This window comes from Gallinula chloropus (genome assembly GCF_964237585.1).
Source record: "Gallinula chloropus genome assembly, chromosome: 9".
NCBI classification, from domain to species: Eukaryota; Metazoa; Chordata; class Aves; order Gruiformes; family Rallidae; genus Gallinula; species Gallinula chloropus.
Genome location: NC_140094.1, coordinates 518298 through 757326, shown reverse-complemented (window position 1 = coordinate 757326; position 239029 = coordinate 518298). Strand labels below are relative to the sequence as shown.

General features: G+C 42.4%; 2 protein-coding genes across 2 annotated transcripts; one reads left to right on the top strand and one right to left on the bottom strand.

Moving 5' to 3' along the window:
• Positions 1-13331: 13331 nt before the first annotated feature.
• Positions 13332-178343, bottom strand: TLN2 (talin 2). Its single transcript, XM_084268340.1, has 57 exons — positions 178245-178343; positions 119530-119700; positions 117650-117747; positions 116876-117005; positions 114048-114200; positions 113039-113181; positions 111556-111683; positions 109436-109499; positions 107396-107500; positions 104398-104553; positions 103407-103508; positions 100787-100863; positions 99033-99213; positions 97760-97873; positions 97011-97119; positions 96179-96387; positions 95278-95376; positions 92717-92884; positions 90893-91187; positions 88451-88617; positions 87374-87502; positions 85929-86042; positions 82897-83010; positions 81411-81545; positions 80305-80433; positions 79594-79696; positions 77048-77256; positions 76178-76297; positions 74958-75155; positions 72695-72834; positions 69547-69640; positions 67000-67089; positions 65749-65871; positions 64377-64520; positions 64024-64185; positions 63290-63430; positions 61639-61820; positions 60787-60919; positions 59450-59551; positions 56686-56856; positions 54191-54337; positions 53492-53593; positions 52095-52214; positions 49751-49897; positions 46871-47037; positions 45326-45509; positions 42487-42612; positions 40866-40982; positions 37990-38175; positions 33885-33992; positions 31763-31868; positions 28293-28417; positions 22122-22247; positions 18783-18845; positions 18504-18686; positions 14302-14427; positions 13332-13652 (listed from the first exon to the last, which is right to left on the bottom strand). The coding sequence occupies exons 2-57, from the start codon at positions 119663-119665 to the stop codon at positions 13524-13526; spliced, it is 7629 nt and encodes a 2542-aa protein (XP_084124466.1). The 5' UTR covers positions 119666-119700; positions 178245-178343; the 3' UTR covers positions 13332-13523.
• Positions 178344-208047: 29704 nt separating this feature from the next.
• On the top strand, positions 208048-209855 carry LOC311194810 (C2 calcium-dependent domain-containing protein 4C-like). Its single transcript, XM_084268026.1, has 2 exons — positions 208048-208164; positions 208448-209855. The coding sequence occupies exon 2, from the start codon at positions 208503-208505 to the stop codon at positions 209802-209804; it is 1302 nt and encodes a 433-aa protein (XP_084124152.1). The 5' UTR covers positions 208048-208164; positions 208448-208502; the 3' UTR covers positions 209805-209855.
• The last annotated feature ends 29174 nt before the right edge of the window (positions 209856-239029 follow it).

Here is a 239029-nt window from a genome sequence, read left to right as displayed (position 1 = left end):
AGAGAGATCTTTGCCAGAGTCCACACTGGGCTTGCTCTTGTTTTGATTTCTGCTTTGGTTGAGGACTCTGTGGAACAGGGAATGCAGCTTCCAACAGCAGTGCAGGCTTTGCTGGAAAGCGGCCTCTGCGGGAAACAGCGGACTGCAGAAGCATCAAAGCAATTCTGCAGCAGCAGAGAGACTCTGCTGCAACCACACTGCAGGCTTTGCCACTCATACACCCTTCCTTTCTAAGCAGTCCTCATCTCCAAGACTGTATTTGATTTTGGGCAGTGAATAACCTGAATGAAGGAATAAGAGAAAAAAGCTCTGAAGAGATGGCCAGGCTGTAAGTATAAGGGTTTCAATGTAAACTTGATTGTGAGGCAGTGACAGGCAGGTTATAAACACCCAGCATTGTGTGAGATTTCTTGATTTAATCAGCTACAGTTGAGTTGACATGTAAAAACAACTCCCAGCACAGTCTACAAGGATCTCCAGTAAACCATTGGAAATTATACAAAAACTTGTAGATTGGATGTAAATATTCTCTGTTGGTAGTACTTGCAATAGCAGAGAAATTAACGGGATGCACCAATACATCTGTGCATGGGTTGGTGGTGTGGTTTCACCCAAGCTGGCAACTAAGCACCACACAGCTGCTTTCTCCTTCCCCAGCAGGGTGGGGGAGAGAAGAGCAAACATGAGAAAACTCATGGTTTGAGATAAAGACAGTTTAACAAGCAAAGCAAAACCAGGAATTCCTTCACCACTTCCCTTCAGCAGGCATCTCCAGGAATGAAGGGCTTAGTCACGTGTAACAGTTACTTGGGAATACAGACACCATTAACTCCGAATGTCCCTCCCTTCTTTTGTCCTCCCCCCCTCAGCTTTATATGCTGAGTGTGACATCATATGGTATGGAATGTCCACTGGGGTCAGCTATCCCAGCTGTGCCCCCTCCCAGCATCTTGTGCACCCCCAGCCCACATGCTGGTAGGGCGGGGTGAGCGGCAGAAAAGGGTCTGTGTGAGCACTGCTCAGCAGTAACAAAACCATCCCTGTGTCACTAACACTGTATCTTCAGCACAAATCCAAAACACAGCCCCCTACCAGCTACTGTGTAGAAAATTACCTCTAAGCCAGCCAAAAACAGCACAGTTGGCTTGACTGCAGACACAAGCAGGGACCTAGGGATCTGAAATCTGTACTAAAGAGAGGGTTTTTAAGATACAGCAGCCAGCAGAAGTGGCTTAGACACTAACTCCAGCCATGTAGAGCCACAGTTGTATCTGACCTTACAGTATGTCATGTAAGTTGCATACTTAAGAAGCATGTCATGGTGAAATACAGCCTTACTGGAGAAAGCACAGCATTGTGCTGGAACACAGCTCCCAGGAAGCTCAGGTCAGCTTCCACAGGCTGTAGTAATTTGGGCAATTGTTTAGATGGTTCAGGCTGATCAACCCGTACCCCTAGCACTGCGTTCCCATCAGAAATTTCAGGAACACTTCCTAAGGGACAGAGACAGAAGTGTCCTGAGGCCAAAGCCTTCCTGTGACTGTATAAGCCACATTTCTCATTCTTGATGTCAAAAGTGGGTTAATTACTACTCCCTTCTAGCCACAATTACATACTAGTCCAGAATTCCCTTCCTGCCTAAACTAATTCAGGACCAGTGGGTATCAATTCCTTTTACATCAACAGTGGTGTGAATTTAAATAGCTCCCTATGTCTGAAATCTACACTTGCCTTCTTGCTCTTTTTATGCAGAGGAGCCATACCAGAAATCCTGGCAGACTGGGGAAGTTCCACTGGACTGGAGGCTGGCAGGTGTGACACCCATATATAAGAACAGCCAGAAGGAGGATCCAGGGAACTCCAGTCCTGTCAGCCTGACCTCAGTCCCAGGAAGATCATGGAGAGGGTCATCTTGGGAGCTGTCATGCAGCACATGTGATGGCCAGGGGATCAGGCGCAGTCAGCATGGGTTTACAAAAGGTAGATCCTGTCAAACTAGCCTGATCACCTCCTATGACAAGGTGACCCGCTGAATGGACAAGGGGAAGGCTGTGGATGTGTCTCCCTGGACTTCAGGAAAGCCTTTGACACGGTTTCTCACAGCATTCTGACTGAGAAACTGGCTGCCACTGGCCTGTGGACCTTCAGCTGGGTTAAAAACTGGCTGGATGGCCTGGCCCAAAGGGGGGTGGTGAATGGAGCCAAATCCAGCTGGAGGCCGGTCACGAGTGGCATCCCCCAGGGCTCAGTCCTGGGTCCAGTCTTGTTCAACATCCTTATCAATGACCTGGATGAAGGGATTGGATGCTCCCTCAGTCAGTTTGCAGATGACACTAAGCTAGGAGGGAGTGTTGATCTGCCTGAGGGTAGGGAGGCTCTTCAGAGGGATCTGGACAGGCTGGACCGATGGGCTGAGACCAAGGGGATGAGGTTTAACATGGCCAAGTGCAGAGTGCTGCACATGGGACAGAACAACCCCCTGCAGCACTACAGGCTGGGGGAGACTGGCTGGAGAGCTGTCAGGAAGAGAAGCACCTGGGGGTGTTGGGTGGCTGCAGGCTGAGTGTGAGCCAGCAGTGTGCCCAGGCAGCCAAGAAGGCCAATGGCATCCTGGCTTGTGTCAAAAACAGTGTGGCCAGTAGGTCTGGAGAGGTAATTGTGCCCCTGTATTTGGCATTGGTGAGGCCACACCTCAAGTACTGTGTCCAGTTCTGGGCTCCCCACCATAAGAAGGACATTGAGGTCCTTGAGCAAGGGCAGAGAAGGGCAACCAGGCTGGGGAAGGGGCTGGAGGGCAAATCCTATGAGGAATGGCTGAGGGAGCTGGGGGTGTTCAGCCTGGAGAAGAGGAGGCTGAGGGGAGACCTTATCACCACCTACAACTACCTGAAGGGAGGTTGTAGAGAGGTGGGCGATGGTCTCTTCAGCCAGGTGACAGGAGATAGGACAAGGGGAAATGACATGAAGCTGTGCCAGGGCAGGGTTACATTGGATATTAGAAAAAATTTTTTACTGAAGGAGTTGTCAGGGCTGGAACAGGCTGCCCAGGGAGGGGCTGAGTCACCATCCCTGGATGTGTTCAGAAAAAGGGTAGATGAGGTACTCAGGGATCTGGTTTAGCTTAGGATGGGAATGGTTGGACTCGATGATCTTCAAAGGTCTCTTCCAACCTTGTGATTCTGTGATTCCTGCTCTCAGGCTCTTAAGCTGAAACAAAACACTTCTCTCTCTGGCTCCCAGGATTTCGATTTCAGAATTTCTGACGTTTGAAACGCTGTGCTTTGACAGCTCAAGACTTCCCATCACAGAAGAGTTTCTGTAGTGGAAAAATGTCATCAGGGCATTCAGAAATGGCACCTAGAATTAGTTCTGCAGGAACTAACTTCTTTACAGAGGTCCCTGGGGCTCTATGGAAGCAGTTAGGCTGAAGAGCTGCCAAGTGGGCTTTGAGCAAACAGATGCCTTTTTCTCTGAAATTCCAAATGAAACAACAGGAACTCACTGCTAATGGAAGGGGCTGGACATGAGACTGGGCAAATACTGCTAATGCAGTAGAATTTTCCAGGGGTCATATAACACATGTAGAAACAAAGCTGTAACAGGATGCAAGATTTCTCCTTAGGGCTGTGACATTAAGAATAGTCTGTTCTCAGTCCAGAGAGAAAAAAAAGAAAAAAATCAGAGGAATTTGATCCTAAGTAGTGAACCAAAAAATGCCAGGCATTTTATGGATGTCTGTGTTTATTACAGGGGCCAGCCAGGGATGAGTTATTTGTCTTTGAGCTATACAGCTGTTAAAGTTTTAAGAAATGAAGTCATGGCTTTCAATATGCCCTGGTTATAGGATGCATTTTTCTTTCAACTCTGAAGGTGGCCTGGACTCTCAGAGATGCATGAATGTCTCAAAAGCCACCACTTACTTGTCTGCAAGATCAAGTGGGACCAAAGAAACACCTGAGTTTACCTAATTTTAAACGTGATGCTGTAATTCATCATCAATAGTGTCGCTCCAGGTCTGATTTACTGTTTCAGCACTGCCATTTTTACTGGCAGGAAGCAACTACAGCTAGTGTAATCCCTGCTGAAGCAAATATCTGAAACAAGCCTCAAATGGTTGGCTTTCTGTTTCAATTTATGCATTTTTAGAGTTTAGAAGGTAACCCAGCTCTTATTTGTTACAGGAAAATCCAAGTGTAGCCCCCACCCCCCCAATCCTAACCCCTTTTCCCATTTGCTTACAGGCTTGATTTTTTTTTTTACTCCCACTCAGGATTTACACTCTGCTGTAGTTGGCCAGCCCCACTTCCAGTACACATTCACCCACATCCAAAGCCGTGCTGGCATCTCAATTCTGCTGCAACAATGTGACCCACCAGACTTAGAGAGACCTGTCTGCAAATTCAAAAGCAACTTCCAAACCTGTGCTGGCCTTACAGTCCCAGAATAGAATAGGCAACATACTGTGCTGTACCAGTTCTCCCTCCACTCAAAGCCAGTTAGTACATTTGGAACCATCCAGCAAGTTAGACAGGGAGGAAGAAGGGCACGAAGCCACAAAATAAAAGGGAATACCTGTTATCTTCATTGGTGGGCATTATGAATCTACTCATTATGAATCCACATGGGGACCAGTGTCAACTCTGCTGCTGACAAATACTTTTGAGAAATGACAAGAGGTTGAAGGGGTTCTTTTTTGGTTTGTTTTTTTTTTTAGGTTCCCTTAAAACAGGGAAGATGATCTGAATAGGCTCTAACCTTTTCTGAGATGAGTGCACTGGCAGCCTGTTTTGTTTTACACAGTATTTAGACAAGGAGATCAGACAGCTGGGGCACCTCTCCTACGAAGGCAGGCTGAGAGAGTTGGGCTTGTTCAGCCTGGAGAAGAGAAGGTTCCAGGGAGACCTTGTTGCAGCCTTCCAGTACCTGAGGGGGGCCTACAGGAAAGATGGAAAGTTATAGTGATAGGACAAGGGATGATGGTGTGAAGCTGAAGGAGGATAGATTTAAATTGGATATTGGGAAGAAATTCTTCCCTGTGAGGGTGGTGAGGCCTTGGCAACAGATTTCCCACCCTGCAGTGTTCAAGGCCAGGTAGGATGGGGCTTTGGGCAACGTGGTCTAGTGGAGGGTGTCCCTGATCACAGCAGGGGGGTTGGAACTACATGATCATTCAAGTCCCTTCTAACACAAACCATTCAATGATTCTGTGAAAGTTATGCTGGCACACAAATGTTTAGCTAAAATCACTACTGATTTCAGAAAACAAAAGCTCAGTCTATGCTTGAAGAATCTATTCAATTAGTTCCCTAACACTCCCCTGTTTGAAGTCATAGCACAGCTCTTCCTACGACGTCTGCAGTGCTTGAACCCACTGATTTTCAAGTCTGTTTTAAGAGAAGGTGATTATTCATATTTGCTGACCATACACATGAGGGTACAAATTCAGTCCCTGTATTGTAGCTTCATGCCTTTCAGGACTGATTGCCCTGCATTAGTAAGAGCTGGAGGAGATATTGCTCCTGATTTTGATAACAAATCCTCAAGGTACGACCCATTTTCTCCACAGGTCAACATGACTGTGACTAAACCTGCACACACTGAAGCATGCTGACCTTCAAGGAAAAAAGCCAACCATGAGCAGAAGAAAGAAGGCAAAACTAGATGCTGGCAAAACCAATGACAAAAAAGAGAAAAGAAAGAAACATTCAGCTGAAGCCTCCAATGACTTCATGAGACAAAAGTAGGCCTCAAGAATGTGCTCATTTTTTTTTTCTAACATGCCTCCAGCTTAGGTCATAATTCAGAAATTCCAACAGTGTCTCTATTGATTCAACATAGTAAATCTCAAATAATAAATAGCAATATTAAAATTGTTAGTAATGCAATGTGCTTTACCCCCCAGTAAAAGATAAAAGAATTGTCTCAAGCATAAGTATTTAATATGCACTTGAGCTACTAAAGGTTTCACACTGATGTTTCCATGCATGCTGGGTCAGGTTTTTGTTAAAATTTATTTTAAATTAGCTATCAATTTACACAGAAAAAGTAGAACTAAAGATAGTCCCCAGACTGAATCTCAAGAAATGGTACTAGCACTTTAGAAATATGCTGTTATTTCAACTCATTTATAAAAAAAATGCAAACAAAAGATTACTATTTAGAAGAGACAAAATACTCATGCTTATGTAGCTGAAGGCAAAGACTAAGTAATTGCAGACAGACCAGAATCATTACTGTGGTGTTTGTAATGTCTGACTCTCACCTAGCTGCAGATGACTAAAGGCATCTCTGAGGTTCAAACAGGTTCTGTGGCTAAAAGTGTCACACTAAAGCCTTCGATGCCTCAGGATTTTCATCATGTTTTGCAGAAAGCTTTGGTAAAGCAGGATGCTGATTTTAATAAGCTACAAGAGCATTGTCCAAAGTATTAAAGCTGCCACTTCTCTTGTAGGAAAAGACATGAGAAAAATGCTGTGTTAAGTCCTTATTTATAGGAAGAGAACTGAGGCTGGTGCCTTAACAGAAGTCGTTACAACATAAGGCAAAGCTAAGGCACTGAGCAGAAATTCTTGCAGATTAAATTCAACTCTGGAAGACAGGGTATTTGTCTAAAGCATTGGCAGTGAAGGATGGTTGTTTTTGGCACTAAAAGCAATTGCTTTTTAAGTCCTTCTGCTATAAAGTTACTGAAAAAGAATGCATTCAATTTCTTGGGAACTGACAGAGTGCAGAAACATTCATACAAAAAAACATATAGACCAGTCAGTAACTAAATGGGAATTTAGATATTAACCTTTTCCTGGATATGACTACCAGGTTATCTAGCTCTTGGATCACAGCAACTTGACTGGCTGTTACATTCAGTGCAATCTGCTCTGTGGATTTGAACAAACTATCCCTCTTGCTGCAACGTAATTTTGCCATCTGTAAAATGAGTGACTCATTTGTTGTGCTTAATGATCCACAAATAAGAAATGGTCTCTAAGAGCAGAGTATTCTTATTAATACTCGAAACCCACTGTAGTGATCTTGGGACGGGTGTGATGGAGAAGGTAGGTCTCACTAGTAGCAGGCAGAAAAGCACGTGTCTCTCTGAGCGAAATCCTGTCATTTGGGGAATCTCTTAGGCATGGACTTAATCCCTTTTGGATCAAGTTGAGGTAGGCATATTGCTGACAAAGGTTTTGGTTTGGGTTATTTTTTTGGATACTGTAAATATATGCTACAGTATTTGGAGAACTGGGCATAAATACCTTTCCTGTTTCAGAAGCACAACTGACAAAACTTTTCTGGCAGCACATCCCTAGTAAAATGCATTTACTGTCAAACTGGAAAATGTACAAGGCACATACTTACAATACACCCACTGCCCCAGAATCTGACCACTATTTAGTTTAATTTAATCAGGTCAAGAGTTCAGTGACTTATGTTCAAGTAAATATTTTAATCAGTAACTTAGAATATACAATGCATTTTGAATGCAAAAACTATAATGCTGGAAAAAACCTCTACATTAACCTTTTTACTTGGTCAATTGCACCATACAAAATACAAACAGCCACAAAGACGACTGATTTTGAACTGTACTCAGAGAAGATGGAGCATAGTACAGGCAATTTTTCTAACCAAAAGTATTATCCTAACAGCCTAGAAACTACTAAATATTGATCTGTGTGGGATTGAAAATTCCAACCAGTTATTATTAAGCAAGAACTTTAGGAGCAAGAACTGTGTTAACAAAATACCCAGCAACATTTTCTCACTGTCCTAATGCAGTATCTTTTTCACAGACTTCAAAATGCTTCTGATACTGCTAAATTAACATTTGATTTGGTACCATAACTGAACTTTCATCTTTGAAAGTTCTGAACTTCTAAGTCAAACATTTTGTGTATATTTTTAATAAAGACATTTTCATTTTGTAGCAATACCAGTTACGGCTAAACATGCCAAAAGAAACCCTTTTCATCGGGGATAAACCCTCACAGTGGACATTTTAGGATACAGCACACACAATACCAAGAAGATGTGAATGCAGTCATGCCAGAAATAGCCCTTGCTAGTAGAAACATCAAACTAGTTAGAATACAGCTGATCAGCAGCAAGGCTTCGGGGGTGGTTTCGTATAGGGAACTGGGAGCAGCTTTACTGAACGTGCACACACAGCATTGTATTTGACATGGAAAACTGCTGAATGAAACCACAGAATCGTAGGGGCTGGAAGGGACCTCAAGAGCTCATCGACAGGTCACACAGATTGGTGTCCAGACGGGTCTTGAATATCTCCAGAGAAGGAAACTCCACCCCCCCTGGGCAGCCTGTCCCAGGGCTCTGTCACCCTCACAGTGAGACAGTTCTTCTAGATGTTGGTGTATTAACTTCCTAAGTTCCAACTTGAAGCCATTGCCCCTTGTCCTGTCTCCACAGACAACTGGAAAGAGGCTGGCCATTTCCCCCTGTGTCCCACTGGATATTGTAACATATGCAAAGGCAAAACTAGCCTTCCCCCCCAAAACAAAAAAACCACCAAGCATCCAACACCCTTGAGTAACTGGTGTTTGACTTTTGTATACATCAGTGTGTGGTTAACATTAATTTTAAGGATATTGAATGGTCACTGACTTAAATCACAAAGTAAACATTCCATTTTGTCTATGCAACAGAGTTTTAAATACAACATTCTCCTCTGTTGTCTGGAAATTCCACCTTTTCCCAGCCTTATAGATAGATAGAACTTCTGTCTTATTTTGCTTATGGAGCAAAATGGTCTTTTGCACGACCACCAGCGCAACACTATTCACAAATACCTACATGCAGGCAAAAATGGAATTCCTTCAAGGGTTTATTATTGGTGAAGACATAAAATAGACTATTTATTTTTCTGGCCAGATTAATACTATGTATGATGGTATGGCAGCATGCCTACAAGCTCCTTTGTGCCTTTCTTGAGGTTAAAACTTTAACAGGAAAGCAAGACATCAAAGTGAGAGTTCAACCCCCTAGAAAAGCCAGCATACAATTACAAAGCTATCTTGAACAGAAGGTGCTTCCACTGCCACAAAATGCACCAAATTTGAGAGAAAACAGAAGTCTCTACTAGTTATTTTTTAAAAGTTTAAAACATGACAAAATGGAACTTATTTGTATGTCAATAACTGACAGGAAATAACCTTTAGGCAAACTGACTGATGTTGTCAGATATAGATATGTCTGTAAAGTGCATATATGTGTGTATGTCACAGATATGTAGCATTTCCAGAGTCTGGGACACAGGGTTGCTTCAGGCTGCCTGGTGAATTGGGCCATGTCTAGTTTAGTCTGATTCTTTTGTCCTGAAGTTTCTCTAAAACCCTGCAGCACAGAACTCTCCTGCAGTGCCTGCCCTGTGCAGTAGGTAGGTGGATTACACAGTCTGGCACAGTATTCACCAGGCCTGTGGGAGAGCTCTTTGTAGCTCACATGCAGCAGGCTGATAACAGCAATACACACACTTCAGCACTGTTGAGTTTGTATCAAATCCAAGGGCATAATCAGGTACCAGGCAGTTGATGGAGAGGATTCTCTGCCAGAATGACTGAAACTACCAGTTACTGAAGAACTGAATGCTGCTTGTGTTGTACCTCAGCACCAGGTCCTCCTGCCCAGTGCTAACGCAGCGTGAGTTGGGAGTAGGGATTTTGCCTCCTGTACTCAAGTATGTCGCTGTGGCTCTACCCAGCTCTGTGTGGGGGCATTTAGGACAATCATTCAAGGGTCTCTGCATTGCTCTCCACTGAATGATGCACTGTGGCCAAGGGCAGAGCTCATGCTTTAAAGGGAGAGCAGCTCATGAGCCAGATCCAGCCTGTGTGTTTCTACCTCCAAACTAATTTATCTGACTTCACTGCAGGTAACATGGTCAAGCAAACCAGTAATTTCTAACAGACCTGAAACCCACATGATCAGTTTCTGCATTTGGCATCATAAACTTTGTGTTCCATTAACCCAAACAACCAGAACATGTTTAACACATACTACTGTGAATAGAGAAAAGCAGGTTTCAGGAATCGTTACCATTATGGGCAGGTAAAACTCTCTGTTAATTGTGATCATTTACATGAGGACAAAACTTTTACAGTATAAGGCACCAAAAATAAAAGAAAATAAAAAAGGGAAGAAAAAGAATGAAAAGGAAAAAAAGTCCCAGATCAGAGATTAAAAGAAAATAAGGCAGATAAATGTAGTGATGCCATAGTCCTGAGGTGAATATCTTATCATTTTGGACTGATTAAAAGATACGCTCATAAATTAATCATATTTATGTTGATGAGATTTCTAGATTATGTATTAACTCCTGTATTAGGAATTAAATAATGAAGATACAGAAAATCAAAGGGAAAGGAACAGATGAAACAAGAGTCTAGCCTTCATTTTTTTGTTTTAAAACTTGAGTTACTTTGAGGCTTCTGATGTAGAAACGTTTAGAGAAATGATAAAACCACTTTCTGAACAGTTGGGGAAACAACACTAGACTGTTTGTACACAAACAACTTTGAGGCATTTTGCTTTTAATTTGCATACAGTTGTTAAAAGTGAATTCCACATAAAGGGTGAGATACAACAGAGCTCATTTACCATTTCACTAGTTAACAAAGTAAACATCTGTCTGTCTTCTTAACTAGTTTCCACCCCTTACTCCAATTTGTCACTTCCTGCTGCAAGCCTCCATGGCAAATAAATGCATGGACTAGTTCCAAACTCCACAGATGCTCACATGTGGACTTCAGTGGTACTGCAAATTTTAACAGCAAGAAAAAATTGAAATAGGAAGACTTTAGATTAATTTGTATTGTCTTAATGTTTTCCAAATGAAGACCCAAAATTCAGAGTGAAAAAAAAATATACTTCAGCTGGTTCAGTTCTGCTACTCATCTGACTGTGGTTCCTCTATGGAGCACATAGCTAAGGACAAAAACCCCAATACTGTCTGTCAAACAAGATGGGGCATGAAATCAGAAACAGAGGTCTCAAAGCAGCTATCCTAAAATGCACTTCCCAAATATATCTGGAACACAATTTGAGCATGCTATTTCCTTCTACATACTGATGAAATTTTCTAGCTACACAATTTCCATACATAGTTGCGTTTGATGAGGCTTTTGGCTTCTTCCCAACTGTCAAACACCACGCTGATTGAAACACATTACAACAGTATGATACCTACAATACAACACTGCATGGTGCACAGGACAGCATCACCTTTCCTCGTGCTCAATGAGACCAAATAATAGGTTAAACAGATTGAAATGGAAGCAGTAACAAATCTGTTTTGCAGATATTTCCAAAGGAGATGGGAATGTGAGGTTATCCAGGTAAAAAACAAAAAACAAAAGAGCAAGAAGCTGAACCTCTCAAAAGCAGCAGAAAATCCCTATCAGTAGAGCTGGTTTTATTTAGGCCTTACAGCAATACACACCAAGCTAGCCTTCTGCCTAAAAATTTACAGGAAACCTTTTTTTGGGCGTAGGAATTCTGAACATCAAGATTCTGTGACATTGCTCACTGTGACTTGAGTGAAAAAAATTACATCAACTGTTCTGAAGTGGAAAACTACAGAACTGGGGATTGCACGTTTCTCCTCATAAGGATTTGCAGATACACACAAGCCTACACATTACAGCACATCTGTTGATGCCAGTGATTCCATTTGGCATTTGCCACTTTTTTTTCCTCTCATGATTGTGGATTCTCCATCAACTCTGAGTCTGAAACACTTCAGTACCAGAGAAGAGACTAACAATAAAAATCTTTGTACACTTTATTAATTCTCTAGTAAATTTAGCTATATATTTAACACTAGTGTGACAAAATTCCTGATAATTGTGTCTCATGCAGGTAACTTAAAAGAGTAGCACTATCTAAACTGGTAAAACTAACACTGGGTGGGGGGGGGGAAGGGGGAAACAACACAGACTTTTGGGTCTACAAGACAAGTATTTCTGCAACAATGACAACTAGGTGGGTATGTGTATACTGTAACAGGCTCAGTTGAAAGTACTTGGCAGTCATCTAAATGACAGTGCAGCCTGAAGGAGGACTAGAGTGGCAGCATCCTTTGACCTAAACAGACTTGACCTTATTGTTTAAGAGAGCTTGAGTGGAGTTGGCAGCATGGTGGAAAACTGCTGTTAGGAGAGATGGAGTTTCTGTTGTTCAGTCAAATAGTTTAGCTTTTGCTAGTTAAAGTTGCTGTGATTTGTGTTTGTTCTTTGACAGGGCAGAATGTGTTACTCATTCCACTCATACTACTACTGTTTTGGTCACAACAGAGATATTGAGAGCATACAGTACCTTTCTGCAGCTGAAGACTAAGACTGCTGCTAGATTGCTGCTATTCCTTCTCTACAGTTCCTTGGTGAGTATGTTTTCATTTCACCAACTATGAAAACAAACTCCCTAGAGTCCAGATTTTTAAAAATACATCCCAGGAAAGGTCTACTTGTAAATCAAATATTCTATTCTCCTACAATACCCACAGGTTTAAAAAAATAATAATTATAAATGAAATTATTAAAAGAATACCAAGAGTTGAGATAGTCTTTTGTTGTACTGGGCATTTCTCTTTTAAAAATAACATACATTCTAACAGAAATCCCACAGTACAAACTGGATACCTTCAATTAAAAACCAAAATGCAAACTATTCAGTCCAATGTTAGAGCATGTGTATGTGTGTATAATTCTGTAAAAGTAGTCACACATTAGAGGTATATAATTAAAACAGCATTTTCCTTCATGAACCTGCTATTATTGAGGCAGTGACAAGGTTTCTATTTCTTTGTTTTCTGAGCTCTTTAAAGAATGGCTATTGCCACATCTTGTAAACCTAAATACAGTACAAGCAGAAGCTTGTTGTTATCTGGTAAGGAGTAACACTACTAGTGCAAACAGGTGCAGAGATGACTCCTCCAGTTTTGGGGTGAACCAGCTATGTAACACTCAAAGAGAACAGGCATTTCCAAACCCACACTCATGCGTGTTTCTCCACACAAGCATACGTCCTTCTCCATCTTGGTGGTCTTTTTACAAGTGTAGTTAGGTGAGAACCACCAGCTCATGTGATACTCAGCATATGGAAGATTTCTTGACTGTTTTCTTATTAATACTATAAATTTTTTATAAGTCAAGGAACGATAAATACCTCAAGCATCAGGAAAGTGACAATAATACTGATTTAGTATCTTTAGTAAAAAGTGAAACATTCTCTCCTGAGATATAAGTCAAGGGAGGAACAGGAATGATGAACCTAACACTATACCATTATTTGATCATAATGCACCTCAGCTGACCAGGTGAGAAAGAACAAGTGTTTATTGCCCTCTGCTCATCCAAAGCTATGACAGGCAGTTTATTTAGATAAGTGCTTGGCATACCAGAATGCTGTCAGAGCAGTTCTCACCGTACTGTCCCCCTTTAGCTTATTTCTTTAAAAGGGAAAAAAAATAACAAAAGAACAAAAAATAAAGAACAGAAAATCTCAGCAGGTTAACCCTCATCTTCCCTCAGCTCTGTGGGTAGGAATTTGTATTGCTGTTGGCGGATCTGAGCCAGTTTTTTCCTTGCCTCTTCCAGTTCTCTTTCTTTCTTCAACATTTCTTCTTGGGCTGCAATGATCTGGAACACAGAAGGATGAATTATGATAGCACGGATTACTGTTTGTGAAACACCATTTCTTTCTCTATGACAGCAGTTGCAACTAGGCCTTGAAAGCATTCTTTACAGAAGCACCAAATTTCAATGGCCTTGGCAGGAATTGCTCAAAATTTTCCAGGTTCCAGAATTATGCCATCAGGAACAGCTATCATATACCCACTTGGTTCTTAAAGAGAACTAAAAGAAAAAAAAGTTGAAAAAGAATCTACCAGCATAGTTTTACTATACATCCACGATGGGTTTTATGGCACTGTGCTCCCCCAATATTAATCATCAGTTCTTACCTCTCATTTTCTATTTCTTTGATAATATAGATACAAAACTAGTGTTCTATTAAGATTTAGGATTATTTAAACAAAATAAACCAAACCAAGATAAAAAATATCAGACAATGATAACTATTAGAATAAATACTTAATGAAGAAGCATAGACAACTTACAGTATATCACTTTGCTGTTATGTCAGTGGTTACCTAACAGTGAGGCACCAAGTAATTTATCATAGATTTCTACATAGATCCATCCAGCCTGCAGTGCTGGACATTTTAACACCATGATATATTTCTGTGATAGTTTTTCTCTGTTTTACTTGTTTGGTGATTGTACCAACCTGAGCAATGCCACCCACAAACTTCGTTTTGACCACAACATCATCATCCTCTGCTTTCCCAAATGCTGCTTTTTGGGCTGCCCTGACGAGATTGTCTGATGCTCTCTTCACAGCGTTTCCTGCAGCCTTTGAAAAAGAAAACAGAACTTTAGTAAACAACAAAAATACATAAATAACATGGATCCACCTCAGCATCAAAAAAACAAAACATATTTGCTTGAATACACAGGAAAGGTATGTTTTGTTTTTCCCAGTGAAAAGCAAATTAATCTCTCAAAAGTAAAGGTACAGAGAGGAACACAATTCCTTTATTTATAAAGCTGGAAGTTGGGGAAGTCACAAACAAGTCTTTTTCCCTACTGTTGGAAATTAAATAGTGGATGAAATTGCAAATTATGCTACGCACAACAACAATTTTTTTTTGAAGAACATGAGATGAAAACTAGCATGTAAAGAAACATTTAAAGGCAAATAAGCTTTTAAATTAATGGACTTTTATCAGGGGAAATTAGCCACTTACACAGCTATGATTATCTCACATTTAAACTTTTATTTCCTTAAAAATTCTCAGCTTTCAAAAAAATTGTGATACATCTTTTGTTGCTGAAATTCAGCAGTGTCAGCAATTGTGCATCAAAAGAAAAAGGGAACTAAGCTATCTGTATTCTAACATTTACAAAACTATCTTTACTTCACTCTAATACATGCTGGCAGCAGAGATTCCACACTGGGTGTTCAGTAATGACCACGTCCGCAGGCTCCTGTTTAATGGACACAGAGGAGGATACCAGAGGAGTGGCCTTGGAATCTCCTACTGTGATCCCCATGAAGATGAATGGAAGAAGAGTCCTTGTCACAAACCAAAAACAAATGTCTCTTCTACTAAAGCTATAGGATGGAGCTGGCACATTTCTTGAAGCACTGAGGTCTCAAAGAGCACTAGTTAGGAAATACCTCGTGCAGGTAGGTGGCAGTAGTAGAGGACTCAGCACGGTAAGATCTGATACACTCCAGCATACTAAGAGCTGGTGTAGTGGTGGAAAGGCAGCTCTGGGAAAGAATGGCCCAGGGTTTAATGGGTACTGCACAGACGTGTAAATGAGTTCTTTGGTATACTGCTGGCAGTTCTGGGCTGAAATGGATTTGGGGCTAAGAGGGGTCAAGGGTCACTCATCCTGAGAGATCGACTGGGGGACCTAGCTACATGTTTTCTACTCAATTATAGGTATGGATGAGGAAAGGTGGGCTGCCAAATGGATTGCAAGTGCTTTGGTAAATAAACTACTTCAGGGTGCGGAACAGAGAGCACCACTGAAAGCTGTTTCCACCTCCTAAGCAAGAGGATCCTAGATCACCTGTTACCATGGGTAAGTCTCTGCTGCACAGTGGAATGCTATGGAGAGATATCTTCCTTAATTGTGAAGAATTTATCTGAGGTACCAGAAGCAACATGTTATCAACACTCCTGCAGCAGCACAGCCTGGTGACATGAATTTATCACTCCTGCGCGGTATTACTTTGTACCAGGTACCCTCAAGAGCAACTGAATACTTCATGAAGAGAAAAATGGGAATGGTTAAATCTTGGCACAACCCCTACACTGCCTATCCTGTAAATGAAAATTCAGAACTGTGTGCTCCAGAACTGGATGTGCATGTAATTTGGCTATTTGTACTGTGTGGACTTAAAGCAGTGGGAACACGTTGGGATAAACATAGGTACAGCTGTCCTACCTTAATCTATTGCCCAAGAAGTGTTAATTCTACTCAGATGTTACATGGGGTTGAGGAGGATTGGATAAATTAAGAGGAGAAAACCATGGAAGGTCACTAAATGTACAGAATCTGCATCTGGCTTGGGAAGTTCCCAAGCTGAAAATGCTCGGAATCTAAGAACATAATAGACAATAGTATCACACATGCTTACCCTGTTCTTAAATGCTGCTCTCAGCATTTCCTAGTGGCCACTGCTGGAATCAGGATATAGACTGGACTTAATGAACTTCTGATCTGATACCGTAAGGCTGTTCTTGTATCAAACCCTAAACTCCAGTATCTAACAGCAAACCAGTCAACACCACTAATAACCAACATTAATGCTTTGACAATGTGCAGAAAAAGGGTAAGTGCCTGCAATGTTGTGACAAGCAGTGAGAGAGAACAGGAGTAGAGTTCTCTGTCCCAGGGCTCACATTGTCCTCAGGTCTCATGTATGCTAAGAACACTTGTTCCCACACAGGCTACTGGCCAAGACAGCCTGCTCTCATGTGCTGGAGATACACCAACACTGGGAGGGCAAGCCACACAGACCAGCTCTGAAGCTGCCCCCTACCTCTCCACAGTCCTAATCCACGTTTCCAGCTTCATATTCCTTTCAACTTCACTCTCCTCCCACCTGAAATGACCCACAGACAAATAATTTGAGATTTGCTCTGCTCAGTCTGGAGCTAATCCCAAAGATAGGGAAACATTTCCTTTTGTTTCATTAAGCTTTGAACCAGACTCTACAACAGCGCATGGGAAACGCAGTTCAAATATTTTCTCCCAAAGCTTGCAGTTGTTTGTGAGGTAGGAAAGATAATAACAATACACTCAGACTCCTGAACCTAACCTGTTCATTAAAGCATGTGAAAACAGTTGTGCTGTTTTCAGCACAAGCCAGTTACAAAGCCTCAGTTTTGTCAAATCCACCAGTAAAAATATTGGTTAGACATCAACTCACTGTTTTTGCTATGATAAAGGACACAATTTCCAAGTGAAAAATGCATTTCCCCTCATTATTAATTTGGGAATTAATTTATTTTGAGTTAAAATAGTTCATAGAATCACAGAACAGCAGGGGTTGGAAGGGACCCCACCCCCCTGCTAAAGCAGGATCACCTAGAGCACATTGTACAGGATCATGTCCAGGTGCAAATCTTGAGTATCTCTGGAGAAGGAGACTCCACAACCTCTCTGGGCAGCGTCTTCCAGTGCTCTGTCACCCTCAGAGTGAAGAAGCTTTTTCTCATGTTCAGACAGAACTTTCTGTGTTTCAGTTTATGCCTGTTACCCCTTGTCCTGTCCCTGGGCAGCAATGAAAAGAGTCTAGCCCTTTCCTCTAGTCATCTTCCCTTTAGATATTCATAAGCATTGATGAGATCCCCTCTCAGTCTTCTTGAGGCTAAATAGATCCAGTTGTTTCAGCCTTTCCCCCTACAAGAGATGTCCAGGCCCCTAATCATCTGTGGAGCCCTCCACTGGACTCTCTCCAGTAGTTCCCTATCTTTCTTGAACTGGGGAGCCCTGAATTGAACACCATGTTCCAGATGTGGCCTCACCAGGGGAGAGTAAAGGGGGAGGATAACCTGCCAGACACACTCCTCTTAATGCACCCCAGGGTATCAATGGCTGCCTTGGCCATGAGGGCACACTGCTGGCTCTGGTGGACACAACTTGTTGTCCACCAGGACTCCCACGTCCTTCTCCTCAGAGCTGCCTCCTAGCAGGTCAACCCCTAACCTGTACTGGTACCTGGGGTTATTCCTCACTAGGAGCAGGACCATAGTCTCCCCCTTGCTGATCTTCATTTGGCTCCTCTTTGACCACTTCTCTAGTCTGTCAGGATCTCAGGGAATGGCAGTGCAGCCTCCTGGTGTTTCATCCACTCCTCACAGTTTTGTATCATTAGCAAAGCTGCTAACAGTATGCTCTGTCCCCTTATCCAGGTCACTGTTCAATAAGACTGGATCAAGCACTGAACTTTGGGGGCAGCTTCTGTTAAGTGTGTTTACCTGTCTGCAAGCTTACTGAGAGTCTAACTACAGGCAGAATTGTTGCAGAGAAACCAACTACACTCACTTGCTATAAAAATGCACCTAGTAAACATTCTCAGCTCATGTATTCTTGCAGCTTATCGTGGCTATGAATCTATCAACACCTACACAACGGCTTGGCACAGACCAGCCAACATTTACATCTCTCAGGAGCTTTTAAAAATGAAGACTACAACAAGCAGTGAACTATGGCTACTGCTGAATAATATCAAATGCACAATCACTTCATCCTTGATGAAGGAAAGTACCCCAGAATCCCACAAGAAGAAAAATTGAACAGAATTCTGAAAATTCAAAAAACTATCCCAAAAACTTGCATTTAAATTAGCATTTAATATTTAACCAGCATTTCAACAGCACTATTACGGGTTTTTAAGAACACAAGTACCTGCAGCCTCCTCATGGCTTCAGAGTCATGATCAGCCTTCACTTTGCAAGCCACAAGCAACTGTGCTGTAGAAGCTGCCACTTGCTTGGCCGATGAGATGAGTTTCTCCTCACTAGCGTGGCCTTGTACCGAGGCATTAGCTGCTTCACAGAGATTGCTGGTTGCAGCTGCCACCATCCGGGCCTTGGAGACAGTAAAAAAACAGTCACTGTGTATTCTCCCAGGGTATTATTTCTCCACAGAAGGTGCTAGTTTTCCTTAAGAGAAGTAGCTACTCACAGCGGAAATAAGTCCCTGAGACCACTGTCCATCATCAGCTGCATTTGCAGGGATTGCTCCAACCTGAAAGAACAGTTCAGAGGCAGTTTACAATGGAAAGGCAATCCCTTGGACTCACACTTAGACAAACAGGAATCCACAGAAAGGAAACACCTGCACCCCAGACTGTGCTCAGCACACAGGAGAGCAGAAAATGCAACTGGAAATTACTTGTCAGAGTAAGTGTGCTTCCAGCACACATCTGCAGGCTCACACAGTGTCCAGCTTGCTTTGCTGCTTGAATTGCCCCATCCTTGGAGCACATGTAGAAGTCCCAGAGTAATGATTGTTGCAGTCGAGACTTTGGCCTCAGCAACAGCTGAAGCTGTAGTTCCTAATCTCCTGGCCTTTAAAATAACCTTTTCTGTCTCCACAACACACTTAGATTTACCTAACTCATGAATCTCTTCTACTTCTGGCACTACAGAAAGGTACAAAACAGAGAACTCCACAGGAAAAGTCCCCTCACTGCCTTTGAGCTTAATAATGGCATTTAAGGCAAGCAGCCCATTTTTCTTCACTGCTCACCCACCAGAGTGTGGTGGGCATCAGCAGTCACAGCAGTGACCAGGAGATCCTTTCCTTCCCACATCAGATTAAAGGAATGAAACAAAGTTCTACAGTTGGTTGCCGATCCCCACCCTCAGCTGCCCGGGTTTGAGAGCTTTTGGGAGAGAAGCTGTAATATGTGAAATGTAAACATGCTCCAGAAAGTTATTGTGTTCTTAAAGAAATGGAAACATGGGTATTGTATTCTTAAAGAAATGGAAACATGGGTTTGTGCATAACAAGGATCACAGCAACTGGAATCAAATCATTATGTGTGGCATCAACATCAGCAGAACATGGGCTCTCACAGCTACGGTGACACTTTTAGATAACTGAGAAATCAATTCTACAAAAGATTACAGTAGGTGCCAGAGTTCTTTAGATGTCAAGGTTTTCTTGCCTAATCAGCCCCAGAAAACTTATTTTAAGTAGACCACACGTGCAGTTAGTGCTGTCTGAATTTTGTATGTGTGTGCATATGTGAGTAGATAGAGGGGTGGTGTGGAAGGAGATAGATGAGATCCAACTTCCTAGACTTCATCTAAACTACAGAAATGGAAAGAGTCACCTAAAATAAAAGTAATTCTTATTTAAATTTCACTTAAAACTTCTTTATGAAACTCTTCAACTAATAATATTGCACCAATTTTCTTTCTAAGATACTTTCACAGTATTTACCAAGCAATGTCAGAAATTTAACTGGGGCAAGAACAGGCTTGGTTTGTGCTCATCTGTGCAATTGGGTATAAATCTCCCACTGCCTCTATCATATAAAAAGATCCGTGAGGAATCTAAGCCAATATTCAGTATCATTTACTGTTCAGTGCTGAAGTGATGGATATGGAGCAGATCAGATTTGTCCTTCCTGCCTTACCAGCCATGCTTTTCTGGGAGAAGTCCATACCACATGCCTCAGGTTTCTTAAAAAAGCAAAATATTTTCCCCAATATGGATACCAAAATCTTCCCAGGGGGCACGTTGGAACCATTCACTATGGGCAAGAATATGGTCAATCATTTTAGATGACAGCTTCCTGTACTTCAGCTGACCTGGAGATACAGGCTACCACAGCAGCCAGAAGATAACCCATAGTAACAATTACCTAAGCACTCATAATTATTTAAGAAAGAAAAGAAGGAAAATGGGTTAGAGCTTCATTATTTTAGAAGTATCGGAACGGCTTGCTTGCTTTGTGAGAAGAATCACAACAAAAGCACATGCCACAAACAGTTCTGAAGTTTGAGGTTTCATTAAGTTTGGATTCTGGTTGGGATTAATTTCTTCCCTCCAGGACCACAGTATTATTTGCAGATCCTCCAAGCAGGCAAGAAATTATCAGTAAGAGCCACTTGCTGCAAAAATTCCTGATCTTTCAGCAAGTTCCTGTAGAAGAGTGATAGATAAAGCAAACTGGCTAAATTCAGTAAAGCAGGCTAAAGAGATCTGCTGATGTGGCACTGTATTTGACAGGTGCACTTCTGTTAGAACAGCAAGCTACAGCTTTCCTCAAACAGGCAGATTAAAGTGGTTTGAACAATTATCTGAGCATGGATGGAATAGGATGCAAGTACTGTTAGCTTCAATCTGAAAGACCCAAATAGAAATGTGCCTGTGGGAGCAAAGAAGCCAAAACCACCTGAGACACGTTCAGAGGTAGTACCAGAATAGAAATACGTTCTGTATTAACTTCACAGTGGTGGTTGTGAGTAATGTAAAGCAAACTGTATGTCATAATGAAACTAAGTAAGAACAGGTCTTATCACATAAAAGCAGACAGGATAATAATCTAAGCAAAGCAGGTAAGTCAAAATTCTGATTTCTGGATTGTCAGATTTCAATTAGTATTAATAATACCTTATTTTATGCACTATTGATAAGCTACATCTTATGGTGGGTCTTTTCAAACAGTTTCATCACTACTGTTCTGAAACATGTGCTCTGTGCTCCTGCTGGAACTAAAAGCACAAGCTCCTCTGGAATCCTAGCTGATGTAGATAGTACAGCACTTTTGTGACTGGATCCATGACACAGTCTCCTTAGAATAAAGAATTAGATTAAATTATAAACCATAACTGTATAACAACCATGGTGCTGTAACAAATTGTTCTCAGAGGCAACAAACCTGTTCAGATTTCAAGTTTCAAAGTATATTGACTGGGAAAAAAACCAGTGGTGGATATGAAATTAATTACAAAGACCTCAATCCTGACCAGACCAAAAGGATGATGTGCTATAAGCACTCTTTCCATTGGTTCCAACCATAATTACAAGCACGTCCACTTCAATGTACTGAATTTGCATGCAGGCCTGTGTCCCCATTGAATCAGACAACAAAACACTGAGGGTACAATTAATGAGGCCCTTTGCTACTCTGGTCCAGAGTGATATTGTATGCTGTGACATTTGGGTATGGAACCCCAAGCTGTCTTGTGGGACTATGCAGGACTAGCTTGAATCACTCATCTTCATGAAATGAAAAAAACCCCATGAACACAAAAACTCCACACAGCTGAAACATCTGAAGGGCCAAACACTTGATTACACTTGTGAGGTTCAAATAAACATAATTGTCGGGTGGGGGTTTAAACAGAACCAGGCCTGGGCCATGTATTGTGAAGAGCACTAAGACTTACATTTTCATTACTCAATCCCAAGCTCATTTCCTACTGTTATATTAGAGAACAGTTAAGAGACTAGATTCAGTTTCAGCGCTTTCCCCCACTGCTGTTGCTACTTGTCCTGTTTACCCACCTTTCCCTGTGCCACCAGTTCTCTCTGGGCTGCTGAAGCTGACTTCACAAGGGCACTGGTAGCAGCTGCAATGGATTTAGCTGCTTCCAGGATCTGTTCTTCAAAATCCAGAGTCTCATCTGCTTGCTATAACCAAAACAGAACAATGTCACACATTATTCACCTGAAAGCAGTTGGATTTTCAAGACTGAGGACATACACAAAGCGAGACAGAAGATTTTGGAACACATCAGTGAATTCAATAAGACCCACAAAACTTTTCTTCTGTGGAGTTTCACATGGACTAAAGCTGTGAGGCAGCATAAGGGAATCTGACTAATAAGTTGCCCTTGTGGCTGCTCACACGTGAAACTGAGAATCACACGAGGTACTCAAAGAATTACCATCAGCTTCCTAATACATTACCTCCTCTAGGGCTACTCAAAACTACACTCAGAAAAGTGCAGGTCTGAAAAGACATTCTTGTTTTTCCATGTCAAGGTTACCTTTGTAGCAGTCTAATATAAGCTTCCAGGATTGCTAAACTAGGTAGAGCATTTTCTAAATACTTAAATAAGACTTAAAGCATTAAACCAGAACAGTGCAAAATGCAGATTGTCTCCTTCACAGTGTAACACAGATACAAAGCCAGTGCACGGATTTAACAGCTTTTGGTACAAGCTGTCATTTCTCAGACAGCAGCACTGTGAAGTGGTCCGGTTTAGTCATCCTGGAGAAATGAAGCTCCACAGGTCTGTCTGGAACACTTCAGGCATCCAAATGTGTCTTTCGACAAGCATGTGCAAACAGAGATCAGCTCTTCCAAATGAGGTCTCTTGCTATTTAAAATGCCAAAGTTCCCTGACTTTCTAGTCACTGAAACAAATACTGAAAACATTTATTCTTTTAAGCCCACTTATTAGCTTCTGAACAATTAACAAAATAGAGGCAAATGGTTATTATTTTAAACAGAACTAGGCCTGAACCATGTATTCTGATTGGTTTTTATACAAAATAAATGAATAGAATGTATTTTGTTTGTGATCAAATCACAAACCTACCAGAATCCAATGCTGTATGACCAGCAGGGCTAGTGGCTACTAATACCAGAATAGACCACCTTGTGAGATGAGGCTTTTGAACTACAGGTTTCTTTCAACTTGTGCAACAACAGCATTCTTGTGTCAAATAACTAACTTTAGGAACACCAGCTAAGTGGCCTTTGAGTTAGGAAACTGGGCACTTGCAAGTCTAAGCGCATCCATCTAAATTTAAGTCAGGTTTAGTTCTTCTGTTACTGCAATCTGATGAAATAATAATTATAAAATAATAAAAGATAATTATGAATAATTACAAATCATTCTAAAATAGCCCATCAAGCAGTGTTCAGTCCTACAGCACTTCACATAACTGCCACATAACAAAGAGTCCAGGAGATCAAACCATAGCATCCACAGACACCAGAAAATCCGAACGATGTGAAAATAAAACCTGATGTGTAGATGATGCTGTTTGGCACTTCAAAGTTTCTCTTATCCCTTAGGAAAAGCCACCTAATTCAAGAAAATATTTGTCTTGCCTTGCAGCGGGGCTAATCCCATCAACTGAAGTATCTGTCTTTGTAACAAGAGTGTAAGAAATTGCTTTGTGAATTGAACAAGTCATGTTACACACAAATTCTTGGCAATGCTTGTAATGTAACATTGTGACCATTATTACACTGAAGTGGTAATCACTGAATTTATGCAACAGGCCTGAAGTCCTACTTATAAATCTCTTACTTCAATCACAGCATCACAAAGCCAAACTGACTAGATGGAATGCAGATTTCTTTTCATTATCAAAAGAGATACTTCACTGACTCTGAAGTTGACTAAAGCCTTAAAGCAAAATGATCAGCAAAAGTGCTGCTGTGTGATAGTTTAATAGACTGTTGTTGGGCTTTTATTGTTGTGCAAGGATCCCTGTTATTCAGAGTTTCTGAAGTTTCATCTCCACATAACAAAATACATTATCTGTATTATTCTTCATGTGTCAATGTTGTCAGGAATTCAAAATTAAGCAAGTGTTTCAGTATTGCTTATTTGTTATAAAGAAGGCACAATACTCAGTCAGCACTGTGGGTTTGTTCAGCTCTCCAAAGAGCATTCCTTAGCCATAAGGACATTGAGCAGACCAAGACTAAACTCAGCAAAATGCCCCACAAGAGAAGTAACTCTCCTACCCATTCCCATTATTAGTGTCCTGAAACGTCTGAAATTCATGCTTATCAAGAGTACCCTCATGATGTGTGTCAGTTCACAGCCTCCATGAGCAAAGTTAGGAACAATGAAAATTTCACAGTTTAGATTTTAATTACTTGAGGGAGCTACTCGGGTGCCTTCAGGAAACCACATCTCAGAAAAGTGGCTACCTTCTCCTTACTGAAGCAGCCCCCATGAAGATCAGCATCTCTCTTTTTACAAGCTTCAGCTAATAAGCTGTTGTTGACTACATATGGGTATAACTGGACTGAAAAATGAAGTCACTAGAATGGACAAACCAAAGTTGCTAGGCTAGCTACGAAGTCTGTAGCATGAGATATCCTACAAATCTTAATTGAACCATTAAAAAAAATATAATTTGAGGTGGTTTTGCACCGTGTTTTAAGCTGTTTTTTATAGAATCTCCATTATTAGGGGTAGCATAAGTAAGGTCAGGGTTAATAGGAGAACAAACGAGCTCTCCATCTCATTGCTAAATAGCAGGAAAAAATGATGGGTCAAACCATTGTATTTTGAAGAAGCTCCCATCTTCTATTTCATAAAGAGAAAGCCAATCTGCATTAATTATGGCACTGAGTCATGGGAAACACAATAGCCATCGCGGTTAAAGTCAGTTCTTGGCACAGTTGCTGCTCACTCTCACCAACGGACCTACACAACGCAAAAATCCCTTCGAGACCAACTCTACTGATAAAGGAGTCCTTCATGTATGTATTTTAAATCAGATTAGATTAGTTTAGATTAGGAGCCTGCAGGAAGTCTTCTAAACCTGCCTGTGAGTGAATGTACTCCTTCATATTGCCTTCTACTACGTTAAAACCCCCGGAGACAGGGCAGGACACTGTAGGAATATGTTTGATATATAGTTGGATTAAATAACAACCTAATATATCAAACATATCACACAGAGTCCTGCAGAAAAAGGCATCCAGGTTTGATTCATCTTGGGGAAAAAAAAGAAAAGAAAAAAGGACAAACTGCTGAAAGCTCAACAGCAGGGAACTCTTACTGACTAACAAAGCCACTTGTGTTGGAAGGCATGAGCCTGTGGAGAAGCATGAAGAGCACAGTGACAGAATTGGGTAGGTACAGCAGTGGTCTCTGCTGTTGTACTGCATCTACTGCACTTTATTCCTTAAAGGTGTTCTTTTTCCAGTATTAGTGAAACATGTAGTTTGTGTCAGACAAAGTGTTTGTCTCCTTCAAAAAATTACTTGGGGGGGGTGTGGGTGTGTGTGTCCTTTTACAGCCATTGGCGTATTTGTATAACAGGAAGAATATGTGTCTGCATTACAAGACACCTGACCATCCAAAAATGGGAAACAGAAAAAAAGAGTCCACACTCAGGAAAAACAGGATTTAAAGGAAATATCACAGCCCAAACCTGCTTAATAAACAATAAAGATCTCACTGCTTCACAGATCATTTCCCACCCTGAAGACGGAATGTATCTGGTGTTATGGGGAGGAGTAAAAGCACCTTTGTAGGAGAATCCTCAAAGTGCTTGTAAGCTGTAAGCTCAGAAGACAAATAGATATCAACTGGATCTCAATGGGGCAGTCGACTAGCAGACTAAGTATTTTAGGAGCACGTTCACAAGTAGCCAAACAACTGGAATTTAAAGTTAACAGAAGATACATTATACAATCAAACAGGAGCAGCAGTTGGCAAGTTTGTGACTCATTAGACGCTGTTCTCTGGAATAAGATGATTGCCAGTAGCGGAAAACGATGACATCTCATGCTACTGGTCTTAGTCTAAGACATCAAGGGTGTACAATAGGTGCCAAAACATGAAATCAAGAAAAGAAGAATTTTAAAAATCAAAAAGCACCAAAAAATTAAGATAGTGAGACAAATGAGAAAAAACCCTACCTTAAACTACTGATTCTTTTCATTAGAGAATGCAGTAGACGAACTGGACAAAGATGAAAACTTCAAGCCTAAACCAAATGACTCCTACCCCCTGTCCCAGTAATAGAAGCTTACTCAAAAATAGAGAATCAGCCACCAATTAACTGATTTTGGGGGGGTAGATTATTCTAAAATTACCAATTAAGGAGTTTTCTGCAAGTTCACTCGCTGGTGATTATCAGTATCCAAAGCAGGGTATTCGTCTGGCTGGACCAGCGCTCTATCCCGCTGCACAATACCTCCTATTCCTGGATTTCATAGGCTCAGCATAAGAAAAATCGATTGTATCATCCCCCTTACCCAGCCTGGGCATTCACACTACAACACTACACGTGTTGTCAAAGATGAGCATCAGAAAGAGAAAGGAAAGACTCATCAAAGCTGGAAATCCTGCTCTGGAAGAACACAAGCTACAAGGCCTCAGCTGAGAAAGTGGCATTTGAGCCACTCTGTGGTCTTCCTAGCATCTTTGATGCATATTACAACACAGGGATTAACCCCCTAAGAAGGGGTGTAAAGGCTGTTTAAATCCTAATTTAAACTAACAGTTGGATATGTATTTTAGTTTCTGAAAATGACAAATAAACAGGCCAATAAATCACAGGCAGAGCGAATACTCAAATTAACATGTTAAATGAGGAGCAGGTGTGAGATCCATATTCACTGGGAAATTACAATGACCCTGGAGTGGCTTAGATGTTGGAAGAAAACTGCTCCATGGTTCCTAGGCAACACACATATGCTATTGTGCAGAGAGTGTATAGAAAAGGTGATGGAGGACTCTTCCTCTCCTCCGACTCGGCCTGTGTCCCCCCACTCCGTAGAATCTCATTATAAAGGACCATTTTTCTTTATAAACAAAATGGATGTGATGTACTTGTTAAAAAATGCAGGACAAAGAGCATTTCTTTTTCATGAGCTAATTTATTCCCATCACTAAGTAGAAGAGGTGGGAGGGGTGGGAAGTCCTCAGAGTGAAGCTACCAAAAACCATTTCATCTGATGTTCCTGAATGACAAAATACCACCCTGCACCACAAACAATCATCCAACATGGAATGTTTCTGAGGCCCTGTTTTTCAGAAAGACTTCTCATTAGCTGTACTTTGAAAACAGTTTTCCAGCTATAAAGCAGCATAAGAAGGGAATAGATACATAGTCCTTTCCTGAATTACATGGCCAAAGCTGTGTAAAATTTTCATTTTAAAGAAATTAAATTCTAGCCATCAAGGTAATTCCTTCTAAAACCTGTTATTCCATACCAGGCAAATGGTAGTTTCTGTGAGCTGCAGTAGTCTTCTGAGCAATGCATGCAACCACATGTAACACCAGTTTCATATATTCCCTCTGTACCACACATGAAAATAGCTGCCCTGGTTTTATATAATATATTCAGACATATGTTTGACATGACCTGGCAACATGCAATACTTCTTGCTTTCACAATGCACTGTCAGTTATTTTCCTTCAGGAAGATTAAATCCAATTGGTCATACCACATATCTGATCTGATACCAGAGCTGCTACTCTTTCAGCATGGCATAAAATGCCAGGTTTTTAATCTTAGAAAATCCTGAAGGTCTTTTGCAGTCTGCTGAATGCCTTCTGTGTTGCTGCTGCTGCTTTCTCCTGGTTATACTACTCACATTCAGATGAGAACAAAGGGTCTTCAAAGGAAAGCAAGTGAGAATGACTCTTCACATTAGTAAAATGTGTTTTCAAACAGAAAATTAAAGAATCAACAGTAATGACACCGTAACTCTTAAAAAACATTGTTAACATTTGGCTTCTCTTAATTTGTTTGCTCACAGCTGATGCTTGCCTCACTCCCTGAAAGGCATCTTTTTACCCTTTCTTCAGAGGTAAGTCCTGCACTGTCTAGTGGCACTGAAACTAATGCAAGGTTGGATTGTTTATACCATTATCGTGGAGAGTAACAAAGCATACACCAACATATGGGCTATATGCAACTTCTGCTTTATTAACTTCAAAGAAACAATGGGGATGGACACTTACCTTTGGCTTGGCTCTTGGTTTCAGCTGCTCTAACTTCTTTGCTGCAGCCTCAATGGATGCTGCAGCTCCTAGTAGCTCTGTCTCTGCAATGACTGTTGGGTCTTCTGGATCCACCCACTCTGTCCCTGAAATTAATGGAGACAAAGACAATAACTTCAGTGCCACTGTGAGCTGCCACTCAAACAGGGTGATTTACAATCTCACTTCAAGTGTCAAATATGGAATGCACATCACAGAAAGCTGATTTTAGAAACCATAATGGTCTAAACCCACTGTAATTTATGCCACTGAGAGCAAAATGTAAATCAGAGAGAAGGAAACTTATTTAGCAGGACTATTCTGTTATGAAAGTAACATAATTAAGAACTGTGTAAGCAAAGCAACTTCAAAAAGGAATACTGCCCATCCTGGGAACAACACCAGCCATCACTTTTATCAGAACTCTTTACTAAGATGGTTTCTAACTTGACCAAGTTGTAAGTCTGACAGAATGGTAAAGATGACACGTTATAGAAAATAAATAATCACCCTCAGCATGCGTTTCAGAGTCTCCTTTTTAGCAGCACTTAGAGATGAAGGTAGTATTGACAGAAGAGAGCATGCTCTTGGCAATGACTTTGTAACAGCAATGCAAAGAAGGCCAAACACAGCTTCTGTAACATCAAATCACGCAGTTCCAACCCCCCTGCCACAGGCAGGGCCACCAACCTCCAGGCCCGGAGCTACACAAGGTTGCCCAGGGCCCCATCCAACCTGGCCTTGAACACCTCCAGGGATGGGGCATCCACCACCTCTCTGGGCAGCCTGTTCCAGCCCCTCACCACTCTCTCTGTAGATAACTTCCTCACAATAGCTAATCTAACCTTTCCCTTCTTTAGCTTTAATCCATCACTCTCCTGTGTCTCTGCTCCCTTCAGGGACTGAAAGGCTTCAATGAGGTCCCCCCACAGCCTTCCCTTCTCCAGGCTGAACAAGCCCAGCTCCCTCAGCCTCTCTCCATAGGGGAGCTGCTCCTGCCCTCTGATCATCTTCATGGCTCCTCTGAACCCTCTCCAACAGCCCCACATCTTTCTTGTACTGAAGGCCCCAGCTCTGGACACAGGACTCCAGATGGGGTCTCATGAGGGCAGAGTAGAGAGGGACAATCCCCTCCCTGTCCCTGCTGCCACCCCTCTTCTTATGGAGCCCAGGATACCATTGGCCTTGTGAGCTGCAAGAGCCACTGCTGCTCATGTGAAGTTTCTCATCCACCAAAACCCGCAGGTCCTTCTCAGCAGGGCTGCTCTCCAGGAGCTCTCCTGCCAGTCTGTATACATATCTATATATACTATATATAACATATCTGAAGGTCAACTTCTTTGTAGGGAAGGGGGTGGTGAGGTGATGAGTTTTTTGCATTTCTCTTGGCACAAAGAAATTTTCTAAGTCCTCAGTATGATTACTTCGCTGGAGGTGACCTCAGATTTTTGGAAGTTCTCAGTGCATTATTATTTCCAATTTCATAACATTATTCTCTGGATGACAAGAATCAGAGAGCATTCATGTTCTGGAAGCAATGGAATAGCCAAAAAGTAAAATTGGATGGAGAAAGAAAAGGAAACCAGGAAGAAAACTTCTAAGTTCACAACTAAGGGCAAGGGCAGGAAGGGGCATTCCACATGGAAAGAGGAAAGCATGGGAAGCAGTGTACACCAGCAAAGGAAGACTAAGCTAGAATGAAAAAAACCCCAAGCCAGAAAAAACTGGGGAAAAAAAACCAAACACAAATCTATTAGGCCCTTGTTAAACACATTTAAATAGGGTCAGAAAGTCTGGATGGACGTAGTATTAAGTTATCAACTGAAACATTAACTGTTATTAAGGAAGAGTGACTGGGGAAAAGAATACTGGCACTCTGGATCAGGAACAGGAGATTAATCAAACATCAAAGTAAACAACTTTGGATGCTTATGGATCAACATGGCACCAGCTAAAGAATGAGGCAGTTTCTGGTCTGGATGAACACAAAATGACTGGCTGCTATTTAGGATTGCTGTGAGAAAGCTGAAGCACATGGCCCTGTAACCCTGGGGAGCTGTTCCCTGCTGCTTATCCCTATATACTACAGATACATGCATTTTATATCAAATATCAAAACATTTTAAAAGGCAATTTCACAGCTCAAATGGCATTCAAGAGGAATGAATTCAATATTAAACCCAAATTTTGGCAGTAAGCTGGGAAAAATCATTATACAGGTAGTATGTATAAAACATTCCAACCCAAACTTGTAAAGCACAGCAGTTCCTCTTCAAAAAAGGCATTTCACAAAGGTAAAAACATTACCAGGTGAAATTGGTTAGGAGACAGAATTTTATCACATACCTACAAAGGAAAATTCGGAATGAAAATTGGGAATGGTTAAAAAATTTGACTTTCCCCAAAAAAGCTTCTACAGTGAATTGAAAAAAATAAATTCCCTACTGGCAGCAAGTGACAAAAGAAATAAAAAAGCTAATTTTTATTTTAATGAATATGAATTAAAATGCAGAAAGTACTGGAAATCACTAAGTTTTTTTCAAAGATGAGGACAGTGAAAAGGTTTCTTTAAATGCATTTAGGGAAAAAAAATCTGATATCAGCTTGACTTGTTAGCAAATGAAAACAGAGTGCAGGGAAGGCTCCAGAATTACAACTGTATCTGTGCAGGAAAAACACATCATGTAGATCATTGTTAACATCAAACAGAGTAACTATATTAAGACACAGGGGAAAATAAAAAGCCCTATAAGAAAATAATGAGGAATTTTCATAATTGAAAAGATGTTTAGTTAGGATTCTTTTCCAAGGAGTGTGTACTGATAAAAGCAGGAAACAGCTGAGGAAAACCTGCTGTGAGTATTAGACAGAATATCAGAAAAAGGAATACAGCATTCTCTAGCATAGGAAAAATGACTGAACAAATATGAATCTACTAGAAGCCAGGGGGGCAGATTTTTCATTTTAAAAGTTATTACAATGATTTATTAAAAATATTTAACTGTAGCCTCCTGTTACCTATGAGATTAAAATGCTCATGTGCCTTTCTGCTGACTGCAGATTTCTTTGGACTGAAGTTGCCATTGAATAGGATAGGAGATGTGCTCCATTTTGACTGAACAAACATGAGTATAAAGGGAAGGAAACAATCATCTAATTACAAATCAGCAGACAGTTCAAGAGGTGAGATATTGTATTTTGTTTTGTGCTACTGTGGCTCTTGAGTGCTGGGCTTGAAAGGCCACATGGTTTACAGATGGCTGGTGACCCACAGTAGCATGGGAGAAAGTGAAATAGGTTTACCAACACTGTGAACAAGCAATTACCAGCAGAGAAATTAAAAGGATGGAAAGAAGTGGCAGCAAAACACCTAGAACATACTGAAAGCAGTTTTGGTTATTGTCTCTGGAGTAAAAAGCACGCTGCATGCTTAGCCTGGCTGCCCAACTCACCTTTCATTGCTTCTGCTGATTGGATTAGCTCTGTAACAGCACCAGCAACTCGCTTGGACAAAGAGGCCAACTGGTGCTTTAGTTCTGCAGTTGGTTTTTGAAGGATCTAGAGAAAAAGATAAAGTGCATATTAGTATAAAATGCATGTTAGTAAGGACTGCAGAGAATGCTGGAACATTCCCCAGGCATGCTAGCAAACAATTTATTTTATACAGCAGTTGGCTGAGAGAAAACATGAGTCCAGTGACACACAACTGCCAATGAACCAGCAGCAGCAAAGGCTCACACTGCATCATCTGCACACTAGGAGAGTGGCACTGCCTTGCAGTTCTGCAGGAACCAGCAATATTGTCTGGATGTTCTCAGCATCAGAACTAGAACAGAATTCTCCAAAACAGGGGTGTGTGTATGAGTATGTGGGAGGAATATGCAGCTTTAGTGCTTCCTTCTCAGATGTTATAGCCTTTATACTTGTGGATCAGGCTTAGTATTTCTGAATACTGCTGGATTTTCTGTCATTAACAGCTGGTTGGCCACTATTTCTAAGAAATAGGATTAGAGAGTTCTGCAAGCTAGTGCTAGTTGTCTGATCTTGGAAAAAACCAGCAGCGGTGAACACCATGGAAAGGCCAATCCTGAGAAAGACCCTTAAAGGGAAGGGAAAGATGGAAACCTCTGAATTGAATTTGCATCAAATATTAAGCTGTGCTTCTTCAAATGGAAAGCAGTCAGACACAGTACAGACCACAGTATAGAAGGGACATCGAAGTGCTGCTGGAGGGGGCACAGAGAAGGGCAACTGGGTTGATTAGGGGGGTCTGGAGCACAGGTCTTATGAGGAGAGGCTGAGGGAGCTGGGACTGTTCAGCCTGAGGAAGAGAAGGCTGAGGGGAGATGTTATTGCTCTCTACAGGTACCTGAAAGGAGGTTGTAGTGAGGCAGATCTTGACCCCTTCTCCCTAATAACTAGTGATAGAACAAGAGGGAACAGGTTCAAATTGCACAAGGGGAGGTTCTGATTGGACACTGGGAAAAATTTATTCACCAGAAGAGCAGTGAGGCATTAGAACAGGCTGCCCAAGGAGACAGTGCAATTGCTGTCCCTGGGGCTGTTCAAAACATGGGCAGATGTGGCACTTTGGGAGACGGTTTGGAGGTTATGGTGGTGTAGGGCTGACGGTTGGACTTGATGATCCTGACAGTCTTTTCCAACCTTGATGATTCTATGATTCTAAAAATGTGACTTTACTTACTTTACTTGTGGATTTCCACAAGTCAAATGTCAATCAGACATACTGTATTCTCAGCAGTAAAGATGTTTTGGATTTGGTGATCTACAGTTAGTGACTGCAAATTTCAGTTTCAGAGACTTTATTACGTCAGCTTAACAGAAATCTCTGGGTATCCATGAAGCTGGCTCCTGATTTTAAGTCAGAATCTTTAATCTCCAGAAACTTCAGTATCTCACAAATGTTAGTTCAAACACACATTATTGCTTCCTTCAAATTGCAAGAGAAGAACAGCGTATTATGGGATAATTACGTATGGTTGAGAAGAGCCATCTGACAGCAGGATTCATGAGCTTGGATCTGAGCAGTGAAGTTTTAAGCAGAGCTTTGGGGGTGTCATGTCTGGCATGAGTTGAAGAGGTCTTTGTGAGGCAGTGGGGGCTTGGGGTTGTGGGATCAGAGCGAATAGGTGCCTCTCATTTTCCTGGAATCAGGACTCCAAAAGGTACGTACAAGTGTTTTCATAAAGATTACATAACCTCTTTGGTCTGGGGGAAAGAAAATTGTCTAATGTGTGTAATCCTTATAGTAGGCTTAAAAGAATATACTGAAGTGTCTTATTTTAATTTGTCAGAGGCCCTTTTTAGGTCAGGACCCATACTGCCTTCAGATCTGAGTCAGAATTCAGCCCCATTTAAGTACTTGTGGTCTTCCTTCTGTCTGGCAGTTTGAGCTGAAGGACTGTAGCTTGCTTTTCCTGAATAACAGACCGTTCGTTCATAAGTGTGTGACAAACTGCTAAAAATGTGTCACTGGCAGCTACTACAGAAAGAGGTCAGAGAGATTATTCTCCTAGGGAGGGATCCAGTACATGCATGCAGATTGCTGCTTACCAGGAGAACATGTTCTAGGAGTTCCAGGTATCCCAGGGTACATTCTGTTCCGAAGCGTAGGGCTCTCTCTCGAACTTCTTCACTCACATCTGGGTGATACGATGCTTGCTGAGAAGGCAAAACAACATTAGTACCCCAAAACTGCTCCCACAAGAGGCAGTCAGCACAAAGAAAATAGGGAAAGGAGAAGGGAAGAGATTTTTCATAACATGCAAATGACATTTGAGCTGGAGAGCCAGTTGTTTCTGTGGTAAAGGTGCAAGGAAACTGTGCTTGAAAAGCAGAGAGGTGCAGTTCTGAGAATGGCAACGGGAACACTTAGCACTACATCCTCCTGTCCAGGTGCACAAGTGCAGCCTTTCTTAGTGTCCTTCCTCAGGTATTACTAACAGTAGTACTACTTTGTTCCACCAGTTGAGAAGAAATAGTGAAACCCTTGAAGAACCATCTGAAAATATGGGAGGAATTACGATTTCTTCTAATGAAAATGTATCACTTGGAAAACATCTCAGGGCTGCAATGGGCTCTTGGGTTGTGTAGATACTGTTCTACAGTGAAAAGGTTATGCTATTGTAGCTCTTCCATTTTACTAATTTAGAAAAAAAATCCCAAAAACCTAAGTGTAGTTTTGCCACCCAGAAATAGCCACTTGCATGTTACAGGTTAGAAATATGCTAAACCCATTCTTTTATTGCAGGCATGTACAGGGAATGAAAGCAGAAATGGCCAGCTGGTTTAGAGACCAAAGCACTGACCCAGCCCCAGAAGACTTTGGGCCAGTCAGAGGTCAATCACCAGCCCAGTGCATGGGTCAAACGTGGGTGTCTCACTCTTCCATTAAGCAAGAGAAAGACAATAGTGTGATTCTTGTAGAAAGCTTTGCAAATGGCAGATGAGAAGTGCTATGGCAGTGCCAGCATATTGTTATTCTCCACAAGACAGACAAACCCCCCACCCAACCAATCAACCCACAGGCCCACAAAAAGTGTTAGCTGCTTTTTTCTTGTCTGATAATATACTGTAAGTAAAAGCTTATTAATAGCTTTAGCTCAATGTAGGGATTTAACACAGCAATAGGCAGTGCTGGAGCCATCTGTTTAAGTACAGAGAAGCTGTTGAGGAGTCAGTTCTTTGACTTCTTGAGGATTTCCTCTAAGTATAACGCCTGACACCTGACATAAGCCTAATTTGGCCATTTAATTTTTAATAAAAAGTGAAAACTGCGGCCTCTTGAAGTCACGTGTTCTCTAAAATAATCACAGAGTCATGGAATGCTTTGGGTTGGAAGGGGACTCAAAGATCATCTAATTCCAAACCCCCTACCACGGGCAGAGACACCTTTGCTAGACCAGGTTGCCCAAAGTCCCATCTAACCTGGCCTTAAACACCTCCAGGGATGGGGCTTCCACAACCTACCTAGGCACCCTGTTCCAGTGCCTCACCACCCTCTGAGTAAAGAATGTCTTCCTAACAGCTGACCTAACCCCCTCCCTCTTTCAGCTTAAAGGCATCGCCCCTTGTCCTGTCACTGCACTCTGGTGAACAGTCCCTTGCCCGCTTCCCTGTAGGACCCCTTTAAGTATTGGTATGCCACAATCATCTCATCCTGCAGCCTTCTCTCCTCCAGATGGAACAAGCCCAACTCTTGCAGCCTGTCTTCACAGGAGAGGTGCTCCAGCCCCTTGATCATGCTCGTGGCCCTCTGGACTCATGCCAACAGATCCATGTCTTTCCTATACTGGGGACCACAGAGCTGGACACAGTACTCCAGGTGGGGTCTCACCAGAGCAGAGCAGAGGGGCAGAATCACCTCCCCTCAACCTGCTGGCCACGCTGCTCTTGATGCAGCCCAGAACATATTCAGCCTCCTGAGCTGCCAGTGCACACTGCCAGCTCATGTTGAGCTTGTCATTGATCAGCACCCCTAAGTCCTTCTCCTCAGGGCTGCTCTCAACCCATTCTGCCCCCAGCCTGTAGTTGTGCTGGGGATTGTGCTGACCCACATGCAGGACCTTGCACTTGGGCCCATCTCTCCAGCCTGTCAAATGTTGAGGTAACTTTTTTATTGAACTTAAGTGCCAGTTGTTGGCAAGTGAAACTTGGTACAAGTCTTAAAAATTACCATTCCTTCTCACAGAATAGCTCCTTCCACCCCTGCAGCTTCCTATCTTCCATTATGATGGGGGATTATCTCTCGACTTGCATATTTTAAGCCCTTCCAGCTACCCTCAATATCCCCGGCAAACAACGTTGTCAGCCGAGCTTGCAGCTGGTCTGTGTGCTCCCTCTGCCGGCACGTTCAAGATCAGCAGAGGACGAAGCCGGCTCTCTATTACAGAATGTGTAAGGTTGGAAGGGGCCTTCAGAGGTCACCTAGTCCAACCCCCCTGCAGTAAGTAAGGACATCTTCAATAGATCAGGTCGCTCAGAGTGCCTGACCTTGAATACCTCCAGGAATGGGGTCTCCACCACCTCTCTGCACAACCTGTGCGAGTGGGCTGCCACCCTCATATTGGAGATATTTTTCCTAATATCCAACCTGTATCTCCCCTTTTCTAGTTTAAAACCATCAGCCCTTGTCCTACTGCTCCATGCCCTTGTGAACAGTTCCTCCCCAGCTCTCCTATAGGCACCTTTCAGGGACTGGAAGGCCTGGAGCCTTCTCTTCCCCAAGGTGAACAAGCCCAACTCTCTCAGCCACCTTCATGTCTTCATTTTGTCAAGAAATATTTTCCCAGTAACTGCTGTTGATTTCAGGAAAGCAAAACAAGATAAAACTAGATCTTACTCCTTGTCAGTGTGTCATTACAGGGAAGTAAAATGATTCCTAGCCTGTTTCCTTCCATCAGTTCTTTTGTTGTAAAGGTAATTCCCTGGGGGATCAGAAGTGCTTTGTTCAGTTTGCAGAAGTTTCATCCCACCAGCTGCTTGCAACACGTGTACTCCAGAGCCATTAAATTATTTTTCCATGCAAATTAGAGCAGCTTTTTTTGTTGACCTTCCAAGTTTATGAAGTGGACAGAATCAAAATTGGAAGCAGCCAAAAAGGTCAAGAGCAGCTTTGTTTCGTTGACAGAATCAAACATTGAAGCAGCCAAAGAGGTCAAGGAATGTCAGACACTACAAACCCGTAGAAAACTAAGACAAAATAAAAAGTTTCATTCAATGTTTTTGTATAAATCCAGTTCTAAGGTATATCAGAACTTGTACTTTTGTGTGAGGATCGTTTTAAATACAAAGTTAACTCTTCCACCTTGGTGGTAGTAGGCTAAAAGTTCATTTGGGACTGACGCAGGCGGTTAGGATTTGAGCAAATACTGAAAATCAGACACCTCACATTGTTTTCCTGACATCTTCCATACATGCAAACACACACACAAACGTAAATAAACATAATTTACAAGCAAAGGCACTTTTGTGTTACTACCAAAGACCAAAAGGAATGAGATCTTTATAATTCCATTGTTTTTATTCATGCCCAGATCTGTTTTATCACTGCAGGGCAGCCAATTAACAGCTATTTAAATGCCACATGCGGGTCAGTTTGTGGAAGTTATTTAAGACAAGCAAGTGTAGGAAACAGGGTACCAGTATTTTTAGTGTAAAGGCAAAAGACATTTTTGAATAGCACAGAAAAAACTGAGGAAACTGACAAGTTTGGTTAGGGCATGAAAGGGCTAAAAATAGAGTAAAAATAGACTTGAGTAATTCCTTTTGCCACTCCTTTCACTGTTCCCAGAAATTCTGAAATAGTATTTCTGACCGTAGAATTATTTGATTATTTTAGTAGCACAGATTGATTGCCTTATAGTTCAATAGGAGACTGAAAACTAGGAAATTTCACATCAAAGAAAACTTGTCATTGTCACAAAAAGGAAACAGTCAATATTAGTGCTGCTTGGGGTTGGGTTTTTTTTGTGCATAGCACAGAACATCCTTTCTGAGAAAGATGCTCCCTTGAAACGATCATAACAACTAATTTTCTCATCTGAAAAGCAAAGCATTAATACAAAGAAACAAGCTCAAATATTCAAGGGATTGAGGGGCACACACAAAAAGACAGTGACCAAAAGAAATCAGTCTTAGCAAGGAAGTGAATCTTTACCTTACAAGCTGTTAGCATGTCAGCTACTGCTTTGCGGCTCAGATTTGCTGTAGCAATCACATCCTCCTGTCTGCATGAGTTCCCAGCTGCAACAGCTTTGGCAGTTGCCATGGTGATTCCTTTCGTCATTCGGATTGATTCTTCAGGTGATGATGTCTTTTCTGGAACCTCCCTTGACTGAAACACCTAAAAGTGAAAGGAGAAGGAAAGTCCAATACAAGTCAAGTCAAAGCAGAACAACCGTGAGAAAGAGACAGCTGGAAGCAGGCTTCAAACAGCAGGAAATTAGAAATGCATTCACAGAATTACAGGGGTTGGAAGGGATCTTGAGAGATCATCAGGTCCAATCCCATTGCCAGAGCAGCTCCCCTGCTCATATTGCACAGACAGGCGTCCAAATGGGGCTGAAATATCTCCAGAGATGGAGACTCCACACCCCCTGGGCAGCCTGGGCAGCCTGTCCCAGGGCTCTGTCACCCTCACTGTGAAAAAGTTCTTCCACATGTTGGTGTGGAACTTCCTGTGCTCCAACTTGCAGCCATTGCCCCTTGTCCCTGTCTCCACAGACACTGAAAAGGGGCTGGCTGATTCCCCTGCATTCCATGCTTAAGATACTTATAGACATTAATTAGACCCCCCCCTTAGTCTTCTCAAGACTAAACAGCCCCAGCTTATTCAGCCTCTCCTCAGAGGGGAGATGCTCCAGGCCCTTAATCATCTTCATAGCCCTTCTCTGGACTCTCTCAAGGAGATCCCTGTCCTTTTTATCCCAGGGAGCCCAGAACTGGACACAACACTCCAGGTGGGGCCTCCGACTACTCCAGTATCATTCTTGCTTGTCATAAGCCCGGTGTCGATAAGCCTGCACACCTACAGACTGCAGAGAGCAACAAAAAGATGAGGGAAGCACACAGGAAAAGTCTGAGCCATTCCTCTCATCAGCCATTTAAGTACCTGATGACAGTCAGTTACATAGAGCTGTTCAAACTGTTATGGGACCAAAAAAATTACAATTGTAAAAATTATATTCTTTTTCATCCTGCCACTTAGGCCAGACTATTCACATGAGGAGATGTGTCCCCAGCAAAGGCTGGGCTCTGCCAAGACCTTGTTGATAGCCCAGAGCAGAATAGACTGAGAACGTCCCTAAAATATTTCATGTCTCTTAAAGTGGAGGTGGAGCCTTGTCTCCTGTGCTGTACTAAGTCTCCCTTAGAAACCTAAAGATACAATATTGCAGGCTGAACCGTGTGACAACAGTTCCAATTATCTGACAGTAGGCACCACCCTCACCAACAGCAGAACACACAAACTGTGATAAGGTGCAGGTAGAAAGAGCCAAGAAACCTCTCTTCTGTCTTTTCCCTTTTCCCAAGCCTGTGTCTGTATTTGCTTGCCATTCTTTCACTGTGCAAGGACAAGTCAGAGTGCAGAATTAATCAGGAGAGGTTTCTGGACTACAGACAGCGCAGTCTAGGCAGGTTAGTGGTTACAGATTTCAAATGTCTGGCTAAAAATGAGTCTCACTTATCTCATGCTCCAGGTTCATCAGGTTTTAACTTTCTCTTTCCAGAAATGGAAGCAATGCTAAAAAATGAAGTTAAATACATTAAGGACATCCCTGAATGTTGCTCAGATTCAGCCCCTGGATTTCAAAGCTAAGCTTCACACATTGTCATGAGCATGTATGTGCCATTCACAGTTCCTCTTGCCCTTCTCCTAGTACTTCACTTTTCTCCCCACCAAAAAAAGGTGACTCGAGCACCATCACAGACCCATTCCATAGCAATGCTGAAAAAGGAAAAGGAGGAACATTTGAAAGAGATACTGAGCAAATTGTGAAAGCAGATGTGATAACACACACTCCTTCAATGACACATCGGAACTATGGGAAGGGATGTACCTTAACGAGGCTCTCACAAGGACACATGACAGCAATGCGCATAGGATACTGCACAGAGCACTCCTGATTAGGTACTGAATCAGGAGGTTTTACTGCTGCAAACACCCTATGAATTTGCTAATAATTATATACAGATTTTTTTTTTTAACTAAATAAGCATGAGTTTTTTCTTTGTGACAACAGCATTGCTCAGACAATGAAGATATGTTATGGAAAACACTTGACAAGGCAAAACTGGGCCAGTGCAGTTATAGTGTAAGAACTGCTAATCCACAGAATAGACAACAAGGTATTTTCTGCCAAAGGCTGCATCTGTAGGGTTTTTTATAAAAGTGTATAGTAAGTAAAGGAAGGAAAAAATAAGGCTTCTACCCAAACACAGAGGTATTAATTTATGTCAGAGACCAAGGTAGCAGAAAAGAGAAAAGCCATCAAACCAAAAGCTGTGGCTGGAGGCTATATTGTTACATCTGAAAGAGGAAGGAAAAAATTGCTATCATCTAACACCTCATTTGGGAGAGAAGTCCATGCTATTGTTAATCCCTACTCAGACAGACTATCAGCAGGCTATGTATCAGTGGCAGCATAATTTCATAACAAAGGAAATACAGAAACAGGACTGAACTGCAGGTGCAATGTGACTATGATGCTGAGCAGACATTCTCAAAACCAGGATGAAAAAAGTCAAGGAAAAGAGCATCTGTAGTGACAACTTAACATCTAAAGAAGACAGACACAGTTGCTTCCCAATTTGTACATGGTGGTAGCATCTCAACTGTCAGAGCAGGGACTGTTAATGTCTGAAAGCAGATAAGCTGAAGCCACATTGTAATTGTTCTTCCAGAAATGATTTGCAACAGAGAGAGAGAACCCAACTGCACACAGCACGCTGCAAAGCAGTACAGCCTGAGCAGGCTGAGCTCAGTGTAAGAGCATCCCTTCAAAAGCCACGGGTGGCTGCTTTGTTCTGTACCGTGAGTTCCTGCTTGATGTACTCAATTGTGGCCTCAAGTGCTCTTGTCCCTCGAGTAGCTTCATCTTCTACAGCTTTAACAGTCTTCAGCAGTGATGTGACATTTGTTACCATCACCTGAAAAGAGAGAGGTGAAGACAAAACTATGTGATACGTCCCTCCCGTTTCTCAGACGCAGCAGGGTAGAAAGCATGGCAAGTAAAGCCAGGCAGCACGACTACTCCTGATAGGGCCTAAGAGGCTTCGTGAACCGTACTTGTCGTGAGACTAAATATCAAGAGTCCTGTTGGCCAGTTTGCAAGAGTTCCCTGTAAGACTCATGAATACAGCACAACAAAGTGCAGAGAGACATCATCTTAAGTGCAATTGTTCTGGCAAAAAATTTAGCAAAAATTGAAATCCACAACTTTTCCAGGGCAGGTCTCTTACACACATTATGTTCATGTCTTTCCTTTCCTCATATCTTACACTGCAAGCTGAAAGAGACATGAATCCACATACAGCATTTCTGTTGGAAATTTACTAAGTACATTATCCACAGTCAGATAAACCCCCAGGTAAGCAAACAGCCAAATACCAGCCTCAAGTCCAAGTGCAGAAATAGAATCAGCGTTACTGTTCCCATTATGAAGTCACGAAGCAGAATAAACTAATTGTCACTGTCACACTACACCTTTCCTATACCCCAGCGTGTTGAGACACAATGACAAAAAGATGACACAGAAAGGCCAACTTCCTGACAATTATGACTTATAAAACAGAGCTCTTCACAGCAGAAGGAGCCAAGAAGCCACTTCTTCCACTAGATGGGTCATTTTCAAGTAGTGCCTCAATGGTACACTGTTATCTTGTGCTCTGAAAGGTAGAGAGGCACAGGTCTCTCAAGTAAACAACAGATACTAGAGTGAGAAGAGCTCCCAGAGAAGCAAGCAGCTCTTATGACACTCTCATAATGTGAAAGCAGGAGTAGTACTTTCCACAGCTGGAAACGGTAGACACGAAGCCACAGGACTGTATTTCTTCTGCTTTCACATTAAATTATAAAGTCATAACACATCTCAGGTGGAGGGAAGACAAAGGTGAAAGATACCACAGGTATGTTGTAATCTGTGTGCATTTTGAGCTTTGATAACTACGTACTCCCAGGAAAGATCTATGAGGTGGGGTCAGAAATGCACAACATCTTACTGTAGAGTCATTGGAGGGTTTTTCCCCTCCCCACCTTCCCCAAGCTGCAAGGTCTAAATAAGGAGGCTGCATGCTTAACCTGAGCATATGTCACTGTTTAAAATGTAGCATTTCATACCAAATAACCTTTAGTCTATAACATTATTAAAGGAAAACCTGGCCTCATATACGGGCTCGAAAAAGAAAAGTCTTCAGGAAGACTGCAGTTCTTTCATCAAAACCACAAGAGTCATCTGACAGTCCACAAAACCCAACAGCTTTATGGAAGGTCAGTAGCATCATCTTATTTTTCTGTATCATCCCAGCATGAAAAAGAAACAAAGGAAGAGATGAGATTTCAAGCAGTAAGAAACTGCTGAAATCCAAGCTGCACACGCCTATCAAGCGTGATTACACAGATACTTTTCAATAAAGTGTAAGAATAAGGTTTTACCTTGGCAGCACCTTTCAGCTGGTACATGGATGGGTCATCTGCCGGTTTGCTGGCGGCTCCTTTGGTAGCACCAATGAGATCAGAAAGGGCCTTTGCCACATCCTTGATAGCATTGATCAGGACAACCTAGAGGAACGAGAAACAGCTGTAAACCTCAGGCAAGAACGGCAGCCTGGATGAGAATGTGATTTTCCCAACAAGGAAAAATCCCCATGGATGTGCTGGCAGCACACAAGCAGCACCGCTCTCCCTCTGCTCCGTAAGCCTCCTAATAGTGTAGAAAAGGAAAAGTTGTATCAGTATTTCATCTGACTGCTCAGAATCTATAAACACGACCATGTCCCATGAAGAAACTGCAAAGCCAGTTACAGATAGGTCCTTCATGCCTCGAGCTTCCCTCAAAGGAGGCTCGCTTTTGTCAATGTTCTTCACTGCTTAGGAAGAAGCAGGATGAAAGCAACAACCCAGATGGATTATAAGCTCTCGGTCTATTGCCACAGTTATTAACCAATTCTGAAATCACCGGCTGGAAGATCGAACGCACTCGCTACGGAGAGGTGTTAGAGGGAGATGTTCTTTCAGTGAAAAGGAACCTGCATCTTTGTAAGAAAATATAGATAATTAAATGCTGAAGAACTCGGGTGGCATTAAGAGTCAGGAAACATCAGATCTGGAGGTACTGTCATCTAAAGCCAAGCTCAAAGACAGGACTCCGAGACAAAATGCTGGCACTATGACTGGCCATGAGCCAGCAGTGTGCCCTGGTGGCTAAGAGGGCCGACAGGATCCTGGGGTGCATCAAAAGGAACGTGGTCAGCAGGTCAAAGGAGGTGATCCTCCCCGTCTGCTCTGCCCTGGTCAGGCCCCACCTGGAGTATTGTGTCCAGTTCTGGGCTCTCTGGTATAAAAGGGACAGGAATCTCCTGGAGAGAGTCCAGAGAAGGGCTATGAAGATGATCAAAGGAGTGGAGCATTTCCCCTATAGGGATAGGCTGAAAGAACTGGGACTGTTCACCCTTGAGAAAAGGAGGTTAAAAGGGGATCTTATTAATGTTTATAAATATCTCAAGTGTGGGACACAGGGGGAAATGGCCGGGCCCTTTTCAGTGGTCTGTGGGGACAGGACAAGGGGCAATGGCTATAAATTGGAGCATAGGAAGTTCTGCACCAACATGTGGAAGAACTTTTTCACATTGAGGGTGAGGGAGCCCTGGGACAGGCTGCCCAGGGAGGTGTGGAGTCTCCTTCTCTGGAGATATTTAAGACCCATCTGGATGCCGACCTCTCCTAGGGAGCTGCTTGGGCAGTGGGTTGGACTTGATGATCTCGAGGTCCCTTCCAACCCCTACGATTCTATGACAACAAACTTATTAATTATTTTAGGGTATGATTGGAATAAGTATATCCTCTTAATCCCCTCCCCCCCCCCCCCCTCCCCCTGCCTCTTTCCACTAGTAGAAAAGCAGATGTTTTAAGAATCTTGCTGGAATTCAGAAGAGTTGATTTTAAGGAAAACCTTGAAACGTGCATGTAAAACAAGAATGCTCAGGGGAAGAAGAAGAAAAAAGAAAGGCATGGAACAACCATTTCTCACTAACTGCATTTCTGGAGCATTAGAAATGATATGCAAAAAGCCTCATTCCTTCAGCGTTTGTAGCTACTGTAAGTTAGAGAGAAGCAAAGTCTCTGTTTCTGCTGAAAAAGTTACTTGGCTTTCGGTATCTCCAAAGTTCTTTGAACACGGAAATAGGAACCCGCGACACAGCGCAGACTGCTGCGATCCTCTGTCACCCAACTGCCTGCACTGCACAGCACCTTGTGTAACATCGTCTGAAACTCCATCACACTGGGCAAAGAAAGTGTTGCTGCTACTGGAAAATGTTGTGACAGTATCGTGCGGTACAGCTATTAGAAACACTCCATTCAGGGCACCAGGTACCTGCAATTTCAAACTGGGAGCTTTGGCAGGGGGGTTGGACCCGATGACCTCTCGAGGTCCCTTCCAACCCCTACAATTCTATGATTCTATGATTCCAAATAAACAATTACTTTTACACAACAGTAGCTTTTAATCTAAGTACTACATTCTTGGCTTTTATTTGTAGAGAAAAGCAAGGTGTGATAAACCTTTTGCAAATGTTTCAAGTTTATGGAAATTCCTCTGCTTAAAAGGAAAAGAGCACACCCAGTACTGTTTTCTATCTCAGCAGTTTACTCCATCATACAGGTCAAGCAAAACAGAGCAGCATCCATTTAAGAACATGAAGCAAACAGGCAGGCTCTTTCAAACCGATTTGGTACCGCCACAAGCACGTCTGTAATATGCTTGCCAACTTCCATTTCACTGAGCTCCAAACAACTAACTGAAGAAATGTTTGAGATAATCCTCCTCAAAAGCTGAAGTGAAACAAAAAACAAGTCAGAGCTAGAGAAAATAAAAAAGCTTGTTAGCCTACATGAGTAACACATAGCTCATGACCTAGCTGTAAGCAGGGTAAGTGTTTTTAAAGTCACACAAGCCTCTTCAGAACAAAAATGGGATGAGACCATCTACAACTTAGTAAACACGAGGCAAACGCTTTGTGACAAGTATCCCAGCTGGAAAACACCTATGTAATAAAAGCAAAAGTGTTATACAAAGGCCTGTCCAGCTCGACTGAACACTTTAACCCCTCAACTGCATTCTAAAAAAAGAACAATGGCCCAGTAAACCCAGAAAAGTCCCAGAAAAGATGAACTCTGCCTCGACGCTTAAAAGCGGAAGCACCACAAAGTCTCATGAGTTGAAAACTGTCTCTGGTCTCTTTAAGAGTATGAGAGAAACCGTAAAACATCTCACCTGTGTTTCAGGATCATCGGATCCCAAGCTAGCTGCTCCCAGTTTTACTACCTCAGCAAGCTGAGTGATGGTGTTAGCTGACGACTGAGCTGCTTGGGCCAGTTTGTCCTGACTGGAGGCGGCGCCAGAAACCAGCAGTTTTGTATCTTCCACTAAAGCTTTTGCTGTTTTCAGGATATTTTCCCTGTAGCAAAAAAAAAAAGAAAAAAGAGAGGAAACAAGGGAAGGAAATGAAAAAAGACAAGAGGAAAAAACCCCGTGCTTTTCAATGTTATGGTGACCAACAGCTACATAAAAGCTGATGTAAGCCATCGGGCCAGAGTCTGCTCACGATGCTACACTGCAGACCAGGTTTCAAGGAAAAAAAAGAAGACCCCAAAGCAAATCCAAAACCCAGGAGCATGATACTTTGCAGTGGATGGATGGCAGTTTTTAAAAATGACCCCATCTTGAAAAGAAATGAGGTAGGGCAGTAGCAGAAGAGAGCATTGCATTTTAACACCGAAAAAAATCGGTCTGTGCTGTGAGGAAAAAACCAGCTGTCGAACTGCCATCTCAAACAGCTTCTTGTAGGGAAACTAAAGTGACCATTCGTAAGGAAAGCAGTAGGAAGAACTGCAGGAGGACCAGAGGACGTGAGCTAGCCCAGGTCCCCCACATCCATATAGATGTTTTGACATGTCAAGACAACAAATCTCAAGCGACATTTGGGTAAAAGCAGAAACCATTTTGGGTGTGCACGTCACAAACGTGCGAAGCGAACTGAGAACTCGAACCACGTTCATGTAAATTGTCAGCCTGGAAAGTAACGAGACCCCCCTGAAAATCCCTGACTTTCAGTCTGAGGCATGGCAGCAACTTGCACACCATCACATCTTCCCTCTTACTTGAGCGTCACATAGGCCAGCTCAGGCTGGGAAGTGGTGTGTCTTGGCTGCGAAGCAGCAGTCAGATGCTGCAAGTTTCTTAACGTGGCAAAAAACTCCGTGGGATTACTGTGTTGCAGATGCTACCCAAAATAAAAACGGGTTTATCTCCCCCAAAGGTGAAAATGCGTGGCATGATCTATGCCATTTCCATCACCGCCACCCACAACAACCTAGCGTGATTTAGCAGAACAGCCAGCCAGCCAGTCAAGAGCAGCTGTTAGGGGAAAGTTTATAGAAGATTCCTCTTCCATAGCACGGGCAACTAATTTTTGCTACTGGAAGAACAGCACATGGTAGTCTACACAGTGAGATGGCTTGAATAAACACCCCCCCAGAACAGCCAAAGTAGCTAATTCGTGCTAGACAGCTGTGGCTTCTGCTGGAAGCACTCTCATTAAGTGTTCCCAGCTTTGTAAAATTCTTCCCTCACAGAAATAACCGAAGCGAAATATCAATACCCCAATTTTCCTATCTCTGTTCTCACACCATTGCTTCATTCAATTCAATACAAGGGAACCTAGAGAGGTAAAAGTTCATTTCCACACTTGGGTCACTTCTGGCAGTTCTGCCCATTCCCCTGTGCACGTGCTCTTCCAGCTTCTTCAGTTCGACTGACCTGTGGTCCGCAAACGATTCGTTGTTCTCGGCGTTCAGGGTTCCAGCTGTAGCAAACATGATAGTGGTGTCCAGATCCGCAATTATCCCAGACACAGCAGTAGCTGCTGTAATACAGGCTTGTGTGCCTTTGTTTCCTGCTTGAAGGGCAGATAAAACTAAGGAGACCTGGAAACAACATAAAGCAACAAGGTGGTCACAGAGAGAAAGCCTTATTCAGGGATGTCGAGTTCAGCAAGCTCACTGGCACGACCACAATCAATAAGGAAATTTATCTGGCAGAAACCTCTCCTTCCCCTTGCTCTTAGTCCCTCTCTGTGCAGTAATGACTGCAGCAACAAAAGATCCTGTGAAGTTACAGATGAGTTCAGCCAGGAAGGTCACTTTTCAGACAGAATGAAGTAATCTGTTGATCGCACAAGGAAGCGCATCAGCTCGAACGTCCTTGAAACCCGTGCAGAGGTAACCCAGGGGACTTGCACATGGATAAACATTGAAGCCAAGAGATGCAGCTTTTTTCCTGACACAGCAGATAAACACTGTCCACAAGGACCCCTGTAGTCATGTAGAGTTCATGGATATAAACATCAGAGAAACAGAACGTATAGACTCCCTGAATTCAGGTACAAAGTATTGTTCCATTTATCGGAAGTCCTAGAAATACAAGGTATGGCTTTGTATCTAGTGACATTCTGGATTACTAAAAAAAGCTAAAGATCTCAGTTTCATCTAATTGACACTATCTGCAAAGACCCTCAGCTAGGATGCCGTTCCCATGCCACACTATCATCCTGAATTCTGCTTTTGTGAGGAAAGAGCCGTATCTGGGCATATACGCTGTCTTCTAACAGTGCAGTTCCTCCTGAGGTTCCCTTCAGATTCACAGTCATCCCCACATAGTTTGTCCCTACAATTCATCGACAGCCTCCTTCTAAGCTTTAATTCTTCTTACTAGGAATTGTCTGCTGCTGCCTGAATTTGGAATAGCTGACACTCCATAAGCATGAGACAGTGGAAAACGTGTACAGCTGAGGGCACGCTCAGACAGGCCAAGCAAGGGATTTTTGGAGAAACATAAAGGCAAGTTATGTTTGGCTGTCAGTGTTAATGTCCAACAAAAGGCAGGACTGTTTCCACTTCTGTTCGAAGCGGCTGTTTCAAAAAGACCAACAAATCCCTGAAGGTTTGGAGATAGACTTGTAAGTGTGTCACTTTAGCCCCATCTTAAGAGGGGAGGACATCACCACGTCACATCACAAGCTGCAAACTGACCCAGTCTCAGTAAGCACGGCCATCCACACGTACCTAAGTATGTCTAACAGAGACCCTCATCTGGCAAAACACCATCTCACATCTTAGGGATTAGTTCTGGATCAGTTTCTCCCTGGTACAGGAGACTGAAGTTTTATTATGAGCCATGAGCATGGGCTAAGGTATCACATGAACTGCAGCAAAGCCTTCAAAGAAAAGTTAAGAAGTTAATGTATTTAATCATTGTGGTTTTGCATGGCGGGGTTCTGGTGGAGGAGCGGGGGCTGCAGGGGAGGCTCCTGCAAGACAGAGCTAGAAGCTTTCCCTAGGCCAGACGGAGTAAGCACCAGCCAGGCTCAAGGCCGGACCCGCCAGTTGCCAAGTTCTGAGCCAATCACCGATGGTCACAGCACCTCTGGGAATCACATTTAAGAGGGAAAAACCCCACAAGCAGGCACTTTTTGCCACAGGAGAAGGGAGTGAGAAGATACAAGAAGCTCTGCAGACACCAAGGTCAGTGAAGAAGGAAGAGAGGAGGCGCTGCAGGTACTGGGCAGAAAGATTCCCTTGCAGCCCATGGAGAAGATCATGGTGGAGCAGGCTGTCCCCCTGCAGCCCATGGAAGATGATGGGGAGCAGAGATCCCACCTGCAGCTTGTGGAGAGGCCCCATGCTGCAGTAGGTGGAGACATATGGAAGACGCCGTGACCTGCGTTGGCACAAGCTCTTGGTAGGACCTGTAGCCTGGGGGCGGTGGGGGAGAGAGAGACAGAGATACAGAGAGAGAGAGACAGACACAGATGGAGGGAGACAGAGAGAGCAATATCTCCACACCGGAGCAGGTGTACTGGGGTGGGGGGATGTGACTTGTGACTCATCAGGGGAGGAGGCCGGAGCAGTCTGGGCTTAAGAGACTGAGAGACATTCTATGATTCTGTGACTGCGCCCCATAGCAGTGACACATGCTGGGGCAGCTGGGGAAGAGCTGAAGCCCTGTGGGAAAGGACTCATGTTGGAGAAGTTCGTGGAAGACTGTCACCCATAGGTGGGACCCCACGCTAGAGCAAGGGAAGAGTGTGAGGAATACCCTCCCATGAAAGAAAACAACTCGAGGAACTGACCGAAATCCCCACTCCCCCTGCCACCCAAACCCCTGTGCCACCCTGGGAGGGGAGGGAAGAGAGAGGTATCATGAACAAAGTTAAGTCAGCGAAGAAGGGAAAGGTGGGGGCAGGTGTTTCAAGATCTGGTTTTACTTCTCATTATCCTACTCTGGTTTCACTCTGTGTGTGTGTTTGTGTTTGTAGTGTAATAGATCAGATGCTTTTTTTTCTTTTTATTCCCTGTTGAGTCCATTTTGCCCGTGTCGTTAATTGCTGAAGGATCTCTCCCTGTTCCTATCTCGACTCCCAAGCCTCTCAATATATATTTTCTCCCCATCCAGTTGAAAAGGGGAGTGAGAGTGCCTTTGGTGGGCATCTGGCCTCCAGCCAGGGTCAAACCACCACATCTGACAGGATGAGAAGTTAAACAAAGAAATTAAATTCCTGACCCGAACGATTTGACCTGCTTACTCCTTGGGGAAACTTGGCAAAGACACACTGAAGGGCAACGCAGAGGGACCTCTTACCTTTTCTGTGACAGCTCGTGCGCATTCTATTAACTCCCTTTTGGTGTAGCTGTCCGTAGGGCAGATCTGAAGAGCTCCAGCTTTTTGCACAAGAAAGATACAGCCGTGGCCAAGTTCTTGCACACGAGTCCTGATCTGGAACCCTATCTAGATGGTAAAGGAGGTATGAGGAGAAAAGAAGCAAGAGCCAAATGAATAAACGTCACGCTGGTACATTGTGTCAATGCAAATGGAAACACTCCAATGAATATTTATTACCAATATGCTGCCCATGGCTATACTCCCTGCAGAGATCCAAACCACCAACAGATGGGGTGCCAGCTACTCAGTTAAGAACAAGCCTATGAAAGGCCTACCGATGGAGCAGGAGCACTAGCGCAACAGACCTTGAGAAAAAGGTGGTGTAAGGAGCATACACGAGTCAAGGGTCTGTAACTCAAGCACCTGCAACTTCACTGAGTAACGGAGCTTCATCTCCCAGAACCGTGCCATCAGCAGGAGCTGCATTCCAGGTATGCAGCATGGGTAAAAAGTTCACATTTACACCTGGGTCAAAAAGTATATGACTCTGCTCAGTTTTGTCTCGCACGGAGCGCCAGCTTTCCAGGGTAACCACATGCACGCGAAGCGCTGAAACCTGGACCATCGTGCTGTCACTGCTTCGACTTAGTAATAATCCTCTGGCATAAGCTGCACGGTCCATTTAGAAACCCACATTGGTTTTAGGACCTGTATGTATTTAGGCATACAGGTGCATCTTGGGATTAATAAGTAAGCAGGAATCACAGCCATTAGTGTCACAAACGGAATCGTTTCAACCTCAGGCAGGAAGAAGCGTGCAGAAATGGTAATTCAACGTATCCCACGTCCCTATTCCTCTTTTAGCGCAGGGGACCTAAGACTGCACGGGGAACCCGTTTCTCCTGCATTGTGTTCTGACACTGAGGTACAAAAGATGTTCTGTCAGCAGAAGACACCTGTGCTCCTACCAGCTGCCTGCATCTCACTTTCAGGGCAGGAAGTTACATGTGCAACCGCTTACAAGCAAGATAAAAAAGGACCTATGTATTTGTCTTTCATCAAAACACGAGAGGACCAAAGAAACCTGCATAGCAAATAATTAAGTTTGCCTTGTATTTGCAAGTTGTCTGTAAGCAAAAGTTCCAAGTAGTTTAGGAGGTTCCATCCTGGTCTACGAAACCAACCACCGTTAACGCAAGCTGTTTCCTTCTGAAGCTGGAAAGAGGTTTTGAGAAAAGGTTCTTCTGACCAGGCTCGCAGCACTTAGAAAGCAAAACATCTCCTCTTCTGCATAACGTTACAGTCTTGTTAAAAATATCTGCCAATTAACAGCACTCCTAGGAGAAAAGTCATTCCCTAGACAATGCACGCGTATCAAGAGCAACGAGAGGGCTGCAGAGAAACTGTCACAAAGCTGTTTTTAAGTTCAGAAGGTTCAATGAAAACATTTTGTAGTAAATTATCATCCTATCATTACAAAAACATGTGCACATGAGCAGGGGTAAACCTGAGCTGCGTTACCAAAACTCCATACTACTCCATAGTACTATGCAGAGCTCTGTCCGGATCTGAAGGGCCACTGAATAGACAGTATATTTGGAGGAGGAAAATGGTGACATCAAGAACAAAAACACATGTGTCTCCACAAACCATAAGAAGGAAGCAGCACTTAGGACACATGTGAAAATAACTGTTGATATTCTGAGATTTCACAGTATTGTGAAGAGACACAGTTTTGCAATGCTCGCGGCTTTGCTTCCATACAACAGAGCCCAACTCGGTAACACTTTTGTCTGGCTGCCTACAGTTTGGGCTCAAAGCCTAGTTTTAGCAAAAATAGAACTAGATTGTAAACCAGACAGATCTGTACAGCCAAAGCACGTGTATACCGGCGATGTGGTTCACGTCCTGATTTTGGCTGAGCAAATGAAATTCTTCTGGCAACAGGTGTGCTGTTCTGTCCCACGTTTGGAGAGCCAGTGGGTCAGAGGCAGCACATCTGACAAAGCACAGGTATAGCAGCCGGTGCCTGTGTAGAACAGCGGGTAGTGAAGCGAAGGCAGCAGAAATGCACTTTTCACCTTCGTTTTAGACTCACAGGAAGCCACTCGAGAGACGTCACCCGACAGCTCAAACCCCACGACCCGTCCGATCGCACCAGGGACGTATCACATTTGGCAACAGCCACAAGCACGTCACCGCAACCGAGGGAGGCGAATACCCTTTGTCTCTTTCCTCAGTATATATCATATACTCTACACGTAAGAACACCCACGCCAACGCCACCATGTACAGAGAATAAAGAGGTCTAAAAGCTGCAGACCTCTTCTGGTTCTGCTGTAGCTGCAGCCATTCGGCCCTGGAGAGCCAAATGCCCATAGTCATTGGTCATTTGCGATGCAAGTCCTCCCAACTCTTCTGGGTTAGTAACCGACTTAGTCATCTGAAAAAAGAACACAGGTAAGAGAAAAACAACAGGCATGAGAATAATTTGTTAAGACACTCCAGTTTAGAAGCACCCTAATTATTTGTTCATCTACACCGATGAAATGGGGTAAACGGCTTGCTGTGTAAGGGACCTGTACTCCAGCAAGAAGTTCATGAGTCAACTCAAACATGCTTTATTAGCATCATGGTAGGCAGGCACCAGCAGAACACAGGGAGTAATATAAGAGCAGAAATTAGAGCCAGTAAATCGCTATTTGCCACAGTGAGCGATGGGCCAGGTACGTGGTTACTTGGACTAGGCAGGGAAAGGGGTTTCATGTGTCACAACTGCCTCGCTTGGTCAAAGGCGAGCCAGCTAGCTGGGCTGAGCAGAAACAGGTAGGACCACAAAGAATATGTCAATAGAAGACCACTATAAAGAACCAAACCTCTCTAGATTTTAAGAGAGATATTTCTGCCATCTCCAACTTAGGTCAGCATAAGGCACGGCATTCCAGCCTTGGAGCAAAACTAGTTTTAGACAAAGAGATGTCGTTTGCCAGTAAGCTGCACTGTCACAGATAGCAGAACCATCAAAACGTCTCAACTGCAGGAGGAATCACTTAGGAAAAGAATCATAGCAGAGGATTTCATTAAAAAATCCCAGCAGTTCCCTCGCCTCTCAAAAAAAAACAGCAAGCAACAGAAGTACTCTTCAAAAGGCAAACACATTACAGTAAGTATTACTGCAAAACACAAGTCTCGATACGGGGAGCCTCCTCTTTCCTTCTGAACAACACAGGTGAATGACCACACCACAAGAAAAGACCAGTTTAGGAGGTCAATCTTCATTCATTCATCAGTGCTATAGGGGTCTGAATACATTGACACGATTTCACAGCATAAAGGAAACAGTAAACGTGAAAAGATAATCTTAGCTCATCAATAAATGTAAGGTAGTACTTCAGTATAATTAAACAGGCCAAGGGCAAAGTTTGCAGGTAAAATTGTTTCCTTGTATTTGTGGTAGAAAATGATCCAAGTGAACATATTTTGCAGGGAAGAGCCGCAAAGGCAACCCAGCCCCCTCACTGTAGAGGGCCAGAGCTGTGATGCCACCGCTGAGATTCGAGAACAAAACTAATGAAACCATGGCTTCCTTTGTTCCGTTACCCCTAAAGAGAGAAGGTTATTGAACATGTGCTTCCTCAAGTTTGAAAATACTGTGCAAAAGATTCCACATCAGTTTTGCAGGCAGGAGAGTTTGTACTCAGTTCTAACCAAACACCTTACCATTTCCTGCGCTGTTACAGCAACGGCTTTAGAATATTTCACTACAGTCGTCTGATAATCGACAAACGTTCCCTTGGGATCCGGAGGCGTCCCTTCATCCAGCTGAAGGGAAAACACAAGAGATAATAAGGTCATTAGCAATGACATTCTTTACAGGAAATAACAAAATTATATCAGTATTATATATGCTTCTTCATGTAATCATAGAATCATATCATAGAATCACAGAATGGCATGGATTGGAAAGGACCCCAAGGATCATAGAGCTCCAACCCCCCTGCCACAGGCAGGGCCACCAACCTCAGGCCTGGATCTACACGAGGTTGCGCAGGGCCCCATCCAACCGGGCCTTGAACACTTCCAGGGGCACCCACTACTTCTCTGGGCAGCCTGTTCCAGGACCTCACCACTCTTTCTGTAAAAAACTTCCCCCTAAATCTCCCAGCTGTCAAAAAACCACAAGCAAAGACAATGCTCCAGGATGTATGGAGAAACTCAGGAGATACCGTGGCCCACGTTACGAGCACAGAAGACACAGAGAATCAAAAAGGCTGAGTTTTTGAGTGCAAAGTGAACTTCTCACACAAGGTCAACGTACCCATCGTTCTCAGCTAACATAGAAAGGAAGGCACAAATACCCGCAACGGGGCACAGCTTTCAAGCGCGAGAGAGAAAGGGGATGTAGATTTTGAGGCTCACCTTGGTCATCGCCTCTGCTATCGAGTCCACCATACCTCCAACCATGCCTACTTCACTCGCAGCTTCGTTTAAGGTAACCATGATATCATCTACTGCCTCTTTCATCAGCTGAGCGGCCTCGGCGATTGCATCGTGAGTATGGGACGCCTGAAAAACCGAGAACACAGAGATCGCTGCAAGAGATTGGGCGCAGAAATACGCAGGCAAATCGGAAGAACAATTTAGGAAGAGGAAACAATAATGGCTCTGAAAATCCTCTTTTGGCTCAAAGATGAGAAGCTAATTTTAACAGACGTTCACAAAAAAAAAAAGTCACCTGGAAAAAACTGACAACATCAAATGGGTATCTCTCGCAAGAGCAGTAGGAAATATTCCAGAAACAGAAGATAAACACACTTGCATGTAAGGTAAAGAACAAAAATAAGAGAAATAAAAAGTTATGACAGCAAGAGTCTGGACCAAATAAAAGCAATCAAAAAACCACAAAAAGACACATAGAAAGAAGCAATAAGGTGTATATGCTAAGACAACAAAAAAATCAGTCGCGTATTACGACTAAGATAGCACCGCAATAAAGAACTCTGCTAAAAAGCACTTCACCACAAGAAAGCGATAACCCCGCCCCCCAAAATAGTAAATCTCTCCTGAACACCCTCTTCTAATCCAAAAAGTTACTTAAAACACATCAGGAATAAAAAAACAAAGTAAGTACAACACCCCAGCTTAGAAATGACAGAATGGGTTTACATGACACCAATTATAAAGATGCCTGAAGTGCAGCTACGAAAGCGTCTGACAGACGCTGATGAGAAAGGAACAAGGAGCCGGAGAAAGAGAAAGGGTAGAGCGCTAAATCTATATCTTAAAGTGGTAACCATTATACCTTAAAGGCAAGCCTATATAATTTGTAATGCACAGGGCAGCTTGCTACAATTTATTCTCACAGATACTCGCAGGTGAATCAGTTGCTCAGTTACCCTTCACGTACCTCTGAAGAGTACAGCGAGCAACATTTTTAATTTAGGTGCAAGTTTGGATTTAAATGGGAGTTTAAATTTAACACCGTGAGGTCAAACTTAAGCAAAAGCTTAAAGTTTTGAGTGACAGAAAATTTAGGTGAGAACTTTAGGCCAAAGTTTAAATAAACAAGATAGAGACAAGTGAGGTGTGCAACACAGTATTCTTAGACAAGACACCAAACCCTATCTTGTTTTATTACACAGTGAGTGTGTAGCACACAACATTTTTAGAGTATATAGTTATATTATAATACAGTATATTTTTTATTTCATCTAGTTTTTATATCACCTAGTTTTTATTTCATCTATTTATTAACTTTTTAATAGTATTATATATACTATAATATGCTATGTATTATATTTACTATACATACTATTTATAGTATACAATATGTATTTAGTATATAATTTATATAATATAGTATATAACAGTAGATAAACTATAATAATGTAAACATAATATATGGGCATATAACTATACAGATATACCATATATACACACACTATATCTACTATAATATACTATATATTCATATAATTTGCTATAGGTATACCATATATACACACACTATATCTACTATAATATACTATATATTCATATAATTTGCTATAGGTATACCATATATACACACACTATACCTACTATAATATACTATATATTCATATAATTTGCTATAGGTATACCATATATACACACACTATACCTACTATAATATACTATATATTCATATAATTTGCTATAGGTATACCATATATACACACACTATATCTACTATAATATACTATATATTCATATAATTTGGTATAGCCAAATATATATACGTGTAGTGCATTATACTTAGTATACCTAGTGTGTGTGTGTGTGTGTGTGTGTGTGTGTGTATAGTGTATTATACTTGGTATACCAAGTTACATATATACATAGTATAATATACTTGGGTTTAACGAAGTGCCTCATCGGGAAACTCAGCAGTCTCCATAGACTTGGACTGTAACTTTTAACACAGTTGTAGCCAAGTGGTGTTACTCCTACTCTTGGGATTGGCAGTGAGTTTATCACCAGCACTGTACAAGAACCCATGGATCTGTTCCTTCAATAAGCTGCACTACTCATTAGTCTAGCCGTGATGTTCTCATTGAAGGTGACCAAGCTCTTCAACTGTGTCCGTGGAAGTTTGTGGAATGCAACTAGGCTGAAGCTGTGCCATGTTATTGGTACATCTGCAGTCACAATACTTCAGTACACTGAACGCAACCAGACTCACAACGATGACTTGGGCATCACTCCAAATTCCTTTCAGGCAACACGCTCTGACGCGAGATGTCAGGAGAGGTGTCAACAGCATATTCCCTGCCAACGTGTCCTTGGCCCATTCAGGAGGGAGGTGCTCTTTCTTCTGCCCCACACCAGGCCCCCTCCCCCACCCACCCTCTCCCATCTCCAGCAATCCTTTTACTTGCACACAGCAACCCTACCTTAGGGTTTCCTCCCCCTTCTTTGGCAGCATACAGCATCTGTAATGCAGATTCTGCTAGTGTCTTGCTCTGGTCCAACACAGTCATCTGTTGTTGATGATCTAGTGCTTTGGATGCCACTCCAACTGCAGCTAAAACCAAGGGTTCGAAGTAACTCGCCAGCTGCGTTACCTAAAACCCAGAATAACCATAGGATGTGATTAACCTTGTTTCTCAGGCACAGCCGAGAGGAGCCCTATTCACTGATTACTGCTGGGCCTCAGGCTAGCTTGAGCACTGTGCAGCACTTAGTTTCTATCATGTGCCTGTGCCTCTCTCCCTCACCTTCAAATTCCAAGACGTGTCTCCTCCCTTAGAGGCACGTGGCCCACTGATTTCACATTAAAGCATTTCTGAAGCTGTCGTGGGAGCCACGTACTCTCCCCTGTGCCAAGGAAAGAACTTCTCACCCTTCCTTGTGGGCTGCAGATAACAAGTGGGACCACGCTAGACTTGGACCGTTCTGTTCACCTCAGGGACTCGGTGCGTTCACACCTTTTCCCTTCCCTAAGCTCTTAAATCCTCTTGATCAGATTCCAGTGCAGATTTCAATGGTTCTCAGCTGTGTAAGGCGCTGGACCAGGCAGGAGTGCTAGCGTTACCTCTGGACGTGATTCATTACTCCTGCTGCACAAATGTTTCCCTAAGACAGCCACGTGGCCCAAACCTGGAGTGCTTCTTGCTCCTAAAGAAAGAGGCTAGCAGTTAAGTGCTAGTCTGTGACCCCATGGCTGGTATAGACCCCGTGGTATAGGCTATAGCATCCCTGTGGTTGGTACAGGTGTGATACAAAGATAGCTTAACCAAGCAAGCAGTGTTTGTCATATCTAAAGATACTGTTCTCTTAGCAGCTTCTGCTACTTTAATTTAGTCTGCTGAAATTCGAGTGCGTCTCCCACTTCCTTGCCTTCTGATCTGATGTACGCTTGATATGAGGAAGCATCTGCTTTTGGCTATACTGTGTTCTAATAAAAGCAGCAAGTATCTTTAAAAGAAGTCTTTTTATGGTCTACCTGTCATATGACACATCTTCTGCACAACTACAACAGCTCTTTGTTCCTGTCTGAAATCCATCAGACCCTCCACGTACAGCTTTTACCACGTGCAGAAGCGCTGTACACCTTTGGGCCAATTACTCCACAGAACGTGCACAAACAGTCTGCCGTGTTACCTAAAGCCTCAGAGCTTCAAGTGTGCCTACACCTGCAGACCTTACAAATAGCTTTCAAAAGAATGAAACAGAAGCAAGGTAACAAAAAAGGGTACTGCAATGTTGGCCCCATCTAAATGACTAGAACATTTTTTTGAAGCTGTAACATTTTAAGACTTATTCCAAATTTTCCTATTTCGTTTCTCAGAGCATTGAAACAAATAAACCCAACCCCAAACAAAATAAAACCCACACGTCGAGAAATTCAACAGCAGCAATGATTTTGCAAATGTATTCTTTTTAACTGAGACACAGTAAAACACTCAGAACAGGTTCTTCTGTGTTTAGCAGGAAAAGCAGCCTCAAATGAAATCCTGCTGACTCTGGTCAACCTTTACCCAACTGGCAGGAGGGAGAATGGCACCTCTGTCTTCACAGTCCTGATGTGTTGTGTGCCTCTGAGGGCTAGGTGAACTGAGAAGCAGAATTGCAAATAACAGAGATGTTATGATTTCTTTTTTTATGGTTCTCTAAAGCTAAAAGGAGTTACTTGGGTATGACTCCGCAAGAGCTCTCGCAGGAACAAAGCGATTCCTTTTGGGTAATAAATGCACTTGCACAGAAAACATCTCTTCATCTTCTCTTGAGAATGTATGTTAGGATGAGGAATTAGTAGCTGAGAAACTACCATAATCTTGTATAAAAACGAGGCTAATTACTGGTACATGTATAGTAATGTTTAATTTTTGGACTGACATCTAATAGGCACAAGTTCTACCAATACTTACTCTCCATGTAATGTAGGGACAAAGTGACATGATGCTTCTCCTTCCCGACCCCTAAATATTTGCAGCGTGGGCTGCAATTCAGGGTTATTCAGCATCACCAGTTTTTGCCTTATAAAGCTAATGCTGCCTCTATAATCACTGGAGGCAGAGTGCCTCGCTCATAAGGTAGAAAGCAGGCACATCACACTCCTTCAAAACCACGGTCTAAGCCTCCCTCTCCTCAAACTACAGAAGCCAGTTGCTTCTCAGGCTACAGAAGCAAGCTGGCCTCCACAGGCCAGGATTAACCTCTGTGCAAGTCCCATGGCCTTTGCTCCTCGCTTCATCATGAGTTGGTTAGGAAATGGAGCAGTGTGATTCAAAACAAAGACGTCAGATCAGTGTAAGAGCTGACAAACGTGGGACAGACTGCAGCACCTGGCCTCATTCTGCTGTACACATCTGCTGGAACTACAGCTCTGTGACCTGCCACCCCAGCCTGGAGTGCGGTGGGCTGCAGGTCCTGCGGGTGCCTTTAATGCAACACAAGACACAGATCTGCCTTCTTGTACGTACTGCTGCTGGCTGTGGTGGCCAGAGATCGGGATGCATAGAACATTGTGCTATGCCCTTCCATCTTTGCTTTTTCCTCCCCTTTCTTCCTTTGTCCATTCTCTACGAACCCACACCTCATCGCAAAGCTCAATAACGGTATCCTTCTGATGGCCCAAAAAGCTAACAAGTCACAGTCATCCCTAACATCCAGCTGCCTGAGATTTCTAATGCGTTCTGAATGGTAGGATGGTACCTTGTGCCCAAGCTGAGCTGCCTCTCCCCGAGCTGCAGTAGCTATGGGATCAATGAGGTGGCCGATTTCCTGGACGACCGACGTCAGCTGCTCCTGTAAAGCCTAATATAAACAGAAACTGTCAGTTACTACCACAGCTCTTCTTTCATTAAGTTCTACCTACCAAAGCAGTTACTCCAAGACCAATGGACATACTCAGAACACTGCAGTAGGATGCGGAAATCCATCCTGTTGGCTTTCTTCCCATACTTGCTTGTTTCTCTCCTTCATGCTGTCTCAATGAGAACCCTGAGACAGGCATGCTGCTCTTCAGATTTATACTGCAAGTCTGGGTAGCAGGAGGGGAATATGGCTCCCTCCTACTCCAGCCAACAGTAGCTAACTCAGGAGTAGCTGTCTTCTCCCGTTGCTGTGTAACACCTGCCCCCTGACCCCACCTGCATTCTATTCTCACCCTGCCAAAGATTTATTATCGCTGAGCCTACTGGAAAACAGGAGATCCGACTGCAATATGATGAAACGTTGCTTGAAACAGGCAATGTGGTAAAAATCTCTGCTGTTGACTGTCAACCCAGCAAGATACATTTATCTATAAGGGAAGACAAAGGAAAAAAATGAGATCTGAGGGCCACATGTGGACTAACCTCCTGAATACCATCTGCAGGGTGGGAACCTAAGACAAATATATCACTGGGCTTATTGAGACATAAATACTGGCTTTTAATTCAGAGCCTCTTACTGTCCTGCCAGCCACTGTGATTTACCTTGCTCCCATCAAAACCAAGAGAAAATAAATGCTCTCTTTGGGTTTTGTTGTAATCCTGTACTGTCTTATAAATAACTGTCTTACATATAACTGCCATTTTCAGTAACTTTTATTTCAGTTCCATGTACTGTCCAAGATAACTTCATTACGGATACAGAAAATAATTCTATCTGCGACATAGTTCCTTTCATAACTTCTTTTCTATAGTTTCCTTTAGTCTGAGATGTTTCTAGTGTGCAGCGTTACAGCCCAAAGAACCCACTACTGGCACGGCACCAACAGAAACTCATTCAGTCAGTCACATCAGCACAGGAAATCAGAGTAACATGTGAGGGGTAGTTCAGAGTAACTACTTTCACCACTACTTTTGGCCACTGATTTGCGTTGTCTGGTGTCTCTTCCAAATCACCTGGCTAGCAAGTGATTTTGCCTGGAAAGATTCAGGTAAGAACATTTCTCCCTTCACAGGTAGATTGTGCCGAATGCTGGGCTCCAAACCTCCAAAGAAAGAACAGCTGTGGAATGAGACTGCTCAGGGTTCCTCTGTCCATTCCCGGGCTCACTCTCTCACCTCAACCGAGATGTCATCCCGCGTGGCCAGACTCTGACTGACGGCTGCAAGGGAGGCCTGCTCGATGTCTCTGATGCACCTGTTGATCCCATCGATGGAGAAATCGCATTCTCGCTGGCCTGGGGCCTTGTCCCTGAAAGACAGACACGGTAAGCTCAGCACGCTGGCAGGAGGCAGGCACTTTCATGAATGCACACGACTACTCCACTGCCTGACAACATGGAAAGCATCTGGGAGGAGAGCAAAAAGGATCACGAAACCGCAAAGGCTCCTTCGTTCACTGTTTTCACACTGCTTTGATTTAATCATGAAGAGGCTACATATAGAGCTGCACTTCAAAACTTGCAATAGGAGAGAGAGAGAGGTTTAGTGGGAAAAAAGAAAGAATATTCTGTTCTTCCTAAAACATTATTGCAATAAACCAAGAATGCTACTGTAAAAAGTAGGGGGCAAAGGTAATTTCTGCCCTCTCTCACCCACCTTTAAGAAATGCTGGTTTTGACATGCTACATGTTGGTACGTGCTATGGATGGAGGTAATTAGCTAGGATGGAGGTAATTAGCTACTCTATTTTGTTCTACGGCACGCTCTATTACATTTCCTTTAAACTCAATCGGAGGTGGAACCAGGGAAGGAGAACAGACTACAAACAACCTTGTGCTGCAGAGTGCTGCAACTGTCAGTTTGGATTAAACAGCCAACATAACTGTGGTTGCAGTCTGCATCGCACATTAACTTCCATTTGTTACAAGATGCTGCCCTGCTAACGGTCGTATGGTATCACTCTAAGTACGGCCACTCAATTATTATGGCTTAAATGGAGACTCAAAACAGTTACTGCCAGAGACTTACCTGATAGAGGTGATCAGACTCTTAATAGAATCTGAGACAGTATGGGAATGCCCAGCTAGTATGGACCACGTAGGAGGGTCTTTTGGATTGATAGCCAGGGAACGAGCCGTTTTGATCAATAAAGATGAGCTCTCCAGCATCGTTTTAGCAGAAACTAGAATCGGTTCCTGCGCTCGTGATCCCTGTTTTCAGAAAGGTGTGACAATATAAAGAACATATAAACAATTGAGTTCATCCCTGCTTTCTGGTACTAAAAGTCTGTGTAGTTGGTGGCATTACAATTGCATCATTGTTTCTCGTATCGTTCTCTCATATTCACAGACATCATATTAAAACCACGCAAGTCTGACTCTTCCCTGTAACACGCTGAAGAAACATAAAGTTTTGAAAAGTGTCATCCAGCTAAAAAAAACAGAAGAAAACAATGACACCTGTCTAACTGTAAGCTATGAAGATATCATTGTGTCCTGGGTTCACCTAGGATAGAGCTACTTTTCGCCAGCAGCCAGCTGGCTAAACCACACCGCTTTGATAAAAAAAGTTGGTCACAAAACTTGCAAGATGCAACCAAGCATGTTCCTTTCCTAGAAATGAGTTTGACTACATTGCTCGGAGTCATCATCTCCATATCTATTTTATCACCAGCTAAATCTGGTAAACCCAAGTACTGAAGGCCAGGAATGGAGGCTGCCAAAAGCAGGAAGGAGTGTCTGCAGAGTCCGTGACAATACGTGACCCCTACTCTGAAGATTTTAAGAGGCATCAAGGAGTTATTTTATTATTCCCTGCTCTGACCCCCCAAAAGACCTAATTCTATAATTATCTTAAGCGGGGGATGCAGGGGGAATCAGCCAGCCCCTTTTCAGTGGTCTGTGGGGATAGGACAAGGGGCAATGGCTGCAAGTTGGAACATAGGAAGTTCCACACCAACATGCGGAGAAACTTTTTCACAGTGAGGATGACGGAGCCGTGGGACAGGCTGCCCAGGGAGGTGGTGGAGTCTCCTTCTCTGGAGATATTCAAGAGCCGTCTGGACGCCTATGTGAGTGATATGTCCTAGGGAGCTGCTTTGGCAGGGGGGTTGGACCCGATGATCTCTCGAGGTCCCTTCCAACCCCTACAATTCTATGATTCATTACTTTAAACACTATTGTGCTGTCGTAGTTACAGGTATTGAGGTTGGAGAACTCCAGAAAAAAACACAGCAGGCCCACAGTTATTCTTCCCACAAAAACTGCTGTTTCTCATCATGACTGCATCATTTATGGCATGGAAAAACGCCTGTGCTGTCCCTTCGATCGCTTCCAGAACTAACTGGGTACAGTTTCCTAAAGCCACTCGGCAGAAAAACGCGTATTAACAATGTCACGTGGAAGAACCCAGCTAATGCCACATGCAACTCGCCTGGTCTGTATCGCTGCACTAACAAGGAGCCTCACTGTGCTTACTGTAGTAGCCTAGCTAGTTTTATCCTACTGGTGCAAAATTCAGGGTCAGAGGTTACCCGAAAGACAGTGGAATGTCCTAGGAACACCCAGGAACAGAAAGACATTTCAGGGTCAGGTCTGTCGACTCGCTTCCCCTCTTCTGACACAGGATTAATTCAATGCTTTTAGTGTCTGGAGGGTGGAAATGCACCAGCCTGCCTTACCTCGCTGCTGATCTGAGCCGGTATGCTGACGAATTCTGGATTCGATGCAAACGCTGTCAGGTTTTCCACAGCCTCTATCAAAGGTGCAGTAGCAATTCTGCACTTGTTGCGGTTCTCTTCAGAGAAATCACCGTCCAGGGCCTGGAAATTAAATCATGACTGAGTTCTGTCTGAACAGGTTTCTTTGTAAAATTGAATGAAGTTTGTTCCCTGCCACACTGCAGGAAGGTAGAAGATTACTGTTAATGGGAAGCTCTTACACAGCAGGAAAATAAGCAGCTTATGTTTGGTTCCCAATATTACTTGCTTTATTTTTCTCTTATCAATACGGTAGAGCTGTCACAACTACCTCCTTGAATCTCTGGATAATTCAGCAATGTAACACCATTAAAAACCTTCAAGTTTGGTTGTCAGCAAATTTCTCCCATGGTTCAAGCTCACGAAGTACATTGACACAGACACGTCTCTCACTCAGTAGGCCAGCTGCCTCTCCTAATGCTCCTATTGCCCAGCCCCATCTTGATTACAGCACATCACTGAACATGTCTTTGGATTCAAGTCTTCAAAAATGTAAGTAACACTTCCTTACATCGTATACATCACAGAGGGTAAGAAGATATTTCTAATTGTTCTGATCCTGTCTCAATAGGAAAAAAACCCAAACCAACCCCCTGACAAAACCCCTGAAACAAACCAGAAAGGAAGCAGGAAGAACAGCAAAGCAGCATTTGTACCTTGATAGTCTTAACTAAGTTAGCAGTGCTGTTTGCAACTTCCTTGGCAGACTGCACAAAGTGCCTCTTGGCCACGGGATTCGCTGTCTTCGATGAAGCTATGCGGCAAGCGTTGCACAAAGCAGAAGTATGTTTGGCCACAATCGTGGCAGCTGATAACACCTGCAAAGATAGATGGCACAAAACAAGCATATGCCATCAAAGGAGCACAACCATTACTCTAGTCTACCTCCGCAGAGGCGCGCTTCAAAGACATGCAACGCTTTCAAACCAGAACTCCTTCGCTTGGCCACAAATAAAGCGAAGACACATCTCGTAACCACAATGGCCTCGCTGCAATCCTCTGGAATCACCTGCGATGGGCTGCTTGCTGGATCTACCAAGTTCTGGCAAGCCATCTGGATTGCTTGATTTGCTCTGGCAAATTGGATTGGGTCAACCAGACCTTGCTGACCAGCCTGACTGTTTGGATCTGAGATGCCAACAAGGTAAGCCGCCTAGAAACGAGAAAAGGAAAAATAAACAATCATCAGAATAAATGTTAAATCTCTCTTGGTTCTTTGATAAGCTTGCCCTGTGTCTTAGCACGTGGTGCCCAGAAAGCATACTGTTAAGTACCTTTTTTCTTTTTGAACAAATCTCAAAAAACCTCTAAAAAAATGACAGAAATTACCCTTAGGAAATTTATTAAGTCAAAACAAACCTCTCTGCTGTTTAAGCAGCTGGTATCCCTGAAAACATGATTTTTCCCTTGCATTGCTACTGAAAAGAATTTTAATAGTCACAAGCATCAGCAAAGTGTTTACTGCAGTAGTCACACATGGAGCTGGTAAGGGGTTTTGTCCATTTTGTCCAAGTAGGAAATTAATTGATGGCAAATGTACTCCTGCTCGCTGTAGGACCCATTGAGTCTGTAGCTACTGGTGTCGGATGTCAAGATGTCTGATTGCCGACCCTACTCTTTCTCAATTAAATAAGAGCTTCATGCCTCTCGACAACGAGGAACTGCCTGAATTGTCGGAATTGTATTTGATCCTTTCTTGATGAATTTCCATTATGCAAATGATTATCTGCCACCCTGATAATATGCCCGTAAGGCAGCACAGGGTTAGATGCAGAGAAGGTTAAGCCCTTACTGAGACAGCGGATATTGGAGGAAATCAAGAAGCGATTTCCAGATGTGCAGCACGATCCCCCACTGCCAAATCCTTTGCTGAGGTGGCTAAAATTCAGCTCATTTATCACTTAAACACCACCACAGCGACCAGTTCCAGACTGTTTTGCTGCATTGGCTTCAGGATTTCTGTTATGTTGAAACAGGCTGAAATTAGTAGTCCTCCTTTGTAATTTTTTTACAAACTAGATCCACCTTGTTAATTTTAACTGCAGCTCTTCACTCTTACTGTGAAACAATTCAAAACTTAAGCTGCAAACATGAATTCCATACGCTGCAGCTCTGATCTTAGCTTTATCATCAGGAAAGTTTCCTCCTTGAAGTTGTTGCCTTCCTTATAAAATATGTATATGCTACGGCACTCTGCTGCTTCTGCGACGTACAGCAGCGTATGCACAATTCCTGCAGACCTACACAGAGTGCATCAGTACGAGGTCTAATTCCTACTAATGCCTTTGCCCACAAGAAAGCCAGTCTCAGATTTACATACCCACAAAACCTTTAAAACAAAAATAAAACCAAGTATTGGTTTACAGACTTTAGGAGCTTACCTGAGCTGCTGCCTCTGTGAGGCCACAAAGCGCCTTGGATGCAACTCCAACGCATTCTCCGAAGACTAGAAGATCCCCAGTTTTTGCATTCTGGGAAATACCTGCCATTGATTCTCCGAGAACCTCAGAAATTAAAAGACAAAGTTACCTTCCTGATGTGCTTCCCTACCACTGAAAGGCAAAAGTGATTCCTGCCCTTGAGCCAGTTCTGGCTCCCAAACCTCTTGGACTTCGCTTCCAGATATATTTGCTCCTTAACAACATGATTCTCTGTATGACGTAAGGGATAAGGCATGCAAATCAATACTGGATTGACAGTGCCGAACATAAACACTATTATAGCTCAAATTACTACAACGATAACAATTAACCCTCATTAATTTTACTGCCATCCCACAGTCACTGCAGCTAGCCTGGCGATAGGTACGTGTCATGGACCGTGGAACACCCTGACCCATCCCGCTGCTGCTGTCGACACACCTGGGATGTTCGTTGCCCCCTAACGCACTAAAACTCAACGGAGATGAAAATGCATCTAGTCTGCTGGAACCAGCGCAACGTCAGAACACTCATCGATTCCCACAGTGTCTCCCACTGGATCCAGTTTATTTCCCTTTAAAATTCAAAATAAGATCTGACTGCAGTAGAGCTTCAGACGCGAGCTGACACACACATCTGTTAGGCGCTCTCTGTTTGAGAAGGAAGGATCTGAGGACAACTTCAACACATCAAATACCAAAGGCACCAAAATCAAAGCTTCGAAGGAACACGTAAAGCATGCTACATTCAAAAATAACTTTGGAGATTTCACACAGATTCTCTGATGTGCCAGAATATCTGGAGCACTCAGACACTTCTTAAGCTGTTTTGTGCAGAACTGTACGATGATATTTCATTGCCAAGCCTCCCATTTAGGCTTTGGACTGTTCCAATGCAGCCAAGGTCAAAACATACCCTGAAAGCGTGGCTCGCTGTCTAATGCACAGGACAGAAAGGGAGAGAAGTGGAAACTTTAACAGCATTGCCTATTGGTTGATTACAAATTTCTTACTGAAGTTGTCTGGTTTCTGAACAACCAAACCCTGAAATTGCCTTCACGACGCCTATCTCAGGCTGGGTTTTATCAAGGAAGCAGAATGCATTTTAGCTACAAACACTGTGCTGTTTCTAACATGTTTGATAGGCATATATAAGCTGCTGATAACCAAAATGCTCTCTGCAATTGGTGCAGGGGTGAGAAAAAGAAATTACCTTTGAGTTTTCCATTACACCTTCAATACAATCAAAATATGAGAGATCGCTCACAGGTTCATTGGGGTTATCCAGCATTCCCTTAACTGTCTGAAATAACAAGATTGCTTTGATTATTCATGGAGTCTGAAATAATGACCCACAAACACCACAGAACATCACAACTATCCAGTGTTGTCTTTCAACTTTGTCACCAGCAAGCATGCAACACTACATGCTCGCCGAGGGCTTGCATACAGAGAAATGTGCTACACATTAAATGTCACCCTACACAACATGAACTACAGTAGCTCTGCATTTCTGGACTGTGACTCTGGTGGAAGTAAAGGCTCACGTGGTTTACCTTGTCTTTGTGAGAAATGATTTACAGCGAGTGATGCCTGGCTGACAGGAATAAGCTGCTTTTCTGTCAGTTGTCAGGCTAATACTTGCTTTTGCTACTATTTGGAATTTCATGAACAGACTTACAAGAGTGATAAGGAAAAAGAGCTACCATTTCTTCAGCACTGCCTAGAGACAAAGGGCTATTAAACTAACTGCGACTCAACCGCCTGCCTGGCCTCTTACTATTGTCAACAAATTCCACCAACACAGCTCCCCTCTGCCAGAGAACTACACATATGAGTTGTGTTTAATTTCTTTTTCTGAGGTGATTCTGATTCCTGGAAATAACAATGTGAAAGTCAGTCACACATTTGTTGATAAGATTCAATGCATATATATATATATATAAAAATATAAAACAACACTTGTAAAAAGCCGTCAGAAGCAGCAGGGTAATTGACTTGTGTAGCAAACAAATGTCCAATATACCTTTTTCCAAGTTCAGATGAATGCTATTTTCTGCCGATATCAGGTAGAAAAGACTTAATCTTTTTGATCATGGTGCAATCGCTAACTGTGGAAATACTCCAGCACCTTTATCTGATGTCTCCCTTCCACCCCAAGGAAATCTACATGTCACTTTCAACCCTTTGACTGTTGTAATAACTAAACTCCTAATGCTAAGATACGGCTACAATATTTTTAATGGGTCAGCTATTGCTTTTGAAAAGCTATAGTCTAAATTAAAGACTTACAGCAACTAGACTGTCATAAGATGATGTGAGGAAGGAGCAACATTTAGAAAACAGTTCCCAGTTGCCTCATCTCTGAGTTTTCACAGGCATCACAGCAACTCTCCATTCATATGCTCCATCTTGAGACAACAACTTAGACAGCAAACAATGTTCCTGCTGTATTTGCACAACTATGGAGACAGAAGCCCTTGGAATGCAAGGAAACAGCACAGCAGAATACAAGCCAGCACAGTTTCCTGCTGACACGTATTTGCTATTTCTAGAACACTTCTGGTAATCCTTTGAGCTGAAATTCTGGGCAAGTTTAGCTATCTCACCAGAGATCATATGGCAAGGTCCTCTATAAACAGAGTTTTCCAGAAGAAACCTACAAAGCATATGGGTAGTCTATCAAATCCAAGCTCAGATGCACTCTTACAGAAGCTATTTTTTTTTTCATGCTTTTAAAAGGGTCTTGAGGAGACTAGGAATAGTAGGCAACAAATTTGGGAAATGAAGAGAAGACGTGAGAATTTAATTGCTATAAAAGTGAAACTTGAAGTTAAGATTACCAACGATGCTGTACCCAACACGCGATACATTTTTTAAGTCACTTAGAATCTGGCCCAGGTTTTGGGACCATGTGGTTTTGCATCAGTTTCTCTTTTCTTAGAAATGGATCTAATTTCACACACCCAGGCTTTTCTCACTAACTGTCCCTCTCAGGCAACTGTTTCCTGAAGTTTGAGATGCCACAGATCTCCCTTCTACCCTTCTCATGCTCTGCTCACAATCCACACAACGCATCTTGACACAGACCCCTTGGTGATGACCTTGACAGCAAACATGTATTTAGCATGTCTAAAAAGATGCTATTTCCTACTGTTGTGGGCAGCTGTCTCTGTGATCAGTGTGCAGCCTTAGGTTTAGCTCTCTCAACTGACCTGATACCCACTGTTTAGCTGGCTGTTTCACTCAGGACTCAGACATTTGCTGTGCCAAGCCTGTATTGACACACGTCATATTGGCTTGGCTGTTACAAAGCAGATACAAGCCATAAAAAAATCTATGCTAAGAAACAGTAGGGAGAGACAAGATAAAGGATGATAAATGTCATCCCCAAGTGAGATGTCGGTAACAACATTCTATAAGCAGAGAAATCTACATACTGTGGCTCCCTCTGGTGCGCTGCCAGTTGTGGTAACGTGCATCTTGTCACAATTCCTGCTTTTTTCACAGTAAGTATAAATAATATGGACTGAACTGTACCTTTTGAGGGGCAGAGGAGACGAGATGGGGACAAGGCAGCAAATTTCATTCCAGCTAAAACTACAAGATGTTCACAGAGGTTCCACACTTACCTCGCATGCAACTAAAACCCCTGCCACAGATACCAAGTGAAAAGACAGTAATGGCAACCAATTGGGCGAAAGAAACAAACATTTGGGGCCCCTCTTTATTCATAAAGACTTTTGAAATCTAGTAATACCTCCAGTTCTCTGAGTGCATTATCACATTCCTTCTGCCCGGGAGCTTGCTGGGTGCACAGTGTGATGAGCTGGTTTATACTCTCAGTCACAGCTCTAGGGAGATTAGAAGGAGAAAAGGCATTCTTTGATGTTAAACTATTCCTCTTATTAAAACATTTGTTTCATTAACCACATGCTGCATAGAGACTTAAACCTTTTAAGTTCCAATTTCCTTTTTTCAGTGTTTGGAGATTAACCGTGTGCTAACCTGTTCAGCTAGAAACCTCTTCTTTAACAAGCTTCATAGGAGCAAAAATATTATCACTAAAGCATTTGTTAGTTATCCACACCTTAAAATGCATCCCTTTGGTGAGACCAACTGAGAAGGTTAGCCTAGAAGAAACAGAAACTTCAGCTCTCAGCAGCAAGTGCATTGGCTGTCTGTGAGAAGGTTTTGGCTGCAGTGGTGGCCTTACTGAGAAGAGGCCACACTGTGCCCCATGCTCAGCACAACTGGCTGCAGATGGCTCCCACAGACCCGCTGCAGGACGCGGCCGAGCCCTGGAGCAGAGCTGGTGGCACCTCTGAGAAAACATCTTTAAGAAGATGCAAAGCACCACATGGCAGTGGGCCAAGGCCAATGTGCTGCACTGGTACAGTGACACAGCTCAGTTCATAAGAGGTATTTAATATCAGGCCCGTGATAAACAGCATTTCTCAGCTACCACCCTAGAAGTCTGAAGAGACAGGAAAAAGTAGCTGGTATGTCAAAAAGTGTTTGAATGTGAAGTTATATTCTATACTCTTTGCTAGCACAATCTTCTGTCTTGTCTGATGTACCGTATTACGCACACACATCACCCTGCTGTGTATTTCTACAGTCTGTTATCAAGTTGCTTTATCCCCTCTAACTAATCAGTGATATTCTCTCGGTCAGCACACATCGGCTCACTTAGGTTTAGATCCACAGGAAACAAGATATTTTTGCATTACTTTTCTACACGAGTTCATAGTTCTGGTGCTCTAGAACACAGGCTGAATCTGGCACAATATAATCACTATTTGTGTTTCCCATGAATGCTGTGATATTGACCTACACCCATTACACCTACATTGATTCTAGACTAATGTTTAACCACTCAGGAACATGGCTTCTAAAAGATGATGCTTTGTGGGAAGAAGTATAATGCCATTCATTGTTATTAATCAAAGATTGTTTTCTACCACTAGTAACATCGATACAAACGATGGATTCTCTACCTCCCTAACAGTGACTTCTGTGCATCAGAAAAATGTCACTGCATACAGACATATGAATAGATGGCAAAAATGGAAGGTTCTTTGTTCAGTTCCAGAGAAACTTTATGTAAAAATATCTTGCCCACTGCTGGTCTAAGGGAGAGATGGTGGATATTGACTCAAAGAATATCAGGGATTACAAGACAAAATGCACAACTTGGTAAAAGACTAGAATGGTCAAGCTTTGTGCAGGATGCAATGTGGTCTTGTGAACAAGCCATCGGGTACCTGTACCCAGGAATACATCCAATTTACAAATCTTATTATTAAAACTAATTGGAAGCAGTAAAACCGTGAAGGTGGCCCCTTCCAGCTCCAGAGAGGAACACAACTGCTAGGAGACTCTAAAAGGCACCTTTGTTTCCATCAAATACAGCATATCTACATTCCTACAGAGAACTGAACCGCTGTTGCAGTCCTGCAGTTCCTTAGCAAGCTGGGAATCAACACTATTCACTTTTCATGGTTATCTGATGTCTACATAATGTTTTATTCATATAGACATAGGTGCTCACGCTAATAGCGTGACAAACCAGAATATCTAAAGGCTACATGGCTCGTTTTCCCTTTTTTCCAAGGGTGGGTATGCGTGCATGCTGTTGTCATTAGGGTTTGTTTTGGTTTTGTTTTTCCTGTGTGCTTCTGCAGAAGGAATATCAGCCTGGTGAAAACTAACAACCAGCAGGGCTTCGCTGGGGATACTAACTTCCTTTATGCTCCAAGCCTAAAGCAGAAATCCATACTGCTCTCATGTTGGGGCAGTAACAAAACCTCATGCAACTCCTTTATTTTTAAGCTGTGTGCTTCTGATTGTCTACAATGTTCTTAAAAGCTATGTATTTCCATGGAGATATGATGGATGTCGCAATATGTTCTTTTTTAAACAAACATGATCAAGTAGCATAACTTCTTTAACAAGTCCTTTAGTAAAGGAGCGCATTCCCCCCCCCCCCCCCCCCCCCAAATATAGTTATTGCTCTTAGAAAGGGATGATTCCAAGGTCCGGGACAAACATCAACTATACTATCCTCAAGGAAGTAATGGTCTTAACTTACTTCCTCACTGGGAAAATGTTGGAAGACCATATTCTAAGTGAAGTCCACATAACCTCAGACATTTATCTAGATTTCACGATCACATTTCTAGCTGTGATGTCTATCCGTCCTTCAGCAGCCCCTTTCCAGTTTGATATGTGAATGTTCCATTTACAAACTTAGAAATAAAAATAAGTTAATTTGAAAAATAAAAATTTTGAAGGATTTGACAAAGTAAATGAGAGGTGATTATCCAGCCAGATGCCAAATTGCAGTGTTGCTTTTCATGTAAACACTGGGCACTGCGTCTGAGAAACAGGGTCCATGAGATTAAATTCAGGTTGTGGTTTACAGAATCCTTCAAGTTAAGAGTATCTTCAACCAAATAAGCGTAGCATTTAAGCCTTTCAATTGCTCTTGATCAGACACGCTGTTAGAGACAGGTAGCCAGCCCCAATGTGATTTTAAAGGGTACTCTATTTCAGAACATAACTCAACATTTTCTTTGTTGGGGATTGAGTGACTTACTGTTACCTACCTACTTGTCACAATACAGATGGTAAGAAAAACAGCAGGTAAAACACATTAGTCCCTTTCCAAACCTAGGCGAGCTCTTAAACCGCTCGTTCTTGTTTCCACCAAAGTTAGTAATGTATGTTGGTTAAAGAACTAATGCAAAATAAGCAGCTTTCCTCTAACCTTTGCTTAAAATAGAACTGCAGGTTCCAACCACTCAGTTAACTTTCAGGAGCAGAGGAAAATATAAGCACATTTTAAATACCACACAAAAAAGCAAATGTCTTAAGAAAACCTAAAGCAAGCGACAGATCCTTACCTTGCTGCTGCTGCTAAAAGGTTCTTGGCATTTGGAGCTCCAGGATCCACAGACAGAGACTTTGCAGCTAGTAGCAGCTTGCTGGAAGCCATAGAGATGCTCTTGAGGTTACCTATTACTTGAATCTGGTCCTCTTTAGTCTGGAAAGCCACAGCAGCATTAACAGTAATTGCAGAATTTTCAATCAAGACAGTGTGCTAAATTGTTTATCCACACAAAAGCCCTGGCATGCAAGGGACCATAGTCCAGAGAAGGACATGGACCAAAGCCTCTGTTCACTGGACAGGTGCCTCTAGATTCACTTAGATAACGCAGAAACAAACCCATATAGCAATTAGCTTGGTTTCTAACAATGACTGTATTCATGAATGAGCAATGGGGAAACTTTACCACTTGTTGAACAATGCTTTTGTTATCAAGACTCTCACACGTCTCTGCCTGGCACAACTGATCCACATTATTCCCACAGTGTACATGCTCTGTATTCTAGCATCCTCTGCTAACTGACAGGCTCTCTAGCATCTAACTTGGATTACTCACACAGAAAGATCCCGCCAGAGAAGTCCTCTATCCCAAGAAAATACATTTCTATAAGCCTGCTTTGATAAACATCCTGACTTGGATGTTCTATTACTTATTTTGAGCCATTGCTTGAAGAGAAAAACCTGCATATATGTGAAATTACAGGGAAGTACTGCATCATCACAGCTAACAGTTGTGACTAGAACCGTATGTCAAGGGTAAGAAGTACTGTATTTCCAAAAGTCTGTTCAGGATTTTATATACTGAAGAGGTAGTGTTCAGCTGATGTGACTACTTTTTACTCTGTATTTACATACTGCTTCCTCCCTACTCCAAGGTTTTACTGGGCATCTGAAAGGCCAGGCATTGTTTCTGTTCAGGCCAAATAACTAGTTGCAGCCAGAAGTCATTGAAATCTTTTGGCATTGATTGTTGAAAGATCACCCATTACTCAGATGCTTAGCATCCCCTGGTGTCAGCAGGGTAAGCAAATCTGCAAGGGTCACAAGGTCATGAGCGGATGGAATTCTCTTCTCAAATAGCCATCTGCAGTATCATTTCTATCTTTGCCTTCACTGAATTGCCTCAAATATAATATTCTAAAAGTCAGTGAGGCCTGTGGCTAAAAAAGTAGTCAAGTACCTAGTCGGTTTCAGAGATACTCGGTGCCTAACTTGCTTCGTGAATCAGAAACTGGAATCATTAAGTTCTTACAAAGAACAATCAGCAGCTACTTACTGTCTCTACTCAGCCCTATCTACAAACCATCTGCTCTACACAGACACTTCATAAATGACTTTCAAGGCCTAGCATGTTCTATACTTTCTGACTGGTTTTCTCTTGCCCATCATTTCTTAGGCTTGCAAGTTCCTGCTAACTAGGGCAAAACAGTCTGAAGATCATTTTTTCTTCAAGTTATAGTAGTCCTCTTGGTACGTGACCCTTTTCTATGTGCTAACGTTTGTTATGCTACATCATCTCCAAATGACCAACTAGTGTAATTCTGTACACCTCAAAACAGTAAGATAAAATGAAGGAGATTATCTCCTACTTCAAATGAGCACCTAGACTACTAGGAATACACTAGGCAATATGAGACAACATTCCTCACTGTTACTGAGACAATTGGAATAGAACTCTGACAGATTTTAAATTGCTAAACACAAGTCCAAGAGCTTGTTGTCAGATCCGTGGCATTTTAGCCAGTCACCTTCAAACGCTCGCTCCACTCTGTAGCAGGTCCACAGCAGCACCTGCTACAGAGTAACATAAAGTCTGATTTTAAATGTATCTTTTCCTCCCTCTACTTAAACCGTTTCAAAATTAGCAGAGAAAATAGACCAAATTTTGAACCAGATTCACATAAATTATGCTCCACAGTAGCTATCCCAAACTGGAGGCAACCCTTTCCATAAGCTTTGAGAGATTCAGTGCGCTTCGCTGCTTTCGCTGCTCAAATTAGTTAACAGTCCAAACTAGACAGAGGAGTATGAAGTCGTATTTCTGACTACTGGGCACAAGAACAAACACTGGTATACCAAGTAAACCAAAAATACTGAGTTGACTTCACACCAGACAACCATTTACAGGTGACTGCTACATAACAGATATCACCTGTCATGTTTGGATAGGCTCACACTGGCACACTGTACTGTAATAGTAGATAATGAAGATACTGTACTGGAAGATACTACACCCAAGATAAACCTTGCTCCCAAGTAGCAAGATTAAAAAAGCTTACTTGTGCTTGGCCAGCCATTTCAATACCAGCATCAAGAAATTCATCAAAATCATCACTGAATTTCCCAGAGGCTGCAGCCAGTTCCCCGCTTTGGCCCCGTGTAGCATGGACGACTTCTCCTGCTGACTGATTCAGGTCTGCTGCTGCCTGGTTCAGTTCACTCTGAGCTTCTTGAAATGACTTGGAACTTGGAGGCAGCTGTAAGGGACCAAATGCCATATTTTATTGTCTGTCATGTCACGCTAGTCCTTCCTGACTGCTAAATTCGCCACAATTCCAGAACACTAATGCAATACAGTGCTGAGCTTTCACACAAGTTAGACCACAATACTGCAGCTGGACTGGCTTGCAATTCAGATTCTGTATGCAAAATAGTCCAACTATCAATCAGAAATCTATACAATGACCTTAGTCCCACTGTTTCTTTCAAGTACCAGCCAAGTATGTAAGCCTTTTGAGGGACAAAGACTATGATAGCTATTTTACAGATCGACTACAAAATTCAGACAGAGGAAATCAAAAGGAAAAAGTTGGAGAATTCTGGTCTCCAACTCATCATCTGCTTTGACAAACAAGATTTTGGGAATGCAGTTCTTGTATTGGCAGCTCTTCACAATGATTCTAAACTCCTGACCTCGTTTTCCCAAAAGCCATTGCACATACATATCGATATACAATTCCTCCTTCATTCGCAGGGTAACAAGATCACTCTTGTTCAAATTATATAACCTTTCCAGCAACTTACCAGTGCACAAAAGGTTGTTTGGGGTTTTTTTTACATGGATACAGTTAAACAGAAATGTAACGCTTCTCTTCCTTGCACAAAACAACCGTAGGTGCACCAAACATTTCGACTGACCACAATCCACCTTTAAACTGATCACTTTCAGGCAGCAGACTGATTATAATTTCCTTGTTTTCATATTGTTCAAAATCTTAAGTCACAGTTGGCATTTAAAAACAGAAAACATGAACTACAGAGGTCATCCATGACAGCAACTTTAACATTACCTTCAGAAGTCACAGATACATTGCACCTCTCCCAGAAACCAGAGAAGGAGCATTTCAGCCAAAGTAGCAGCTACTTAAAAAGTTGCGTCAACTCAAAACTTATGAATTATACTGAGAAGACATTTACTAAATAATAGTTTCACACAAGGATAAACCAGATTTGCTTTTCAACTCTCTGAAATGTATTTCAATGTTAAAAGACATCTTACTGAATCAACAAGGAGCTTCTTGCTAGATTCCCCGATACTCTTCAAAGCCACATCCACATCCTTTTGTCCCGGCAAACAATTCACACAGTTGTTCAATGAGTGAGACACTGCTTTTGCCACCTGCAACATATACGTAAACACATCCACACTAACAAAGGCTTAAGTGGTCAATTATCCAATAGGAGGCATATTCTATAGCCAGCAGTTCCTACATTCTGACTCTAACAATTTGAAGTTTGTGACTTTGTGGGTTTGCTCACCTGCAGTCTAGCAGCAGTCATCATTTATGCTCACCCATTTGATGGGATAGTGTGGACAAGGCAGATCTGCTTCTGGCACCTGGGATAAAGGCTGAAACACTGAAGATAAGGGAATGCTAATACTAGTGACAGAAATCCTTTGCATGCTACCTTTTTCAGACAAAGTCCTGACTGAAAAAAACCTCTCCTCAATAAAACATTATTTACAATACAGAACTTCTCAAATGGGTAAAAAGGAAGCTTTTACTGAAAGTCTTCGCAAGCACAGGCCACCTGTGTAGAATTAATGTTTTTACTTTTTGAATGTAATGCAAATATAGATCTCTCATTTGACAACGATGACTAAACACTCTGCAGCCAGACAGCCTCCTTAAATACGTTGTGGGTAAAAGCTGTTTCTTTTTCTAGAAGATGACATGCTTCCCACTACCTGCACTGTTTCACGTAGGCATGACATTACTGTCTGAGAGCTGCTGTAAGGAACAGAAAGCTAACATTCCTTGCAGTCTTATTTTCTGTTGTTCTGTTCCCTCTCATTATTTAATGCTGCATTCCAAATACTTTCACTGGGTGTTTGATAATTCATGGAGGGGCTTGAGTCACAACTTACCTGGGCTAGTCTCTGCTGACTGTCTGTATCCCCCGGGGCAGCCAGGGCCTGCTTCGCCTCCTGGATAAGCATAGCAGAGCCTTCCATGACGTCCCTTGCTGAATCCAGCATTGCGTGTGCTGCCACAGGGTCGGTAGTAGATGCCGCAACCCCTCGTGCTGCTTGAGCCAAAGTCTTCAAAGCCTGTGCAGTTTCTCTGGCAGCAACTCCTAAATTCAGATTTTCAATTCTGTTAGCACCCTTAAAGACCATCTTTGTATTCTGTGACAGAAGAATTTGCAGGTAACCACCAGTGCAATTAACACTGCAAACGTAGTTTAAAAGAACATCTTCAAATGTGAACACATTTGAAATATACTACACTACTGGCCTAGAGAAATGCCTGTAGTGAAGCTGTAACGTAAATATTATACCCCAAACACCATGTTCTGGACTCAGCTCTACATCACTGACTAAAGCTTAGTGAACCATTGGAAAAGAAGAAAATCCAAAGCCTGGAAATGAGCAAAAACCCATACTCTGAGCCATGGCAGGGAGGGATTGTCTGCAGAAATGGTATATAGGACTTCAGAACCACAGCATCCCTACTGCTTCTGAAAAATGCAAATTTGGATTTTTTTTGAGAATAAACACAGCAATAGCTTAAGCTCAAGCAATTAAAAAAATGTAGTGATCATTTAGGAATGATACAACTTGATATAGCACAGGATCACCCTGAGTATAAGCATGTGAGAATAAAGAAGTCACAGACAATGTCATGAAATTAGATTCTGCAGTCTGTCTCACCAACATTACAGGACACTCCAGTGTGAAGGCATAGCACCCTATGAATAATAGTCCTATTCTTTTTATGAGATTTATCTTGTCCCTTAGGGAAACCCTATATGGATTCCATGGGGATCAGTGACAAGCAGCATTCCTCAGGGGTAAATATTGGGACCAGCACTGTTTAACATTATCGTCGGTGATGTGGACAGTGGGATTGAGTCCACCCTTAGAAAGTCTACTGATGACACCAAGCTGTGTGGTGCAGTTTACATGCTGGGGGGCAGTGATGCTGCACACAGAGACACTGACAAGCTTGAGAGGGGGGAAGAGAAAAGCAAGTGCATTATATACCAAAGTAAAGCCAAGCTAGGCAGAGAAATAGACTGCTTATGTTGCAGTTACAACCTTTCCACTTGACAAAACATAATGAGCTTTCTGAATTCTTAACTTAAAGGAAATTCCAGCAAATATACCCATATGTTATTGTTTCCTTTATTAAGAGCTGCAATAAGCATTTTCTAAGTTTGACTGAATTTATCACAGCACCAGAAAATAAAAAGGTCTGATTGTTTGCTTTCAGTTTGGTGCTGCTTTCATCCTCTACAATGACTTTCAGTACTAAGTGAAAAGAAACTCTGACAGTTGCAGACAAGAGGGAATTATTAAATAGCCAATGTAAGCTGTGAAGATTTTTTATCACTGAGAAACATCCGATTATCATAAGACCTGAAAACTCACGCTTGCTTGAACACCAACAGTTTGTTTCGAAACAAGATGGTATGAGACACAAAATGGCAATATGAGCACTAAAAAGGAACTCTGCTTTTTGCAGGACTTGCAATCAAACTGCTCTTCTGACTTGATGTTAAGGGAGCTACTAGATTTGATTACTTGCTATCAGCTGTAAATATCTGTATTTCTGCGCCACATACCCAGTGCCAACTTCTACATCACTACATGATAGAAACACCAACAATGTTAATGCAAATCCAACTGCTTCAAATCAAAACACCTGTAGGTCATATACCCCGACACAATCATATCCAATGAAGTGGTAACTGCCATCATGTGTTTCATCAGTAAGATCTAAAAACACCTACATGAGCATTTCCATCAGTAGATTTCGTTTCTTACAGAAGTAGACAGAACATTTTACCATCGATGAGCAAGCCCCCCCCCCACCCCTGCAAGAAGCTTTTCCCTTACTTAAGTAGGTTTGGCTTTTTTCAAAAACACAGCCACGAAAACAAATTGCAGAGCCTGTGTGTCCACACTTGATGTTGGCTTTAGCTCAATCTGTGCAAACACGATCAACAAGCGAGAGATGCGAATTGCATTCTACGTGTAGACTGGTAACATCCAGTGAGGATGCAGTTTTAAATGTCACCAAGCTATCCTTAGTATGTTTGCATCCTGTGCTTCAAAAGGATACCCAAAGACCATTCTCACCTTCTGAAAGGACATGGCAATATTTCCAGCGGTGCTGACCTTTACACTGCATTACCTTTTAGTTCTGTCCTTTGCCTAATGTCAGTGGCATATACTTACAAAAACAACAGGTGTCTATTCTCATTATAGACACACAGCAGATGGCAACACTGTTCTTTTATGAAGCGTATTATTCCTGCTAGCAAGTCCTAGTAACTCGCCAAAATTTACTATTGGCATCACAAAAAGGGTAGTAATTCCTTGATTTAAGTAGTTTCTGAAAAGAAAACCTTCTATTGAGCATTTCACAGAAAGCAGGATTTTTGCAGACTTAATGAATAAAACACTACCTGTGTAGTGCTCATTGCCTTGAGCAGCACAAGTTAACAACTGGGCCATGGAGGAACCGACTGCTTTGGATGTACTTCCCAGGTCCTGAGCGCATTTCTCCAGCTGTGAAAAATTAAAATAAGAATTTGCAAACCCAACTAAACCAAAATTTTTTGGGAACACTACTAAAACAAGTCCTCTTTCCACAAAACCTTTTAACCTCAACAACCAAATGCACACACAGTTTCTTTGAAACCTGACTAGCATGTTTTCCCTGTCCAGGGTGAAATAAACATATTGGGCAATATGAACAGCAAAACTGTTTTATAATTAACAATGGAAATCGATACTTTTATCTGAGTAGATAGAAGTTTTTGCCAAATAAAGCTTTCCACTTTCTAAGCCTACCTGGACTAAAAACTATCGAGTTCTGGTCTACGGCAGTAGTGAAAAGAAAGGGATTTTTTGACAAGGAAAGACAGAAACATTTCTGCTACTAAACTGTAATTTGTGCAATAGAGGAAGAGGCTTTACATTCCTCTGAGTAATTCTGCTACAGAACATGCTTCTGGTATAGTAGGAATATTAATTCTTTTTAAGAGAATTAATATACAATCCTATTGGCGGCATCATCATCCAAAACCTCATGACTTGTTTTGCCTCTAGTACTTAAAATTTTTTAACAGCTAACTTTGTTTCTTTTTAAATGAAGAACATCCTTCCTCAATTACAGTTTCTCCTGGGAGAGGTTTTAACTGGCCGTCCACAGCTGCCATCTTCGCATCTTGCAGTTCATTTTTGAGTGTCTGGACTGTATTCAGAGCAGAATCAATTTCCATCGGGCCACAAGCTTCATGAGCCTATTCAGGAATCAGATCAATATTGCTGTTAGCAGCTGTAAGCCACTACTGGATACAGTAAATGCTTCAGACAACCTCCCCCTCCCACGTTGCCACTACCATGGCTTCAGAGGTCATTGCAAGCACGAAGTGTCACGCGTCATGGATTTCAAGCTCCTGCACAGTATTCTTACCTTGTGAACAGAATAACAGGCTGTTAAGTGCCAGCAGGGCAATGAGATGTACTTGACTAGTGTACACATACCTTCAGACTAGGCAGTCCAGGCACTGAGAAAATAACTGCTGCAGTCTGGACTTGACCTTTGACAAAGAGCCTAACTGTGCATCATGGCTGAAGTCACACTGAACCCTGATGTGGGGCCCCGAATTACCAGTACTGGAGCTGGAAATTTTAGCTCAGTTGTAGCTGTCTATATGCTACAATCCCTGTTTTGGGCCTCAGTGTACACAGAGAAGTACAGACATAGCACTGATGATTTTGGGGATTTTTTTAACCCATACATAGTTTCTAAATCTGTCCATGAAACACAGATAGCCTCTGCTTCCCTAATTTTGAGAGATGATCTCTCCACTTCACAATTTGAACACCAGCCAGAGCAGTGCTGCATCTGGGTTCTCCCCAGTTTGGCAGATGCTTGAGATATGCTCCACTTGGCTCACTCTCCTTCAGATGTAACAGCAGCTCAGAGCTTTGCTATGCTTCTCTGGGTATACCCTCCTCCTCTCTTTCTGGTATGGAAAGGGTAGTACAAGCTTTTCAGTTTTGTTGCCACTTCTCTCCCCTTTCTGTTACGACATGGAAAGCAAAGGCACGTGGGGGTCTGAACCAACTGTGAAAAAACCCCAACACTGAGAAGTGAACCCTGCCTAAGCATGAGCCATTCCCTTGTGGAAGAGACAGTGTGCCCAGCAGGACTGAGCCCACAAGCACCATCCCAGCCAGCTTGCTTTAGCTGCATGAAACCAGTGTTACCTACCTTCTGCGAAGCCGTTCGTAACTCAGCCAAGCTGGTCGCCAGGTTCTTGGCACACTGACTTAGCTGCATTGCTGCTGCCTGATCAGTCACAGTGGGCACAGCAGCTTTGGCAGATGCCACCATTTTACTTCCAGGCTGTTCAAAGAAAAGCAGTGGGCACATTTGCTTTAAAGAAGGCTTAGGATTCAATAAACAAACTGCTTCCTCCATTCATGCTCTCAGGAGGTTTCTAGATTCTCTGTAATAACTGCTCCATGCACTCTAGTGCTCCTTAGTCATGCACCTTCTGGATCCCAGCATTTTATTCCTGCTGCACCCTGCCATAATTCCACGTTGTGGTGTCCTCTGCAGCTGAACTCATTGTGCTTTACTAGTGTAATGACTCCTCCATTGCTACCAACGTGTGTTAGGCCTCTGAGCACTCATAGAGATGACTTAAAAAGACTTAAACAAGCGGTTTTGCCATTCAGCACCCACGTGCTATGAGCAGGTCCAGGTAGCACAGATGGCAAATTTGTCTCAATGTTTCTAAATATTCAACTCTGCCAAAATTCTATACATTGAAAGCTCAAAAAAATTCTCTTTGAGAAAAAGTTATGTCAAAGAAATGACTCTTCACAGGATTTGCTGTAAATACAATTGAAATATTTTCCCAGTTCTCCCTGTCACCATGGTAGAATCCTACAGCCACAGGGGAGACCAATCATTTTAACGACTCCAGATGGAATTATACAGCAAAATGCTCAGAGTGAAAGCAGTGTTTGCAATAACTCTGCCTACATGGGACCATAAAGAAGCTGCTAACAGCAACCAATGAAATGGTTCATTTCCATTCTACATTTAAGGCAGGACTAACTGATGTCAAATAGTGATCAGGCCATTACAGAGAGAATTGCTTTTCTTCTGTTTGTTTCTGGTAATGTTGATGCTAAACCAAATCGTTTCCTATCAACATTTCATATTTTCTCTATTTTTAAAGCTATTTTTCAAGAAGCATGGTGTCAAACTATGCATTTTGTCCAAACCCATTTACTTATGCAGGCTAGTATCTAAAAAACCACGGTAATATTCCTTTTCCTTTGTGAAGAATTCTGGAGCTTGTTGCTACCTTCACTAACAAAGGTTACAAAAGCATCTGACCTATTCAGACCTCTGCTTAGAAAGATGGTGAATCCTCTCCACCTTCTTCGTTAACTTCTTTCTCAGAAGGCAAGTACTACTCAAATTAATGTCTCTTCTCCATATATTTCTGTTTTCTTGTTAATTTTATCCTAAATTTGGCAGTTTTCATTCTCCACAGATTCAACATACTTCAGCCATCTCAACTGAGAACCTAAATTCTCCTTAGCTATGCCTTACAGTCAGGGATGAACTTCTGTCATGGCTGTCAACAGTTTGTGCCTCATTTATCACAAATAAAAGCATCCAGCACTAAAGAATACTGTTTGCTCTGATGGATTCTACTACAGGGATTCAGTCACTTCACCTGAAGGAAGTTCTGGCTGGAATTTATTAGAGCAAGCTGGGCACTGAGGTCTTCTGCCTGAGCTTGACTCCCTCTGACACCTTGCACCAACTGAGGAATGTGGTCTGCAACATTCTGTAATAAACAAAGGGAAAAGCTTTTAGCATATAAACCTCCAAACCCTCTGACAATAAAGCAATCCCTCTCCCCACCCCCCTTAAAGACAACTGCAGTATTCTCAGGTACAACACTCAAGTCTTCACAGAATTTGTTTAGGATTCCATGGAAGTGATTTAAGATGAGACATGATTTTTCAGAGACATTCTACTTCTACTTGAGAAATCTGTATTCAAGCTATTCATGAGGTGTTGGTTGTACAATACAATCTAAGACTTTGTCCAAAGTTATGTTCAAAGTATTTTGAATTACTTCCTCTGCGTATTCCAACACCAGCAGTAGAGGTAACACATTTTTCAAGACAATGCTTTACTTTCAGAAAAACATTTGGTTTTACACACAAACAGCTCAGCCTACTTTTCCTTAACACTAAAAATAAAAACTTTATACTATGGCTGGAGCCTTCTCAAGTTCTATTGCTAAAACTTTATTCCTGGACTGCCCCAACTCATTTCATAATAACATTTACTTCAGTACAGCAACACCAATATTGCTTTTTCCCCCACAAAAAAAGTAGGCTTCAGAACTTTTCTGCTATCTAATAAAACATCATCAATGTAAAACTAGAATGAACTGTAAAGGATACAGTGAATTAGTTTGCCTTTTTTTATTTTATTTAATTCATACTGAAATAGAAGCTACAGAATCATGGAACAGCAGGAGTTGGAAGGGACCTCTGGACATCATCTAATCCACCCTCCAGCTAAAGTAGGATCACCTAGAGCACATTGCACATGATCACGTCCAGGCAGAGGACATAATCATGTCTTGAATATTTCTGCAGAAGGAGACTCCACAACCTCTCTGGGCAGTATCTTCCAGTGCTCTGTCACCTTCAGGGTAAAGAAGCTTTTCTCATGTTCAAACAGAACTTTCTGTGTTGAAGTCTGCATCTGTTACTGGACACCAGTGAAGAATCTAGCTCCTTCCTCTAGTCATCTTCCCTTTAGATATTTATAAGCATTGATGAGATCCCCTCTCAGTCTTCTTGAGGCTAAATAGATCCAGTTGTCTCAGCCTTTCCTCCTACAAGAGATGTCCAGGCCCCTAATCATCCGTGGAGCCCTCCACTGGACTCTCTCCAGTAGTTCCCTATCTTTCTTGAACTGGGGAGCCCTGAATTGAACACCATGTTCCAGATGTGGCCTCACCAGGGGAGAGTAAAGGGGGAGGATAACCTCCCTTGACCTGCCAGACATGCTGCTCTTAATGCACTCCAGGGCATCACTGGCCTTCTTGGCCATGAGGGCATGCTGTTGGCTCATGGGGACACCAGGACACCAAAGTTCTTCTCCACAGGCTGCCTCCCTGGCCAGTCAGCCCCTAACCTGTACTGGTGCCTGGGGTTATTCCTCACTAAGTGCAGAACCCTACCTTTGCCTTTGTTGAATTTCATTTGCTTCCTCTTCAGCCAATTCTCTAGTCTGTCAAGGTCTCACTCAATGGCACTGCAGTCTTCTGGTGTACCAGCCACTCCTGCCAGTTTAGTATCATCAACAACTTTGCTGATGGGACACTCTGTCCCTCATGCAGGTCACTGATGAATATGTTGAATAAGACCAGACCTCTAGGACACAGCACTGGCTACAGGCCTCCAACCAGACTCTGCATAACTCCTCATAACCCTCTGGGCTCTGCTGTTCAGCCACAATCTTGAGAAGTACTTGAGCTACCTTACTTGATTCCAACATGTCTTAGAAATACCACCATGACAGGAAATGATCACTGAACATCAAACGTGGCTTTTAATGATGCCTTCTTTAATGGTTTTGTTTTCTTTCCCCACAACTGCTTCTTCCATCCAGAAGAAAACCCTTTTGCCTTCTCTCATCTTTTTCCATTTTTGGATTAAATGAAATGTCTTTAGAAAACCTGAAGCAACATTAATCACAGCCAGAAATTGAGCTGCCAAATATAGCTTAAACACAAAAGAAAAGAGCTTCTCACCAGACTCTTTTTTCTAACTTGGAACTATAAAAGTGTGCTTCACTTCAGGCATACCCTGAAATCTGTCATCTTGGCAGCTTTAATGTCAAGCCAGCAATCACATTAACCCCATACTAAGATCTACAACTTCCTTTTTACTTGATTTTTTTACATTTTTTAAAATATTTTCTGACTTACATTTTACATTTAAGGCCCCAGTTGCTTGTAGGCTGGCCATCAGTATAGCAGGATCAGTGTTTTTAGTTAGACAACAATTGGAACTGGCACATTAAATTTGTATTATGCTCCATTGTAGTATCAATCATTACTGCATTTCCATCCAACCTTTACTCCATAGCAGACCTCAGTCCCATTTCACAGTGTATATCACTCAACAGCCTGTTTTGATGATCCCAGCGCTACTCACCTGTGGAAGAGCATACTCATGCTGGACACACAGCAAGGACTTCTTGCCAGTGTACAAATTTCTGAGCAACCAGAAGCCTCAGCACGCTGCTTCCAGCACAGCTCTCCACATACAGATCTGTTGACTGATTTGCAGCAAAACTTTTACTTAAAGCAGTTCAGGTGAACTGGTTGATACTCAAGAGAAACTGCAGTACATATACCTATGAATCCTTTCTGCCCAGGCCTTGGCAGGAGTGCTTGTAACAATCACGTGCCTCAGTAGCTCAGTTTTTCAAACCTCTCTGCACAGGAACACATGGGAACTACACATAACAGAATAAATGAGGGTTCTCCAGAATTAATGCAAATGACTGCATGTGGTACTGGGGGTTGGGATTTTTTTGGTTTGTTGGTTGGTTGTTTTTTTTCTTTTTTTTTAATATCCTTTTGAGGTTACAACAGTACTATTAATAAAGGCAACTTTTACTTCCCCTTAAAGCAAAGGTCAAGAGTTATTTGTCAGTGTGTTGTGGTATGTTTACCTTACAGCTCTGCACAAGTTGCTGGTGGGCTGCTGTGTTCTTATTGGAGACAGCTGCATTCTGAGAAGCTGCGATAGTCTGAGTAGCAGCAGCTGCAGCTTGTTTAGCTGCAATCTTTGGAGAAAAGAAACAAGAGTTAAAGCAGTGATAAAACTCTGAGTAATTCAGAGGATGAAATATGTATTACAGTTAACTTTGACAATAGCAACTTTGACAGATACCTTTCACCCCTTGATAAATTTGATTTGCCTTAAAGATGAAAATGACACAAACACTGTTATCCACCTGTAACGTGCCAATGAAAAGGTGGAACTAAAAGGATTTTAAGCTTACTCTTTCACAGCTTAGTTTGCATTATGACCAAAAGAAGTCAGTCCAGAAATGGTCTAATCAATTAGCTCCTTACCAAGAAGGACAGAGAAAGCTGCCAAAGTGCACACAGTGCCTCACACTGCTACATTAACACCTCTGACCGAAGACCTAAGGGAGCCAACTTCTACTGAGATTGCTCTATGCCAAAACAAAGATACTAAAATAAAGCAGAGGTGCAGAATATAGATATTACTTGCTCTTGAAGTGCTGAGAATGCCTTCTTCAAATATCTAGGAATCAACCTGTTCGTATTATAGAATTTAAAATTCAACACTTTATCCAAGTCATTCTAACATGCTGTACAATACTTTTAACTAGCTCCCCAAATACAACTGAGCATGAAATTCATTCTCACCACTACACATTTTACTCCTTTGTAAGGCAGTACATATTATAACAGCTAAAAGTCCTTTCTATAAAGTTTTCCTGCATGCAGTTTAACTACTGAGACATCGGCCTTTATGTCCTGAACAGCTCCTGATTTTTGGTTCTAGTCAAACACAGTACTTCCAATGCATTTCTGGAAAATGGCTACCTACTTAGTTCTTCCTTGTTTGTCTGATCTCATTGCACTCAAATCAGGCTACTGTAAAATCTCAGGAAGCCAGGAATTAGAAAAAGCTTATTTTTAAAATCTGTCTTTTCTATATTTTAGGTGAGAGTGGGAAGATCAAGTCTTGCCTACAACACAAACTTCAGAGATATTTTACTGTTAGTGTACAATAAATTGCCTTTCTCCCCCTTGGCTATGCTACCAGGTATGGTGTAACCGGTCACTTTTGTTTCTGCTTCTTTGATTCTCTGAATCTCAGCTGATCCAACGCATTGTGAGTCAGTTTCTCACACCACTTTACTACAACAGTGATTCAAGTTGCTCAACTTTGAGGACTGTGGTGACATATACCAGCACATCTGATTCCAAGCCTTGTGCTCTGGAACTGTGCTTACAGCGCTACCATTCTATGCTCAGCACTTTTCCTGAAACATATGCATTTGTACTTGCTTGAATCATCTACAGATAATCGTCATTAAAATGAAGTAAATGGAATATTCAGCATCATCTAGTTGTGAACCTCTAATCTGTTGACAATTTTCTTCTTGATGGCATTCTGTGCAGCAGCATTTGTAGCGACACGCAGTCCCTCTGCTGCTTCTCTCAGACGCTGCTGTTGATCCTCATTTTCAGGATTGGCTGCAGCTCCCTGCCCAAAATTTCAAAGCAAAACACATAACCCTCAGTAAGAGTTCCTGGAGAAAGTGGAGATGAATATCAAGACTTTAGCTCCAGACAGAGTCTACTACATCCGCCTTTATTTTCCTTATATTACCTTAACCAAAATTAGAGCAACACTAAAAGATCACAAGACTTTGAGGCAGAAAATAAATTGCTACTGCAAGGCTATTATTGTGTGGGGGGTAAATACTTTAACAAGGGAGGGGGTGGAACACTTGCTGTGTATGCTACTTCAGGTGCTTGGGAAAAGCGCCTTTGTAAACTGCTTCCATTGTGGCCTGTGATAACACTGGAATTAACGTAGGTTTTGAAAAGCAGCCCAAACAAACCCAAACAGATTTTGAAAATCCTAGTTCAACATGCCTGTCAGCAACTGTAATCCAAACCCTGACCATCTGAAGTCTGAGAAAGTACTGGTATGTCAAGGATATGCTCTGCAGCCAAGGATATGGGCCTTCTATATCCCTAGCAGAATGTCTGGTCCTGATCTGTAAACACCATTGAAGTGCAGGATCCAGGAAACAATTCAAAGAATGTATTCCTCCCAAGTGGATTTAAATAGGTCTCTAGCGCAGAGAGGACATAAAAGGTTAAATATTTGCCTCTGAGAACAGGGAGGGAGTGAGAGCAGTAACACAGGCAGGACTCCTCAGGTGGAGAAAACTTCCTAAGACAGAAGCTTGAGCCCTGACCAGCCTGAGCACAGAGCTTTTTAAACAAAACAAACAAACCCAAGTAACTAATAAATTGTTTCTTCTCAACATGATTAGGGTATGTCATTAAATGCAGAATAGTTAGAGGATAAGAGAAACCATATCTGCTACGAAGTCATATCCTGTCTTTCATATCCCAGATACCATCTCTTTGTGCATAGCCATACAATTCTAAGTTGACAACTAGTTCTTTCTCCTGGTACCTTTGCAGCTTCAACCATGCGGGCTGTAGAATCTGCCAGGAGCTTTGCAGCTGCCAGAAGCTTCTTAGAGTTCTCCATGTCAATTTCTGCTTCAGCATCTGACCTCATGGCATTGACAAGATCAGAAGTGGCTTGAGCCAGCACTCTGGCCTGACGTACCATTTCACCTGTGGAGTGAAAATTCTATATTTACTTCTCTCTGAATTTCATTTTTGGTTTCAAGCCAGCTCAACAGGATGAAAATTAAGTTACATATGCCAAAATACTCCTCTGACTTGAAATTTATACACAAATAAAATTTTCACTTGGAAACTTCATAAACAAAATCTGGGATGGCAACATAAATTAAGGAAGTGGCTACAGTGAGGTGTAAGAATAACCAGTTCTTCTCATTCCAGTTAGAAAGAAAAAATAAACAATGCATTAAGTCAACTTTGAATAGTCAAGAAAACTCCTAGTGCAGTGAAGATGAGAATTTTGCTTTCAAATTACAGCCAAGATTTCACTCCTTCATTAAAAATCACCCATATTTCACCCAGTCTTCTTTTGGAAAGGTTCTGCTGGGGAATTATGATGTCATATATCCTACATTAATAAGTGTCACAAGACACTCAGCACCAATTTGGCAATTTAAGACACTAGACACACGTTCTAGTCAGAGTGAAGCAGAGAGATGAAAGAGTAATGCTCCTGAAGTGGTTACATACCTGTTCCTAGAGCAAACTCAACTCCCTCATAATAGACTTGAGCACGGAAAGCCTTTGGTTTTCTATGGATTATCAAATCAAGTAAGATGAATTTGGGTCTAAGGTTTAAATTCTTTTTAAATGATCTAAAAGAATCATGGGAAAGAAATCCAAGGCAGCGTTTTTCTCATGTACAAAGGTGATTTCTGGGTTTCAGAATTAAAAGCCTTCCTACCACGTTCCTCTGGTCAGCCACAGGCACCAAAAAAAAAAAATTCAACCTGTTATCAACTATTTCCTAGTATGCAATTTAGCCATTATTGGTTCAAAAAATTAGCTGCCAACTCAGCACTCAGTCCAAATGTTCTACCTGGGAAAAAACCCTTTAAATGCCCTGTCATACAGTATCAAGCCAATCAATTTAACAGAAAGAACCTGATTGAGCAGTGACAAGGAGTCACAAGAGAGAATCTCTTTGCTGCTAAAATTGCAACTGCAAAAGTTCTAACTAAAAACTAAGTGTTGTGCAACAAGATCCTTTACTGTGAATAGGAAATAAATGCTATTCAAGATCAACTCTTTTACTGCAATCTTCTGTACAGAAGCTGAATCATGACTGACAGTTAAACATAAAACTTGACATGCTTTCCTGTGTACATCTACCATAATTAAATTGCTTAGGATAGCTACAGAGCATTAAAAACTGACTTTTTCCACAGCTTCCAATTAGAATATTAAAATGGTTTAGCAAACAATCCTCTGCATCTTTAAAAAATTTTATTCCCTCATATTTCTCAGGCAGAAATAGGGTCAAAATACATAGAGAATTTCATCAATTGCTTCCTTGCACAAGTTCCTCCAGAGGAGTGCTGCACTGCTGAAATGACAGATGCTTAAAAAACATCAATCTGACACTTTTACCTCTTAAACATAACAACCAAGACAACTCCTACAATAAAAGGTCATTTTTTTCAGATCAACTGTAACATGAATACAACTCTGGCTGAAATATTTTCTCTCCTGGCCTTATCTTCATATAACACAAAAGAAAAAAATCAAAAATATACTGTTCACCATAGTAGCTTTTAAAAACTTTCTAAACTTTCCATGAAGTGTTTTGGTTTCAAGTTAATACCACCCCTTCACATTGAGCAAGCAGTCACAAGCACACTGCTCTCTCTCATGACAGTTGCATCTCAACAGATGTTGTTGCTACTTAATAACTTTTATAACTATTGTAATTTCATGACTAAGTAATTTACTGCTTCTTTACTAAGAATTCATATAGGATCAGCTAAGTGTAAGGCATCTGAAGTTTTGGTTGGCTCTAGAAGCTGCATGTTTTAGAAACATCACATTAAAAAGCAGAGCTAAGTTTCTTCCAACCCTACTACAAAACCTATGCATAATAAAAATCTATCACTGGAAAATATTCCCCAAGGTACCTGACTTCATGTTTGGAGATGAGAGATTGTTATGCCATTCTGTCACGTGCAGCAGTAGTAGAAAACAGACGAAATACTACAGTGATCTTTCAGCATCATGTTGGTTGTTTTCACAGAGCATTCATTCTGTCTAGTGCACAGCTATGTGCATTTTGCTGGTGTCATGGTTTGGGTTCAGTGACTACCTGGCAGGTCAGCACCAGCTCAGAAGCACACCACACTGCAGAGGTTTTTATTGTTTTTTACTTCCACTATTGGAAAGGTGCATGTGTCTGACACACAGAAATCTACTGTCAGTTCAAGGAACTTACCAGCATCTCCCATGGAGCTGAAAATACTCTCTGTGACACACATGATGGTGTCTGTAGCCTGGTCGTAGCGCCCGATGGGCTCTCCCCTGCTCGCAAACTGCCGGACGTGCTGCAAGAGGTCGTTCAGAGCCTGGCTGACAATGCTGGCAGCCGCGCTGACCTGCTTCAGTAACTCGGTGTCATCGGTGGCAGCCTGGCAGGCCCTCACACAGTTCTCCACTGAGCGGTCCACCAGCTTCCCTGCCTCGATCAGCTGCTCCTGACATACTGGAGAGCTGATGGTGGGACTCACAACCTGCAGGAGAAAGGACACAGAGCATTGAGAAAAGGCTTATTTGCAAATTTACTAACTACAAGTGAAGCATTTTCATCTTTAATGTACTTATTTTCCCTAGACAGAAAACCTGGAAAATGAGTATTTAATAGTTGGCTTCAGACATTGAGCTCAAGAATCTGGGCTCAGCATGTAATTAATTTAATCTCAATGTAGACTCTGAGAATGGAGGCCTCCACCTTGTTTCATGCTTCTTCAACAGCTATTGAACTGATAAAACACTGGACACCTGTTCTGAAGGGCAGGCATGGGTCAAACTCCTCCAGAACAGCTACGTCCACTGGCAGACTCCCATATCCTAGAAGTCTAAATAAAATGAAATCTTAATCGGAATCAGTCTTGTAAAGGAAAGGCTGGTAGAGCAAGGATTTGTTAAAGTAGAAGCAGTGCTTGGCACAAGGCAAACAACATTCTACTTCTGAGAACATATGACAAGCAATCTACTGATTAGAAACAATTCTCCCTCATTTTCTTTAAACATATCTGGACAGCTTTCACAATGTGCACATCTTATGAGGAAAATAGGATGCTACTGGGTGTCTTCTTCTATACTGAAGAAATTCAAAGGCAGTAAGAACATCAAGTTCAAATAACGAAAGGTTATCTGTGTGTATTACAAAAACCTCTTGCAGCTGGAGAAATAAAGTAGAAAATATTGTAACTTTAATACATAGTATTGGCTATTATAATCCTTCTAGATGTTTTGCAATAGTTGTATACCCATTTCTTTGCAAAAAGTGAGTTTGCAGACTTCAAAAGCAGCATTCAAGTAGGAAATGCAAACTGTTTAAGTTGAAAAATTATATGAGTTCTTATTTATTTTTTAGACCAGAAAAGGCTGCAGAAGTCTTCTGCTCCAACTGCAGAATTCAGAATTTAAGGTCTGATCTCAAGTCCTTTGTCATTTTCTTAGACTGAAAAAATCAGTACTTGGCCAAAAGCAACAGATCTATTACAACTGGGCTACTGTGAATTAGTGCAAATATATTTATAATTGATGATCACAAATTTGATTTTATTTTCAGCAAGCTTTTTAAATTATTTAATGTAGATGAGGTCTTGTGGAGCATGTTCCTGCCCATGGCAAGAACTACATGATCTTTGAAGTCCCTTCCAACGCAAACCATTGCTGGATTCTGTGAGATGAACCCATCCTAACTCTAGGCTTTACTACAAAACTTACATAGTGCCCCAGGCAGGCTATTCTTCTTGAACTAATATTTTTTTTCTTTCATCAATATAAGTAGTAAATCAGATGGGTCCTGTTATCTGTGGAACCTCCTCGGAAGGTTATATAGCAACACCTCACATCCCCCAGGCTCCTGATCGCCACTGTTACAGGTGACAATTTATTTCCCAACAACTTAGATATTGTATAAATCCAGAGCTATGATATTAGCACAGTATATTGCCTGAGACTATTGCAAATGCACAGGAACACACAGTCAAAATGATACCTTTCCACCTCACAAACACTGCTATAGCCTCACCTTTGCACAAGCCACCAGCTGAGAAGTAGAGAGTGCACACTGTGTAGCAGCAGCAATGACCCTGTTCTGCAGGACTGTATCCTCAGCAACCTGGGCTACGTTCTTGGCCTTCAGCACTAACATAGCAGCCGCATTTGCAACAGCTTTGGCCAGGCTCATCAGAACATCCTGGTGAAATAAAGGGGAAACACAGTCTTATGAACAAAAAAAAAAAAGGAAGGATATACTTGGCTTATATTAATATCAAGTCTCACGATGGCAAGAAGTTCTCCTGTATCAAAACTTAAACATTTTCTTTCATGTAAAGCAGCAAACGTGGCTATCAATCAGAAACCTAAACAGCCTTCTGTTCCCAGCACAACCATTTCCCTATTTACATTATCAAGTTACTGGACTGAGCAAGTATGGACTGTCAAATTTTGAATTGGCTGAGAGTCCATAAGAATAAGTCAACTGACCAAACTGCAGTGTCCTCATCTTCACTTCCTGAGAACACACTATTAGTACAAAACCAACTGGAGTTCACCACTCAAGATGTGACAAATATCAGCAATAACGATGCCAACCTCAAGGAGGAGCAAACTACTGAAGACAGACTGTGCTTGAATCAACACTAAATTCAAGTACTGAACTGTGTTTAACTGTAAGGACAACTGCCACTGTTTTTGGAAAGGGCATTTTCAAGCAGAGTATTTCCTCGTCCATGATGTAAATATAGTCTAGAAATTACTGCTCCAAAATACAAGTCAAAACAGGTCTTAACTGCAGAATGTCTTTCCCACATACAAAAATGTTTGGTTAACTCTGAAACTGAGAAATTGAAACACACTTGTGTGCTAATTCCTGCAGTGAAAAAGGTCAGAAAATGTCTTCCAGTTTCCCCACTTCAATCACATTCTGCAAACTTCCTTATCTTTTAGTGGGATGGAGTTTTCTTAATATCTGTACTGTTAAAACGGCCTGGCCTTCCCATAAAAAGATACTACAGATACACAAGTATAATTTTAACTTCACAGCAGAAAGAAATCCTTGGATTTCAAAAATTCAAAATGCTAGGGGTTTGGTTGGGTTTGGGTTTTTTTGGCATATGGACTTACTTACTCTTACCCACCTTCTTTGACACTCTATAGCACTTTATAGCACTTATCAGAATGTTTAGGTTCTTTCTCTGAGAGAGGGCTGCAATACATACTCAAATAGGAAATCAAATGAGAACTTGGCTGAAATTCAGGGACAGATTTATCAGTGGATCAAGTGTTTAAAATGGCCTGTAAGTTACAATAGCAGACATCTTATACACAGGGCACTCCAGAGGTCTATCTGTTGCTATAAATGACTGCCCCTTTGTTCTGGTGCAAACTTAGTTTAGCACCGAATGAAGAAATCCAGACACATATTTGACAGAGCATTTCAGAGCAATTGTTTTAGAAACAGTGTTTGCTATTAGCCATTCAAGTTACACAGGCATAATGATTTGATAACTGATACTAACCATCTTAAATAAGTTACATTTGTAATACAATAATTTTCTCCTACTCAGTTTACCAAAAGGTTGTGTAAGGTTTTGGGTTACATGCTATATACATACAGACACTGCAAACACTTACATGAAAACCACTGTATTTCATGAAAAGAAATACTAGCTCTTTATTAACATTCATTCTTCATAAACACCTGGCACAGGAAGTCGTTAGCTTGCAAAGACAGAGATACAAAAGGAGTGGCAAGGATGGAAGCAGTGGGGGTGCACGTGCAGATTTTAATACCCCGTCTCCCACAGAATCCCTATGGCATTCAGAATAACTGATGAAGACTACGGATGTCCCCCTGGAAAACTCAATCACAATCTTGAATCTTACACAGCATGCTTAGTGAAGATAGGCAGAGTTTTTGAAAATAAGCCACTTGCAGTTCCTTATTTTATGTATCTGACTTGGCACTATGTGATACAGCTCGCACTACACTGCGACTGAAATGAACTGGCAGCTGCAGTGACACAACGGCAAGTAGTGTTGCCATGGACAGGTCACAGGGTACCTCAAAACAGCACACCTCTGGACTGCCATACCAAATTTTCTATCTGTAAAGATGGAATGACAGTTCTACATCCTACAGTAAAGCTCTAATAGGTTTAATTATAATAGATAATTCTATGCAACACTGAGGTACTGACAGTCACCATGAAGAAACGGGGTGATGGCTGTAGTAGTCAAGGTAGAAAGCAGGGTGGAATTTGAAAAGCAATTCAAAACCAAGTCTGAATAGTATGCAAATAGCATGGGCCATACACTTGAAACACTGAATGAAGTACAGTGTAAAAAAATTCTCCATGAAGCAATAAAGCATCTGTGTAACGCACAGCATGAAGTAAGAATTCCTGTGGAATCAGCACTCTGTGATTCTGTAACTAAAACGGTCATAATGGATTAACCTCCATTAGCTTTGAGAAACTTGAAATATAGCATTTCTTAACTGCATTTTGTGAATCCTGGTTTTATGCAGTGGCCTACTTATTAGAAAGCTGCACAGTTCTTACATTGACAAGCAAGCCTCTCTTTTACCTGGAACCTTTCATCTGTTTCATTCTCTCCAATTTGCCTCAGTAGCTCCCCGCTTGCCTGCCCAATGCTTCCAGCTGCAGTCAAAACTGTCTGTCGAGGCTGAAAAAACAGAATGGTGAAATACATAAATTCCAAGACAATGAATGCACTTGAATTTTAGATTTCCTCAAGGAACTTCTGTATGAGCATGCAATCAATGTGGCTAGAAAAAGAATTATAGCAAATCTTTAGATTTCCACATGCACAACTGCACATCTGTATTTCAGAGAGTTCAAAGTGCTCCCAGATAACGTGTGAAGCGTTTTGAAGAACTTCAGTAGGCATTGCTGAAATAACTTCAAGGATAATTAAGGATGCAAAAACCAATATGCCAACTGACTTGAAATATCAGGAGATTACATGTTCTTCAAAACGTAAATAACTGAAGAGATGAGATCTAAGGCAAATTGGCTGCAGACTCCAACTCATAAAAAACTGATCAAAATAATCTATTCTGATCTACACTGCTTTCATTTCTGGAAATCTACAAAAGACATTAACTTATTTTTCAGGTCAACCTAGACAAAGATAGTAAAGACAAAAATCCTGAATCAGTATCTCTCCTTCCCATTAAATTGAGTCATTGTACTGTTCAGAAGTTTTTTTCTAAGAGAATACAGTACCCAGAAATATTAGCTATTTGTTACACAAATTAACCTTTGCACTTCACACAAAACATTGTAATATCAAGGTGCAAGACTTCAAGTCATAAAGACGGGTGAAGGAATAATAGGGAAAAGAGCTGCTTGCACAGGGGACATTATGTGGCACTGAGCAGGTGAGACTTGGAAGTTAACATGTCTCAAAGAAGCCAAAGCCACACACTTCAAAGGAGGAACTTGAGAAGCTTCCATCTACTCACCTCTCCTGAAGTAGGTTGCACAGCCTTCAGCAAGTCTGAGACAGCACCGGCCAAAGTTCGAGCAGCTTTCAGGAGGTCTTCTCCACTTCCAACTTCATCATCCATGAGAGCAGCAAGCAGTTTCACTCCTTTAGACATCTCAGTAAGGTTGGAAGAGATGGTTGTAATTGCACATCCCACAGCAGTGTAATCAGTGTCAACTGGATCCCCTGCAGAGCAAGTATTTTTTTTGTGATCAGTATGCTTTGTTGGTTAAACTGGAAAAAGGCAGCTCCCATAGGCTACACTCTGGTGAGATAAAGAGAGACATTTCAAATACCCAAGCAATGTCCAGTAAGTCATTTCATTGTCAATTAGAAAAATACACTGTTATAATTTTTCCAATTTCTACATTTCTTCTGCTACAAGAATTTATCTTGCAATAGAATTTCTCTTCATTCCTTGCAATTTGCTGAGCAACCCACAGTTTCAGTTACCTTTCAACATTAAAAGAAATACTGACCCCTTTAAGTCACTCACAGCTCCTTCAACTGGTAACTCACTGAAGAAAAACACGCTGTCAACAAACACACATCTCTTAACTGCCAGAGAGAGAACACATTTTTGTAGTAACCTTGCAAACAATTCTAAGCTACATTTAATCTTCATCAATGGTCATACCCCTTTAGCATAAGAGATAAATTGAAGATACAGAAATTGTGTTGGGAGGGGCAGAAAGCCTACTCAATGCACTTAGCTATTGTGGAATTTGGATGAAAAATTTTTCTCCAGTTGCTCTGTATTCAGTCCCTGCTACCTGAATTCGGCTGATAAATTCCCCTTTGAAAATTACCTGCTGTAAGGTTAACAACAGACGCAGTTCCTGCAGTGATAGCATCAACCTGAGAGTGTATTTCATGTTTTGATTCATCAACTTTGTTTTGAACCCATACTCTAGATGCCTAAAGAGCAATAACAAAAAGAAAGAATTAAGGAGTGAAGTGCTGTAAGAGGAGTCACTGTGTACATCTCTCCTTCCTTTATGAACCTTTGAAAGTGAAACAGAGAACCACCACTAAATTCTTGAAGTGAAATATGAAAGCAAGCATTTTCTTTTGCTGAATCATTTGCTACAGAATTGTTAACACATTTCAACAGCTGCCCTTTAAAGGCAAATGCCATAAACATTGCACCCATTAAGGCTAACCACTCTTGACTGATGCCCCCCATAAGCAAGAGCCATTTGATCTGTCTTCCTCCTCTAACTTAAATCAGGAATGACAGAATCATATTGTTCCTTATTTTTCAAGCATCCAGGCAGCAGTGACTCCCACCATAAATATTGCCTACAATTTGCATTTAATTGACAATACCCCAAATAAACAAATAGGATTCCAGGCATGGTTATGCAAGGAAGTCTGCTATATCTAATCTCAGAAGATTGATTAAAATGAGGTGGAACCCTTAAAGAGAGCACAAAATTTTTATCTCATTTTAAAAGCTTTAGGAATACCACTTGAGAACAAAGGAGAATGGCTAACCTGGTCTGTAAACACCCCAAAGCAGTAAGATACATCTCTCTGAGCTATTAGAAAAACTCACCATGTCCTGCCCTAGAGGTGGTAGGTTATCAACTTCACTGAGGTCAGCTTGTGCTTGCTGAACAGCATGCATGCTAGTATTAATAGTCCCCATCAAGGCCTGCTGAGCTGAGGTCTGAAAGGCAAAACAAGGAAATGGCTGCACTTCAAGGACTTCAAGCAGATGCTACATATGCATGAAGAGACAACAAGTCACAGTCACAGCAATCCAAAAACCACACCAGGCCATTTTGCTTAGCTAGTTCTTCCCTGGTACAAACTCTCCAATACTGCTCTCACACAGTCTTGATTCTGCCCATGCCATTTTATACTCCTCTCTACTTGTACACATTTAGAAAAAGCTGAACTTTCTCACATTAAACAATGCCCAGATACACACAGAACCATCAAGCTGTCTTACCTACTTGCATTCTAGGAACATGAAAACTGAAGTTGCTTCTACGATCTCATATTTCCTGAAACAGCCTACCAATGTAATCAATGAATATCATGGATCTTAATTGCTGTCAATACGTAGAAAGTAACAGAGAATGCAAGGGTTTCCAGCAGAGAAGGATGTCTATTTGCATTGGGTGTCTGGGGGAAGGTTTTGGCTGCAGGGGTGCCCTTGGTGAGAAGATGCCCTTGGCTACCTCATGCTCAGCACAACTGGCTGCAGATGGCTCCAACAGACCCGCTGCAGGACGCAGCCGAGCCCTGCAGCAGAGCTGGTGGCACCTCTGGGAGAACATCATTAGGAAGGGGCAAAACATCACACAGGAGTGAAGGGGAACAAGTTTAAGAAAAAATGCTGGAAGCACAAATGTCTGAGATGTATAGGGAGATGATCCAGGCAGCAAAGCAGATTCCCCAGCAGCCTGTAAGAGAGACCATGGTGGAACAGGTACTTTTTTTGCAGCCTGTGGAGAGCGTCCTGCAGCCCACAGAGGGCCCCACACTGCAGCAGGTTGGTTTTTCTCTGAAGCTACAGCCCATGGAGGACCCACACTGCAGCAGGCTCTCCTGACAGGAGATGCAGCTCACAGTGAACGCACACTGGACACAGTTTATCATGCAAGACTTGCAGCCCATAAAAAGGGCTCAAGTGGGCCTTTTTAAATCTCATTTTCTCCCCAGGCAGGGATGCTCAAAACTTATGCTCAGCAGGACAGCCAGAAGTCACACTTGATGTCCTCCTGCTTCTAGTACCACGCATACCTTGTTGTGCCTGACTACCTGCAGCATAAAAAAGTGCAAAAGAAAAAGTTGGAAATACAAAACAAGGAGATTCTCACAAGTGGGGGCATATGTCCTCTGTGCATCTGACCAATTGTGACTTGTTGCTGAGGAGAAGGCATGATGCCAATGTTGAAAGTCTCTGGGCCACTGGACCCTGAACGCATGACAGCCGGCAGTGCCACGGAGCCGTGCTCCACCTTCCCTGTTCGGTTGAACTGCTGCTGCAAGATGGTAGATCTAAAGAACAGGAAAAAAAGGAAGAGAAAAGAAAAAGCCCAACACAAAATTAGTTTGCTCCTGCAAATCAAGTCCTGACAGATGTTCTTCCTCTAGTGTTTTAAACAGCATTTCATGACATTTGGAGTAAGTGGAAAACTTTACAGTCTTTCTTTCCAAACATTTTCTAACATGCTAGAAAAACATCTTGTGCTTTTGGCAGATCAAATGCAGATACCACTAATGAGCAGGCACCAAGGAAAGAACACAATATATGATCATGGTATATGTGGTATAACAGTTTCAACATGCATGATGGAGGGAACTGGAATAAGATTCATGGCACAGCTGCTTTTTTTCAGTTATATCATAGGCCGATCAATAGAAAATGTGGACTCTGTGGAGATGCCCTTTGCAAGCAACCCCTAGATTTAGGATAAACACTCTTTCTTCCTGCTTTATACACACATTCAGACACAGTACTTGCTAATGATCTGTCAGCCTATCAGATAACAGGCTAGGAGACTGAATACTTGCAAGAATAGTAAAATTCCTGTCATCCATCCTCATGAACAACTTGGCTGGATATATTGCTCAAATTTAAATATGACTCAAGCTTTAACACCACCAGTCTTCTGGGAAAAAATTAATTGCAATTGTGAAAATCTTGTATTCACCTATAAGAAGTTGTGAGCTTCTCTGTACAGCCCTTAGATAACAGTATATTCTGGAAGTGAATTGAAAAGGGCAGTAGCAAAAGAATGCACATCTGAACACGTGTGATACACCAAAAATTGACATTTCACCTAAGGTGACATAAAACACCTAACAAGGCTGTCTCCTATAAACTGTATTTTTAACAATAAATCAAATAGGCTTTGCACATGTGTGTTGCTGACACTGTCATCCTCAGTTCCAAGCAGAGACCCAAGGGGCTCATTACAGCTCATAACATCATGGAACTATTTCTATTCCTTCACTGTAAAGAAAGATTTACCATTCCTTCTCCAGAGTATGACTATGTCTACAGTTCTGCTATTCAGTTACTCTCCCATCAGAACCATAGCCTGACCTCCTAGTACCCTAATCTTACCTTTACCCACACCACATATCTGACTGGTTTGTCTCCAGTGGTCTGATGCAGTAAGACAGCCCTGTCCATGACACAGGTACAATTAAACTGACAGAAATACAACTTCCTGAAAGCCATGAACCTAGCAGACAAAAGCAACTAAAACCCTTTTGATTTCAGGTGTTTGCATGCAGGTAAAAAACATCTGTCATTTTCAGCTCCATATCATTACTCAACTGCCCAGGCCCAGCATTTTACTGAACTGCAGCCTGAGCTCCTTTCTTGGATCAAGGGTCAGGTTACCACAAACTGGTACCACTGCTGGTTGTCTTAACTAATAATTTTGTGCTATTCAATCCTGGAATAACATTGCCTGGACATACTACCTACTTTTGTTGAAATATCCTACAGAAAATCATTCTTTAACAGTAATAACTGTACTATTTCATTTGAAAGAAGCTGCCACAGCTAAAAGATGTCACACTTCAACCAAGAGCTTTTTCTCCTGTTGGGTACACTTACTTCTTAGGTGAAACAGATTCTTCCAACATGGTTGATTCCTCATCACCTTCAAGCCCAAATCTATCTTTACTTTGTTTCTGGAGGGAAAAGGGAAAATGCCACAAAACAAGTTAAACAACATGTGTTGCTTTTTGTTTTCTCTCCACCCTTTCCTTGCCACTTATCAGAGACCCAGTCAAATCACCTGTGGAGTCTGGCCCAGTGCTGAATACCGTGGTTTCTGACAGCATGTGACAATATAAACTCCACCTTAGAAGACTTGCCCTTCAGCATCTAACAGACCAGCTTCTAATCCCTAGCAGGTTAAGCACATCAAGGAAAAAAGCATATTGGTGCCTTTTTGAACAAAGGTATAAAGAAAGTGTTGCAATACTGTTTTCTCTTGCAGGAAAAACACAGTGTTCTGAGGCCTGACTGATATGCAACAGCAAATTCCAGCAGATACAGGACACATACACTTCTCTTCTAAGTCAGGAATATCAGACTAACTTAGGCAACCAGAACTGAACTCCAAATCATATTTAGCATCCTGAAATATTACTGTATGGTGTTACCTACCACTGAGAAATGCATATTCATATGAAGGATCATAACTTCAATACCATATTGAAGTTACTTTACCAGAGCTACTTCAAAATTCTGGACAGTCCACACAGCTGACTTTTTGAGGGAGTTTTTTGTAGTGGTGTAAGGGAGGTAAAAACACGTAGTAGAGTAGGTCTAGGTAGGGGAGTAGGTCTAAACCATGGGAAACTACCTGAAGTCAAAATTCACACCGTGTAAAAACAGTCTATTCCTACTTGTGACCTAGTGCAAAGATACTGTCCTGCTTTCCACCTTGGTGAGTGATTCCTTGTCTGAATATATATTTATATGAACAAACATCCATTCTGAGCTTTGGTACATTTAACAGGAACCCCTCACAGGCATCCATATACATACCACACCCAACTTTCTCCAAAGAAGTTCTTAACATTATAGTTTGAGTTTATGAATTAACTGAAGCTGCCTATTTCTCCTCAAGGTTGTGCCTTGCCTTCATACTAACATGAAATAAAAAAAAAATAAAATAAAAATCTAGATTTAAAAATGGTACAAGTTACTTAAATGCAGGGTTCCCATGACTAAAATTGCAGGACAAGAGCAGTTGAGGGTTGTGGAGTGTTGCACCAATAATACTTCAGCAGAAAAAAAAGTGCACCAGCAATACACACTGGATATAATACACTGTAATAGTCCAAAACACACCAAGAATTAACATTATGCAGCTGAGAACAATTAACCATACTCTGAGGCATGCATCACATAACTTGGGCTTGACAACTGGAAACCGCATGCTTCTCAAACATCGTGAATACTGTGGATGTTTACTACTTACCCTGCTCCTAATTGATTAATTTTAAAACTGGCTGTATCAGCAGATTGTAAAGAAGAAATCCAAGGTTTGGAAGGGAGTAGAAATACACACATCTGTATTCTATCGACAGAAAGGCTGCTTTTCTTTGGTATTAGAGAGCAAAGATACTTTTGAAGCTTAAGAGCTAGAATCGAGTCTTAAACTATCTACAGAAACCTGCAGTTTATCTAGCATTTATTAAATTTGAGGCCAATAACCTCAAAGAAAAAAGCATGTACTGTGATGAATTCTGGCAATCCTCCACCACCTCTGATGTTGTAATGCTTGATTGAATGTCCTATGCTGTTCACATGAACAACAGCAATAACTTCTCCTGCTGAGCTTCCTGTCAGCTCTTCACTAGTAAAATCTATTACAGAAAATAATAATGTAATTTAGTTCAACCTTAATACAGTGAAAGTTTGTCAAGGAGCAATCTGTGCTTTTCGAAACATCACAATTTTTTACAGAACGTGCTTAAAGCAGGACAACTTAGATCTACATTGGTTGGCAAAACTAGTATTTTCTTCTCTGCTGTTTATTTACTTGTGAATATTCTGAATGGTGGAGATGCACATCAGACTCTTCTCTCTTACCAGGCACACTCCCTAAAACCAAGTTTCAAGACAGCCTGCCTCTTCAGAGACATAGATTTTATTCCTCTCCCTGCAAAGCTGAGACTAAATTCTCTGCTTAAGCATTCACAATATTCTCATACATCTCTCATTCTTTTCTAATTTTTTTTTTTTAGGTTTTACAAAAAACTCTCAGCTTTGATGCATTAAATACAATAGCTTCTGGGCAACTATTGTGTAGTTCTTAATGTACTTTTAAATGTTGCTTCCACGGGAACATTTCTTCCCAACTGATTTAGCACTCCGTTCCACAGCTTAAAATCCACAGTTGTAGCTTTGGATTCTTCTCTGGATCTATGCTCATACTCAGCAGCTCACCCTTCCAGACAGAAAACCACAGCACAGGTGTGCAGTACTGAGCCTGACCCAGACTACTGCTATAGTTAAGAGTCTTGGTATTTTCTAGAAGCACTCAAGTTAAACAACATCAGTTTATATTAAAGGTAGAAAATGAGTAACATCAAAACCTAAGGTAAAACACTGACTCCATCAAAGAAAGAAGACTGCAGCCTGCACACATCTGAATTTTTGCACTGTTGTACAGTGACTTTTACTACTTTTTTTACTATGTGTCATCTTAATAACATACCTTCTTTAGGATGATATCAATATAACCTGCAATTAATTGAGAGATCTGTTCTCCTTCAGTAGTCTGTACTGAATAGTAGCTTTCCTGATATTCACCAAAATCCTGAAGAAAAACAGAGAAAAACAAAGCCTCTTCAAAAATGGAAAGTAAATAAATAAGTGGTATTGATTATGAATAAGAGAATTCAAATCTTAAAATTGCTTGTATAGACATTTTATTACCTCAAACAGTACATAAAACTGCTCCAACATTCTAAAGGGAGGAAAGGGGAAGAATGTTTTTTACTGCAGCTTAACCACAGGTATTTCATAAATCAAAGTACTGCAGGACCAACAGTTACCTAGTCTGACAGAGTAAGTTACTGAAGGATGGAGAAAAGTCTTCAGAATTTTATTCTACAGTATAGTTTTCCATGCAATGGGAAATGAAATGCACATGATGAAAGTGAATATAATTTTCTAGCCACTGCCTCCTGCACTTTAAGCAACCTTTTTGTTTCATTTCACAGTGCTCTCGCTGCAGTGGTCTCTTAATGGACCAAATAATTAACCAAACTTCAACAATCATGAAAGTTCTTTAAATCCACAATTATCAACTGTATTAATGAACCATCTAGCTTTCTTTACATTCATATTTTGCAAGTCCAAGTGCATCATGAATGCAAACACCGTAAGAGTTTAAGCAGGTGTGGATGATGCTGCTTACTTAACTGTTTTAGTGGTTAGGTACAGAGCCCATTTGAACTGTTTTCTGAGTAGATTGAAACAGTCCTTTTGAGGAACTGGTCCATCTACGAACATCAAAATAAGGATTGACCCTGGACACCAATACGGGCCAGTTCATTAGTTTAGGACTCAGTGACTCTACGTAACACTAGAAAAATCACAGATAGAATGAGATACATTGAAGAAACTGTTCTGAATATAAATCCATCTTCCTTTCTCTTTGCACCATAGATCTTTTTTCCTGTAAATATATACCAAAAGATTACCAGAGTGAAGCTTTTAGGTGAGGCAGCCCAGCGTTTCACAGTTGTCAGTGGCCATTCCTGCAACACTTCCTTGGTCTTCTCATCCACACGCATCACTGAGTCTTTGGTGACACCCAGTAAACGAGGAACTAACTTGTTTTTGCCTTTCATTTTTTCCTATAACAAGGTGTGAGAGGTTGTTTTTCATTCAGATGGAGCTTGCCATAGGAGAAAAGTATAATGGAATATACTGACAAAGAGAAGAAACTGGCATGTAGATGAGGACAATTTAAAACTGTGGTTTGTCACAGACAGTTATTTACAAGCAATCCATTAATATGAAAAAGCCCTACTCTTCACTATGCAGTTCAAAGACACTACCTCTTCACTCTCCCCTATATAAGGGAAGTATTGTAGGGATTTTGGTAAGAAATCTCAGGAAGTTCCTTTAAAAACAATATGGTGGCAGTCCTAGACACAAGACTTGCTCTGTAAAACCGTATTAGAGAAGCTGAATGGCAAACTGAGGACCAAGAAGTTAGGCTGTCCTCACCATTTCTCTATAAAATTTCTGGAGAGCTAAGGGAAAGGAAGCCCCACTGGGGCTGACAAGAAGGCAAGATCACCCATAATGTGTACCATATTTTGGATACAAGATCTTTGTTATTTTCAGCTCATGAAAATATCCTGACTCATGCCAATATTAAAGGCAGGCAGGTTTCATCTGCATACTGGCAGGTGAGCAGAATCTGACTGGAGGCCTGTGACTAACAGTGTTCCCCAGGGCTCGGTGTTGGGTCCAGTCCTGTTTAATATCTTCATTGACGACCTTGATGAGGGAACAGCATCCACCCTCAGCAAGTGCCAATGATACAAAGCTGGGAGGAGTGGCTGACACGCAGGACACTGCACTGCCATCCAGAGAGACCTGGACAGGCTGGAGAGCTGGGCAGGGAGAAACCAGATGAGATTCAACAAAAGCAAGTGTAGAGCCTTGCACCTGGGAAGGAATAACTGCTTGTATCAGTACAGGCTGGGGGATGACCTGCTGGAGAAGAGGTCTGTGGAGAAGGACCTGGGGGTCCTGGTAGATGACAGGTTGGCCATGAGCCAGCAGTGTGCCCTGGTGGCTGAGAGAGCCAATGGGATCCTGGGGGGCATCAGGAGGAGTGTGGCCAGCGGGTCAAAGGAGGTGATCCTCCCCCTCTACTCTGCCCTGGTCAGGCCCCACCTGGAGTGTTGTGTCCAGTTCTGGGCTCCCTGGTATAAAAAAGACAGGGACCTTCTGGAGAGAGTCCAGAGAAGGGCAACGAAGATGATTAGGGGCCTGGAACATCTCCCCTACAAGGAAAGGCTGAGTGAGCTGGGACTGTTCAGCCTTGAGAAGAGAAGACTAAGGGGGGATCTAATTAAAGTTTATAAATATCTGAAGCATGGGATGCAGGGGGAATCAGCCAGCCCCTTTTCAGTGGTCTGTGGGGACAGGACAAGGGGCAATGGCTGCAAGTTGGAGCACAGGAAGTTCTGCACCAACATGGGGGAGAACTTTTCCCCAGTGAGGGTGACAGAGCCCTGGGACAGGCTGCCCAGGGAGGTGGTGGAGTCTCCTTCTCTGGAGGTATTCAAGACTTGTCTGGATGCCGACCTGTGCACTATGAGCTGGGGAGCTTCTTTGGCAGGGGGGTTGGACCTGATCATCTCTCGAGGTCCCTTCCAACCCCTACGATTCTGTGATTCTATGATGCCTGCTTATTAGATGGAAATTCTGCCACTTCAGTTTTCCAAGGTTGCAGAGCATAGGCTCAAGTCTACAATTTGCTACATAAAATCCATCATAAAACTGAAATGAATCCACATGTCCCATTCTCCTGAGCTTGTGTCAGCTACAAAGAATCAATTCCTGTTTAGATAGTGTGTCACCCGATAGACCCGTTTAAAGACCAATTATTCCTTCCACCAGAAGTTTCATGACATGGCTACTTGATTTAGTTACCATTTGCTTTAAGCTATGACAAAAGAAAACAAGATATTAATTAAAAAACAAAGATATTTTTACCTTTAACCATACAGGTCAGCTACAGTATGTTAATAAGTCACCACTGAATCTGCAGCTTACTCTAAACGTGCTTGCATGTTTTAATATTTTAATTACTGAAAAATGCACACCATAACTTTGGTGTAGTTTCTAAAACACAACATTGTTCCACAGCTCCATTAGAGATTTCAAACTCCTTTATCCACTAATGGTGCCTAACAACATTTTCCCTTAAAGGAAGCAAGGCAACAAGGTAATTCTTTCAAAGTGTACCTTATTAACAGTGTTATCCTCTGTACATTTTTCGATCACTCTCTGACCTTCTATCTGCTTCACTACAATTTGTGGATAACTAATAAAGTGAGAAAAGGCAACCTATTGATATCAAGCTACCTATAAAGACTCTGTACTGTAACTGTGGGAACCTAAGAATGAAAATGCTTGCCTAAGTACAGCCTCCTTTCCATTTTATGTCAGTGGTTACTGAATACTCAGGCATTAATACTTCACCCTCTTTTCACCACAGAACATCAGTTTCTGGGTACGAAATTCTTTCAACAACCTTAAGACAATGACCTGTTTTACTAGAAGGATTAAGAGAAATTAATCATGGGGCTGATTAAGTTGTTCTTCAAATCCACTTTTTCAGCACATAATTCATATTATTAAACTTCTGAACAGGAACCAACTTAAAAGTTCTTTGTGAATGTTTTTCTGAAGACAGTAGTTTGTTAGTAATCAAAAGAAAAAAGAAGAAAGGTTAATTTAAATATATTAAATCATGAAAGACTCAACTTACTTTCTAGAAGTGGTACGACAAGGATCTAAACAGAAATTATAATTCTGTTCCATGTAGTAATTTAGACTTTTTTCCAAATGCTGCTTTCAGACAGAAGGCTGAAATAACTTCTTTGACCTTTACTTAGTGAAGAATCCAAGGTAATAACCAGCCATACAATACAGTCACACCAAGATCTACGTTACCTTAACAAGAAAAAATGACACCCCGTAGGTCCGCAGGGAACGGGCCAGCTTCACATACTTCACTTTGGCTTCTATTTCAGTCATCTCACCACAGTTTTTGTGCTCCTGTAATGAGACTTCAGATTCACTTGGGCAGAAACAATGCTTTGTGTAAAGAAACCAAAAAGGGCATAGCTTTTATCTGTTTAAGGATGCTTACTTAATAATCACAACAATCAGAACATTTAAAAAAAGACTATCAACACGAGCAAGGCTATATCCCATCTTTCTTCACATCAGAGAACACAAACAATCTGTGCAAATGGAACACTCCTTTTTCACCATCATCCATTCTATCTGTGCCTCAGATCAAGCACGTTTAAATCAATTCTGAAACAGCTTAAAATTCCAAGATTTAAAATTCCAGGTGTTGCTGCTATGTGACACCATTAGGTTTCCTACAATTAACACCACCTTAATCTGAGTGTTAAAACAGAGAAGTCTCAGCATCCACATTTTTTTCCAGCATTATTCCTGCTTTGATTTATGAAAGCCTCATGCCTTGTAACTGACCATTTTTCATCTCTTGTAGGTATTTCCAGTGGGATTTTCCTGACAGTTGCAGTTACCCACAATTTTCTTCTATCGTATGAAAAGAAACCAACAGATGAGAAAGAAGCAATGATTGTTCACAATAGCTCATCCTGAAATACTCTTCTGGATGTGTCTTGTAACTTCATTTCTATTTATTATTCAAACAGTTTAGTCATTAGTAAGCTTTATTACCTTTAAGTAACAACAACTACTAGTATTACCTAATCAAACTTACTCTCAGCATTTGCTCCTCTACTCCAGGACATTCTACTGAAAATCCTACCTTAGTCTCTTGCTATTCAAACCCTGTTTGTAGGATTCCCTATCACACTCCATCTTCCCCTCACATTCTGAACTCCTGGTTGCCACTTCTTTCATGCTGAGTGATGGCAACAGCAGGAGCAGCAACAACATAGGAAACACTCTCCTACTCCATTTTAAGTTACCTCCTTGACAATTTTCCAGAGAAGCACTGGGAAGACTAACTGCAACTCCCAAAATCCTTTTGCACTACAAGGATGTGAACTGATCGTATCTGTCAAGTGCAGTGCAGAACACAACCAGAATGCCCAAAGTAGTCACTGCAGACAGAACACTCGGCAAAAATCACCTGTCAAGCTCAAGAATTTCACAACTCAAGGAAACAGCTCATTTTCCCCCAAAAAAGACAGGTTGCTGCTTCTACCTTACCATCACATTTTCTCCGGGCACCTGCACCCTCCTGATGAATTTCTCATCCACGTACTGAAGCAAATAACTACTCACAGATGTATTTCACATGGGCAAAAATCACATGCTATAAATAGCATTATACTGATACACAGAAGTGCATTAAGGTTTTTTTTCCCTAAACAGCAATGTCACTGCCACCAGCTAAAACTATATATATAAAAGCATTAGACATCCTCGTCTACAAGGCATCTCCAGGTAGAATGGACATTACTGAGCTAGAGAATTCCTAGACTAGAAGTGTAACCAACACAGGAAAATATGTGACCTGTTCCTTTGCTTCAACCTGTCTCCCAAACTGAGATCCCAGATCACTGGTATGCCCTTCCAGAAACCAGATGACTTGATTTCAACTGTTTTCCATTGATTTTTTCAACTTACATATTGTCAACTTACTGACTTAGTGCCATTCTTGTATTCAAGTAGACACAGATATTTAGTGCATCTACAGAACTGCTGAGACCACTTCCAATGGTATCAGTACATTTTATAATCAACTGCTTCAAGTCTTTCACAACTGTATAATTCCCAGACACATCATTGAACTCAAGCATTAGCTAGCAGAACTCCATATTACATATTACAGTACATTAAGTCCACTGAAGAAAGAAAAGAACAGCTGTCAGATTCTTTACATTTGAATTTGATAGTTACATAATTCAGTGTACACCTGTGAAAGCATGCACTTTTATTATAAAGGATATGAAATTACAGTAGGTTTTTCAGCCTCAAAATTACCTGAAATATTCTCTTTTCAGCCCCTCTTTGCTTGGTGTATTCTTTGGGCAGGAATTCTTTTAGGCTAGAAAAAAATCAAAACAATTCCATTGTTAATGGTGGCTTCTTGAGGAGGGATGTCAACCATTGTCTTTTATGGGCAGTAAGTCCCCTGAGCTTCCTAAAAAGGGCATCAAATACCTATGCAATGAAAAAAAAACCCTGGCTAAGCAGGGTGAGAGGAAGAGGATACCTTGCATAATTAAACACCTGAGTTACATCCCCATGTAATACCTCCTCACATTTTGTAAAGTCATCAAAAGTAACCGCTGTGACTGTTCCCATTCTTGAACTATATGCTGTCTCTCAGCAGCTCAGAAGGGTTCACATCTAAATCCAAATACACTCACTGTAATCTAGGGGGAAGAAAGGGGCATCAAAGCTTGAGTCAGCTTTGTGTCTGATTTCAGACACAATTCCTTTCCAGTAGCATTTTGATTTACTGACACCTGGGACCAAGTTCTTACTTTGTCTTCCAAGAAGTGTTAGAACACTAATATTTTACTGCAAAGCTGTTTAACTGTACACTTAATATAGGTCACTCTCTGAAAAACAAAGTCATAAACAACCAGATCTAATCTCTGTAGCACTTAGATAACTGAAGGTCTCAGAATGCATAGTAAACTAAGCAAGTTCAGCCTCCATAATAGTATAGTCAAAAAGAATCTTTAAATGCTTTACTCTGAACCAAGGAGTGGTTTTGTACAGAATTTCATAGGGTTGAACCACGTCCAAGAGAAATGAAAAAACATTCCCCACCTCCTACCTGAATTAAACCCAGTTTACCCAGTTTACTTCTGGAAATGAATTTATATAGAATAATGTTATCAATGCACTTCCAGTTCTCATCTTTTATTAACCAGAGTTAATTTCTCAGCTATTCTTATGTAGGATAACTATGAAGACCATTACATTTTAAAATGTCTACTTACTTAGTTAACTAATGTACATTTTAAGATGAACATTATGAGCAAGCATTATTCAGAGCTTCTTAAGCAACAAGAGTTAAGAAAGCAACTTTGCTCTTTTGTCCACTAAGCACCACCTGGGATACAACTGTACTTTTAGCTGGCTGTTAGATTGGATGCTTTTTCCTTGTATCATCCTCCTCTATTTTTTTTCAATCAATAGACAAGCAATCATCTCAACCAAAAGGTTGAAATGCTAGTTGCAAACAGATCAAAGTTATTTTAATGCTACCTATAATCAAGAATGGAGTTAACCAAAACCATCTGTAATATGTTATCTTTTACATTTTCTTAATATCTTTAATTACATGTAACTACAATGGTCAATGTACCAAGTTAAACAATCTAATAGCAAGCAGTGTTTATTAACCTTGATTTACTGCTAATTTATTCCCACAATTATTTAAAAAAATTACATGGGGCCAACATGTTGTTTTTCAGTAGCAAATACATATATGCATTTTTCTTAAAAGACACAGCTTAAGACAGTAAAATAGAATAGATGAAAGAATTGAGCTTATTGCTCACCAAGCATGCTTGGAAATAAAAAGCAGGAGGTGATAGTTCCAGCTGCTACTTTTTTTTTCCTGCATATGGACACTATAAGTTCTCTCAGCAAACTTAAACACAGTATATCTCCATAGGTGCAATGCAAAACTCCAGTTGTGTAAGGAAAGGCTTGAAAACTATTTGCAATTTGGTAGTTCATGAGCTTTCACCATTTACTGCGGCATGAACTTCAAGGGAATCCCAACAAACACCACCAAAGTGTTAACAAGATGCAGGCAGTAATTTTAATTTGTGCCAAGAATCATTTATCAGTGACAAAAAAGGAGACAAAAAAGGTAGAAGGAGGCTTCTAGGGAATCCCAGATGTCACATGTTACCAGGTGGTTGGGGAATCCGGCTGTGTAAACTCACACCCTGTGCTGCCTCAAAAGTTGGAGCAGCTGATTTGTGCAATAAAGGCTCTTTTTTTCACAGTAAGATCACTACAGAAAACATACTAAATCTGATTACCTCTGCTTAGAGTACTAACATGCATTTAGTCTGTGACAATTCAACATTAGTTATGCTTCAGATCACCCAAATTTAGAAGTTAGTAATGTTTACTCTAAAAATCCAGGTTTGTGTTTGTGTTCTACATGAGGTCCAAACTGGATCTGTGCTTGAAAGCCTCCAAACTCACAGGCCTTCTCAAAGGAGACAGGATGGGAACCATTCAGAATGTCATCACGAGCCTGTAAGAGGTAAGGAAAAACACATCAGGGACATTCAAAATAACTATTACATCTCTGAAATCCCTTGCACCCAAGTATCCAGCACCACACTGTCTGAATGTCTTCATTATTCCATTTTGGATGTGCTGGATATTTTGGTGAACATCCAAGAGAAACCATCATTGTAACAACTGTCATCAAAAAGACGACTTGACACCCAGTTCCTATACGAAATCCAACACAGGTGTATACACTTGTGTGTATGGACACCCACACACATACATATATGTGTGTATACACAAGTATGTAAAACCTTTTATCTTATCACCATGTAATTGCACAGAACATGATCTACACAACTAGCAGGTAAAAATTGGATTAGTATTCTAGAAATGGCAACAGGAGAGAAGACGATGCATTTCCTAGCTCTGGCAATAGAAGGCACCCATAGAAAAAACAATAGTGATGAAGCAATAGAACAACTCAGTGTGATAGTCTCCTAAAAAACTGGAGAAGTGTAATGAAATCTTACAAGTAATTTTTTGTATTTAAGTCATTAAGGTAATTGAGTATTTTTTGCCTGAATTTTAAAATGTAATTCTGAGCAACCCCATCTGAATCAGCTGCAAGTATAACAATGGAACATTTTGTTAAGCCTCAATGTTTTGTTGCTTTTCTTCCTTTGGGTTTTGGGGATGGTTTTTTTACTTTTTAAAGAAGTTAACAGAGTTTAAAAATCTACTTTTTCACACTGCATTACAGGCAACTGCACTGGAGCCTTCAGCTAAGTGATTCGTTGTGCATAGAAGTCCTAGATTTACTAAGGTATATATAGTACCTCTATCAGCTTGGGAAACCTGCCTGAGCACGTCCCATGATAGGGTCCATTTTTGAAGAGGAAGCCTGCCTGGCCTATGTACTGTCTGGGTTGAGAATTGGAAAGGGAAGGCAGAAAAAGCTGTCTCATTGATCAGGCAGAGAAGAGATGAGAATTAGAACCCTAGTTGCAAGATGGACCTGAGATTCCATATTACAGAGAAGGCATCAGGTATAGAAGAGAATGGAGCAAAGAACTAAAACCAACAACTTTAAAGACTGATGAAACGAATTAATTTTAAGGAAACCAGAAAAAGGATGTGAATAAACGTTAGCAGGTTTTTGGTAAGGTGTCCATTATTGGGTTGAAAGTAATTTATTAAAAAGAATCAGCAAAACCTGAACATGTTCTTGAAGGAACAGACAAAAAGGTAACATCAAAGCACATGCACAACTAGCATTCTAGAAGATGTAGTATTCTCCAACAACTTTCTTCTAATTAACCTACACAGGTTTCTTCAGAGAAGGTAGAACCCATACTTCCTGCCCACGTACTGTACCTGAACATAAAGCAGGTTAAGCTGAACAGGATCCCTTGAATCTACGTTCTGGTCTGAGTAAAAAAACTTCCGTCTCAAGAGTAGAGTTTCATTTTCATCGACTCCTTGTTCTCTGAACGTTCGGCTGTGATCCAGCCAGTTCACTGCAAAGGAATCAGACAGGCACTCTGGTGAAGGTGCAGGTGCTGTCAGTGTGAAAAGGTGTGGAAATCATGGGGTAATTGATATTTCCACTACGGGAGGAAACTGCAAAAGACGTTGCTTTCATTTCTGCCTCTAGTCCTGAGTGTTGAAGGCAAATGAGAACTGAAGAACAGCACTGCCAGGAAACCAGAATTTACTACAGCATAAACCACCATTAATTAATATTGTTGACAAAACAACTATATTAACATTTAAACGCTAAATTTAGATATTCATATCTTCCTTGTTAAATTACTGAAAAGTTTACCATGTTTTCCCCCTAAAACAAAATTTTTCTGTTTAGTTCTCTTATCCCTGAATAGTATTTTAAAATATCTTTCTGCCAGTCAATCTTAGTGCCTTAATGTAAAACAAAACTAATAGTTCTCATGATTTTAAACACATAAAAAGCAAAAATTCTTTTTTAGTTCTTTGGCAATTCCATTTAAACTTAAATTTCATACCTTCCAAGACAAAAAAATGACCCTTGAATGTCTTTCAGAAGGCATCAGTAGTTACATATCCAGTTTTATTAAAGGGGGAGAAGTAGTCATTATAGAAATGGCCCTTCACACTTAAGTTACAAGTCCCCTACCACGACATTAAAAAAACCACTTCAAAAGACAGAGGCAACTACTTGTCCATTTACCTAATGTAAAAAATTCCCAGTAGTAGATGACATGATAAATAAATAGATGCAAAATACAGGTAGGGATCAAATGAGACACTGAAAAAAAAATATCTCAAAATGCATCCCCATATGTTGTTTTGCAGCATACTGTGGGAATGTATTGATGGAAGCATGATTCTGGAATGCAGTACTCACAGTCATCATCTGTATGAAGCTTTGCCTTCAGTTTTTCCATTTTTCTTTCATCACGCAACAAAGTCCTGTCTTTCTTCAGTGTTCCAGTACTCTCCTCTTTCTTTTCTTCAATGCTTTCCTGGATTAAGGAATATTCCTCATAATTTGTTATTCCTGAAATTAGAAATAAATCCAATAAATCCAATGTTTGTAACCATCTAATACATTTTAGAATGGATTAAATACTATTTTCCATGTATTAGAACACCAATGGTTAATTTCAAGTATACCAAAGATAGTCCAGATGAAATGCTACAACAGTGTACAGGGAAGGTATTCTCAAGAATAACCTACAACTTCCACACTCAAGATCTCTCTCCCATATCTCCAATATACCTTTCAAATATGTAATTTCTTCATTACATGCTACATTTGCCACTTTCAGAAAGTCTTGGGGTTTTCTTTTTAACTACCAAGAGAAGCTGTCAGTTTAAAAACAGGATGGAATTTGAAGTAGTAAATTCCACAGTGGAGACACACAATAGTAAATTTCCTTTCATGGATGTCTACAATTGCTTCCTGAGAACTGAGTAATTTCAGCTTGCCCATGATGTGTACAAGTGTAACAGAGCAGACTGAAGAATGCAAACTGTGTGAAATAAATGGCTGGTTAGGGTGTGTTTGACTCATAAAATTCAAATCTTCCTATGAAATTGACATGAAACTGGAAAAAAATTAGTTCCTAGCACTTAGCATATGTGCTAGCTAAGTTGTTCTCATTTCTCTATTCCTCTGTTTCCCACGCACACTGGTAGAGCATGTTTCTGGTATACAGAAAAGCAAATTAAATGCTCACCTACATGACTACATCCATGAAAATGACTCAAATTAATTTTCTGAGGTAAATTAGTTACAGCACATTAGAATTCAGCATGGAAATACTTAAAATTTAAATGGATTAGTTTAAATTTAGCTTAATTCACTTTCCAAGTAAATTAATCTAAATCAAATCAAGGCCACTAATTCTAAATTGGAATTAGGTAAGGTTTTAAGATTATTTAAACTAATCCACATTGGATGCATGTTTATAGTTAAATATGAATTAGTTCCCTAAAATGTCTCTATTTAGATAAATACAAGGACAGACTACAACCAAGATGACACATTTTTGACCAGCTGCTCTGGATGGCTTCCGTATGTTTTTTCACAAACAACGTGGTGCTGTGATCAACTCTCAACCATAACACACAAGCCCTGGGTTTTGGTGTATTTCAAGGTTAGTAGTATTCATCTTTTATCTCAGTGAAATAAAATAGAAATTTAGTCCTAATTACCTCATAGCAGGAAAACATATGTAAAAGCTAACATCACCAAACAAAAACCCTAACTGTACTGTAAGGTATCTTTCTGCCTTCAAACTTGGCTTCAAACTCCTTCTATGACAAGATAACCCACTAAGTGGATGAGGGGGAGGCTGTGGGTGTTGGTTATGTGGACTTCAGTAAAGCCTTTGACAGAGCTTCCCCACAGTGTTCTCCTGGAGAAACTGGCTGCTCATGGCTGGGATGGGCATACTCTTTGCTGTGTATAATAACTGGCTGGGCAGCCAGACCCAAAGAGCTGTAGTGAATGGAGTTAAATCCAGTTAACAGGCACTCACAAGCGCTGTTCTCCAGACCTCACTACTGGGGCCAGTTTTCTTTAATAGCTGATCTGCATGAGAGGATCAAGTGTACCTTCAGTAAGTTTCCAAACACCACCAAGTTGCACGGGTCTGGAGTTTATATGCTTGAGTGTAGGAACTCTACAGAACATTCTGGACAGGCTAGATCAATGGGACAAGGCCAACTGTATTAAGTTCAACATGAATCAGTGGGAGGTCCTGCACTTGGGTCACGAAAAGCCCAGCCAATGCTGCAGGCCTGGGGAAGAGTGGCTGGAAAGCTGCACAGCAAAGAAGGACCTGGGGGTGCTGGTCAGCAGCTGGCTGAATACAAGCTGACAGTTTGCCCAATGGCCAAGGTGGCCAACGGCATCCTGGCTGGTATCAGAAACAGTGTGGCCAACAGGACTAAGGCAGTGATTGTGCCCCTGTACTCAGCACTCGTGAGGCTGTACCTTGAATACTGCATTTCATTTTGAGCCCCTCACTACAAGACAGACACTGAGGTGCTGGAGCATGTCCAAGGAAGAGCAACAAAGCTGGTAAAGTATCTGGAGAGCAAGTCTAACAAGTGGTGGCTGAGGAAACCGTGGTTGTTAAGTCTGGAGAAAGGAAGGCTTAAGGGGAGACCACATCACGCTCTACAACTACCTGAGAGGTTGTAACAAGGTGGGTGTCGTCTCTCCTCCCAAGTAAGCAGTGACAGGACAAAAGGAAATAGCTTCCAATTGTGCCAGGGGAGGTTCAGATTGGATATGAAGTGAATTTTCTTCACCCAAAGGTTTGTAAAGCATTGGAGCAGGCTGCCCAGGGAAGTGTTTGAGTTACCTTTCCTGGAGGTATTTAAAATACAGACATAGATGTGGTACTTAGGGACATGGCTTAGTGGTGGACTTGGTAGTGCTAGCTTAATGGTTTGCCTTGATGCTCTCAAAAGTCTTTTCCCATTTAAATGATTCTATGAAACGCTAAGTACTGAAGTTTAATGACATAGTTTGCTACTGACCTGCATAAAACCTGGAGAACAGATTTCAAAAAAGTGTTTGGTACATATAAATGTTTGGATAAATGTTAACTGGTAACAAATACCAGCCAATTTCTAGCCAGTAATACATGCAACATCATATAATCAAGACAGAAATATGGCAGAAAGCCAAGTTCTTAAGCATGCAGGTCTCAATCTTACCTATCCTGCTGCAGATGGTGACCAGCAATTCACCAACTGTTTTGGAATCATCCACCATGACTGTTTTCACTGAACCATCCAACATACGTATTTTCTGAGGTCTTTGTTTCTTTTTGTACTCCAGTACGTCCTAGGAAGTAAACAATACTGTTTGTAAAAGCTTTTGGAAGCTACTACAGGCCAACCCACTAACTATGATCCCTAAACCCAGGGTTGCCTCCCCACACCCCAGCCCAAGCTGTATTTTTCCTTTGTCATAGTATAGGCAATTTTATTCACGTAACAAACTTGAGAAGTGACTACTTTTAGTTCTGCCAATGTAATTTTTTAAGAACTTGTCTTAGCTGGCAAGATAGAAATCTAGGCAGGACAGGACAGACCAGAAACCCTTTGCACTGCAATTAAAAAGGATAGCTATGCCTTTTGGCTGTAAGCAAGCTGGCCATACTGGAAACAAATATGTCCCCATCATCTTTAGTCTAGAAGAAGGCTGCATTATAATGCAAGGTGACCTCAAATATAAAGATTATAAAACCTACTTTTTATCTTTCTGTTAATCATTCTACAAAGATACTATTGGCCACTGTAGCTCACAGCCACAACCAGATGGAGGAAAAAGCTAACTACTGAGGTACAACAAGGAAGAGAAACGGGTCCATCTCAGGAACAGACTGAAGACTCTCCTACACCTCCAAATGCTAAACATTTTTCCTGATATTTGGGAAACAAGTCTTCTAAAAAAAATGTCTGAATGAAAGAAGACTTGCACCATACCCCATTTCTCAGCATGTAATAATCCAGTGTTCTTCCAGCTTCCAGCCATATACCTTTGCGAGGATCTTCATCTGATAAGAACAATCCATAGTCAGAGGCTGTAGAATAGAAGAAATAGAGAATCACTGAAAAAAATCAAACATAAAAAGCCAACATGGTTTTACTCAATGGTTATGCTTCCATTACTTACCTTCCAATCTCAATGAACTTGAATAGAAATTTTACTTAGCAGCTGACAGCAGGGTAGATCAGGCTTTATATAAGATGCACAAAAATCTCACTAAGCAAGAACAAGTCACATCTACTGTGCAATTCATATTATGTTTATAATTCATTCTCTTCAAGGCAACTTTTTAAAAATTCTTTTAGGTCCTGCTTTGAAATGGGCTAACTGGAAGTACAAGCCGTTTGGGATGAACCAGAAAATAATATTTCAAACAGTAGTTCTGTATTAAAAAAAACTTCTTTTCACCCTTTCATGTACTGAGTGTATATCAGGTTTAGGCATTTACAAAATACAAGGCTTCTGATTTTATATCCAGAGCCTCAGGGCACAAGTTGCATCTACTGCAGGCTAAACATGTGTTCGCTGATTCTCTCAGAACCACAGGTAAATGAATTTGTGCTTATAAACAGGTTGTGACCTCTAGAAGGATACAAAAAGCCTTTCACAGAGCAGAGAATTACCAAGCAGCACAGATTGCTCGGATATTAACTTCTGGGGGATGCACCCTAACAATAAAATAGTAGTAGCTGTGTAGCTTGCATGTTAACATCACAGCCACCTTTTTGCCAGCATGCAAGCTTCCTGGAGAAGTGAAAAGTGCATGGCTGGGGGTCACAATGCAGGACAACTACAAGTTCTGATGTATGGGAACTGATTAGATTTGCACCACAATGAGTCCTGAACTCAAACAAACACACATTTTAACAGCCATAAAGAAGGGGAAAGGATATGCTATTTCTGTTGTCCACTCAACTTCATAAAGTTGAAGTTCATAATTGCTCTGCAACCACATAAAAAGGAAAAGTCCTACTGTATAATCTGAGAAGAGTTCCTAGGCTTTTCTAGGAGTTTCATGATATTCAGGGATATTTATTACTCAACTTTGGAATTCAACAGCTGTTCAAGAATCACTGCCTTGAGAGAGCAGTATGGTAAAAATGCACATCTTGTTTATGAAAATTGAAGCTCTGTCTGAATTTTTTGACAACTTTGACTACATTTAAACCAGAGTTTGTGTCCAAATTAAGAAGCATCACACAGTGGGCATTCATCTCATTTGCTCAATATGTACGGGGACAGTTAGATTTGATTATGATGTAGCAGCACTGTGAAGATGGTTTGCACAATATGATGATATTTTTACTTATTAGCCAGTTCCAAATGTTTTCCTTTGCATATTCTGGAGATGTCCTGCTATTCTTTTGTAATTTGTGTTGTGCCTTCCTTTGCTGAGGTTCAAAATAAGTCTGCCCAAATTTTCCTAGAAAGCATTGCCACAAGCATGGCTTTAAAAAGATGGTACCACAAAAATTGCTCTCCAAGCAGGGGAAAAAAAAAATCACCTTTCTAGCAAACAAGACATTTAAGAAGTCAAAGTACCACAAAAAAGCATTCTCTGTAGAAAAACCTCTGTCAGGACAGAAGGAAGAAAAAGAATGTAATGACCTGTCAGTTAAACATCTGTCTGCACTTTGTGTCTTTCACTCCCAAGCACTGTGATTTAAATAACAAAAAAACCTCCACGAAAAAAACCAAACCACCTTCCAACCTGAAAGATAAATGGAGGAAACAGCAGAGTGTAAAAAACCCCACAGGGTCTGTTTGGTGTTCAATTCAGGCAATGACTTGACTAAGGACAAATACAGGAACTCACCTTGCCCTGTTTGAGCCTCTGGCACCCGTTCCCGAATAACTCTGCAGGCATCATACACTGCAGTGGATGGCTCAAACTGCATTGTCTTCACTACATTGCACTGCCGGACACAGATCTTCAAGGAAAGAGCTACCATGGTGTCAAGTCACTTGCAAGTTCCTCCTAAAGTACCTGAAAAAGCAGCAATGGCATTATTGCTTAGAGTTTTTCATTTAAATGCTTTAATACACTCTTTTGTAAAAAAAGGAAATTACTTCAGTAGAACAACATGTATTAAAATGCAGTTTTATATAAAGTCTTATTAGCTAGAAACTATCCCAAACGGGTGTTTTTCTCAGTAAATTGGAAATTTATTTTCTAAAACCTTGTGTAGACGTACTTAAAGGTTGATACTTCATCTGAAATAAGTCAAATAAGTGCACAGGAGAGTAATACACTTTAGTGGCATATTGCCAACATGTTTACTACTGACAGAAAACGATTTTTCTCTCATCACATCTGTTCATTAGAACACTTAGGTTAGCAGATAATTAACAGCTTAGAGTAACTACTTTCACAAAAGCAGGATTTTCTTAGCACATAACTTCTCCTTTCTGAAGATTATAATGCATGCCATAACACATTGTGAGTTTAAGTCTCCATGTGGATTTGCTAGATGTTTTTATTCTGTTGCACAGCTACCCAGAGCTTCAAGAAGGAGCTATTTTGTGTTTCAGTTGTACTTCAGTAACTTCACTGAATTGGACAGCATTTGTCTACAGAAACAGGAAACTACAGATGCTTTTTGGTTTGTTTCATTTTGCAGATAGTCTGGGGTTTGTCTCAAGTGTCTTCCCTTGCTGTCATAACACTCCCAACCACACTTCCATCATGACACTTTCCACAGCCACCTCCAAGAACTCTTCACAAGTGAAGTCCATTCGGCATAAACACAGAATCTACTAGAATCCCCCAACCCTTTCTGCATGTTTTAAAGAGAAGTATGTAAGATTCTATGGACTACTGCCACTGATGGTAATTCGAGCAGGAGAAATTCCAGGAGTTAAAAATTTAAGCCTCAGTTGTGCTTCTTTTTACAGTCTAGGTACTCAGTACTGTTTGGCAAAATCATTTTAAGGAATAGGAAGGAGCCACCATTTACATTTCACCAACGTACTGAGCTCAGCAATTACACACCTTCTCTGAGACTCAGGTGGCAGGTAAACTAGTTCTCTACCAGTAACATTTAGGAGCAGCTTTGGTTCCAAGATGTCATCATTCCATATATTTTTGTGGCAGCCCATCCATCTGCCTAATGACCAAATGACCCTACTTCAGAATTTTTAGCACTTCCAAGTCTACTCATTACCAGTCTGAAATGCTAAATAGAAGACTATGTGAAAAAAAATGTAAATAAGTGGAAAAAGCCATAAAAGAAGCACTAATATACACACCTCAATTACTTCCCTATCTATCAGTGTCCGAAAATGAAAGTCTGCATTTTGACCCAATCATTATAGGCAGAGTTCTGATAAATAAATGAAGAATCTCTCCCTCCTAACAAATACTGCCTTCTAAAACCCATCCCAAAAGGTTTTTACTTTTCAAAAATTGTCCAGTTCATCAGCAACACAAAATAAATGCAAGAAAATAAAAATCTCTGCACTGTTTCTGTAGATTCACCATAACTGGGTTCAGTTTAGCACCTGATCATTTATACATAAGCAAACCTCAGACATTAAAAAAAATTAAATATCATATCCCAAGAAACTACATATTGGAGCAGTTTTTCACCATTCAGAATAGTCACAAGTGTCCACATGTCCTTATGTGCACTGTTTAAAAAAAAAAAGTGGCACAGTAAACATCTGGAAAAGAGACAGATTAGTTTGGAAAACAGTCTGACCAAGTTGCTTGGAAAGCAGGTCTAACCCACAGGTGGCTCTGAAACCTCACCTGTGAGTTGCCAGTGTGGCAAGGGTGAGCCACAATTCCTGCTCCCCCTTCTGCCTGGTCACTGTGTCTGAGGAAGGCTGTTCTAAAGCAGCCCTGTGAACTGTTCCTCCCCTGTTTTCTAACCTCACAAAACCAGGAAATTATACAAAGTGAACAAGTTATTGAAAAAGTCTCTTCTCTCAGCTGTCTATTGCACTTGCAGGTAAGACTTGCAAGCTGCATCCAACACATCTTCAGGCTTCTGATGATCTTGCCTGTTAAAAGGCAAAATGGATACTTGTATTTTCCTGTCACCTCTCACATTAAGAAGCTGCAGTATTAATTTTTGATATTGCCCTTGCTTTGGCTATGATAGAATTGATTTTCAGCAGAAGCTGCAACGGAACACAGCCAGGACAAGTGAGTCACACCAGCCAAAGAGGTATTCCATACCTCATGACATCATGCTCAGCATAGAAGCGTGCTAGCTGCAGGAGGACAGGGCGGCTCTGGAACTGTCTGAGCATGTGGGGTCATTAGGTGAGCAAATCAAATTGCCTATCACCCACAAATACTGTTGTTCTTTTCCTCTCCCTTTGCCATCCCAGCAGAACACCTTTATCCCAAACCACGAGTTGTGCCTTTGTCTTCCAATTCTCCTCCCTGTCCCACTGGGAGGGGGAAAGAGTGATGGAGCGACCAGCTGCCGGGTGCTCAGCTGCTGGCTGGGGCTAAACCATGACAGGTATGAATGGCTTCGGTTCCAGGGAAACAGACATTCAGAAAACACCACGTAAGCACATTCAGGAATCCTAAGAGACTTGACTAGAAGCATTAAAAGATGTCTTCCCTCTTCTGCCAACACATAAAGGAGTAAGACAGAGGACTGCACCCGCGTTCTCCGACACCAAGGCAAAGTGAGCGCAGCAGAGCTGCACAGGCACATTGTGGCACTTCCTGAAAGATGGAACTAGATTTCTTCTGTGGCAGAGAAGAGGATCCACCCAAAAACCTCTGTCTGCAATGAAATCACACACTACTGTCTGCTATGGAATGCTAGACAAATGACTGAACAGTCAAAAATGAGCTGCTGAATGGAAAGTTTCATGCAATGCAAATCCTGAGTTACCAGCACTGACAGCAGCAGTTCTCATGTGTCTTATGGTGATGGAGTTTTATGCTTCCTGTGTATAGCTAAATCTTTTTATGGTTCAGAAAATAACATGGCATGAACACAGACAGCTATTTGCAAACAGAAAAATCTACCTACTCTTTAGCTAACCCTTTTATATGCAACCATCAAAACCTGAACTTAAAGAAGTTCACTAACTTACGCCTAGGGACATCCAGACTCAATCCACTGCCTACTCTCCCTTTATGAATGGGGGAAAAGGGACAAAGAAAAAAGCAAATGGGGAAGACTGATTAAAAAACTTCAACCAGAAAAGAAAATTTAAAAATTCTGGCAACATTTTTGTGATTTTGGGATTTGTACTGCTCTTTTTACTAGGTTAGCACAAATTTAGCAAACCTGAGCAATCAGATACAACTTAATCTCACCTGTGAGATCCAAGAGTCAGAATCTGAAAGCAGTTTAGCCAGTATCTATCACTGTGTCACACACTTGACAAATTGAAAAAATAAGTAGAGAGGCTGCTTCCCAAAATTTAAAGGGAAAAAGTATTTTAATATACATTAACTAGTTTCTTAACTTGTTGATATTTTCACTTGGTGACTGCACAGAGAAACCATCAAAATGTGTGTCAGAAGGAAGTTCAATAGACAGCCTGAACAGCCCCTTGCACTGCAAAATGACACATCCCCATGATGTTCCTGCCAAACGCTCACTTTAGCTATTCTGGTGAAGCTCCATTGAAACAGTCTACAACATCCACAGGGAAGCTGCTCCACTTGGTTTTTCTCTTTACTACTTCTACACTGAGTGGCTTCCCCCTAGGGTTTCAATCTAGGGCTTCCACTCTGCCAAAGAACCTTTTTTCCCTGCCCTATGTAAACAGACATGGCAAATGGATCCAATTTTACAAGCTGGGAAACTGTTACAGTGTCCTCCCAAAGCCCCTCCCCTTTTTTTTCCAGTAAATACAACTCCTTAAAAAGGAAGGACTTAAGTGCATCAGTGGTCTAGTCTCCTTCAAATCAGTGCTCTTTGTCTCAGAGACACCAAAGGATGCTTTATTCAATAAACAGCATATGAGTTACCAGCTTCCTCCAACACTGTGTTCTCAAACTTCAGAGAAAGATTTTCATCTGCCTCCTCCACATTACCCTCCCACCATGTGGATTTCAGGAGTAAGTGGGCCAGGCAGTTTCCTTATCCCGGGTAACAGCCAAAATAAGACAGCTGCTTTTTCTCATAATAGCTAAGAGCATGGGCAAGAAAAAGGGCTGAGATCACAGAAGAAAAACAAGGGGAAAAATATCTTCTGTTTTCCCTTTATTATATATTCCTTCACACCATGTTTAAGTATTTATCTGTGCAGGTAACAGACTCCCTCTGCTCCCCAGTATCACTCAACCTCTGGAACAGCTGGCCTAAAGTCAAATGGTTCCTCGAAATAAGAAGGATTTTGGGGAGAATGATTTGTCTGGTACTAATTGTAATGCTCTGCAAGTAATGAAGTAGGTAATTTTTAAATCAAACTGTGACTGATGGGTTCTTCCCAGATTGGAGCCTGAAGTAGTGTTACGTATCTGACAGGTCTGGGACAGGGCAGCAGCTATGAGCTCTTCAAGGAAAACCCCACAGATCATTAGTGATACAACTCAGGGCTTACAAAGACGCATCAGAGACTACACATCAGGGCCTCAAGTCGAGCCAACAGAGTGGTTCACACATTTTATACACATAAACCCTAAAATATTATCATGTGCTGAAAAGTAAGACATAAAAATGAGGCAGTATTAAGGTTCTTTGCAGCAAAGTAACTACAAGCTGGAGGAATCTAACTGCAGTGCAGCAATGCCACAACCACAGCAGCAAACATCTCCCCTCCAGCTCCAGAAGTTAACAGTCCCTCTCACAGCTGCTCCTGTTTCTGTTGGCATCACCACTTCTCAAACAATTCTGACTCTTTGGGGGATGTGTTGGCTATTTCATTTTTGAAGAATCTTTGGTTTTTTGATAGAAATGGGTTATGGAGTGATTATACACAGAACATTCACGACAGCAGTACTCTCTGGAGCTGGAGCAGCAAGTAGGAAAGAATGGCCACTGTCCCATTTAGGTCTCTATAGACTCTGGTCATTCAATCTCTGGAGGATTAAGTCTGCAGCAGGTACCTGCACTTCCATTTGCACAGCCATCCTTCAATTCTCAGCTGAAGTTACTGTAGCCTTCCCAAAAGCTCTCTGCATAGACATGTCCTTACAGGAGCTACAGCTAGAATGCTGTTACCATAAAACTGCAGTAAGTGTGGGGTTTAGAAGCAGATACATGCTCCATGAGCAGTTAGACTATTTCTCTTTAATAGTTTCTTATCATTAAAAGAAATTTTCAGAAATTCTATTTAGAACATTAAATATCTCCATCTCTGGTAAGATAGGTAACAGTTTAAACATTAAACATAAAAACATTCTTTGCTGAAATAATTATAAATATTTATAGTTCTGAACATTCTTTTCTCCTTGAAGTTAAATAAATGTGTAAAATTTAGTTTAACTTAATTCTTTGATTCAAAAAAAGACAGAAGCCAAAACTTAAATGCTTTTCTTTGAGAAATGTCCCCAGTGTGACAGGAAAAACTTAGACATCAAAGCATACCCACCCTTAATTTCCACTGGAAGTTCATTTCAAGTTGCTTTTTTTCCTGGTGTCATTTTAGAGGAGCAAAACAGAACTACCAAATACCCAGCAGGACTCCCAGAGCTGAGTAACATACTCATTTTGTCAAGTACTACTATACCTTTTCCTTTGTCAGCTTTAACAATCATTTCTACATTCATTTCTACCGAAGTACCAAGTAAAGAACTTTTGCATGGATTCACTCTCCAGCTTCCTCCTCCTTCTGTAGAGCTTGGCTTTCTCCCATTCAGTGATTTCCATAAAACTATGAAGTGAAAAGGAAAATCTACTTTTCAGATAAACATTCAGGAGTTATTCCCAGCCCCATGCACTGCCCACCACAAGCACAGCACTCTGTCCCACATGGCATAGCCAACCTAGGTAGTGTTTGATTTGAGGCAATTCCAGCACACTACAGCTGCTGAAGTAGCTATACTCAGAGTCAAATCACTGAGTAATAAAACCAGGAAACAGCATCTGGAACTTTAAATCAGTGAAAGTTAACCCTGCAGTTCAATAACCACAAACCAGTGGTGTAATAGGATTAAGGAGGACTTAATTGTAAGTATGAGTAAATGCTGTGTGGTTACTCGTGCTCTTTTACTCAGACCCCCTAGTGCAACCCCCCTACTGCAATTATAAATTACACAAAACCAAACCTGTGGGGCAAGTATGGTATTTCTTTCAAGTTCCTTCCAGATCATCTGTATCTCTACTCTCCCAATACAAGACTAGCACAAGCACTACCTTCCTCCTCCTAAACTTCTTCTTGAACACAGAAAAAGCAGCACACCAAATATTGGCACACTCAGGGAAAACACTCAGGTCATTTTCACTAGTCCAAATAGTTTGCATGAAAGCTACTAACAAGTAGTTTGTGATAAATACACCACCTAATTCTAGCTACCAAATTCCATTCAATGCTACAGGCCTGGATGACCCATTCTGATGTTTCAGAACATTGCTGTAGCTGCTGGGTCAGTCCATCTACCAATTAATGGAGCATCAACACGCAGTGAAAACAATACAGGTTTCCTAGAAGTGTCAACTATGCTTAAGTACCCATAGTAGTACTATAATAGTCTAAATAGGTGGTGATAAAGCTGGTAAACTTATCCCCTGGAAAAATTTTCTAGAGCAAAGTAAGTTTTAATCTATCAGCATTTGCTTGGTCAAAGGTTCATTCCAGTGACTCCAGAAGCCAAGGGCAGCCTGTTCTATTTGTTCCACTTGTCAGAGATGTACCGCACTGGGTTGTGTTCAGAACTATACTTGTCCAGCAGGCACCTCACCATGCATTGCAAAGAGTACTGCTCAGAACCCTGGCTGTAAGCTTCTCCTCTAGTAGGAAAATTCTCAGTCTTTCTGAGTATGAGAAGAATCTACAAGAAACCAAATGCCACCATCAAGGCATCTGAGGATCCTCTGGTTGTCAGCCAACTTCTCCGCTGCTACAACAAATGGCTTTCCTAACCAGCTCCTTCAAAAGCCTTCTATAACAGCACATAATAACGAGTTGTGTGCTGGTTCTTGGTCTGTGTTAAAAGCTTTGAGTGTTTGAAACACTTCACCCACAGATTCTATATCACACTAAGAGTATTCATCAGTTGAACTATCAAGGGGCCTGACAAATCCACACAGTTCTGTATATTCACACTACTTTCAGCTGCTGAAATATTGTACTGTTTTGAAGGGAAGTTCTGAAGTTTTTATGTCTAGTTTTACAACCTTTGAGCACACTCACATCACTAATTTTTTTCCACCAAATTATTTCCAAACTCAGTTCTGACCTAGGCCAGCCACTCTTGGTAACTGCCCCTAAGTGAGGTGCATTAAGTCAGAGTTGGCAATAGAGTCATTAAATGACACAGTTAGGATATGGGCTCACATACTGTTGTTTAAATCTTACTCTCAATTTCCTCACTCTTCTCCAAGTGACATGTATAGGCAGAGTTTAGAATACATGGAGATTTGTACAGTAATAACTGTGGACCATTCAAAAAACAACAGAATCTTTTCCTTCAGGTGCAGAAACAGCATGGTTACATTCCAGACATGACTGAAATTGCTGAAATAGATCCATATTGATCATTCTGATCAGTATCATCATCCAGAATAAGATGGGGTAGACAAAGTCTTCAGAAACAGCTTCGCCTTAGTGAAGCTTAAATAAAATTATTTGACAGTCTTGTGATGAGTATGTGTTACATGGAATAGTTCTCTGCTCCCAGTGATTTCATCTGAAATGTGCAATAAAGATTTCCCAGTTGGAAATTTCAGATTTACCAAGGATTCTAAACAAAGTTTGAAAATATCTCCTTCTCAGACCACATCCTTAAAGAGGACCCTTCTCTCTCTGAAAAAAACCCACACAAAACCCCAACATTACAGTAACTTATTCAGAGGACCTGAAAAGCAAGAGCTGAACATCTCTTCTCCCCTTCATTATGCTACAATTCATGTTTATTATTTCCCAGGTTCAGTGGAGAGTTCAGTGTTCATGTTTGCACTCAACATCACAAAGCAAATTTTTTCTGTTATATGTACTTTCTAGGGTGTTCCCAGCTTCTGCTCTTGTGCCAAAAGTTTTGTTTTCACTGCTGACTTCCACAGTGAGTTTCATGCACTTTCAAAAAATAAAACCATGAAAGACAAGACAGAAAAAAGGAGGACAGCTGTGCCAGGACTTTCTTTCTTTCCATCCCTGTGTAAAACCTCTTTCTGCTTGAAGTAGCTACAGAATCACGGAATTCTGTTTGTCATGGGGTAGGCATGACTTGCCACCCAGCAAACAGGCCTTGTCTGGTGCCAGCACTTCTGTCAAACAGATGAGTGTTCACAAGGTCCTGATGTCATACAATAAATTTTGTGATTTTCTTTTACATGTTTAAATGAGTTTTGAAAACAATTCCTGTCTCAAACAAGAAACCAAACAGAATCCTTAAAAATAAGCTGCTATTAGCACTGTGAAAATTCAACAGTGTTATAAACCTGTACTTAAAACTAGAGTATCCTAACCTCATACTATAAAAACACAAGGACAGGTGCCTTGCTAAATAGAAACCCATTCCATTCTTAACTGATGTCACCAAGGTTGTCACCTTCTGCACACAGTGCAAAGCAAATTATTTCTATAGCTGTAACCAAGCACAATGCATATAGGCAAAAAGTGACACCCATACTCAAAGATCTGTTAACTATTTTGGTTTCTATTACCACCCAAAAAGGAACAAATAAACCACACCTGTAGAAACACATAACATGTTCACAAACTATTAAAGAATTCTGCTTTATTTTTAAAAGTGTTTGTGTTGGTAAAAAAGCTATAAAATTTACTGATATGATAAATAACTTATTGAAGGACTGTGGTGGTTCAGCCCCAACCAGTGGCTGAGCACCCCACAACACTTGCTCACTCCCAGAGGAGACAGAGTTGGGTTGGGATAAGGACAGTTTACTGACAAAATCACTGCAAAAGGAGAATAACAGAGCACAGTGAATTTCACTTACACCCAGTGGTAACAGAGTACCATATTGACCTGACAAAGAGAGACTACCTCACAATACAAGGACAGACCTGATACCCCAGCCACACTCCGACTGCCCTGGCGGCACCCACACATGCCCCTCCCCAACCAGCCCCTTTTATTGGTAAGTGATGCCAGGAGGTATGGAAAACAGCCAGGGCTAATGCACCTCACCTGGGCTAATTGCTTGGAGAGGTTAACTCCAGCCTGGCCAGAACCAGGATAATGATATATCAAGTCTCAATTTCAGAAATCCAACTTGGCTTTGATAAACTACCTCTTTTGAAGTGCTAGCACACTAATGTTACAGAAATACGGCGTATTGGTGTGTGCATGCACAGTACAAGTACAAACAAACACTCCAAAAATTCCCCATGGCTTGTAAGCATCACACATCATTAAGAAAGTTACCAATTAAAAAAAGGCTGGAGAGAATACACAATTCCCTAATGTGTTGTCTGGTGCACCAAGTACGTTGGAGGTCAAAGCCCTTCTCGTACTCTTCCTCATTCCACAATCATCACTGACTCCATGACCAACTGGTTTAGCTGTAAATTTAAGACCTCAAGAAGCATTTAAAATAAAACATCCTTATCATAGAATCATAGAATGGTCTGGGTTGGAAGGGACCCCAAGGATCATAGAGCTCCAACCCCCCTGCCACAGGCAGGGCCACCAACCTCCAGGCCTGGAGCTACACAAGGTTGCCCAGGGCCCCATCCAACCTGGCCTTGAACACCTCCAGGGAGGGGGAATCCACTACCTCTCTGGGCAGCCTGTTCCAGCACCTCACCACTCTTATATATCTTATATATAGCTATATATCCTTATATAGCTACTGCAGGCTCAGCATCCTGCACCAACTCCAGTAACAGAACAGATATTGGATTGCTCAGATTGAATGATGTATTTACAATTTGATTAATAATGCAATACTTAAAGGTTAAGTAATCCTATCCATAACAGCAGAACCAGGAAGCATTCAATGGAAAAAGCTGAAATAAAACTTCAGCATAAACATTAATATTAGTGGTTTTCTTGGAGAGGAACACCACTACTACCACAGATAATGAACAAAATGCCAGAAATCACCTATTTTTACAAGATATTTATCTAAACATTTAGAATTAAGCACTGGTTCACCTATGTGCCTGAATAATGCACTGCATTCAACCAGCATTATACAATTCAGGCCTACACTAGAATTATCATGCATAAACATGAGTAATTGACCTACTTTTTCAAGCCTTCCAAATCCCTCTTCTAGAATTGTTTCATTAGAGGGAATAGTCCTTCTATGCTGGTATAATTTATTTGCTTGAGCAACTCCAATCCTTTTCCTCCAAGATGCACCTTATATTGTAATAACTAGCCAAAAAGAGGAGTGAGATGTTTTCTCATATAACACTTCTCTCTCTCCTACAACCTAACCCCACATGACTATTTCTCAACACAATCTATGTTTTACTTTAAAACATTAGACTTCTTCACAGTTCCTAGTTCTATTTACATCCTATTCTCTTGGTATAAAACGTACATTTCATTCAAAAGGGAGGAAAAAGGCACCAAAATACTGAAATTAAATACTGAAAATCACCAAGCAAGCCAGATATTAAGAACAGGTCTCTATCCAGCTTTGACAGGTATCTCAGTTTTATTTCAGTTTCCTATTTCCTTATGTGCTACGTCACAACTGTTCTCCACTGGAGCACCATTTCTTGTGGAAAGCAGGCTACAGCAGGTGCTTTAAGTGTAACTCCCATGTTTAACTGACACTATTAACAAAACCTGAAGGTAACACCCCACTTAGCCTTCAGGACACTGTTCAGAGAAAGACACAGGTATTGCCATGTCTAGATCACAGCGTTTCTCACCCATTCTTTGTCAGATGCAGCACAGGCCTTCAAAAATATCATGGTTCACTGGCATTTACCCAGCACTTTTCATTAAATATGTCAAAAGAAGTTTAAATTGCTTATAAGTTTCTCACATTCAAGACCATGTTATGTTTTGTTGACTCTTAATAATCTTAACACTGGCAATTTAGCAAAGTTGAGAGGGAAACTTCAGAGAGATGTTAGCTATAAAACTGCTATTTTATTGAAAGTAACAAGTTAAATATTACTTTTCATTTACTCTTATTAAGTTAGAAAGCTTTGCAGCCAATTATTTCTTCTCCCTAAACGATGTTGCCAATAGGAAGTTGTAATTTCTTGTTTGCATCACACAGATTTGTTTAACAACAAACTTATTTACTGGATTGTCACTTTAGCAAGTTCTTCCAGGGCCAACAGGGCAATTCAGAAAGCAGCCATTCAGTGGGCTTGTGATGATTTTCACTGTCATCTTTTGTCTATGTGCTGAAATTATACACATCAGCACCTCCTTGCACTTCAAATCTCCACAAAGCTTTTTTCCAGAACTTTAGTCCAGAGAAGCACGCATAATTAAACAGCTTTCCATCTTGGGGTGATGATTTTCAATATTCAACACATGCAGTACGTGGAAACCCCCATGATCCAGTGATTGAGAATTGGGACTCAAAACCAGCTTGCTACTGGTGGCCAGAATTTAGCAGAGACCACAGTTACTGCACAACAGAGAACAGTGACCAGTTAAACCATCCGCCACACGCCACTACCAAATCCAAACTGATGAAGGCCTGCTGGTTCTGGCTGGGAAAGAGTTCATTTTATTCATAGTAGCTGTGTTTTGGATCCATGCCTAAAACAGCATTGGTAAGAGATCCTCTTGCTATTGTTGAGGAGTGTTTATGCAGAGGCAAGGCCTTTTATGCTCCTCACCCCACCACCAAGTAGGCTGGGGGTGCACAGGACGTTAAGAGGGGACACAGCTAAGACAGCAGGGCTCCAACTGACTCAAGGGACACTCCACACCATATGACACCATGTTTACCATATAGGAGGCTGGGGAACAAGGAAGGAGAGGGACATTGAGCAATGGCATTTGCCTTCCTCAGTAACTGTTATGCATGGAGTCCTCCTTTCCTGGAGACTGCCAGACACCTGCCTGCCAATGGGAAATGGTGAATGAAGTCCTTGTCTGGCTTTGCTTTCACATGTGGCTTTTGCTTTACCTATTAAACTGTCTTCATCTCAACCCATGAGTTTTTTTTGCTTCTACCCTTTTGATTGTCTCTCCCATCGCACCAGGGGAAAGTGAACAAAGAGCTGTGGGGGTGCTTTGTTGCTGTCATACATATATTGTTGCTGTCAACATATATTTTTGCAAATAAGTTGACAGGCATTTCATGCACCAGGGCATCAGTATTGCTTAAAAAAAGTTATTCACCTATCACCACGATTAAAATAACACAAATGGTCAACCATACTAAAACGAGTATGACCTCATTTTCTTCAATTTCTCAGAAGGAAACAGCATATTGTGATGAGCCAGTCTCCAAGTTGAACATGTTTTTAGTTCAGATTTAAGAACTCATGTTGTTTTTTTAAGAACTCATATGGACTAGAACATGGAAGTGCGTTTTCCTATAACAATATTCTAGAATGTTTTCTACTTACAAAAAAGACAACAGAATAATTCAGCATACAGAGTTTTTTTTCTGTGATTTTGTCTTGTGTTGGTTTTCTGTTTTGTTTTCGTGGGGTTTTTTGTAAATAGGTTTTACTTTGCCTCTGTTTTACAAATTGGCATGGCTTGTAACTCAACTAAGTTAAAATTTTCTTATGCAACTTCTATCTCAAGAGCAACAGCGTAAGTAGCTTTTCAACTTCATTCAATATTGACAATACAGCCACCCTACCAAAGCTGTAGAAAGGCAAGCTTTCTTTAACATGAAGGTTTTTGTGTCTTGATGTCTGAAAACGCCACTGAATCATGGCAGACTGGTAAAAATCACCTAACTTGGCCATTTTTGTGTCAGTAAATTCAAGTAAACTCATGTCATTGCTTCTCAAAAGGTTTTCTAAAGAACGAGATTTCCACCATCACATAACACTTGAAGTCAACTGAAAGAATTTTTCAGAAAATTCAGCGTTTGCTTTCTTTACAGTCTATGTGTGAAAAGGGCTCATAGTGTTCCCCACTCTTCATATTTTTCACTAGTAGCTGTTCCACTGATGACTCCTTATGGTTGCTTTCCTACCATTCACTTACATGTACAACAGCCAGCTGCACTGACATACTGCCAACAGAGAGGAGAGAAATCTTTATGGACTAGAGAGATTCATTCCTGAATCAGGCCAGTATGAATGAATTGAAAACATTTCCTTGAGGACACTTCCTTTCACATTCCTATAAAGCACCTGTTTTTTGTCCTATTAGTGAGTAGTTACCAATCCAGTTCCATTAGTTGTCTAGCCAGATATAATTAGTCTAATTACAAGAAGAGATAATACTTTTTAAAAAAATTCTGAAGTCAAAAGTGAAGTAAGATCTTTAGGCATATGATTTGATACCACAATTGATAGCAGTGATCTGACACCAACGTAAGTGAAGAAAACAGAGCCATTGCAAAAAAAGAACTTAATGCATTGTTAATTATTAAAAATACAATAGGTAAAAGGTTTTCACTGAAAGCTTTGATAAGAAAACTCTATAAATATTTAGCTCCAACTGTATAACAACAAGAACAAAGTTATGTGGCTAACAATCATGCCTTCTCTTAAGATTCACACCTGTAATGAAATGCATGCACTAAATAACTATTTACCCTTTAGTCGTTTGTACTTCATTTAACCTTGTCCCTAGACATATGTGATATAAACTGACACACTGCTTTAATTATAGGCTGCTTTGAAAGTTCACTAAAGACATTTTTCAAACACGGAGAATAGCAGGACAAAATTCCATTAGCGACCTTTTAATATTACAAGCATCATTTCCAGATGAGCAGTCAAAGCCAGAGACACATTTAGAACAGTAATATGTACAAGGTCACAGCAACTAACAGATCAAGAATCTGGAGCAAGTTTTATCAAAACTTTGCCCAAAGCAAGGCTTACCACTTTGTGACATTCTCTTCTGAAAGCATCACACAATAGAAATGGTAATGTATCTGTGAAGTTTTTCTAGCAATAATTTCTCCTTGTTCCTTTTGCAACTTCTTACATGTATTAAGATGAAACCAAGTTAAGTCATCTCCTCAGCTATTTGTACTCATACCAAAGAAAGGCAGGGCTCTTTCTCCTAAGGCTTAGAGAATCCATTTATTAATCACAGAACTGTAGCAGTTGGAAAGGACTCCGAGAGCTCATCAGGTCCAACCCCCCTGCCAAAGCAGCTCCCCAGCTCATATTGCACAGGGCAGCATCCAGACAGGTCTTGAATCTCTCCAGAGGAGACTCCACACCCCCTGGGCAGCCTGTCCCAGGGCTCCCTCACCCTCACTGTCTAAAAGTGCTTCTGCATGTTGGTGCAGAACTTCCTGTGCTCCAACTTGCAGCCATTGCCCCTTGTCCTGTCCCCACAGACACTGAAAAGGGGCTGGCTGATTCCCCTGCATTCCACGCTTAAGATACTTGTAGACATTAATTAGATCCCCCTTTAGTCTTCTCTTCTCAAGACTAAACAGCCCCAGCTTATTCAGCCTCTCATAAGAGAGATGCTCCAGGCCCTTAATCATCTTCATAGCCCTTCTCTGGACTCTCTCCAGGAGATCCCTGTCCTTTTTATCCCAGGAAGCCCAGAACTGGACACAATACTCCAGGTGGGGCCTGACCGGGGCAGAGTAGAGGGGGAGGATCACCTCCTTTGACCCACTGGCCACAATCCTCCTGATGTACCCCAGGATCCCACTGGCTCTCTTAGCCACCAGTGCACACTGCTGTCATCTACCAGGACCCCCCAGGTCTTTATGCACAGAGCTCCTCTCCAGCAGGTCATCCCCCAGCCTGTACTGATACAAATGGTTGTTCCTTCCCAGGTGCAAGGCTCTACACTTTCTTTTATTGAACCTCATCTGGTTTCTCCCTGCCCAGCTTTCCAGCCTGTCCAGGTCTCTCTGGATGGCAGCGCAGTGTTCCTGCGACAATCATATTCTCCACTCTCCCTAGAAGCCATTTCACAGTAGTCAATGACTGGAATGGAAGGGCTAGTTTCCTGGCTGATCATTGCAACATTTACTTGGAGTGTCACTATTCAGGCATCACATTTACTTTTCAGCTTGACTTCTCTATTCACAAACAGACACAACTTGATATGTTATGCACGCTCTAAATAAAATATTACTCTAGCATATACAGGGAGCAGATAAAAGTTCCACTGGTGTAGAATTCATGCCATTATACACATAACAGAACATTAAACAGAATCTTACCTCAAAATTTAACTTCATTTAAGATAAAATAAGCTTGTCCAAGTACTGCTTGACATGTGGAATCCTTCCGGTAGTCAGGTATGTCCCACAAGATATAAACAAGTTACTTTCTTACCCTTAGTCTATTAATTTATAGTTTTAAACTACCTTCTGCCAACACAGAAAAAAAGGAAGTAACTTGGGAAGTTCTAAGTTTCCTTTTCTCTTTGGGAGTTGGAACTTGCATTGCCAAAAAGAATAGCTTTAAGTAAGTAGGATTCAACACAGGTTTCCAATTACCACACTTAAAAGCTCATAAGAAATAAACTCTGAGTTTATACAGGTAAATACCTTTAAACTGCCAAGTCACTTAAGCTTGCAGCACAAGTCTGGCTGTAAGCATAAATTAAACAGTCATACTGACCTTTCAAAGACACATATTTTGCATTAACCACATGTGCTTTTCTATGGTATACCATCTCTGTGTGGAGTAACTTAGAACACAGCTCTGCACAAGCCTCTCTGGGCCATGTCCTTTCACAGTGAACCAAGACTATGATTATAGAAAACCAAAAATGGAATAGTTCTGGTTTGCATTTGAAACATGACAGAAACCTTTTCAAGGTTGTGGTGGTTTTGCAAAGGTGGCATTTGTTGTTTGGGTTGTTTCAGGTTTGTTGGGTTTTTTTAGTTTGTTTTCTTTATTCCCTCTGGGCTTCTTAGGATCACAGGTTAGTTTTTATTCTCAACTACAGCTAATATAGCATATCCATTTAATACTCATGAGGATGGGCACATCAGTTTGAATGCCAAAATACATTTCCATTTATCGGCTCCCACCCCAACCATGCTACTAAATAACCACCACCTTCTCCTCAACTACTTAATCAGTTCTCTGGGCACAGTAAAGTGTCTGGACAAACAGAAGATGGACGAGGTGTTGCTGCTAGCAAAGGCATCTATTCCATGTGTGCAGACTGTAGTTCTAGGAGGCTTTTGTCCCACTTGTTCTCTTGGAACGCTCTTTTACCACAACCAAAGAATTCAGATTAAATTCTGATCCACAACAGGTATCCAAGTTTAGAACTAGTTTATATGTCAATTTAGAAGGACCAGGAAGTTAATGAGTACAGTTACCCACGTATACAGCTACATAACAAGGAATGCCTCTTAGCCAGGGAAAGACCACAGGAAAGAGAGTTCTTGCAAACTGTAACCAACACTGGCAAAAACATTTCTTGTAATGCTAAATTCATCCTAGAATCTTCTTGTCTAGGTCAGTTAGACCTAGACAGTGGACTTTCAAGCAACATTGTCTCTATGTCTGCACCACTATTCAAGGCAGGTTAGGAGATTCACTGCAGTTTGAGTAAACGCCGTCTACAATAGGACAATTATTTCAGCATCCAACAGATCACTTGTATTAGTGGCAACATAATAGTCTGCCACTTTGAAATTTAGACCCCTAAGCCATGCTGCTCATCCAACTTTTCGATGCATACCATGTCTCCAGTAATGCACGAAGAACGTACATCTAATAAAATGGTGTGCCAGCAGCCTGCTCACTCATGGATTTTCTGCTACAATTTAAGGTCAGGGTAAGAGCAAATTCAGTGCACAGAATACCAGCAATACTTAATACATTCCCTTATAAGGCTGTATCATCATATAAGGGATTTCTCTGTAATATACTGTTCATACTGCCCATGAGTTTGCCAGCCACTCTTATTCCTCACAGCTACTTCTCCACACCTGCAGATGTCTGAAATATCTAAAATTTGTTTCAATCCCATTGTATATTTCAGCCACCTGCAACAGGGATACCTGACAAAGACAGCAGAAGCCCTTTCAAGTTTCCAGGTTCTGAAAGCACAAAGTAGTAGCAGGAAGCATCATCACTACTCGGAGCCTTTGTCAATGAAGGCTGACACTCAGCAGACTGGTATCAATGTCTGAGAAACCTGTATCTAGGGGACAACAAAACTTGATGTAGCAGAGAATGAAGTGACCATTCCCAGGACTGCTTCCTTCTAATTACACCTGAGAAAGGTCCCCAGATAATTTTGTCACTTAAGTACAGACTGTTCATTTACCATCACTGTGATTTAAATCAGTGGGAAACTTCCTTGAAATCTGCTCTTTACAGATGTAGTTCTATAAAAAAAAAACCAAAAAGGCCCTTTCTCAAGCTAAAAACTAAATATGGTGAACTAGAGATTTATTTTCCTGTGCTTTATCGGGGGGGTCTATCTACTCACTTAAGGGTTAATCAGAAACATGACAAGGAAGGAAGAATACAAAGGAACTGCTCTCTCAACATTTTACAGCAGGGGAAACAATCCATCCTCACATATTCACAGAGTAATCTAATGAGTAAAAGACCTCACTTCAAAATTACATTTCACTTACAATAATGGATTTCCAGTTATCTGAATATTTAACAGTATAAAAACAATTATATCTTGTGAAGTCTAAGAAAAATAAAAATGTTTGTATGTTACATTTTAAGAGTAGCTTGAATAATGTAGCCATGGAAAGAATGTTCATTTTTCAAGCAGGCTACAATTACTGCTGAAGTAGCCTTCTATTTTTTTACTTACCAATTGGAGATAAAGGCAGATGAAAAACTATTAATCACTGTTTATTTACTCCATTGTATTCACTCCTGGCATGTAGTCAGAGACGGAACTCGAATGCCAAAAGCACAGTCAGCAAACCAGTTGCTCTGAACCCTGGATTTGTCCACAGCATGAGCCTACTTGCTAATGTTCTTCACCTATTGTAGGGTGGGGGCACAATGAATGCAAAAAGCACCTAATTCTGGAAGTTCACAGAAAATTCCCCCTTTTTTTCTTGGCTAAAGATACCTTTCTATGAAGCACTTTTGGTTCAAGTGCTAGCAGTGTTACTTACAGAACAGGAAAACAGATCAAAGCAAAGCACTGAAGTAGGATCTGAGGTAAACTATAGTTTTGCCCCTTACAAGTACCACAGATTAGGACCATTTGGATTACAGGCTCTCAGACTACAAGCATAAATTCCAGCATCCTTTTACACCACATTTTTTCAATGTGCAAGATATTTCTGCCTATATATTCCCTTTAGGTTCATGTATCTCCATAGTGTGGGGTTGGGTTTTATGGGTTGGTTTCCTGTTTACTTTTTGTTTGGGTTGGGTTTTTTTTTATGTGGGGGTGGAGGGGTGGGAAAGGGTGTCCCTCAGTTTGGCTAAAAGCAGTAAGAGAAGAAAGCAACAAACACTGCTGTAAAAAAATCAAAAGACAATCAGAATACACAGTCCACTGCACAACACATGGATTCCTATCCTTTAGTCCTGTTTGCATTCATCACAGTATTATTTTCTTAGCCCTGTTAAATTAATCTATCAGTAACTGAATATTTTGAGCTATAACAGGGGAATAGTTCTTTCTCCCTTTCCCCTTCCAAGACATTTATAAGTTTTGTTGTATGCTGTGTGCCTCAAAGCTTTATGTTCCTTGCATCTTTATGCACTTAAGGTATGACAGACTGTGTTAAGTGTTTAATATTGCAGAATTGGCAAAGTAATTGCTTTTAGTCAACTCTATGACAAACAGGTAGCCTGGAGGGTGAAGCCAGAGGCCAAGTCAACATACAGACCCATACAGACTAGTTCCTGTATTCTAATGTGAGAAATGATAATAGTAGAGAGAAAATGGATTCAGAGTGTGTTAGTACAAGCATGATTTAAGTAGGAAATGTGACTGTGTCAGAGGAATAATTGGTAAAACCTAAATCTGTTATAATACAGAGTTGCTTTTTGATGTAATGCTTGATATGATTTCTCCCTCTACAGACAAAGATTTTCACTACTCGATATAAAAACCACACACACAAACACTAAAGAAGAACTATTGAAAAGTTTTCCTGGCAATGAAGACCACAATATAGACCTTGATTTCCCATTCCTATTTGAGTTAAAATGTTGTGTTACCTTCTGCTAGAATATGTAAGAGTTCATGCAAAACCATCAGGCCTACTAATAGCAAGATTATAAAATGCTAAGAAAAAGTTATTACAAACTTAAGTCAGTTAGAATTTTGACTATTTGGAAGCACCAAGTAACATTCATTAAATGTTCTGTTTCAAGTCTAAGGTGGTATTCAGCTCAATAGCACTAGGAGGCATCTTAAGAGAAATAGATAGTGGAAATAAGATACTACTGAAAATCTACTTGAACGTTACAGTAACAATAAGGATGTCTGAACATTTACTGGAAACAGCCATAAGCCTGACTAAAACTGTGCTGACCCACAACTTATCAAACTGACATTAAAAACCAACAGTAACATTCGTGTAGCAGATGAATATAGGATTTTTCACCATCAAAGAATTTACCACATTAAATACTCTTGTAACCAACCACCACATTTTTGCAGGTGATTTCCAAGAAGTGATATGCTACATCCTCCCTAAAGCATGGCACAGCACACAGAGAACCAGAGGGATTAGCCGTGCGCTGAGTTGAGGTACCTGAAGTAAACCTCCAGGCTAACTGCAGTTATGCCTGGGCTTTTCCTTCTGGAAGGCAAAGGAGCTCAACTAGGGAACACAGCACTAATGGTCAGGCATCAGGGGTATGCAGCAGGGCATTCTGAGACTAAGCACGTGGATATATGCACTCCATGCCAGGACAAGTGCACAAAGAGCCCATCACAGAAACATAAGCACACAATGACAGTGATGCCCTCCAATATGCTGTGACCCACTGTTCAGAAAAGTCTCACAGATACCTAACAGAAATCTTAGCCTGAGGCTACTTGAACAAGCTGCCATTTAAAAAAAAACATTCCAAGTGATTTGTATTAGGTAATCAATACCCCAAGCCATTATGATAAAGCTCCAATTATCTTATATAAACCTAAGATATTAGGACTAAGCTGCCTAAGAAATGTTGAACAATCACGCCACAATCATTACTACACTTGACCAATGAGGAAAAGTTATTAAATTACGTGACTAAAGCCTTCTTTATGTCATCACCCAGGTTACAACTAATGACTTAAGTTTTAGGTACTGCATTACCTTGAAACCAGCAAGCTTTTCTAGCTGCAGAGGGTAAAAAGAAATCCGGGCAGAAAACCAGAAATTCTGCCTTTAGTTTTATCACCCCTAACTTGCTCAACACCACAGCACACCCGCATGCTTTGCTACTACACTTCCTATTTGGGAAGGATAAAAGCAGGCTAAGAAGTGAAAAAGATCAATAAGCACCTTAAAACTCCAAATGGCTGCTGCAAGTAAATATATTTTTAATAGTACGAACTGAAACACATTGTTTACCTTTTAAAACAAAGTTCAGTTTTAATTAACCTTTCATTTCCCCCAAGGTATTGCAGGGGACAGTCACAGTAGGAAATCCAATCCCCAAAGCAGAACAAACCAACATGTGACATCACTTCTCTCCCTTCCTCCCCACCTGACATATAGTGATCTATCATACTTCAGGGATTGCCTCGCTCTCCCTAGTAACACACCATTCAGGTTGTTTCCAACCCAAACCATCCAACAATTCTGGGTCTTTTTGCCTGACATCTGTGACTTCAAGCACATTAACTGTTCAAAACAAACAAACTGTTTTTTAATTATTACCATCAGCAACATATAACACAATCTACTGCTGTGCCAGACACTTCACAAGTGATCCACAAATCACCTATTGGAACACTGCATCCAGCAGCCAGGCAAATTTGACTGTGCCCCAGGGGAAACTAGACCTTCAAATGTGATTCTTCCCATACACTTGAAATATTATTCCTTGAAAACTGTTAAAGTGGTACTTCAGTGTAAGATGAAGCATTCAAGCTAGACTTCCTTCCTTTACACATTCAGAGATGGTGGTAGCGCAGCCCCATACTGGTTTGCCAACACTCAGCTTTCAACCTCTAAGGATCTTTTACTGCTTCTCTCTATCAGACCTTAACCACTGCTTTGCAGCTTTTCTTTGTCAATCTTTACAGCATCCTGTACATATGGGATGACAGTTTTGGGGAGGTCTGAAAAGACACAACAGGCTAATTCTGTACCACAAGAGCAAAGTATGGCACGAACTTCTTCACAAGGCTGACTGTCTGTATACAGCAGGAAAAAGTACATGTTGTGATCATCAACTACATTCTGCTGTATTTTTCAAGTTTTGTAAATTTGAAATAACTTATTCTACAAGGCTGAGCCTACCCACTGTGATTTATAGCAATGTCTTCCCATGTTACCATGAATTTGAAGATTTCACCAAGCAATTACTACGTTCTTCCTGGTTTGGGCTCTTCAAGAGCAAGTAGATAGTTTTTCATAAAGGAGCAGTTATTACTCAAACTTTATTATGACCTTTAGTTCCCTCTCCAGGTAAATCAGAAAAAAGGTTCTAGTTTTGCTGTCAAAATAAGACAATTCTTTTTTTATGTGAGCTGTTACTCCTTTTAAGGTAGGCAAAGAAAGTTTACGGAAAGTTAAATGATAACTTATTTCTAATTTTTTAGATTATTATTATTACTAACACAGAAAGAGCAACAGCAAATATTCCCATTCAGTCATGCTTGTTACGTTCTCTGAAACACATCTGCCCGGAACAGTATGTCATCCTGGCACCAAACTCCAATGCCTGTCCTTTGATTACAGACAGTAAGTTTGACTGATTGACAGGATTAATCTCAAGCACAAGGCAGTCATGCTTTACTGCCCCAAGAAACAATGCACTAAAAAGGTGCCACATGTCAAACCCACCTGTTTTTCTGTCATGATGTGACTGACAGTTACCCTCCAAGTACCATTACAGGAAGCATGCAAGTATCAACCACTATTAAGTATGCCAGTCTGCAAAGAGTAGCTACAATCACCATCCATGGTTTGGTTCTTCTATTTATTATAGCATCTCTCATCCTAGATTTGAGCATAAAGTATTTTAAAAGCAGACCTGAAGACATCATTTTCCATCATTCCACACATCTTAATTGAAAGTGACAGGTAAGGAACTGAAATAACAGGTCTTCAAAAAAAGAAGATGGCACTTTACTCATCACTGTAATTTCTGACTTTGTGTAATTTGCAGTCTGCACTTAAGTGATTCTAACCCGACAACCTATAAGTGGTTTAACAGGAAAACACATTTAACCCCCATTTTCACCAAACATCCCCCCTCACCTCCCCCCCCAGTTACCCTAGGCTTACAGTTGGATCCAAGAGGATTTTACAACACAAGGCAATTTATAAAAAATCTCAAGTCTTCAGCAATTAAAGTGACTGCATGTTACAGCTGCTGCCATTTCTAGGTTTCTTCTCAAAAAGGTGAAGAACAATAAAAACATTTTAAATGGCTTGACTACATAGTAGACAATAGTTTTTAACCCCATATAAAATATAACTATCACCAGATTGAGACTTTACACTCAAATCCCTCCAGGAAAGGCAACAAAGGTGATTGGTTCTAAGGACTGACAGTTAACCTGAAACACAAAGGTCTACTGCATTGCCAGTATTAATTTAAATATGCCACTTTGAAACTCCAAGGCTGCAATCAGATTATGAAGCTGGCTGTGATGTGAATGTTTCCATCTTGAATGAGGACATGAACACCACAGACAATCTTGGCTAAATGCCTGCAAAGAAAAAGTCACTAACAATTTAAGTATTAGCTTTAGGAGTTGAGGTTTCACATCCAGGGTCAGCTCAGAAGCTGCATCTGAATAAGCAATCAAGTGATACAAGTACTCTAGCAACGGATGGGTAAAAGAATAAAAACTCAACAAAACCACACACAAGGTCTTTGTTGGCACAACTTCTTCACAGTAAGATACCAAGACAGGACACCTGCCATTCTAATGGTGTTATTCTCAAAGTGTCTATATTTAGACTAAAATTTGCCAACTAAAGCAGTCCCAACAGAGGGATGGTCCACTTACGCCACAGCAGACAAAGCAGACGATTTACCTCTTCCCCACGACTTACAGGAAACTTGTCAACTTCCTAAATATATTCCTCAAAAGCTGGGCTACACTTTGTGTCCAAAGGGTTAGTACAGTAATGGGTCAAGGACTTCAGACACTGTGTGTTCAAAATCCAACTTTGATAGAAATAAAACTTGGGATTTCATCGTTATGTTATCCTCACTGTTTTACTAGACTGAAGAGATTCTTTTTCAGGAGGAATGTTTTGTAAGATTTCCTTATCTACAGACCAAGTTATTAAATACTTAACTTAGTAACACATTAACTATACTGACAGTAAGTAACATAATGAATCACAAATATACTAAATATCCAAAGTTCATATTTGCATATAAATATATTTTTGGAACAGGGAATTATTTGGAACTCAAACTACAATGATCCAAAAAGCACCAAAACAAAAAAAAAACTTAAATTATACCATATCTTTTTGTTGGTATGCCAGAAAAACCCTTTGATATATCATCTATCCAGGTCTGTGAGCATTACAGAAAGTCTCCAAACAAATGGCACAGGCCCCAGATCTCCTCAGAAAAAAACCTGACTATCAAAGAAAATGTAACTATACTGAGATGTGGAGAGGAAGTGATTCTGGGTCAACTCTACATAAGTACATACATACTTGTATACATAGCTATGTTATTACTTTAGACACGGAAACATACACGTCCTTCATACAGAGCTTGTAACGGCTTCACCTAGGTGGTCTTCACACTACACTCCACCACATAAGGACAGCTCCCCCAGCATTTTCAACACAGTCAAGTCTAGAAGTATCCAACAGAAGGAAGTCTATTACATCTGAGGTGAACTCCAGCTTGAAAACCTATTCAACTGTTCAGGAAAGACAGACCTCTAGGACTCTACCCTCAAGGCCCAAAGATAACGTGGAGGACATCCAGTGCCCCATTCCTGGAGGAAGTTCAATCTTTACAGTAACTCACCAAAAGGTGTACCTACAGTTTCCTATAGATATAACAGAAGCTTTAAGTTAGCTCCACCATTCATTTTAACTTCTTACCCTGAAAAGCTGATATTATAAAGCAGGGAGTTAGAGGTTTCACTGTATTTTGTGTTATATGCACTTTTAGAAAGCTCCTATCTCTACTCATGATTTAGATATTTCCAGAACAAAAGCCAGTAACAACTTGAGTTCCTTCTCATCAGAATACTGTATTCATGAATATTTTGTGCCTAGGAAGTTCAACAGTAAAAATTCCACGAACATAACGCTAGCTAAAAATTGTTAAAACTCTGTATTTCTGAGTAGTCAGGAGTAAAGAGACATATGCTGCCAAGTACACAGCACTGAAGGAGTAAAGAATGTAGAGCCATAGTATTGGATTTTGAAGTTCTGGAGAAAATTTCTGTCAAGATATACCAAAGTGTTAACAAATACCACAGAGGTGCCCAAATTCAAGTAATGACCACACAATCAATTCCTCTACTTTATTCTTCCAGTACAGAAAGCTTTTCTTAAAGCCTCAATTCCTTTAGAAAATAATCAAAATTGTCATATCATGCCTGACCTTTCAAATTCACAGCTTGAGATATACAATTTCCTCCCCAAATAACCCCTCCCCCAAATTTATCACAGTGAAAGGCCAGTAAGCTATCAAGACAGCTTGAAAGTATTCTTACAATTTGCTTTTACATAAAGAAAACTGTCTTCTGACAGACCACACAAACAGAGGCTGTCCAGGGCAATCAGGAACCAAAACACAGTTCTGGAACACAAGTTGCAGCTTTCTCTGTATGTGTTCACCATTGTAGCTCTCTAACTCAGGAGTAGGCCACCTTAACACCAACTGTTTGTATTTGTTGTGACTAATAAAAGTCTTGGAATTAAAAATACTTCCCTGATTAAAAAAAGTTCCATTTTCAAAATTCAGTGGTAAATACACTTCTCTCCCTATAAACACAGCCTTTGTGGATGTATGTTACTTGTGGAGATCAAACTACATCAAATAATTAGAGGGCACACCATGATATCTTTTAATACCCAAATTTCACACCACTTTGTAACTGGAAGCACTAGTATTTCAGCAGGTCTTCACACTTATTTCTGCTATACAAATCATGCAGGCATTCCCTGTCTCAGTATTATATATCTTCTCCCCCTACACATTTGTCTAACCACATACAGAAACAAAGCTCAAAGTTTCACCCCAAGGAAATGATTTTCTTCAGTTTATTCCAGTAGGACACAAAAAGAAACATTATGTACTTGAGAATGAATTTGTTTTAGTTTGCTACCACCTCAGGAGTCAGCAGTGAGAACAAGTAAACCCAAACAGCAACTGCTAAATCAACAGTGTGCATACCTTAAATAGCTGTCAGAAGTCCCAAGTGCAATCACAGGCAGCCACCTGAGGCCCATGAACATGTTCCATCAGTGGAGACTGTCACTCCAGTCAAGTTCTTAAGACTGTAGAAGCTGACATCAAGACCAGCTAGTGTTAAATATAATCCAGTGTCAATGTGGTTCACCAGAACTGAAGCACTTCCCAACCCAGACACTATTCTCGAAGCACTTCCCAACCCAGACACTATACTCCCAGCTCTAAGTGAGCCCATGCCATCAGCAACTGTTCCAGATTTCTCCAGAAGAAACATGCTGCTGCAGAGCAGATTGCCAGTAATAAAAAGTACAGTGAGAATTTCCAAGACTACTTTTCCATTTCCTTGCATGCGTGAAGTGCCTCTTCCCAGCACAAGGACCCGGTATCAAGCTTCCTACACACTGCTTCAGCCTTAGCAAGATGGGTTTTAAATTACTTTCAATGCACTTCCCTCTCTAAATACCAGCTATTTATGCAGATAAGGATGTTGCATCAAATGGATTAAGGAGCTGAGCAGCTATCTATCTCCCGCATTAACGATTTGTTTTCTTGTAAGAGGTACAAGGCTTCTGATATGACTAAGAATTTAAATGGCAGCTTTAATCACTACTACTTACTCTACTTCCTCAGTGATTGAGAACTCAGTTGTCCTACAGAGTGTGCACATAACTCTTGTGCACTACACTGGATACACATAAAGTAATTATCTCTGCCTTGTCTCGGACAACATTAACATTCCAGAAAAAAACCCCAAACCAGCACACATTTAACTATGCCAAATCCATTCTGATTAAGATACACTTTTAATTTCATAACTTCTTCCCAAAGACATAAATCTTTCAGTCCCAAGCACTTCCTGTCATTTTAATTGCTTCACTTCAAGTCCTTCAGAAACAAAAATTATGCTCTGCAGTGTCCACAGACACGTTGAACAGCACTGATTGTGTCCCAGGAGAGAACACTGTCTGGAATGGCTATTTACATGGGGGAAGGAGAGACAATGCTGAAAGACATATGAAATACATGCTGTTTATACTCTACTGAAATCAAACACAAAACAAGCTCAACCTCCCCCTCACTCCCCTTCCCACAGTAAAAGGCAGAGAGACACCTTCTCTTGACAGGACTAAGCTTCGCAAGCACTGTGCGCACAGACTGAAGCGGTTTGCACTTGTGCACAAGAACATGAATTCACCTTTTTCAAGGTTCTTTTGCTACTTATGCTCTGTGGTCTAAGACCATGGAGTTCTTTATCAACCTAACTTAGATTAATTCAGTAGGCTAAGCAGCTAGTAAAGCCTGAGGAAGTGACCTCGACGTGTGCCAGGGGAGGCTTAGATTGAATATTAGGAAAAGGTTTTCCTCAGGAAAAGGTTTGTGAAGCATTGGAGCAGGCTGCCCTTCAAAGCAGTTGAGTCACCATCTCAGGAAGTTTTTCAAGAGCTGTGCTGATGTGGTGTTTAGTTTCATGGTGAACTCACCAGCATCAGGTTAACAGTTAGTCTTGATGATCTTAAAGGTAGCTTCCAACCTAAACAGTTCTATGTTTCTGTACATCAGGCCTCCAACTGCATACACATGTTCTCCAACCCCAAATACCATCCCTTTTGATCCCTTCCCATACTGGAGCTACTTCAATTTCAAATCTCTACCTCACTATGGTTCACCTTTCAAGTTAGCTCTCTTAAGTTTCCTCCATGTACCAGCATGGTCTTCATAATCTTTCTGTCAAGGAACTTAAACCAGGTCACCCTGAGGCATTTTTGCCTTGATTCTCAAACAAGCTGCTTAAACACTGAGAAAAATCTGAAGTGCTCAGTCTTAGTGACTCAGAGCAAGCTTCAGCTGTTCATCACTGCAGACCTGCAACCCCACTGCTGCAGACACAGATAATGCCCTTTCTCTGCCCCTGAGAAGCAGTTAGCATGGTTGCCACTGTACAGATGCAGGGTGTCTTGTTTTAAAGGCCAAAACCAATGAGCCACCAACACCCATCCCCTCCCACCACATTTTACCAACAAGTTGAATGATTTTTACAAAAGAGTGGATTGACTTCTAGCAGTTTCAGTAACAGACCCTAGAAAGATACATTTCCACTGCTTTTCCATTCCTTATCCTGGAATCCAAGCCAGAAAAACTCCAGTAAATCAAGCTATTGTCCTGTAAGGCCCTATTGAAACAGGTCACTGTGACACCAGTCTGCACAGAACTACGGCTTTAGAAGGGAAGAGTATGTAAAACAATACATTCTTATCTCCAGTATGCATACAGCATTTCAGCATTTCAAACTATAATAGAGTTTATATCCATAGTTAATTCCAAAGGTGTTTTTTTTCGTCCTCTGTCTGCCCAAGGGTACAATTCTACTGCATTCAGAAAGCACATCTGAAGTGTTTATTGCTTCCAGATTTTGGAAGAAGAAGTTACTATTATAACTCAGCTGGGTTGTCTTACCAGCTCTGATAAGGCCTCTCTGGTTTTCATCCCTCCATCTCAGTTCAGAATAAATATATTTCCTGTATATTAATTCTCTATGTACACAAAGCTTATATTCAAGTTTTCAGTAGAAAAATCCATTTAAACAAGGAAGTTGACTGCAAAGCAAAAACTTACATTGCAGGCTCCCTGAAACACATGCAAGGTATTTGGGAATGTAAGTTGCTGCATATCCTACCTAAACTTTTTGCCATTGTCTGCCAAAAATCTGAAGCACTAGATTCAGAATTCAAACTATAACCAAACATTGATAAACTTCACCTGTGCCCAATTCTGCACATCGTGGTTTTAATGGACCGAGCTAACACACAGGTGACAACCAACCACTGTCCTAGATATATGAATTATATAACAAGACCAACAGCTAACACAGGGCTACTCAAGTTAATGATAAATGAAGTTCATGTTAACATTCAGACCTGAAGGTCTGGCAGTTTAACTGCCCAGCTACCAGCTTGACCCTGGTGACACTAGTTGCCCACGCAGTTTTTGCTCTCAGAAGTCCCAGACCTTAAAATTACAATACAAGGGTCTACTAAGAATACAACTGATTTGCTGAATGTAATTATTAAAATACCTGCTTAGGAACATTAATTTTATTGACAGTCCACAGGAAAGCAAGAACCAACATTAAGTAAATGATTACCAAAGAGCTATGCATTAGCCATTTGGATGGACAGAGGAAGTGAGCACACCCCCTGAAACTGGTGAGGTAGAGTAACTGTATTTTGGTAGGCAGCATTTAGCAGGTTAACTGGCTAAGTGATACTGCCAGAATTTAACTTCCATCTTTATTGCTGTTTCTAAATCTGCATGTCACTTATTATATAAATTACATAATTAAAACCTTTAAGCACTCCTCGTTATGCCCTGAAGTGATAGAATCCCCTTCTGTCACTGCATACTTTAGAAGCAGAGTTCCCAATGTAGCTGAAAATTGAGCAACCTAACTCAGGGATACAGGGTATACAAACTGAAAAGTTCGTAACAATTCTGAGCTCCTACTGAGCCCTACATTAGATACTAATTGTCCGCCAGATAAACCACAATTAAGGGGGTACATTTAAACACCATGCAATCCTTTTCAGCTTGTACCTTGAAATCAGGCACTTCAAAGTCACATAAATGTTTCTAGAAATTAACTACCTTTTAATCAATTTGATCCAAAAATAAGACAACTGCAAAAATATCCTTCAACACCGAATTTTAGTTCAAAATACTTCAGAACTGTTTTCTGAAAAGACTTTCACTACAGCTGCTCTCATGAATGATTAACACTCAAGTCTCCTACAACTATGTGTTACTGGCTCATTGGACAGCCCTTAGCTCTACGAACAGATGGACAACAGGCCTTTGAAGCTATTCTAGCCAAGAACATACAAGCCAAATCCTCTTTCTGGACCAGCACTGGGGAATAACCACACTTCTGGTTGACATGTTTTCTGACCACCTGGCATGTTGCCCTGAACTTTCAACTACCAAGCATTTAGGAGGGGGAATTTTTTCCTTGGTGAAAAAGCATCAGGGGACACACAAGCCTGAGGGCAGGGAAGATGACAAATTGAGTTTTACACTTAGAAGTGCTATTCTAGAATTGAACAGAAAACAAAATGAGCTACAATAAAGTCATACTGCAAAGAAATACACACATAGGCAGAGGAGCCAAGTTTCATCAATGATAAATAACCACTTGCAGGATATCCAACTCTTCTGAAACATTTTTGAACTGCTGGAGGTGTGTGTGTGTGCGATTGTCTGTCTCAGGGAGAAGACCAAAAGATACAGTACGTTAAGTCTGAAGAAAAATCTAAATTTGCCTACAGCTTCCCTAGTGTGACTGAGAACACACTGTCCTTTTCTGGCACTGAGTTCTATCTCCTTACGTCTTTGCAGCTGCACAAGACTCTGGGAATACAGAGAACAGTTTCCTCTGATTACAGAAGTCCCTAGGGACACAGATCCAAAACAAAAAAATGTGAGCAGCAGCAAAGATTTCTCACAGCAACCGGATAGCTGGGTGAGCCAGTACAAAGCTCTATCACGGACAGTCGGCATTTCTGAGCTTTTATGTCGTCTATCCACAGGACACGTGCCTGGTGACTCAATTGCTTTAATTAAGCTACAATACTGAAATTCTAGTCACAGCCAAAGCAGTAAAAAGATGGAAGAAAAAGTACCAAAGTGAAGGGTTTGCTTTTCCTTCAATGATATATTGTCCCTAGCCATACAAGCATCATGTGCATGATCTTTATAATCCTCTTGGTGATACAGGCAGCAGAAAGGACATGTAAAAAAATGAAAGCATTACTGACACACTAAAAATATGAGTTAAGAACAATTCCCCTGTACAAAGCAGGTATAAGGCTGCTGCACACCAAAGAAATTTTTCCAAACAGATAGGATGCCATTTACAACAAAATCCAGGTAACATGAAACATATAACATTGATTGCTTCAGCTGCATTTCCTTGCAGATGTAGCTCTTTCTGCCTTTACAGTTGTGGCTCAGTGGAACTTGCAGATCACTTGCTACTGGAATGCTTCACACAAATCAGGCTTCAGGGTACAAAGACACAGCTAGCCATGCTCACCTGGCCCAGCCAGTACGATTCTGGGACAATGAAAGAGATCCTAAGAATTTCACAGATAGAGAGAAGTGACACACCTGCAATACACTGACCAGTGAAGAGGGCCAGCATAAGCCACTTCATGATCTTGGCAATTTCAGGGGTTTTCACTACAAGGAAGCCAAACATACCCTAATGGAAACACAGCCATTTTCTTCAAGGTCATGAGTTGGCTTATTCTCCCCCAGCCTTCTATGCTGCCTCCCTCCTTAAAGCCCTGGTTCCTGAAAATTTTCCTCTTCAAATGGCCAAGGAGTTCTTTTTCCTTTTACATTTTTTTTCATTTACATTTCCAGCAACAGCTCCTTCAGAATGATTTTTTGAATTCTGCCCACCAGGCCCTCCTTTTATAAAAATAAACCTCAGGACATTTTCCAAGGCCTACCCCTCACTCTCCATAGGGATTTACAAGAGCTCCCATCTTTGCCACTGGTCCTAGACATAAGCCATTGTTTATCATCTGATCTATTTTTCCTATTACATGAATGCAGTCATACCTCTGAGGACAATTAGTAAGTTGTCAGCCCCTAAAACTGTGACAGAGATGCCCTAGCCCTAAACTACCCTTTTAAGAAGGCAGCATATTTGCAAGCAAGCAATACTATCTATTGTAAAATAAGGCTGAGTGCTGGAAGTGAGTGACAGGAGAAAATAATTTCTCTTTTAATATGCTCTGCATGATTTGTTAGCATATTTTCAGATTCACTAAGCAGGTAATTTCACAGCTACGTTGTCTAAAGCCACAGTTTAACCACTTCTGACTCCAGCATGGTTTGATGTGCCCAGTTGCAGACTAAGCATCATCATGTGTTTCAGGTCAGGGAAAGTCAGTCATTCCTAAGCAGCCCTCAATGCATTTAGTAAGTCTTGTGTTTGTGCTTGTCTTACCACTACACTAAGCCACTATTTCAGATAGCTTGAAGTGCCACAAGCCAGCTTCTCTGTATACTCTCCCACCAGTCTTAAAAAGGAAATATAACTTCTCTGTGAGGCTTTTATGCTTAATCATCAAGTCTTGGATCATGCAGCACTATTGTTCTACACTTCTTAAGATTCAATTATGTAGTGCAGAGATGGCTCTGTTACACAGGTCATCTCAGACCACAACAACAGACTCTCACAGCCTTTGTATGAAAAGTAGAAATAGAAAAGGGTAATTCTGGACAGGTAGAAAGGCTGGACTTATCTACTGCCTTTTTAAACATAATTGTTTTGGGTCATATCTTGTAGTTCTTTCCTTTAACTGCTCACAAAACCACACAGGCAATTAAGGGTGTTGACTCTCAACACTGACCATCAAGACAAGTCACCTCTGAAAACACACACCTCATTTGGACTGCTAATTCTCAGCATCAGATCTCATTCTGAAACCTTTCCAATAATTGCTGGAAGAACTGGGGCTGTTCAGCCTTGAGGAAAAGAAGACTAACAGGGGATCTTATTCATGTTGATACAGATCTTAAGTGTGGGACACAAGAGGAAACAGCCAACCTCTTTACAACTGTGTGTGGAGACAGAACAAGGGGCAATGGCTGAAAACTGGAGCACAGGAAGTTCCACACCAACATGGGGAAGAACTTCCCGGTGAGGGTGACAGAGCCCTGGGACAGGCTGCCCAGGGTTGTGGAGTTTCCTTCTCTGGAGAGATTCAAGACCCATCTGGACACCCATCTGTGTATGTCTCCTAGGGAGCCTGCTTTGGCAGGGGAGTTGGACTCTATCTCTGGAGGTCCCTTCCAACCCCTACAACTCTGTGGTTCTTCCACGTATACTCTGCCACACAGTGCTTTACCTCACCACATCTCTCAGTCCCACATGCCCAGGGTAAGTTCCTCACAAGGCTTCTCATAAGCTTGCTTGATCCAGAAGCTTTGGAAGAGCCTACAGAAATGGAATTCCCAAAATGAACAGGAAAAAGGTGAACATCTACACTTTTAGCATTATTATCCAAGCCACCACTTCAGGGGCATACTTTTGTATTGTTTAAGTGATAGTCTACCCAAGCAGAAGGAAAATTAGAACAGAATCAAAACCAGAACAGCAGATACATAGCTTGTAGTATGATCAAAAGGCAGACAAACACTAAAAAACCCAATGAAATTTCACCTCATTTATATGCATGGGGGTTTGGGAAAGTGTAAGCTCTTGAAAAGCACAGGAGTGTACAAGTGACAAATCAACACTTTGATTTCCCAGCATTCTCAAAGAGAAAAGACAGTCCTTCCAAATGACTAGTAAGCAAAACAAGCAACCACTATGGCTCTACATCATGTTCTCCACACAGTGAGATTTCCAAAGCTGACACCTATTTATTGCTGCAAGGTGTCAGTAAAATCGAGTTTTTAAAGTGTTCTCAGCAACTTTAGGCTGTTTATCAGCATCATTTCTAGCCTGACAAATAATTCTGACTGTAAATAGCTTTATTCCAAATTATTTCTTAATGTAGTGGAACCCCCTAATCAACTTATAGATGCCATAAGAGGAAGCTGACATCCTATTGTCTACTTGTTGCTTCGCAGAGACTACATCGTTAATCATACTTGCTCACTATTTATTATAAATATCTAACTTTACTAAACCTGGCTAGAAAAAATGCTTTACACCCAGGTCCATTTTGGGGATGTTGGTTTGCAACCAACATACAGGAGTGCATCTGCAAGGCAGAAAAGTCCAGTGAATGTCATGTTTGCTGTACAGCCATCACTCATGCCAGTGACACGCTCGCACGGGCCTCACCTGTCAACAGCAGTTGCAAAACTGCCTCTTGCTTTCTGACTTTCTCTCTCCTCAGTACACATAACATGGTCAGAGTCAGGAAAGCCCTAGGTGAAACATAACATGGTTTAAAATCCAAACACAAGCCAACTGTCTAAGGTGATTTTCTTCCCTCTGGACTATAGCACCAGTTGAACTGTAGGAAGACAATAGTTAATGCTTCAGTGAAGAGTGGAGGCCAAACCACACTGTTCCCTTCATATCTGTGTTTATGTAGGATAAAGTGCATGAAATGCAGTCAAGGCCACTCAGGCTTTCTTAAGAAATTACTTCCTCCCATTCCACATTTCTTGTCACCAGACACACTTGTACTGCTTAATCAGCACCTAACACTTCATGCAGTAATTATACAGAAATTGACACTCACCCTGCATTTCCCCATTAACATTCAACCAGCCCATCCTACTGTGGAAACTTCAGTACAATTTCAGCCATCTCTGTCATCACGTGATTTTTTTTAATCCTGTGTCTAGCAGCACTACATGACAAATGTGTCAGCCAACTACAACTACTTCAACTCTGACACCTTATTATTTCAGCATTTGCATAAGTCCTGCAAAGCAAACATAACCATTTAGCCTGAATTCATTTGCCTCACATTAATTATACCAGTATCCATGCACCTAATGCTGTCTCAGGAAAGCATGCAGGTACATTAAAATTATACTACCATATGAAAAGAACTGTTCACTTGGTGCAGCTACAAAAATACCCAGGCCATCCTTATTTACAAAGATTGCTTTCTGAATGCTGGACTTCTCAATTATGTTGTAAGGATATATTAAGCTGCTGCACTACAGCACCATCTCAGATTACACTACTATTTAAGTCTGCAAAGCAAAGCATGTGTTCATGAGAACTGTTAAGGGTAAACATGCTAGTCCTCTGATAAAGTTCTTGTGGACTAGGCTAAGCCATATAGATTCCTAAAATGCAGGCATTACATGGGAAGACTGGGACATGTTGTTTGTCAACACTGCTCAGTTCTCAAAGGGTACCTGAACAAATTACTCAGTTTAAGATGGGAAGAGATTAACTGCTCCCCCCATTAGAGAGGAAAGCCTTTCAAAACCAGGTTGAGGTAGAAATAGGGACACCAAATTCTCACATCCTCCCAGACTACAGTTTAGCCCTGTGGTTTCCAACCCTTCAAGCTTGAAAGGAAAATAACCTGTGCAAAACACAGAGGATCAGAAACGAGTATTCCTTTTGCATGGCCAAGCTAAGAAATCTTCCACAGCCTAACACAGCTACTTGAGTTGACCAGGGTAATTATCATGGAACCTGAAGGCCAAAGGGTAAAAAAAGTTACAAGCTGGCAAGAAAAGATACTGAAAACAGTTTGGTTACAGTTCCTCCTTCTGTAGAGTGCTTTTGAACAGACTATCTGTGGCATTCACATTTGGTGATAAGAAGCTTAATAACAGTAGCTCAACCAGGGGAGGCTAAACAACTAGATAACCACAACTTGTGGGGATCAGAACAACTGCAAGCCAATCTAGCAGAGCTACAGCTTTTGCTGCCCTATCACCAGGCTCCCTGGCAAGTCCCTTAGAAGTCACTGATTTCTGACTCATGCTCAGAGCTCAGATTCGTGGTTGAGCCAAGTAAACTCTGAAGCAATGTGAAGAAATACAGCCTCTCACACTTGCAGCTAAATGAGCAATAGCAACTTGAAGCAAATTCTAGCTGTGTTTAGTTCCCAGTAGAAAAGCTAACCAGAAGCAATAGTGGACAAGGAAGACAACAGCCAGGATCACAATAGTTGCAGTGGATTGTAAAGCAAAAGGTTGCACAGACATCTGTAGCATCAACAGAATGAAGCATGAAATAACCTCCGACACCTCTGCATCGCATTCCACTTAACTCCATCTCAAACAAACTTCTTCAAATATGATCCAAGTTTCATCTCCAACAGTTAAAACAACTTGACATCAGAGCAACAACAGCAATGAAAACACAGGGGTTGTTTTCTCTACATAAACAGGGACCTGGCTGTACTTCATACTAACATCAACAGAAGCCCATGGTAATGAAATCCAGCCTCAGATGCAGCCTGACAGTGACAAACCCACACGGACTAGTTTCCAGATACATTCCTTTAACCACCTTCAGATGCCCACAGAATGTGGAGAGACTCTAAGTGACCAATTAAAAATTAAGCCTTTCACTTCATGTATACAAAATCCACCAAGTTACCTAATCCAGTCTTCACCAGAAAGATAAATCCCTGAGTACTTCTAACACCAAAGAAAGGCTGCAGGCACTTATTTCTTCCTACTTTTCCACAGGCAGCTCAACCACCAACAGCCATGCACATCGCTGTGGTACCTTCAGTGCAAGACTTTTACAGGCAGCTCCACACCCTATACATCACCACTTTGGTTACCTTGACAGTAGCACTAGTGTAACGAAGCTCAAGTTTTAGCAGCATTAGGAGAAGTGCTATTCAGTGGAATTTAATGACAAAGTTTTTCCACAACTGATGCAAAACTCCATTTCCCCAAGTGGTATATATTGGTTTTCCACACCTCTTGGATGCCTCTGCTTTTTTCCCCCATTTACTTCCCTGAATACCTCTACATGAGTGTCAACCTGCTGCCACAACTGACATGAATTTTTCAGCTGTCTGATCAACTTGACTATAAACCAAAGGCAGCAGCAGCATGATTTGAAGCAGTTCACAGAGAAAAATAATCACCTAGTACCCTTGCCCATACTCCCATTTCCTATGGAATTCACAAACAATTGTCATTTGAATTAACTTGCTCGCTCCAATCTCTTGCTGGAACTCTGTAGAGCTTTCATCTTATCCCATGGCTGGTGGTGTGTGCTAACAGCAGTGCAATAAAAACACAGAAAAATAGTGCATTCTATATGAAACAAGAAGAGATGTGGGACCATTGGAAAGTTACAGTGCTAGATAACCCATAGAACATGAAGTGCAATGGGAGACCAAGGGTTTAAACAGGACTGGGCAGGAGATGCAGTAGGCCTTTTATCTGCTCCTCATAAATCCCCTGTTTGGACAGTGACCAGTCTCACAAATTTTCAGAAGCTAAAAGTAACAACTCATTCACCTCCAAATTGGATGGAATTGGATCAAAATCAGCCTAAAAGCAGCAGTAGCAACATGAGTTTTAGCAAAGAAAGCACTTTTAAAGGTCCTAGTTGTAACAAGCTCAAGACATACAAGCAACAGCTGGTGAGGAAGTTACACTGCTGGGTAGGTGTTCCTCTGCTGCTTACCAGTAGTTTTCTTCAACTCACAGACTTACACCTCCCGGATTTTTACTCCTTACAGGCTATCTCTTGCTAGATCATTAACTCACTGCTGCCATACACTTTGTAATCAGTTTTCTAAACCCACTAAGCACCAACAGTGGCACTACAGCTCAAGGAATTTAGAGGTCCACACAAGTGGCATACCTTGAATATCAGTGGCGTTCCCTCGTGCGCTGTGGCACACTTTACAACAGCTCCAGTACCAGCCTAGAGCAGCACACCAGGTCTTCAGCATTTTCATACTCCAAAGACTTACAAGTTATTTACATATGTAAATACCTAAGATGAAGCACATGAAGCATTTTTGCAGTTAGGAACTTCTATGTTCTGTACAGGAGGATACTTCCCAGAGAAAGTTAGTTTACAGTAGTGATATTTGGATCTCCCCAAGCTGTAACTCAACAGGCTTTGTTACTGATTCCTCCACAGACTGCAAGCAAGTCATACATCGTTCTGTGATTTCTACTTCTCCCTAGTAAACCAATAGGGTTTTATTCTTCTTGTCACTTAAGAGTTACTCTCCCCAGTTTCCAAACAGAAGGGGAGGAATTTTGCTTCAGGTATTCTGGCAAGAGAATGGTGATAGCATCACAGAAAAAGGTAAACAGGACACCAATGTACATCCCAGTCGTGAATGCAGCTTCCAAAACTAGCCCCTCACATCCACAAAAGCAATTCAACTTCAGTATGGTATTTTATATGCCTACTCAAAATGAGAGATATCTAATTATTTAGTCAAAGCAAAATAATTAGAAAAGACTCACACAACAGCTGCACACATAATTGTCCACCAGGAAACTTGGATTTATAGAATTGTGTTAGTTGTACACTGGATTTTTCAGGTGATGGTATCTTTAAATGTTTGGCTGGCAATAAGATTAACAAGTGTACAAAATCACAGAATCACAGGGGTTGGAAGGGACCTCAAGAGCTCATCAGGTCCAACCCCCCTGCCAAAGCAGTTTCCCAGCTCATATTGCACAGATAGGCATCCAGACAGGTCTTGAATATCTCCAGAGATGGAGACTCCACCACCTCCCTGGGCAGCCTGTCCCAGGGCTCCCTCACCCTCACTGTGTAAAAGTTCTTCCACATGTTGGTGTGGAACTACCTGTGCTCCAAGTCGCAGCCATTGCCCCTTGTCCTATCCCCACAGCCCACTGAAAAGGGGCTGGCTAATTCCCCCTGCATTCCATGCTTAAGATATTGATAAACATTAATTAGATCCCCCCTTAGTCTTCTCTTCTCAAGCATCTACTTCTCAGTTTACACCTAGCTTCTTCAAAAAAACCTTTAAAAAAGTATATACTAGTTTGCTTAGCCAGCCAAGGAATGCCATTCTTTGATGATCAACAATGTCCATGGCTACAACTGCAGACTGTTCTAGGTTTAAAGTCTTCTACAAGTTGCCCAAGATCTTGTAAGGATCTGATCACAGAAGCGGATTATAAAGTTCCCAGCCATCTAAAAGAACACCAGCAGAAACATGGAAAAAATCCTAACCTGCAGATCCAGTGTCCAGAGATTTTACTCTCTTCAGCTGACTGCCTCACCTGCAAAGCAACAAGTCACTGATCTTGCAAAAGGATAAGGAGCAGCCTAGTTCTCAGATGGCAATTGAATTTGCAGTTGAGAAAGGGGGTAAAACGGCTTCTGCTACAGAGCTCTTTTATACAGGTTGAAGTTTTATTCTAAAAGGGAAAGGCACACATTTCTGGACAATCTCTGAAGGCCTGAGTACTTAACTCCACTAATGGCTCCTTTATCTTACATAATTTCACACAAAAACATTGAACACTCCAAGTCAAGAAAACCCAACTTCAACTCTGTTCCCTTCTCTTATCAAAGTAAGATCTTTCTTTAAAGGACCCTTGATGAAAGGGCTCTACAAATCACAGGTGCACATGAGTAATGACATTCAACCATTTCAAATATCACAGCCAATGACCTCCTGAATACTGGAAGCTGTTGGAAGTTTCCTCCTGTTAGCTGCATTTCTAGTTCCTGTAACACCTCAAATTCCAGGAAAACAATTATGTTGTTACAGGAAGATATGCAGTGATGATATAAACCCAAATTTTCCATTACACAGTATGTATAATAATTTGGTTCTATAGTTCCAGCTTACTTGGTGACTCAGTAGCTCATGCATTTAACTGAAAGCAGATTAGATTCACATACATTTTTAATATTCCTGGAGTGGTAGATTAAATTTAAGATGCAGTTGGAGTTACACTTTAAAATTTTTTGTCAATTGCAAAAATAAAGTCTAATATAGAAGCTAACTATCTTGGAATCATGAAGATACTGTACCTTTGGATTGTATTATTTCATTGCCATTAAAATGTTAAACCTTTCCTTCTGTCTCCCTTTAACCATAAACAGCACCTTCTTCACTTATTTAACCTTGTCAAAGCAACTGTTTTGAGCCCACTATTTCTTTATATATTTTCAAAAGATAACTAACTTTTTATCTATTTATGAAAATAACAGCTTTGGCACACCCTGAAATTAACCTGCCAGAACTGCTTATCTATTTGACATATGGAGAGCATTAACAAGGGAAAACAATTTAGTAGAACAGAACATTAAAACTAAGTCCTTTCCCAGTGTAAGTGAAATAAACATCTCCCTAACTCAGAAAATGGGTTTTCTCTATAAGCCAGATTGCAGAGTTATAAATGTTTCTAGGAGAAAATATACATCTAAACCACCTCAACTGCTCTCCACTTAAAGCAGAAACCAGTCAGTCATTTAATGAACCATTACTAAACCCACCAACAGTTTAAACACAACTTACATGCCCAGAAAGCTACCAGAATAAGCAGCCAAGTCATGCCACAGAAAATGTTATTGGAAGCTCTTCCCCTACAGGGGAAAAAAAGAAGCAAAGAGGAAGGAATACAGAAAGCCCTCAGCTCAAAAAACCCCGTACTACCACCCAAAATTACCCCAACCACCACAACAAACCAAGCAAGAAATATTCTTTACTGGTGCTGCCTTAGGCATTAAGAAAGTAAGAAAGTATCTAAGTCTTCCAGCCATTCCAGAACAGCAACACACAAGAAACTAATCGCACATTTGCAAACTGCCCTCACCTTTGTGGCACTGAAGTAAAACTCAACACTCTAAAGAAGAAACTGAGCTACTGTCTGAGCAGTAGGACTAGCAAATGCTGTTTCCTGCAGACATAATGCCTTGCTTATAACATTTCTATCCATCAATAACTCTAATTCCCTCAGATGCTACTCACCCCTCACCCCCAACCTGGTAATTCTGAACCCTTTAGACCCCACATCCCCACGGTGTCATTCTCCTCCAACAAGACACTAAAAGTTCTTGGCATAATCTGCAGCTCCACATCATGAGTAGCCAGCTACAAATCATTTCAGATATCACAAATCTTGTTTTCACTCTTGTGTGTTAATATGTACAACACACCACTTCACCTGCTCATGGCTTCAGGTACATAATTCTTGCAATACAACCAAATTTGCTGCAGCCTGTTGAGGGACGAAAGTCAAAGTGCACTGCAAGACATGGTTTGAACTGAAATAGAAAATTATGAATGAAGGTTGGCAGCAGGGGAATCCCCTTTACTCATGCTGCTATTTATAACTGAAAGCAAGTAAGGTCATTTCCAATTTAACACTTTATTCTCAAAGCAACTTTTTTTGCAGGGGAGGGAAAAAGAAAAGATACAAGTACTTCAAACACAACACTCTTGAGCAGTGATTGGGAAGCTCCCTAAGATAGAAATAGTCAAAGTGTGTCTTGCTAGAAGTCAAGAGTAACTGTTCTGTGTAGAATTTATTTTATTATCTTTCAGGTTGAAAAAGACGTCCAAGATCATCAAGTCCAACCATTTGTCCAGTATCACCACGTCAGCTACACCATGTCCTGAAGTACCACATCTACATGCTTTTTGAACACCTCCAGGGATGGTAACTCAACCACCTCTCTGGGTAGCCTGTTCCAACACCTGACCACTCTAAGTGAAGAAAGTTTTCCTAATATCCCATCTAAATCTCCCTGAAAAAACTTGAGAACATTTCCTCTTGTCCCATCTCTTCTTACTTTGGAGAAGGGACCAACCCCACCTCACTACAACCTCCTTTCAGGCAGGCAGAGAGGAAAATCATGTCTCCCCTCAGCATCCTCATCCCCAGTCTAAACAATCCCAGTTCCTTCAGCTGCTCCTCATATGCCAAATTCAGTGAACTTGGAAGTAGCTAGGTACTCCTTATTGAAATGAGGAGTAAATAAGGAAACACTAGCTTTCCTACGGCTCAAGAGATTGTGGACTGGTTGGGTTCCCCTGAAAATTTGATCTGGCTGCAAGTCTGCTTTATTAAGCAGACATGAACCTTTGGAAACAACTTCTTTCAAAAGAAATCTCCAGCTTCTAGCTCAACCCAGAAACAGGATGCAAGATGAAACACATCTTCATTTTTGTTGTGGGGAACAAATATCAAAACACACAGCTGATCAAGACTTATGTCCTATTGTCACGTAGAAGCTGTTCTAACACTGTCACACTAGTTGGAATTGAAACTTTTGAACATAAAAATGCTTTTATTTTGAAGGCTAAGGAGTGGAATTAGTTTGCCAGGTACACTGCAAGTCACCTAGGTCTTCTGTCAATACTCTGCCCAAATATTTTACTACCCCAATATACCTCAAGAAGCAAGGTAATGCATTCAAGTCTATTTATGCCACTAATTTCTGGAAAAAAATGAATGTTGGTCAGCAGTGAAGCTAATGACATCAGGAAGCTGCTTTGAATATGTTTCTGCACACAAAAGACTGTAAATCCATTTGTTGCACTGTTGGAAGGGTCACAAATTTTTCACAGCCACAATAATAAGCCAAGTTCTGCATTCTCTTTGATCACCTGAGGCAAAAACCAGCTGCTGGAACTATGTTTACCAGAATGCTTAATGCAGAACACTTAGCAAAATTCTGTTCTTCAAAGTTGGCACCAAAAGTTTCATGCCTTCTGGTAAGCAGGCAGCACAAACTGGTACCAACAGCAAACCATCCAAACTTTCTTTGAAAACAAGCAAATAGCTTCCAGAGGAACAAAAAGCATGAAATTTAGGGCTCAGTCCTGGGTCCAGTTTTGTTCAACATCTTTATCAATGACCTCCATGAATAGATTCAGTGCTCCCTCAGTAAGTTTGCAGACATGCTAAACTGGAAGTGTTGATCTGCCTGAGGGTAGGGAGGCTCTTCAGAGGAATCTGGACAGGCTGGACCGATGGGCTGAGACCAACGGGATGAGGTTTAACATGGCCAAGTGCAGAGTCCTGCACATGGGACAGAACAACCCCCTGCAGCACTACAGGCTGGGGGAGACTGGCTGGAGAGCTGTCAGGCAGAGAAGGACCTGGGGGTTTTGGGTGACTACAGGCTGAACATGAGCCAGCAGTGTGCCCGGACAGCCAAGAAGGCCAAGGGCATCCTGGCTTGTGTCAGACACAGTGTGGCCAGTAGGTCTGGGGAGGTGATTGTGCCCCTGTGCTCGGTATTGGTGAGGCCACACCTTGAGTACTGGGTCCAGTTCTGGGCTCCCCAGCATAAGGACAGTGCGGTCTTTGAAAAAATCCAGAGAAGGGCAACCAGGCTGGTAAAGGGACTGGAGGGCAAATCCTATGAGGAGCAGCTGGGAGAGCTGAGGATGTTTAGTCTGGAGAAGAGAAGGCTGACGGGAAACCTTATCACTGCCTACACTGACCTGACAGGAGGTTGTAGAGACGTGGGTGATGGTCTCTTCAGCCAGGTGACAGGAGGTAAGACAAGGGGAAATGGCATGAAGCTGTGCCAGGGCAGGTTCAGATCAGGTGTTAGAGAAAAGTTCTTCACTGAAAGAGTTGTCAGGGCTGGAACAGGCTGCCCAGGGAGGGGGTTGAGCCACCTTCCCTGGATGTGTTTAAAAAAAGGGTAGATGAGGTACTCAGGGATATGGTTTAGCTTAGGATGGGAATGGATGGACTTGATGATCGTCAAAGGTCTTTTCCAACCTGGTGATTCTATACTAAGTGTTCCGTTATACTATAAACTCCACTGGATTCTGAGCATGAGCTGCACAGGAAACAAAGCCCCTCACACAGTGAAGTTAGGCAAATCCTTCTTGATTACACTTGAAATAGCATCTATCAACCAACCAGACCTCCAAAGGTGGTCTGAAAGCTGCCTGGTTTGGGGGGTTTGTTTTGGGTGTTAGTGTCAGGGGGTATTTTTTGCTTTTTTTTTTAATAATAATGCAACAAATTCAGCTTCCTGGAAAAGTGTCTACTTCTGCAAATTAACAAAATACTTTAGAAGCTATTACCACTGATATACAAAATCTAATCTGAGATTCTTAAATATCATCAGAATACAGCAACTCAGATCAGTTATTTACATCACGCTCGGTGGGTATATCAAAGATTACTGGAGAATGGGATGTGAAAGAAGGGATAGAGGGATGCAAGTTCAATAAAGCTTCAAACTCAAACTGTAGGTCAAAATATGGCTACAAAGTCCCTATTTCAAATTAAAATTTCAAATTCAAATCTGACATTTGGGCTAAGGAACTCAATTTGCTACGTCACACATAGTTACTTCCCCTTTGCTCATCAAGGTCTCTGCCTTCACCTTTGACAGATCAGTTACATGCCTGTAATGCTTCTGAGAAGAGTAAAATCCTGATCACTCAGCCAATGCTGTATACACAATGCAAGGAAAACACCTGTTCCCTCTAGGTTCTCAACTTAAATGTGCTGTTAGCAGCTCAAGTTGACAGCTTGTATTGGGGCATGCATAACCACATCCATCTTGTCCACATAACTACCCAGTTCTGATCCCCAAAAGTGCTGGAGGCCACAGATTGATTACCTGCTGTGTGAAGAGAATGAAGTATCAGATGACAGGAGAACTTGGCCTTGAGCTATCAGGCCCACTCTTCTCTAAGACAGAATGCAGAAACCAAAAATGGATGGCAGCAATTCCTTGATATCAGGGTGTGATACATCATTCTACATAGGAAAAGTTTGCAAAATTAATTCCAGATATCAATTCACATCTAGATGCTTTGGCAACTTCAGCACAAAGACTGATCCATGTCTTACAATATATCTTACAATGCTTGATTTACAGTAACCATGTTAAAGCATTCCAAATCAGTATCATGTATTCCTGAACCTATTTATCCCTAACAAGTCAAACAAATCCTCTTAACATCAGATTATTTCCACTCTTCAAAATAAATTAATATACAGTTCTTTCTGATTATCAACGCTAATTAGGTGGATTTATTTTGATGTGCATGTTGAAGTATCATAGGCAGACAACTGCTAAAGCCATAGGCTATTTGTGCTCATTTAGACAGATTCAAAACATAAAGTATGTACTTGTTTTTCACACACACACTGCCTCAAAACCATTCCTCATGTGCACAGCACTTCAAATGCTTCAAAAGCTTTGACTTGTGCCTCCAACTGTAAGATGTTCTGTAGCAGATACCAAGTATATGCAACACAAAGCACAACTTCACCAACTCTTTAATAACTTGAAGTGTTTTTAATAATCTTTAAGTGTGGTCAGTGTCACACAGCAAGGTTCTTCTTTCAATTCTTTACAGAGGCAGCCCAAACCACTATTTATAAAACACCTCTGGAGTCATTTATAAAGGGTTATAATTTCTATAAACCTCCTCAAAAAAAATAATATTCAGAAATCCTTTCTTCACTTGCACAGAGTCCCTCTCCCAATTACAAAATTGTTGTGTGTTCATGTTTGACACTGCACAGTTTGCTACATTAACTTAGAAAAGTGCTTCTTCAGGCAGGCACAACTCAGATGTAACCCAGGGCTCCACGAAGTCAAATACATTTTCCTTAAATTTTCAGAATCCTATGGTCACCATGGAGACCTAAACACTAACTACCTCAATTCTACATTTCCTGCTTACATCACTTAACATCACCTTCAAATACACTAAGCACAAAGGCAGTTGCACAGATATCTCTGTGGGACAAGAATTTGAAACAGCATCTCAGAAGATGGAACCACCTGGTTCAGTGTGAGAAGGTAACAACAACAGCACACACTTCACGTGGATCTAAGTGTGCAAGCCTCTTCCTACCTACATTTTTGAATGTAGGACTGTAACTGGAAAGTTCCTTTTCTCCACTACCTATAAGCAATGCCTTCTGTTTATATATAATTTTCTCCAAAATACTCAGGAAACACTGATTTGCAGTAGGCAACTGTTACAAGACTTGCCTCCAAAACAGTCAAGAACTAACATTTTAAAACCTCTGGCTTGCAATATAAACAATCAGAAACTAATGTCTATAATATTTGAAGCTGCAGCACCCTGCAAACATTTCCAGAGAATCTCCTATCAAATTAAAACATCACCTTGTTTCTTCCAGCTTAAAAAAAAATAAATAAAATCACTCTTCTGAAGTAAATACTTGTTTCAAATGCTTTAGTTAGTTATTCATCCCACTAAGAGGCGGCACCACTGTATCATTCATTTGCACTACAACACCTCGAGTAAGGAACCTGAAGCACACTCAGTCTGCATCCCTTTGAGTGGAGACAGCTACTATCCACTGTGTATTGAAGAGATAGTTTAAAGCTTTGCATAACAGAGTCCTCATCTTTACAGATAATTTTAGAGCACCATACTAATTCATATATTCCATCACAAGAGACATGGGGTGCTTTTCACCCTTGTGCCAAAAAGTCCTTTCAAAGTAGGCATGTCTGAGTAAGTAGCCACAAGCACTGTAACCTCTACTTACCTTGCAGCTCATGCGGCTATCTGCAGCCATCCTGCTCCCAGGCTTAATGAGTTCACACCTTGTTGATGGTATCTTTGATCCCTTACTTGGTTTCTCGAATAAACAAAGAAGCCTTCGATGGAAACAAAAGGAAGCTGGAAATACACATTTTCAGTCTTCAACGTTCTGCTCTAAATCCACTCTTGTACTGACTATTAGGCAAAACTTTTGTCTTCCATAGGATGCTGAAGTTGTTTTGCTGAATACAGATTCCTTGTTATAACCCCCTGAATTTTTCAACTATAGGACTTCGACCAAGAGACTGCATGCCACCTAGGTTCCACTGCTCCCAAGAAATCCATGCCAAACAATAAACCAAGTACACTTGTTTACATTCTTCACCAAGCCTTATAAATTTGTCAGTTGGGTTTCTTTTCTGCAAATACTTAAATCTGGCCCCCTTTTCCATCAGCTGCGTTCAGGAGAAGCTGGTGTCATGAAGACACTGCATAACTCTAAACAAGAAGCATCAAAGAGAAGCTAAAGCTAGGCTCTGTCCTAGCTGCTGCAGCTCCCCTATCATATGTGCAGTTGGTTCACTTGTTAGTGGCCACTGGTACACTCACACTGATCAAAATGTAAGACTGTCAATCAACACTGTTAAAAGACTGCCTTCCACTAGCTACTAACAGGACAGTCATACTCCTTAGGCAAGCTTGATTCCACAAAGACCACATTTTCATTAGCTTGTTACTTATAAAGAGGCCTTTTCCTATTGCTTAGTTGATTACTCTCTGAATGGAACACCTTCCTTATGAGAGGCTGAGGAAGCTGGGTCTCTTTAGCCTGGAGGAAACTGAGGGGTGACCTCATTAATGTTGATAAATATGGAAAGGGCGAGAGTCAGGAGGCTGGAGCCAGGCTCTGCTCAGGGATGGCAGCGACAGGACAAGGGGCAGCGGGTACAGCTGGAGTACACAAAGTTCCATGGGAATGTCAGGAGAAACTTTTTCACAGTGAGGGTGAGGGAGCCCTGGGACAGGCTGCCCAGAGGGGTTGTGGAGTCTTCTTCTCTGGAGACATTCAAAACCCACCTGGATGCGTTCCTGTGGGATTTAGTGATACTGCTCTGGCAGGGAGGTCGGGCTAGATCATGTTTTGAGGCACCTTTCAACTCCTAACGTTCTGTGATTCTGCAAGTGTTGTCAGGAGAAAGCTTTTCCAGAGCTAAGCCACGTGAAGATACTGAAGTATGATTTGCTTAAGTTTCAAATGGCAAATACCCAACAAGCACTACTATTTCACACATCTATAGATTGACCAAGAAGAAACAAACCAACTGGCTTCTATTAAACACTAGAGGCTCAACAAGAAGATAGACTTCACTTGCACCTGTCTCCAGAATCCCAATTCACACACCATGTGCCATGGGAGAAACAGGTCCCATAGAACACACATACAGAAAAATGTCCCAAATCCAAGTAAGATAAACTGGAGACTCCTCTTACAGCAAACTTAAGGCAAAAAACCAAATCTACTGAACACATTGGAAATAAGCATTGGTACCAAATACTCATAATTGTTCTAGAAAGTCTGCTTCTGTAAAGAGATGGCTGCTCTCTCTCTATCTGATATGGTAGTACAAAGACTGTTTAGCACTAGAGTAATGCAGGTTTTGTTTAAATAAAGGTACCACTTAAGGAAGAAGTTTCAAACGAGTACATAGAATCATAGAACGCCTGGGGGGGAGGGGGGGGGGGGGGGGGCCAGGACCTCAAATATCATCTAGTTCCAACCCCTGCCATCCCCACAATTCCACAACACCACACTAATGAAAATTTTTCATCTTTACAAAGCTGTAACTAGTTTTAAAGGGGGTTTTATTATTATTCTTTTACTTTGTCTTCATTCTACATTTTTTCCTTTCATTTTTAAGAAGTGCACTGTAAATAACCTTCATAAAGCAGCTCTCTATCTTCTCTTTTTACCACCAGAGGTGTTGTCTGCAATCCCACCTTGCCTTTACGTCACCTTCAGGGGCTGAAGTTGTACTTCATTCCTCACAACTCACATGACTGCTACAGAAAGCTGAGCAGTACATTAAGAGATACACTTACTGGGTGAGTATCAAGACAGTTCTAGCTCCTGACAGCAGATGTTTAGCAGGTACTTGAAGTTTAAGGGAAGGTGTTGTAGCCTTAGGCAGGACAGGAACTACACTGTGGTGACAGCTAAGCAAATTGAGTAAGAATCACCGTGCCTTCTGAGAAGTCCAAGACAGAAAGAAGCTCAAACAGAACTCCAACGCTTAGGAATCAATGCTCGTTGGTAAAAGTTTAACTGGTACGACCTAAACCACAACTCAAAAGTATACTCACTAGAACTTGCATGCTGACACAACACACATGGGTCACATCACTCAATACCATATTTTCAAGTACTATAATGTGAGGCAGGTGAGTACAACGAATTCTAATCAGGGAACCACACAAACTGTTTAGGACCCTCTATTCCTGTAGTCTTGCTCAAATCAGCTCTGACCCTGACGACTCTTACATATTATGTCAGATACACAGACGCCATAAGATTTGGCTTTTGCTTCAAAAATCACACGAGTCAGCTGATTTCTTACTCCCAGTTCAAGCTCCTTGTCAGACACATGGAGGTAAAAGCAACACTCCAATCAGATCTCACAAAAAGCTGGCAAAAACTTTGACATTATGAATATGATTGAAATATGGATTTACCCCTATCGTGATCAACCTCTCTAAGTAGACACTGTGCTTTGAGATAGTAGTTAATGGTAACATGAAGCCATCACAATTAGCAAGACATTTAAAAACTAAGGACTGAGAACATGAGGACAAATCTACATTTTATTCAACACTGGTTTCAGGTCATGAGATAGTCAATATAGTACTTTACTAAGAACAAAAAAGTCTTCAGAAGCCTCTTCTAAGGTTTCTTAAAACCAAAAGAGACAAAGGTACATACCATTGAGGAAGCACTTGTTTTCCTGCTGCAGTAAAAAATGGCTGAAACAACATGGAAAACAATATGGGATTCCTTTGTCAGCAAATACTGCTGGAAGATGCATAGAAAACAGCCCAAGATTTGAAGAAAATAGTATTAGAACAACTTATGCAGTGTGGGAGGTTTGCTATACTATTGGCTGAAAGTACAGATGCTTCTAACATGTCTCAGCTTACTGTATATACTAGATTGTTTCAGTGATGAAATACACTGACTTCTTTGCAAATCACTACAGGAAAGATGTACTGGAGAAGACTCCACATACTTTCAACAGTATATTCTTTTTTAATAGAAGCAGCATTTTATGGAAAAAACTCCACAATGTCATTACTAACAGAATGGCCTCTTTAACTGAAATTAAGAGGAAAAAAATAAAAAAAGGAGCTGCCTATATAAAGGCTGGAGATAGAATTTCATGTGTGCTGCTTTCACTGCATCATTCATAAGTAAGCTGTGGCAGCAAAGCTGAAGCCAGAAGGGTACAAAGTGCTAAAGGATGCCACTGATATGGTTCATTTTCTAAAAACAAGATTTTAAAGTAGAAGAATCTTTACAATATCTTGTGAAGAGATAGGGAGTGACCGTGAAAGTCATACCATGAAAACCCACACTGAGGTTAGCTGGTTATTTTGCTGCAAAGCACTTGGAAGAGCTGGGAGAGTTAAGGATGGATTATGCACTTCATACCACAAAGACAACAGTTAAAAATTTGCTGAACTTGTGTGCAATGACAAGCAGCTGTCCATAGTACACCACCTAGCAGATACTAAAAACCACCACACCACCAAAAAAAAAGCCAAGCCACACCTAAGGTGTCCTTCAGAGTGAAGTAGAATCTCTACAGAGATCGTTCTCAGAACAGATCTTCCTACAAGCTTCCATTCTCAGGTGATTTTCTTGCTGAAGATGTGTTGCTGTGGTGGTTCAGGTCCACACAGTGGAGAAAGGGAGAGGAGCCTCCGTGGGCTGGGACATGGACAGTTTGCTGACAAAAGCGTGGTGAAAGCAGAACAGTATCAGCCAGTTACACCCACACCCGGTGACAACACAGAGCGCTCCACACTCAGGCTGCCCTGGAGGCACACAGGAGGCACACAGGAGCACCCTTCCCCAGCCAGCCCCTTCTATGGGGAAGTGATGTCAAGTTGTGGGGAAACAGCCTGGACTAACTCAGCTCACCTGTGCTGTCTGCTTGGGGAGGTTAACTCTGGCCCAGCCAGAACCAGGACAGTCACTTATAAACACCTCTCAAATCTCTACCCTTAAGAGACTTGGAAACAGAATTTCCTAACCTGTTCAAAGCTCTTGCAAAAGAAAAGCTTTGTGGGGGGGGGGGGTGTTCAAAATAGAAGAATGCAACACCTTCCTCTTACCTTGCAAGGCCAACTCCCATCTAGGAAAACAACAAATTAATAAATGAATTCCAAGAAAAACCTGTGCAGAAATAGCCTACAGGAATGGAAAACCACTGTAATCTGGTGAACACAACCAACAACAGGAACCAACATCTCTTCCTTTTGGATCTCAGTGTGTTTACAAGGTGTCTTTTTTCAGCTATGACAGCCATTAAACCCAACCACTGACATCAACAGAACTTAGAAGCAGACATTTGAATAGTTGTATCAAAGTGTTAAAACAAGATTCTTAGAAATTAGTGAGGCATATTCAATCACATAGCTCTTACTAAGGGTTTAATGAGAGCAAACCAATGCTTTAAAATCAGGTATCTCAGGCTTTCTTAGTTTCCATTTTCCCCTTTTTTATAATGAACACAGTATGAATACAGTAGTATATGTGTATAACTTATAAATATATGTATTTGGGGGATGCATGCTCATATATTTTACAGACAAGGGTACAAGATCAAAAAACTCTTTGGAAACCACTGCCTTAAATGACTTGGTAGGGTTGTAATACTACTCCAGAGAAATTAGGGCCACTGCTGATTGTAGTAAGATCCAGATGGAACACCGTTCTGGTTTTAATTTTTTCTCCCCTTTTAACTGGTTGCAGTCTTTGTTTATCTGTGCTAAATGATCTCCAACAACTGCTGCAGAAGTAGTTCACTTTAAGCACCCATGCCACAATCAAGGTACTTTTCTGCCTCATTTCTTTGCCCTGAAAGCTTGACCATTCTCTTGAAGTGTTCTACAAAGTCAGCCACAGTTCCAACAAGACATTTTTAATGATCTCTTTTTTTTTTTGCCTGGGCCCTCCAAATATTTTAAAGTTTGTATTGTGATATTCCTTACAGACAAGCAAAATAATGGTGAAACTTGAATCCCATGGTTTCATATTTCACATGTCTTGTTTTTTGTTAGGCAGAAAGTACTGCAAATAGGCTAGCACCTTGATCATCATGTCTATTAATACAAAAATGCTGCTAAAGCCTTTGTTTTCAAGAAGTATGCAGGAGGTATAGAACTAGAGTTTTACAAGTACTGTTCAAGAACAAATAGCACTTCCCTAAGTCTTCCCATAGAGCAATTTCAGTCATTAAATATTTGCATTAGAATTCAGACAGCCAAATGTTGGTATGGATGGACTGTACTGTCATCTACCTGGGGGTCCTGGTAGATGACAGGTTGGCCATGAGCCAGCAGTGTGCCCTGGGGGCTAAGAGAGCCAATGGGATCCTGGGATGCATCTGGAGGAGTGTGGCCAGCAGGTCAAGGAGGTGATCCTCCCACTCTACTCTGCCCTGGTCATGCCCCACCTGGAGTGTTGTGTCCAGTTCTGGGCTCCTTGGTTTAAAAAGGACAGGGATCTGGAGAGAGTCCAAAGAAGGGCCACGAAGATGATTAGGGGCCTGGAACATCTCCCCTATGAGGACAGGCTGAGTAAGTTGGGACACTTCAGCCTTGAGAAGAGAAGACTAAGGGGGGATCTAATTAAAGTTTATAAATATCTGAAGCAGGGGATGCAGGGGGAATCAGCCAGCCCCTTTTCAGTGGTCTGTGGGGACAGGACAAGGGGCAATGGCTGCAAGTTGGAGCACAGGAAGTTCTGCACCAACATGCTGAAGAACTCTTACACAGTGAGGGTGAGGGAGCCCTGGGACAGGCTGCCCAGGGAGGTGGTGGATTCTCCATCTCTGGAGAGATTCAAGACCCGCCTGGATGCCTGAGTGATATGTCCTAGGGAGCTGCTTTGGCAGGGGGGTTGGACCCGATGATCTCTTGAGGTCCCTTCCAACCCCTACAATTCTATGATTCTATGATTCTAACCAGGCAACAGCAAAAAAAGCTGTTAGGACAGCAGGAGTCCCACTTCCTCCTTCACCTCAAAAATCCTACCAAGCAATTCACGTGCTTGGGCTTTCTAACTCTACTGTGTCAACAAGTGGTCATCTACTAAACATAACACTTCCTCAAGACCATCAAGCTTCAAATGATTCTTTTCCATGGTATTAGAAGACTTTGTGCTGATGTTGGATGGTTTGCTCTTGACTGCTACAACGGGATTTGTCTAGACTGGACCATTTCTTTAAGGAACAGACACACAGCAGTGGCTAAGCCCCCTCCTGTAAGAGGTAAGTACCTGCATGTTCTGGAATGACGAGGCCATTTCTAACACTGTATGAGGCAGTATACAAAAGGCAAGGAGAAAGGCTGAATGGTCCTTTAGCTACCCACAGCTAGTGCAATGGATGCAGGTAGCACTACCAACAGCCTACCTTCCTGCTCCTGAGAAGAGCTCATTTTGTTCAGCCCAGCCTTTACTTTCCTGGTTCTCTCAGCACAGAGAGAGGACTAAACATCGCTCAGCCAGACAGCACCTGGGAACACATTTAAACTGGCCCCTTACATACCCACATACACACAATAGCCTTGGACAAAGCTGCTAGACTCACTGCAACCCCCCTTCTCTCCATGTCTGGGTTTATTCTGTACTTAATCCATAGTCTGGTCTGCCCACTCTCACCAGGCAAAGTTTAGCTAATTACCCTTTCTTCAGAGGTTGCAGTCTTAGGTACATTGTTGCGCTTTTCCTCATTAATATCTACTTCTCATTAGTGTCACAGGGCAGCTGAACAAGCAATGCAGCCACAATTAGGCTGACCTAGACCTTACTCAACTACAAACACCACCACTGAATATTTTCTTCAATTCCCAAATAAACAGATATTTTTCAGGGCTGGTACGTACTACGATATCTTGGTCTCTCACTTCTGGTCTGCATCTCCTCAGCTGCTTCACATAGCATTTCCTAAGAGTACTTAAACATCACAACAGAGTGGTATCATTTCCTACAGACTTTGCTTTTTTAAACAGAAGTTGGACATTTATCTCTTCCTCCCTGTAACAGTGCCTTTGTGATACCCATACCAAGGAGATATGACACTGGTTCCTTCTCCTTGACCCTGCATTCCTGCCATGCAGCAGTGGCTCACACTTGATCCTTTCCCCAGAAAGCTGAGATATCTTCCTGTGAACAGGAGATGTCTGTTTGTGCTACAACAAAAATTCATCTAAAAATCTAATAGTCAAAAACACGAAAGTTACAGGGAAGAATTACAAAGCTTGCAGGCTACAAGGACCTCTGGCATTGCAGTTGGGTTTCCCAACCTCATTTACTCATATATTCATTTGTAGTAACCCTGCTATAATTTGACTCTGTCCTATTATTTCAGCATTTTCATTGTCTCTCAGCATTATGTACTTTAGTCCTACACCACCACAGCCTTGTCACAGGCAGTACCATTAGACAACCATAGGTCGTTTCTTCAACAGGGATTATAGCCTGTTAGGTATGCATAACCTGCCTTTGCTGCTTCCATTCTCTCTGCATAGCATTTGGCACATTTACATTTAAAAAGTTAAAAGGTACTTGTAATAAGTGTCCTAAAGGTTTATGTTTACACCTGTACTAATTTGAAGCTGACTTTGACTATCAGTTTTTGAAATCGTTTTATACTCACATATTTGTCATCTGTACCTGAACTTTGTATCTCACCTTGCAGAAAGATCACAGCTTTCCCACTGACACATACCTCCCCTATAAACACACCACACTATAAGCTAGACTTCAGGGACCTGAAACAAAGGGTTATTTATCATATTGCAGGTATCAACTCCCAAGAAAGGCTAGAGATGATGACATGAAAATAAACCAGAACACGCAGTTAAGAAGAACATTACACAACCCTGAAGACAATCTCATTGTCTAAGAGGCTCTCACATCACCACGTCAAACACTTCAGCAAAACTCTCAACTCTTTGATATACTATAGCAACAAATCTCTCTACCAAATGTGAACAGTTTTTCAACTTGAAAACCTACATAGGCGATGTAGTACCACTGATTCCTTGTTCCCTCAGTTGTAGAGGTCAGGAACAGTTGGACTGGCTCTTAAAAGGTCTTTTCTGACCCAGTCTCCTGTGATTCTGTGCTACTTGCCCTGATTTAAAGTATGTAGAGCCTCCTTCTTACTTCTGGGTTACATGTCACAATGAGAGATCTCAACTTCACAAAAGCTGCCAGAGAAAGACAAAGCTTTCATTTACAAATTCACTTCTTCACACGTTCTCCCTGCTGCCCAAACACAGAAAGATGAGCTACCTAGTGAGAACGCAAGGAAGGCAGTTTGAAGTGCCAGCCTGACCCATCCTGGCAGAAATTCAAGCGGCTGCTGCCAAGTAAAGGGACAAGTAAGAAGTCAGAACTGTACTACTGTAAAGATATTTTAAGGCAAGACTTATTGCTGTATGGCCACTCTCACCTTGTGAAGTTGGTGACTGCATTTTCTAGCTTTATGAAGATACTGGAGTAAGAAGGTGCTAGAGCTTTGAGAATTGAGGGGGTGGATCTCTGGGGATGGAAGCCCAGCTTGCAACTGGAAGTGGAAAATATCAAAATGTTATAACAATTGCTTCAAGTATGCAAGTTAATTCCAATTCAATGCCAAGATAAGCATGTGTGCACACAAGACACACACAGGGAAACAGTTCTTTGATACTACTGTGAAATGGATTTTCAGTAGCATTAGCAAGGACAGAAACCATGAAAACTCAGTGCTCAAAGGGAGAAGTCTGGCACCAACACTAACCACAGGCTCCTCACAACCTCCTCATCTCCAAGCATGCCAATCTCCCTCAGAAGGTATGACTTGACCTCACCTACCTACCTAGGCTGCAGTTCTCTAAACACAGATCAGATCTACGATTTCAGCACCCTATGTATTAACTTTGCACTCATGTACCTACATAGCTTGGGCTACCTTCAAGGCAACCTGGCATTCTTTTTGAAGATGAATGGATTGTTTAATTATAACAATAAAAACAAGGCATAAAAGGGCCTAATACACAATATGGTATCCATAATTATAACAATCTCACCCAGAGAGCTGCAAAAGGCTAGGTGACTGTGCTTAACATAGCCTCTGGAACTTGGAAGCCAAGCTACTCTTGAAAAAAATAAAACACTTGGGCTTTTTCATGTGCACCTTCCCTGCCCCCAAAAGTTCAGCTCCATTTAATTTATGGTCTTACAACCAGATATAGTCAAAAGTGAAACTCCAGAAGCCAACACATGCATTGCCCAGGACCACCTGAATTCACAATCCCAGCTATATACCACTAACATTTGTCCCAAACCACACACTGACATCCACAAGTAAACAAATGACAATGTGCAAGGTGCTGCCTATTAAGACAGCCTCCCCCCATTGGCAGGAACACCCAAGCACCCCATTTGCTGTTCTCAGTTTGCATCAGCATTCTCTTGTCTGCAGAAAGACACATAAGCAGACTTGCCAAACCTTTTAAAGATTCAAGAGCAGGGAATAAAAACCCAACAGTTTTGGGAAGCTGTAAGGCAGTGGTCTGTAAACACATTCACACTTTCTTAATTATGACCTGGTGCAAAGGCAGCATCTGGATAAGAACTTCATAGCAAGTATCTCTGCATCTTTAAAAAAAAATAAATCAGGATGCCTACACATTTGGCAGTTTACTGAAGCCATTATTACATTCAGATAGGACTAGAAGCTGAGAACTACTTCAACACTAAAATTATGGATCAGAGTGATGATTCAGCCAATGGTATTGCTGACGTTTCTTCAGCACACAACACTGATATCCCAACAGCTATCTGACACTATAACGCCATAATAAGGCATGGAGGGGATATCTGTACTACTGACAAGCTGTGGTGACTAAATCCTGGCACTTGGAAGCTGCCCAGACCTTGCATTTGCACAGATTTAATTGATAAATATTATATAGGTAAACACATAAAGTGACACGATGCAATTATTAAAATGCTGCAGAACATCCTTGCTGTGCAGAGTCAAATCTTTGTAGAAACACCAAATAAGAGAAGGTTTTCACAGCAAAAACGTTAGTCATGAAAGAATAGGCAGTTCAAGCTCTGCCACAGCCAGATAGTTCTTTCAAGCACTCCTGCTTCTCCAAAAGAGAAGACTTCAATCTACTGTAGTGGTGTTCTGTACCAATCAGTTATAACTACAGATGCATTCCCTAATATAATTAGAATTCAGTGATTAGATTAGCTGGCAAACAATGAAAGAAACCCAAGTAAAATCGTACAACAAACCAAGCCTGGAGTAAAATGACTTAATCCTTAGCAGTTTGAATGCATGTTCGTTTTTCTCCACATTATCTACTCCCAAGCAATCTATCACACGCACCAAAAAACCTCTCACCCTCTCAGGCACTACTGCAGTGCAATGGCAACGTTTCAAAACAACTTAAATTAGGCTGTACTACATTCCATTACATGATATCATGCAACAGATGTTACTCTAAGAACACACAGGACAATTAGTCAGAGTAAAGTGCTAGAATTTGAACGTTAAAATGAATGGGTATGCTCTGTGAAGTTGCTATGTTCTTTATCGAGTTTTATACTGAGATTCAATATTTAATCGTTGCCCAAGTTTGTCACAGGTGACCCAGAGGCTTTTGATTTGCAACCAGAAACAAGCAGCAGTCTTACTTTTGACCGGAGACTTCGATTTGCAACCAGAAACATGTAGTCTTATTTTAGTTAAGCTCAATAGCTTTGCCACCAACAGGTAAGCTCGATGAAAATTCAACTTGGCCCTTCAGTTGTGCAGTGACCAGCAAGTTAAATGAGGCATTATGAAACTCCCACGAAATGCACTTCCCAGAGGCAAGAGCTTCTCTCTCTCTCTTTCTCCTCCCTCTCCATCCCCTCTCCACACCTACCCCCTTCCCCTTCATGGTAGCCTTCAATCTCAAGGCACCACCACGTTTTGAAAATCAACACAGAAAAGATAGTTCAGCCAACTTAACTGGTGGTTAACTTAGCCAACAGCTGTACTGTTGGAAGAACAGCTGACCAGTATTTCAAACAGATATGAAAGCTTTTCATATACTACATTTTTGAAGGTTTCATCTGCACTATGCCATCTGGTAGATTGCAGTCGTGCTTGCAACACACTCCCATACACATGTGAGTACATGATGGTTTACATAAGCAAGAGCAATGTCAGAAGCATGTTGCTTGTTTGCATTTTAATCCATAGCTATTGGGTTTTCTTGATGATGCAGAACTCCTGATGCATTTAAATAAGATACTTTGGAACTCAGAACTGGCTTCCTGGTTTGAAATGAATAAGTCTAGAACTTGGCTCTAAAACACAGGTCTGCAAAATAAAGTTTTGTAAGATTTGCCAACAGTTTAATCCAACAGAGTTTTCCCAATTGAGCATCACTCCCACAACCTTTCTAAATAAGCCACTGCAGCAGCACTTTAAACACACAAGAAGTAGAGCCTGGACGATTTGAACTGGCTGGCCAGCAGAACAAAGCCCTACAGAAGGTGAGCATGGGAGCAGCAGACACCCCAGGTCACAGAACGGTGTCCCCACGCAGCGGCACCGTGTCACCCGAAGGTAAGACTACCAGCAGCCAACAGCCACCTGCTGAGGTGGCACGGACAGAAAGGGGTACCAGGACATGCAGGGGGACCCCAACCCACCGCAGGGACAGGCCCTCCCCAACCACGCACCACTGCCTCGCAGCAAGGGAGGTCCTGTGCGTTGGCACGAAGCCCTCCCGCACCGCAGCCGCTACCCCAGGGCTGCCAGCCGCTTGCAGGCTCCCAGGTGGGCCCAGGGGACTGTGAGGCCGCGGAGCAGCGCGGCTCCCCCGCCCACCCACCTTCGCCCGCACCACGCCAGGCCCGGTGCGCCCTTCGCGCCCCTCCGGGGTGGCCCCATGGGAGGGAGCAGCCTGCAAGCCGCTTCCAGCCCGAGGCATCCCCCGGGGAGAGGCGGGCATCAGCACCGACAGGTACACACACACACGCGGCGCGATCGCCCTTGCGAGGTCGTCGCTTCGCAAAGCGTTGCGAAAAGGGTTTTTTTTCTTTCCCTTCCTCCATCGCGGTCGCCAGCAGCGCCCAGCACCAGCCCCGCTCCCCGAGCGAACCCATCCCCATCCACCGAACCGGCCACGCCGGGCCGCCCCCTCGCCTGCCTCCGAAGGAACCGCAGCTTCCCACCCACCCCGGCGCGGCTCCTGACGAAGGGAAGAGCCGGCGCCCCTCTCCCCTTCCCGGGGGGCTGGGCAGGGCCGCGGCAGCCCGGCTCCCCCCACGGCACTGGGCAAGTCCTCCCTGGAACCAGCAACTTGTTGGGCGGGCGAGGCTGCGCCGGACAGAGCGCAGCTCCCGCCGCGGGACCGGCGGCTGCCGCCTGCCCGGGGGGGGCCACACGGCGTCTGCAGGCGAAACCCCCCAGCGGCCGCGCCGCCGCGGGCAGGGACCGGCGCGGCGCTGCCGCCGCTCAGCCCCGCGCGGAGCCTTCCCCGCTCTCGGCGGCTCAGCACGGCCGGACGCTCCATGCAACGTGCACCGGCAGGGCGGAACGAGAGGGTCTTCGAGGGCTCCTACCGGGAACGGCGTTACTGGAGCATTGCAGTGCGCCTAAGCCCCGCCGCTCGCTCGCTTCCTTTCCCCCCCCGTTCGCCTGCCGCCCGCTCCCGCCTGCTCCGCCGCCGCCTGCAGCTGCCGCCGCTGCGGACTCCCAGCGCAGACCCCCCAGTGGGGAGGGCAGGAAGCGCGTCATCACTCCGAGACCGCTCCACCGCCCTTCGCCTCGCCCGGCCCGCTCTGGTCGCCGCCCGGCCCACGGCGCGGGAAGCCCCCTCGCCCCCGCCTCCCGCCCCCACCCCCGAGCGACCCGCGGTTCCCGCCGGCCCGACCCTCTCCTCTGCTACGGGCGGGAGGACAACCCTACTTCCCGGGGGCCTTCCCGGGCTGAGGACTTACGGGCCGGCTTACCTGGGTGTGAGGGAGCGGCACCTCCGCCGGCCACGGCCCTCGCCGCGGCGATGCGGCAGCCGCCCTCCTCGCTCCGCCCGCCCGGTACCGCGGTTGCCTGGAAGACGGCGGCTCCTCAGCGCGGAGGAGGAGGCGGAGGGGTATTACGGCGGCCGGGGGAACCCCAGCATTTTGTACCGTGAGAAAGAAGCTACAGCCGCCGGGCGCGGCGAGCTCCGGGCGACGGGCGGGCCGCCGGGGCCGTACGCGCCCCCCGCCCTCCCCCGGGAGTTGGTCGCCGCCGACTGTAGGGAGGCTCCTGCCGAGGCGCGAAGGGCCCGCCCGGGCCCGGAGGAAGCACGCGCGCGGCCTCGCGCTTCCCGCCGCCGCTCGTGCCGGCGCCGAAGCGCCGCCGCAGAGCGCCGAGGCCTGTGCGCGCGCGCGCGGGGAGCGCAGCGGCTCGCGGCGGGCACCTGCGCCCGCGCGCCTCGGCGGGGGCGCCGGACAGCGCCGGCCGCAGGGAAGCCCCCGCTGCTGGGCCGCGCTGCCCTGACTGACCCTGACAGGCTTCCCCGCGCAGCCTGTGTCCGTCTCTCCGCGGCCCCACCTCGGTGGCTTCCCGCGGGCTCTAGACTCCAGCACGAGAGAAAGAGACAGTTACGCTGCCTCCGGCCCCGCGCCTTAATTAGTCTCTCGTGTACCCGCAGCCTCTCTCCTCAAAGCCCGGCAGCCGCGAGTGGCGCGATTGGCGCCTGACCTGGCTGAAGTACAGCCGCCAGGCAGCGTACTCGCTTGCAGCCCGGCCGAAGAGCCCTACGGCCCCGCCGCTGGTGGTGCCTTCGAGGCGCGGAGCCGGCCACACGCCAAGGCACTCCTGGGTGGGCATGCTGCGGCCCGTCTGCGGGGACAGCAACTAGCCAGGGGTCGTGGTTTTACCCCGGCTGGGAGCCCAGATCCAGGCGGCTGCCTGCTCCTTAAAGGAAGAGAGCAGGGGGAGAGGGGAAGGGGGTGTGAGGCGAGGGAAGGGAAAAGGGGCAAATAACAACCCCAGAACCAAGAAACCAGAAGCCCGTGGGTTGGGATAAAGACAGTTTACTAAAATAGCAGAAAGATCAAATATAACAATGCTGACAGGACTTTAGAGCAACAAATACATGAAACTGTTGATACACAATGCAGTGTCTGACCCAACCCACAGCTCAGGCCGTGCCACCCAGAGCCGTCCCAGAACCCGACCGTCCCCCAAAACCTGCACGTCCTGGAGCTGCCCCGCTCCTCCTCCCCTCAGCCCCCGTTACACTGAGCAGGACAGAGTTGGCATGGAATCCTCTCTTTGGCCAGTTTGGGTCACCTGTCCTGGCTTCATCCCCTCCTTTCTCATGAATAGAGAAATATGAAGAGCCAAGAAAGTCCTTGACTGTCTGACAGCAACTAAAACCATCAGGGTGTTATCAGCACTGCTCCCACTTTAACCCTCAAACAGCATCCCACCCGCTGCTACAAATGAAGTTAACTCCATCCTGACCCAAACCAGGACACCAGGTTATTTTACGCGCCCGCACAGCGGGGTTACAGCGTTGCAATGGGAAGGCCCCCAGCAACCCGGCTGAGCTGTGTCAGCTGCAGCCCAGGACCAGGGAGCACCCGCCCTGTTACCCGCAGCAGAGGCTGCGCAGGGTCTGCTGTGAAACCGGCAGCTGCTTGACAATGCACCTGAGACACTGTTACCACGCTTGTTACTAAAGCCATGCTATCACCTCTTGTATTAAAAGATGTGATAACTAAAGCATTTCTTGTGGCTTAGAGGTAGTTTTGCAGGTGTAAGTTACCTGTGAAAAGCCATAACACGTTAACATTTGCATAGACCAGCTTTTTTTCCTTCCCCCTCCCTACCCCAGCCTAATTTTACTCACCTTAATGATAAACTTCCAACAATGCAGCTTTCCTTATCTGGTGCACAGCTTAAACTTTCCTCTTACAAAACACGTAATGCTCACTTTGCTCTTCTCCTTCCACAGCATTATCCTATTTTCTGGCTGTGACACTGCTTCAAAAGAAACTTCCTCTGCTCCATGGCTATATATCATTCCATTGGCTTTTCCTGCCTTACAAGTTTCACTTTTAAGCCTTTTCCTAGCCTGTGTGCTCTCTCATATAGTAACGTGCTGTTTCTATTGCTTGTTATTTCTGTGTTGTCCCATTTCCTCCCAGTTCACAGGAAGGCTGTTTAAACCTCTGTACTGCACTGACTTCCAAACAGCATCTTTGAAGTTTCTTCTATCGTGATGGCAGTAAAAAAACCCATCCCAAAAAACTAAATTTTACTAGAGTATGAGGTATGATGGTGAGGCCAGCTCCTCTGAGTCATTTCTGTGGCTTGCTAACTCCAAATACATCATGTCTCTGGACACATTTACCATCTCTCTTTGTAGGCAGTTAGCCACCTGTTTTGGGGCACAAACCTGCTCCTCTTTGCTCTGTTTGCATCATCCAAATACAAGAGGGTCTGGGCATACACCTGGGTTCTATGGTAACAATTCATGATAATTTACATCATTAACAAGCATCCTGACAATCTGTCCTTTGAGGCTCCAGCTTTTGTGGGTTGAGTAATGAGAAATACCTGTGTTTTTCTTGCAGCAGAGTGGATAGAGAGAATATATAACTTCCCCCTTCCTTTGCATTATTTCAACTAAGCAACATTTGCAGATACATTTCCCTTGACAGAGAGTTACAGAGGAACCTGAAAGCACTTAGATCAACACACTGGCATACTCCAAAACTGCTTTAGCTGTTCTGCAAACCTTTTGGCCACTCATTTCTTTTCAGTCAGCCACTGGTTTCCTGGAGGATTCTTAAACTGATTTTACCAAGCAGTGCTGCAAAGTTTGAGATGTTAGTATCCTGGTGGCAAAACAATCCCTTGAAACTAAATGAGACTGCAGTCCAGTGACCAACTGTGACAGACTGTTGCAGTGGAGAGGAGATGGTACATTTGCTTTAAAAATAAAAAAAAGCAGCATATTTCTGGGCTTTATTTGCATTCAGTGAACATTTCAAAATTAAGGCATCCTATCAGACATCTGATTTCACTTCTGAGGTCACATTTTCCTTCCATCCCAGCCATACTAACCCTTTGCCTTTACATCTCCTAATTACTAAATCCGAGAACTTTCAGGATAAGCGTTCTTTGTCAGAGCAAGAACTACAACAACCTCATATGCTTCTACAGAGTGAAATGGAACTGGAGTATGAACATCAGGGATGTTCTCTAGTGATTTGCCAGCTGGGACAGTAAGGTTGAGGACTTTTTTTCAGCTCAGGAGGCAGATGTTAAGCAATGCCCCCAAAACAGAGGCATGAAACATCTACATAAACCAACCATAAATGTTGTCTTACTTGCTCATATTTGTCTCTTAATCCTGGTGTAGAAATTATCTAGGACTCTAGAACTTAAAATAGCCAGTGGATGACAGCAATACTGGTGTATTTACTGACATTTTTGGTGAAATAGAACTTAGTCAAGTGTGTGTGCAGAGGCCTTCAATGAAGTGTGCTATAAATAGTTTTCTCATCTGTTTGTCATTTCAAAGACATTTTAAGCCACTCTCTCAGAACAGGTCCATTAAAATGCAGCATAAATCATACCCAAGCATGCAAACTAGATTCTCTCTCTCTCTGTGACCAGAATAATTGAATAACTACATCAGAAGGTTTTGAAAAACAAATTTAAGACACATAGCTATAAAAATGGCAACTATGAGTCAAATGTATCTTTGTTGGGTAATGTTAGTTAAAAGTCATTGTTACTTCAGCATTACCAGGCAATAATGTACCCGTTTCTGAGTACCTTAATAGCCCATAATTGCCCTGGTTCACCTCAGCTGGGGTCTCTACCCCCACCCTTTCCCATGAACCCTGGAGCTCCATATAAGTTTGGCCCTAGTCTCTCAGTTCTTGGTTAAGGTTGGTGTTTTTTTGGTTAATTTGGGGGGTTTTTTTTGGTGGGGGAGAAGGGTTGTATGGGTTAAGTGTTTATGTGTGGGCTTGGTTTTTGATTTCACATTGAATTTGGTTTTTTTTCCTGCTGTGGTTGCCTTCTTTCACTATCATGCTGATTAGCAGGGTGAGTTTCTGGCTGTCTTGTGGCTGTGCTTTGTCACGGTGAGTTTCTCTCATGGTCTGGGTTCCTGGTTGAATCTGTGATTTCAATGCTTGTCTTGTTTTCTTTGAGTGCTGTATGATGGTTTCTGATCTGCTGGCTGTGCTGTTGTATGTTCCCCCCCATTTTTCATCCTGTAGAAAGGAGTAAATTCTTGCTGCTCCTTGGCAGATAAAGGATGAGGTACAAAGTAGGGTCTTGAAGTTGTTATTGATGTGTTCCTCGTTGTCTTTGTAGTTTTGTTATTGTTTGCATTGTTGGTGTTTAAAGAGTAGTAACTTTGAACTATAAAATGTGGAATAACAGCTTTTTTCTTACTACTGCATGATGCTACAAGGAGAAGCAAATTAAATAAGGCAGGTAGGGAATGTAAGATGTCACTGGCTAGCATCAAGTATTCTTGTTTCCATGCATCAGTAGCCTAAGCTGTTGCCTGTAACTTTAAACTGCTGTAGTGAAGCTCAAAAGAGAGATGAATGAGAAGAAAATGCCATCAGAGATGTTCAAGGTGTTCCTTATAACACGTGGGGTGTAGTGAATTGTATTTTTGTAGGAGTGTAGGGCTGAGAGCAATCCAAACAACCAACTTCTTGCACAAGGGCAAGGGGTGTAGGCCCACAGGGTCTGCTGCATGCTTCATCTTGGCTGAAATCATCAGGTCAGGAGACTCTACAGTGTATCTGTGATCTGGTTCTGGTGCTCCAGGAAGTTTTGTTGAGCACCAAATGGATCGTGATTCTGACCTGATAGTCCTTAGAATAATAGTTTTATAATACAGAGAAAAACTTTAGGGGGTTTGTGCTTGATGAACACCAGCTTAGGATTTCCTGAAGAGCTGACCCATTTCCTTGGGATGCTTGTGCTCTCATCTAGATCCTTATGGCTCTATGCCTTTCATTTTCTGGTGCAGTCCTCTGTATTGGTTTTGTAGCTTTCGTTTGTGGATCCAATTAGTTTTTGACATAACTTCTGCTATTCTAATACTCAGCTTGACTCTTGATTGGTGTTTTCTTATGGGCCTTTTCTTCCTAATTTGAACTGCTCTTACCTAACTGAATTTCCTGACATGGGGATCACAGAATCACAGGGGTTGGAAGGGATCTTGGGAGATCATCGGGTCCAACCCCCTGCCAAAGCAGCTCCCCAGCTCATATTGCACAGGTTGGCATCCAGATGGGGCTGGAATATCTCCAGAGATGGAGACTCCACACCCCCTGGGCAGCCTGTCCCAGGGCTCTGTCACCCTCACTGTGAAAAAGTTCTTCCATATGTTGGTGTGGAACTTCCTGTGCTCCTGCAAGTTGGAGCACAGCTTTTCCAGTTTCTCCTGATGATTCTGGCTTCTTGAGATGCTGTTTCAGGAGTACTTACGTGCTTTTTATACATTAAAGGTTTCCTCTGCTAATGTGAAGAATGGATGACCAGTGTCTCTTGTAATCCTGTAGTGCCTCATATCATGGGCAATTCTGGATCTTCACAAAGACTATGTCAGTATATCCCTTATCTGGGGTCACATTGCTGCCATTGGACTTAAACAGAGATGCCACCTTCCTTGGGCAAACACCCCAAGGCTTCCCTGAGCTGAGAGGGAGTGGCAGTGAAAGGCTCTTGTGCTACAGGTGGAAAAGATGTAGAGCAAGGGGGGTTCTTCTAGCTTTGTCCCCCATTGCTCACTTGAAGTCATAGATGCAAGGTGTCCCCTAACAGGTGTAACATGGCCTGTGTTGTGTCTTCTGTCAAACACCTCCAGTGAAGGCTCTACACGTGTGAGAGCAAAATGGGGTTCTGGGTAATGACTTCATTGCTGGCTTTGTGTGAACACTACTCAGGTGTTTCACACAGACTACATCCACTGTCCTTACCCATTCCATACCAGTGTGCTGTACAAGCACAGCATGTTACACAGTGTTACAACCATGTTCTAACTTTGCACTGGCTTTTTCATTCTCCTAATATGCCCTTCTAGTAAACTCACTGTTTCCATAAACATATAAAGACATCCAAGTCTGTAAGGAAACAAATTATTCTGAAGTGGCATTATAGCACTGCTGAATCTTACTCTGCAGATTTATGTGGTAACTTCCAGAAATGAATTTATTAGAGAAAAATCTTAGACTGCTGCCCTTAAAGAACTGAAGTAACTGAAGAGATTGCCTCCCTCATCTTGTACTAGCAAGTCTTCAGTAAGTGAGGTTGTGCAGAGTTGTAGCAATCCTGTTGGGACCAATTTTTCTCAGCTCTGCTAATTTTAGTCATGATGGGAAAGAAGGCACTGAATGATGTTCATCAGTGCAGGATTGATTGATCTTACAAATTTTTTTTTAGCTCTGCAGCTACCTTGCAGTCTACAATACAATTTCTCTTTGCACTTCTCTTGTGTGGTAGCTGTTATATCTGCAGAAAATCATCCAGTTCTAAACAAGGGAAGTTTACAGGGTTCACCTTTTTGGCACAGAGCACTCAAGACCTAGACTACAGAAAACAAGGAGATGGTTTGGTACCTAATCTTAAAGGGAGTGTCACTTGGTTTCAAGACCTCAAAGAGGAGGAAGAATTATAATTCAGATCTGGTTCCCACAGAGAATTTCAGTCCCTACAAAGTTAATGTGACACAGATTTGGCAATGTGGGAGGTCAGAAGATTAGAACAAGAGTAGCATCCCTTTCAGTTGCAGCCCACATAGTAACCAGAGTGGGAAGGTCATAAATTGATCACATAGTCAATCAGTCTGGCTGCCCTGGAGTATGGTTTTTGTATCCTCAGAAGAATTCTAACTCCTAACAGTAGTGTCTTGTGTAAAGCTGTCCCTCAGAAGGCAACCTGAGTTGTGTTTTCATTACAATCCCCTGTGGCTTCTGAAAAACATTCTTGTGACATGAATGTTTGCAGCTGAACTACTTTCTAGCCTGATGAATGCTTCCAGGTTTGTAAAACTGATGTGGGAAGAATCAGGAAGTGAATGTGTGGACTGTTGTCCACAAACCTACCACGTGTCCAGTGATAATTCTCAATATGAACACGAAGTGATATGGAATATTCAGAATCCAGATGCTCCTAAGTATAAATATGCACACTTTCCCCAGTTCTTCTTAAAAGTACTAACTTAATTAGCTCTTGTTTTTAAGTGTTTGGCCCTCTATTTTTTCTTATCCCAAACCAGAGCATAGCTTGCTACCTCAAATACACATGGAAGTATTGTATTACAGATTTGAAAATAGGGCATGGTCTTCCAAGCTGCTTGGGTATTTTACAGAATGATTCAAATCAGATGTGACTTGCATGGTGCTATGTTGAATTTTTGCGTGGTCTGAAATTCAGATCATGCAGCCATAACAGTGTGTTTTCTATTGCCTGTATTTAAAGAATGCTGATAAAGACCTGGAGCCATGCCAGATATTTTAGGAAATGCATTGCTGTTTCCCTGGCTCTCCAGATGTTACAGTACATTAAGCTTGTTGCTGGAATAAAGAGCATTTTATACTGTGTTTCTTTAACTAGAGTGTTTCAGTGTTATAGAAAAATCTTCACCTTTAAAATGAAAGATGATGTTGTCACCTTGTCTTCAAACAAATCATTTAGATAACAAGCACTATAATGTATGTAATTCTGCTTCCTTCTTCTGTTACCATCTCCTTCAATGACTGGCAGCAGCTGTGCCTCATTTTATGTGGTTTCATTGTTCAGAATTACTGATTATTTATTAGGATTTCTAGCAACGAAGGTCTTTGATGCTATGAAAGTATGAAATACAGACTTGAACCTATTTAAATGGATCCAGCAGATGCATTGTCTGAGTCTGTACAGTACCAAGGGGGAGAGCTATAGCTGACACAGGATTCTTTCCTGCTGGAGGCTTGCCAAAGAAAAATTGGCAGCAGTCACACTATTCTTTATTGCAAGTCTCCTCTAGTGTGTGCATTTAATAAAGCAGTAACATTTGGGCCCACAGGGTAGACTTCATGTGTACAAACAGTATAACTCTTCAAAATCAATATTCATTTGCCAACTTTTCACTCAAGCATCCCAGAGTATCAGCTCTGGGGCTCTGTGCTACTTCAGCACTACAGGGTTAGTGGAGCTGAAGTATTAGATGAGCTTTGTTGCTTCCTGTGCCTCCCATTCAACTGCTGTTTTGTCTCCGTGGGCGCGCAGGGATTTCCATGGCATGGCCTCAGGCTCCTGCAGGCAGCCAGCGCTGCTGTGATTATCCATCTCTAAAGGAGAGTCAAGGAATGGAGTCACAGGCCAGTGGGGCTGTACAGGTCTTGGGATGGTTACCTGTGAGGCAAGGTGAGTGGCAGGGCAGAGCACAGGAAGACAACAGTCAGCTGATGGGAAGCAGCCAACATTCATTCCTTCCTCGGTCTGTTTCTTTGCCTGTTTCTATCCCTTACCCTTGTACCTGACTTGATGTGTAGCAATTGGAATGCTTGCTGTAAGCAGATGTAATTGGAGCATGGAGCTGTGAGCACAGGCAGGTGGGTTTGTATCTTCTGCCAAGCTTCATGGTTCTGGCTTTTCTCACAGCAAGAGGGAAGCCCTGTTTTTGCCATACCAGCTTGCTGGCCTTCTAAAGGTCTGTGAGAATCTCATTGGGTTTCTTCCTAGATAGTATAAGATCTTCCTAGATCCTGTTGTATTTCTTGGATGTTGCTTGTTTTTTAGTACATGAACCAAATTTTGAGGGGTCTCCCAAACAGGGGAAGTGAGTAAGTTTTCTTTGTAACTTTTAAAGCACTATAGCTACATGGAAATACAGGTTCTTTTGTGGTAGCAATATGCTAGTGCATTTGTTCAACTGGATCTTACTGTATTGCTGACAAATGTGTACCTCACGCTTGAGAAAAGTGTGTGGAAGGTAAGGGAGGTTATTCCTCGTTGCTGGTGCCCACAGTTTGGATTGACTGAGGAGCTTGACAAGGTGGAATTTTGTTCCATGCATACAGGGATGGAATTTTGCTCCACAAGCCAAGTGGCTGCAGACAGCTGGACAACCGTGGCAGGGGACACAAAATGAGGGCTGTAGGTTCTTGGTAGTAGACTACAATAGTATCAAGTCAGTTTATACAACTCTATCCAAGTGAGTGAAGGATGCAATATTATAAAACCCTGGAGAAGTAGATCAGCTTGTATGAAGACTGGGAAGATAAGAGCCATTCGTGACATGAAGTGGGAGAGTAAAAATCTATGTAAGTCATAGCTTTTAGCATAATGTATCTTGAGGGTAAATGTGCAAGTGGACTCTATCACTGCTGGGCAAGCAACCTCTGCCTGTGTGTGTGTATCTTGATGGCCTGCATTTAACTTAAATGATGCCTAGATCTTGGATATTCTTTTTTTTTTCTTGCAGATGCCTTTTGTAGATACCTGTGTTAGTGCAGTTATGTCTGCTTCCTCCTCTAATCAGAACACATCTTGCTGTTTGTGCATACCCAGAAGGTGTTTAAGACTAATGTTCTCAAGCAAGCAATCATTTCTGATTATCAAGTTCCTACCTAATCAGCTCTTCATCCATGGGAATAGTAAATTGCATCTTTGCTCAGAAAAATGAGGAATTCACACTCTTCATATGAAGTCACTGACAGCACATAATCACTCTCAAAATCGAAGTTACATGGAATAATGTTCTCTAAAGCAGATCAGTGCATCCTTTTTGTTTCCTGTGTGTCTTTAACTTTGGCAGCTTCAAAAGTAAGCTGCCTTTTCTGTGACTTCACTGCTCTCTCCTCTTGATGTACTAAGCCAACAATGATTTAACAGCCGTCTTAATGATAACAGCAGCTATTAATGAGACGGGTCCTGCTTTGGGCATGCCTGTGATCCAGAGGGAATGCTAACGGCAGAGCCCTGGCTCTGTTCATGTAGTGCTCAGCTCTGAAGCAGCGTAGTACTTCCTGGGAGGGTTTTGGACAATCAGGTTTGGCTTTGTTCAAGGTGAGTTGCTTGAGGGGTGGGTAACCAGTGCTGGCTGGCATTGCTCCTTCTCCCCCTGTCTCCGTTTCAGGCCCGTTGCTGTGGCAAACCCTGGTGCCAACCCCATACCGCACGTCAGCCCCCTCCTCGGGACCCCAGTCCCCGAGAAGGGACTGGTTCAGCCCCGTTCCCAACCCCGTGCTGCACGTCAGCCCCCTCCTCGGGACCCCAGTCCCCGAGCAGGGACCGGTTCAGCCCCGTTCCCGCTGCCTGTCCCGCTGATGAGCGGGGTGCCCCGGGACAGTTACTGTGCGCGTTACAACAGGGCTGAACTGTTCTCCGGTCTCTTCCGTTTTGAAGCTCTCCCAACAGAAATGTACTAATTGTAATCGGGACTTGTGGATTTGGCAGTTTTCCCTTACTGCCTGACCGGCTGTGCTGCTGCTGCTGCTGCTGAGCCACCCCTGCCTTTCCGGAGCTGACCCAGCACTTGGCAAGGCCGGACCCGAGGCGGCTTGTGCCAGCTCCGGTAACCCACCCGGGGATTTCTGCCCACAGATCACAGAATCACAGGGGCTGGAAGGGACCTCAAGAGCTCATTGGGTCCAACCCCCTGCCAAAGCAGCTCCCCAGCTCATATTGCACAGGTCGGCATCCAGACAGGGCTGGAATCTCTCCAGAGAAGGAGACTCCACACCCCCTGGGCAGCCTGTCCCAGGGCTCCCTCACCCTCACTGGGGAAGAGTTCTTCCACATGTTGGTGTGGAACTTCCTGTGATCCAACTTGCAGCCATTGCCCCTTGTCCTGTCCCCACAGACCACTGAAAAGGGGCTGCCCATTTCCCCCTGCATCCCATACTTAAGATACTTATAAACACTAATACGGTCGCCCCTTATTCTTCTTTTCTCCAGGCTGAACAGCCCCAGCTCACTCACCCTTTCCACACAGGGGAGATGCTCCAGGCCCTTAATCATCTTTGTAGCCTCCTCTGGGCTCTCTCCAGGAGATCCCTGTCTTCTTTTATACCAGGGAGCCCAGAACTGGACACAACACTCCAGGTGGGGCCTGACCAGGGCAGAGTAGAAGGGGAGGATCCCCTCCTTTGACCTGCTGGCCACACTCCTCCTGATGCCCCCCAGGATCCCATTGGCTCTCTCAGCCCCCAGGGCACACTGCTGGCTCATGGCCACCCTGTCACCCACCAGGACCCCCAGGTCCTTCTCCACAGAGCTCCTCTCCAGCAGGTCATCCCCCAGCCTGTACTGATTCAAGCAGTTACTCCTCCCCAGGTGCAAGACTTTACACTTTCTTTTGTTGAATTTCATCTGGTTTCTCCCTGCCCAGCTCTCCAGCCTGTCCAGGCCTGTCCAGATGTAATGCCTTCTACCAACCCATTTGCTCTTTAATATTTATCACCTCAAGGGCAAAATTCACTGTTTCAGGGCAGCCTTGGATTCCTTCCAGAACAGATTAGTCTTCATTGTAATGCCCACTTTCCCTCCCCCTCTTGCAGGAAGGGGGGAAGCACAACCAAAGCCCCAGCTCCACTACTTCCGTATGGATAGATCCCTGATGCTTTCCTTGCTGGAACACGTCGTGTATAAACATGAACTATGATGCATTTTGTGGCCAGTTGCTAAGGAAAAAAGGTATCCCCCCAGCAGGGGAGTAGTACAGGACTTTAAAAGCACTGCAGCTGTGTGCTCAGGGAATGTGCTGTGAGATTTTTCATGTATAGAAAATCTCTCTTAATTATGAGGCATGTGTTTAGACTCTGCTGCAGCACACAGCCTAATGGGAACTCAGTGTGAACTTAAGGCCTTCCATTGTGCATATCTGGCTGCTTTATTTGTATTTTGAGTGCCCTTGAAAGAATTTAATCATTCAGATAAATCACAGAACGAGTATATTCCTTTGAGCAGAGTCTGTGTCTGAGAGTGAACATACACACCTGCTGAATTTATCTCCCAGAGAAACAGTCAGTGGCAGTGGCCTTGGCAATTTGGGCAAGGGTCATTTTTTGAACTTAATGCTGTAGATTTCACTAATAAGGAGAATTCAGATGAGGGGCAACTGGCATGTAAGATGCACATAATTCTGTACTGCGACCTTGCATGTGAGACTGTTGATAGATAAATAACTTCTGGTGGGGTGAAGGTATATACATAGGTAGAAATCATAGGCAGAGTTGGAGTGGGGGTTTCTCTTTACTGTTGAATAAGGTTAACCTCTTGATGCTTGGCAGGGCTAGATCTAGGCCCAAGTAAGGGTGGTAGAAGGGTCCTGGCAAAGCCCTCAAAGCTAGAGTGGCATCTGCTGGCAGGAGAGGGATGAGAGGGTGAAACAGCAGCCACTTCTGGAAAACAGGCATGTGAGCCTTTTCTGATCATCCTCACTTCTCTGTGGCAGAACAAGCCAGCTCTGAGTGTAACCTGAGCAATTCATCCTCAGGGCAGCAACATGTAGTTTGTCTGTACTGATGAGAAGAAGGCTTGAGCCATCTTTGGCTGGCTTGGGTTCACAATGCCTCCCAAATAGGAAGTGCACAGTTATTTGTTAGCCCCTTGACATAAATCAACCTCCAGACACAACTGTGTTCCGAATGGTAGCAGACACTTAGGGACTTTTAGACAGATGAAAGACTTAGACTTATGTGAAATGAAATACAAAAAGGGTAGCAGTACAACTGAGGAAAAACTCAGCTGTTTCAGCAGAGCAGCAAGCTGTGGACACTTCAGAGGTCTGAAGATGGAGGTGGCAAGAATGAAGAAACACAGGATTGTTGTTGCAGAGAGGGCTCTGGCATTATTGTGAGGCTTTGTGAAGGGACTGACAAGCAGCCAATTTTAAATGGGTGGAGGAAGCAAGGGATAGAGACAGTCTATGAATAATAACTCATTAGTAAGTGTTGCTCTTCCTTTTCCACGATTCTATCCAGAAAGAACCATAATAATGTCTCCAATTGTTGCTGAGCCCAGTGAATAAGTTTCTCCAGTGGCACATAGCCAAAAGTTCTGTCTTCTGGGCTTTGAGATGGAATAATTTTGCCTTGTTCAGAAGTGTGATCTCTTCTGTGATCACTAAACTGGCAAGAGATCTAAATTTCTGTGTGTGAGTCCAGACTGCAGAGTGTTCCAGATATCTAAATACATCAGAGGCTTATTTGCACTATTTTAGGTGCAGCCTTTTTATATGCAAGATGTACTGATGGATTTGGCAGGACTGTTGCTGTGTCAGGGCAAAAATAAGTTCTCCTTCACTATTGCACTTGGAGGAATGACACAGAGTGCTGTATGTTGTGGTGCTTCACTATCTGGAATAAGTCACCAATGCAATGAAATGTGTAGCTAGTCATCTATGAGTTACAATGCTGAAAAAAGAAATCCCTTGTTAAACACTTCTGCTGTGTTTTCAGCAGCTATTGGCACCTTTAGATCCCTTCTCTGGTTGTCATGAGTTTCACCACTCTAAGTGCTGTTAATTCTTTTTCTGTACCCTAATGCAGCAGCTGGCATCAGAGTTGGATGTCTTGGCAGTAGAGTCATAGTTGGGATTGAATGTGGCAGTAATGAAAACTAAAGTCTGTTAGATCTATGGTGGCATTCTTTTTCTTGGAGCAGAAAACAAGTTCAGCAGGTGAGGGTTGGCTTTCTAAAGATACCTGTCACCTAGAAAGGTCAATAGACCCTTGTGATTTTGAAAATCAGCACTAGTCCTGCTTTATAGTCAGACCATTGCAGTATTACAGCCAGCAGGGCAGTACTAGACATTACTATTAAATGGAACCATTCTGTCTTAAGGATGGTTTCATCAGTCCTTCAATAACATGTAACAGTGCTGAACAAGAGAGATCCCAGGGATTAGGAATACAGCTTGTCCAGAAATGCTTTGTATCCTTTTGGTGTTTCCTTCAGTTTTATCCTAGTACAAATATATCCAAAAAGCTCTACTTGATTTTTACTTTATAGTCCTAAAATGGAATTGGTTAAGTACTTTTAACCACCTAGGGAGAAAAATCTCTCTCCTGCAGCAGCAGAACAGTCTCTGTAGTGTGCTTTCCACTGTCTGTGCCAGCCTTTGCCCCCAAGGCTGGCATGCAAGCTTTGCAGATATCTCAATACTTACACAAGAAACTAAAGTCATGTTTACTGGGGAACTGTGTGTGTTTGTGGGTAGGGAGTAAGTAGAAAGGGGGAAAAAAAAAAACCCCAGATATTTTCCTTAGGCCCCTTGTTGGAAGTTTTTACTGAAACTGAGAGACTTCTTGTTACTTGCCCTGGCTGAACTCTTTTCAGTCTGCTGCAGCCCAAGAGTAACAGGTGTGGGGGAAGCATTTGTAACTCCACTTCATTTACAGGTTTAGGAGCCTGGAATCCATTTTGTAAACACTTTGATACTATAGTTATCCTCCAGTCCTGTTAACATAATGTAGTCTTGTGCCCTTGTGTTGTATGGACTGGTTTGATACAGGGAGCTGAACGGGGAAAGGAGGAGGGGGGAAGGCTGTGTGGCTTCACAGCCATGATGTAGAGCTGTCTGTGCTGAAGTGGTTGGTGGTGACCACAGGTCTCTGTGCCCTAACTATAGAGCAAAAGGGATATCTGCACTTGGCCTAGGAGGTGGTAAAAGGGACATCCCTGAAATCCTGTGAATTGTATGTGGCTGAGCACCATCCTTTTGTATCTTTGCAGTGGTGAGTGAGGTCCTTTTTGTGAGGCAGGTACTGGTCTTGGTGGGTTTGCCAGAAATAAAAAGCTGGTATTTGTTTTGCCAGCTTACCTAACTGCAGGAGTAAGCTGATGGCCATGTCTCCTCTTAGAACCCAATATCTAAGTACTTGAGCAAGTCAGCTGTAAGGAGCAGTTTCCTTGTGTGAAGATCTACAATATGAAATCATCTTCCACATGATCCTTATCCCTGTTTTCCTCTCTCTTTATGCATTGCACTTTAAGGCAGGAAAACTTCCATTTGCTCAGTTGAAAGCCCTCTGGAGCTGAGACTGCAGTCTGATCAAAGCTAACAGGAGCAACCAGGCTTTTACATGATCACAAGAATCACAAGGTTGGAAGAGACCTTTGAAGATTGAGTCCAACCATTCCCATCCTGTGCTAAACCATATCCCTAAGTACCTCATCTACCCTTCTTTTGAACACATCCAGGGAAGATGACTCAACCCCCTCCCTGGGCAGCCTGTTCCAGCCCTGACAACTCTTTCAGTAAATTTTTTTTTCTAATATCCAATCTAACCCTGCCCTGGCACCGCTTCATGCCATTGCCCCTTGTCCCATCTCCTGTCACCTGGCTGAAGAGACCATCGCCCACCTCAGCCTTCTCTTCTCCAGGCTAAACATCCCCAGCTCCCTCAGCCGTTCCTCATGTGATTTGCCCTCCAGCCCCTTCCCCAGCCTGGTTGCCCTGGTTGATCACGCTGCCCAGCAGCGCATCAGCACAAGGGCATGGGGAAATGATTCCAAAGTATTGAAGGTAGGGAGTGTGCCCTCAATGTAGCAATCTTAAATGGTATACTGCTTCATTCCCCATCCTGCAGACCCAGGATGCATGTCAGGCCTCCTATGTGATTCACTTCAGTTACCTGAGAAAGTAAAAAGATACAGTGTGAAGCCATAAGTCAGAGCTCAAGCTCAACCCAGATGGGAAAAATGCTGCTTCCAGAGAAACAGGAGGAAGTGAAGAACAAATGAAAAAGCAGCAGTGGCTTGGAGTGCTCGAATACAATCTGGATGGTTCTTCATGTGAAGAAGGACTAGTGTTAGTGGGGAACTTGGATTCCAAGATACCTTCCTGTTGCATTGCCGTAGAAGTAGTGGGAGCTGAAATGACATATGAATTGTTTTGTCTTGATCAACAGAATAATTTGTAGTTTCACCCAGAAGTTTCATTTTAACTCAGCTTTGATGCTCTGTATTAGTAACTGATTTTTCTCACTGCAACTTAAAGGAAAAAAAACCCCAACCTTCTAACACTTGGCACTGCAGTGGCAAAGGAAAAGGCTCAGACAAGGATTGTCCCTTTCAATCTCTCCTCAGGTCACCAGAGTCCATGCATGCCAACACAGCTGAACTGTGGGGTCTCAAAGGTTATGCTGCTCATACCAAGGGGCCCAAGGCCTAGGTGCTAAGGATTTTGTCTTGCCATACTTCCTGGTCAATGTCTGGTATGCAGACTAGCTTATGTGGGACACTAGTCTCTTTTCAGTAAGTACTGATGCTCACAATACACTGTTTGGAGATGGAGGAAGCTAGGTGAAGTGCATGTCTGTCTAGAACTCAGGGGAAGGGTTTGGAGGTAGTTCTGGCTGTTTGACTAGATGTTAAACATGGTGTGTGACTGCATATAGTGTATGTTTTGCTGTAGTTTTTAATGAGCTGCACTGTCAAGGGGATGAATTCAGGAAAGCATTGAACTGTCTATGTAGGTAGACAGTGCAGACTGTAAAAGCACCTGAACTATAAGCACAAGTGGTGTAATGTAGACTCTGCTTAGTCTCATTTAAAGACCTTCTATTGAGTGTCCACATCACTAAATACATCTGCAACTGTCACTACATGCTTGCTGCCTTAGTTGTTTTCTAGGAGGCAAACTGCAATAAGCCCTTGTTGTTGAGCTGTATGGCTTAAGTCTTATTCAAGCAGAAATCTCACTCAGAGTGCAGTTAGGTTGTCCCACTGCAGGGATGAGGTCTAGCACTGTAGCACAGGTACAGCCCAGCCCATCACAAGGTGCTCTTCAGTTATATGTGACTGGAGAGGTGCAACAGCTGGGAGTGCTGGGAAAACAGCTATCAACTGGTTACAGTCTGAAATAGAAATATTAGACAAGGGGAGGAGGGGAAAGGAAAGGGAGAGCGTGGCATTAGGTTTTCTGTATGTTAGAGACTCAGTTACTAACTTCATAGTCTTGCAAGGAAACTTCTACTGCCTTAGAAAACCTGGCTACAGGGCAAAAGTGCCTACCAGTCTCAACACAAAACCCATTTCTGGATCTTGGACAGATTTTGCAGATGTTTCATGTGTGCACAGGCACTGCTGCTGCCCAGCAATTCAACAGGAGAATAGCAAGTCTTTTCCTACCTGATGCTCATGTATGGCCCTTCTAACAGGTGAGCTGTATCTATCACCAGTTCTTGTTTTTCATGTTACCTGTTTGGGGAGAAAAACCCCCCAAATAACCCCCAAAAAATCCAATGGAGTAAGATGTATACTTAGTAGTTGGGGCGATGTCAGTGAACAGTGGAGATGAAGACCATGGTGCAGACAAGATTCTGCTACCCATAGCCCAGCTCATGCACCTCAAGTAAGGCTGTGTGTTTCAGTGTGCCTCCCCAAGAGGGAAGAGTTGTTACTTAGGTGAGCACAGCCAGCTCTGAGCCTTTCTGATAGGGTTTTTGTTTCCCCACCCACCCCAGACTCAGAACTGTGCTTGTCACTACGTTGTGATTATCTGCACTTCACACTGATCTGACAGAATGTGGTGAAGTTGACATGCATCAATGCTTTTGAGAAAACTAAGCCCTGTGATGGATAAAGTCAGGGGCTGAATTACAGGCCAGTGAATGCAAAACCATGGAAATGATGCACTATCTATTTTTGCCTCCCTCACTTATACATGATGCTTTCAAGATGAAGCAATGAGATTTTTCCATCTCACCTTTTTGGGAGGCTTTTGATGGATTGGTTGATTTTCAATTTCATTTCCCATCTATTGGTTTAAAAAAAAAGACCCTGCAGTTGTTTGGCTTCCATTGTGCATATTGTTAAAATCAGGAGTAGAGTAAAAAGCCCTAGGAAGACACAGGTGTGGCTGTGGGCCTATATCAATATAGGGACTCAAACTCCTTGAGTGTCTGCTGTTTCACTTAAAATGTGTGTGAACATTGAGTATGGATCATATTAAATTCTCCTCTGTGTTACATGCTCTGATATCCTGCAGAAGAATAAGAACCTGAAAGGAAAAATAATTCTCTCCTTTCCTTCCCTATGAGTTCTCAAAAATTGAAACCAACAGCTGTTCCAGAGCCAGAAAGAAATAAACTGTGTGTGGCAGGTGGTTCCATGGATGTATGTGTAGTGGCAACCTAACAGTCTGCTAGCTGCTTACCCAGTAGTGAGGAATTTGATCGTGGTTCAGGTGAAGAAGAGGAACAAAGAATGGGCAAGTGAAAGGGAAATACTTTTGGCCTGGGAGAGTAATGAGTGTAGGAGCAGTGAGTAATGACAGACAATGACATTTATCTGCAGATGGGCTGAAATAACTGCCTGTGTAGAGCCTTGAAGGGTGAACACTGGTAGGAGGAGAAGAGTTGTGTAAAGTTCAGGAAAAACCTTGGTGTAAGGACAGATCACAGAATCACAGGGGTTGGAAGGGACCTTGAGAGATCATCGGGTCCAACCCCCCTGCCAAAGCAGCTCCCTAGGACATATTGCACAGGTCAGCGTCCAGACAGGTCTGGAATATCTCCAGAGATGGAGACTCCACACCTCCCTGGGCAGCCTGTCCAGATGAGCCTGGACTGGCTGTTTAACCTAGAAGGATCACAGCAGTGACTGGGATGTAGAGCAGATGCCTCTGGGAGAAGCTGAGCTGAAATCTGACTGCCTTTCATGATGCAGCGTGTAAAAATGATGGGGAATGAAACAATGCCATGTTTGCAATAGAGGGGTCATGCTCAGAGACTGAGGGGATCTCTTCCAGCCTGCATTCCTTCTCCAAAAATTGCATAATCTGCAAACTTGCCTTGTATACACAGTCTGGGTTTCAGAGCGTGACTCGAATACAAGCAGTAGATGCTGGCAACAGAAGGGGCATCTCCAGATCAGTCACAGCCAAAGCCTTACCTTGATTTGGCTGATATTCCTGTAGATGTTTGAAGCAGAAATGCGTTTAGAAAATAGATTTGGTTCATTAACAGAACCTGAAGTTGGAGATGGCAGAAATCTGATGGGTGTTTGACTTCTAAGAGGGGAGGAAGGTGGAGTTCTGGAGTGAAATGTAATCTGCAGCAGAAGGAAAAAAGATGAAAAAATTGGAGTGAGGCAGTGTACTGTCTACTAAAAGCTTTAATAAGTTGGAGATGCCACATCCCAAGCCTACCAGACTAGCCTTCTTTGGTCAATATTTTGATGGTGCTTCAGTTGCATAGAAATAGGGGTGAGAAGAACTAAGACAAATGGGTTTATATGCTGATTAGCAGCAGTAGAGATGGAGAATTAGAAGGGTGGCATGGGAGTTGTGCCTGTAAAAGGATCAGTGTTGAGGAAAAAATCCTGTAGAAGTGGAAGAGATGAAATCTGCTTTGAGAGCTCTGAAGAAGGATATTGCTGCTGTTCTTGATATTACAGATTGAAATGCTGATTAAAAAGAAATTAACAAGAATACAATGGAATGAACAAGTGATTCCCTCAAAAGAACTTTCTTAAAGCACTATATATTTTTTTTTCTGTGCAGGGCTCAAGTGCCCCAGTGAGAAAGATGTTCAGGATGGACAGGAACATTAACCTTGACAACTCTGACCATGCGAATCTCATCTCACTTTTCAGTGAAAGTCTGAAGTCAGCAGGATTTCCCCAGCCAGCATGGCTGTGAGGAGGGAGCACCAGCCCACTTCCAGCTGCTCCTTCTCCAGGCTCTGATGGTGATTTATTTCATGGCTGAGTTTTTCCCTGGCTACCCCTGCCCCTAATGCTTAATTTTTTCGTGTGATCACAGGAAATGCAATCTTCCATCTAATTTCCAGTGTTATGCTGATTGCAGTCCTCCCTTAATTCTGTCTTATCAGCAGAGTACAATAGCATTAAACTTTAAATGATTTATTTGCCTGGGGTTATGAAATGCTTTTCCAAAGTTTCATTGGGCAGAACACTGAAGACACCTTTAAAATATGTTTAAAATGAAACATTCATTATAATAGCACAAACCCAAGAGTGCTCTTTTCCCCTTTGGTTGCTACTCTTTCCAGTGTTTGAGTTGTGCTCCCTTAGAGTCCCAGGAAGATCATGTACTGCTGAAACCATCCTTGAAGGCCTTGTATCACTCACACTGTTCCCTGGTACTGGTGCAGTACTTCAAAAAGGAAAAAAAACCCAAAACAAGCCACAAAAAACCTGCCAACCTGTAATGACTTCTGAGTTTGCTTTAGAAAACTAGTGTGTGTGGTCACTGCAGTTGTCTAGGATTCTAAGGGGCTTTGATTCAGGTCTCAGAGAAAGCAGAGGAGTTCCTTTCCTAGAGGAGGGCAAGTTGTTGACAAGTGAAGTGTGACAGTTGTCAATAACTTTTGGCCTGAAACAGCTGATCTTTGGATGGACAATGGGGGTTATGTATTTGGGGGCTGAAGCTCCCCTGGTCTCAGTGCCACTTCAGTTGCTGTTGAATGCCCTTGCTTGATTGTGTTAGGAAAGCTGCTGAGGAGTAAATCATGGATTATCCCATTTTAATTAGTTCAGCTGACATTGGGAAGAACAACTGATCTTACCACAGTAAATAGTAAATAAGAGCAAAGCAGGGAGTGAGGGTGCTGCTGCTACAGAGCTCCAGGCTGGGAGTACCAGAAGCCAGAGTCCTGCACTCATTAGTGCCTGGGCCATTTGCTGGTCTGCAGTTTGCTACTGAATTGGGTTTAATTAAAAGCAGCAGGAGCAAGCTGATGGCTTCCTGATCCTGGCCTTACAATCTGAAGAGTGCTGATGAGGCAAAATGCTGCTTAGGCATAGAAATGAGAAGCAATCTCTGTCCTGGACTGTACCTGTGCTACAGTGCTAGACCTCATCCCTGCAGTGGGACAACCTAACTGCACTCTGGGTGAGATTTCTGCTCTGCTTGAGTAAGATTTAAGCCATACAGCTCAACAACAAGGGCTTATTGCAGTTTGCCTCCTAGAAAACAACTAAGGCAGCAAGCATGTAGTGACAGTTGCAGATGTATTTAGTGATGTGGACACTCAATAGAAGATCTTTAACTGAGACTAAGCAGAGTCTACATTACACCACTTGTGCTTTTCAGGTGCTTTTACAGTCTGCACTGTCTACCTACATAGCTGGAGGCTACTGTTACGTGCTTCTCACATCCCTGCAGCTCCCACAGCAGAATTCCCCACCTAGAATTGGAGAGTGGGTCCCTCCTACCTCCTGTTGCAGTGCCTGCCTGGGAACGTGGCCGGGCTCAGGCCAAGGGAGGAACACCCAGAGAGTCCCTGCACGTGGCTCCTTGGAGCTGCATGAGTCAGGGGCTCTCCCAGCCCATGGTGTGACAGTGTGGCCTGCAGGCAACTGCATTTGTTATTGAGGGTGAGCCTAGGAACGCCTCCTCCAGTGACGCCTCAGTCTTTGTAGCTTGTGGCATGGGAAACACAGGGAAGAAGTGCCTGTCAATGCACCTGGTTTTAGAGTCTTAAGCACTTTGAATCGAAATCTGGTGTGTTGTGACAAGGTGAATTATCTGTTTGGAAGCAGCCTTGGCTTGCTGCCTGGTTCATTCCCACAGGCTTTGTTTGTACTAACAGGTTGCTGCTTCAGCACAGCCACGTCATATGGTGCATTTCAGCTTTAAACATACTGTACTTGTGGGACATGCTGCAGCCACCTAGGAAGCCTTGGGAACATGTATTTCAGGGGCATTAGAGAGCTACTCCTTCCTCCCTTTGCAGTTTTGCAGTTCAAGGTTGTTTCTGATCTACATTCTTTGTGGGAGGACTCTTGTATTTATCTGGAAGGGGGAGGAAAGGTTATTAATAACCACATGTCTACTAAAATCTCTCAGTAAGTACTTTGCAAGGCATGTGTCAACCCCACCAGGCTTCTGGAACTCAAAAGCTCTTTTTGTAGGTTTCTGCATGACTATTGGGGTGTGATGGCACAGTTGGAGAGGAAACACTTATTGTTGCTATTCATGCAGGCCATGGGATGTGGTGTCTAACTGTACAGTTTTAGCCTTGTGTCATTAGTGAAGCTGACAAGCAGATAAATCCTAGGAGTTACTCTTCCAAAGAATAACTACTAACATTGTAAAGCCTGCTTAAGGTGCTAGTAGCAGTCAATTATTCATTTCCTGTCTAATATAATCTCTTTTGGAAGAAGATAAAATATATAAAATAACAAAAAAGGCACATGGATCTGTAGCTTTCCTCAAATTTGACTTTCTGAGATAGAGGTGAATGTATTTTATCAATGGCTGAGATGTTCTTGCTCTGGACAAGCCACACTGAACTAGGGAACTAAATCAATTTTTCTCTGTTCTTCTCTGACTTTCTCTTCAATCTTGACAGCAGTGATACTTGCTGAATTTAAGTTTTGTGGAAACTTGTTTGCTTTACAAAAATCTTAAAGCTATTTTTAAGCTTTCCTATTTAAATTTACTTAAAGCACAAAAAGGATAGAGGTGAAGGCTTTTCTCACTCTTATTCACCTTACAGGTGTCAAATATGCAAGAAATTCATTTAAGATACCTGAGAATTGCCATGAAACTAGATTAAAGCAATCTTTGGGACCAAAATGCAAAAAGGCTTTTCTATCAAGGCTGGCAGAGCAGAGATAGTTGCATGAAGTGCTTTGATGTTTCTGCTTCTGTTTCTAAGCAGGAAATCTGAAATGAACAGTTCTTTATAGATCAGGAAGGGCTGAGGCCTTTGGGGTTGTCTAGTTGGAGAAAAGAAGGCTGAGGGACAATCTCCTCAGAGGCAGTTGCTGAGCTCTTTGCCCTGTTATCTGGGGTAGGACATACAGGAATGGTTCAAAGCTGCATTTATGTATGAAAAGGGTGGTCAAACAGTGGGACAGGCTTCCTACAGAGGTGGTCTGTGCCCCAAGGCTGTCAGTGTTTGATGCATTTAAATAATGCCCTTGACATGCTTGAGTTTTTGGCCAGGCAGCTGAACTAGATGATTATTGTAGGTTGCTTCCAGCTGAAAGAGTCTAGTCTATATAAATTGTGAAGTTGCCCTGTCTGATTTTATTTCCATTTTTACCCTGAGGAAAACACAAGCTGTAATTCTCCAATTTCATTAACTGGGGTGCAACCTGTTGCAAGCCACAGCTCAGTAACTCTACAAAGCCATGAGCTGAAAGGCAGTCGTGACTGCGGTGACCTTGATGTGCCTGTGAAATGAGCTGCTCACTTTGGTGGACTTCATTGCAAGAAATCCTGAAAAGCATTGACCTGGCCTGAAATCAGGCTCGATCCATGTACTGAGGTGTGGCAGTTTGGTGAGGCTGTGCTGCTGAGATGTTTCTTTAAGCAGCAGTTAGAGCTTTCTGCCAGCCTAAACTATAAACAACGAGCAACTCAAGGCCAAAGTCGCAGCCCTGAGAGATGGTCGAGCGCCTCTGAGAATCACACAGAGGAGAAACCAGCCCGGCAGCAGCTGCATTTTGCTACTGGAGAAGGAGCGAGAAGATGGAACGAGCTGTGCAGACACCAAGGCTGGGACAGGGAGGGGGAGGAGGCTGCCCAGGTGCCAGAGAGAAAGATGCCCCTGCAGCCCCTGGAGAAACCCATGGAAAAGGCCCAGACCCCACCTGCAGCCCGTGGAGGGGCTTCACGCTGGGTGGAGCAGGTGGAGACACAGAGGAGACGCTGTGACCTTACGTTGGAACAAGCCCCTGCCAGCACTTGCAGCCATGGGGAGAAACAGAGGCACAGAGATGAGTGAGAGAGAGATTTGCACCAGAACAGGTTTGCTGGGGGGAGGGTTGGAATCCCATGGAGGACTGGGGCTGAGAGACACTGTGATAAAGAGATAACGCCCTGTGGGAAAGGAATCACGTGGGAGAAGCTCATGGAGGACTGACTCCTGTGGGTGAGACCCCACAGTGCAGCAGGGGGAGGGTGTGGAATGAATGAAGAGAAAAACATGCTTCACACTTTTTTTTCAAGGCTGTTAGTTCACTGCAGCTTTGCTTCAGTGCTGTTTTATAAGGTAGGCTGCTCCATCCCAAGCCACTTGTGCTCCCTAGTTGCTCTACTGATATAAAACTATCATTGCTAAAGAGCCATTGCATTCTCCAGAATGCATTGTCCCTCCTGGCAATACACCATCATCTGTTCCTCACTGCTCAGCAGTGACTTGGGTGTTCCTGGGTCTGCCAGCCTGAATGTATGGCCAACCTACAGGCCTCTGCTATTGCCATGGCTTCAAGAACTTAGATTAAGGGCACTTGCAAAGTAATCTATGGAATGTACACCTTTGCTTAAGAGGAAATTCAGTTTCCATTCTTTATGTCTGTGCCCACAAAACCTGGCTGGTATCTTGTGGCTGGCCTGACAGCATGAGTCTACATCCATAGCAACAAAAATTGTGAAATTGTCTTCCTGACCAGACCTCCTTCAACCATATGGATAACATCAGTTCCCTGGGTGAAGGTCAGACATTTTCCTGTCACCCTTCAGAATGGTGCCCACACAGGTAGGGGGCACCAGCAGTCTCCTTTCTTGTCCCTCAGTCCTTTTCCCTTTTGAACTTTAAGATTTATTAACAGAGTCACTGACAGGGCAGCAATTTGCAAAGCCTTGACTGAATAATGCACTCCTCTTACTTCCAAGTTGGAGCAGTACAACAGAGCTCAGAGTCCCCCACTTTTTCAGGAGCAATGAGAACAAGCAGAGTCATTCTACCTGTCATATTTCTTTCAGTTAAATTGCCCTCTCCTCTGTTTTTGTGATTTCTCCAGTTGGTTCCAGTTGTCCTCAGGATCCTTTTGTCAGCTTACCCGAACTGCTCAAGCTAATAGGGTGTCTGTTAAGCCCTCTGGTGCTGGGAAATCTGCTCTGTTCTGCTGTCACTGTTTGCTTGGTTATCTGTGTGCAGAAGCTTGCTTTTCAGGTAATTGGCTGAACTGAATGGGGGAGCTCATTTCAATCCAAGCTTGACAACCATGGATAACGATTCCCTGTTGTGGGATGCATTTCATGATCCTGATAGCTTTCTGGTTTCATTCTTCCCTATAGTGTTACAAGCCTGCTTGATCAAGTGCACTGTTTAGTCTCTTTATTAATGATATTGACATTTAATTAGAGCTAATACCTGTTTTCTCCCAGCTTTGTACATATTCATGCCTCCTCTAGAAGGGAGGCTAAGCATGGGAATTGCTGTTAGTGGAAGTCAGAGTCTACCTTTATGGGACAGCAAACGGACTATGGCAGCAGCTCATCTACTCCTGGGCACCAAACTGTTGCAGGGAACAATCCTCCTTTAACTGATCAAAGTTCCAGATTGTCCAAGGCCATTAAGATTCAGATGCTCTTTATGGAAGAGTCATGGTGCTTTATCTGAAGAAAGAAGTTAGATGTTAAAAGCTGTGTCCTGCATTATGGGGCTCCTGTGTGCAGGGAAAAGAGATTTTGAAGCATGCAGTGAAAATAAAATCTCAAAGCAAGCAGGAAAAACATTTGATGTGTCATGTGGACAAAATAATGAAAACATCTTTACAGATGTCAAATAGGCATGAAATACATTTACCCAACTCAACTCAGTGTTTCTATTGTAGATAGGAAAAGGCTTTTAAAGCCAAATGTGGTCAGGTCCTTGTAGAGTCCAATACTTCCAACTGAGGATGTTTTGTTTTCCTAACTTCTGTAGTAGAGGAATTGGGGACAGCATAACCTTGGATATTGCCTGGTAAATGTCAGCTTCTCACAGGACCATGTAATATGCTGGAAAGAACAAATTCTTTAGTTGGTACCTTCAGTTCATGCTGCTGTGGCACAAGGTACTTGAGATGTTTAGCACTGAGTCCTGAAGTGCTCTTGCTGCCAAGCAGCACTCAAGCATCTGTTCTTGCATTTCTTCATTTATAGGAGCATGAAGGCTTCTTGTAAAACTATGCAGAAATTTGCCTTTGCTGATGAGGTAAACTACAAGCTACTCTATGCCACAAAATGAGAGAGGATAAAAGTTTCCAGGTGAGGTTTGCTGAACTTCTAGGAATACTCTATTTTATTGTACAAGCAATGCAAAATTACTTCATTTAGGCCAGAAGTGGCGAGCAGACTGCTGATCTTTGGCCTTGGTCAAAATGACAGGAGTGAGTCCATGTGCTGTAAATTTGCTAGTGGTATCAGTAGCTAATTGATCCTTTTGTTGAGGGTCTCTTCAAGAAACTGCAGCTGAATTGCTGCTGCTTTCTTTAGGAAAATAAACTGAACAGGGTTATTGATTTTTTTTTTTCACAGAAGCCAGTGGAAAATGTGTGTATGTTCGGTAGTATAATGTGCTGGGCTATTTCTGTTGCTTTAAGAACGGCTGTTCTGTGCTGTATCATCCATGCCTGCCTTCTGTACCTCCCCCTTACACAGAGGGGCCAAAAGTTCTCCTTTATCTTCTGGTTCCTCTCAGGGAGACGGGCAGGATTCCCCCTCCTTTGCTGCACCCTGGTTAAGAAGGGCTCTGTGCTCCTGACAACCTCCTGCCGCTGACCTCAGGGAAAGGTGGTACTTTGAACTCCCTGAGCTGGTCGGTGCTGTTGATGAAGAGCTGGAAACCAGTTCTGGATTTGCATATAGCAGTTGCGGGCAGAGATGTGCTTTACCGCGCTGGCTGCCCTGCAGGGGCGGAGGAGCAGGTTGCTCTCCCGCTAGTGAAAGGCACTGGGGTGTCTGTGGGCCGTGTCCCCATGCTCAGGCCCCTCTTCTACTGATAATCAGGCCGCTGCTACCGGAGGAGAATGAAGCAGTTGCCAAACGAACCGGCCAGTTAGGGCTGAGCTCAAAGCCTTCGGTCGGCTGGGCTGGCCGTGCGCAGAAAGCTGCTGCACCCGGTGGTGCCCGGGCCGGCCAGGCAGAGGCCGCTCCCGCCGGGAAAGCCGGAGCGGCCCCGCGGCGCGGCCGACAGGTGGTGCCCGGGGCTCGCGGCCCGACCGTCGCCCGGCTCCCGCCGCCAGCCTGGGGGCGACGGCCGGGCGTTGGCGGAGCCCGGTCGCTGCGCTGACAGAGGCCGAAGCGGAGGTTAACGAGTGAGATGAACGCTGCCCGGGAGGGAAACATCCCGGCCTCGTCCCATCCCGTCCCGTGCGGCTCGGGAAGGAGACTTCCTGTCGTGCAGGGCTTGGCCAGGCCCCAGGCCTTCAGCTGGTGTGGGCACAGGGCCCGCAGTGACGCCTGGCTACAAACTGTATCCCTTCCGCCTTAGCAGAGGTTTATTGCCGGCACGTTTTTACCAGCAGCAGGAAGCCTCGTTGGCAGCGTACTCTTAATTATTCTTTGGCTCTAATCAAGGAAAGAGAAACTGTTGTGAACACAGGAAGCTAAGTAGCTAATCACAGGTCTGAGAGCCTGTTTCCAGAGGGGATGTGCAAGTGCTTCAGTGCTACTGAACTCCCAGCGCATCAGCAACGTGTTAAATGGGTCCCAAGTGCAGGCTTTTGGGGAAGGGGAGGATACCTACCACCCAGTGTCAGGCACCTGCTCTCTCTTCGCAGTCACCAGAGGGACAGAGGTGGCTGAGATCGGGGGGGGGGGGGGGGGACGGGGACACACGGACGACGACGACGACTCTGAATCACCCTCTGGGCAAATTCTACCTCTTTGCACTGACTGGGAAACCTGAAGAAAGGAAGTAGAAGTTCAGTACCCAAAACAGAGTAGTGGCTGTATTTCACCACTGCCTGATGCTAGCTGTGGGCTTTGTATACCCGAAGGCTCATTGCCATACTTGCCCTATGTGAACTGCTTCTGTGAGCTGCTATCGGAGGTAACAAGGTTCCCCCTAAAGAGATCAGTTTTCTTAATTTTCTCCATTTTTAGAGTAAAATCTTTCTTTGGTATTAAAAGCAGAGGTGTATATACTGGAATGAAGCTCACTAATTCTTTGGAGGTTGAATGGCATGTAATGCATGATGTTATAGTACTGTGCTACCTGGTCTGGATGGGTAAACAGCTACGTGGCACACATCCTGCCTCCCAAAGGAGAGCACCCCCGTGTCTCCAACAGCTCCTCTTACTGTGCTGCCAAAAAGTCTCATGAGCTGGGGAAAGCACCAACCCTCTCTCAAAGCCTCTAAATTAGACTGGAGATTACTTGAACCACGGTCAGTGCACCAAGTCCATTTACATAAACTGCCAGTGCACCGGCAGCTGAAATGTTATATGGAGACTTGGAGTACCCTGAGCTTTTGGACAAAGCAGAGCAGAAAATTGTTTGAATTACTGGAGTATTATTATGAAAGCCGAGCTGAAACGGTGTAAAACAAGCAGGAGGCAAGGCTGAGACCCAGAATGTGTGTGTTCCCAGTTAAATCTTTCAGCAGGTTCAAAGCGTTCCCTGCCCCTGTAACCCACTTGGTTTGTTTTCTCTGAGCACATCCAGCCTATTTCAAGCACTCAGTAAACATGAACTTTAGCTCTTTGGGGTGGGGGTGGGGGGGGGTTATGGAGGAAAGACAGAAAATAATTTGTCTCCTACTGCTGTTACAGGCATACAGCTTCAGCTGAGCATTTAGCCATCCTCTTTTGGCAGGCCTTCCTGCCTTAGCAGTTAAGGTTCCTATTTGCAGCTTGCAGAATTATGTTAGAAAGTTTGCAGAGGTCCTTTTGAGTTCAGAACTGTGGCCATAAAGTTCACGGATCCCACCTGGCTCTGTGCAGCGTCTGTTAAGCATCACGTATGCCTGTGGTTCTGACATACTCCGTTTCAAGGTGATTTGCCAGGGCATTTCTCTGCCTTCTCTTGCTCTGTACTGCATCTGCATTCCTGCTCCTGCTGTTGCTTGGCATCAGCGGTAGGACACTGGCTCAGGGCTCGCTTTGCCTCACGTTCTGTGTGGATAAGGAGAAGGGGGCGCACTTCCAGAGGCAGAAAAGCAGCAAAGTAGCAAAGTTCTTCCTAAATGAGCTTGAAAAACCACAATTCCCACTTCCCACTGCTGGAAACCTGCCACGATCTCCAGAAGAAACAACGCACCGAGACAAATCTGCTTTTGTCCTTGGGTTAGTTAATCCCGAAACACTTCGGGACGCCCCTGTATAGAGATACTACCCCAAAACAAGCCAAAACCAACACCATTCTGGCAGCAGGGCAAGGACGAGGGGCCCATTTGCTGTACGGGTGGCTCTCGGGTAGCGTTTGACCACCCTTGCGAGGGCAGCCCCGTCCCTGCTGCTCGGCGGGGGCGTTGGGCTCTCACCAGAAAGCGCTTTCCCGTGGGAAGCTCGTTTTTGCAAGGTCCCCCCCTCCCACTGCTCTGGACACGGCGCCAGTGCGCAGCGCGGTACCCTTCCTCTTCCTCCTCTTCCTCCTCTCCGCCTCGGAGCGGGCGGCGGGAGGCGCGGCCGCAGCCCGGCCGCCCCCTCCCTCCCTCCCTCCGCCGGCGGTGCGGGTGGGAGGCGCCCGGGGCCGCTAGAAAAGAGCCGGCGCGGGGTGTGTGTGTGTGGGGTGTCTGTCTGTCTGCAGCCGCCGAGCGTGTCCGTGGATGCTTATCAGCGAGAGAGGGGCTGCTGGAAAAAGCAAGTGGTTTCTTGCACTTGACAAGGTAGGTCAGCTGCTGGGAGAGAAGCACGGCGGGGTTTATCGGAGGGGGACGTGTGTCCCTGGTAGTGGCTTGATACTGCTTAATCTTCTGAGTGGTTTAGCTCTGTTCTTGTGGGGCAATCCATTCGACTTTGCTAAAGATAGTGTGCTGGGCAGAGGCTGTTTTGAACCCGTGGACTGAATGGGCTTGGACCAGTCCTGCCTTGAATAGCATTCTCTGTGCCTTGTAGTGCGCCCAAGAAGGTTGTTTGTGTACTTCTGCATCTCTGTGTGTCTGTCTGCAGGTGGATTTCAACTTTGAGCTTTTCCCCTTTGAGGACCTCCTGCCCAGCTACGGCAATGTGGTTCTTGGAAAAGATCAGAGCATCGCATGAGAGCGGAAACCTCCCTAGCTCCTCCTTCCTGGGACTGCCACCTGGCCAAAATCTACCTGAAAAAGCTCGACTGGGGGCTGCTGCTTTTCCTAATGTGCTCACCCCTGATAGAATCCCTGAATTCTGCATTCCCCCCAGGCTGACAAGCTCTGGTGCTGTTAAGGGCACTGGCTCCCACCGGGACAACCGTTCAGAGGATGCAGATCTTAATTCTTCTGACTACAGCCCCAGCTCTTTTTTGCCACATCTCATTCAGGTGGAAAGTGCTGAAGAGATTCCAGCCCTGGAGGAAGAAAGCACCAACTCAGATCCACAGTCCCAAGCAGCGCTCTCCCTGCCTCACTTTCCTAGAGCCCCCACTTCCTATGGCTTCTGCACCTTGCTGGAAAGTCCCCACACCAGGAGGAAGGAGTCCATCTTCCACGGCGACCCACGTGGGGCTCTGCCCAGCCTGATGCTGTCTCGATCCAGAGCGAACACGTTCAGTGGCAAAGGAAGCATCTCTAATCCCATTGCTATCAGCTTTGCTTCTGTGAGGCTGCCTCCAAAGCATCTCTCCCTGCAAAGGCAAGGTGCCTGTGACAGTGACACTGCCTCCTCCAGCGATTCCTCTCCTTTCAGTTCCCCGCTTCTCAGCAGGTCACCTCCCAGATCTTGCTCTCTGGTCAAAACACAGAGTCAGGAGGGGTTGCTCTGTCGAGCGCTGAAAGCCAAGAACAAATCCAGCATGGCCAGAAACAATTCTCTCTCCACAGAGGAGAGCAGCTCCACTGATAACAGCCCCAGTGCCATCAGGCGGGCCTCCGAGGGGCTGCTTGCCACACAAGGCTTCAGCGTGTCCTGTTCTCCCATCTTTCCCCTGGATCTGACCCGTGGCCAGGAGAGGCTGGTGGGAGAGAGCATGGTGGTGATGGACAAGGGAGGCATGTTGAGGCTCTCCTCCGAGTACTGCTCAGAAAACGAGCGGCTGCGGATCCGCCTGATCAGCGCAGAGGGTTTGTACGACGACTCTGTGGAGCCCAAAAACATAAACTGCTGTATCACTTTCTCCCTGGTGCCAGGGAAAACACAGAAGCAGAGAAGCACTGTTATAAAGAGAAGCAGGAATCCCATCTTCAATGAGGACTTCTTTTTTGATGGCATAGCAGAAGAAGAGCTTTACAGCCTCTCTGTGAGGATGAAAGCGATGAATAAAGGCTGCAGCATGAAACGGGATTACACCTTAGGAGAACGGGAGTTGTCTCTGATGACTATGTTGTCAGTATAATAACAGTAATGCAGACTAATGTTGTCATCTTGAAGCTTTCTACTCAATAAAGTTTTGGGTTGATTTTCTTTTATATTTTTTTAAAACACTACTTCAAAGCCCTGTGTTTCTTGGTATCACTCTCATGCTGTGGTGCCTCACTCTGCTGCTTAACGCCTCAAACTCTGTGATGTATCTGCTAGTTAATTAAGAAGGGGCCACGGAACAGACCTGCAGCCTGTAGTGTAGGAGAGGAGGGCAGAAGGGCTAGTTTACCTTTAGGAAAAAGGATTAGGCAGTTACCCAGAGTTGTTTATGGCTTTCAGGGTGTGGTAGTGTTGTTTTTCTCTCACTCTAGTCCCTGAGCAGTTACACAGCGTTTTACACAGTGTAGGCACTGAACTGTATTGCACCTCCCAGGTGCTGCATCAGTTAGATCATTTTGACAGCACTCACTTTTTCTAAAAAATTAATGAGCCCTGTCTTTGGGGAAGATTCCCCAAAATTCTATCTTTCTCCTACAGTGGGAGTGGAGGAGTTGGACTCCTAAAACAGGTTGTGTTGAGGCCAGGATCATCTTGTGAGCAGCAGCTAAAAGCCAGTGCAGGTGAAGCTCTGCAAACCTGTACTGGCAACCCTGAACAGTGAGGTGGCAGAGTGACTAGGGAGAGGGCAATTGCTGTAGCAGGTCCCCTTCCTTTCCATGGCTGATTTGGCAGCTGTCAGAATGAAGTTGCTAGGTAGTTGTGTTTTGGTCAGGAATGTATCCTGGAGTTGTAACCCTCAGCAGCTCAGCTATCGCATCCTTTCCGAGGCAGATAGGATAAGGTATCAATATGGCAAGGGCAAAGGATACTTTGAGGTTTCTGGGTTGAATTCCTGCTTCAGCTGATGACTTGATGCATATCTTGTTCCAGCCAGTGTGATAAAACCAGGATGATCTTTCTCTGTCCTGTACCATCAAAGGGTCAGTGGCTGAGGCACTTTTAACGCTGTGAGAGACACCAAGTGCAGTGTTCCTGTGTGCCCCAGCCCTCCTCTCACCATGATTTTATTTTGCTGCTGCTACAGACTTGGGGGCTAAGTAAAATGAATAAACTCATGGAAACTGCAGCTGTGCAACAGGGAGGTGGCAGAAACTCCATCTTGCAAGTCCAGGCCTGTTGCTGCCTCCCTTGATTAAGTTGCAGGCCTCATTATGTTAAAGGTAGATAAGGCTTAATGGAGGAGCACTCCACGCAGGCATAGGGTGCAGAAAAGGAAGGTTTTCTTCTGTGTTCCCTGTGAGGCTGTAGAAACAGGGCCTTGCCTGTGCTAAATCTACAGCCTAAAAACTCTTTCAACAAGATTTCTAGCACATCCTCCCCCTGCCCTATTAACTGCCTGCAAATCACAGGAAGTTCTGCTATTTTCTGGCCACTGAATGATTTAATTCCATTTCAGACTTAAGTACCCAGGAAGGATTTTTTTCCCCTCCTTTTGATAGCAGAGAAAGCCCAAAGGATGTTAACTGTGGCCACGAGTGCTTGGAAATGTCCACTGCTAATCCTTGCTCCAGCTCACGTGAGATGCTTCTAAAAACAGAATCTTTGTACAAAGAGTAACCTGCAGAAGAGAAAGGCTGGGTATATTCCCAGAAGCTGATTAAAATAAAATGGAATAGTAATCCCTTTGTGCTAAAGGAAAGAATGAAATGTACTAACACCCTGCACAGCTGGAGGTGATGCACTGACTCTTCCATCCTTGAATCTGGACAAACTGACTCTAAGGGAAAACTGAAAGGAATGGGGGAGAAGTGAAACTAAATAATGTGACTTCAAGGCAGAAGCAGTAATGCTACAAAAAATATGCCTGTTTAATTGGTTATTGCTAAAGGAAAGCAGAGGCTCCCACTTCAGGCTCATCACTCATCCCCTATCACATCTCTAGTTCTTGGGACTTAAGGTCTCTTCACAGGTGTGCCCATAGGGAGAAGGTGGCTGAGATAATATGGAAGGGGAACAGCTACATGTGTCAGAGGATCATGTACAGTCACACTATAGTGCGTGATATCTCTCTGCCCTGTGATCCTGCTGTGCCAGTGTGTCCTGCAGGGACTGGCTGAGGTGGGAAGGGAAGGGACTTCTGTTTTGCTTGACTCCTGCTGAAAGCAGAGGCAGCTCCAGCAGGTTGCTGGGGACTACATCCAGTGTGATTTAGAGTCTCCAAGGGTGGAGACTCCACAACCTGCTTGGGAACCCTACTGCAGCGTTTTATCCCCCTAAGAGTAAAAGGGTCTGTCTTTCTGCATCAAGTGGAATTTCCTGATCACTTCCTGCTTGTTGCCTATTGTTCTGTCACTGGATACCTCTGAGAAGACCCTGGCTCCACCCTCTTCACTACTTCCCATCAGATATTCATGCACATCAATCAGACCTTTCCTGAGCCTTCTCTTCTACAGGCTAATGGGCATATGAGAGAAGTGCTTGTAAAATCCCATCCTTCAGCAGGCATGGAAAGAGTTAAGTCCAAGGAGCAAGTCCTCCCTTCCTGTCTTAGGGAGGTAAGTTTCCAGCTGGGCTTATCTAGGCTGGAAAAGCACCTAGGTAAAGCACCTAAAGAGGTGAAGGCCTGCATCTTTGTTTTGCTGGAAGAAAACTGAGCTGGTTTTAAGGCTCTTTAAACAATTGCTTTTTTTTAGAGACAGTCTCTTTACAGAAGCCTGATGATAGGCCTGCTTGCTAGAGAGTGGCCTGCTCCTTCAGCTGAAAGCAGCAGCAGCAGACCTACAGACCTGATTCAAAAGGAGAGTTTAAGTTTAGGAAGGACAGCTGGACTTTCTCTTGTATTTCTCTGGTAAATAATCTAACTTCAGGGGTTTTGTTGATAATTTTCTTCCTAATAAAAGAACTTTGAATTAAGTACCTATTTGGCTACGCTGGTCAGACTCAGGACCAAGTATTAACAGTAAATGGAGAGCAGTTTTAGTACTGTCCCTCCCCCCAGCCCGTTTTACTGTGTCTTTTTCTATTTTGGGGTATTTTGAGTTGGGGGATGCTGCTCCTCAGAGCGTTGTCCTTATTAGCAATGGAAAGCCATAATACACCTCAGTTTGCTTGGATGTTAGAGGTCACAGGACTTGTTTTTTTGTGCTCTGAGAGGTCAATTAAGCTGTAAGTGGTGAGCTCCTACAATGCTGCCTATGCTGCAGCTGCTTTCCGAAAGCGTCAGCCTTATTGGAGCTCTTACGTAAAGCACCTGCATAAGCAAACAAGAAGGCAACTGGATACTTCAGCCTGGAAAAAACCTCATGATGCCTCAATGCTTATATGAGAGTCAACAGCAAGGAGAAAATCCACCTCCTGGTGTTAGCTACTCAGGGTTGAGAAATAGTTTCCTCCAGTTTTCTCAGCTTCAAAAGCATCATGAGGCACTGGTAGCACAGAGGGTTCTCTCAGGCCAAACTCCTGTTTTGGGGTAGTCTGATCAGCTGCACTCTGTGGTGCTCACTGGTTGGAGGATCACCTCTTAATTTCATTTTTTTAAATGATCCCCTGACACTTGTTTGAGGAAAAGAAGTTCTTTCTGCCAAGATCCTGGACTCGTGTTTTGCTAAGCAAATATTATTTGTTTCTGCTGCACTGGAAGAACAACTTGTGCTGGCCTTTTCAAACCCAATAATTTTAAGCATGCCTTTTCAATTCTGGCCAAATGTTACTGTTTAGCAAATCTGATGTTTTTCTTTCCAGAAATCATTCAGGTTATTTATACTCAAACCCAGTTTGCAATGCAAGGTACTGAAGTACTGCAGGGGAAAATGCAATTCCTCTAACTGTGCTACTTTTCAGGTAAAGCTCAGGAATAATACCAAGGGAAACAGATATCTATGACCTAAAAAGCCTGACAGATGTGTGGACTGGGGATTAGGCAGCACAGTGAGTGCAGTATCAAATTCCATTTATTGCACCACTTGTTCTAAGCTGCTCCCATTTCTTCCAGTGGGTCTGGAAAGGCCCCGCTGGAACCGGCACCCACGCTGGTATCTCTATTCCTGCAGCTTGGCTTCTGAGCCAGCTGTGCTGACAGTGCTGAAAGGCTGAGCATATGATGGGGCACAACAGGCAGAGATTCCTACAGGTTTTACCCTATGAATTGCTGTGGGTTAACTTTTAGTTTCCTCAGAGAACCGAGGAAAGAACTAGCTGAGTGCTTAAATCTACAGAAAGCCTTGCTTGGGGATGCCAAGCTCCTTCCTGCAGGCTGGGGAATGGACTGGTCAGCACAAGGACCTCTCTGCAGGACTGCTGGGGAGGGCATGATACAGGTGTGTGCTTGCTAGGCTGTCCCTGTGCTCCTCAGTGGCTGCTTCAGAGATCAGCAGTTGTCCTACATCTGGGTTAGAGACGTTCTGGGTTGCATAGGTGGCTGAATTGTCAGGCCTGATATTTGGCCAAGGTAGGAAGGGCAGTGAGTCACATCTACTGATAGCTTTTTGCAGCAGGATGTTTGATTAAAACAAACAGTAGCCTTATGCTCACAAAATGAGTGGCATAATTAGGTGGTTTCTGTTTTCTATTACTATGTGCTCTGAACAACAACAAAAAACGTGCAGGAAAGATTAATCTACATATTTAAATGAGGTGGCATTTCAGTGCAGACTTAATGCTGATAACTGTCCCTGAAAAGCACTCTAATTATTAATAGTGTCTGAGAAGAAAAGGCTAAAATGGGGCTGAACAATGTGCCTTCATAGGGGAGGTAACATGAAATTTAGTGTGGCAGAGACTGTGAACTAACCCACTTTGAGCCAAGGAGTTGGGTACCAAACACAGGAGTGGGAGAGGGCAGAGCTGTAGATGCCCAGAAGCAAACTTCAGCCTGATGGGCTGTGTCATGCTGCCTGCAGAGGGGAAGGGGGCTATGTTCTTGCCTATTGACTCGCTCTGCCTCCACCAGGATTGGTAAATCATGTGGTTTATGCTGCTGGTTCTTTACATTTAGAGGATCCTTATGAGAAGAAAGGAGCTGCCAGGCCTCTTTTGCTCCTGGCAGGGACAGAAATGGCTACAATGGCAGGTTGCTGTAATTGGGGTGAGTTATTGAGAAGTGAGCATGGTCCCAGAGATGAGAGGAAGGGTCCAACAAACAGGAGTGAAAAGAATTAACAACCTCTTTTGCCTAGATATCATCACAGGTGACCAGACAGTTCTGTCTTCCAATGTTGTTATTCCTTCTGTAGTTACATTTCTATTTCTGGCTATAACTGTTCCATTGCTGCAAAACTCTCCTGAGTGGTACAGTGAGAACCTGACCTTGCCAAGCATTGCATGTACTAGACAGGAAAGCACTGAACAAGATTTTCCAGATTACTTCCTTTCTGTTACATCCTAATGACTTTTCTCATCCTTTTCAGTACAAAATCAGGAAGCTTTTGAAGTGGCACAAAGTGAGAGAGGAATTTGGCTGCAAAACCTTACAGGTGCTTCTTTTTAGTGAGATAGCTGGCCAAGGCTTGGGGTCTTCTTTGCATTGCTGTGTTGAAGAGCCACACATGGGGAAGGAAGTCACAGCCTGCATGTTTAAACTGTTGCTGTGAAGTGTAGGTCACACAAGTTTATTTTTCCAGTGCTTGCATCCCTACATTGATTTCATCTGGCTGTCTTGCAGTGTTCCTCAGTTGCCTGTAAGGAAAATATCTTCCCTGTCTTGACATAATAGGTGAGAAAGATACTGATAAAAGCTCTTAGGTAAGAGGCTAATGTTAGAGATGTTAATGTTGTCATGTGCAGAGGAAAAGGATGAGATGAGGTAGATCAGAATGATGCTGCACGAATACTCATGATTGTTTCTGTCATCCCTTTATGAAAGTGCACATTTCAAGAAGCTGAAACCATGTGGCTTCAATTTTGGCTGGTTTTGCTGTTTGGTTTTGGTGTGGGTGGTTTTGAGGTTTGTTTTCCATGTGGGTGGGTTTGGCTTGGGGTTGGGTTTTTTCTTTTGTGGCCAGATCATCCTGTGCAGATCATCAGTTTAGCTGTTCAGCAAGAAACCTGAACTTACACAGGTAAAGTTAATAGCAACAACAGACAGTGTCTTGAAATGCCAGAGCCAACTCAGGTTTGTCTGAGGTTTCTCTGATTGTGATTGGCCATAAGCACATGTTCCTTCCCCCCTTCTGGCAGCCCAGCCCCATAGCAGAGCTGCACCTGCCAGAATCCCCTTCTGCTGGTGTCCCAACCATTGAATTTCACAGGAGGAGCTGGGCACTGTGCACAGCTGCATCTGCAGTGCTGGGTGCCAGAACTACAGCTGAGCTGGGGGCTCCAGTACAGCTCTTGCCTGTACTTTAACATCAAAGCTTTCTCATGCTGTTTAAGACAGATTGAGCACAACCTGCTGCCCAGCCTGCAGGGACTGGTGTGCTGGAGCTGAGATGAAACCCTGGAGTTGAAGGTGGGGGAATCACCTAGTAAAGGTTGTAAAAGGCAAATAGCTCATGCTGAGTGTTGGCAAAAGCAGTGTCACCAATGATGAAATGACTTTGATGCCCCTAATTAGCTTGCCTAAAGTGTCAAAGCCAATTCCAGCTGCGTAGTCTTGGATCAGCTAGTGGGGGCTGGGTGGGGAGGAGAGGAGGAAGGAGATGTCAAGGCTCCACAGGTGAATTTGAATGGAGAAGGTAAGTTGTCTCAGATCATAGCTGAGGCTTTTCAGAGATGCCATCTCAGCTTGGTTAGCTCAGCTCTCTACTTGATGTTCACAGCATCACATCTGGAAACAGATAACCAGGCTCTGAGTTTGTCCTTTGTGGGGAGCAGGGCAGAGAGAGACCTGAACAGGCAGAAAGCACAAATCAACAATGTGTGTGGTGATGTACCCTGCCCCTCAGTGGGCTGTAGCCTCAAATCCACAGTCATAATACTTAGACAGTGCCAAGTGGTCTCTTGGCTTATTGCTGCGAGTAGGGGGAGCTGCCTTTGCCTGAGTAGCAGTTCAGCAGTGCAGGAGTGACTCATTCCAGTGGCTGGTCCTCCAGGCTCACACCCCTTGGCTGCTCTGAGGGTGTAGAAGTGAATGCCACCTCCAGCAGGGAGTGTGTCTTTCTGAGGGGCTCAGAAGGTGCCACCTGTGAGATGTGTGTCCTGTTTTTTCCCAAACACAAGACCTGGCTAACCTTCTTCTCAAAACAAGGTTAGAGTGAAATATAATCCAGCTTCAAGGGGCAGTTACAGGGCTCTGAGACACTGCAAGTTTGTGTAGTGGTTGTGTTTGTCCTGTCTGCATCTGTGAAAGGCTGTGACTTCCTGAACTGGTGAGAACTGTGTAACTGACTTTTTGAAACTCATATTCTGTAACAGTGCAAGTCAAAGTCTGGCTAAGGTCAGAAACATTGTTAGCAAACAGCATTAATTCGTGAGAAGCTGCATGCAGTGTGATTACTGGGAAAGGGGTGCATACACACCACAACTTAAATTGTGCTTCCCAATTACCAGTTTTCCAGGTAAACATCTCTCTTCTCTCCGTTGTCCTGAGGCAAGAGTCATCTTGTACTTATGAAGAGCTGTGGAGCAATAGCTGACCTTGTTGTCAACTAAGACAACAAAGTACTTGGCACATCCATGAGTAAGTGGTGTCTGCCACGTGTGCTACAGTGGTGATGAAGGATGACTGGGTGGGTAGTGGAGGCATTGTCAAGTGGAATGTTGTAAAGGAGAGTATCCAGTGGGTGCAACTGGCTCCAGAAACATCCTTTCAGATGAGGTGATTGTCCCTGTGCCCTGACAGTGGAAGCAAGGCACCTGAAAAAACATTTTGCACTTTTATTTTTAAGATAAAACTTACAATTTTTGTTTAGGAAAGTTCCTGAACCATTCCAGAGCTTTGTTTATTAACCCAGCTTGTAGCACGAGGCTTTGCTGGGGAATCTACTTCATCCAGAGGAATCCAAAACAAACCCATTAGTATGACAAAGCTGGTAAAATTGAGAGCTCTTCCTAATGCACTGGGAGCATTGGACATTATCCCAGTAGGCATAACACTCAAGCACAAGTCTAATTGAACAGTGAGTTTCCTAAGACTTGTCCTAAACCTTTCTGCTGGAATGAAATGGGCACATCTAGTAAATGTGAATGAAGAGCTTTGTGAAGCACCTGGAATATTTCTGTACCTTTCTAGAAATGCATGTGGCTTCCTTTACAGCCATCTGCTTTCAAGATGTGTTACTTAGGAATGAATGAGTTCAGGTTGCCTCAGGGATGGGGCTGGATGGAAGTTACAGGACAGCAGACACATCCAGCTGGCAGGAATGATTTGTCAGTCTTTGGAAGTCACTACGTGGAAGATGAGGCTTTAATGGCAAACAGCTGACAGGTGCCAAACACTTTATAACTGCAGGAATATGAAGGGAAATGAAGGGTTATTTAGTCTGCAGGAGCTTTCTCAAGGTCAAAAGGCAGCATATGCTCAGGATATTTACTGGAAGAAAAGTTGAAAAACAAAATGTGGGACTAGGAATATCAGCCTGGAGCTAATCTGCTCCACTTATTTATATTTCCATTGGGTGTTCGTGCTGTGAACAAATACTGTTTGAAGCCTGTGTACTGCTTAGAGTTCACTTCTTCTTGATAAGAAATCTCCCCCCCACACCCCTTCCCCCCAAAAGAAAGCCAGTCCTTGTTGTGGCATTGGCCCAGGACGTTTTGTCAACTTCAGAATCACAGACTAGCTGAGGCTGGCAGGGATCCCCAGGTCAACTAGTCTGGCTCCTTGCTCAGGGCAGGGTCAGCCACAGCCCGTTGCTCAGGACCATGGCGATTTTGAGTGTCTTCAAAGGATGGAGGATCTACAGCCTCTCTAGGCAAACCATCCTAGTGCTTAACCACCCTCTGAGAGTAAAAAAGAGGGGTTTTTTTTCTCCTCTTCCCCCTCTTGTGTTCTCTTATGTTCCAATGGAATTGTCTGTGCTTCAGTCTGTGCTCATTTTCTCTTGTCTGTCCTGATAGCACTGAGAAGAGGCTGGCTCCCTCTTCTTTGCTGCCTCAAATCACAATTCCCTTGTTCCTGTAACTCAGTCCAACTTTTCAAATACAGGAGGTGACTTTGCTGGATGTGTTTTGCTTGTGTATTTTGCTAATAGCAGAAATGTAATGTAAGATGTCATGCCCATCTTGTCTGTGTGGAAGTACTACAAACACCTGTGGTCTGATCCTCTTTAGGTTACATGCAAAGGCAATGTGAGAGGAATGCCCCAAGTGCCAAGTTGAAAACTTTTAACACCCATGTGAGATGTTAAGTCATCAGTGTAAAATGCAAGTGTTGGAAATCTAAGTGAGACACTGAACCTCAAAAGCTGAAAGCTTTACACACTTACTTGTGAGAGCTATTGCAGTATTGAAGCACCCCCTTCCCTTGTTCAGCCACCATGCAGAACTTGATGTTCACAACTGAAATCCAAAGCAAGGAAGGCATGACCCACCAGAGGAGCACAAGGCAGCTAACAGTCTTCTTTTGACTGCAAACTGGTGTCTTCCAACAACAGGGAACTAAAAAGGCTACAGGATAAAAAGTGCACAAGTGGAGTGCAGCAGAGAGGTGAACCAGACTGCCCACTAAACACCAACAACAATAACTGCTGGTGTTTGCATTCTGTATGGACAGGTCAGCAAAGATCTTCAGCTGATTGAACTGTGAGTTGCAGAGAGTTAATATATTCAAATCTGTAAGCACAGGTTTCTCCAGTGATTAGCTGAAATGGGTAATAAAAATGAATGTTACTGAGAAGCTCCAAGACTCAGTCTGTCTATTGCTGGTGTGGGGCAGGGTGGGATGTAAGTTGCTTTAAGCTGTGAACTCCTGATAGGCATAAACATTTAGTTTGTGCAATGCCAAGTACTGGTAGGTATACTATTAGTTTCCTATGGGGGAAAGAAAAAGTCTTTGTGCCTAAGAGAGTAAAGGTAGTGTGCAGAATTTGAATCAAACTTTGGTAGGAGCTAATATACTTGCAGCTAGTAGGGACAAAATATCTTAATGAGAAAGACCTTAAGCCAGTACCCAAAATAATGGACAGTGTAGTATATTTCTTACTGGATACTCAAACACTCCTCAGTATCTGTGGGGAAGCTAAGGCCCTGATCATCAAGATGTGTGCCTAGAAAGATTTGAACTCTTTTGGCTTTTGTGTCTAAGCTTAAAATACTCAGTGTCTGAAAGCCATCAGTGATAATTGGCACACACATGATCTGGTCAGCCCTTGCCTTCTTGGGGTGATTTGCATAGTATTGACAATCTGTTAAACTGAACTCACAGAGGTAAGTAACAGTTCATCTTGTTGTTGACTTAAGTTTTACTACTCAGACTCCCAGGCAATACATTTGTGCTGGGCTTTAGTTGCCTCTGACAGGGGTGAGTGGGAGTCCCCCTTGCTGTAGCTGCCTTGTTTTCCATGTAACCAAGAGGAGAGCTGCTCAGGAGGAGAGCCTCAGGCAGCTGTAACTGCAAATGCCACCACAGAAAATGTGCAGAGGCTTGACAAGCTTTTTATCTTTTTTTAATGACTTTGTGGGGTTTGGCCACACTCTGTTCCCCTTTGGGGCACGACTGGGACAGGTACAACACCAGCATGAGGAATATAACCCTTCTGTCAAGCTGTAGGAGGGGATGTTCCCTGCCTCAGACACAGGAGCAATGTCCTATTTAGCATAAGAGATACACAAAACCAGACAGCCCTGCGACTTATTTCTCACACATACCAGTTAAATTACTTGGTAGCTTTCCTAACAGTGAAGGAAAACAGACTGATACATTGCTAAATGGAAATCTTCCCTACATATTGTTTGATCTGCTAAATAAGATACTGTTATTTATGGCCTTCCCTCTTAAGCTGCAAATGAGGCTTAGAGGGGAAACAGGGCAGGAAATTAAAGACAGAAACAGTCCAAGAAGCCACTTTTTTTTTTTTCTCATTTGCAAGGTTTCCCACAAGAATCTTAATAGAAGGTGGATTATCCTGTCTCTGTCTAACCTTTGAGCCCAGCTATGGGAAAGCAAGCTGCAGTTTCAGGAGGGAACTGCTCCAGAGTGGTGTTTCTGTAGAGGAGCCATGCAACTGTCAATAAGCAACACTTCACCTGATGCTGGGGAAAGGAAGCCCAAACAGAAAACACTGTTGATGAATGGGTAGTTATTTAAAGGGTACATTTTGCAATGGTATAGCTTTGTTGCAGTGCAGAGTCTTGCCTAAGTGTTACTAGCTGATACCTTGCTCTTTTATCAGCTCTTGCTGTTTCAAAGGTAAATCCCCTAAGACTTCATCTCAGGCTTTTAGCACATCACCTCCCTATTTTTTCCTGACTCCAGTTTCTCAGAGATTGTTGTCTTTTTCCATGTCCCTCTTTTCCCAACAGTGAATTCTCTGGTATGTCCCCTGTGCTGAAAGAACTTTTCCTGGTAAAAGAGAGCTGATTCCCTGTTCTCCTTTGCCACTCTCCCCAGGTCCATCTCCCCGCCCTCTCCTAAGGTTTTCTGCCTCTTTACAAGGGCTGTATTTACCTTTGGCAATGTCGTCTTTGCTCCAGAACTGCCACGGTCTAGATAATGTATTTTTCCACTTGGACTATTAAAAACTGGGTCATTTCCAGTTGTGATATGAAACTGATGTCATGCCTTGTAAGTGGTACAGCTTAGCACTAAGATCACTTATCTCTTGTTTCCAGTAGGCAGTTTTGTTCAAAGAATGGCCTGGGAATATCTGAGCACCTGGAATAAACCTGAAAGTGTGAGTTTCAGTGCAGATCATTGTTGCTGTAGGACAGGGGCAACATTGGGACATAGCCCAGGTAGTATAGCTCTTTTCCTGGAAGTGTCATACTTCTTACATTGGAGAAAACCTCCAAACTCAAACCATAATTCTCTTTACTAATGATAGGGCTGGTGTGGACACAAACTGAAGAAGTAAAGCTTCATCATGCAGGCTACTTCAAGCTACTCTCTTTGTTTTTTTAATTTTACATAACACCTCTGGGCTTTTGTTACATACAGACACCAAACAAAATACAAGGCCTTACTGATGTAGGAGGGATGAGTCCCTTTGGTGCCAATGTTACCCTCCCTCCCTGGGCTCTCTAGCCTGGCCTGGGAAGGCTACAGCCCAGAACATCTGGGTTTTTCCCTCCTGAGCTGCTTGCTGCCAGGCCAGGCAGCCCGCTGCTGTCGTAGGCACATGTCTCCTTTGCCAATGCCTTCAGCTAGCTTTGGCTCTATTAAATATTTCCAGATCCAGCACTTCAGAATTCATCTTTTATGTTAGAGCTTTCTTTGTATTTTAGTTGTAAAGATAAAAGCAATGGAGTCTTTTCTTATGGAACCTTTGACCCCTTGCATCTCCCCTGCTTAAAGTACACTGATGAAAATAACGACCAGGCTGAAGGCTTGCCTCTTGGATAAATTACCAGTGCACAGTGTGGGATTCAGCCATGGTCCATTTCTCTGCTTATTACACTTAAAATAACAAGATTTTTTTTGACTGCATATGCTGCAGGAATAAGGGCTCAAAGGATGAAATTACTTGCAGTATGTGATAAACAGTTAATGTGGGATACATTAAAAAATTAACCTATGTCTCATCTGCACTTAGAAAATATTGTTATATAAATAGAATGTAATGAGTTTCAAAGGATATAAAAATGCTGACTTATATAAAGAATGGGATATAAAATGACTGGGACTGACTGTGCTTTGATAGATTGATGGGGATAAATGCCATTTCCCCCAAATCTCTCTTCCTTATTTTCTTTGTTCCACTATAGCAGAGAAGAAATAGCTTTCTTTGTAATCATGGCTATGATTTTGTTATGATTCTGGTTATTGAATTTAATTTGCAGTAATACCTTGAGAAGCAACTTAGAAAAAGGTTTTCTTTTGATTTTTGAGCTCTTCTGTAGCTAGAAACTGTTAAATAGGTCAGTATGTTTTGTATTTTATTTGAGGGTTCTGTAATTAGGTTCTTGTCTGCCAGATGCAAGAACAGAGAAGTGGGTTATTGGTTTGGGTTTTTTTGCTTTTTCATTGATTTTCTTCAGCACTTTCCTAATTTAACTTTTTTTCAAGGTAATTCCAAATGCATGATGCAGAGTTACAGCAGTTTAAAAGCGAATTCTAATGTCTAAAGTCTAAAAGTTTAATGTCTTTCTGAAGAGTGCAAGGCAATTTAATAGATCAACATATGTTGTAATATCAGGCATGTGATACAGCAAAGTCTGAAGAGAAGCTTTTGCCCAGGATACATCAGAAAATTCTTTTAATCATGCTCTCAAGTGTACTTCCTCTTTTGAAGAAGGTAGAACTGAATAGTAGTGGCAGTAAGAACTGTATTCCCATGTGAGATGGGACAGCAAGTTTATCCCTTTCTCTGTGCTTTCCATCAGTCCCTTTTCCTCTTTTACTGTACAGCCTTCTCCATCTGTCTCATTGTGTCCTCCTCTTCATCTCTCTTTCATTATGTGAGGGATATCTGAGGTGGTTGGACACTTCAGGTGTAGGCTATATGCACAAAAAGAGGAATCTAAAGTTGACATCTATCTGTGTAGACTTAGAGTGGGTACATTTGGCTGAGTAACCTGAAATGTTTTATAGATTGAGACATAAGAGAAAAGGGAAGCAGTATATATATATATATATATGCCATAGGTCTCAGAAGAAAATATAGGTATAATAGCAGCACCAACAGAAATCTGGGTCTACTGAAGGGAGACTTAGGCTTTGAAAGAAAACATGAAATATCCCCAAGTAAATTACTTGGGAACAGTTTTATAAAACAGCTAATGAGAAAAAGAACATTTTCTCATGGATGCACCATAAGAAAAGCTGGGGATCGACCCCAGTTTAATTCATGTTTAATGACTTTGGGTTGTGCAAAGCTACAGAGTTGTATAAACTCCTCACGTGGCCCCAGTGACTGATTTTTGAAAATGTGGGTGACAGTTTTCTGCTTTGTAAAGAGTGGGTAAGTCCCTGCAGCTTGGCTTCTGGGTGGCACTTACACATTTAGTAGTGGTAGGTGCTGGGAGACTCGTTAGCCACATAAATGTGGTTAAACTAACACAGGCCTATGCTCCCAGAATTTCTGTAAACTACAAAAGAAGGGGTGATAAAAAGATGTAAACAGAAGGGAAAAATATCCAAAATATTACAAACAGCTTTAGCCCTACAGTTTTCTTCAACACCATGTCTTCTTCAAACCCACACAAATATAAACAGAATCCACTGAGTAGGACTCACTGAGGTATATGAAGCAAAACCCATTTCAATAGGAAACTAATGATATTAAAGTACATCTCAAAACACAATTATTGACCTCCTAATTTAATGAAGCTTTGCACCTTATTGAAACCAGCAGTCTGTGCAACAGGAAAGTGTGAGAAATAAAAAGAGGCCTCCTATCTTCCATTAATTTAAAAGGGTTCTTGGGAAGAGAAAACAAAGAAACAAAACCTCAGAGAAGAGGGAAGGGGAGGGGGGTGGAAACAGGGCCATACTGAAGTCAAACTAAGGTTCCAGGTGAGGAAAGGGGGTGAAGGTGCTGATTCACAATGTGCTTCACTGAATCTTTCTTTTCTCATCTTCAACCTGTCTCCTCCAGTTTCTGAGTCTCTCTCTATTGATACCCATGAGTGTTTTGCATAGTAATGATTGAGAAGTGGGACAGAATTTTAGTCTGTAAGTATGAATGGGAAGCACACAGCCAGGCTCTGTGTCCCTGCTCAGGGTGTGTGGAAGCAGACTCATAATTGCAGAATGAGACCAGGCACCAGTGCCTTGTCATGACTAATTCAACAAAGCTCACTTAGAAGTGACATCACAACTGATAGCTAGTGGCATGCTGTTTCTCTCTTTTAAGTTTATGTTAGATGTTACCTTTATGAAGAACAAAGGAATGAAAGCCTGTTTTTCTGTCAGCCTGACAGAAAAGGAGAGGCTGCATTTGCCTGACTTTCCCCACAGTGGTGCTCAGGTGTCTCAGTTGCTCCAAGTGGCTCTGGCCTGCAAGGGAGAGGGTAACAGCTACCCCCCTGCAAGATCAGGGGTTGAAGATGAGTATGAGTGCCTATTTTATCCATGAGTCCACAGGGGTTACATGGTAACCTAGCCAGGCTGCCAGCACCACCTGGCTTACTTGGGCTGTTTTAGAATGAACTGTTGCATCATGCCTGGGCCGCAGTACCCTGCAGTATCCTGGCTCCATGTGTACCCTGGTCAAATGTTTGGAAGAACACTTTGCAACTGTAACTATGTGCCTGTCAGCCACTTGAGTCCTGAACTGCCCGTGTTTCTTGGTGCTGCTCTGACTTACCAAACAGGTTCTTAAGGGAAGGTTGGAGAAACACTCTGGTTCAGCAGCTCTGCAGTTAACATACTTCCCAGACTGCATCAAAACTGTTGGTTGGACCGTTGGACCTGCCACATAAACAAATGAACTTGATATAGAACTGCTTTTAACCTGCCCTGTAATGTCTTTGTGGGGGAAATTGCCGAATCCTCATTTCACATAAACAGACATATGAGTCATTACAGTTGAGTATGTTTATTGTACATGGCAGTTCTTTTCAAAACACACATGTTTAAACAGATGGCTTGTGTTGACTATTAATGCAGTTCCTGCAATTAAGTTCAGTCTGAACGAAATAGACAGAGACTGACATTCTATTGACATCAAAGCTGGTGTATTGCACCTTCTCCCTATGAATGTTCAAATTCAGAACTGCTACTACAGCCTTACTGAAATGTCAACTGTGATAAGTCACGATGTAATTGAAGAGAAGAGATAAGGTACCTGGCTTCTTGCTAATTTACTTTTTGACTTGGATTTACTATTTGCATATTCATGCTGTTACGTTTTAATGGTAAAAAATCAATGTTTGAGCAAATTACTATAAATAAACATAGCAGGAGGGTGTAACTTGGCTCTCTGTTTCTATAGCTATGGTGGGCTCAAAGCACAGGCAAGTTAACTCCCACCATGCAGGGAAGCCAGATGTGTGTTGGTGCTGTGCCCTGCTCACTGTACTGCCTGCTGAAGCAGTTGCCTGGATTAGAGGTGCTGCTGTTGGGTTATGGTCCTGCAGGTGAGGCAGCTGTGCCAGAAAATAGAAATGGCCATTTACCTAGTGAAACCCAAAGCTCTTCTAGAGCATCACAACAGCAAATGAGGAAGGAGTGGGAGAGCAGCTCAGGTGACACAGCCCAGACTACAGACCTGAGGCCGCTTTGGGGCTTCCTGACCTACAACCCATTTTGTTGTGTTTAATAGCACCTGACAGGTTTTTCCTCTATGAATGTGTTGCAGAGCTCTTGGAATTGATGCAGACATTCACTCCTGTAGCAAAGTGTTTCATGTCTCAGCTGTGTGTTATGCAAAGAAGTGTCTCCCCCTCTTGTGAAGTTGCCACTGGCTTCATTTGATGACCTGCAGGACTTGCATGAGAAGAAACAGTGCACAGTTGTTCTCTATTTGCTGTCTTTGTGTTACCTGTAAGCCTATTCTGTCATCTGATCTGGTTTGCAGCCTGAGGAGTTCTGTGTTGTTTCTGGTACAGAAGAAGTTTTGCACCTGTCTTGATCACTTTTCCCTCTGTTATCTCATCAGTATTTAACTTTCCTGACTTGTTCATTTCCACAGGAACTTCTCTAGCAGGTAAAGTATTGGCCCTGAAGCTGGAGTCTGATGGCTGAGTTTCAGTAAAGTCTCCAGCCCCCTGAGGCCCATTTAGGAGATGTCCATTGTAGCTCCTGGAGTGATATAAAGTATCAGGGATGGTTATACTTAGTGAAGGAGAGTAGCTGTTTAAAACAGCTTAACAAGCATGTCATGTCTAGTAGATATGGTTTACCTTTTCCTCCCCTTTTTGTACTCTCCTAAAGTAAATTTCATCTTCTGCTGCTTCTATTATATTCTTCACCTAAATTCAGCAGTCAAAAAAACCCCATCACATCAGGTCTTTCACATATGTCTTTGGATAGAGAGGTTTCCAAATGTCTTTTTGGTATTGAGTAGTAACTTTCTAAACATGCATACACAGGAGTAGCTTTGTTGCAGCACAAAGATGTGTAGTAGTTTGGTATCTGCTCTAGCAGGGCCTGTGACACACATTCTTGGAAGGCCTCCAAGTGTCACTGGATGATGCTGAACAAGGCTGAGGTTGAAGCAGAACAAGGTCCCTTTTATTTCCAAGCCTGGCACATCTTCAGCATCACAGGGCTGGCACTGCACAGCAGTGAAACACTGCCTCCATGCTGAAATACCACTGTCTGTTGGAGAAGAGAGCTCATTTTCAGTCACAGTAATGAAATACCCAGACAGTCATATTCCACAATCCAATTAAGCCTGAACAAGAGGAGACACTTGATACCTACAACTAATCATCCCTCTTTGAGTGGTCATTGCTGGAATTGAAAAAAGCCCCCAGCATTTCTGGGAAAGCCCTAGGAAAGCTCTTTCAGGAACAACACACAGTACTTACGTGTCTTTCAATTTAGTTTTTGTCCAGTGTTAACAGAATTTGCACAACAGGAAGAAAAGGGATGACCCTATCTCCCATGGCATGAACTCCATGAGCTTTCATTTCAATGTACATACTGCAGTTAATAGAATCTTTACAGAGCTGTTATTCCAGCACTCCAGAACAATGTTCTGTTAAAAAAAAGCAACCCAAAAAGACCCAACCCCCCAAAATACCATAACCATACATACACACAAAAATCCCAAACAATAAAACCCCAACAACACACACCCACAGAGCCCACCTGACCTCAAACACAACATCCCAGCCCCCTTCTCAATCTCCCATCCCCCCTCCTTCCAGAAAGCCAGTGAAATAGCTCAGCTACAGCAGATTTGCTCTCTAGAAGTTACAGGTAGCATTTTAGCTGACAGTGAGCTCCAGGAAGTAAGTCTTAGACCCAAAGGGAGGAAAAGCCTGGATGCTTTTCCAGTAAGAGGTAACTACAGCAACCACCAGGTATGGCTATTAGCTTTCTGCAGAAAGAGAGAAGCAAACTTAAGTCATGCTGCAGCCTGATTAAATATTTGTGAAGCTGATTTAATGTCCTTTCACCAAGTGAGTGTATAATGCTTTAAACAGCTGTGTAAAAATAACCTACAAAACCCAGATTTTTTTTCTGATAACTTCAAAAATGGCTCCAGAGCAGTACAGGTAGTGCACAGACACCAGAAACATTAGGGAGTTAGTTACAATTGTAGCTCATAACCCTGGTCATTCATGTTACTTGATATGAGAGCTGAATTTCAGTCCTTTATAACTTTGTCAAATTAAAAGTGTTTGGCATCATGTTTTCTAGCCTGAATGTTGACCTCAGGCTGTGTTTTAGTGAGAAACATTGATCAAAAAGCACAGCCTTCTCTAAGTGTTTAGTTTAGGAATGCGATCTTGGTTTTTAATTTGTGTCCCAAAAAGCTTGGAAAGATTATTGAAAGGCTGTATTAGCATGGCTCTTGCAGCAGGGGTAGACCTCTTGGTGTTCTCCTGCAAGCTAGAAAGCTTTGAGGAATTGTCATTTGCATGTGTTCCATGCAGGCTTAGATCTTAGTTGGTAAAATCTTGATATGTCTTGTTTTGTGCATGCTTGCTAAAATTCCCTTTTCATGTATCTGATGAGTCTCTGTGTGTATGAACTCCTAAGAGTAATTAAGCCTGATTCAGCTCATGAATACTAGTGTAGACATTCCCTATCAAAGCTGCTCTGGCCCAGCACAGAGCTTGTCTTTTTTATGTTTACTTTGATCCTCCTGCTAGATAGAATTTAATGGAGGTGTGAGGGAAGGTGAAGGGGAGGGAGGACTCAGAGAGCTGTCAGGACATGATGGCTCTCTGCAGAAGTTGGTAATGACTCTGGTAAGATGGTGGGGACTGGGGGTAACTGGAACCAGGTGGCCAAGGAGTCAGCAGGAAAACAACTTGAAGAACTGGGACTTTGAGAAGGCAAGAGAAGAGGAACAAGGGAGTGAAACTAGGAGAAGAGGCAAAGCAACAGAGATTTGGGAGGTACCACAGCTGCACTGGTCAGGGTAAGAACATGAACAACAAGCAGTGGTTTCTCAAGCAGCAAAACCAGTTTACGGGTTTTGAGGATGAAACATCCCAGGTAAACATTTATGTTTATATATTTATATACATAGATATAAAATACATTTTCTGAAAGTTCAGTTCTAAACCAAGCTATTTCAAAAGAATAATGTTAACCATAGCTTGATTCCTACCATAGCAGGAAGCTTCCAAATCTTTCCTGGAGCAAAAGTTTCCCAAGTTATCTCTGAAGGATGCTGGAAGAGGAAAAAGGTTGCTCAGATTTGGGGGGATGCAGCCTGGGTAAAATCTCTTAGAGACAATCTGAAGAACAGTGCTAGTTAGCAATGAATACCTCCAGGTCACATGCATTCATTTAAGGATTCTCAGGTCCAATTTATGGAAGAAAGCGAAGGGAAAATGATTAGATTTTGGTGGCCAGTGTTTTTGAATTGTGCCCTCTGTGTTGTTAAACAAAAGATAAAGCTTTGCTGATGCCTTGTTTTCAGCTTCCGTTTCCTCATCCATGGAAAGGTAAAACTAATTTACTGAGAGATTATAGAGTAGTTAGCATATGTTGATTTAGGCAGTGATTCAGTTTCTTTCTGACATTAAAGATCAACCTCTGCTTCCTTTTGTATTCCTTGTGAATAAATGCCCAAAACTTTCCAGACCCTTGCAGATAAAGCAATTTGAGCCCTACTCTATAAAAAAGTTATCTTCTGCTTTAAAACAGCAGCTCTCAGTCTAACCTCATGACTGCTGAGCATTGGTAGGATTCTTGGTCTGTGCTTCCATGTCCTGTGCTGCTAGCTCTGAGGATGGGGTGTCATCAGGTGTTTGTTTTGCTTGTGGGGTTTTTTTTCCTTTCCCCTCAACATTTGCTACAGTAGAGCAGATTTTATTTTCCCCACCTAGCATCAGTCTGTCTGCATGTAACAGGGCACCAACTGGTTTTGGGTGTTTTTTCTTTGCTTGTATGCAGAGTATGAACTGTCATTCAGGGAAAGATGTCTTGTCAGGCAGCCTCTCTGTGTGGGTGTTTTTGGCATTCTGGAGGTGCCCTCCTCCTTCTCTATGTCATTTGGCTTTGGCAACTCTGAGTGTGTACAAAAAGATGCTGCAAGCAGGATATACACACCTTCAAGGTACAAAGCAGTCACTGGTTGTCTTATGCACATATTTAATACCAGCAAGTTCCCAGGCTAAGGAGAGCTGGCAGTGAGGGGGTGCAGGGACCATGGGCCTCCCTTGTTTCCTGGGACAGGCTTACCCTTAGAGGTGCTGAGTTGCTATTCTTGATCCTGGTTTTTCTTTAGCACTTTAAGCTTTTCCAGGAAGTGACCTTCCCCATCTCAACAATGTTTCCCTAAGCACTGCAAACTTAGGGACAAACCTGAGCTCACAGCTCACAGGCAATCAGGGGATTTGACAAGCCTGATAGGTACTGATGAGTACATAAGAAGAGCCTATGCCAAGTGTTTCAAACTCTAGTTTTATGTTGTAAAAACCGGTAAGTCTTGTGGAGTTGTTTGGGGTTTGTTTTGTTTTGTGTGGTGGTGGTGTCTTTTGTTTTGTGGCTTGCACTGGTTTTTTTAATGCTAATTGTGTCAGCACTGAAATCCTTTGAATTAAAATGCTCTGAAGTGATGGCAGTTAAGGTAATATCATCCATCATAAAATCTGAATGGTGATCATGAAATGAGAACAGATGTGAGACTGAGAAACTCAAATTGTCTGGACATACTGAGTAAATGCCATTCTGGGACACAGGGCACAGTAACTGCTTCATTCTTCTGGTAGCCAGAGACCTGGAGCATGAGAAGTCAAGTGCTGACATACTCCTCACCAGTGTGCAAGAGCTGTAATAATGAATGAATAGCTGTCATTTGCAGTAGAGACCTTCATATACTCAAATATCAACCTTTAATAAGGAAAGGACAGATTCACTGCAGTAATACACAATGGCAGACAAATGAGAAGGCTTGTCAAAAGGAAATTTCATTTCTGCTCTTTGCAGAGAGCACTTAAAGATCCATCTCTAAACTGAACTATGTGAAATGGTCAGGATCATACAATTCTCAGTGCTCAGCTGAGGGCTGGACAGCAGATTGCTTGGAATTACCATGTTCAGTTTTCTGTCATGCCTCATGGCTATTCTCTGCCTATGCTCTGGCCAAAACCAGTTAGACAGCACATTTGACACTTGTGCTCATCCTTCTATATTGAGAAATGTAAATCTATCTTACTTTTACTTCACTTAGTCTTGTCACTTACTCACTGGTTGCTCTAAACCAGTTGCTCTTTTTAAAGGAACTCATTCTGTTCATAGTAGTTGCAAATTTCTTACCAATTGCCAGTGAAGTACAGTTCCTGCCAAGCTTCAGGTAAGAGGAACATCGTAAATTGCACTGATGTGATGAATTACATCACGTTGCTATGCTCTTGAACCAGTCATGAAATATTCCCTTTCTTTCATAGAAGTCTTTGATCTGCTTCCTGGGGATAAAAACACAAACCACACTAGAAAGACCAGAATAGAAAGACCACTAGTCTTTCTTTGCCACAGAGCAAGACTTTTTCATCATAAATTCAAGTTCATTAAAAAGCATGGCAATTTATCTGGCATTTCCAGGGACCATTATGGCTGTAAAAATTGCAATTGATTGCCAGGTGCAAAACACAGACACAATCAATAGAGGAAAAGTACATAGCTAAAGAGAAAGTCATCTTCAGAAACACCAAACGTGTCAAGATTTGGCACTGGGTTGTGGAACACTCCCATTTTTGCTCATGGGAGCGAAAATAGGTCCTGTCCTATTATGTAGCTTGTCCAGAGCCTCACTGGCTGAGTATGCTCCTTATCTTCAACCAGGGTCATACTCTGCCAGCATTGGCATTGCTAGCTCTTCTCCCTCTGTTACATTTGTGACCCCTACCACGCTTCAGTTTGCTACCCAAGTCCTTCTACTCACCTGTCCTCTGATCGTGCCAGTGGATACTTTCTATGACAAGGGGTGATATACTAAGAGGTCTCTCTTTTTTTAAAGTCCTAACTTGTGCTTCACAGGGCTATTAAATATGAAGGCCACGATTTAGTTCTGTGTGCTTTTTCCTATTTTATTATTTTAAATGAGAAAGGTAAATATTAGCATCGCAGAAACACCTCACACAGGCTCAACTACTGTAAACTTGAAATGAACAATATTATAATCAAACCCAAATGACAGCTGAGATTAGATCATGTGCTGCCAATTATATCGGCCTAGTTCAGCAGTTTATGAAGTCATAAAGCCAGTACAGTGTGTAATCAAACTGTGTGCCCAACAAAGAGAAGGACTGATATTTGTTAATTTTGCATCAGGCATTTGAAAGAGGAGTTGTTTCCTTTTGGTAAAGGCCTATCTGTGACAGAGGTCTTTAGCAACCTGGTGCTTGCCAGTGCCAGGGTTCACTGAACAAAGGACATTGCCTGGAAGAGATGATAAAGCCTATTTAGCTGGTCTTAAGGAACTAGAGAGATCTAAGCAGGCCCATTGTAGTTTTCTGCTTCGACATTTCCCCCTGAAAACTTCATTGCAGTTGCAGAACCATTGTTTACCCTCCTTGGCTATCCCTTGCCTTGTAGGAGGAAAAAGCTTGCCAAGGGTTTTGCCACAAGGTTAGTTTCTGAACCAGCCTTTGGACTAGCAACAGTAGGTCAATATGGCCTACTTTCTGACAGCTCCTTTTATTTTAATCACAATTTAAACACCAGGATTATGATCTGGGGTTTGCTTTTCAGCTAATACGGAGCTTCTCTACAGACCAGTGCTGTCTGATCTTCTGCACTGGCTGACAGTCAAGGCAGTTATGTACTTTGGACACAAACTGTGTGACCCAGTCCCCTTCAAGTGGGAAATCTTTAAACTGAATTCCTGCTCAGAGCCAATCTTCATCACTCTATGCTGAAGAAGAAAATCTCATAAAGAATCCAGATATTTTTTGTTATCTACTGAGCATCATACAATTAGATTAAAATACCCCAAACATCTGAGAACATATAACGAAGTATGTGCCATATGTATTTTTCAGGATAATTCTTCTGCATTCACTTAAGTTTTCCAATGTCTGTGTAATCTGAACACCCATTTTCTTTTATAAAAAAAATAATTCTACAATGTTGGCAGTATATCTTTTCTAAGTTGCCATCTCTTGTTTTCACAGTACATAAATGAGTCGTATTTTGGAGTGTGGCTTATTTTAGATCCTAGTCTAACCCTGTATGGTTATGTATTCTTCGTGCTTCTTAAATATGCAATAAGATTAAGTGTTTTTCAAAGTATTTTGTAAGTGAAAAAATGTGTGCTATGCAGCTTAATAGCATTAACTAGGCAAGATAAAAATAGTAAAAAAAATTTTTTCCAGTTGTAGCCTGAAAAACTCATTTCTGATTGAGCTGACTGCTGTCATTATTAATTATAATAGGCTTTTATCCTTTCCTGACTACACCAATTCCCAGAAAAATTGTAAGTGGTGCTTCTGCACACAGTTTAACTCTCTAGTAAATATACCCATCTGCTCAGTGTTTTCCTTCCTGCATAACTTTTACCTCAGTGGCAAAAGCAGCTGACTGAGGGCATTAGGCAAGAAAGACGTCTGTTCCTACAGATCGTCTTGTTATAATGAAATCGGAAATCAGGTGATGTCAGTCCTATCAAACAATACCTGTGTTGACAAATGCCATCTCTAGTTCAAGGATTTGGGTGACAGGAAGCATCAGCACATACTACCTTAAGTACCTAGGTGCCAAGGAACATTTTTGTTTACTTCTAGAAAGCTCTACCTTGGAGAGGGTTTCAAATGTAAATATCTTTTCCCAAAATTGTCTATTCTCGAAGTAAATGAAATTTGGTGTGGTTTGGGGCTGAATTGTGTCATGGGAATGGTTTTGACTCCACTGGTTTCAAATATTTTTCTTCTTCTCAAGTAGCATCATCTTCAGATTTGGCTGTTTTAGTGACAGAGTTTTACATAAAGTGTTCACATAAAGTTTAGGATAGTGGAAGGATGCTAGCAAAATGTAGCTCTCACACTTACATATGCTCAATGGCTCTGTACTTTGTCCATAAAAATCTCAAGCTTCTGGTTTCACCTGTGGGAATTTTCTTATGGCAGCTATCAGTTTCACAGGTCTCTCAGCCTCTGCAGGGAAGAAATTTCCTTGCAGGTCAGACAATTTCCACACCACAGACATGGTTTGTGTGCTACTCTCGGGCTGTTATCCTAAAATGCTGAATGCAGAGCCTGGTCTGCTCGTTGCTGTAACAGCAAGTGTGCTCACATCATGTCTATTCTCATAATGTGACAATAGACAAACTACAGAGAATGTGTGTTAATGTGTTTATGTGCTCTCAGGTGCCTTGATACTCTTTGGAGAGGACTGTTTCACCAGTGAGTTTGCCAGCTCACATGCTGCATTGTGCTTGGAGGCTGTGTGTCTCCACACTGACTCCAGCTTCCCTCTGAGAGAGCACAAGCCATTGTTCAGGAGATCAGGAGATCTCTGCCACCTCTGCCAGTCCTTGGTTTTGAAAGTGAGGACTGGTTGTGCTATTGTTACTAAATGCTTCCCATTTAGTGGGGAATACAATTTTGAAACAAATGGGTGTCTAATGTAAACCCAGTGTAGATCTTATCATCCAGTGCATTTTTATCATAATTTTATCATTTCCATTATTATTTTTACAGTATAATAATAATTATATGATTATTAAATATTTTGAAATGGAAAATAAAGTAGACAAATGTTTAAGCCCTGCTAGGGTTTTGAGCTAGTGGTGGAGTTCAGAGGGATTCCTGTGCCCACCCAGTTAACTCATGTCTGTGACTAGCATTTGGCACAGTGTGTAAGGTACCAGGGCTTTTGATGTGTGCCTGTGTTTCAGGACTGCTACTTGGACTTTTAAAATTGCATAAACAAAGAAATTTGTTGTTCAAATGTCTGATTTGGACATACTCCTGCAGCACAGCATGGGAGTGCTTAATTCATTTAGATGTTTAATATTTAACAGAGGGCTGCTTTGTTATAGTAACAACAGGAAAAAAGTACCTATCATGTGGTTCATTGCTGTCAAAATTAAAGATGTAGAACCATGGTGAGCAAAGGCTCTCATCTGCCAAGAACAACCTTTCACCTAAAAAAAACCCCACTCACCTGTAGAAGGTAGTTGCTATGCTATTATTTTTATTAGGTATTGTTAAATAGCTTTTACTTCCTTCTGATAAGGGACAGCTTTCACTACATACAACATCTTAAAGTACAATTTGTATCCACAAGCTGCAGTCTTTCCAAGTCACGTATGTCGACTGTTCAGGGGGTTAATGTTTCATGAGAAAAGCAAGCTTATGAAATGAGGCTAAATCTATAAATAGCTTTATTACTGAAAGCTGGTGTTTAGGGCTGTGGAATATGATGAAAATGGAGGGTTTATGTTTCCTAATATTTTCTGCAAATAGTTAACAAATTAGGTAGTCTAGGGCAGGTTGCCTTTACTTTTTCCTAAGCAGATTGCAAGAGCTGTGAGGGCAATTCCCCTTTTACCTAAGAAGTCAGGAAGACTGGAATACACCTAGAAAAACTCAACAAAGGATACAGGCAAAAAATCAACTTGAATTGGGTGCTGTGAAAGAATTTGATTCTTTAGTGGTTTTTTTTTTCCTCTCTCTTTGTATGGAAACCTTTTTATTCCTATTGTAATGAAGGACAAGGAAAAGGAAGTGGCACTAATTTGTAGGAGAGCTGTGACAAAGAAGCAGCCCCTCTGCTGAGGAGGACAAAGGTAAGGAACAGAGCAGTGGAGATGGTTTCCCTGAGTTTTCTCAGGCCAGGGTGATGTAATTTGATGCTGGAGGCATGTATAAAGAGGAAACATGAGAGCTGGCTCTTCCCCACACAACTCCAACATTTCAGGGAGGAGAGCAGAGGCTGTTGGGACCTCTGAGGCAGAGATGCTGTCACTCAGCACATTCTTGTTTCTCATGGCAACAACCACTGGGATCAGTGAGGAGCTCCCAGATTAGTGCTCAGGTATTCGATCGTTGGATTCTGTAGAGACAGGACATCAATCTGCCTAGACTGTGCTGTCATCTAATCCTTCCTGACAGACAAAAGTAGCCATTACTGATGTTGGTCATACTGTCCAGCTTTGGCTTATCTGCAGATTTCAGAAGTACCTAGGTTGTTCTGGAACTTTAGCTCTCCTTGTTATTAAATATTAACTAGAGTGGACATGAACAGCATTCCATGAGGAACACTGTTGTTATGAAAAACTATCATTTATGGGATGGATTCTTTTTCCATATTCAAAATTTCTGTTTGACCACAACCTGTTAAAATTGCCTCTTTATCCACTCCTATGTATTCTTGTCCTCTCTATTTTAAGACAATGATTTTAAAACAATGGAAATGTTTTGAAAGTGTAAGCAAACTCTAAAAGTTTCTAAACCAGTCATTTGTAACTGGGCACTGTATCAAATGCATTGCTTATGTTTACCTTGATTAGCTCTACTAAATTCTTCTGGTCTGTGGAGCTGCTTATCCAAAGGAAGACAGAAACTGGTATGACATAATCTACTGTTGATAAATTTTGTAGTGCAAATCATTGTACTCTGGGGACTCTGGCTTAATTTTTTTTGGATACCTACACCACATCCTCAGCCTAGAGTTTCTTCCCTGCCTCCCATCCACTCATATCCTGAGCCCAGGCTATGTTCTAACCTGGGGCCTGCATGGCTTGTAGTGCTGGAGGTGAACACCACACCCAAGTAGGACTGAGTTTGCATTTCCATTCGATGTGGAAGAAGTAGTGCTGTTTACTGTTTGGGGTGCCCTCCTCAACTTCATTCCTCACTAAACCAAACAGATGAGTTAAATAGGAGGAGCGATTTGAAGCTAAACCAGAGGCAGAGGTGCTCAGCCAGCCAGGCTCTGGTCTGTTGCCGGGTATCACCTCCCCTGACAGAGGTAAGATCAGGTACTATTCCTCCTGCCAGAGCTTGACCTCTGTGCAATCTGGGTACCTTGGAGTGCAATTTGACATAATCTGTGTGAGATATTCCTTAGAGCTGTTGTCAATTCTACAGGCATCGCATTCACTTACATCACTATTACCCTGGCATTTTGGTACTGCTTATTCTGAGATTTGCATTTGAACTGACAGCATGATTAAAAATCACTGCTGTGGGACTTAGGGTTCTTTTGTTCTGACTCTTTCAATATTCTGTCATGGAGATCATCAGGAACAGCTTGTGTCTGGGCTCCTCAGAAGCTGCTGTGATTCCTGCTTCTCAGCACTTGTTGCCTTAGGTGCACTGTCATGCTGCTGCACAGTGCTATTTTCACTAAAATTGAAGTGTGGCTTTCCTTTAGAGTTTGACCCATATTTATATTGCCTGTAGTCTCCTCCATACCTGGTTGCCCACTTCTCCCACTTCATTTTAACTACTGTCAGGCTTTTTGATGATTTATCTATTCCAGTTCAGTTTGTAAAGTCTGATGGTTCTTGAATAGTGACATGTTCGTTAACTTTCTTGACCCCAGGGAAAGGAAACAGTGTTCCTATTTCAGTCACATTGTGCTGGCATGTGGTTTGGTCACACTGCCACTACACATCCCTGGGTGAGGTCATCAAACAGTCTGAGGAGAGGTGAAGGCAGTTAACATGTGCAGCAATAGGAGAAAGACAAAACCAAGCTGGTTTGTTTTATGTGGCAGATGCCAACCCCATGGCTTGGAGATGAAGTTTTTTGCTCCTCTTGATCATTCCTGATTTTTACAGCAGAACTATCTTGCAAAGAATAGTGGAATGGCCCCTGTCTTCAAATTCTTGGAGCTGTTACAGTTTTCATGTTCTGTCTTTATCCTTACAAATTTGCTTATTATATGGCCTCAGCAGTCAAGGGGGGAAAAAGTTAAATTCTAGCTTCAATTTGTTTTAATTGCATGTCTCTGGGTGTCACAAAGAGGCAACAGTTTCAGCAGCTGACCTCAGGACTTTCTGAAGATCGCTGGCATTCAAAAAAATCCAATTTTCATGTGGAATGGAGTGATTTTATTAACACATACACCTGCAAAATGAGAACATATCATATCCCTGTCACAAATGAAAACTGTTGTGCCATTACACACAAATTTTTACTCCTGTGATCTTTCACTGAATGATGCTCTTGTGCTCCATGGAAAATAATAACCATGCCACTCTAGTCCTGCTTTCTGATTTGGCCTAGTTATATTGCAGCATTGAAAAACTTTGGATTTAGCATGATCAGAGTGTTAAATTTGACATCTACAACAATTTTATGAACTATCACTATTAAAGTTTCCAGTTGAAATGAAGTCAATATTTCACTAAAGCAGTATCAATATTTAAAGGAATCTGCTCTTTGGGTGGTGGCAGTGCAGAACCATTGACGTTGCTTGTGGGGAAAAAAAATATTGCAATTCTTGTCCACAATTATTCTATCTGAATGCCAGAAGAAGACAAAGAATTCCAAGGTGTAGAGAAGGAGTTAAGGCCCAATATAGGAGTAAAACTTGAGGCAGACTTTTGCTCTTCAAGTCAAGCTTGAGCTGCTCACTATTCCCTATCAGTTGAAAAGAACCAGAAAATAGACATGGGCAGATACTATGTGTTTGAGTTCAGGTACAGTATATGAATATGTTGGATGTTGAGACCTAATCTTGAAGTGCCTGGAGACTACTGAAAACTTGCCATTTACATACACGTACATGCATACTTTATATGTGAGAAGCCTAGTGTAATTATATGAATAATACCTAGTACTATTATATGAGTAATACCCAGATTATTCATATAAAACAACAAAGTTGGAACAGTAAGTGTATTTATTGGCAATGGATACTTAAATATGATCTCTGAAATTAGAGATTTAAAATTGCAAACCAAAGGTTTATTGTCATGTGAGTTGCTGGTCTCAACAGTGAAGTGGAAATATAAATAAAGAGCCTGTTCTGTAACAAGAGATTATAGTAACCCTCAGGCTGTCTTTGCAGTCCTGATGAGATGTGTGGAAAGGCACATCTCTCCAAAACAAGCAACGTACCTGCTCCTGAGTATGCCCTTGCAGTACAGTGATGTACCTGCAGTACAGCCTTGCAGGATCTGGAGAACTCATGACAGGCTGGGG

Bases quoted from the DNA above. Each gene is read 5' to 3' on its own strand.
- LOC311194810 (XM_084268026.1), top strand. From the start codon at position 208,503: ATGTGGTTCTTGGAAAAGATCAGAGCATCGCATGAGAGCGGAAACCTC.
- TLN2 (XM_084268340.1), bottom strand. From the start codon at position 119,665: ATGGTAGCTCTTTCCTTGAAGATCTGTGTCCGGCAGTGCAATGTAGTG. The intron at 76,298-77,047 runs GTAAGTTGTGAC...TATATGTTGCAG, and splicing joins GTCAGCAGAGACTAGCCCAG to GTGGCAAAAGCAGTGTCTCA. The intron at 49,898-52,094 runs GTCTGCAGCTTT...TTTACCATCTAG, and splicing joins CTACAGCAGAACCAGAAGAG to ATAGGGTTCCAGATCAGGAC.